Source organism: Aulostomus chinensis, chromosome 9, assembly GCF_037954235.1.
Source record: "Aulostomus chinensis isolate RoL2024-O1b breed Wild chromosome 9, RoL_Achi_v1.0, whole genome shotgun sequence".
Taxonomy (NCBI): Eukaryota; Metazoa; Chordata; class Actinopteri; order Syngnathiformes; family Aulostomidae; genus Aulostomus; species Aulostomus chinensis.
Window position 1 is genome coordinate 7,716,474 of NC_141328.1, and position 263,418 is coordinate 7,979,891.

The window sequence follows — 263,418 nt, forward strand, 5'->3', positions numbered from 1 at the left end:
TGAAAATCATACTGGGAGACTCACAGACACAATATTGGTCAGAGCCTACTTCTTAGCTAATTACCACCAGAGGGCATCCATGAGCTTTTTTGCCTGAGGGACAGGAGCAGTCTGCAGGGGCAAAGCTGCATGCAAACCTGCATTAATAAATCATTAGAGTGAGAAAGAGTGAAACATTGTCTTGTCAAACAGTATATGCAGTACAACTCATAAAATGGCCCTCGGCCTGCAGTCAGGCCACACAATCAGTCAACTGATTGGTTGCAATATGTATCTATCCAAATGTATTCCGTAGAGGTGGTCATTGCTGTGAGACTTAACACTGTAAACTTGACATCTGTATTCATGGATGGTGAGGAATAAACGCTAGAGAACAGACACCTGCAGCTCACTGCTAAGGTGTTGTTTTGTTTCAGAGTAATAGGTTTTCTCTGGGCAATCAGACAGCATGATGGATCAGTGGGAACCAGAGAGGCTGGCGGGAGCTCTGCAGGGTCAGCACAAGGACAGGAGTTCACACACATGCTCTCCATCACACAGACACACACACACACACACACACACACACACACACACACACACACACACACACACTAGTGGCTGTAGCTCCAACCCAAATTTACAGGAGCTGAATCTTGTGAGCTTTAAAAGCCGACCTACCAGGTCCAACGGCATAGACCTGCTTGTGCGAAAGTCTGGGGGGGGGTCACAATCCCACTCTAATTTTTTTTCCTCTTTAATTCCTCCCTTCATCCAATGAGGATAATCTCTCACTGAATCGTCATTATTATGTGCAATTTCCATATAAATTAGCTTCATTAAAAGAGGAGTACTTTCTTATTTAACGAAGCTCATTTTAAATTCTGTATTTAATAAGACATGTAATCCCAGACTTGCAGACTAATAGCCAACAATTAGGAGGACTGGTGCTTGTGCCTTTGTGGTTTTGTGTGCGTGTGTGTCTCTGTAATCTCTTAGAAGTATTGTGGTCCTTCAGTATTATTTTCATTGATTGTTTCAAATGAGCAAATTGGGCAGCAGCTGCTCTCCAAGCCAGGTTTACATGCAGTGATCCATGAAGCACAGAGGAGATCTAAGACGTTCATGACCTCAAGGCTATTTGTGAGCCCAGCAGACAAGAAGGGTGTGTGTGTGTGTGTGTGTGAGAGAGAGAGAGAGAGAGAGAGAGAGAGAGAGAGAGAGAGAGAGAGAGAGAGAGAGATGGGCAACTGAGCAGGTGTAGACCTATGAAGGATAGAGTGAAGAAGGGTTAAAAACATCTGGAGGGATCAGAGGCACGAAAAGCACAGACGGCATAAAGGAAGTGAGAGGAAGAGAGACAGACAGGGAGCAACGACGAGCAGATTCATATGATTTACAGTGAGCAGGATAATGGAAAGAGGGAAGAGTGGATGGAGGGGGGGTTTGTGTGTGTGATGTGAAGAGGAGAACATTGGCCTATAAGTGTCCATCAGAGCCCGCACATGTAAATGAGCGCTGCCTCCTACATGGTAGAAATAGTGGGAGGAAACTTGAAATAAAGAGGCGATAGACAACTCAGAAATGAATGAGAGAGACAACGGGAGATATATTTGGAAAGAGTGGAAAAAATTACGGTAAACAGCCTCCCCTCGTTAAATGTTTCACTTCTACTTGATTAGGTATACTCTTTTTTTATTGTGATGTTAGCGAGAAGGCCAGATTTAGGGTAAAAAGGCAAATTTGCTCTCACCCTCAAAATAAAGGTGCCGGCACCCCCCAGATGTTTGAGTCTACACAAAGCCGAAACCGGAATGGATTTAAGATTCAACTGCTATTTTTTCCATGGTAAATTGTAGTGCTTTCTTGTCATTAGAAATAATGAAAACCCTTTGATAAATTTGAAATCTTTTTTTGATTCATGAAAATTATAATGTGGCCCCTCATCTGTGTCTCATAATCCCCAGAAGGTTCGGGTAATGATGGGTACCAACAACGATAGTAATGCATTCCAGAGAGAGCAACACGACTGATTTGAGCTGAAAAGAGGAAAGTTGTCACCACAATGGAAGAAGTATCCCAGATTGCAGGAACATCTGGGACTAATCAAGGATACTTTTGGCACTTTCAGTTTAGTTAAGGCACTTCTGTGGGCCAGACACGGTAAAAATAATGAGCCAGCCTGGAATTGGATTGCGGCACGTGCTGTGTCGACCCAATATAATGAGTCTGGCTTGACTTGGGTCAGATGTGTACCGCATATGGTGAACCTTGGGCTCACCTTAGTCAGCCACACTCAGACTGAGTCAACACTTCCATTCAAAACCAAATTATGAACCATAAAACAACTGGACTGAGAACAGATGTGGGCCACATGGGAGCCAAACATTCATTGCTATCTGGGATTTGATGGCAAACCATCCCGCCGTGTAGCGAGAGCAGAGGGTAGTCAAGGACCAAGGTCACCCCTGTCCTTGCAAGATTGTAAACTATGCTTGCTTACACAACTTTTTACACTCCTTAGTAACTCAGCATTAAATTAAATGGTGTACAATGGTACAGTTAAGAGCCCCTACTTTGAAAAAGAAAGAAGCTCAATATTATGGGTGACAAGCACAGACTTATTGCTTACATGTTTACTTAGCTGCACAAGTATTGACTTTAAGTTCTTAAAAGTACAGACTCCTCCAGTAATAGTAGTAAAGAATATGAGAGCGCTGACTACACATGAAATCAGTATTTGACACGACCAAATCTGTCTCTTTGAGCTCTATTACAGCTTCACTTTTTGTAGGCTTGTTCAACAATTTTTATCATCAATAAACTGCTCTGCTCAAGCATTGTGGTCAGTTTATAAGCCCTAATCAAAGTCATGACAGTGTGTGTGGCTGGTTGCAGTGTGAGCTTAAAGGTGCTCAGTAATGGAATCAGCACGTGTCACATTTGCCTGAAGCATTCACATCGAGCCAAGCAGAGATCAACAAATATGTAGGGTGCTATGAATATGATTTATGTATGACGTCTTCTTGCCTGTACACTGTACACCATCATGTGCATCTGTAATGTAAATCTTACACCTATATGCATGTGAAGGCACACACACACACACACACACACACACACACACATACATACACATACACACACACACACACACACCCACACACACATACTGCCCATCCAACAACTGGGACAGCTGACAGCACTATCAGGGTCACGTGTGTTTACACAGTCTCATCTGTTCCTTCACTGCCTGAACTCTCTCGCCAACTGTGCACGCTAACCACAGTGACAGTAAACACAAAATCCCAGGCTTCATCCTCCCCTCTATCTTATTCCTGCACCTCTGTGGGTTTTGCATTTCCAAACAGCAACTTTATCATTCCCTTAGGCTTTCCAGCTAGTGATTCTACAACTGCCCCCGTTTTTTTGCTTTATCTGCTCAATCATGTTGTATTGATTTTGTATTGGATGATGCTGAGGTGGCTTTCACAAGTAGAGATGGAGGTAGGGGGTGAGAGCTACATGGAACTGGACCATATGGTGGATTCATGACAAACTGAGCTCCACCTTTATCTCTCCTCATGCAGCTTTGACCCATTTATCTATTTATACTTATATAGTTCCTCCCCTTTGGAATATAATTTCCCACATTATGATATGAGTATTAATAATCCACTGCAATCTCCACATAACAGAAATCACCTCTTGACCTTTCTGTGTCTTCATGTTTACCATCTATCCTGCTAGATGCGGAGCATAGAGATGGCTGCTACCTATGCAGCGATATGTCTTCAGGGCATTAGTTTGTATCAAACCTATATCTCACCTCAGCTTCAGTGTCCACAGTCAGCAAGGTGCTAGTGATAGCAGAGAAAAAAATACCTACACTGAAAAAGGTTTTTAGAAGGTGGTAAATACAATCCCTGCAAATGGGTTACAAATCTACTTACGTATATTAATCAGCAAGTGAAATATATCATAATGGGACAATTCTAAAGGTTTTGTTTTTTTGTTTTTTTTAACTGTGTACCATTAAATACACAGTCAAATAAATTCACCTGGGTTCTTCCTTCTTTCTCTCTCAACCATGTGCAGAACACACACAATGGTGTATTTTCTTCATACCGTCACCGTCTTAAAATAATCGCCGAGTTCATTTTTTTCAAGGTTTTTCAGAAAACACAAAACACTAGAGACAAAACATCAAAAATTGTCAAAAAATGACTCAGGCAATTATTTTAGGAAGGTGACGATATGTTTTTGTGTGTTTGCCTATGAGTGTGTGTGTGTGTGTGTGTGTGTGTGTATGTGTGTATACATGTATAAGATAAGATAAGATAAGATAAGATAAGATAAGATAAACCTTTATTCGTCCCTCAGTGGGGAAATTGGCACTGTTACAGCAGCAAAAACAGAGAAGTAGCAGCAGAAAAAGTACAGGGGCAAAATGCATAAACTATAATAAACTACAATAAAACTATAAAACACTATAAAAAAACTACAATCAACTAAAATAAGTACTAGCAAATAAGAGCTGGCTATTGCAGAGCAAGTGTTAAATATTACACACAAAAGATTGTCCAGGGTCTGATAGGGGTGGTTACTGGGAGCAGTGCTTGTTGTACTGTCTGATGGCTGCAGGTAGGAAGGACCTGCGGAACCTCTCCTTCACACACTTAGGGTGGAGGAGCCTGTCACTGAAGGAGCTCTCCAGTGCTGTCAGGGTGTTGTGCATGGGGTGGGAGTCAGTGCTCAACAGAGATGCCAGCTTGACCATCATTCTCATCTCTCCCACCATGTCCACTGGGTCCAGGGGGCATCCCAGGACAGAGCTGGCCTTCTTAATCAGTTTGTCCAGTCTCTTCTTGTCTGCAGCTGCGATGCTGCTCCTCCAGCACGCCACCCCATAAAAGATGGCTGATGCCACCATCGTATCATAGAAAGTCTTCAAGAGTGCCCCCCGCGCTCCAAAGGACCTCAGCCTCCTGAACAGGTGGAGTCTGCTCTGACCCTTCCTGTAGATGCTGCGGTGTTGTCTGACCAGTCCAGTTTGTTGTTCAGGTGAACACCCAGGTACCTATAAGATGTCACCATCTCAATGTCCATTCCCTGGATGTTCACCGGCATTGGGTGGGACTGCTTCTGCCTGCGGAAATCCACCACCAGCCACCATGAATGCATGCCAGCATATTTGTGCGTGCGTGCGTGCGTGCGTGCGTGCGTGCGTGCGTGCGTGCGTGCGTGCGTGCGTGCGTGCGTGCGTGCATGTGTCTGTAGCTGTTCCACTACCCTCCAGAAACCTCATCTCTACCTGTTTAGAATTTTAAGCAGCCTCCCTGTTTCCCTCACCTTCCCACAACTCTCTCTGCAGTCTCATAATTCTCACTGAGAGACTCTCAACAATAAACTGTATCAATAAAAATGATATTGAAAAAAAAGCACAATCTTCTTCTGTTCATGTATAATGGACTGATATTGAGTGGTAAGTGTGTTTAATTGTGATCAAGTAAAGATGCAGCTTCTATGAAGATGTGATTCTGTTTTGTGTGTGTGTGTGTGTGTGTGTGTTCATGTATTTCTTCAAATAGAATTTCATTTCCTGCCATTTTCATCTTCTTTAACCTCCAGCAACAATATGGAATTTTCAAAATGATAGACAATAAGTACCGTAATGATATGGTTTTGTAAATACTATAGTCTGCTGCCAGCTGGCCCGTTTTCACTATCAGGAACATTAAATCCAAAATGCAACGGAGGCATATTCTCTTTCACCACACATTCTCCAAAGCAGTTATTATTTCAATTATTTGTAGGCAAATAACTCTAAATTCCAGTTGTAATCCAATCATAACCTTGCTTTTATGTAGTAATCAGTCTGGAAAAGTCCACTATTTAATTTCTAACATATTTAACTGTTCTATCATCCAGTCAAAAATGACAAATGTTTGTTACAGTAAAAAATATAATCTAAGTGCTTTCGTCTGCTTTAGAGCCTATATCACAAGAACATTTTATGGAATCATTTTTCCAACTTTCAGGGCATGCAATCTAATATTGCTGGAGTTCTTAAAGTTACTATTCAAATGTTGTTGTTTTTTTCCTAAAACACTTCTAACCTTAACATAATATCCAGCAAAATACACAGTAGAGCTCATCTTAAAGATCCCCTATACTGACAAAGAGTAAACATCACTTGTTTTTCACCACAATCGTAACACCTTTTGCGACATTAATTAAGTGTAATCGGTTTTTTAGGTAGAGCCTGTCACCCTGGAGACTGTTTGCTGGAGCTCAACCTCAACAAAAACACCTCTCCTTTCAGTGCTCATTCAGAACTCTACCTGCAAAAAACAAGGATGTGCATTTCCATAGCAACGACAATAACAAATGAGCTTGCTGCCCAAAAGAGCAATATGGAATGTACAGTCATAACATTTTTGTTTGTAAAATTGCTCGAGCGTGTTTTAAGTTTAAAGTGTTAAAGACACAGATTTGACCTCAGAAGCGCGAAAGTTATATCTCAGCTGTGATATTTAAGGAGCATGACTGTATGACTGTATTGTGAAATTTGTAGTATAAATGTAGCGTTTAGCAGTAGTAGTGTTGATGTAGTTCATGTTAGCTCGAGGTGCACAACACCCTGCAAACTCTATACCATAAGGGAAGGGAAATTTGTAAAAAAAAACAAAAAAAATAAAAAAATACCATAGTATTGTTTTGTTTGTTTGCTTGCTTGCTTGTTTTTTTTATTTTGGTGTATTTCTACAGAAGAGCACATAAAGAACTTACGAGAAGAAATTAGTGGCAATGGTCCCTGAATTCAAAATATTAAGAACAATGAAAAAGTCACAAAATGCTGTACCCAAGGTTCAATCCATCATACGAATTAATAATTAGCAGAATGCTGTATCTTTATAAGCTGTAGAATGTCTATTTAGAATATAGATCTATATGCTGAACCTGAAGAGGCTCAAAACATTGCACTTTAATAGATTTCCAGCGAAGACAATCTGCGGTTGTTCCTCCTGTTATTGAATAGAAGTTTACTCTCCTTCTTCACCTGTTACATAGGTTTTTGATGACCTTCAAAAATAATTCTTCAAATTTAAATAAGGATCATTCTCATGTAAAATTTGCTCTTCACGAACACTCACATTTTTGAATCCATCACTGAATTATTAGCGTTATATTCTAATCACATTTTCTTCTCCTTGGTGGTTCTTTTCATTTTGCCTGATGAATAATGACTGACCCACAAGGCTAATTGCTTTAAACCTTCTCCCACAACTCCATTTCAACATTTCTCTTTCCCCTCTATACTTTTCTCTTTCTTCTACACCCTCCCTACCTGACTTTGCCCATCACTCTGGTGCAGTTCTACCTTATTTTCACTCCCTCTGTGTTCCTCCGAGCTACACTTTCTCTCCTCCTCCATCACGCTGACAACTCCACACTCTCTTCTTCTCTCAGCCTTTTTCTACTTTGTGTTTCTTTAACACCTATAGGTTTTCCCAGCTACCCCTCTCTTCAGGCAATAGGCACCATTTATCATTATCTGTGATCTTGTCTCTGCGTCTCCTCTTAAACTGCCTTAAACTAAACTCCACTATCTCATCATCTTGTCTCACTTCCCTCTCACCTTCCTCTTCTCATCTTCTTTTCTCATTCACACTGTCATTGACACAACAGGATCCTGCTCACTAAGTGTGTGTGCATGAGTGTGTGTGTGTGTGAGTATGTTTGTATGTGTATCCAGCCATCTATTTGTGCTCTTGTCTGCCTGCTATCACCATGGTGACGGATTTTGGTGCGATCTGCCCCTGCCTTGTATATCTTGGCAGCAGTCAGGGCGCTATGTCGACGTGTCCCAGTTCATAGGCCACCCGGCGCAGACGTCACCGCTCCATTCTAACCCTGCCAGCTCACATATGGAGCCCACATATGGGCTTCATCTTTAAGAGATAGTTGGCCTGAAGGAGCCACACTCCCTCCAGTCAAACAAACCCATGTCACAGAAGGCCGGCTCCAGCAAAAGGCCTGCAGGATGTGGGATGACATTTCAGTGGCTGTTTCATGAGGAGGGACAAGTTTTGATAAAAAGAACATGTCTGTCCATAACAGACATGGAAAGAGTCCCAGACAACTTGATTTTACTACGCAAAAGTACTGCTTTTATATTGTGTTACATTCATTTCCCTTCTTGTTAAATTTTCCACTCAACTTCTTCATCATTGTGACATGATAATAATATTTTTTATTGACAATATTGTTCTTGAGTTCAATTTTTAACATAAAATATTATACCTTACTGTTAACATATTACACAACTTGAACATGTCACAAATATCATTATCATTATTTTCAATTCTATTTTGTTTTACTTACACAAGTATTAAAGAAGAAAACAATAATTCATTGAAATTGAAAAATAAATCACGTTCTTTTAACTGAGAAGTTCAATTTCTGCTTTTCTCTCTTGCCAGTTAAAGTGATCCGTCTCTTTTCCAACAATTTGTGAAGCAAGTAACTGACAAATTAAAAGAAACGGAACGGATAACACTTATTACAGTTTCAAAACCCCTTTGGGAACATTTAATGTTGTGTTTTTCTTAAAGTGAAGTGGAATATGAACACGTACGCCTGTAGACTCATTTCTCCTGATATCATATCGATGCTGCCAGTTTCTTAGTTTACAGTCACTGGAAAGAGAAACGACTGTGAGATTTTATATCTTCTGTAATCGTCTCTGACATCCTACCTACAGTTGGTTTCACATGTCTATCTGTGAATGAAAAGCAACTTCAGAAAACATTTAATACATTTTATATTATCTGTACCCAACCTGGGGGTCGGGACCTCCCTTAGGGTCACAAGAAAGGTCTGAGGGATCATGATATGTAAGAGGAAAAAGATATGACATTAATTTAGGTCAGCACGGCGGTGCAGTGGTTAGCACATTAGCTTCACAGCAAGAAGGTTCCAGGTTCGAGCCTCAGTTCGAGCACGGGTTCTCTCTGTGTGGAATTTGCATGTTCTCCCTGTGTCTGCGTGGGTTCTCTCCAGGTACTCCACCTTCCTCCCACAGTCCAAAGCCTCCAAAGACATCAAGAGGGGACAAGGCTGATTGATACTCTAAATTGACCGTAGGTGTGGCTGTGAGTGTGAATGGTTGTCTGTCTCTATGTGTTGGCCCTGCGATAGACTGGGGACCTGTTCAGGGTGAACCCCGCCTCTCGCCTGAAGGCTGCTGGGATAGGCTCCAGCCCTATGGATGGATGGACATGAATTTAGTTTCTCAAGCATTTCTTGAGGATCTTTCAGATTTGACTTTTCTTTCTATTTAAGTGTGAAAATTATTGAATTTACCTTCTACTACATCCCTAAAACCATTAACTAAATCTGTGTTTTAAATTCATCCATCCATCCATTTTCTTCCACTTATCCTGTTAAGGGTTGCTGGGGGGGCTGGAGCCTGTCCTAGCAGACGAGGGGCGGGGTTCACCCTGTACGGGTCGCGTGTTTAAAATCATTACAAATTTTTTCTTACCACTTTTACTAGATATTCTTAATTCTTGGTGTATGGTTTTAGATTTTTAAAGCATTTTTCTTACATTCTGGGCAACTATTGATTTCCTTTGATTTCTATATGGTGTCAAACCAATAAGCATAAACTTGCTCCAGATGACAAATCCATCCCATCATCATTAAGTCTACATTAAGTTTCAAAAATGTGATGCTATTTTGCATAGTAATGCAGTAAAAGAACAGAGAGATGTGATGAAAACTTTCATTGATATAGGAGAGTATGGTTCTTATTGACTGTAATGATAAATGTTGGTTGTGCAGATGGATTCCAACAGTCAAGACTAATGTCACTGTCTGTAATGGTGATCCAAACTGATAAATCAAATAATTCTGAAGAGGTTCAAAAACAATCATTGTGTCCTAACAATCTAATGAAAACGCCTGCAACACCTTCATACGTATCCCTGTCAGGTGGGTCACAGCTTCAAAATAAGAGCACAAGAGTACCAAAGAAATTTAAAAAAAAAAAAAATTTTGTGTGACCTATCATAAAACTTGACCGGGGTTTTGTCTGCTGATCTAGAAGCCCCGTTTTACTAACAGGTCTCTTAAGTTTTCTGGTCTTGGTGCACAGGTCCACAGCATTGTCCACAAGTATTTTTGAGGTAAGGTGTGTCCAACTAACCAATCAGACAGAACCCCAGAGAGGCTGAGGTATTGTCTACAAGAATACTGAATAATTTGTGCAATATTTCAGACAAGCCGGAACAATACGTGTTGCCGGGCACCATGCCCAACCTTTGTGATAGATGTAAGACTTCAGGTAATGCCAATCTACTCTGATGTCCATCTTTGTGTATTCTCATAATCGTGTTGCTCAAAATATACCTGATTCAAGCTTTCTTCCCACCTCAAATGTAGAACTGTTCTTTTTACATCAGTTCCTCTACGCAATTCTGTAACTTCCACGGCAAATTCTCCTAGTGGATGAAACCGCACAATGGCCTTTTCTGAACTGAGCACCATGGCTCAGGTGGTAGGGTGGTGACCATGTGGAAGTGTCCCTGAGTTCCATCCTGTTGCCTTGGCACCTTACATAGCCCCCTCTGCCAGCAGTAGACTTTATACTATAAAATCACTAAATGTTGTCCATTTACTGTTTGCATGTCTTCAGTTCCTGCTACGGACTGGCGACCCATCCAGTGTGTGCCCCGCCTCTCGGCCAACGTCAGCCGGGATAGGCTCCAGTCTTCAGACTTTGGTATTCTAGTTGCTTATTCCATAATATTCCCTGAAAGGATGCGTAACAATCGAACATAACCCTGATGGTTCTCTTTTTTAGGGTAACAGGCTCCATGATGTGGTATGTACCTTTCCTTTCAGTTGTCCAATGTTCCTACTGATGCACAAGTTAAGCATGTCTCAGTTTTCCAATGACTGAAAGCAACACTTAAAGATCCGATGATTGTTTGGCATCTCAAGATGGTTCTGTTTGAAAGGGAAATGCACTCGGTAGGAGCCATCTACAAGTTCAGAAAAGTTACTCATGATACAGTGGTCAATGGAAAGGTGCGGTACATACCTCAACCTGATGTCTCTCTCAAGAGCCTTTTTGCATCTTGGTGGCCTTGACGCAAATTAATGGGCAGGCATTACACTCAAGGTCATGGTATTAGCCAACATTAAATTGCTCCAAGCGGAACAATCTGTTTGTTGTTGTTGCTTTTATCTTTGATGTTGTGTTCTCATGCACATGTGAATGTGGGTCTGCTGCTCATCTTTCATCAACTCCCATTAGAGGTTTCCACGGTGGATCATTTTATCTGCATATTTCATCTTGCCTGCCTTTTTTTAAAAAAAATTCTGATACACTCATATATATCCAGGTTATGGACCTCCACTCCAGCTGGACTGGCTTGTGCATCATCTATGACTCGGGGTTGAAGCAGTTATGGGTTCAATGTCTTGCTCAAGGACACTGACACCAACAACCCTCCTAGCTGCCCCAAAGTGAGTCTGCACTGAACAAATACACTCATATATATAGCGTACATTCTTGACAAAGCCTATCTGTTTCATCCTCTCCCTTGCCATGCCAGCATCTTTGTGTCGAACACTAACCACTCCTTTCTGAAAAACGAATCAATTTCCTTGAGCTTATGCTTGGAACCAAGTTTCTACTTTTTCCTTCATCATTACCAAGCGGATGACGCAGATGAGCAGCTGCTGGAGGAGCTGGTTGTACCGCTTCGATATGATCAAGGCAATGCCATCCCTACAGAAATATTTCAGAATAGGAGGTGTGTCTTTTTGGAATGCTTCAACTTCATATTGAAATTCTTGAAGAAAGGCAGCCATCGGTTTGAAGAATTTCTCTACATAATTTTCATTTTCCAAATCAGGTGATGAAGTTCACCGAATTCCATACTCAAATTCTGTTTTTAGACCTGCTCTCTTTCATTGTCAACACTTACCTTTCATTATTAATCAATTACACAAATAATTCCTTTTATTGGTTGAGTGTGGCAGCTTTGCCCACACAAAACCATTTAATTGCATGGTAATCCTTTAATTTCAGCCTTAACAATAGGTTTAGGGATTCTTTTAGAGGACTGTACTCCTTTCCGTCCATGGGAGGCTATTCTCTTCTTACTCATGAGTCATTGTGCTTCGGTGTATTTCAAAGCTGAACCCAAACATATCAGTCCATATCAACAAGATGCCCTTTTTACAGCAGCCATTTTACAGTGTCATTGCATCTTAAATATTGGTGCAATAAATCATATTAAAATAAGACTTTTTCATCCATGCATCATTTCCTATCTGCCAAGAATTTTCACATGGATGCCAGGCAGAGATTGCAACACACTTTACACACCGAGGAGTGGTATGAGTGAACATGAATGTTATTTTCTATGTCGTTCAATGTTTCTTTTATGAAAACAAAACACCTGCTACATTATCCTAGTTATTAAAGTCAGGTGAACCAGGGCTTCAAACTAAGAATATCCAAATACAAAAACATATTTTCCCCATAACCATGAATATAACTAAGCAGAATGCTGCAGCTAACTCAAACAAACTTTAAAGGTGCAGCTAATATCCTATGTCATACTTAGTTTGGAAAACACAACTATGAAAATTAACCTGAACTGGAATGGTAATAAAAATACACAAAAATCTGTATAAAATTTATAAAAAAATAATATATTATATAATATAGATATAAAAATAATGTTTTCTAAAATTCGGACAAGGTGATTTTTGATTAGGGAACGTAGTCTGGTCCTTGTCTCCTTTAAAGTGGACGTCATTATAACATAAATAAAACTTTATTCATCCAATTGGCCATGGTATCAGATAAGACTTTGCCACCTGTACAAGTTAAGGCCGGCCAATTACTCTCTCTAGAAAGAAGCTCTCGAAATTCTGGACATATTTTCTGCCTCAAAAATATCCAAGACAGCTTTCGGAGGTTGACTGAAAATTCCCACCGTGGAATCCCTCTCCTCTCCGGTACGGTCGCTGACATCCGTCTGCAGGCTGCTAGACAGACAGCGGCTGCCCCCTTACCTCCACCTCACCACCCCCCCTTGTGCGGTGGTGGCGTCTGCTTGTAGTTCGTATCCGGGTTGGGTGAGAACACCAGTAGAGTGGCTCTCTGTTCAAACGAACTACTTTACCCAGAATCCTTCGCCTTGCCTCAACTTACAGAACTGCCTTCTTGAGGCTTCGAGAGTGTTTCCCATTTAAACAAACAGTGCCGAAGATGGCGGAGAGTTAATGGTGTAAAGAAGAAATTATCGATCCATTACAGAGATACGTCCACAAGGTAGGACCGTCCGGCGTTTTTGCTAACATTCACTTACGAATTTAGGCAGACTTTGCATTTGGTTTGCGTTTCGATAGAGGACGGAAATGTAGCTTACGGACTTGGGTTCCCAGCGGCAGTGCACACACAATATTGGCATCGGTGCTGTGCGGAGAGCACAGTGCATGGTCATTTTACATGACAGCAAAGATTTACTTACCTGTCGGCGGAGAAGTGCACGCCAGGTATCTTATTTAGCATCCAGCCTGCCGTTTCAGAATGATTGAATGTTTGGCACCTTTATTTAAAAACTTCGTACGAGCTGAGCAGTTTACGCACAGGCTTGCGGATCACAGAAGTGTTTCCTGTAGATGTGTCGAGAAGTTTAGGAAGAGCAGACTTTATTCTAGCATGTGCACACGCTGGTAGTTAGTGGGTTTTTTTTTTTTTCTTAGCTGGTTGCTGCTGCCGATAGCCGGCTAAAAACTGCCCAGCTTGACGCTGTCGCAGCATTAGGGATTTTCGACCGAAATGGTTGTTGATCTGAAGCGCGCAAGCATGTTCAGCATTCTGTGGATGTGCATCCTGTTTTAAAGAGTCGACTGCTGTATTTTACTGATTCTACAAGCATGCAACGCGGGAAGAGGCAGACGATGCTGACTGAACGTCTGTCAGCCAACCAACCAGGCAGCCAGCCGGTGTGCTGAGCGATAAAAGTGACTGTACGGCAGCTTTACTTCCCACTGCGAGTCAGTGCATTGAAGCGGGCATGCATTGACTGTAAATGTGTGAGGTGAAAGAGTGAATGGCGGATGTGCTTGTGTATTTTTGTCGCTTTTATCACCCCCGTTCGTCCTGTCATCTGCTTCAGCTTCCATAACGAGGTGTATCTGCAGGGGGCAGCACCGTGGCCCTGCGCCGAGACGGTGTTCCGTAACCCTGAAGGTCCACGGTCTGATCATGAAGCAGCCAGTCACTGTGTGTGTGTGAGTGAGTGAGTGTGTGTCTGTGTTCACGTGAAATCACTGTGTCCTTGAGCATATGACAGTAAAGCCCTAACAGCCGTGTGTGTAACTACTGTAATGGAGGTGGTGCAGATAGTTTGTGACATTTTGTCCAGTTTTACTCAGGACTCAGTTACATATCGATAGAATATTGATATGAGACTATATATTTCAGCTTAGATTTAAGAGATTGTTATACTGCGCTATAGCAAATTTCAAAGGTTACTGTACAGTACAGTAATGTAACTTTATGAACTTTCCAAACAGTTCTAATCATGGCCTTTCCACACAAAGCCATCAATATCAGTGATTATTATTTATCAAAAATATCATTGTTCAGTAATCATCCCTGCATAATTGCTACATGTTGACATTGAGGTATTTGGTAAAAATGATTGTGGCATTTGATTTTGTTGGTACGGCCCAGCCCTCGGTCTTCCTAATTCTAGGAAGTCACAAAATTTCTTCTCTCTGTTACACCTGCTATGAATTAATTTTGTCTTTAAATTATTGGATCACAGTAATACAGAATTTTTTAAGTACATCAAATTTGGAACATGATGGAAAAAGAATGTCCATCTCAGATTTGCCAAGTCTAAATTGATGTCTCAAGTTCAGGGCTACTCATGATAATAATTCTAACAGCAACAATAATGACAATAAAACAGGCCCAATAATGATAAACAATTGAAAATCATTTTGCAAAAATATACTTTCAAGCACGGTTTATGTCTTTTTTCTGTTCAAATATATAAGATCCCTCATTATGTAAAGATAGGTATATATTCCTCTCACACGCATATTTTGATTAGGAAGCAGAGATACCTTTTGCACGATGTCACTGCAGTACCAGTAATGAACATATACACATTTCTCATAATACACTATTTGTGTCTTCCTGTTTCAGACCATTACCTTCACTTGACAATTTTGAAATGTACTGAAAGGACTTTGCAAAATACATTTGTAATGCATTTATGTAAAATTGATTTAAAAGTCCAGAGAAATATCTAAGGACCTGGGATCTTTTGTGTTTGCTTGTCACCCCTAGCCCACTAATAATTTTTAGTTTTGGTTCTCCCAGTTAAAAGATTGGTGAAGGGCTTCTCCAGTTTGACAGTCGTATGTATTAATTTTGTAATTATGTATGGCATATGATATCAAGTAGAAAAAAAGGCATACCCTCACATTGGAAAAGATGGTGAATTGAATTTTTTCCTCCACAAAGGTCCAGGAATTCTTTATTCATTTAACACTGTCTACAGAAGGAACAATTCCGAGGATTTCTGTACACGGTTCATTAATGCACTAATTGTGTCAGCTCTGTGTGTGTGTGTGTGTGTGTGTGTGTGTGTGTGTGTGAGAGAGAGCGAGAGACATGGCTGTGTGTTGCTGAAATAGAGGTGTGGCAGTGAGGAGCCTCCATGGCACCCCTCTCCTGACAGATTTACAGTTGCCCCGGTCTCGGCACGCGTGTAGACACGCGCACCTACAACCCACAAACCAAGGAATCGAACAGAAGGGGTGTGGGCAAGATGCTTGGACCCACAGGCACCCTTGTAGGGTCTTCGCTAAGTGGGATGGTGGAATGAATGAAGATGGAGGGAGGTGACAATGATGCATGATGTTTGCTGAATGGGAAAAAGAGGACAGAGGTTAGCAGGGGATGATAGTGACTGGGTCAGGCACTGGGGGCAGGGCTCCGGAGGCTGAGTATGGGGGGGCAGGGACGGCGGACCCAACACACCAGCCTGGGAAGATTTGTTTGCGAAGCAGAGAAAGGGTTCAGGTGGAGCCTCGTGCTGGAATTCTACCTGGGACTTTTTACCCCTTATCTTTTGTTGATGTTGTTTCTGCTCATCAATTCTGCAGGGCCACCCCCCCCCCCCCAACACACACACACACACACACACACACACACACACCCCTCCCCTGTGGAATCAGGAAGTTTTCTGACTCCAACAGTCCACATTCTTTGCTCAGCTCTCTCTTCTCTCTGTGGTATGTCGCTGGCTGTCCCCTGCCTCCCCCAGCTGCAGTGCGCTGAGCTGAACTGTTGTCCTGTTGTTATTGAGGCCCCTTTCCCATGTGTCAGGATGTGTTAAACAGGAATTAATCTTCACCAGCTCTCATTGATTTCACTCTACGGAGGAGGGGTCCGTTTTAATCTCACTCATTTTTGCCCTCCTGTTCCTTGTCCAGGCTTCTCCTGTCCAACCGTGGATCCCTACCCTCACGCCTTTCATACGAGTTTCTCCCAAAGGCCCTGTTCTGGCTGACTTTTCACAGTACAGACAATACAGACTTGAATTTCCAAAGTGCAAAGACCTTGTTTTGAGAAACAGAAATGTATTATTCATAAATCCCTTTTCAAGCAGTCATAGTAGCCATAAAACACATTTTAGAATTCTCAGAATGAAGATTTAAACCCAGACTTGTGTGATTAAAGCTTAAGTAAACACAACGGGGCTGAAATCACTCGCTCCTCCTCACTCAGTATCTGGGGACTTCTGGACTACATATTGAGCATGTGGGCAAAATAAAAAAAAAAACATATTCAGACACCACACAGGTCGTTTTATCTGCATCATTAAATAGTGTACATCCACACATTTGAAACACCCCTGATTGATGCTGGCTGATGGAAGCACCAGTGGCTTAAAGTACTGACACTGTTGATGATTTAAAAAAAGCAACGTGTCGTTAAGTTATGTGTTGTGGATGATTTTGTTGTGATGCGCTGTTTTGATTCTGTGTTTGTAATATGGCCTTAACCGAGTGGGGGCTCCGGTGAGCGGGGGCTAAAACAAGTGGCAAGCAAAAGATGGGAACTTTGGAATATGTTTTGGTTTCATTTTATTTTTGCTCTTTAAACTGTTCACACTGAGGTGTGTGTGTCACAGCAGTCTCAATTATTGGGCAGTTTTATTTCTGAGTACACCAAAAAGGTCCACAACTCTTGAGTTCAGAACTGCACTTGAAATAAAACCCGTGTGGGTGCCACCGCACTACTTGATCAGTAAATTAACTTAGTCACTGATTTGATTTACAGAACTACAATATAGGGCTGGGCGATGAATCGAATTTTGATCGTCATCGTGATATCAAAATGTGCGATTACCACATCGCAAAAGTCATGTGTCCACGATGAGAAGTTCATTTTCACATGCTGCGAAAATAAACCAATTACATGCGACGTTGTTAAATTAGCCGCGCTAACCCATGACATTAACTGGTGGTGTGGTGTCATCTGCATAGGTGTGTGGTGATAGCGGACACTAGCAAGCTGGTGGAGCCGAGGGAAGGCGCGTTACGTGGATGACGACGCAGAGAAAACTAGCGAGCGTTCGGAAAATTAGGTGGACCTGGTGGCGGGAAAAAAAAGCTCCTCACTCATTTGGAGGTATTTTGGGTTCAAACGAGACGACATCGTACAAGCCCAGGTACGGTGTAAAACACGTGGGGCGGTCGTGGCAACTGCGAGGGGAATCACGACCAGTCTTCATCAATACCTGAAACACCACCACAAAGAACTGCACAAACAATTCAGAGACAGCCGACAACACCGAGTCCGCATGACGTCAAAGGATTGCAGCAACCGTCCATTTCTGTGAGTTTAGCAAACGCGACTCCGCAGCCACTCGTTCGTCCTCCGAGAGGCTCTTGGGCGCGTGAGGGAATGTGGTTACATGTCAGCGCTCCTGCTTGAAACCTAGCAAAGTGAACATGTTGGTGTTCCTGTGCAAGAACTTGAAATAAGAGACGTGTTGAAGGAGTTTTGGGATGAATAAATCTCCCTATCTCTTGATCTAGTGGTTCTACATTACTCAAGTTTTCTCCATCGTAGTCCTGTAATTGCCACCTGTTTAGCAAGAGGATGGCATCGGCAGGTCTCGATCTTTATTATGGGAGAAATGTTTAATTTATTTTAGTGATGTTTTCTCCCAGATATCTTTTAGTTGGGAGTCTTGGAAATTGTTTGAATTTTGTTGTTTGAGCCTTGTGCAATATGCAATATGTTCAAATTAAAGCATATGTTGGATACAAACAACTGTTCAATTTCTTCATTCAGTGGGCATAGGCTATTAAATGTTTGTAGTCTATGTTAGCTGTAAATATTAAAACAAAGATATGCTTTAATGTATTGTAGCTAATATGTACCCTTTGATATTTCATTAAAAAATACATATATTATACATTTATCACAGGTCATATCATCATCACCATATTGAACAGTGTAATTGCACATCGCATGTTTTCCTGGTATCGCCCAGCCCCACTACAATGCCACCTCTATTTTACTAAGAAGTAAAACCATTACTTCCCAATCAGTGAAAAAAAACAAGTTATATCTATATTCTATATAATAGTATCATTGGTTTGATTGTGTGGTTATTAAGGAAAAAGACACAAATTGCTGATATTTTTTTTATTAAATGTGTATTTCTCAAGTCAAACATACGAACAAACTAGCATTAAAAAAAAAAAAATACCAAGACAACCATGTGGGCAGTATTGGTTTCAAACTGCTTTCATGAATTCAAGAGATAGCTGGAACAGAAATAAAGACTTTTAAGACAAATTTCAGCAACATCTTTGCCATACTGTTCTAAAGAACTCGCTCACTTTAAGCCTGACGCTGCACCTGCCGTTGCTGCATGTAGTTGTTACCGTACGTTTAATGTTACCTTTTGTACTTTCAGTATTTTCAGTAAAAATGCTAAGACTTTGTTTTGAAGTAGGCTTGTCACGATACCAGAAATTTAGTAGTTGATACCAATACCACTTAAATTCCACGATACTCGATACCACGGTAAACATAAACAATAAATCCCCTGTAGTTCAACATACATTCCTTTATTTGAACCAAGAGAACAACAAACAATATTGTTTGAATTCAGATGCACTCACCTTGAATTCTTTGTACAAATGTGGATGTTTGTCTTTTAAATGCTTTGCCAGGTTTGATGTTGCTCCCCTTCGCTGTGGTACGGTGACGGCATTTTTTGCATATAGGTTTTTGTGGACCAATAAGTAATCCCTCCTCATCAGCCTCGAATCCAAAGTGTTTCCATACGCGACTTTTGGCGTTTTTCTTCTCAATTAATTGAGGGGCAGCTGTCGCTGTCATTGACGACCCAGATGGGTGTGCCTCTGCCTTGTTGCATGTTGTCCTTCTTAGCAGGGTAGTCAGTCACGTGATCAGCACCGTGGGAGGGTTGCCAGATAATCACTCATTTACAGCCAAAAAACAACGCTAAAGAAGCGGCCAGATGTGGCTCATCAGTACCAAAGGTACTTCGGGTATTCTAGAAAAGTCAGTACCGTCACATTTGCAGAATCTTAGTTCCGACTTGGTACCGAAGTATCGGTTCTCATGACAAGCCTATTTTGAAGTATCTTCTTTTTTTCTTTTTTGGGGGTTTTCAACTGAAAATCATTTCTGGAGGTTTAAGGTTGCTGTCTTCAGGCTCTGATCCAGTCAGCTGTGTGCAAACAGAGGCAGGGTGGTTAATCACGGCACGAAAGCAGACTCAAGTCTGTAAAAGTTTATGGTAAAGTTTTATATTTGATCTTCAAAAACAACTGTTGTTGGGATCAAACGTTGTAGCGTTAATAAGCCTGATAAGTCCAATAAAAGTGTTTGCTCCACATGAATACACAACAATACACACTTCATGCGTATCTGGATAAAGCTGCAGAATAATTCATCAGCTCTGCTGTAGTACAATGTTCAGTGTTATTGAATCTGTTTGAGAGAGTTGCTGATTCATTTCGGTGGCTATAATGTGTGGAGCTGTTGAACTATGCTCGGGTACACAGAGAGGTGCTGCTAATATAAACGTCAAGCCTAAAGTTGCATTATAAATCAAATCAATTACCAACACTGTAGCTCTTATTTCAGCTAACCAATTAGACGACGGCTCTGTGTCTTTAACTGGCCGTACTGTAACGCCACAGGACAAACGACTCAGTCATCACTGGTATTTCTAGGTCAGGAAATTGAGCTGATTTCACTGCAGAAGTCTATTCTGGCTTTGTTCAAATGGGTTAGGTAAAGTTAAGTTGTGTGTGTGATAATGGAAAGAGTAAAATGAGTTGGAAGGATGAACTGATAAGAAACAGAAGGAGAGAGGAGGATGAGCTGATTGGTTAGATAGATGTCTTGCTTTCTGTTTTTTTTTTCTTTCACTAGAATGCTTCAGTGCAGTTCATGTCCTTCGCTGCTTTATTTTTCTGTGAGCCATTTCTTCTGTGAGAGGAATGTCAAGTGCCCATCTTGATGCCGTTCTCTTGTTGATGCGTTGCTACCTGCTGTCCGCTCTTGAGTTCCACCTTTTTCTGCTTCTGTCAGGTTCTTTATCTCCTTCCTTGTCTTCTTTTGTGTCTTTCTTTCTCGTTGGTTGCTGTTAGCTTGTGCCAAAGACTTAATATTTTTGAATTGTTGTACTTTGGCGTTATAACTTTGTGTTACTCAAACGCCTTTGCTATGCAACCAGCTTTGCTTTGTGTTTGTACAGTTCTATGTGTGTGAGATGATGGAGAGGAGACAGAGTGTGAGGAGGAGAGGAGGCGGGGGGAGATAGGGAGACTCATTTTATTAACGTGGCGACTCCCGCAAAAATTCAGGGAGTGCTGTTGCATCCAGCTGTTACTGGTTGCACGAGGCTTCGTTGCCACAGCAACGCAGCCCTGCGCGCCTGCTCAAGGTCGTTCATCCAGTTCTGAACTGAGCATCGTGCTGCACATAGGATGCACTCAGTGGAGGGGGAGGAGGAGGGGGGCACAGAAGAATTACTTCAAAGTAACCAATCAAAAGCGCTTCTATGACGTTGTTTTTGGTGAACAAACACAGCCCTCCCTCCAGCGCCTCTTGTGATACACACTCGCTCCTACTTTCTTCAATAAAGAAACAAACAATAAAGAACCCCTGGCCTTGGGGTTTGTAGGTTCTTTTGCCAGCTGATAAAATATTTAGCTGGTCAGTGGGAGAGAGAGAGAGAGAGAGAGAGAGGGAGAGAAACAGTGGCTGGAGAAGAAATGAGCAGCACAGCTTGGATTTGTGTTTTTCCCTTTCTAATGGTGCATTGCTGTCAGGCTACCTGGGTCTCCTCTCCTTTCCTCTCTTTTTCTGAGGGCTGCAGAATCCCAGGGCGGGGGAGTGGGGGAGGTGGGCACCGCTGCATGTACTGTATGCCTGCACGAACTGGACTCAGCACATTGTCTTGTAAAGACCCTTACACACCGTGTGACAACAGCAGACTGGGAGGACCGTTTTGTGCATGCATGTCATAATGTGAGAAATTTAGTCTAATAAAATCTTAATTGCAATCAACTTTATCACTGTAGTTGAAATTAAAGATGAGAAATATCCGATGGAGAGATAAACGTCTGGTGATTCATTGCTGTATGTACTGTCGCGCCCCAGCAATCGATTATTTTAGTAACTGAGCATTCTCGTTCTTGTTTAAACTCCAAATCAGATAAGAAATAAGTTTTAGCTCATTAGGGAGCAGTGGTTAATAAACAAAAGAGAACATGAGCCAGGTCTCCCTCAAATTGAACAATTGGTTGTTAAATATTCCAAATTTCTAAATTCCATCAAGTATTATGTCATCTGTAAACCCGCTGACTCTGCTCCCTGCAATGTAATAATCAGAATAGCCAACTGACATGTACACCCCCTGATAATTTCCTCTGTGAGGTGTTTTATGCATCACTGATAGGTGATCGTAGTTCTTATGTTTTAGCGAATATCATCTGGACACCATAATGTCCCCCATTGTCTTTTTTTTTTTTAAGTAAAAAAAATTTCCCCCTTAGTCTTAATGAATGTGTAGCAGTAGTGGTAGTGATCAACGATCTAGTTATCAAGAGTTACTCGGAATCGTGATCGACGCCAAACATCTCTGTCGATTCAAGAAATCAGAAACATTTTGCCGTTTTTAGTTTTTTTTTTTTTTTAATCAATTCAAATGAAAATAATCAAGTTGCATCTGTGTCTAATCCTCGAGCAACATTCAAATGGGTTTTGGTCACCTAAAGGCAAATGGCTGCCGACATCAGCGTTGATGAGAGATGAGTTTGCACGTCATACTTGCGTTGAGCTACTTTTTTTTAATTCAACCATAAAAAAAAATCCAAAACACTACAGTATGTCGGTTGTTACGTCGGTGGGTGATTTTCTTCTTCTGTTTTGCTTTTCTGTCCAAAGGGCGCACGCAGAGTTCAGCCGGGTATTTAGAGACTGTCTCATAGAGCCCCCATTTTGTTGCGAAATCACATTGCATTTTATGGACAGTAAGGTGATGTGTAGGGTGGATAAATATGTATGTGTGTGTGTGTGTGTGTGTGATTGTTTAAAGTAACACTCAAACACAATCCCTCTTATTTCCGTAAGCCCCCAGGCAGAAGAGGACTGATTTTGGAAGGAAGAGGAGGAGGAGTGGGGTTAGTTTCATGTTTCTCCTTGCTATAAGGTAATAGATGCTTGTTAGGGGGGTCCTCGGAGGGAGGCGTCTCTAAGAAAGGGAGCTCTGTTTTTTTTTTTTATATTTATTTTCCATTGTAAAATCCAGGCCTATTTTATGTGTTTGAGAGCTTAGTGCCCATGCGCACACACACCAAACATTTATGGGGTTTGAGGTAAATGTTGCCAGCTGCAGCTCAGTGAGCAAGTGGCTTCAACTCTGCCTGAACCCGGCTGTTATGTGACCACCTCCTCAACTCAATTCACTCCCGTCCTGCCTTCCCCTCAGCTGCCACACCTCCTATATCACTCTCCCCCCCCCCCCCACCACACACACATAGAGGCATACATACACACACCTTCTTCTCCATCCACCAGCTCCTCGCTCTAGTGTCAGCAGCAGCAGCAGCAGCAGCAGCAGCAGCAGCAGCATCACTCATCTCAGGACAGCGGGAGAGCACTCCAAGGTCTGCTACACCCACCTTGTCACCTTGCTGTGGAGCAGCAGGCTGGCCAAGTAGATTTCATCTGATTGGCTAGCTCTCCGACTCCCCTCAGAGGTCACACGGCTGCGCTGCCACACAGGCTTGTTTATCCCTACTCAGCACCGACATTAGCTTCCACATGTTGGATGCCCATTTGTTTCATTTGCTGAAAAATAAATGCGTTCATCCAGCTAAGGGCATGTAATCATAGAACCTTTTATCGATCATCGGCTCAGTAGGTGATAGAACGGTCTTTAACCCTGTGACAATGTTGGGTAACGGCTGTTCAAATTGCTCAATTTCACATGTGACTAAGGCAATTTTGAAAGGGTGCACGTAGAGAAGATGCAGGCTTGGCTTTCAAAGCAAACTGCTGAATTTCACATTCTGCTGTGAGCACAATTACTACCTTTACCCATCTGTTTCTGCTCAGCTGGGAAGTGTAAAGAAGCCCTCTGTGCATCAACCTCCGCTCAGGCTGAGGAAGCATCTTTGGTTGAATCAGCTTTTTTCCACTCTAGTCCCACACAACCTCCTCAACCCTTTCATTTTCTTTTACTTCCTCTTTTTCTCATAACAAATTTGTTAGTCCTGTGAGATCCAAGTCGTAGTAAACAAGCAGTGACATTCACATGCTCTCTTTTGGAGGGAAAGAGGCCAGAATTTAAATATTGATTTGATGCAGGATGAGACAAAGATTCCAGTTTCTAGTTTGTTCCTTTTCTTGGGGCTTTTTTTTTTTTATAGCTGATGTTTGTATGTGTGTGCTTTTTCTAAAGGGATTAATCAGACTCGAACATAAAGACTGCTTTGTTTGTCTTCTCCCTCTGTGTGCGCATGTTGTTGTGTCTCATGTCAGCTGTAGAGATGAGGATGGAATATCATCTAGTGTTCTATTCTGCTGCCCATTCAGGTAACCATCATGTGAGCAGCCTCGGCTCACCTACAGATTTCTAGGGCTGCTGGTAATCAAGCTGGACTAATGGCAGACTGACCGGTTAGAATCAGGTGTAGCATGCACATTGAAACCTTAATACGGACATATTCAGTTGTAGATGCAGCAAATGGAGCTGATAATGGCGAAGTATCAAGAGGGCTCTTGTTTTTTGTTTTTTGAACCCTTGCAGACAACTATATTACATTATTTCATGCTGGTTTCAAATTGCATGTAAGCTTACTTCTTTGAGAGCATTAAATGTTGTAAATTCCATCAGAAAAAAAAGGCATCACGGATTCCTTCAATCAAATAAAATTCCCTCGCTTTCCATAAATGTAATACCGCCCTTCCACATTTTCTGATTCTTTCCTGTTCCATCCTGATAACTTTACCAAATCTTCTTGAGCAAGGAAGCTTCCTCTCTGCTGACCTACTGACTTTTCTTCTTTTTCTGTCGCATCCAGTCATAGTGTAACTACAGGCTGACAGATTGAGGATCTAGCATAGGGAACTCCAAGTCATTCCTGAAGTTTTACACATTTTCAGTTTTAAAAGCATAAAATACACTTTAACAGGCCTTGATACAATTTAAATAAGGTTGGACTATTTTTTATTATAATTATCTAAAATCCTAGTACTTAAAAAAAGTTTCTTAACCTGCCACTGGCAAATAGGAAGTTATATTTGAACAATTTTGCTGTTGTAGCCATTTCACACTTACCACTCAGCGTTCTCACTTAATACTGGTGTGATTCCAATAATTCACCTTGGCAGTTTACTCTCGGCACACATGTGACTACTTAGTTGATGCACGTTGCATCCTTTTGATAGTCAAACAGCAATGTATTAATTAAGAACCTCAAGATGAATAATGGGCGGCATGGTGATGTTGTGGATAACACTGTCGCCTCACAGCAAGAAGGTTCTTGGTTCGAGCCCTGGCTCCAACACGGGATCTTTCTTTGTGGAGTCTGCATGTTCTCCCTGTTCCTGCTTGGGTTCTCTCCGGGTACTCCGGCTTCCTCCCACAGTCCAAAGACATGCAGGAGGGGATGTTAATCGGATACTCTAAATTGACCGTAGGTGTGGCTGTGAGCGTGAATGGTTGTCTGTCTATATGTGTTGGCCCTGTGATGGACTGGCCTCACACCCGAAGGCTGCTGGATAGGCTCCAGCCCCCCACGACCCTTGACAGGATAAGCGGTAGAAAATGGATGGATGGATGGAAGATGAAGAACCTCCTCCACTGTGTCTTTGTTCAGCATTGGCCCATTGAACTATTTCAGTGTGTAGGGTCTTTGGTTTGTGGAGGTGCTTAATTGCAAGAGTTTGTGCAATACTTGTCATTCTTATTATTCATTTTGGCTAGAAAACAAAGGAAAATTACAGATTGGTATTAAAGATACCAGAATATGGCAGCATTTAGTATTTCTCCAGAGGAGAATTTGAGGTGTGGGGACGAGTGAACTCAACCTATATTGTTCTAATAATAATGGCTCTAAAAAATTGAATGACAGTTTATTCCTTGTCCTTGCTTCACAAATCCAGGTATTTCTCTGACCAGCATCTGAGCCTGTTATGATGTCAAGCATCTGTGTACGTGTTGACACATGCATGCTTCATGTGTTAACTGAAAAGCATTTTCCTTTCACATGTCCATGACAGGTCTCCAGTAAGGCCCAGCATGATCTCCCTCCCTATCTCACCAGGGCTAAAATAACACCATCTCTAAACTAGACTTAAACAGAGAGGGGGAAAAAAGAGAGAGAAAACAGAGGGGGTAGAGGCAGGAAGATAGAAAAAGATGGGGATGATGGGATGAGAGGCAGGCAGATTGACAAAACAACAGTCAGAGAAAAATAGAGAGAGAGAGGGAGGGAGAGCAGAAGGGCAGGGAGGAAAAGAAAACAAGTCATTAATAATTTACCTGGAGGACACTTCTGGGTCGACCTTTAGTTCTGGTCAGCCATGTTCAGCAAAGAACAAAGTGTTGTAGTGTTGGGAAACTCTTTCACATGAACCGAGCGGTGTGTTCAGATGGAAAGTTTGATGTTCAGACCCAAAATAGCACGGCAATAAAAAAAACGGGTGCCAGTGAGAAGATTAAATACCATTTAAAAAGGGTGATTAAAAGGGGAAATTCATCAATTTGAAGCTGCCAGAACACTCTGCAGTGGCAGACAGGATTTAAAAATTCTGCAAGGTTATGATAATTTCTGGCTTTATCAACTCATGAAAAAAAAATTGTAAATGGAGCAGTTACTCATGTACAAAGTAAACTACCAGGAACCTGAAGCTAGGGTCAGGCAATTAGATGTCTATTGATTGAAATCAAGATTAACAAAGATTATCGTAATTGAGATAAGATTGGACAGCTAATCAAACTTTTATGGAAACCACATTATGGCTTTTTCTAAAGATAGGATATGTGTCAAAATTAAGTATTATGGTGGTAGAAATTCCTGCAAAAAAAAAAAAAATCACACCATCATTTCAATATGGTTTTAAATCGTGAAATAGAATCGATCATACTGCTGTTCATCATAATATCACATTTAGATATTTCTTTTCCAAATCTGTTAGCCCTAAAACAAATCCCAACTCTCTCAGCAACAACTGGACATTCAAGCGAAAATGTTAAAATCAAAAACCTTCATTTACAACCTGTCACAGACTTCTCCTCATAAGGGTTAATTTGATACTTTGTCTTTAATGAGAGCTTGTCAGAGCTCAAAAAGACATGGTAAAAAATGTATGATATCATGGGTCATTAATCATAATTGAGGTAAAAGTTTGAAATAATGGCGATGTTGACTTGAAGTCATATCGCGCATCATGAATTCATCAAAGTTTCCTCAACGAGAGCTCAACCGCATTTTCACAGCTTGGCAAAGACATGCATTTAGCAGGTGGTTACCAAATAGCTTTTATGCGCATTACCGCCACCCTCTGGCGACAGCAATACCAGGATCCAGAACAAACAGGAGAAAACAACAGTCGCACAAAATATGTATTTTTTTTTTTAATATTTTAAAATCTTGGCCCGTAGTTGGCATGGCACCAGCTACATTTGACTCTATTTGCTTTAGCTGACAGTATTTTCGTTTTCACTTTGTACCAGCCTCAGTGTAGCTGGTTGTCATAGCGATTCCCCATGAAACTGGTAAATCGTTATTACGCACAACCTTTGCAAAATATAAAAAAAATATAAAAAGACAAGTCACCTCCTTCAATGCAAAGAACTGAATGATGTCTCGTCTGAAATGTATATGGCCGACAAATAAGTTTGTGTCTATTTCACTCGTTGCAGTAGCGTCTTCTGCACGCTGTCTAAAAAAAAAGCTTTAGTTGTCCGTCTGACACCAAATTACTGTGAAATACAGACATATATTCAGCTGTGACTGGTGAGGACTAATTTGTGGCTGCTCTCCATTTAACCTTTGTCCCGACATACTTCAGCTGCACAAGGAACAGAAATATAGCCGGAGGAGTTGGGTGGGAGGGGGTTGGGTTGGGGGTGGGGGACAACAACTTGTTGCTATGTAATTATGGTGCTATGACAAACACTGTGCTGTGTGTGTGTGTGTGTGTGTGTGTGTGTGTGTGTTTTAGTGCTTTTATAGTTTGTATTTACCAACAAAACCAACTGGATGAGGTCCTGGATAAAGCTTAAGTTGATGCTGATTTATTTTCCAAAAGATTTCCTCCAAGTTACTTTAGTTCTCCTGCTCAGAATTACAAAGGAGGATGTGAAGCAGAGGAATAGACTATGCAGTTGAGATTGTTCAATTTCAAGTTTTTGTTTCATTTACAGTGTAACCATACACTCTTGGGTAACACTAAGACCTCTCTCTCTCTTCGTCCAGGCCATTTCACTATTTTACTACTGCAGCATTGTCACGTTACTCTGCTTGTGTTAATTCATTTGACAACCATATTTGTGTGTGTGTGTGTGTGTGTGTGTGTGTGTGTTTAAGTTGAAGTTTTCCTTTAAATGCATAAAATGGAAATACAGTAGAAAAAGACATCTACTTCATCCAACCTTTTACTCTTGTGGCTTCAGATCAAATGTTAAGCTGATGCTCATCCAGAAGATTGGACTGCTAATAACCACTTAGCAAACCATCAGTTGCTTTCCACATACGCTCAGACCCCTCAGCTCCCTCGACCTTCCCTAAATTCCTCCACAGAACAAGCCACTGCTCCTCCATCTGACCTGAGAAGTGTTTTTAAAAAAAACAAAAAACGCTGAAGCATTCAGCGAAAGATTGAGGACTCCCACTTGGGCAGAAAGACGTAGATGTAATGTGATCTCTTGTCTTGAGACACTGAAGCTGTTTCATAGGCTGGATGTTTTGAAAGTATAAATCTGGATAGTCATGTCTTTACTTAATAGTGGGCTTTATGTAGATGAATATCTATCCAAATACTCCTGTTGGCATCACTGTTTGACGGATTTGAGTTCCGTTGGACGCCATGCAGAAATGATCAGTGGAATGTCTTGAGAACCTTCAGCAATAGCATTGGATACTGTGGTTCGTTCACTCAGTTCATCAGAGAAACTGAAAAGCATTTAACTAATTTATAAAGAAAAGGAAAAGAAATTGCAACTGTGTTTGACGCGTGATTTGGTTTGGACAAAATAGCGACGTTTGCATTAAATGTTCGTGTCTTTACTGTAAGAGATTCACCGATCCACATTTTTTGAGTTCCAATCTGTTTCCAATACACATCTGCTGATACTGATTCTGATACCAGATGATTTGGCTTTGTGGTTTATTGCATGAAGCTGTAGCGCGGTTTATTAAAAGAGCAAAAATATACACAAATATACTCAAGGCAATTTTGTCTTGTTATATAACGGTGAATTCATGATCCAGCTCAAGCTCTGGAGTGGAATCTGGATCAGTACAGGGAGGCACCGTCATCTTGATATTCCTGATGCGCTGTCCTATTTCTACTGTGTTTCTTGATAAATTACTTGAGTGGCTGATTGATTAACACTAGGAATCAGACTACACGAGGCAGCAGCATCATGCCCGTATCCACCATCTTTAGCAGCATCATGGAGAGGAGGAAGCGGTCTTAAATCTGGCTCCGTTTAACGAAACGCGATGAAAATGCTGCCGTATGCAATCAGTGCAATGATATCATGCAAAGGTAGGAATACCAGCAACATGCAGAATCATTTGTCTACCAGGCACGGTGTTAAATTACAAGAATGCCCTGTGTTTGACCGCCTGCGTATGGGTGCTATTGTTGCCGGCCAAACAAGCTCCTCCGCTGACGATGGTAACGTTCACATTAATTATCCTGCATTAGCACGCTGTCGCCTTGCAAGAGAAAAAAATAAAGTGTTGCTTTTAGTGCAGAAGACTGTGTAGAACTCCTTTTTTCCACTCAATGAACTTCTCGGGAATCGATGAGAGAATTCTTTCTTTTAATTTATTTTATCCTTTCTTCCCTCTGTAAATGCTGCTGAAACTACTCAAATTTCCACTGTGTGGGATTGATAAAGTATTCTTATTCTTATAATTGATAAGGAATTGGATTGATAGGCCGAATCGACAGTGACATTGATAAAAGCTTATCAATTCTCCCCCCTAATTAACACAACAGTTAAATAGTATAGATTCAGCAACTGTTTATTTCAGCAATAGTTGCTGCCCAACCACAAGCCATCCATCTTCAATCCACCTTCAATCGAGCATCCAAAGCCGGAACCACTACCTTCCAGCAGGGGACCCTGGACTTCACTTTTCCGGGCCACATATGGCAGTCCAGGCTGGGAGACCCTGAGGTGCTCAAAGGCCAGCATGGAGTTATAATCCCCAAAAACCCGGTTTCTATTAACTTCTTATGATATGATTCTAACATTCTTCATTTTGTAAAAACATCTTAACGCTTGCTTGAGGTGGTGTTCAGAAGGATTCATGTGCATTAGAGGAGATGAAAAGCTGCAAAAGAAAGGTCATATATAGATGGCATTTAACCTCATGTGGTAAGGACATTGATTTTAGTCTGAGCTGAAGGTGACTTGAGTTGATGTGTAATATTTGAATGTGAGGGTAAGAACTGCCTTTAAAGAAGTTCCGGAATGTGTATAAAAGTGACAACTTAAATACGCTTATCCTTGAGAAACTAATATCTGACCAAACTATTGATTTTGCCTGTAAACCTCAGCCGGTGTATACGCTTCGATATGATGTTTGCGGAAATAATACTACGTTTCGGGCTCTGAGACAGAGGAGACCAAAAATTTGAATTTCCTTTGTCTGTTCAGTCCAAATTAGAGTTTTAATACATTTTCAACCAAACTAGACTAGTATTATTCAATTGCGGGTCAAGCTAGAGACTTGCACTACATGTACTGCACTACACTACAGTACAGTTTGATAAGATTGTATGAAATAGAAGCAAGAATTAGCCACTGAAGAATTATAATATCAGCTGATGTGCTACTTTTCCTTGTGGCAACATCTATTTAGAGGACGAGGCTGGCAATGTTCTATGTTTTGTTATTGTCAACAAGTAAACATGCAAAGACCCAAATCAACAGTTGGTCTCTGCTTTCCGGCAGGGACTTCCCAAGCTGGTTGGCTTTTAGTGAGGATATTTATGGAAGCAGGATGGTGAATGTGGTATTCATTCAAGAACAAATTACAGTGCCAAGGTTCATCTATATACCATCATGTGACAAAGACCAATAGTGTTTTCATAGTTTTTGTTGCCCTATAACACAGAAGGAGAGCTGGAATGATACAAAAGTATAATTTGACCAAAATTATTCATACTTATCCTGTTGTTTTTGTTTAAATGGGATGAAAAAAGCACCTATAGACTAAACCATTTTACCACTCTTATCATGAAAACCACAAATATAATTGATAATACTGTACACGTTTTGTTTGCCACAAAGATAAATCATAAGAATAATAATTTAGCCCCCTTTTAAAAGTTTCTGCATCATCTGCAGTCGAGGTGACTCAAGTTTTCCTCAGCAGGCTTACAGATAGGATTCCAGTGGAATGAGAGATGCGGCGATTGGGAAAATCTGGGACGATACTGATGAGATTTGGAAGAGAGCCGATTGCTGATACCAGTGGTGTTTTTTGCGTATAATTTGTTTTTAATGTGTGTGTGTGTGTTTTCCTCTCCTTTGTGCTGAAAAACAAGTAACTTCTTTAGATCACATTTCAGCCCTTTATCACACTGTTTGAATGAGAAACAAATCAATTAGAAAGTTTTGAAACAACTTTTAACCATCTGTCACGTAACCAGATAAACATCAGGCTCGGCTGTCGTTAAATGCCATTTTATATGCTGAAAAGCCAAAGCAACCCCAAAAGGCAAATATTGTCATATTCTGATATAAGGTTGATAAATCACCACTGTAGACCAGCAACACTTTAGATGAATATTAAAGCGATAGTTTACCCCAAAAAACAGAAAATTCAGTCATTGACTCATCATGTTTGAGAGTTACAGGCTACAGAGAAGACTGAGGCTAAAAACGTGGTAAAGATTAATATTAAGCACACAAAATGCAACCTAATGTGTCACTTAAAACATTTGTTCAAAGATGACGTGAGTTAAACATCTTCAAAGTCCCCACTGAACCATCAGCAACAGCTTCCTGGGATTCTCAGATGTATAATATTGCTGCAATGCTAACGTTTAGCTAGCACCCTTTTGAGCTAGCGCCACACAACTTCCTGTACAGGCAGAGAACTGTTTTAAGCCCCTTTCACAATGCACCAAAAACGCGGGTCAACGCGGGTTTTTCGGCACTCTGATAGGGTCGACTTGGCATTTCGACCCGCGTAGACCGACTTGCCAAGCGACCCGGGTGTTTAGCGGCTCAGCTCGGCTCGCCTGCAGTGTGAAAAAAGCAGCCCGCGTCGTCTCAGGTTTCACGCGACCTTCCTGTCGCATCCTGATTTTGTCACTGTGCTGCCTGTCAGGCTTCGCCTGTAGCTTCTTCAGCTCCCTTCCAGACTCGCCAAAAACTCCATCCTCCTTCGCTGCATTAGCGCTCGGACATTTTCCAATCTGCGCCGAGTTTGTATGATTTGCAAAAGAGACAACATTGCAATGCACGCAACAACAACGCTAACGTTCGACTCGGCGGCGTCCACGTTGTCGTTTGTTTACCTCCGTGTTCCGGCGCACGTTTACGTGAAATGATGACGTAGTCAGCGCGATGACGTACAAGAGAGGAAAAACACAGACACGCAGCCTCAAAGCAGGAATTCAGACCCGGGTCTTCTGGAAGCTTGAATAAGCCTTAATGCCGAGCAAACGTGGGTCCAAAAACCAGTGTGAAAATGGTATTACAGTGACAAACTAGTATTTATTTCCTGTCTGTAATATTTGAGCTAACTAAGCTATCTGGGATATAGCAGGCGTTATGAATGACGTGGTATCAGACTGATGCGTAGACTTCCATACTTGCCAATAACAATCTTGACTTGTTTTCTTCTTTTTTTTTATCTCCACATCATATACTTTTGCAATATTTCATCAGAATCTGAACAATGATGCTCCTGCTTTTTCACATCTTAAGTGTTGCTAACAAGTATTTACTCTAAGCAACGTAATGGAGCACTATTTGATGATAATTAATTCTTTTTTTTTAAGTGATACTGTTTGGAATTTTAACTTGGTTTATCATAAAAACATTTACAGTTTCATCCCTTTATGAAGACCATACTGGATAACACTGTCTATAGATTATTAGTTTTGGTTTTGATTGACAAAAGACAAGAAATACAGATTTTTACACAGTGTCATACCGAGCTGTAAAAAATGAACTGTTGAATAATATATAATGATATTTTTCAAATTTCAATTTCATTTGACCCTAAAATCACGATATGAACTGAACTGTGGATATTGTGAACCCTTCCACCTCTGTTTTTTTACCTTAATATTCATGAGAACCAGCTGATTTTGACAAAGTTGCTTGTTTTTCTGTCACATTTGGGTGGACAGCTGGATGGAAATGCAGCATCTGAACAGGGAGAGACAGCTACAGGTAGGAGGTGACCATACACTTTGTCTACAGCTCATCTGCGCGCACACAAACACAGACACAGACACATACAATTCGTAGCCTGCTGCTCTCTGGAGGATGTGCGTGTTTGTGCGCGTGTGCGTTGGTCTTATTATCTCAGTCAGGGTGGGGGCAGTTGTGGTGTTGATGGGGGAGAAAATGGAATAAGGCAAAGCTTCTGTGGCTGTTAATTAATCAAACACGCATACAGAGTGATGAAGAGGGAGGCTATAAAAAACACACACATCTATATACCCAGTCTAGTCTCCTTACAAGAGGCTTGAAGCCATTCCACTTACCGTAGCCAGCCATGCCGACTCTCTGCCCGCTCTATTTACAGAGCCGCACCTCCCCTCTCTGATGCTATGATCAAACTGCAGCCTCCTCCCCCTTCATAGAGAGAGAGACACACACACACACACACACACACTGTCTTCGCATGCCTGTGCACACATACAAGTGCTTATACACTTACTATTCAGCACACTGGCAGCAAGCGGGGCGTGTCTCTGCAGTTTGTCTCGGAGCGTATATGTGTATATTGTTTTGATTAAATGCCGTTAACACAGAATGTGGACTCACGTGTGGTGTGCATTGTTCAACCTTGATGGATAAAGGCTGTTGATATTTTGGTTTTTAAGATCCAAAAGGTGGCATCTGTTTTGGAAAGCAGAGGAAAAGTACTGAAATGAAGGGAAAAAACAAAAATAAAGACTTCCGTCAGCCCTCCCCCTTCCCTCTATCTTAAACCAGCAATAACTGGGTGTTTTGCCCTTTGTCATCAAGGACTTTCAATAAACATGCAGGAAGGGGTGGTGTTTGGAAAAAGGTGGGAATTAAAAAAAACAAAGTGGGAAAAACAAGTGTTGGTGGCAAAGAGGAGGTGAGCTTCAAATCTTCACAGCCAAATTTTCTTAGTGGGTCAAAGTTCCTTCAGCATCCACAGACGCGTTCTGATTGGCTGTGGGAAAGGTGAAATTAAAACCACGATAAACTTTTGACCCCACAGGAACCGACGAGGAACGCCCATCGTTGTAGCGGGAGCAAGCTTTGCCCTCCTCCTCCTCCTCATCGCAGTTCTCCCACCCACCCACCCCCTTTTTCTCTCACTCTCTCACCCTGCCCACCCCTTCCTCCCTTCAGATTTGCTTTCTTTCAGTTCGAACCATCTCTATGTTTCTAACCCCCTCCATCTCCAGCTCCTCTTTGCTGTTTCTCTTTCCCCAATGAATTTGTGCCGTGCTGCATATAGCCTGATGAGAGGGAGGGAGGGAGGCATGGAGCAGGAAAGAGCTGGGGGAAGGGTATAGAAAGGGAGGAGACAGGCTGCGAGGGGGGATGGGAATAGAGACAGAGGGAGAGAAGTAGTAGAAGAAGAAGTCATGGGGAGAGAAGGGCAGGAGGAATGCAGGCTTCTTGAATGTGTGCCATACTAGCACAAACTGCTCCCTGTTTAAGAAAATCCAAAGAGGAGTGCATGTATAAATAGACATGTAACTGTGGCTCTGACTAAGATCTGCTGAGCGGCGGGGCGGGGAGAGCCCATTTTTACTGCTAATGGTTTCTCTCATTACACATCAAACGGCTGGGGGGAGTCTGTTTGTGTGTATGTGTGTGCGTTTTCACTAGGCCGATTTTTAAATGATTTCATGAGCTAACTAAAAGAGCAGCCCTCTCGCCTCAGTGCTGCGATGCGGTGTGCATGCTTTGCAGAAGCTGCAACAGAACGATGCGACTGCAATCGCTGCCAGGTAGATGAAACAGTAAGGATGTAAAAGTTGTTTCCACATGTGCACGCTCACTCAACATCCATTGTCTCAATTCCTGTTGTCAGTGGAATGGCACTTACAGAGGACTGTCAGTTTTCAGATTTTAATACGATTGAATTAATCCTTTTTGGGTGGGATTAAGCTCCACGATGAGTCGAGGGGTTGCAACAGTCGAGGGGAGGGAGGGGTAAAGGTGTTGAGGAGATGGGAGGAAGCAGGAGGAGAAAGGCAGAGTTTTTTTTTTCTTTGCTTCCCCTGCCAGTAAAAACGGTGAGTTAAGAGAGGAGGCAGTGGATGTTATTGAGTTAAGCAGACAGAGCTAGAGAGGGAGAGATGGAGAGGGAGAGAGAGAGAGAGGGAGGGAGAGCAGTGGGAGATGAGAGACTGGTTCGATAGATGAGTGGATGAGGGCTGAGCCGTGTTGCTCAGCCTGCTTCTGCCGCACAGCGGGCACCATATGGTCATAATGTATGGAGCACACGTCAAGTTTGTGCTGCCTCCAAAAACACAGCTTCTTGCCCCCCCCCCCCCCCCCTCCTAGGAGCGTGCACACAAACACATACCTTGCCAGCCAATTACTTCACCCGAGGAATAGGCACATGCGCGCGTGCACACACACACTATGCATCCCATTAGGTAAGGAGCACCCCACTGTCATGCACCCACACCATCCTCAAGATAAAAAGTCCCAGCGACAAACACGTGGGTCTTAAAGGAACAGTGTGTAGGATTAAAGGACTCTTTTCAGTAGAAATCAAATCTAATATTGCTTAGTTATTTCAGGGGTCAACTTCACCTGGGCAATATTGCTGAAAAATTACCATCTAAAAGGTTTCATTTCACTCAATAATTACTGATAATTGTTAATGATGTATTTTAATTAAAAATGAGGAAAAAGGTTCAATTTAACCTCTATTTCAGTCAGTAACATTTTCTCACTTCACAATCTTTCTGTTGTGTCACAAGTCGGTGGTGCAACCAAACTACATGAATGCTCTATTTGCTTGTCCTTGACTCATGATTGAGGAGTATAATCAGCTGCCTCAGAGCCCTGGAGGGAGCATGCTTTGCACTCACGCAACAAAACTCATCCTAACACGTGTTTTCAGTTTGCATTCAATTTATTGAAATTAAACTGGGGATATTCTATTGAACAGTTTTCTTAGTGTTTAAGTGTGTTTTATTGCCCTGATATAAGGTTACCAGCCTGTCATTTTTTTGTGAGGAAAGTGAATATTTAACACAATGTTTGTGTGTATGTGAAATGTGGAACGTATCAGAAATGTGTAGGATTGAGTTTATCACCAAATGTGGAGTGACGTGGGGCTAAAGACTTTAAACTCGTTAATAGTTACCAGTACGTGGGAGTAAATATCAAGATAAACAGCATAAACGAACCCGTCTTTTTCCGCATTGGCCGCATTATTACATTTAACAGCAGTGGAGACGAGGTGAGGCACGCACAGCTTGCCGGCCATCTTCTGCAACTCCATATAAGATGACAGCTTATTGAGTTAATTTCATTACAATGATACACAAATTAAACTAATGCAGAATCAAATATATCATCAGGCCATTTTGTGAATCATGACTGATGTCTCCTCATGGATGGCAGCAATGGACACAGAGGATGCAGACAGGAGAAGAGCGCTGGGTCATGACCGTTAAGACTGATGGCGGAGGAGATTTAAATTGCATCGCCGTAGCGGATGCCACTCAGAAAACAAGCATTTTAAATGTTGTTTGTTTGTCATCTTGAGCAAAGATGAGACACGGCATAACAATCTGTAATATGATGTAGTTTTGGATATTTCCATCCATTTATTACAATTAAATCACAGCAAAATCAACGTTGGAAGCAGCCATCATCCAACCGCTGTTCACAGAGAGTCAGGGCCGTGTTCTGGTGCTCTAAAAAGTAAAACAGCTGCAATATGTTTTGAAAAAATAGAAACGACGATGTCAAATCCCGCTACTTTTTTGCTGTTTTGGAGAAGGGTGTGTATTCACAGGTTAATTAGTTGGCAGGAATATTGTATGACCTGAGGATGTCTGCAGCAAGACTGACTCCACACCTTCCTCATGCTCTCTGGGGACTTCAGTCATGTTAGACTGGACAATGATGTCCACTTTCCTAAATGTTTTTCGAACAACAGTCCAAGTAATTTCAATAGATTTCAAAAGGATTGGGACTGAGTGCCCTCCCCCCATTGTTGAGAATGTCCACTAGTGGTTTTATACCCTGTGGCCTCACAACTTTGCCAAAAAGATCAGTAAATTTTTTCTGATTCTGAAGAGGTGGTTGCTGACACTGGCCAACATTTTTTTTCTTGTGAGAATTTAATAAATGACAATTTGATAAGTTGTGTATCACACACATGAGCTTCCATGGATTTCCCTAAGTGAACGCTGCTGTGATGGACTGCAGTCGGCAACTTCAAGCCGTCACTAGATCCGACTAGCGTTTGGTAATATGTTGAAATTCCAGTTTGTCTTCTTCAGCCCATCAACCGACGATTGCCAATATATTTGTGCAGGTGTGCAAATGTGCGATGGGCGGAGTACTAAACCCACACTCATTATTTCCAGAAGATGGAACTATGGAAGCACTCGTATCAAAGAAGAGAAGTCACCTATGTGATTATTATTTAGAAGTTTAACGGGATGTAACTGGAAAGCCTGAGCAAGGGACACCACTGGGGCACACAGGTCATCTCTGGAATAGTATCTTATTAGAAACGTCACCAGTGCAGCCTCATTAGTACTAAGTTACAGGTGCTCCAGTGTTCTCTTTCGTTCCATTGATAACATGCATTTTGACTGTCAGTTTTTATTCATGCGTGCACAATTGGTTTTTACCTACAAGTTTATTTACTGCATTGAAAATCTGGATGGTAGACACTTAAATTACCAAAATATCTGCTCCAAAAAAGACAACCAGTGATTAACTCAGCCAGTCGCTGACTGCTGATCACCCAACCCTAGATCCTGCACACTGGTCCTTTAACTCACAGTAAGTTAAGGGACCTTAATGGGAAAACTGATTAATATGGACAGAAAAGATTATTTCTCAAGATGTCTCACTGCCCCCTGCTTTGCTCCTTGCTGTTTTGAATATTAAAGCAACTGCCATGTGTTTTTTTTTTTCCTTTGTATTGTTTTATCATGAAATTGTTGATTTTTTCTGATGCTAAAGCAAGTTCGCCGAACACACAGAGCTGCAGAGGCAGAGCACGGATGTGAAACGGTGGATCAGAGAATGTATGGTTGATGTAGGCTGACAGTGATACGTATGCAAGTGAATGCAAGTTGATTTCTGACTGGGGAATATTGTGTGTAAGGAGGGATTGCTCTCGACTGTGCGCTGTCATCTGGTTTCAAGGTGTGACGGCTGCTCTGTGTGTGTGTTTGTGTGTGTGTGTGTGTGTGTGTGTGTGTATATGTTTGTGGGTGGTTATGCATGTTGCCATGCAGTTTCCCTGCCTCTCCGGCATGTGCTTTTGTCTGTGGGAGTGATGGATGGCAGGCAGGCAGCTAATGTGATTTAGATGCTCCAGTGTGTGTGTGTGTGTGTGTGTGTGTGTGTGTGTGTGTCGTATCCACGTGTGTGCAGCTGAATTTGCTGTGTATTTATGTGCATCTTCTTCCCTCCCTCCCTCCCTCCTCTCCTCATTTCTCTCTTCTTCCTCATCTCATCTTCCTCATCTCCTCCACCCCTCCCTCCCCCATCATATTTTCCCTGTGCTGTGCAGTTTTTGGACTCTGAGTAATTAATAGAGGGAGGATGGGGGGGGGGGTTATGTGGCGAATCAGCTCCTTCACTGTCACCACGGAGAACAAGAGCATTAGGAAGGAGGTGAGGAGGGAAGTAGAGGTGGAGGGGAAGATGTTTTCTTGCTAAGACCACACTGATGGGATATTGTGAGCCAATTATGTCCCATTCCCACAAGGAAAGTCTCACAGCTTATTCGCTCGCACGCGCTCACTCACACTCTTGCACATGCATCAGCAAAAGAAGTGCTCTTTCTCCTCACAGCTCACTAGAGAAGAGCTTCACATTCATCTGCATGCAATTATCTCACGAGAAGAGCTTCTTTATGGTCACACACTGTTCCCTCACAAAAATTATGCTCTCCTTTTTATACTTTTACAACTCCATCAAGTGCCATTTATCCACCTTTATGTCAACTTTTCAGTCTTACACCAGATTCTTGTCTGCTATACTAATGTAATGTTAAACCGACTAATGTTATTTATTTAATTTTCTCAATACAATGAAAATTAAATGTGATTTTATTTGTTATTGGAATTCTTTCTTCGTTTGGGCACATTGCAAAAAGTTGCGATCATTGACAACATCCATGCCATTCACACCTTTGAGATTGAGTTCAGACTTTATGGTTGGCAAGGTTATAACTTGACCCTTACATCTACTGCGTTTTTTTAATAGTACTATAAATGGTCTGTAACTGTACAGTAATTAGATGGTTTATCATGGGACAGGATATTCCAATGCACCACCAGGTAGTGATCAGCTCTGCTTCTCTCCTCACCTTTGTGTCCTTGACAGAATGATGCAGATCTACCAAGTCCATCATCTTTGGACTCATGTGTTCTGGTACCAAGAACATTTGAGCATAATTGTCATGGCATTTCCTTCCCGAGCTCGGTATTTGAATACTACAATATCACTCAGTCGCCCTCCTGCAGGTTTCTTCATCGTCGTGCATGTGAGTGTTTCAGTATCTCAGCCAAGCTCGGGGGTCGTCAGGCAGTGCCCTCTTCAGGACACCACCTTAGGACTCTGAGTGGCTTATTGACTGACCTGTTACGCTAATTAAGCTTGAACTGTTCGGAAACTATCTACCTCCTCAGCTTGTATGGCCTCACTTTGCCAGGGTTCAATGACATAGTTCATTACACAGTCTGAAGCAGGTGACAGTTGTTTTCCAACAATCTCACTATATATTTTTTCTCTACCCCATGAGGCCTATAGCTACTTCATTACCCACTGTATGCTACTCAAGCTCAAGTCACTCACGGCTTTTATATTTGACAGCCTTACCTCTTGTTTTATTGTTAATTAACTCACAGAAAATGTCTTCCATGCTACGATAATGCATCGCTCCTGCATAATTGATGTCTTCCAATGAGTCGTTTTATTTAACCTAGTTCTTTGTTTGACTGTACAGGCATGTCAGATTGTTGGGTTCATACATGTTGCATCAGAACACATCTTGTGACTTTGTTAGGCATGTTTTTCTGGGCCTGATCCCAGTCCTTTTGATTAACTCCTGATAATAGATCGACGAATATAGAGGTAGATTTACACAAGTAACAATTCCACAGGCTACTTAAACCAAATTCAGGTTCAAAATTATGACACTGATCAGATTAACTTATTGATCTGATATTTGTGAATGTTAAACAAATCCTGAAAGGTCAGTTACAGTACCATGTTGTCAGAGTTCAGCAAATATGTGTTTTTGCAAACCATGCAGTCAAAGTTCAGTGTCACATGCATCAGTGAGTCCATATAATTTTCACACTTTTCTTTGAAACAAGAATGTAATACTGAATCTTATGCTGTTGAGAGCAGCTCTGCAACACAAGCTAACTTCAGAGGATAAAACATGAGCTTATACAATGAATAAAGTATTTGATCTTGATCAACTTTATTTGATCATTTAAAATGTGACTGGATTGAACCTAATACCGATTTTTGGATCAGCTTGGGACATTCCTGGTTCTGACCCTGACATTTCCTCAGACAAACTCTAACAAAAAGAGTCCTTGGATAGCTAATTTACTTCGAGGTTCAGCTAAAGGTGGCAGAAGACAACGTGGGATTAATACTGTCGTCCTATGCACGCATGTTCAGAAAATGGCATGAGCTCTTGTTGATAACATGAACTTTGATGCTTGTCAAGGTTTGACTGATATGCAAGATAATAGTTCAGCAAGGCTTTTTAATAATCTCTGTCATCGCCCATTCACTGCTCAAATGTGTAACTCACTCAGAAGCTGAAGTAATGCAGAGAATATATGACAATCCAAATGTGGCACTGATTTAGTGATGTCAACATTACCTTCAGGTACAGGGGTGCCATTATACCACCAGAGGAAGACCCCTCATTATGCCAGGTTTGCCTGTTTACACTGAATTCTACAAAGCCAACATAATGCTGCCCCAGTGTGTGTGTTTTTAGATGGTATTCCAAGGCCACTTCCATTCATTTGTCAAGGAGTATTGTAACCTTTTTGCTGTCTTCATGTTGGCAATGCACTTGATGCCCTCCTGAGTTAAAAAATAACCCAGTCTGGCTTTGATTGGCTTCTTAGGCATAAATTATATGTCATCACCAAAATATAATGAACTTCTGTTTGAGGAGTTTCATACTAAATGCAATTTAGGCATGTTTCCCTCAAGTCGTCTGGAGCAAGTAAACAAGTCTTTGCAATGTGTAGTTTAATCAGGAAGTGTCAGCGTAGTCAACGTAACATGAAGCTGTAACATAGTAGAAGAGGTCATCCCAGCCACCTTCCAGCGAAAACTTGACAGGGCAAGTTGTAATTGTTCTTTCATGCTCATATTTGCTGTGTTGCATGTTGTCTGGAGATGAAGAGAAAGTGGAAGATGCTGGCAGGACAACTGAGTGTGGTAAATTATCAAACATCATCGCATCATCCATGCATTCATCTATCCATCCATTACCTACCACCTATCCTGTTAAGGGTTGCGGGGGGCCAGCAGATTTCAGGGGAGAGGCGGGGTTCACCCTGGACAGGTCACCAGTCCATCACAGGACCAACACATAGAGACAGACAACCATCCACACTCACAGCCACACCTATGGTCAATTTAGAGTATCAATCAGCCTCTCGTCCCCTCTTGATGTCTTTGGACTGTGGAAGGAAGCTGAAGTACCAGAGAGAACCTACACAGGAACAGGGAGACCATGCAGACTCCACACAGAGAGATCCCGTGCTCGAACCAGGGCTCGAACCCAGAACCTTCTTGCTGTAAGGCTACAGTGCTGACCACTGCACCACCGTGCCACTCACCGCATCATTTCTGCGCAATTGTGCTCGGATCATATGACGCAGTCAGTACTGTTCATTAGCAAAAGTTAATTCACGAAGAACAACAAATTGAAAACAGAAAACACAAAATAAACTTTTGTCAAACTCTGGGACTTTTCTGACCTCTGCTGTAAATCATAATTATAAAAAAAGATCACTAATAGGCTTTGCTGCCCCAATGAGAATCACCAGTACTGTAACTCGGCTCTTTGTCTGTATTGTCTATATACTTAGAGCAAGTCACAGTGATGAAGCAACTTTATAGGCTCCCAAACTCTGATGTCCTCAGTCAAGCAGCTTAGCTGACACTTTTCATTTGGAGACAACTTGGTTCATTTGAAAGAATAAGGATAAACAGAGTTAATTTAAAGTGTAGGGCTAGATGAGTGTGTGTGTGTGTGTGTGTGTGTGTGTGTGTGTGTGCGGGCTGGCATGTGCACACTGATACCCTTGATGTTTGATCCTCAAATGTGTTCTAACAGTATTTATACTCTTTTGAATTCTAAAAGATGAAAGTTGGCTATTTCATTAAATTGAGTGTCAGACTGTAGTCAAAACAGCTGTTGCACTGTAAAGTCATCTAAAAGTGGCTTTAAGCTCCTACGGCTGTTTTTTTTTGTTTTTTTTTAATAGTTTGTCCATCCTGTTCGCTTTGCTATGGCTGTAAGTGCAGATAAATTGTTGTGAAGTAAACTGTGCTGCACTCTGCTGTGGGTTTGGTTTCCTCTACCTTCTTGGAATGGATGAGTCATGCGCCCCTTTCCCTTTTTGAATATGCAAATGTGACTGTAAATGATGGCAACCTGCAGCCGACACACCCTGACTGGCTGGAGGAGTTTTAGTGTTAGACCTGCCTGGCCTATTTCTGCTCTCCGCCACACGCTTTTCCTCTGCTTCTCCTCATCCTCCTCCACCCACAGTTATCCCTCTCTGAAGTGTGAAGCAGCCGGCTGTGTGCTACCATCTCCGTAATTGGTCTAAAGATGTAAAGTTCACTCTCACTTTGTCACTCAACTATGAAGCGATTTGTTTTCACTTTTTTGTGAGGCTAGTGGATAACAATATAACATCAAAGTGCTATTTAACCGCTAAGAAAGGCGGTTTGGATCATGAAGGCAGAGGCGAGACTGGCACTTTGTGTCAGAGCTGAAAAGCAGCACTCTGTCTCCTGCAAGTTCATTTCAGACGGAGCGGGTAGCTGAGAATGGCTCCCCTCTTTGGTACCCCCTCGTCTGTGGAGGCGAGCTTTGGACTCTGAGTTTTTTATTAGCCTCTGTGGTCTGATTTGTTTAAGGCAAGGCGAGGTGCCAAGATGTGGCTTGGCTTCTATTTTGCTCCAGTGTGAGTGCTGGATTTGTTGGATCGGACTGAGCGAAAACAAAACTTAAGCAGAGTCACCCAGAGTACACAGACTTAAACACAACGTACTTTTATGCGCTCTTCACTGTGGTGTTATGTTTGCTGGCGAGCGCAGACAATTTCCCTTTTTTAACAGTCATTATAGAAGATGGACACATGGAGAGAAAAATGTCACAGAAATGAGTGAGGGGAGAAGAGATGGGGAAAAAAATTGCGCAGAGAACCTGTTGATCCTTCCAAGTTTAATTTGCTAACCTTCCTTTTGCCTGAAGATGTTTCTCAAAGGCACAGATCCCTTTCGCTAGTGTTGTGTCAAAGGGTGTGTTCAGAACTCACCTGTAGCGACAGCTGTAGCTGCTACTGAACTCAAATCCAACCAAATCTGGCAGCTTAAGTTTCTTCTGCAATTGGCCTGTTTTATCACAGATCTGGTTTCTGTTTGGCAAAAAAAACAAAAAAAAAAACCCTCACATTTCCTGAGCTCTAACGGTAGAACTTTATGTCTGTACACTGTCTTTCACATAAGAGAAATTGGCAGTTTGTTAAAGCGTCTCATTTTTTACTGTCAAACATCATCAGTGAGTCATATGAGCAGTGTGTTATGGCAGTGTGAACATAAATGGACAGTTTTCAAAGGAAAAAAAAACCCTTTGTACCATTTTGTCAGTACAAGTGCGTCTTATTGGAACTGATTTGACTAGATTCACTTTGACAGATTCGGTTTGGGTTCATTTTGTTTTTGTGTAATCATTAATTTTCGATAAATTAATATTTTAAAGTTTTCTCCAGTATCCAGCATCAGCAGGTAGTTGACATAGAGCAGCAGTATTCAGAGCTAGCTTGTTTATTTATCCATTGACCCATTTTCTATACCGCGTATCCCAGGTGACGTTGGGTGAGAGGCGGGGTTCACCCTGGACGGGTCGCCAGTCCATCACAGGGCCATCAGGATCAATTAGGGGTTCAGTATCTTGTTCAAGGATACTTCAACATGGTCATAGGGGGAAGTGAGGATCGAACCAGCAACCCTACAGTTGCTTGATGGCCACTCTACCTCTAAGCCATCCTGCCCCAGCTTGTATATCCTTTGCTAACTTTACATTCATTATTTTTTTGGGCTCATAGTACTTTTGAAAGAGTTTCAACACTGTAGCTCTTGATGATTTAACGTGTTTGGGTTCCAGGTACCATTAACTCTTTCGATCCTTCACCGTCTATCACACTGAATGGCTGTTATGTGATCTTTGACGTAAATTATCCACAGATGCTGCAGGGGCTCCTTCCATTTAGTTAAGTGAATTTTAAGTGGACTGCTGTAATGTCATAAAAATGTGTATTAAGTGCATTTCCATCAAGTGTTTTGGGATTAATTAATTTGGCTGCGTAATGCTGTCAGAGAACGTGGGTATAGACTACGAGACAAGGATAAAGTTTGCAAAATGGCTTTCCGTTTCCTACTTGTGCATTTACTTTTTCAAACAAGGGGATGAAACATGAACAGTGAAAGTGACCATTTCGTTAAACGCTTCTTATGTGGTGCATCACAATATGTTGATGGAAATCTGACTGACGTGGTACTGCATCGTGATCCTACTAAATGCAGGACTGGCATCACTCCTTACACTTCATTCTCTTTATCGTCCCACATTTAGCTTTGTGAAGGTAGTGTTTTACCAGTGCGTTTGCTAGTGGAGCTAATAGCTAAATAACCTACGGAAAAACATGCATAACCGGATTAAAATATGCTCAGTAGTTAAATGGTCAAAAGTTATTTGATAAACTTAAAATAAGTGGTGATCAGTTAGATCTTTAGCAAGTCAATCATATTCAAGTAAAAAGAAAAACTGTGACATATACACACGGTTCCCTCAGTCATGAATACCTTAGAGAAGTCATGGAGTTTGAAAACTGCAATTTTCAGGCCTGAAACATTTTTTTTTAAATAAAATAAAAGTCATGGAAATTTGCCTCACAAGTGATATGTGGTCCAGCACAAAACAACTGAGAAATTTGGTTAATAGTAGTTTACTCTAACACACGTTCATTTCTGATTAAACTACGTAGCTTGTCATACACACGTGTGAACAGATGCTTCAGAAAGAATATGGTCAGGAAGTCTTTCCTCACAGGCCCGAAAAAGCCATGGAAATTTGTTGGTAAAAAATAAGCATGAACTTGAATGAAGAGCACAATGACTATATACTGCATAATGCAAATTATGCGCACAGTTGTATGCAAAACGTATAGGAGGAAAAGATATTGCAAAAGTGCATTAAGGGGCTGAAATAAATACTGTATGGCAATGAAGTGACTCTGTTCAGGGAGATGGGCTAATGTTGTGCATAACCTACTTCATATTCATATCAAATCAATAATTAAAGCTGATCGGGACCTCCAGGATTAAGATCAAGTATCTCATGAAAAATAAGGTGTGCAAAGTAAAAAGCCTACATGTGTTATTTCTGTGAGTCAAATCCATTTAATGAACATTTCATATCTTCTGTTACCTATCTCATTCTCAGATTTTATCTACAGGCTATAAACATTAATTAAGCTGCCACTATGAGAAAAAAAATATAAAACCACCATTTCTTCTGTCTCAGTCAACAAAAGGTGATTACGGATCTAAAGTGACTCTGAGTTTTTGTTAGTTAAAACTTCTGTTAGTTGTGAATATGTCAAACTAAATCTAATCAGGTTTGATAAGGGATTCAAAAGGATTTGGATTTAATAAGAGGATTTGATAGTGGATTAAGATTCAATAAAATGCTACCGAACCCCGTTTCTTGCCGGGTGGGCAGTTCGCGCCGGCAAACGAAGCACGGCGACAGTGGAGATGGATGAAATTTTCCACAATGACAACTCTTCCAACAACAATGTCATATGAAAAGTTCAATTTGGATAATATTTTGTCCCAAGAAATAACCCATTTAGAAACTGGACAAGATTTGAATCCAAATTATTTTTCTCCTTTGCCAACATTGAGTTCTTGCATTTTTCAACAGGACTTTCAGAGGCTAGAGTGGGTGACATCACACACCGAGTGGGAGAAGGTGTTAAACTGTCTTCATAATGACTGTTGTTTTAACATCTTAACACTTCTTTGACTTTTATCCTTTTTTTTTACACAATGTAAATTTGAAGCAAAAGATTTCAGCTCCAATGTAAAGTAAGATAAGAATTTTCTAACCGGTTGCTTTAGATGGTTTGTCTCCCACAACCATCTGAGAAATCGCCTACTGAGCAGGTTCAGTGTGCAGACAATTTCGAAATTAGTTGGCAGGTTACTGGATGAACCATCTTTCTATCCTGTGCAAACCTCAACCATCAGATAAAAGAAGAAAAGCCTTTGATGTCAATTTTTTTTCTATCAAAGAAACTGTACTCTTCAGTTCTGATGAAACTAATGCTATAGCAGCATCTAGGCTAGAAGCATCTACTCAAATAGCATCCATGCTAGCTGCGCGTATGCTAAGTGTATCTATGCTAACAGCATCAAAGCTAGCCTGGTTAGGAACAGCTATTGTTGTTTTAAACAAGCAGCCAGCCACTGTCAAAGCTTAATCCCTGCTGTGTTTCCTCAAATGACCCTGATTGGTCAAAATCCCTAGTTGGTTGGACACAAACGCATTGAAGCCTGACAGGATGATTTCTCTTGTGACGTCATTTCCGGGTTCGAGCCCCGCCTCCGGCAAGGGATCTTTCTGTGTGCAGTCTCCATGTTCTCCCTGTGTCTGCGTGGGTTCTCTCTGGTACTCCAGCTTCCTCCCACAGTCCAAAGACATCAAGAGGGGACGAGGCTGATTGATACTCTAAATTGAACGTAGGTGTGAATGTGAGTGTGAATGGTTGTCTGTCTCTATGTGTTGGCCCTGTGATGGACTGGTGACCTGTCCAGGGTGAACCTGCCTCTCGCCTGAAGGCTGCTGGGATAGGCTCCAGCCCCCCCACCCCCGCAACCCTTAAAAGAATAGGAGAAGCGGAAGAAAATGGATGGATGGATGGATCTTGTGATGTCATAATCTCGTGAAATTAAACTTCTTTTTTTTTTGGAGAGAAACTAAATGGAAAAGTTATTTCACTTTGTTTCCCATACTTTTTATACAACTGAAAAATTATTTGATGTGGAAATCCTTGACTAAGTCTTTATAAACTTAGCAGTTGGCATCAGCATGAACTGCAGTTGAACCCTCCCAGTTGGTTTTGGATCAGCTGATTAAACTGCTTCTCCAACATCTGGAGTGGGCTGCATTATTTAAAACAAAACAAAACAACTAGTTGATACCATGATATGATATATAATGTTAGATGAGGAATGTTAATTTTTAGAAACATTATTCTAATTTCTATCGTTTTTTCTATCGAAAAACCCATTACGTGATAAAGGTGTAATTCTTGTGCAGATCTGTATCATACAAAAATGTGTTTTTTTTTTATGTCTGTAGAATGTGAGCAGGATATCTCTGCGTAAGGGAAAGTACAACTCAACAGATTAGTCAATATAACAGCTGGTATGTACTTTCATCTCTCTATGTTTTCATTTCTTTTCAAGAAATACTTCAATAATTTATGGAAGTAAATAATTCCTGGGTTGTTTTTCTTTTTTCTGATCCAGTCATGAGTAGCAAACTGGAAGTCCGTTTGAGTCAGTTTCTCTTAATTTTTAGTGACAGAGGCTGGTCGCGTTGGCTCTTCAGCCCCCGTCTCTGAATGCTTATCAGCTCTGATCCCTGTTGTGTCTTCTGTCTTTTAATGATTAATGCATCATGGTGTCAGGTAGCCTGTGGGTCTATTTTGTATTGCAAATTCCTTGATTTATAGTGGACATATTAATTTAAACTTGTACTTCCACGAAGTTTCCTGCAAACAAATATCTTGTCAAATGCAAGCCTAGATGTAAACGTTATTAAGTCCCTGGTTCACTTGAAGGTTCAGAGGAGGCCTGTGAGTGGGCTATTTATCTTATCAGTGCTGTTTGTTGGTTATGTGCAACTTTAAAAGACACCAAGAAGTGTCCATAACATATGTTTCTGCTGTGCACGTGGCTGAGATCTGATAAAGAGACAAACACTTTCGTATCATAACAAAAGTGCAATGATTGCAAAGCAGTAACAGAATGTCTCACCCTTTAGCTAGTTCAGCTAGAGAAGGACGGGTCGCTGTAGATCACCGGTGGCTGGGTGGGTGAGGTTAGAAAGAAACTGGAGTGCACAGCTTTGACTTCACTTTGACATATTACATGGGCTCAATAAAGTTGATATTGCGTTAAAATGCTACTCAGAGGTAGTTTTCAACATGCTACAACATATGATTTTGCATTTGCGGTGTCTGATTAAGCGAAGAGACAAATAACAGCACGTGTCTTAGTGTCAGGCCGTTTGAAGGAGATAAAGATATCTTTGCGATGAAAACCATTGTTTTAATCTATAATATGTGTAATGTTAAAAGAAGACATTCACATCAAACGGTTAAATCGGCTTTTGTCAACAGTGTAAAGGTTTGGAATGCAGCGTTGTTGTTGAGATATGACCTCTGCTGTTTATATCGACTCCCCTCCGCTGTTTATGAGACACTGCGCAGTTGAAGTTCATGAAGTTAATGGCGTCTGTTGGAGCATCCTCGGTAAACTGTGAACCCTGGCTGCGCCTTTTATTACATCTTTAAATTGTGCTGCTTTTTACAAGAAGAAGTTGCTGTCACAGAAGATATTTATCATGTTGCTCAAGTGCATTGATGAAATACAAGCACATTCATACAGTAAGCACTTGTTTAGCTGTGTGGTGTAATTGTAGAGCGTGAGGAGATAAACAGACAAGTGATGAGAGGAGGGAGGGTTGACTGTAAAAAGGCCTCACCGCCTGCAAGCTTAACATTTCTCTACTGACTCAACTGCTATGTCTGAAGCTCATTCACACTGCTTTCATATTCAAGGCTTCACGCCTGTATGAGCCATTAACTAACATTTTTATTCACTCTGGTTTTCATGGCTGCGAGCACGAAGCACGGTAATGATCACATTGAAGGCTCTCTTGTCACTGCTTGTGCGTGCCGCGCAACTCTTTTTTTTTTTTTTTTTTACATTTCTCCTGAACTTTTGCACTAAAAGAATAAAAATGGAGTCAGTTACTCTTTATCACAATTGAGCTGTAAATTTTAACATTTAAGCGGTCCTTCTCTATTTTTCTGCCCTTTCGATTAATAGGAAACACATCGGTAGAAGGAGGGTCTTTGTTGGCGTTTGATAGTCCATACATCACCTAAACTAGAGCACCCACCCCCTCCTCTTTTCTTCCTAACACACACACCGACGGCCCCCATCTGCTCCCAATCATGAGTGCAGCCAGCGGTCAGGTCGCTGTCGGTGAACGCAGGCACACTTAAACACACTCATGTAAACATACACTACCGTACATAGATCTATTTGGTGTGAGGTCAGCCAGTGAAGCACATGTAAGTGAAGTACTTGGTTTTAATCGTGCGCTCTGACGTGGCGCACATCCTCTTAATAAAAATGAAAGTCTATTTGAGACTCTCTGGTACACACACGCGCACACACACACACACACACACACACACACACACAAGGAGGCACAGTGACAGATGAACATGAGACATCCTGGTGGTGTGCTTTACTGATGACAGGGTGTCATGGAAACGCCCAGTGTTCTCCATGGTTACGCACTCTTTACCCCCACGGGATACTCTCTTCTGATTGTTCAGACAGAACACTTGAGCTCCTACAACAACCCAGCGTGGCCACACACACACACACACACACTCACACATTGTTCCTTATCAGGATCTAAATGGACACAAATTAGCCTCTTATGTGCTTTTGGGATTAGAGTGGTGATTTAGCCTAATAATCTGTTTTCGTACTCTTGCTCTTCGTCCATAAAGCACGGCGGTTATTTGGCAATAAAGCTTCGATGTTTCAGTCCAGCTGTACCTTCTACACCTCACATGAATTGTGGCTCACATGTAGCCACGTCCCTCTCAGGTTTCCACCATTTGGCTTCCTGTAAAACTCTTCTCAACATCCCTTTTGTGTGTGTGTGTGTGTGTGTGTGTGTGTGTGTGTGTGTGTGTGTAGGTTTGTTTTGTACGGGGTTAGTCTGGCTGTCTGTGTGTTAATGCAAATGTGTGCAACAGTAATGAAGACAAAAGCACATAGTGAGGCAGTCCTCCCACGACTCATCAAGTCATTAATGTAGCTTCCTGTGCATCTGTCTTCAGGCAGCTCTTTAATAACGCTGCTTGTTAGCCATTAATATCACTGTACTTAAGTATGTTCAACTTTTTTGTGTTTCTTTTCTTCCAGACTCAATTGACCAGCCCACATACGACCACACCCCCGGAGTGAGGGGGGGGGGGGGCGAGATCTGATCGTCCATCATCTCAGCACCGTCACAAGGTGGGCTAACATCCCATATGGTTGGCATGGCAACGGCCCACTAGGTTTAGGTTGAGCAGTTTCTTGTTGTTGCCACATTCTTGCAACATCCTCCTGACCTGAACGCAGGGAACAGTGTGTGTTTTCTGAAGGAGCAAATGTTTTATGGAGGTGTTTTGTGTTTGAGGTTCAGATTTTCTCAGGGTTTCTAACAAGACAGAAGGTGGAATGGCTTTTGAGAGAGTGGCGGTGGTGGTGGCGGTAACAAGAGGAAAACAAAGAGGATGATTTTCAGGCAGATGAGAAAATGAAGAGTGGGAAGACAGCAGGGAGAGAGGAGGAGAAATCAAATTATTCTTTGTGCTCTACCTGCCACAAAGGCTGAAAGAGAGCATTAATCTTTTACCCCTGTCTGCAGGTGACAACAACACGCAAGCATGCATGCACTTGAAAACACACGCACACACACACGGGAGCACACACGCACACCTAACCAAACCACGCATTCTTTCGCTCACAAGCTTCTGCAGATGCTGTTGCACAGATTGCAAGAGTGAGGTCAGTAAGAGAGAGGAGTCCAGTTCCTGGTCTTGATGAAGAAGAAATAAAGAAGTTGTAAATGAGGAGAGATGGGTGGCACCACGGTTTTTCCACGGTTTGTTCGGAGAGTGTCCCATGAATTTGGTAATGTAGTTTAAGACTTTCCAAGTCTTTGATGAATGTGACAATCTCCTGGCTGAATCATCAGTGTAACAGTTGAGCAGCTGCATTAGAAAACATCTGGAAATAAAAAGTAACAGGGTGTGCTGCATTCAGGTTCATGCATAACTGAAATGCATCATTTATAACAATCACAACAAACCTGCAGCAGTTCATCCCATCTAGTTACCAATTTGTAGCTCAAGAAAAGGGCAGCAGGATTTAAAAAAAAAAAGTAATGCGATTATTTTGATTATTGCAATATTATAGTTTTTTTCCCCCTATCATTCTCATAAAAAATCAATTTGAAATTAAAACGGTGTGAATTTTGCAGGGATCTGTATTAAAGATGTCTTGCATCTAAAGAATAGTATTTGCAGGCTTGGATGTCTCTGAAACACAACACTACTTCATTAAGAATGAGATGTCGACACATATTTTGCTTGATTTCTTTCACCTCCCACAATTTTCTGTTGAACTGGGCGAAATTATGATTTCAGTAAAATGTTGATACATTTTTGAGGTCTCTGTTGGAGGTGTTTTTTGTTCAACTTTGCCTTTGGAGATGAAGACAATTAAGCATAATTGAAAACAACAGAAAAGAGAATGTACATTGTTGTGGACTCTGGTCTTTAGCTGTCATACAGCAGTGAAGGCTGTGAGTGACTGTGTGAGGAGTTGCATTGAAGCAGCTGCAGCTCTTGTCATGTCACTGGTGTGAGTTAACATGGCCAGTCCAGGGCTGTGTGCCTCTGTTTTGTCAACACAGATTATGATAGAGCGGCAGGCAGGCAGGCAGGCAGGCAGGCAGGCAGGCAGGCAGGCAGGCAGGCAGGCAGGCAGGCAGGCGACAGCGAGGCTATTTGCATCATCCATCCTGAGCACACCCAACCCGCTAACTCGCTCACCTTCCCCCCTCCCTCCCTCTCTACCCCCCTCTGTTTTTCACCAACACCCTGCCCAAAATTGTCTGTCTTGGGTCTGTATCCTGCCTGCAAAAAGACAGACGATTGTCTAACAGACAGGAAATTCTGTCAGGAAGATCTCTGCGTTTGAGAGATAACTTACACTATTTAAAGTATTTCTTTTTTTTTTTTTTTTTGTTCAAATTTGCTTTCTGTTTCAACCTTGATGGTTTCTCACACACACACACTGAAGAGTCTGAAGAGGTTTTGCTTGACCCCAAATCCGGTCGGGGAAACCCCAGACTGTTCCTGCGACAGAGATAAACCTGCTTGTATGCAGATTGAGTAGGACACAAATTAGAGATATAGCCAACATTGCATTTGTTGTAGCTCATTTGTTCCTGTACTCTCTGCGTCTGCCCCCAGAAACTCCTGACACAGTCTTGTTTGTTGCGTTATTTTTTTTGTTTTTTTTCCCCTCCTCGGCTGTGAGTCATTCTGTCGTGGGAGGTCTTTCGTCTCTCCACTTTTCTGTCTTCCAAAACATTTTTTTTTTTTTTTGCTTTCAGTTTTCAGCAGCTGTTAATCCATTTTAATTCTGCTTCCCTGGAGTATGTTGTTTAACTCAGCAGTATTACTGAAGCACTGCTCATCTCTTTTAGTGTACTACAAAACGCACACACACACTCGCTTGATGCCACTCTATGGGAGGTCTGAGCTGTAAAAGATGTCAAGAAGTTTGACTTGAAATGAAGTTGTTAGATGTAAACCACTCACAGCTCACTTCCTCTTTCCAATGTGTAAAAACATAACTAATTTAGAGACCAGATACTAGAAAACTAGTTATCTGACAAATTTAGTCTGTGAAATTGATAGATAATATTGAATGTGTCCTCTGAAACTAATTTTGACATAAAATATCTTTTAAAAATTATCTTCCAGTAAAAGAAAGCATTTTGAAATATTAAAAAAAAAACAACTGAAATCTAAAAATCGTGCAAGCAGCTCACCAGTCCTTTTTGTAGTTTCCCAAAAAAAAAAATTTAGTTGTAAAAACCAAGCCCAATCCTCTACATTTCCAAGTGTTCTGCTAAACTTAGCTGCAGCTGTTCGGCATTCAGCAAGAGTCGGATGTTGCAGAGTTGTCAATGTTGTGTTTTTAAAGATGCTACCGAACTGCAGCCTACCTTCAGCTCCTCATTGTCCTGACTGTGTTGTGCTTGAACACAGGTGGTCACATGAACAGGGGTGATGTCACATGATCTCATGATCTTTAATGTACACTCTCTCACTCAAATGTGTCCTCAGATATTGGAGCTTGACACTGGTTAAGTTGAAGCTGTACTCTGCAGTTCCTGGATAATTAATCAGTACCTTTTTAAATATGTGACCATTACGATTGGCAAGATTTTTTTGTTATTCGGCAAAATAACAGAACAAACTGAAACTGACACCGATTCTTTGCCCCAAAAGTGTATTTTGCCTTTGAAGTACTCACAGTTATGTGACCTGAGATCTTTCTTCATCACTGCATCATTTCTTTTTGCCTCAGTAATGCAGAAAGAGCCAGTCACGTATATTTAGTTTAAAGCTAACTATGCCTCATGGCTACCAACAACTAAAAAAAAATTGTTCGAAAATGTCTGTTTGTAAAGCTTTAAGTGCATCTGCTAATATAACCTAAGTCCAGCTGTATGCTCAGTAATACCAAGACACTTTGATTCCCGCTTAAAGAAACAAACTATAAACTTCTGATCGTCACTTATTGACGGTTTGGTCAGCGTTGCAATCAGTTGAACCAACTTGCTCATGCTCGTACACGGTAGTGACAAACCGGCAGTGAAATTTTTGGCAACAACTGCTTTTTGGATGAAGGACCATTTTAACATGGTGAGAGAAATGGGAATATTGCTTATAAACACTCCTGTAAACTCTAAACAAGTCAGAAGATGCCCAGTGAAATGACAACTCAATCAGCAAAGCAGTACAGAGAGTCAGCAGTGTAATTTTGGCAATAAATGTTTTTTATTGTAATAAATGTGAACTGATGAATCCAAAACTGGCGCAAGCCTAGTACCTAACCATAGTCTCTGGAAATTAAAAGAATAAATCAAGGAAATAACCAAAAGTCATCACTTTTATGAATGACACAAGGAGATGCTACATTATCTGAGTATGTTAAAGGCTTTAAAAATATATATTTGTACTATCTGAGGGAGATCTTGGTCTGGAGGCCTAGGGTTCAACTGGAAACATTTGCATTAAGCCTTTGGGCTCATGAATGTCTAAAAAAAAAATACAAATTAAAGTTAAATTTGCCTTTAGTGTTTTACCTCATCATGGAACAGTTATTCGGTGACAATTTCATCTCATGTCTGTGGGATTGTTGAGTGAACCTGAACTGGTTTGTATGCTGTATGCGTGTTCTGGTTTTGTCATGAAGTTTTACACTCCAGGATCAGTGTCAGGCTGCTCTCCTGTAGCTGACCTAAAGGAGCTAGTTCCACCCCAGGTGTTGACCCCACTAACCTTCCTTTCACACCCGTCTAATGACCCAGTAAATATGTGGGTCTACTGCCAGCGTGAAAGCAGTGACCCCTTCAAACCACTCAGGTGAAGATCAGAGTTGAGCACCAGGTTGAACCTTATTCTGCTCAGGGTGAAAGTTCAGAACTGCTGTGTACCTGCGTGGATGCACTCACCTGGATGTGTCATAGAGGACTCGTCCACGACGGCTCGGCAGCTAAACTCTCCGCAGCTTCTGCCTGGTAACCGCTCTGATGAACTGGCTCTGATTAATGCCTCCCAATCATCTTCAACCATGAGATTTACTCCCCTGACTTAATTTCTAAGGAATAATTTCAGGTATAAGTTACATCATAGCGGAAAAGACTAAATTTTGATTACATTAGTTGTTGTTTCCAAAACATCTGATAACTAGATAGGTTGTAAATATTTAACAACATTACTCAGAACATTCATACTTCATTGGATGGACCAGATGTTTGAAAAATTTAAAGGTCAATAAAAGTCATTTGTAAAATGTCTATAACCACAGTTGAAAGGGTTGTCACAGCTTGTTAACTGGGTAATAAATACAATGTGATGCATGTGTTAAAATTATTTAGATAGCAAAAGCTTAGTTGGTTAATGAGCCAGTTATTTATCGAACTGTCCTGATTGTGGTGATAAACACTTAAATGCTCATTAGGATGCATTTCATTGTTTATCAGTAAAATAACTATTCAATAAAGTTTAATGAACTATCAGTTAGACAACAATTAATTTTGCATGTATTAACGATGGCTGTATTAAGTGATGCTGATTAATTTGCTTCCTGTATTCACGTATCTGTTTTCTTCTCATGACATTCCTGTTTTAATTATCATTGGTGCATCTTTTCAGCATTGATTCATTCATTCCAAGGCCCGTATCGTTCCTTATTGTTTCTATTCAAGTTTTCTTCATGCTCTAATCAGACTGCATTAACTCAGCCAGTATTTTCTGCCACCCTCACTGTCTAACACCCACTGCAACTCTCTCTCCTTTATATCACCACCTCCTCTCACCCTCTTGCTGCTGTCCGTGCTGCCATCACCATCTACCATTTCCCTCTTTACGCGTCTCATTCCCACTGCCCCCTGCTGCTGTATTGTATCCACCACAGCCCCGCTGCCTCACTGCCACCAGGCCCCACTGCCTGTGGCGTGTAATTGACTTTCTCCCTGCACTGGAAAAGCGGGCGGCCTGCGCCAGGCTGGAGGTGACCCATTTCCCTGGGGCATTCAGCAGCCTCCTAATCAACCATTCTCTGGGGCTGCCTCATTCACTCCGCAATTAGAGCAACTCCCCCTTTGAGAACTCCATCAATAGGCTGTCAGGCAGGCAGGCGAACGGGCTCCATCGGAGTGGTGGCAAAGACGGGGTTTCACTCACACACTGTGCTCGGGCTTATCAAGTTCTGAAGGGTTCGAGCTTATAGCATTCGCCTTCTGCCTGGTGGTAGGTTTCATCAGACAAGAGCAAGTGAGGGTTTTGTCTAACGACGAGCAGCAGACAGGCACACAGGGAAGCAGACAGGAGGATGGGCAGGAAGGAGACGCAGGTAGGCAAGCAGACAAAGGCAGACAGACAGACAGATGGGAGGTACTCGAGGGAGAGATTAAAAGAGAAATTTGAAAGAAACTTAAATCGGGGGGGATTGAGCAAGGGGATCGGCAAGTCTTCAGATCATCCCTGGCTTTTAGAAGAAGACTCATGAGTATTCCCTGTTGTTGTCTTGCTAGGGAATACAACTGAGTTTCACCTGGTCTTGAAGACATGCATAAAAGCAGCTTTCATATTGATTCTGTCTCAATAAGACAGTGTGTTCATCGCTTGTTGCAGCTGAATATGATCTTGTTGCAAGCCAAGACTGCACGACTGAAGACTTGAATATTCTTTATCCAAGAAACAAGACCCGAAAAAAAAGGAGCAGACATTTTCGGGGGATTGCTCTGATCCCTCAAGAAGGCGTCTGAGATGATGGTGCACGATGATTAAATAACAGGCTGGCATCTCTCCCCTGCCATTGGCCTGATTTGCTATGCAGGAGAGGCAGTGCTCTGGTCAGAGGATAACCATGTAATCAATGGAATGAAAAAAGCTGCTCTGGCTGTGAAGGTTAAGAGGGGTACTGGAGGCTTTCAGCCCACTGTGTGCGCCACACATGCATTCAAAACACACAGCAGACAGTCTGAATGTTACATCTCCTCCTCTTCCTCCCCTCTCACCTGTTCCTCTTCCCTCTTGTCTTTCTTTGACATGCCTTTATCTCTCTTTCTCACTGCTCGCTCCCTCCTCCCTCCCTCCCTCTGTCTGCCTCCGCCTCTTTTCGCTCTGATTCCCCCCTCTGTATTTCCTCTTCCTCTGCATTTTCTCTGTCTCCCACTATATTTGTGCTCTCTCTCTCTCTCCTTCATTTACTTCCCCCCCCCCCATCCCTCCCTTCCTCCCTCCTACCTTTCCCCAGTGTCAGCCGTTGTCACTGTGGCAAAGAAAGTGACCAATCAGAGCTCACTTCACAGCACCGGCTTCTCCCTCCCTCTCTTATTTTTTCCGTTCCTTCCCTGTATTCCCTTCTCCTCCTCCTCCTCCTCCTCCTCCTCGCCTCCCAGCAGCCTTTATCAGCTCACTTCCTGGAGACGAAATGTGATGCATTATGGGAGACAGACGGCTGTCTAACGGGGTTAGTTGTGCAGCGTGGCTTATCATCAGAGACACTGCTAATCCTGTGTGTGTGTGAGTGTGAGTGTGAGTGTGTGCGCTTTTGTGCTTGTGTGGTTGTGTGCGCCACATGAGCTGATGAACTCCCGCATGCACAGGCCCACACGCACACACAAACAAACACAACCTCTCATGCTTACTCTCATTTTCTCAGAGGAAGAGGCTGACGAGACATGTTTATGTTCGTCAGTTGCTGCCAGGAGAATATGATTTGCATGATATAAGCATATTTTGCTCTGGTGTGTACTGCAAAACAGTTGTTGTGTATCCAGTGTTAACCTGCCTTTGCATTGGGTATTTTCACTGAGTTGAAGAGATTACCATGTCATTGCGAATTGCCCATACAACAGCTAAAAGGCTGGTAAGACGGTTGTCTTAAAAGTCTTATTTCCACACGTGTGTGTTCCTCTCCCAGGTGCTGATATGTGTACACGATGAGTGGATTGGGGGAGAACTCCATGGAACCTCTGAGCTCAGAAAGCCGTAAGCGCAAACTCTCCACTTGCGACACGCCTGGTCTTGGGTGAGTGTGACTGATCAGCAAAAGAGAAGAGAAATTGGGCTACTGGGTCAGTGGTTTCTCTAGAGCAGGTCACGTGGTTCCTTCATTGGAGTAGTCAGTCAGTTTTGGTTGAAAGCTTTTGAGGCTGAATGACTTTTCTTTCTTCCTCAGTATGAGTTTTCTTAAGTTTAAAACCATTTTTCAAGAGAGATTTTTAACAATACTCGATAAATACAACACACATATTATGAATAAACTGCCCCCTATTGTGCAAAATAGTGCCAACAGGATTTAAACACTTAATTTCTGCCAACATCCCCCTCTATTGATTTAAAATACCCCCCCCCCCAAAAAAAAAGGAAAACTGGAAGAAAACTGGAGGTGTCACTCTTGCTCAGCTTTCATTTTTGCACATCGCCCCCTGCAGGTGTGAGAGGAAGCGGCGGGAGCAGGAAAGTAAATACATCGAGGAGCTGGCTGAGCTGATCTCCGCTAACCTCAGCGACATCGACAGCTTCAATGTCAAACCAGACAAATGTGCCATTCTCAAAGAGACAGTGCGCCAGATCCGCCAAATCAAAGAGCAGGGTGAGTGGACACAGGTGATGTAGAAGACTTCTGAAGGCCAGGCAGGTGCTCTGCCAGTCGGATGGATTGTTGAGAATTTGTTCGTCGGAAATATGTCAAAATGTGTTTTGGTGAGAGGAAGTGGGAAGAGACATCTGGGTTTTTTGCAGCATCCAGAGTTCTCCAGCCCTGAACACACACGCCTCCTCTGAGCCCAGGTGCAAGGACGAAGCAGTCATTCATCTCCCACAAATTTCACAGCCTCAAATGTTTATGTTTGGGAGTAAACATGGGCACTGCTAAGTGAGCCTGTCGTGTGTGTGCGTGTGTGTTAAGCACAGCTGTGTGCTGGCCTTTCCAGGGGCTGTTTAATTGGACGATTGCAGGTAATCACATGCCCATCCATTTCGCTCAACTGCCAAATTAACAGTTCTGCTACAGCTGCCGTTTTCATGCGTCTGTCCTCAGTATGCAGCGGTCATTTCTACAGCAAAAGTAGAAAGCCCTGGGCTGAGACACTTGCTCTGCAGATGCACCGTTAGTACAGAGTGGACATTTGGATTCAAACCGGTGTGAGTTGAAATTTGACTTTTCAAGGTGAATTTCTCACTATCAGAGGGGGAGAACCGGAGGTGGATTTTGTTCTTGTGCTTCTGCTCAGCTCAGTTAGCGTCTGCCACCTCGACAGGAAGGGGAAGAGGCTACAGCTGGCCCTGACTGGCTGCTGACAGGTTGCCATAGTTACAGGAAGTGAAGACAGACATGACCCAGGCTTTTAGACTTGTCTCTCGTTCTGTACCTGTTCCTCTTCTCCTCTTCTCGCTTCCAGTTGCTCTTTCTGCCAGTCCTCACTTTGCCTTTTTTTTAAATCACTCATCACTGTTTTTCATAGCAGTTGGATTTAATGTACTTTGCCCCCCCCCCCCCCCCCCCGGCAATGTCTCATCTGTATTGCTGCACAATGAGGTGCAGCATCTTAAGGTTTGCTCCCAGCATCTTAACATATTGGGTGAACTGATGGAGTGCACCCTCTCTCTCTCTCTCTCTCTTTATCTCCCTCATGCTGTATGTCTCATTTTCTTCTTCTCTACCTAACTTCACACTGCCTGCTTGTAGGCAGCAATGGCTTCTTTTTTCTTTGTGTGGGTATCTGTGCCCCTTGGGAGCTAATCAAATAGAATGATTCCTGTAGCCGAGGAGCCCCCCCCAGACCAAGCCTTGCATTAATACAACAAACCAAATGCCAGACGCTTTTTTTTTTTCTTCCCCTGGCATCATCTCCATCCACAGCAGTCCGTCTCTCCCCGTCTCTATCCATCTCTCTCACTGCCTTGCACTCTCTCAGCCTCAGCCCCTCCATTAATTTGGGTACCTCGGCTCATGCCCCTGCACTATTACAACTTCCCGAGCCTCTCTAGCTCTCTCCGGCGCGCTCTCTCTCTCAGCCCCAGCCTACCAGACAGTCCCTCAGAGTCTGACACTGAATATAAAGCATGAGGACGGCTGCTACCTGCTCCACATGCACCCAGCCCTCTACTCCTCCTCACGGGCTCCTCAGAGAAACCTGCCTCTGTCCATCTCCCTCCTTACCTGTAGTTTAATATTTTTTTAAAAAGGTGAAGCTTGAGAAACGCTGCTCCCTGCTGGAGAAGCTAGAGTAGTGAACACCGAGCAGCCTCCTCTAGTTTCAGGTTTGCGCTCACCTTGTGTTTCTCCTTTAATTCTTTGCAGATAGCTGGGCTCAAAGTGGCTTTTGTTTCACATTTTCCTCATATATTTCCTCTCTTTGACTTCCCTCTCATACAGGAAAAGCTTCATCCAGTGACGATGATGTTCAGAAATCAGACGTCTCCTCAACAGGTCAAGGGGTAATTGACAAGGACCATTTGGGGCCTCTCCTGCTGCAGGTGAGTCCCATCTTTATCAAATGTGTGCCATTTATTCAAGGTTTGATTGGATATACTAACCACTGGTGACTTCCTGTTGCTCTGCTGCCAGGCGTTAGACGGCTTCCTGTTTGTGGTGAACCGCGAAGGCAGTATCGTGTTTGTGTCGGACAACGTGACACAGTACCTGCAGTACAAACAGGAGGAGCTCATTAACACCAGTGCGTACAACATTCTCCATGAGGAAGACAGGGAGGAGTTCCACAAGAACCTGCCCAAGACCAACAGTGAGACACACACACACACACACACACAGAGTTGCAGACATGTTTTCCACCACTAGCAGTTTTAGGGCCTGTTTGGTGCTGGTGTCTAATCTTGAACCAGTTCTGTGGATTTCAGCTCACAGCAGCACGAAGAGCTCCTTATGTCTGGGGCTGGGTTTGGGATTAACAAGAGAAACAAGACCAACTACAACTTAATCACTAACCATAGCAATCCTCACAAGCTGCGCATATGGGGCTGGGAAAACAGCTGACTGAAATTTACAGCAACTCTGACATCACGGTGTCTCTGTTGCCTGCTGGAAAGTAAATCAGTTCTTAGAATATTCGTGAGTTGACCTGTAGACTTGGTCATTCTCTGATCGCTCCAAGTTTTCTCCTTAAAGGGCCAAAGCTCAAACTCATTTGTGGTCTGCAGGTTAAAAGCCAACACATATTTGTGTTGTTAAAAAAAAATTGTGTGTGTGTATCACTGCCTTTAATGCCTCTGAATGTTTTTCTCATTCTACTCTTACAAAATTGACTTGCACAAAGTGTCACTCTACTGCCTGATCAAATTGCGAGAGAACAATTATGAGGGATCCTACATATTTCAAGAGCGTTTTTTTTTTGTTTACCTCACAACAAAAGCAAAATGAAATAGTAAGTGATTTATTACACTTTGTCCAATATTTAACATATAACTCTGATTTGGAGAGTTTAGAAAAATGCCCTTAATTTTTTAAACGATCACTCAGAAATCGTGTGCCTGTTTATTTTATCCCGCTAGCGGCAACATCATTGTAGAATAGTCCAGCTGCTATCGCCAAAGAAAACTCTTGGTTCAAAACAAAGTCTTTATTAGGACATATTCATTCATCAGGCCAGACTGCTGCCGTGCTATGCGATTTTTTCTTTTTGTTGGTTTCACAATAGAGAACAAATTAGCCAAGCACTACGAACAATACAGCATTTCTTTTCCAAATGTAGATTGCGCATTTGTCAGCAGCAATTCTTGCCACCTCTTAAACAGCTACCTGGCGTTCAGAAATCCCTAAACTTCAGTAGGCAGAGATTTCCATTGTCAACTATCACGAGACTTAAAGTTGAAGCAAGTCTGAAGTGACGGTAGGTTTGTGTTGGGGGAAAGAAAGTGTATGATCTCCTTACAACTTTAGGAAAACCAGGCATACATGCTCACAGGGAAGCCTCACATCTGCTGAGAAGTAAACCCTGCTTGACAACTTCCACAGGGCCAAGCTATAAAACAAACTTTGAGATCATACAAAAACTCTACATGCATGTCAGCGTAAACTCCCTCCCTCATTCACGCTCCTCCGTTCTTAACTCCTCTCACTGTAATGAGGAGCTCCTGGGAAGATCGTTCATGTGCACGAGAGCTTTACAGCGACACACATGCACACACACACCTGACACAGCACATACACACACGTGCACGGAAGCACCCACCCACTCGGCGCTAAGCAGACAGAGCGTAGCGCAGCTGTCAGTCACACTCAGTGGTCCAGACAGTGTAAAACAGGCCTGAGCTCTATTCAGATCCCATGGCAGCCATCTGGAAACTACTTACTGCTGAATAATGCACCTCCACACTTTCCTCTGCTTAATTCATTGTCTTTGCATGTGCATGTTTGTATTTACACGCCAGTAATGTCAGTTACAGGAATGTATTTTTTGAAGGTGCAGCATAAGCCCATGAGTGTGCACCGAGCCCTATTTATAAAGCTGATTAATTATGAATATGTGTGCTCAACTGAACCTGCCACTCGATTAACACTGCAGTAATGTTCCTGAGCAGCAGCGGCTCTAACATGTCATTGACACGTCCTCTCACTTATTCCTCCTTTCCCTGCATACTCCGTTATTCATTCACTCTCTTCATCTTTTAAGACTCATCTCTATCTTTTCCTGTGAGCGTCCCTCGTATCTCTCTCGACTCACTCTTTCTCAGCCTCATTCATACTTAATATGGCTGCCTACTAAGATGAATATTGTGGTTGTCTGTTTCTCAACCCGCTTCTTTCTGTGCTCCCACCCCTCATTGTGTCTCGCTCTGCCGCTCTGCCCCCTTCATTATCTTTTTGGATCCATGAATGAAATACGCTCTCGCTGCACATTCCTGCGAGATGACCGCTGACCACGCCAGCTAGAGTTAAATACACAAAACACACACATACAGTAACAAAACTCTGGTGCAGAGTAGGCTTTTGTTGTTGGCTGTCTGAGGGGAAACTGGCTGCCCTAGTGACCGTGCTGCCTTTTCTCCATTGAGGAGAAAAACCCAAGGCCTTGTTAAATCACCTCTGCTATCAGTTAGGCCCTCTCCACCTCCACCCATCTACACCCCCCACCCCCGAGTCCTCTTGTGTATCCTCTCTGCACCTGCCAGACAGGAACCTCCAGCCAAATCAAGGCCCCAGATAAGGCTTCACACAGACCTTGGAGGACAGTTGGATGTCTCTCTGAAGTTTCCCCCTCTGTGAAGGTGACCCCTGTACAAGTGTGTGTGTGTGCGCGCTGTAATGAGGAGTCAGGGCCTAAATGAGGATAGATGGCTGAGTGTCCCTGGCCTCTGCCCGCTGCAGAGCAAGCTGAGAGGGAGAGATATTGGAAATCGACACCTTAGCTACATTAATCCCATGGTCCATTTAGCCTGGATACGAACAGCAGGAGAGGCGTCTGCTTCTCCGTTTAAGAGGGAAAATACATGATTCAGTTTGGTTTGTTTTCATTGTTGGTGCGTGTGTGTGTGTGTGTGTGTGTGTGTGTGTGCGCGCGTGCGTGCGGCAGGATAGGGTGTGAGCTGTATGTGAAATTTGATTACTGGCTGTTCAGAGCTGCTTGCGGTTTCCAGTCCCAGGAGTTACACATTCAAAAATCCCTGTCTAAATATCTGTCTGTTTGTTTCCCTCTTCAGTAAATGGAGTGTCGTGGGGAAATGAAGCAGCCCGACAGAAGAGTCACACCTTTACTTGCCGGATGCTGGTTAAATTTGGCCATGCCCACGGCCCCATGGAGGAGGGGCCAGGAGGGCCACGCTATGAGACCATGCAATGTTTTGCTCTTACTCAGCCCAAGGCCATGATCGAGGAAGGCGAAGGTACGCTGGCAGAGTCCCATATGCGCTCATTTTTAGTGCATTTGCTTCCATTTTACAACTTCACTGTCTTGAAAAATACATTTGTCTGTAATTTTTGGCAACAGTTAGAGTCCCCGTCCCATCAAACAATGTTTTGTTATTTCGCTTGGCTGTTCAGCTCCACTGTGCAGAATAATGTATGTGCAATGACATTGGGAGGCTGTTGAAGGAGGAAAGTTTCTTGATTCAAGTTAAATCAAAGTTAAGCAGGGATATTGTGACATCACAGCGTAACTTAAAACTATTATTTTCCCCGCAACCACTTTGTATAATAACATTTTTGGGACGTTTTATTTAAAGGTGTTTGGATACTGATTATTCTGATTCTGATTATTTGAAAAAAAAAATCAATTTTGAATACACACACACACACACACACACACACATACATATGCGCACATAGTACATTGTTAAATACCTTGATTCAAGACCACAAAACAAAAAAAATGCTCATTTAAAACTGTATCAAGCTTTCGATTTGCAAAATATTGCGAACAAAACAGACAACATGTGTTTTTCACTAATATATTCCAAGGTTTGTTCTTAAGAAGTATCCTAAGAAAAGTCATTATCTCCTGACGTGTTCTTCAACCAAAGAGCTGAAAAGAAATGTTGAGAGGGAGAGAGGTCAAGAACGTCCAAACTAAAATCCTGACGGAGCAGCACAGATTCCAAATAAAGCAGTGTTAAATTCTGAAGAAGAGCTGAAGGAAGTGTCAGTTGTGGATAACATAACAACAAAAATACACTTCAGATGGTCCAAATATAGCGATCGCTGTGTCTGAAGAAGAGCCTAAAACTGATTAAGTTACGAAATGGTTTGATCTCTCTATTCATTATGGCAGTCAAACTACGCAGCCATGTATTGCAATTGGTGTTAATCAACCTGTAACCTGTGGTGATTGAACTGTGTGGACGCTGGAGGGAAAGGCTCGCCCAGAGTGAGCTGGACCAGTACGTCAGGGTCAATATTGGAAAGAACCCACTGTGTGCAACCAGCTGAGTGTTTGTACACAGACCAAGTGTGTCTCATGCCAAGTGTGATTGATGTGAATATTACTGTAGTATATCTATTGTTTATTGTTTAACACCATAAAGTTCTGTAAAACAAGGAAAATATAATAGGTTATTAAAAATACAGTATTTCTAAGGAGATATATATATATATATATATTTTATTTTATTTATTTTTTTTAGGAAACCCTCAAAAGCAGTTTTATTACACAAACATGTTCTGCCCAAGGATTCTTCCAATTTAAAGGGAGGTTTTCCTGTCACCAAGTGCTTGCTCAGTGTTTAAATGTTTGATTCTCTGTGAATGTATCAAAAGTCAAGTCAAGTCAGTCTGACTTGTATAGCACCATATCACAACAAAAGTTATGTCATAACATTAACAAGTAGAGCTGGTCCAGCACCACACTCCGTCAATTAATATACACCCAACAATTCTCCATGAGCGAGCACATCTTACAACAGTAGCGATGAAAACCTTCCTCCAGATCACGGCTCAATGGGAACGGCCATCTGCTTTGACTGGTTGGGGGCAAAGAGAGGGGGAAAGTGGGAAAAGTGTGTTTGAGACACGCTGTATATGAAAAGTACATAGTTTCTGTTATAATTGGCACCATATGAATAAAATCAAATTGAAGTGAAAACTGTGTACGTGGGTTTGACTTTTCTTTCACATGCAGATCTTCAGTCATGTATGATCTGTGTGGCCCGTCGGGTGACAGCCATGGAGAGAACAGAGAGTTTCAATACCCGACATGAGCTCTCAGGTGAGGACCTGCATAAACAACCACAGATGCTCAAATAGGCCAAATCTTCAACCGTGACTCATCTCCTCCCTCAACTCCTTGTCCTCCTTCTGTCCTCAGGTAAACTGATCCAGGTCGACCAAAACTCTCTCCGAGCGTCGATGCGTCCAGGCTGGGAAGATTTGTTGAGACGTTGCATTCAGATGTTCCTTCAGCACAGTGATGGGCAGCCCTGGTCGCACAAACGGCACTACCATGAAGGTGGGTCACACGGGCAAGCAAACCAAGAATGAGCTACAGATGTGCTTCATCTAAGAGCTGTACAATGTAACAGCTGGAGGCAGCGTCTTACACCCTTTGATCTGGAGTGTAGGACTTTTTATTTTGATCCAAACAATATTGCAGGTGTGAAACCTCCCCCAGACCATAGCCAGATTTGGGCAACAAAAAAACATGGTCTCAGACTGGATTAAACTGAACCATATTTTGATTACTCTCATATATAAAAATTTTTTTTGAGTGGTTTGGGTTTATTCACCATTTACTAGAAGTCACACCAGGAACTAGCAGTGCACAGATTACAGTCATAACTCCAGCTCCATGGCTCAGGAAGATCGGGACGTAGAAATTAAATTCTGAAGAATGGCAGGTGGATCGCAAGTCGTGAAATTTATAAAATCAGCATCTCCGCTGAAGCCCAATATCTATGAATCTTTTTTTTTCCTGGAATTTTGGGCATCAATAACATAATGTTTCTTTTAATTCATAATAAATTGCAGTGTAGAATTATAACCAGCGATAGAGTCACTTTGTGTTAGTTGTCTTGGGTCAGCGAGAGAACGAGAGGGATTTCACCTGATGTTCTTGAAAAGTTCTTTTTTATTTTCTTTACATTTAACGTATGTAGGCATTGAAACTGTAGTGAAACCTATTACTTCTTACATTTCAGTAGATCATTTTCATGTGTTGACTCAGCTCAGTGGAATTCAAAAAGCAATAGGTGGATTAAAATATCCATGCAGGACTTTAATAATTCCTATGGGTGAATGAATTTTTCCGTACAACCTAATGCAGATTTGGATGGTGTCGGAATTGATTTCACTACAGGGAACCAACCGAGAGAAGAGGATAAGAAGAAGGGAAACGTATAGTTGCCAGGCAACTTCAAGCTGATGGTAGCAGCACAATGACATCAGACGCATGAACAAAAAAATCAGTGACAACTATAGGGTGAGAAAAGCCCTCATAGATTATGACAGTGGGAGATTAGAACATCATATAAAGTTCCTTGTTGTGCTTTGATAAGTACAATTGCAAATCAACACCAGCTGGCTAGAATATATAGAATGTAACAACAAGATATGGTGGGTCTTGGTGCAGACTTTCAGGTGTGAAAAAAGAGCTCCTTCAAAACTGCTATATAGATAAACCATATTATTGATCTGTTTTCTTCTGTTTGTGCAGCCTTTCTGCAGGGTCACGCCGAGACACCCCTGTACCGTTTCTCCCTGTCCGATGGCACCCCAGTCACAGCCCAAACCAAGAGTAAACTGTACCGCCATCCAATGAGCAACGAACCGCAGGGCTTTATCTCTACTCACCTACTTCAGAGGTCAGAAACTGAAAATACGCACTCTTCTCAAACACAGCGAAGGATTTGTATTGATTTTTTTTTTTAAAGCACTTCCAGCATATCTATGGAAGGCAGCTCAGGCATTCATGGTACAAGAAAAGCTGAAGTAGCAACTGAAGTAGCTTTTATGCACCTAAGTCCTGTGAACAGTGAGAATCCACACAGCAGCTGGTACTGTAATTGTGTTTATGTCAAGCCTCTACAGTTTGAGAGAGGTTATTGTGAGGAATTCTGCATTTTTCAGACTTTTTTTTTCTCCTCTCCTCTTAACCAGGGAACCAAATGGTTACCGCTCAGCTCAGGGTGGGAGTATGATGCCCAACCCAATGAGACAACAGGGCATAGGAGGCCCCAACCCAAATGCCCAAATGAACATGAATGCCAGTGGGGGGATGGGCATGGGTGGCATGAACAGGGGCTTTGGGATGAACGAGCAAGGCCACATGGGTCATATGGGTCAGATGGGAGGCGCCTCTACCTATGGAGGGAGCAGTGGAGGAGGAAATGGAAGTGGAGGCATGGGCAACCGTATGATGCAGATGAATCAAATGGGACAGATGAATCAGGTGGGGCATATGAATCAGATGGGTCCCATGAATCACCCAGGCCAAGGCATGCCACAGCACCCACAACAGCCTCCATTTCAGAGCACTGGTGGTTTTGGACTAAGCGGCTTGAATAGCCCTTCAGGAAGCCCCCGAATGGGTGGTCCCCAGCCGGGACTCTTGATGTCACCCCGCAACCGAGGGAGTCCGAAGATGGGCGCCAATCAGTTCTCGCCTGGAGGTAATTCAATTAGCGTTGAGTGATCTTGCATCAGCATCATTTATGAATAGATTGACACTTTAATTGGATTTTAAGAGATTTGTTTGTGTTCCAGGCATACACTCTCCCATGGGTGGCATTGGCAGTGGAGGAAGTGGGGGAAGCACTACCACATACTCCAGCAGCTCTCTAAATGCCCTACAAGCCATCAGTGAAGGGGTCGGGAACTCCCTCCCCTCCACCTTGACATCACCCTCGCAAGCCCACAAACCTGACAGCTCTCCCAGTGTCCACTCTTCCTCTTCCTCGTCTCAGCCAAGCCAGCCACCAAAACCAGGCCAGGATGGCTCCAAAAGCCCAGTGGGAGTTTTAGGGCCTGGGTCTGGCGACCATCATCACCCTGTGCACCATCACCACCATCATCAGCATCCTCAGGCTGAGAGTTCTGGGGAGCGACCAGACAGCCAGGCAGCTACAGTGACTAAAGAGACTGGAGAGGGAAGCAACGAGGCAGGTGTGGCCAGCTCCGAGGCCCCTCGGAGGGTGCCAGATAGTAAAGGGCATAAGAAGTTACTGCAGCTGCTGACTTCACCAGCTGAGGAGCTGGGAATAGGTGGCAGTGGGCCAACGGGGCCCCCTATACCTCCCCCACCGACCAGCAGCACCGCTCCTGCAGGCTCAGAAATTAAGGATCCAAATGGTGGGATGACAAGTCCCTCATCTACTGGGGTCTCCTCCTCTTCTTCGGCCAGTGCCAATCCAGGCCAGGCAAGTGGGCCAGGTGGTGTGTCTACATCAATATCATCAGCCCACTACACAGGGTCACTGCAAGAAAAGCATAAGATCCTCCATAAGCTCCTTCAAAATGGCAATACCCCAGATGAGGTAGCAAAGATCACAGCTGAAGCTACAGGGAAGGTGTCACTGGGGAGCCAGGAGAGTGGTGAGGTGGGAATGGGAGGATCAGGCGGTAGCAATGGGTCCGGTTTGATAACAGAGCCAAAGCAAGAACAGCATAGCCCCAAGAAGGAGAAGACGCATGCCCTCCTCCACTACCTCCTGAACAAGGATGATTCCAAAGAGCCAGTGGATGTCAAGCCCAAGCTTGAAGAGCTAGAAGGGAAAGGACCCCCAGGGGCTGCTGGCGGTCCTCCCCGGGGTGGCTTGGCATCCGGGCCCAGTCATGCACCCGAGCCGGAAAGCAAGATCAAGTCAGAGCCACCTGATGATGTAAGATTGCCACTTGTTTTTCACATGATACTATAAACATTATTACCTGAAATTACACAGTAAGACGTCAAGCTGAAGTAAACCTGGACATGACTTGATGCCTTTGATTTAACTACCTGTTGTCCAAATGGTTAAGGATCCTCAAAGACATTTAATAATTTGTGTTATTTTATTGTTCAGTTGCACAACCTGGAGTCTATCTTGGGAGATCTGAGGGGTTCAAGCTCTGACTTTTACCCCGATCAAGCTGGTGGAGGCAGCACAAATGACACAGCCAACAAACCCCAGGGTTGCCTTGACGACAGCCTTCAGGGTAAGTGGATCAAGGACCTTTAAGAAGACATAATTACATGCAAATTGAGTGGTATGATGTCATACGTGATGAAACATCATTTGAAACAATTATTTTACAGTTTTCACTTTCCAGGTGAATTTCCGGTCTTCAGTTTTACTCTTAAAGACAGGGTCTCACTAATATCTGGTCTTCACTTAATTGTCAGTTTTTGTTGGAACTGCAGTTAAGTCAGTTCCCATCCACAGTAAAACCTGTTTGACTGTGTGATTCAACATTAGAGCAATAATAGACACCAAACAAACATGACTGTATAAGGAGGAGGAGGAGGAAGAAGAAGAGGTTTTTGGCCAATTTGTTTATACTTTCTGTACAGGGAGTCCAGGTATGGGTCCGGGACCTCGAGGGCCCTTCCAAAGGACCATGTCTATGGAAGGGAAGCCTCCTGGTGGGCTTGGAGGAACAGGAAGACGCCCAATGCTTATTAAGCAGGAGAGCATGATGGGAAGCCCAGATGGTTACCCAGGAAACATGGGTGTGTTGTACATTTATCAGGACTTTGTCTCTGCCCCCAATCCTTTTTAATGCATTCCCCAAATTAGGTCCTTTTCTAAATTTGTTGAATCATATTTGATAATCTAATAAGTCGAGACACATATGCAACAGGCTGATGGCCACATATTTTCAATTCTCATATATGCCCTTCTTTGTTACCAGGACCAATGAATAGAGGGATGGTTCCTCAGAGGTCTCCCATGGGGGGGTCAGGGGACTGGGGCATGCCCCGCTCTAGTGCCAGCCCAGTGGGTTCAGCTGGACATCCCTCCATGATGCGCCCAGGCATGGACTACAACAATGGCAAGGCCATGATGCCAGGTCCGATGGTCAGCCGCTCCAACAGCGTACCAGGTTCCAGGTCCATGCTGCAGCAGCAGCTCATGGATATGGGTATGTTTGAGCAGCCCAAAACTGGTGGGTTATGTGAGGATTTTTACCAAGAAGCTGCATCGGGGTCAAAATAGTTTGCTACATTTCCAAAAGCTTATCTTTCCATATTTTGTGAATCTACCCTGATAATCAGTGCTAGGTCTAGGCATCTGAGAGGATGTAATATACGTGCTGGTCCAGTGGCTTCTGACTGCCTCAGTATGAACTAAACACTGATTGTCTTTGTTGCCAAGGTGGCGCTGGTGACATGGGTATTGGTATGAGTCCATTCAGCCAGCAGGGCCAACCCAACCAGTCCCCCTCGTGGCCAGACACAATAATGGGTGTGGAAGGTAACAGGTGAGTGTGACCCACCTTTTTATTTTTGCCATTCCTAATTAGCAGTTTATCATTATAAACCTATGGCTGATGATCTGTGTGTTGTAGACGCCAGTTTGGCAATACCTTGGATGATCTTCTGATGCCTCCCACCACCAGTGAGGGTCAGAGCGATGAGCGGGCGCTCCTAGACCAGCTGGACTCCCTTTTAAATAACACAGATGGTATCGCGCTGGAGGAGATAGACCGGGCTCTTGGTATCCCAGACCTCGTCAGCCAGGTAGATCGTGAGAGAAGATTGGAGAAGATATCATAAGCAGGAAACAGTCTGCATGTCATGACTCATAAGTGAGATTTAAATTGATGTGTGCATTAGATATTTCAGTCATGACTCAGAGTGTTCAGGCTGTTCCTTCAGTGAAGAAAGATAGATGAGCCCAGAGGGATCTGTCCGTGCTGCTTTAGAAAAAGACAATTACAGAGTCAATGAACCAAAGATGAATCAATAAGACAGAGAAGTTTCACAAATTTCTCCTTTTGTCCTGCCTGCGGCAGACCCAAGGAGCAGAGCAGCCCCTGGAGCCTTTTCCAGGACAGGACCCATCCATGGTGCTGGAACAGAAGCCTCTCTACGGACAGGGGTATCCTGGATCTCCAGCCATGTCCATGCAGTCTGGATATGGTGGCAACCCCATGCAGGGACAGCCCCAACAAGGAGGGTTTGGGCCCATGCTGTCTCAGATGGGCCAAGGCAGCAGCTTTCCTGGTATGGGTGGAATGGGGGGGATGGGACACCCCCGTGCCAACATGATGAGACCCAGAATGATGAGTGCCAACAAGCCCATGAGGCTGCAGCTGCAGCAGAGGCTACAGGGACAGCAGGTATGAAATTTAACCTGAATATGTGATCTATTTCCCCTGTTAAATTGTATTATTACATGTTATGACTGATTAAGATGTTTCAGTGTGGGGAATTTTCAGGTATGAGCTAGTAACCAAGAGACTTACAGGAAAGGGAAAAACTAGTTTATTCACAAATTGTTTCTGTTTTGAATTTGAAATTGCCATTTTAGCATCCTGGATTTACAGCTACCCCAGAAGAATTGTCTGTCACCACAGTTCATGCAGTTGATTTCTCATTTTTCTGAAAGCCCAAATAATGCATCAGAGGTGTTCGTCCATGTATAATTGAATTTTTAAATCTATAGAATTCAAGTGGTTCTGAATCTTGTATTGACTTTTTTGTCCTTCCTCAGTTCATGAATCAGACGCGGCAGGCCATGGGCATGAAAATGGAGAACCCAGGAGGCAACCCTGGCATGAGGCCCACCATGCAGCCTGGCATGGCAGGACAGGTAGATGATGAAATGGAACACCTGAAGGAGGAGACTAAATGTCACAGATTTTGTTTTAATTTGTACAATCAGAATTAGGTTTGTCAGTTATAAATATAGAGTTTGACTCTCCTGTAGGTCATTGAAACAACTGACATGTACTGTAGCTTTGATAGGAATGTTCTAGAATTTAGAACAAAAAAAAGAAAGAAATCAACAAAGAATTGATTGTATACATATGTAATTGTTAAGATTTAAATGTTAAGGCCAGTGGATATAAGTTGTCATTAGAACCTTAATGTTACAGCTTTCTCCTGTAGATCTTTAGACATCGCCACCCTCCTCAAATATTCTGTGTTTGTTTGGTGCAGCCGGGTTTCCTCAATGCTCAGATGATGGCTCAGCGCAGCAGGGAGATGGTCACCATGCAGATGAGGAGGCAGCGCATGATGATGCTGATGCAGCAGCAGCAACAGCAGCAGGCGGCAGCAGCTGCTGCTGCAGGTGGATTCAGTCCCCCTCCGAACGTCACAGCTCCCGGTGGCATGGACAACCCTGTGGGAGGGCCAAACATGGGCCAACCGGGCCCCCAGCAGTTTGGCTATGGAGGGAATTATGGTGAGATACAGAGACAGGGTCTACACAGATGAATGCTGCTGCCTGGTGGTGAGGCCGTGAACTGCAGGATTGATTTTATAGAAAAATGCATTCATGTCCAAAAATAAACAAAATCCCCGCTGTCCTCACCTATTTCATCATCAGACCAGGTATAACTTACTTTGGGAATGTACGTATTCAAGCATTCTTCCAGTCAACAGTGTCATCTTGTGTCTTTACACTGCGTTCGTTCCACATCGGAAATCTGAGGTAGAAACTGGAATTGTTGTCACATCCTAGTTCACCACATTGCAATAGAGGAAGTGGGAAGTGACAAGAGTACATACTGTTGACATCACAGCTGGTTGTAATACCGTTTCATACTAGAGACTCAATAACTTTCTCTACAGGAATGGGCCAGCAGGGAGACCCCTCATTCGGCCCATCAGGCAGCAGTCCTCCAAATGCCATGATGCCAGGCCGCCTGGGGCCTCAAAACCCCATGATGCAACAGCACCCGCAGGGCGGCCCCATGTACCAGGGTGCAGATATGAAAGGCTGGTCACAGGGAGGCATGGGACGCAACAGGTCTGTTCTCCAGACAAAGCAAATCCCTTGTTCTACAACTATTACAAGATTGTGCTGTCTGACTTCTTCAGTTGTTGAACATGTTTTCCTTCCTGTCCGCCACCCTCACCAGTTCCTACCCTCAGCAGCAGTTTGGGCAGCAGGCACCTCCAGGGCAGCAACAGTTCGGGCAGCAAGGGAATCCAGGCCAGTATGGGGGCATGATGATGAACGGGGGCATGCCAGCCAGTGGAGGAGGAGGTCACATGGGCCAGATGGGAGGGCAGATGGGCATGAATCCAATGGTGATGGGGCGCATGCCTATGGGGCCTGATCAGGTAGGTACAGAAGCAAAGAAATTCAGATTTCTATCATGTACAAATATAGAGTTCATGTTTATGTGATTGTCTACTCTGCTCTACTCAATCTAGAAGTATTGCTGAACATCCTGAGAGAAGACTGTCTCACTGTGATCTCTGTCTGTCAGAGATAGAACACGGCTGCAGCACTGGAGTGTGTGGAGGACCTGTGTGTTTGTGTAGTGCTGCACTCCCACCAGGTGGGGGTGTAACCTTCCCTTTGGACTCAAAGCCGTGGAGGTTTCACAAGCTGAGGAAAAGACACACAAGGAAACGGTGGTCACCAACGCTGTGCCACACAAAATCCTCAAATGGTCAGACAGACGGCTCTGTGATTCCTCTTGTAGACTGAAGTTTAATATTCTTCTCTTTACGAGTGGTGTATGTGTGCCTCAGAAAACACACATCTTTGCTGGACCAAACATGGACGGTGGGCTCGAGTAGATCACTCGAACATGGACAAACGTCTGTGTGTGTGTGTGTGTGGGTTTGAAGACATCCTCTCCTTTGTCGAATGTACCTTGAAGCTGTGTTCAGATCTCAAATGTGCGACTCCTCTTATTCCCGATTCCTCTTGTGTGGGATTTTTTTATTCGCCGTCTCTCTCTTTCCCTTCCTCTCTCCCTCTCTCTCCTGCTCCTGGAAGATCTCTGCCTAAAAAATGGTTCTAGATGACGAGCCATCGGATTGTGACACTCAGATGAATGTCATTAAGCAGCAGCACATTGTTTTTGTCCTCCAGGACATCGCGGGCTAAAGTACGACTGAATTACTCGTTGGCTGATTGCACTTTAAGGAGAGGCCAACATCAAAAGGATTGTGGCAATATAGAGGCCTTTACCCAAGAATTAATGCATAGCAGCAGACATTTACTGATTATTTTTGTGTGTTTGTGCTCTCAATGTTTTCCTCTCTGAAATGGGGGCGGTAGGTTTATTGGGAATGGGTAACCTTAATGACCTTTGTCCTAAAGTGGGAACCAGTAGAAAGGCAGAAAGCACAAATTTTATCCACCATTCTTGTCTACAGTGTACCGATTTAGTATAAGAAGAGAAAATTGACTGTTTTTAAAATCATTTTAAAAACTTCTATTAATCAAAATTCCACTTATATTTCTACAGATTCAAGAGGTTTTATCAACAACAGAGGTGATTTTTACATCAAAAACATTGCAGGTATTTTGGTTATCTTACACCAATTTTCAGTGTTAAAAGTGCAGAAGTAAAAATTAAAGTACAAAATTGATGTCTATGTAAGCTCACACTGTTAGAAGAAGAAGAAGAAGAAGTGTGATTTCAGTGTGCAGATTTCTAGCAATAACCCTTCCTCCTGGTTCTCCTCTGATGACAAAGCTGAAGCACCATTGACTCGAAGCGAAGGTACTGCAGTATTAGACATGATGTCTCGTTTGGAGCTTTTTTTTGTTTTGTTTTGTTTCTCCTGTGAATATGAATTGTAAATATGCTTCAAATGTACTATATATAAATATATATATGCTTTTGTAGGTCACATACTGTTTTTGCACAGATTGTAAGGCTTGATATTTAAAAGTATAATTTTCTTATTCCGTCATAGGTCAGCTTTTATTTTCAATACTTTAACCATTGGTTGGAAAGAAAGGGCCTTTTTTTTTAAGCAGTACGTGTAGATTTTCTTTCATACTGCCTCTTTGGTTCTGTCAGAAAGCACTTTTTTTTAATTTATCTTCAAATCATTAATTTCTCTTTATTCTCTGAGGACATAGTCTTAGCTAAAGAGGTGCTAGTGAGTAAACATGTATATTATTTTTGACAAAAAAAGAAAGAAAAATAAACAAAAAGCGTTGACACATGATTGTGTTAGGCTTGTAGGGGCCCGGATGTCTTACCAGCATGTGGGTTGATATTTTCTGAATGGAACCCATGTTTCCTGAGATTTATGTGCTTCAGATTTGATCTTTCAGCTAAGAACTCTGATACAAAACTCTGGAAATCGGTCTTTTTTGATTTGATCCCACTGGAAGTTTAACACGTAGTTTTAATCCTATCAGTCTCTTAATCGGTGACTCTTTTTTTTTTTTGTGTCGTCGTTTTTTAAGTTTCTCTTTATTTTGTTCCATTTTTTGTGAAGCTTATATTTGAGAATCTACCTTTGAAGACACGCTCAATCCAAAGATTTTTGTTTGCCATTCTGCAGTGCGTAGAAACAGTTCCTGATGTAGATCGTAATTGTGTGCTTTTACTGTTGCACATAACCTATAATATACATTGAACTAAATATGTTTAATTGCATATATTCTATTCCCTACATAGAGTAGAAGACGAGTCTGGTTCTGCTGAGGTGGTTTGAGTTTTGTTTGTGATTGTTCCTCTCTTTCCGTAGAACTTAATGGCCAGTTGATTTGTGGTGCTGCAAAAGGTTATTTCACAAGAGATTTAAAGGTTTTCTCAACTGGAAAGGTTTTCATGATTGATGTCATAATGTCTCTGAATAAAAGCTTGGAGTTTTTTTTTTTTCTTTACACCCCCCCCCCCTTCCCCCCAGTCTAAATGAAGAATATACAAAAAAAAAATTGTGTTTTGCTTTAAAGAACCGTGCATTGTTAGAGTAAGAAAAGAGAAAATACATCTGGGAAACATGCAGTCATTATTGTAGGATGTAAGATACTATTGCTTTTTCTTACATTGTTTCTTGATGTTAATATCAATGTAAATACAAATTTATATTTAAACATTACAATGTCTCGGATTTCTTTTTACACCTGCAAGGTTGCGTTCTGTACAAATGTGAAGACTCGTGTCAAGTCCAGCCACTCGGCAGCGTTTCGCTTATCAAAAAAATTATTTCAGAGCAAAACTTCTGACTCAAGTCAAACATTTAACACAAGGAAAATGCATTTTTTGGTAAAATTGATTCATCCGAAAGTTTAATTTGCAAATCCAAAATTTGCACTTGTTATTGAACAAGTCTTGAGTGATGTGGAACTCAATTCAATTGAATATCTTTATCAGCGTTGTAAAACAAGGTATAACTCCAACCCAGTGCAGTAAATTAATAAATATGGAATAAATATCAAATTTGGCTCTGTTGGACTTGCATTAATAATACAGTTTTGGTCACAAAAGTATTTTATAGTTGTTGAAACATTGTTTAATTTCAGAATTGACCCATTTGATCTGAAATTGTTTTTTGATGATAAACTTATTCTACTCGATTGTGCAGTTAAGAAGGAAAAATGTCTCTACAGGGAAATAAAAGTATTAAAAGCATTTAAATTGATTTCTTTTCGATAACAGAACATCCAGATAAAAGAGGAGAGATGAGCTGGAACAAAACACATTAAATCAGTAACTTGAATAACAGAATAGAATGAAACATTAAGGAAATCCTGTTGTAATTTTGACCTTTAAGCTCCACTCCACACTCAAGCGGACGCATCAGTGTCAGGACAAGAAGGGTCTTCTTCTGAGAGTATTAATGAAACATGCTGATGACTGGAGCCTGGCTGTCTGTGTGAAGTGGGAGATGAGAGTGTGTGTGGAGAGAACTCAAGAGTGTGAAGGACATCTGTCTGGCAAATCATCAGAAGTGAGCTGAACCAGGCGAGAGCTTCCTCTCAGACTGGCTGTTGTCAGTGTACTCGGCCGTCTACAGCTTGGCTTTCATCTGCTGTGTGTTTCCTGCATCTGGTCAACCCCCTAGCCCCCCTCCAGTGTGGGCTATTGTCATTAATCATTCTTCTTTATTTCCTACTCTTAATGATTTTGCACCCCCATGAGAAGATCTCACGTTTTGCTCAACCTCCCCCGAGCTGTCCCTACCTGCTGCTCCGGCTGCTGCTGCCGCTGCTGAGTTCTGTCAGCCCACTGAAAGCCTCACATAACATTTCTTTTACAGGCCTGCCTGTCATTTTTAATAAAACTACCGTGTCCATCGGCTTGACAGAACTGCTGTCAAATTACAGTGAGCTGACTTGCTCAGTCCTTGAAATTATCCAGTGTCAAGTACAGCATTCTTTTGGGGTTCCATGTAATGATCACCTGCAATTTATTTCAACTTAACTTTTCGATTTTATACGTTGTAGAAACTATCTTCTGTCAGGCTTAATGTCAGATCAGCACTTTGACTGAGCCTGAAATATATCAACATCTGTTTGTTATGAACTTTAGTGAAGACATTCATGATCCCCAGAGGATGGAGTCTGCTGACGTTGGTGATCATCTGATGTGTCATCCAGTAACAGGTCAAGTTTTTCCCAGTCAAATCTCTCAACATCTGGAGGTCATGGTGCATCAACCCTTCTCAACATACATTTGGTGGTCCAGAGGTATTCTGATGACCCTGATGATCCCCCTGCCTGATCTACCAGCTCCTCCATAAGCTTGATGTTTGGTTTTATGTGAACTACTTCGAAAACTATTGGACAGATTAGTGTGAAATTGTGGACACAGTGTTCTCATGGTACTTTTATTTACAGCCTCACAGAGCCACATGAGTCTTATTCAGACAATAATATCAAATCTAGTTGTTGTAATTATAGGACTACTTGATAAGGATATAAGGCCAAATAATGGCTCACCACTGGATAAAAGAATTGCATGTTAGAAAAAAATTTGATTTCTTTTTCTCTTCATTTAGCCTGGAGACACTATAGATCTTTTTCATTGTCCACAGATCACAGATCAGTTTCTCTCGTCTTCCAGAACTTGAGATGGATAGATTAGATAGATAGATAGACAGACAGATAGATAGATTAGATAAACAGACAGACAGACAGATAGATAGATAGATAGATAGATAGATAGATAGATAGATAGATAGATAGATAGATAGATGCACAAGTTTGTGAGTCCGCACAAGATGTTAGGGTACGTTTACCGGGAAATTACTGTAAGCCGGTGTAAATTCCCCAAATGTGACTTAAGCAAGCTCGTGCGTGTGTGCGTGCGTGAGTGCGTGTGTGTGTGTGTGGGGGGGGGGGGGGGGTAGGGTGGAGCAGGAGGCGGGATGCACCGCTGGAAAAGACGCACAGCTCGTCTATTGGACCGGACGCGCGGTGTGCACACGCAAGTCACGCCTATCGAAGCTTAAAGACTTTGCCTTTTTTTCCGGGACACTAGATAAGAGGGTTCAAGACACCTGTCAGGAGGACTATTCATCCAGAAGCTGAGTGTGAGGCAACTGGAGGCTACGTTTGGAACCATGGCACCGCTATAGCGTCTCGGCGTCCAGGAGCGTAAAGTTGCTCTGCTGCTTTCTTCATTTGTCTTTGTGTCTATTTTCTATCAAGCCGCATGAGTTCGCCGCTGTTTTTAGGTCAGCTGGTCGGGGTCCCTTTAGAAATAATGCCCCCCACCATGGAGAAAGACACAACTTACACCAAGATTTTTGTCGGTGGGTTGCCTTATCACACCAACGACGCTTCACTTCGGAAATATTTCGAGACTTTCGGGGACATCGACGAGGCGGTGGTGATCACCGACAAACAAACGGGCAAGTCAAGAGGATATGGATTTGTAAGTTAATGTCACTCCTGGTTTAATTAATAACCGCGTTTTAGCTCTGATGTCCAGTGTTTTTTCTCGTATTATACGAATGTGGGCTTAAACTAGAAAATATTCTCTGCTGGAACCGGTCATATGTTTTAAACCACTTTCTCGTCTATTTTACCTTCACCTCCTTCGGGATGTTTTACTGGGCCTCGGAAGCCGCGCGCGCGCGCGCACACACACACACACACACACACACACACACACACACACACGCACACATCGCCACTTTGTTCAGGCAGCAGCAGAAGCCATGTGCAGTGTGTCTGGTGGTGGCAGTCACATGCTTGAAGAATGAGGAGCAGGTTATTTCTAATAAGTGTGTCATCAATTATCTCTGCCATCCCAGAATACACAAGAGACTGTAGTGTGTGCGTGTGTGCGTGCGTGCGTGCGTGCGTGCGTGCGTGTGTGTGTGTGTGTGTGTGTGTGTGTGTGTGTGTGTGTGTGTGTGTTTGTCATACAGAGCATAGAAACAGGGACACACTTGATTTGGTAATAAGCTTCTGCAGCTGTGGACAGATGTCTCTTTCTGCTGTTTGTGTGTGTGTGTGTGTGTGTGTGTGTGTGTGTGTTTCTATTCTTGCATGAACCGACCCTTGACTAAACACCAACATTGTGTGGACATGTTGGCTGGTCTTCACAAGTTTAAAGGACTGTTTGAAGGTCAAGACTTGGTTTTAGGGCCAGGGTTAGAATGAGGTTTTGGGTAAGGGACTAGAGAAGACATTATGCCAATGAGTGTCCTCACACAGATAGAAATACAACTCTGTGTGTGTGTGTGTGAGTGAGAGAGGTGGTGAAATGGGAGTCCTTGGTCATAGAGGTGTGACATGTCAGTTGGGTCTGTGAGATAAGACAGCAGTAGTTTCATTTTGACCCCCCACCCCCCACCCCTTCCTGTTGCCAGGATGGTTTTGTTGTGTATGTGATCGAGTGTTAAAGAGAGAGAGAAATCAGAGGAGAGAGATTTTCATTGGAATGACATGAAGCAGCTCAAATGATCCCCCCCCCCCCCCCCCCCCTTGTTGGAACCAATGAGTCAGTGCTGTGTATGTTGAGCTGTTTTTCTCCACGGAGAGATGGCGTGCTCATTTCATCGCTCACTTCCTCTAAGCGTTCGACTTACCCGTAGCAGCTTCTCGAACCTCTCCAATCTCAAATCAACCATTGCATCTAGAAGAGTCTGATGCTGTGAAACAAAAACAAGCTTGGCAGTTTCATTTTCAGTATTTTCTTTACTGCAGCTTAACTGTCCTCACCTCCACCACCCCTTCCCACTGCTTTCTGCCCACTCCTCAACTCGCTCCCTCAAGGTAAATTCCAGTATCTCATCCTTGGCAGGCCAGTCTGAAAAGATCTACCTCCCACGTACCAGCCCACACCAGACCTTAGACACAGCTGGAGTTCCACACAGATTGTGCCCTTCCTGCAGCAGAGTCTCCTCATGCATTTAGTAAAAACGTTGAATCATTAGAGGAGAGACAAGGACAGCAGCTCCCGCCAGCTCTGTCTCCTCATCTCATGTGGGAGTCACTTCATACACCCAGGAGGAGGCACACATGATGCCGTCATGTAGCTGAGTGAGTTCACCTGTGTGCTGTTGTGTCAACAGGTGACAATGGTGGACAGAGCTGCAGCAGAGCAGGCGTGCAAAGACGCGAACCCCATCATTGATGGCAGGAAGGCCAACGTGAACCTGGCGTACTTGGGGGCGAAGCCTCGCAGCTCGCAGACAAGTAAGTGTGTTAGATCACCGATGAGTCGAGTCATCATTCACGTCACACTCAGTACTCCAGCAGCACATTTCTGTGTGGCCAAATACCTAAAGGTCACTTAAGGATAAGGTGACATTCTTAAGAACACACACCAGCTTCCCTGGTCTGTTTGTGGCTCTAGCAAAGATTTAATTTCTTAAAAACCTGTCATAAATATAATCTTCACTTTTTGAAAAGGCTCATTTCTGAGTATTTAAAGACATTGAGGGTTTTATCAAACATTATTTAATTAGAGGTAAGAAATGCATTTGCATGCCCACAAGTTAATTGCTTGTGAGCAGGATCAGCTCTGTTTGAATGTTTTTTTTTAACTCATTGAGATGAATAGAAACCGGAATACTTTATATTAGATGTACTGCCAACAAGTGCACACAACAAATATCACCAGAGTTTCCTTTAGCTAAACATTTCAGAAAGTAAAATGTCCAAAACTGTGTTTCTTTAGGTTTGGGTAAAATAATATCCCATAATTTTGTCAACTTGAGTCAGGACCTGCTTCTTCCCTCGTATTACGGCCATAAAATCACTTCTTCTTCACCTTTCTAAAACAGTAGCTTACACAGGAAGTTGAACTGTGACATTTCTAGCAACTGTTGTTTTAGCGTAGTGAAGAAGAGAAGAACTAGGGCACCCAGCCAGCAGTTTGGTTGGACATCCTCACAGACACAATTGGCCGTGTCTGTGGGAGTGAAGCCGGACATGCGTATGTGTCCTGGTTCCTTTGTAATGGAACTGAACTGAACTGAACTGAAAAGATGCAGCTGATGACTCCACCTGACCCGGCATGTGACAGTAGAAGAGGGGAGAGAAAGATTAGAATAACAAACTCCCACCAGTAAAATAGTGAGGTGTACAGTTTTAAGGCTAAAGGGTCAACCGTCATAGTAAATGGTGAAACAATGCTCTATGACTTCATTCTCTGGATGAAGTCGTTCATGTTTGATGACATGTATCATGTCATCCGTGTAGGTTTGGTAGTGTGTACAGTTGTTATTGAAAAATTAAATGTCCATCCATCCATCCATTTTCTGCCGCTTTTCCTGTTGATGGTCGTGGGGGGTCTGGAGCCTATCCCAGCAGCCTTCGGGCGAGAGGCGGGGTTCACCCTGGACAGGTCGCCGGTCCATGGCAGGGACAACACATATAGACAGACAACCATTCACTCACAGTCACACCTACGGTCAATTTAGAGTATCAATTGAATCCGGAACCTTCTTGATGTGAGGCGACAGTGCTAACCACTGCACCATCATGTCGGCCTAAATGTATTTATTATTATTATATTCATTTTTAAGACACCGGTATCAGAATGTCTTAATCAATACTTAGAAACGCTGAGAATTGACCGTGTGGTTTTTTTTTGGAAATAAAATCTAGAAAACAGGCAGATGAAATTTCAAAAAATATGCGATAGATTTGTCAGATGTCAGGTCATCACTCAGCTGCGGGGACTCATGAACAAGCGTCTGAATGGTCAGGGTGATCACTCTTAACCAACTTTGGAGTGTCTTCATGATACTTTTCTGCCTTGAAAATCGGAAGCTCATCTAAAAACCATTAAATACATTTATAAACTTGAGGTTAGTGGGGATAAAAATCTTAAAAACCACCAGTATGCATACATTAATTCTGCTCATTCCCACCATGCAGTCCCTCTTTGTTAACGGTATGTTGTCCACTTGAACAGCTTTCACGCCGCCGGGCGTTCTCAGTGTGAACCACCAGCACACATGCTTTCCCTCCGACATCTCGCTGCACACCAGACCTTGACAGCAGCTCTCCCTCGCTGCCCCATTTAAAGCTCGCTGGCTGAAATACCGTTGAGTGTAGGTGTGATTGACAAACAGTGGCGCCAACAACAACTGACTGTGTGTCCTCATTCCATTCCTGGGCCCAGCGCTGCGACGTGATTCCCTAAGCATGCGGCTGATGGGAGATGGCAGCGCTTGGCATTTTGTTATTGTGTGAGCGAGCAGCCAGTGAATAGGAGAGGGAGAGAATAACAAGAGCAAGAGGGGATGGGACTTAAGAAATAACAGCACGTTTGTTTCCTCTTTGTCCTAGTTGTGTGCTTGAAGGAAAGGAAATGTGCATTTAGATATAAGTTTGGACAATGGGAGGGGTGCAGCAAAGGGATAAATAGCTGCAGGAATGTAGAAATGAAATCAGAGGAGGGGCAGGGAGGAAGAGAGGGATACATTTCTCCTTTCTTACTCAGCCTCAGCTGATTCTCGGTGAACTCTGGAGGCAGCGAGGTCACAGATGTTTGTGCGCAGTAGAGTTCATCATTATTTGTGTGGATGCTGGAGAAGTCAGTCGCTGATATCCCTGTGTACATGCTAACGTGAAATAAACAAGTAGAGACAGACAGAGAGTCTGAAATATCCCTCCTCATCACTGTCTTGCTCTTCTTCTGCAGGTCTCTCTGTTGGAGTTCAGCAAGTCCATCCTACGTGGGCTCAGAGGCAGTATGGGTAAGACAGGAGAATCAATACCTCTCTTTTTTCTTTCTCTTTCTCTTTTTCATATGTACATTTCACTCCTCCAGTCTTGACACTCAGGAGCTTTCCTCTTGGTTTGAGGTAGTTAGTGCCCCTCTGTAACATCAGATCAACAAGTCAGCCACCGTACATCTGCATCTAAACACTTCATTTGTCTCCCGTTCATTAAACACATGAAGCTGACTTTCACTCACAGTTGACTGAGCCATGTCGACTTCCTTACATACAGTAAACACACACACACTCACACACATGCACGCACACTGCCTCTATTATCTCTCTCTCTCTTCACGTTAACACAATTAGAGATCACATCTACCATGTCTTGGAATGTTTCAGAGACTCTGTCATTTATTCCATCTCTTTGTTGCCTACAACATCTCGCCAGCTGTATAGAAACACAGAGATGGAATAGTTAGCAACAAATTAAAATGGACGTCTGCGTTCCTGGAATGGGCTTTCTACGATCTCACACTGGTCAATTGGTTCCGTTTAAACTACCAGAGACACAATAATGGGCTTCTTTTACTGTTGGATTTTAGAATTTCTGTATAAAAGAGAAAAGTGGGAGCTCCTTCTAAACAACATCTAAACCAGACTGTGTGATGGCATCCATTCAGGTGCTATGTTGGCCGATCAAATAATGTACAGATTCCTGCAGGCTGGTGGCACCTAGAAGACTAATACCTGGTTTGGACTTTCTAAACGCAACATGCCATTTGCAACATATTGGCTTAAGCTAGACTTCTTCCTAAGGCTGACCTTAATCTAACACCTGGTAAGGAGCAGATGTGAATGTGAGGTTTGCGTCACCATTGCGAACCATCCATTTTTGCAGAGGTGTTGCTTTGTTTTGGCGGTTGTTCAGTAATATTTTCCACATCGGCCAAACCCGTAAAAACAGGGAAACCTCTCAAAAGACAATGACAACACAGAAACATCTTTATCTGCCTTGCTTAGGCGCTCTTGCCGCTTGAGTTTTCCATCCCTCTCAGATGGAAGGCTGCCTGAGTCTAAACAATCACGTACTGCCTCTGTTTTTCCCCTCTGTTTTTAGTCAACTTTTTCTTTGTATTATCTTGAACTTCGTTCGTCAGTATTTTCCTGCGCTGTACGAACTCCTTTTACTTTACTTTTTTCTGATCTTCCATTTTATGGTTGCACAAGATTAATGATTTGCTACAAATTAGCAGGAGAAGATATAAAGTCAATTCCACATTTTAAAGAGACAGCTCACCCAAACATGAAAATTCAGTTATCCACTCACCCTCACGCTGATGGAAGGTTTTTTTTTGTGTCCCACAAAACACTGCCTTGATGTGGCTGTTGATCAATTTTAAAAACTTTAAAAAAAAAAAAAAATCCTTAGGAAAACCATTAAATGCCTCTGCACTGTTTGTCCAAAGTTTTCCGGACCCATTTACCTTTTACATTTCCTTCAGACAAGCAGTACAGAGGCCTTTTATGGTTTTATTCCTGTTTTTTTTTTTTTTATGTGTGATGATAGGTCAACGTTCATCTTAATTATGAGGGAGATTCCTGCAACACCTTTTCCTGTTTCCCTCTTCCACGACTATTTTATTTCACCCCACATTCAATCAGCAGGAGAGTGAGGAGATCATGACTGATTTATATTATTGAGGGAACTCTCCCTTGAAGAAATACACGACTTAATAGATTAAGTTTGGACCATTTTGGTGTCACTCATCCCATGTGCATTATCTTGTGAATACTATAATTTCATAGTATTTCAGAGTTCAGGGAATACTGCAGCAGACTCCAGTAGCACCATATCAGAAAGAAACATGAAAAGGAATTGGTTTCCTGGGTATTACATGCTTGAATAGTGTCTCAACAAAATGATATAATAGTTATTTTAATAGATAATTACTTATTACCTAATGTGATGGACAGCTTCACGCTCAGGATGAACTCGAGCTGCTCAGAAACTCACTGCGATCCACATGTGAGTGATGTTCGGCCTCCTCACCCTGACAGAAAGTAGAAAACAGGAATGATTCAGTGAAACATGGAGGATGATTCATTCTCAGGGCCGTTACAGACAGTAGAGACGCTGCAATTCCAACTCAGCAGCATCTCGTTGTGTAAGCGGCTGCCTCCTCTGATAACACTTGTGTAAGTTTGACTCAGATATTCAGTTCATATTAGACGCATATTTTATCAACAAGTCTCAAGCCTGTTTGTTTTGAGTTTGTTAACACTTAAATGTGTTTAAATTTAAAGGTAAGTTAACATATATACATTGTGTTGTAATTCAGAAAAGAAATCTTTGCTGTGACTTTCCCCTGGTTCAAAGAGTTCTGACCCCGAGGCTATAGAAATGTCCATTAAAAACCGCAACTCTTCTGAGTGCTATTAATATTGCAGTCCTCAATTTCTGAATGAGTGATGAGGGAATTGAGGCTGACCCAGATGAGTCCATGAATGAGTGATGATGGCTTGATTGAACGTCTCCTGCAGTGAGGGTGGAGAGTTTAATCTTTACTTCCAGGGAGAGTCGAGAGCTTTGACATCCCACAGACTGAAACAAAGAGGCAAGAGCATCACCTGGATGTCTAAACACTCACACACACACACACTGTGGCTTTTTGTCTGTTTAGAAACACTGGACAGTTTTGAAGTAGATGTATTTTAACCATTGGCTAATTAATCATTTGATCATTAATTTCAGTTCCTCGAAAAATGACAAAAAATATTTACCATTTCCAGCTTCTCAGACAGGAGCTTCTTTTTGTAGTGTAATTTTAAACCAAGTAATGACTGGAAAAACAAGACATTTTTACTTGCGATGAAATTAAATATCCTTGGAAAATAATCATTAGTTGTAGTTACATTCTAAACAGCAACTTATTTTTTTTGGTTTGATTTGGCCTTGTTTCTAGTTACAAGGCCAAATCAAACCAAAGTTGAGTGACGGACCTTGTGAACTAAAACCCCTTTCCAGTGGTGGAAGAAGTACACAGTTCCTTTAATCAAATAAAAGTAGACATTGCCAGATAAATTCTTGCTCTGGTAAAAGTTAAAGCTCCCATAGAATATTATACCTGTAAAAGTAGAGGAGAATTAGATATTGATTTTGCTTGAGTATCAAAACTAAGACCACACATTCCACACAATAATTTTGTTCTGCAGTTGTTCTTGGTAGACTGAGGGGTTTGACCTTTGCCCCTCATTTTGGACTGATTTGCAGCCGGTATCTTCCACGCACCTGGGTTTCTCTTCCTTATTAGATGGTGAGTTAGTTTAAAGTAGGGGATGAGTGTGGAGCACTCGTCTGTGCTGTGCTTGTGTTTGTTCTAAGCCTACTGTTTAGGTCTTTGCTTCTCTGGTTCTCACACGGATAGGATTGTGTTGAGTCTTTTTGTGGCCCCTCCACCATTGTTTCCCACGGGCTAGGATCTCTAGTGAAATGGTGATGTGTTCTGTGTCTAGTTTTGGGGAATGGGATTTTAATATTGCATTTCTTTTGTCACAGATGATTGCCCCTTCTTTTTTTTGCCTTTGTTATTTTTATAGTTAATTCGTTTAGCTAGTGCTGTGTCCAGGCAGCACGGTGGTGCAGTGGTTAGCGCTGTCACCTCACAGCAAGAAGGTTCCGGGTTCGAGGCACGGCTTGGTCACAGGTGTGACTGTGAGTGTGAATGGTTGTCTGTCTATATGTGTTGGCCCTGCAATGGACTGGTGAATCCAGCCTCCTGCCTGAAGGCTGCTGGGATAGGCTCCAGCACCCCCCCCGCAACCCTTAATAGGATAAGCGGTAGAAAATGGATGGATATATAGTTTTGTGTCCTCCTGTCTCCATTGTTGCCGGCCCAGCACACCATTTGCGTGAGTGGTGGCAGTGTTGAGCCATCTCCAGTTGGTTGGAATTGTTCTTGAGTGTCATTAGTGTTTTGTGTATAGTTTCTTCATCTAAAGGACAAATCAACGTACCAAATCCCTTCATAGGCAGTTCTAAGGTTCTAAGTGTGGCAGTGACCAGCAGTGGAAAGGGAGCCCTTTCTGGAATCACTTGCATGTTTGGAGTTAAATTGCACTTAACACCTTTGCTTTGTTTGTTGTGTGTGTGTGTGTGTGTGTGTGTGTGTGTGTGCGTGCGTGCGTGCGTGCGTGCGTGCGTGCGTGGACATGAGCCAGTGTGGTGTGACATTGTGGGCCTAGGGCCACTTCCAAGCCATCCAATTAATTTGCTCTCTCACTTACATTATTTAGTTACAGTATTTGGAATTCTGTGTTTTGTGTTTTAACCAATTGACCTAAACGTAATAATACATTAATAATTTTTAGTTAAAAAAAATGTTTCTACAGCTGCTCCCTGGGTTTTCTACTATCAAATAAAATGTATTCTTCTGCTGAGCTTGAAACCACCTTTTCTTATAATCTTACCTGTGGCCCTGCAAGTATTAGGTAAAACTCTTGCTTCCTGGGGTGCAAGTCCTCAGTGGCGTTGTCTCTAAATCTTAAAGTGGTGTGTTGTGTGTGTGTGTGTGTGTGTGTGTGTGTGTGTGTGTTCCAGTTGAAAGTGCATAATCTTCATCAGTTTATTGTGTTTTCTACACAAAGTCTTTCTCTTAGAAGTAAGACAGAGAAGAAGAGTACAGAAATCCTCAAGTTAAATACAGATCCCTCGACATTGTACTGAAGTAAAATACTGGGGTAAAAGCACTTGTCCCCCATCTAGAAGACCAACCTCAGTAGTGATACAACACCAAAGGTCAATATCTACCATCAGGGTTGTTCAGACCAGGAGAGGCATCAGTGATCGGTCTCGTGTCCCATGTTCTGCTGAATTCGAAAAGCAGGTCGAATCTCCCTATCACATGATTGGCGGCTGCACCAGGACATCAGGTTGCACTTCTCCAAAAAAACTGGTTCAGCTAAGGTTCTGAAGATCTGACCTTTTTCGAAAGTGACACTATTAAATATTATACTGTCTCATACTGATGCACTGTCCATTTTCCATCCATCAAATAGATACTCCAGTTTTAAAGTACACTAGGAGGAGAATAATGAAGTTTATTTGTAAAGCATTTATTAAAAATTGATATTAATATGTGACGGCAGCACTCTGGGGGTGGATGAGATCCATCCTGGGTATCTAAGGCTCTGGATTTTATAGGGCTGTTGTGGTTGATTCATCTCTGCAACATTGCGTGGACATCAGGGGCTTTGGAGTGGCCGGGGTGGTGGTCCCCATCTTTAAGAAAGGGGACCAGAGGGCGCGTTCCAACTATCGGGGATGACATTCCTCAGCCTCCATGGAAAGGTCTACGCCAGGGTACTGGAAGGGAGGGTCAGGTTGATAGTTGAACCTTAGATTGAGGAGGAGCAGTGTGGTTTTCATCCCAACCGTGGAACCGTGGATCAGCTCTTTACCCTCGCAAGGGTGCTGGAGAGGGCATGGGAGTTTGCCCAACCAGTCCACATGTGTTTTGTGGATCTGGAGAAGGCTTATGACCATGTTCCCAGGGTTATCCTGTGGGGGTACTCCAGGAGTATAGGGTGGATGGCCCCTTACAAAGGGGCATTCAATCTCTCTACCGAAGGAGTGAGAGTCTGGTTTGCATTGCTGGCAATAAATTAGACTTATTCCCAGTGAGGGTTGGACTCCGCCAAGGCTGCTCTTTGTCACAGTATTGCGGGAACTTGTTCATGAGTGAGGGTAGGATGGAACGGGAGATTGACAGGCAAATTGGGGTGGCGTCTGCAGTGATGCGGGTGCTAAACAGGTCAGTTGTGATGAAGAGGGAGCTTAGCCAAAGGGCGAAACTCTCAATTTACCGGTCAATCTATGTTCCAACCCTCTCCTATGGTAATGAGCTTTAGGTAATGACCGAAAGAACGAGATCATGAATACAAGCAGCCGAAATTTGTTTCCCCCGCAGGGTGGCTGGGCTCTCCCTTAGAGATAGGGTGAGAAGCTCAGATATTTGGGAGGGACTGAGTAGAGTCGCTGCTCCTCCATGTCAAGAGGAGTCAGTTGAAGTGGTACGCGCATCTGGTGAGGATGCCTCCTAAACACCTCCTTCAGGAAGCCTCGGAGCTGACCCAGGACGCGTTGGAGGGATTATGTCTCTTGGCTGGCCTGGGAACGCCTTGGGATTCCCCCAGTAGAGCTGGTGGAAGTGGTTGGGAGAGGGCAGTCTGGGTTTCCTTGCTGAGGCTGCTGCCTCTGCGACCCGGCCCCGGACAAGTGGAGGAGGAGGACAACAACAACCACATAAATACTATGTTCAATAATATAATGATAATAGACATAATAAATAAGGGGAAAAAAAACGTAAAATGGCTATTCATAAAATGTTTAAAGAAATAAATAAAATAATGAAACGCCGATGATATTATAATTGGCTTGAAATGCCAAACACATTTTCCTCTAAAATCTGTGGACGTCACCTTTGGGTTTGCACAACCCAACAATAAATCTACAATAACAGAAACCGAGGCTGTTTTGGTAGACAGAGTTTTGGCATGACATAAATTAGATTTTAATTTTGCAAGTTTTTGGTTTGTCAGTTTCTTTGTTTAGGGGATTTCTGTCGTAGAAGAAGTGATACCAATATGTGCAACAGCCTAAACCTCAGGAGACCTGAATTCGTCACAGCTGCATGAGGCGCATCGACTGAATACATTTGTCCTCAACAGGAAACTCTTTGTTGAATTACTATCTCTGTCACTGTTGTTATTTCTCGCTCCAGTTCGTGGTTTGACGAAAGGCATTTTACCAGGAAAACACCTACGGTACTCTTCTAACACAGTAAAATGAGCTGAGCGGAGAAAAAACTGACTGTAAAGAAACGATGCAGGCTGTCAATTCCTTTTTTTTTTTTTTTTATAAGTAGTTCTTTCAATGGGTAGAAGTGTGCTGCTCAGATCTTTCTGCTCCAGGGCTCCATGTGTCTCTGACATGATCAGTATGACTGCAGTCACTTTCAACCATTTCCTGGCAGACTGAAGGCCTTTTTATTAAAGGAATGACTAAAACACACAACTCAGGTTTGTATCGATGAAAAGCAGCACATTCACTGGAGTCATTCAGAAATGCCCACCAAAATTTAGATAAAGGCAGCAGAACTAATCAAATAGCCACATTGTGCAATTATGCAAAATAATAATAATAATTTTGAAGTGTCTGCACAAATGTTGCAGAAATTGCTTTAGTTTTGTAAAACTGATTGCCATTATCACTATATGATTTATTTTGAAAGCAGCACTACATAAATGATCAATATTATTGAATACAGTAATTACAATATGAGTTTTTCAATCAAAACGCAGAATACGAACTGAAACTAAATATTTAAACAGTCAGCAATTAGGCAAATGTGTTTTTAAAGGTTCAATATTCCCTTGAGGGCTCATCATATAAAAAGTGTATTTTGAATATTCATTAGTATATAAAGCTTCTAAAAATCAGTCTAAAAATGTTAACCAGTCTTTTGTTGCTCCTGTTTATTTGGGGGGTTTCAGGCTCCCACATGGTGCCGCCTCACATGACACACACAACAAATAACAAAGATCAACTCAAACAAAGCAGAGCTCTTTGCAGCTTTGGTGTATTTGCTTGAAGTTTTAAGAGGACAGAGGACAGGCTGATGCCAAATGTGGCTTTGAGGTACAGCTGAGTCTGGGGGGGAGGATGTGCTCATAGGAGGGAGGGAAGGAGGGAGGGCAGGGGGGATGCATCTGTCGCCCATGGCCCCCTTCCTTTAACACCAACGTTGGTGCAGTTGCTTGGCAGAAGTGAGATTCTTTTTTTTTTAATCTGATGTTTATGTTGTTGAGAAAGAGAAAGTGTGGTGAGGCTGTTATAAGGGGGGGGGGGTACATCCTGTTGAAGGAGAGGAGCATGGGAGGGGAGGTGATGCACACCTGTGGCTCTGACGCTGGCTGCAGCTTCTTTTTATGTGTGAACCGAATTTCTTGTGAAAACCAGACTGGATCCTCAGTGAATCACGAAACAGCCTGTGTGTACAGTCACATTTTCTCTCTTCGTCCGATTCTTTTCACTCTGTTGTTCTCCTGCTTTACATGATCTTTTTCTGCTCTTCTTTCTTTAGCGTGTCTGTCGAGGGGTTTAGGTAGATGGCAAACCCTCGGGTGTATATTCTTCTTCGTATCCAGGGACACAATTAGGAGAGACACTTCTGTCAGATGAAAAGCTAATCATGTTGAAAGCTTTTCATAGCAAAAAGAGCTCCCATTTCATCCTGTTATCTGTTACAAGTCGCTGCCTCCATTTTGTGATGTGCACTTCGACACAAAGCTCAACTTCTCCATGTGCTTTTTGGAGCCTTAAACTGACGCTGGCCAAAAAAAATGCATTAAAAATATGCAAATCTCAAAAGAATTCAATTTTTCATGAAGAGCTACTTAGCATTTCAGGCTAACTCAACACTTCTAGATACATTATGCCCCTGCAGGGGCCTCAGCAAAAAGCTTTCAGCTGCTGGGAATTAACTCTAAATGAATTGTACCTAGTTACGACTACAGAATGTCACCTTAAAAGACATGTGTTTGTGTTAATTAAACAAGTGGAACTTCTCAAGTTAAGTCTATAACTGGTGCATTAAAAATCTATTATGATTATTATGATTATGCAAAGGAGCAAAAGCCGCACAGTTGTAAAGCATTTGATTATGTGACACTGGATTTTCCATTCTTAAGCACTAATGATAATGTATCAATCAGAAAAGGACTTCCGAATATTTGATCATTTGGGGAATTTTCCCCATGTTACCCAGCCTGTTACATCTGCGTGTATAATAAGCCAGCTATTATTGTTATAACTTCTTATTGACCCAACACTAACTAGAAGATAAATATCACTTCCTGCCTCCACTAGGGGTGCTAAAGATAACATGCTTACTGCATGTTATGTTGCATTTCAATGTAATTTTGATGCAAATCTTTTTCTTTCCTTTTTTTTTTTTTTTTTTTTACATAAAGTCTACTTACTTCAATTTCAGGTCACGCTGTGATTTTAATAGACCTTGTAAATGTTTATAGGCCAGGACTCTTCTCAAACGTGTGAAAGCTGGGAAAGATCTGACCACGTAGAATCCAGCTACCACTAGAGTTTTCTCCTCTGTGGTGAAATATCAACCAGACCACAGTAACATCAGTTAATGAAATGTCCCAGTCTTCAGAGTTCAGCTTCACCAAGTTGTTAAGGCGTTTCTGACCAAATCTGAGAGGAGGAGGAAAGTGTGACTAATCTGCTCCAAATTTACCCAAATTTACCTTGGCCCATACTACCATTTATTTTTGTGTCTGCATAGTATTTTTGTAACCCTGTTGACAGACAAGCGTTGGCGTTAGTTCTGTCAGGCCGTGGTAGTCAAGCACTATTGGCTTCCCGTCTATCAATCAAACTGATCAATCAGCTGATGACCCTTGCTTCTGATTGGCCCCTCTCAACTTAAATGTCACCCGGCCTCAACTCCCACTCTGCTAGCTTCTGGCTATGCTGCTCTTTCCGCTGTCATCGCTGCTATCTGCTGCTATCTGCTGCTATCTGCTGCTATCTGCTGTTATCTGCTGTTATCTGCTGCTATCTGCTGCTATCTGCTGCTATCTGCTGTTATCTGCTGTTATCTGCTGCTATCTGCTATCTGCTGCTGCTGATATTTGCTGTACAGTTGCTCCTGCTCGCAACTTGCTACCCTCCACCTCCCTAACTCCACCTCGTCGTGTATGCATGGCATAGTTCGTTCCATGTCATGCTGCTGCTCTGTTCACGGGGTATGTTTGCTCTTCCAGTCTTAAACTGGGAGAACCTTCCCTCACGCTGTTGGTCCCCTGTTTCATGGTGCTCATGAAAAATTATCAGGGGACTCCTCTGAACAGAGCCATACCGCCAATTTGTACAATAATAAACAGATCAAGCTCATTATCATCTCTTGTGTTTCTTGACGTGAATGGACCTGACAGAAACAATAAAAAAGGGGTCTAAACCAAGATTTGCTACATTGTGCAACAATAGTTTTCATACTCATCCATCTTAGTCAGAAGAAGTAGTTTTTTGGACTTTCATGTGGATTAGATTCTGTTTGTCAGAATCAAGGTCACTGTGACACAGAACCTGTAGACTTCACATAGAAATAATGACGGAATGAAACGATGTGATGACATAGCCGAGAGATCCAAGGTCACCTTTTATGACCTTGCACCCTGACCTAATAATGATGAAATAAATAAATGAAATAATGATGAGTCCCGTTTGCCAAAGACTTCTTTTATTTGAGCCTACACAACATCTAGTATGAGTGTGGGCAAATGTGTGTGACTGTAACTGATGGGCAGAGGCAGTAATTCTAGTTTTATTTCTTCTTGGGGCATCAAGATGTTCTAGATTCTGGTTGGAAGTTTTCAACAAGTTAAAAAAATGCCACAGAAATAATTTTTGATTGAATTACACTCGCAACACAATCCTTTTCTTCATGGCTGTAGGAATCTCAGACTGGGATTGGAATCACGGTGACATGCACTGCCCTGGTGATATTTATTTTCACGTCACTCTCTCCATATCATTTAAAGACATCTCTTGCTTGCTGACAGGAGAGCTGAGTGTCCAGCTCTGATGTTAGCCTTCCTATCTGTCACCCTCCCTCAAGCTTTGTGCGTGTGAGTGAGTGTGTGTTTATGTGTGGTTTTGTGTGTGTGTGTGTGTGTGTGTGTGTGTGTGTGGTTGTGTGTGTTTGTAAAAAGAGGACGGAGGGTCATCTTTGTGTGTGTGTGTGTGTGTGTGTGTGTGTGTGTGTGTGTGTGTGTGTGTGTGTGTGTGTGTTTGTTTGTCTCTGACTGACTCACCCTCCTCACATCCCTCATCTGAACTATTAAAAGCGTGGCTGTCTTAAGGCATGAGGGATATGATGGCTAATCCTTCACCTCTCAGCATCTCGCCCCTCTCCTCTCGCTGACGCTCATACCTCGCCCACAGAGTCACAATGTTGTTTTTTTAACTCAGTACATCCTCTGTCTTTTATCCTGTTGCCTGGTTTTGAGAGAGGATGGTGAGGGGGAGTGTAGAGGAAACTGTCTGCGAGGGAGTAAATCCAGAGAGAGAGGAGGAAGAGTGGAGTCTGTGGAGGTTATTTTGCTCTCATGGGTCTGTTTGTGAAAGTACACCCATGCAGCTGCTCCAATTAGCCCTGCCATGGCTGAACTGACACACACACACACACACACACACACACACACACACACGCAATCATGCTTCCATCACGTTAGAGGACACTACATTACTTTCCTGGAGACTTACCCTAACTGCTGCCAACCTAATCCAGACTCTTTCAAGAAGGGGATGTTGCTTTTTGTCCTCAAATGAGTCGAGTCCCCCACTCTAACAGATTGATGTCCTCATATTTATCTATAAACACACGCACACTCTTACCTACACACTGTTCATGGCTGCTAAACTGACAACCTATTAAGTGTGTCATTTCTTTGATTATCTCAGACTTGCAGGTCGACTTTTGACACGTGACCGTGTGATTCCTCATGTACATTTTTAAATCCTGTTTGTGTGTGTGTTTGTGTGTGTGTGTGTGTGTGTGTGCGTGTGTGTGTGTGTGTGTGAACGTGTGTGTGTGCGTGTGTGTGTGCATACATTTATATGAACGTGTGTTTGACAGCCAATGATGATGCCAGGCATGGCGAGGAGAGAAGCGAGGCGCAGTGCCCTCTCTCTCCCTCTCTCTCGTACGATGCGGCTGTCACATTGGATCCGTCAGGCCGCTGCACAGGCACACAGCCGTGAGAATGACACTGCACTTCTGCTCTGGGAGAGACTGTCGGAGCACAAGGGATGTTAGAGAGATGGGATACGGAGCAGTGGTGGGTGGTTGGGTCATTAACTGTAACTTGATTTCATATTTGTTGTTATTATCATATTGTTGTTATTGGTCTGCGGCATTTATTTATGTTCATCACGACAGTCAGGCTTCCCCTGAAACTGCAAGAATATCAAACAACAGAAATCATCTTCTTTGTCTAAACATAGTGACTACATTACCCATAATGCACACTTATTTATTTATTGGCTTGTTTATTTTGCAAGGATAATGACTGTCCTCCAGTCAGCTAAATAGTTTAATTTCAATTAGTTTTTAAATGCAAAAGTTACAAACAAATAACAGAAATATGCAGTGTATTCCCACAGAAACAGGTGTAGGAGTGTCAATTGCTATAGCAACTCCTTTTTAATGTTTTCAAAACATTAGGAGGAGTGAGATGGTTAGAGTTGTCCGTGGGGGAGGGAAACACTACTGTAGGAGGTGTTATTACCCTTTGTTGTAAATATACTGGTGCAGACCTGAGACTTCCCTGGTTGAATCTCCTGCAGTAGTGAAGAAAGCGTCGCGGTGGGCAGCCTGTTGACATTGAAGCTTTCTGTGCACTAATTGCAGCAATCACAACCCACGTAATAGGCAGCACGGTGGTGCGGTGTTAGCACTGTCGCCTCACAGCAAGAAGGTTTCGGTTTCGAGGCCTGGCTAGAGCATGGGATCTTTCTGTGTGGAGTCTCCATGTTCTCCCTGTTCCTGTGTGTGTGGGTTCTCTCTGGTACTCCAGCTTCCTCCCACAGTCCAAAGACATCAAGAGGGGACGAGGCTGATTGATACTCTAAATTGACCGTAGGTGTGACTGTGAGTGTGAATGGTTGTTTGTCTCTATGTGTTGGCCCTGAAATGGACTGCCGACCCGTCCAGGGTGAACCCCGCCTCTCGCCCAAAGGCAGCTGGGATAGGCTCCAGCCCCCCCCCCCCCGACCCCTAACGATAAACAGTAGAAAATGGATGGATGCGCAACCCCCATAACAGATTTTACAAACCACCTCATTATCACATCATCACAATTTGACAGTCAGGTTCTGCTCAAGGTGTATTTATCCTGTTTAAATGGAGGTTTTCCTCGCCGCTGTCACTGGGTGCATGCTAATGGCTCAATGGTTGGCTCTCTGTACATCTATATAGAGGGAAGTATTGACTATCTCCATATGAAATGTGTCCTGAGATAACTGCTGTAATGTGTTGCAGTTCAGTGAGAGAAATTAAATTGTTGTAAACAGCCAGGTTGTTGTTCTCTATATAAGAAAGCTGCTCTGTTAGCCCAGCTAGCTGGACTATGGCTTCCGTTTTCATTTTTGAGCCTCTGAGTCTCTGCCCAAAACACACAAAAGGAGACGATATGGTCAAGGGGGGGCACTTTCATCTCTTTCCATCTCTCAAACATGCTAAAGCAAATTGTGAGCATCATAGGAGAAAATCAGGTGGTGGTTTTTTTCCTCAAGTTTCACTGTTTTAAAAACAATAGCAGAGACGAGTTCTCTTTTTGGTTGAAGCAACGAATCACAGCAGGTAAGCATAAAATTGCAAATTATTTTTGACTGATAATGCTATTGTGACTTGCCTCGCAATACGAGAGGGAATCATCATTCTTATCTTATCATTTTATTTTATTTTATTTTTTGTGATGATTTTTGCCAAACAAAATATTATTTCGTAATTTTAATGCACTGTGTATTCGCAGGCTGCAATATCTCTGCAGCACCCCAACGCTTGGTGCTAGGTCATATTTGATCAAATGTTAGCTGATTGATAACAAATTCATTAAATACATCACCGTGTCTACTTGCTGGCTGTTCTGTAAAATTTGCTCTGGATTTACCAAGTATTTAAACAAAATTAAGGCATGAATGCTTTCTTTATGTGTTTTGCCTGGAAAATCTTTTGAATGGGATTTTCATATGCAGATGTAAGTTAGTAGAAGTAAATCAGCGCCAGGGCAGGGCCAGTGGGAAGTGGGACATAAATACTGTCCCTTCGTCCATAGCTGAAGTTTTTAAAGCTTCAAATCAGAAGTTAAACTTTGTCATTAATCTTGTTTGAAACAGAAATTTGACAGTGTGTTTAAACTGTTCTACCAACAAGAGGGGACCACATTTTCTGCCCCCTAGATTGGATTTATCCAACAGTATTCAGTGATTTCAAGAAATGTTCTGCAGATCATGTTGTTGACGTAAAATTAAAAAGAAAAAAATTCACGTAAATGGGCTTACGTTTTTCTTTGCTCTGTAGAACTTTCAAACTCATGCATTTCTGTTGGTAGTATTTTTACTGTTAGAGACAGGAAATCTCTGCTTTAGCTTTCTTACAAAGAGAGTTGAGCCATGTGTTTTCATTGAAAGCTGAAAATAATGGGAATGTTGAAAGATTCATTAGTGTTCAGCCCAGAAGGTTCTTTTTGTAGAAGCATTGACGGGCAGATGTGTAGTGAAATATGTATACCATGGTGCACTATTTAGAGGCAGTTATCCCTTTGATGATACGATAGTGCACCTCAAAACCTAGTGTGTCATTTTATGCTTTAATTGAATCATTACTCATTTTATTTACATTTCATCAAGGTTATCTCAGGGCACTTAAAATATAGAGCAGATTTCAACCCTGCTCTTTGATAGATGTATGTAAGATCAATGTTTTATTGAAAGATAAGGAGGATTGAGGAATTAATTAATCACCCACATGCAAACGGAAGGTTGATGAATTTTCTTTTAGTGCTCAAAACAATGCTGGAATTTCTAAAAACGTAGCATCGATTTTGTTTTTCTAAACAACTGTCCAGGCTTCAGGATGGCTGGATTACGTCGGATGAGTCACTATTCACTTGCGTTGTTAGAGAGATTACTGCTACCCCACCTTTTCCTGTGACACTCCAGCAGTGTTTTGTGGACTCAAACCTCATCCAGACCTCCCATTGGTATAAGGAAGAGTAGATAATGGCTGAATTTTCAGTTTCGGTCGAACTGTCCCTTGTAGGATTTCCTTTGATGGCACAGCGGAGGGGAAAGAAAAAAACTAAATAAGGGAGATTACAGCACATTAAAATTTGACAGGAATTCCTATCGGTGTGTGTGTCTGCGGATGTTGTGTATACAGCCATGTGTGTGCGCTCAGGTCCGGTCCTGCTGTTTGTTGTATATGCACACCTGATCCCTGCTTGGGCTCTGTTTAGGGGTAAGCAGCAGACCGCCTCTCGCTGCTCTGATCACCTCCTCAGTGACAAGGTTACATTCAGGTTAATGGTTTTGACTGCAGGCGCTGATCACAGGGGCGCGAGCATTAAATACTGTCATGTTCTGTTGTTTTTAACTTAAGCAGGGTGGCGTAACTGAGTTCCTCTGATATGATCAGTGTTGCTGTTGCCAGATGTAACTGAGGCGGTTCAGGTTAAGTGGCCAGCCTGAGGCAAGGGCATGACTGAATTCAAGAGGACAGCAGAGCACTTTTTCCTCTCATTATTGCTGTGGCTCCCAGTCACCAACAACGTGATACATTGCTTTTATTGTGGCAGGATGTGTGTGCGCATGTGTGTTTACACAGAACAAAACACCATCAATTATTCATTAAAAAAATGGAATTATGGATGGGAAGAGAAATGATCATTAAACTTTTTTATACAAATTTTACATTTCTCAGGCAGTGGGCTAATTAGTGTTAAGCCCAAGGGATGTGGTCCATTTTAAAGTGACAGTGTGATTGTGGTTATTAAAGGAGGATACCTAATATAGGCTGGGAAGATGGGGAGTAGCTTCTAAATGCGGTTTCTGTTTGTTTTAGGCTTAGGTGGCATTAAGAATTTAGAAATCCCAAATTTTCTTGTCAAAAATACAAATTTTCCTCTTTTTCATTAAATAGTAAAATGAAAGCTTGAACAGCAGAAAAATCTGCCTGTCTGCCAAATAATAATTGAAATTTGGAATGTATGTATGTATGTAAGTATATATCATATATTATATGTATATATATATATATATATATATATATATATATATATATATTTGTGTGTGTGTGTGTGTGTGTGTGTTTGTGTATATGTAAAAATATATATGTGTGTGTATATATGAATATGTATATATGTGTTTATGTGTATATAAATACTTATATGCATATGTGTGTATATATACATATAGTTTCAGTCTGGCACATGTAGAAGTGTATCAACTTAATTGAAATGGTATAATAGTTTTGCTACACCTCAACCTTCTTTTCTTGTGTCCATGCAGGCTTGGCCAGCCCTACATCTACCCTCCAACGTTCCTCCAGCCCAGCCTGGTGCTGCAGTCCCATCTCAGCCCAACAGCGGCGGCTCTCGCCTCACCTTACCTGGACTACACCTCTGCCTACAGCCACTACACCCCCACAGGACTGGAGCAGTACCCCTACACCCCCTCACCATCGCCCTCTGCTGGCTACCTCAGTTACAGCTTCTCCCCCAGCACGCCAGCGCCCGCTCTCACTGCATCCCCGACCCCTCCAGCTGCCATCCACCCTCCTCTGGCTGCACTCACCACCATGTCTGCTGCCCCGCAGGCCTTCCTTCACTACCCTCTACACCAGCCCGATCGCATGCAGTGATCAGCTGGGAGCAGGGCTGCTGAACTGATGAGACTCTATGACCTGTGACATCATCAGGAAGAGACTGGATGAACAGGAGGAGAGTGTGATGTAATCAAAAGGGCTTTTAGAAAGCACTCTCACTCCTCTTTTTTATATTATCATTGTAATAGTAAAAAATAAAGTTCTACCGCTATCGTCATCAGCATACGATCTGAATGTGTTTCATCGGTGGAAATAATGTCAGGGACTTGGATGAGACGACTCTTGACCCTCAGCGCAGAGGTTGAGGATTCCTGCACAGCGGATGAGAGAAGACAGGGAGAAATATGTCTGTTTGACACCATGCTGCAGCTGCAGTTTCTCCTAAGTTACTGAACTGAATGCTGGATATTTGCCAAGCTGAGAGCCACTTCCTCTTACAAAATCGCAGGTCCAATTACCTCGTCCTCAAGGTCACCTTTCTGTCCATCGCCTGGGAGAATCTCCCTCACCTGGTTCAGTTGGTGTTTGCCATTTACGTCTCATCTCAAATGAGCAAATGTTTATTGTGCTGCCTTTTATCCACCGCTGGCAAGTTATTACACAATGATAATCACAGTTTATTATGATGGAAGAAGACCATGAATAAGGTAGACAACACTGGTGTTTTGCTACTGCAACATCATCAAACTGAAAAAGACCTCGTTAACTCAATATTCATCAGATGAGGTTCCTGCAGCAGCTTTGACTTTTCTTCACATGTAACTTCTGGAGCAAAAGAGTTCACATCAGTCTTGAAGGACTGTTTGGTCTCATGATGATGATGAAAATTGTTAATACATATCATGAAAAAGTGTTTGGACGTAGATGTCAAGCTGTCTGTTCCTGTGTGTGTGAGTGAGAGAGAAACAGAACAGCTCAGTACACGCCAGTGTCAGGGCCCAGCTCCTTTTTGCAGTCCATTGTACTGGTCAGAGTTGTTTCTTTGTTTTTGTTTCCCAGCTGCAGAATACAGACGGATGCTTTAGCGAAGATGTTAGAGTCCCTTGGTGATGTGGCACCACCTTAGTAGTCTTAAACCAAGCCATACATCACATCTCCAACAAATATGCAAAATAAAACTAATATTTCTAAATAAGATGGGCTGTTACTGTCTGCGTTTGGTAGAGTTAGAGATTGTGGTTCGTATGGCTGCTGCATGACACAAAATTTTAAAAAAATTGCTCTTGTGTAAAGGCTCAATTATAACATGAAACAGTTGAGCTGGATGTTATAATTTTAGGAAGCATTACTCAAATAGGAGTAACCTTTGGGGGACTATTTTCTGCCATGGATTGATTTACCCTTTCCTTGTTCTACTGAGTATTTCCAGCAGCAGGATGTTGGATTTAGGATCTACAGAAAATAAACTGCAATAAATAATTTTAAGGACAGAGGATTTAACCCGGTACAAACTATTGGCTCACTGGTGTGTATTTAATTCAGGATTTAGAGTGACGATAGTAGATTAATTAATTGTTTTGATTATAGGAACATAGGGAGTATAACTTCAATGATATTGAATCACTCAGATCTGGAACAAATGATAAGAAGCACTCAGGAAAAATTCAAATATCATGCCAATTATGAATAATAGTACATAATTCGTTTTGATAAAAAAGGATTTTAATGTCATTTCGACAGGATGCTGTTGGTTTCATTAAGTCATCAAAGTAATATTTTGAGACACATCAGAAAATGCCATGCGAGCAACTAGACCATATTTTAAGGTCTTCCTTGAAAATGTCACTAAACTGTATAAAACTTTGGAAAGACAAATCATGTTAAAACTCATTCAAATCAGCCAAATGCATTTCGGACATTTATGACGACTGTTGAGCCAATAAGATGTAAATTATTTGCATATGACATCTAAATATCATATCCAAAATTCCTCATAAACTGGAGATCAGTGAAATCGGATGATTGGCACAAGATTTAGGATGATGGGTCCTGCAGTTTCTTGACCTCAAGATTCCAAGTGGATGAAATGGAAACGTTATTCTTCGATGCCACCTTGAGGTCAATGAGAGTATTTTTGGTACCTAAGAAGTGTGTAAATTTACAACTCAATCTTTCCATCCATTTTCTACCACTCGTCCTGTTAAGGGTCATGGGGGGGCTGGAGGAAGCTGGAGGACCCACACAGGGACAGGGAGAACATGCAAACTCCAAACAGAAAGACACCGTGCCTGAGCCGGGACTCAAACCTGGAACCTTCTTGCTGTGTGGCCACAATGCTAACCACTGCACCACCTTGCCACCCAATTTAAACCTCATTTGACTATTTTTATAATTCATTGGTTCATATTTTTCATTGCATAAATTCTTTTACTGGAGAAAAACAAGAAGATGAATGAGAACAAAACCTACCAGTTATTCTGCAACTGCCCTTTTTTGGCAGTGTTCCTGAGGTGGAGTCACTCTGAAATTTATCAGTTGCAATGCAAACAGAACAGACGCCAGTAGCAGATAAATTACTGTTTCACTTTTAACCAGGTTTCTTATCAAACACAATCTTCAGTCAGCCTGTAGGGTGGACTCCATCCTTTCTGAGAAACCTCTCCCAGAACTACAACTCCCTAAACACCCTGAAATAATGACGTTATTACAGCACCTTTTTTTTTTCATATTCAGTATGTTCAAATATGAGTTGTGTGAAATAATTGTGCCTGTTTCACCCTCTTCTGGTAGAAATTATTCATTGCAGAAGACTTTTTCCAGATCCCAAAAGAGCCAAAGATATAAAGCAACAAAAATAACCCAAACATTGTATCAGGTTTTTATGTTTATTATTATTGAACTTTTATTGAAACGCTTTGTGCTCCCAGTAAGGATCAAATAATAAAAGGAGACTCAATGTAAAGCTTGCACGGCCGATCTGCAGTGAACAGACCTACTATCAAAGTCTGGAGTACAACATTTCCTTTGGATTGCGCAGATTCAGAACAAAAAAAAAAAGCAGATGGTTTATGTAAAAATGAATATCATAGCAAATACCACAGTGAAGGGAGGAGAAATGTTCATGTCTTAAAAATTGGTGACAAAATGAATACAGTGATTGGTACAAAACAGGAGAGCGGTAATGAAAAAAAACAAAATAAAAAGTACTGTATCTGCAATCTTGATCACGTATACACGTATACACACTCACTTGCAAACACACTCATACTTACGGGCAGGCACACGCTCACTCTCACGCACACACTTGCACACACACATACTGCAGAAGTGTCCACACACACACAGACACAAACCCACAGATAAAATGTAGTGATTTGAAAAAGGTGAAACCCTGGTAAAATCTAATGGTATCATACATCCACGTCTTGTGTCTGAAGTGCAGAAAACAAAATGAACCTAAAAAAAAAAAATACTAAACTGGAGATAAAGTCAGATGAATAATGAAAAGCATGCCCATCTTCACTGGTCTAACCCAACTTGAAATGACCACAAACCCAGAGTGTTGCCCTCTCTGCCCTACCCAAACCCCAATCCCCACCCCTCTACTTCACCTGCCCCATGCCCTCTTACCCTTCTCATATCATACCCACACTCCCGCCTCATCCTGCCCCTTCCAACACCTGCCTCCCTGAACCCCTCTACTTGGTTTCCATGCTCCCCTGCATTGCAGATGAAGGCCTGGCTGGGTGGAGAAAGCAGGCAGGCAGGGATGAGACAAGGCGGCTGCTGGCTCAGGCTCTGGTCACTATTTATCAAAAACACAATGTCCAGTTCCAGTTCTGAATACAGAGTGAGGACTGGGGGGGATAGAGGAGTCTTGTTGCGTATTGAGGTTGAAGGTTGTGAACCTGTATGTCTGGATATGTGTGTGTGTGTGTGTGTGTGTGTGTGTGTGTGTGTGTGTCAGTTTTTACAGTGGTTCTGGTGGATAGTTGTTAGTCTAGATGTAAGTATTTGGGGTTAGTCTTGTGCTATGGTGAGTGAAGGCATGGGGGGGGCAGTGGAGGTAGGGTTGGCGTAGCTCAGGGCCTTGTCCCTCATCTCTCGGCCCCAGTCGGACAAAGGGGGCGGGTTTATAGGGCTTGCGTCTTGAGCTCAATGGGTTCCCCACGGGTGTCCTGCTGAGTCTCGCTCTCCGGGGGTCGACTGCCCTTCAGTGTGGCCAGGCGCTCAGACAGACCCCTCATACGTGGGAACAGCATGAAATCATACAGGAGGGCACCCATAGCACCTCCTATCATAGGTCCAACCCAGTACACCTGTTAACATCACACATTAGTTTTAAGACAAATCAGTCAACATGATGATGATGAGGAAGTGACGTCAGCGTGGCTGCGGGTCTTACCCAATGATTGATGAAGTTCCTGAAGAGCACAGCAGGAGCAAAGGACCTAGCAGGGTTCATGCCAGCACCTGTGTAGTACATCTGAAACACAAGGCAGTGAAACGTTTGTACATATCAGAGCACTTGTTCCTTTTTTTTTACCTCATGTCCACGTTTCCACTGGTCTCACCCCCATAAGATGTCCAATGGTGACAGAGAAGCCGATAGAGAGGGCGGCCGATCCTAGACGTCCGTTTCTCCTCTCATCGGTCACAGCGAAGATGCACACCACAAGCTGCATGGTGAGGAAAACCTCCACAGTGGTGGCCATTCCCAGACTGATGCCAGGCTGCAGCTGTGGATACACAAGCAGAGACTTGTTTACGCACATTAAATTTAGTCTCAAAACTACAATGAAAAATATGCTACTGAATCTGGCCCACAATAACCAGAACATAAAAAGAGCATTCCTTTTTCTTTTCTGGATTTTTCAGACATGTTTTTAAAGGAAGATCTGGCTTTAAAACATTCAGAAGATGCTTTTTAACTCTTCCAAGATACGTTAAATCAATCAAAACCTTGTACCTCACCTCTCCCCCCACTCCAAAACTTGTTTTCCAAAATGTCCACGTTGGGTACTAACCGTGTTCATTGCCATGTTGCCTCTCATGTTGCCGGGTGTCACCCCGTACAGCACAGCAGCCCCAGCTACAGCACCCAGGCACTGGGCGGCTATGTAGAAAATGGCGCGGAAAAGAGACATCTGTGAGCCAACAAGGTAGGCAAAGGTAACAGCAGGGTTAATGTGGCCGCCGCTGATGTGGCCAATGGACTGGATGAGGGTGGCAGCTGCCAGCCCAAAGCACAAGGCCACATGAAGAACATGATGAGGCCCAGTGGTCCAGCGTAGGGCAGCACCCATGCCAAAAAATACGAAGAACATGGTCCCGAAGAACTCTGCAAAGACTGCCCGCCAAAAATTCATGGACCGGAACTCCCACATGGTGACAATTCACTTGAGGCTCTCCACCAGGTGAAGGATATTCTTTAAAAAACAAATCAGTCAGGGTGAGTCTAGAAAAGGTAATGTGTACCTTTTCAGTCCTCTTCAAATGCCAAAACAACACAAGAAAATCTTCCTTTTGTTGTCAGCGAAGTCAGCTGACCAAAAACACTCAGAGAGTCAGTTCAAAGACAAAACAGGATTTGAGAAAAGACGAATCCAATCAACGGATCTTTACCAAGCCGTGTACTGGGTTGGTAAAGTCGACTCAGCTACATTCGCTTGCCACCTCTGTCCACTTGTTGCAAAGACATAGGTGTGAGAATTACGGGAGTGTGAGTTGAGATCTCAGGTGGGGTGAGTTGTCAAGAGGAGGTGGGCATCAATGCTAAAGGGGAGTTTCTAAAGTAGAGTTGGGGATAGACAGAATGTCCGGTAGACCTTTTAGCCTCTCTGACGGAGGGGAGAGAGCCAGACAGGGGCTTTATAATACCCCCCCAGGGGCCCCAGGTGACGCCATAATCCCCCTGTAGGGCCAAGGGCGGGGGGCAGCAGCGCTGGACATCCTAAATCAAACAAACTTAACCCCTCTGTCGCCCCCCTGTAACAGGCCAAGGCCATAGATGCAGCGTATCCAAGAAGAGAAAGAGATCAAGCTAGAATGAGTGGAAACGTGAAATATATTTAAAGGGAGGAAGTGAGACCTTGTGCAGAAACAGGATGTTTTGTGCGTTTACTCATGGGGAGACTGCAACTTGAAGGAACAGTCATGGTGAACAGCAGCTGGAGCTGAGAGGAGGATGTTTTCTTTCGGGCATATGTCATCTGTTGATATTTCATAACTGTCATAATCACGAGATGCAAATGCTGACGGACAAGGACAGAAAACACACATGCATGCACGAAGACAGGCACACATGCATAAACACACATGCAGATAATACAGATGGGGCCCCGGACGGAAGTGCCCAAAGCTAACAGCACTGAACTGACCCATACACCGAAATGCCTGACCCTGTGAAACCATTGTCTGTACCAAGCATGTGGGCGACGTATGGACTGAGACAAGACACAAATACATAACAAATTAAAGAAGCCAACAGAAGCTCATCTTTTAACCACTTCAGCGAAAGTTTATATTCATGTTCATCGCTTCCCATTGTTAGGCCTGCGCTGACAACACAGTGTAGTGAGGAAGATACCAGAACTTTAAATCTTGCATGTGCAAAGAATAAAAACAGCAATATGATGGAAAAATACAACCACCCTGACATGATTTACATCACACAGCGGATTGTGTCTTCACTTGTGATGGGGGGGGGGGGCTTCTAGGAGGTGCTTGGCAGAGGTTTGCATTATTGGATGTTCGACTAACGCCATGAAGGTTCTGTGTGCCTGTGGGAAAGGCAGAGGTACAGTGGGGCTGCAGGGATGTGGGGGCACGGTGGGGTTATTGAGCAGCACCAGGCCAGTTGAGAGCCCTCACTCTTTCGAAGGGGGTGGTGGTGGGATGGAGGGTTGGGGGGGTTGGGATAGGGTGGGGTGGGGTGGGGTGGGGGGGTTCATGAATGCAGAATGCTGAGCTTGTTGTTTTAACTCCCTTTTATACATGTTAGAAAGAACACACACAATGCAAAATGCTGGCGGGACTGCAGCAGTTATAGCTATTGTGCACGTTGTGTGGGTGTGTAAATAGTTTATTGTAGATTACTATGTGTGTGTGGGGGGGCTGTGTGTTTGTGTGTGTGTATGTGCTCGTGTGTTCAAATTACGATACTGTTCAGGTTGCCAACATGGTTTTATTTTCTGTCAAATCCAGATAACACAATGAACATATTTGAGCTGTGGATATTAATACATGTTCATTTTATTGAATATTTATATTAACAAGTCAGCTCATTCACATCAATTTTCAACCACAGTGCAAAACATTCACTGGTTCCAGCCTCTGAAAAGGGAGAGTTGGCTGTTTGTGTCGATTTGATTTTTTTTTTTTTTACCTTCAATTTTTTTTTTTTTTTTTTTTACAGTAAAGTCGAAAAAAGAGTTTTGGAAAACATTAGAAATCAGATGTCAGCAAATCTATCTGAACTGACCGTTAATAAGACAAATTGCTGAGACGAAATCATGAATCTCTCTCTCACGTAGAAGCATTCAAAAGCAAACATTTGAAGAGTTGTTTGCACACACAAAAAAAGAAGAAGCTTTGCTCTCACACACACTCAAACATGCACATCTGTGCTCATTGTATCCGTTTCAAATTACAAAGCCTATTTTTTTATTGAAGGTGTTTTTTTTTCTAGTGGAGCCATTACAGCGGCATGAAGGTCCATTCAGCTGTGAATAGGAGGCCTCAGAGAAGAGACAAACGCTAACAGGCAGGACAAGAGAAAGATGTCGTGCTGATGGAGAGCAGCACTGGAGCAGCTCTTTAGCATTTCAAAGCCTTCACAGACACAGAACCAGACTGAACATGGTGAACACAAGGTTGTTTTTCAGCAGGATTTCAATGAGGTGCTATTATGTATTCTAATGATGTGCAAATGAGAAAGTAACAATACTAAATCTCAGAATATTAGGTGCATCTTTACAAACACTAATGACAGGCAACTGGCCCTCATAGGTCACATTCAGCCCCTTGAAAGTACAGCTTCCATAATCTGTTTCTCTCCACAGGTGAGGGAACCACAGCAGAGAGAGAAGCACAACTTTTAGATTTAGGTGGTAATGTTTTGATGGATGGATACAGGTGAATACTGGGATTGCTGGAGAGTAAATGTCATTTTATTGTCAGCTGAAACAACGAGAGGATTTTTTAAAATTATTTTCCACGGTCCTTTTTAGAGAAAACTGTTTAACACTGCAGACACAGAGATAGTTGGGGAAATAAAGCACGTGGAGTATTTGGAAGCCCGCTGTGCGTTAAATCACACCAAATAATCTGTTACATTAACATTTATTTATTTTTACAGGTCCCTGACAGTGGGGAATAAATCGCTTTTTTATTTTGAGGTCTCAAAGTACCTGCAAGCACTGCTAGACATGAGGATTTATAAAAAGAAATAAGTCTGATTTTGTGTTTCTACAATATCTTAATTTATAAGCAGATAAAGGGTGGAACCCTTGCTTTACAATCTACTTTTGTCTTGAGTACATTCATGTACTTTTTTGCGATATAGTCTTACATGAGAAATGTGGTTAATAGTCTTCAATCCACAATTAATGATGTAAGAAGACTACAGGCAGATTAACAGTAATTTTCTTTTTTACTGCCAATATAAAATCATCTGTTATTCCCCAAAGCACTACTTCCACCTTCAGTAATATGTGTGTGTCTTTGATATCATTATATAAATGGAAGATTTGTAGGGTGTGGAATGCTGGTATTATCTATGATATTCTAATATTTTACACACAGAAGTATCCAAAAAGATCAGCAAGTTAATTGATGATTTGTTAGTTATTTGTTAGTTTGAATTAGCTTGTGTCTTCTTACGTTTGAGTTTTATGTCAGAAAAACATGTCGAATCATGAAAATTACCCTGCTATATCACTTGAGCCAAACCTGAGTTTGATGCTGCTTTTTGACTGAAATGATGGGCTGAAATGCTTGAAGGTGTGTAACTATTTTAATATATATTTAAGGTACAACATTCCCCTCTGAATCTTTTCATACACAATGTTTTCCTGTGTCTGCAACCGGAAAATTAATCACAGCCAAAACATCTGGTTGGGGCTCACATGGACTTTATCTTGTAGGGCTGTCAACTTCACGTGGATTCAAAGTGGGAATTTTGGTGTCAGGTCCCACACGATCAACCCAGGAAAATATAACCAGGTTAGAAGTGTACTATTTACACAGCCAATGTGGATACTGGATGGGTTCTGAGTGGGCTTCATTCTCCCACCATTAGGACCCTGTGTGGAGCCCACCAAGGGCCCTCATCAACCTGTCTGGGTCCTCCAAACATAACACCGCTGTCTGACACACCTTATCTACACGAGTGTGAAACTGTACATCCTCATAAACATCGCTGCGATATTGCGAGAGTGTGTGCATCAAGCGTGCATTTCCATTCTCATTTTCTCAGTTGTTTTCTTGTTTGTTGGCCTGCTTGGCTCTCATGGCGTTCTGCGTGACAGTGGACAGAGAAGATCCTGTCATACTGGTTGTCTCCACGATCTCTATATCCTTACAGGTTAAACACGCCACCAGCTTCTGGCGAGAGGCACTTCGAGCAAAGAAAAACTCATGAGAGACACCAGCCAACACAGAACCGAGGACTGGTCCGATCCAGTAGACCTGCAGGTAAAAGATGGAGGTTAAGTCAGGTTTATCTGTCTATCAATGACTTACATTTTCTGATTGGTCTCGCTAAGTCTGGTAATACTTCTTATTTTCTCATTGTGGAAAATATTTAAATAACAAGTGTAATCTGTGTATCCAAAACTGAAAAAGTGGCTTTTACAGAGGAAAACAAAACAAAACAATGGATTAACATCTGTTTTATTTCACTGTATTTAAATGGGCCCAAAAGTTCAAGTTCATCACACAATCATAATCATTCCTTCCTATCAGGCTTCACCAATAAGTCCCATAAAGACTCTCCAGCTGGTCCAAAACACTGCTGCCAGTATATTGACAATAATCAGTAGAGGAGCCCATATCTCACATTATTGTCCTCTGAATAGAATTCAAAATTCTCCTTCCTAAGTACAAAGCCCTCAACAATCAGGCAATTTTATATTCAGGAGAGCTCATAGTTCCCTACTATCTAGCTAAAACCCTTCGCTCCAGGGTGCAGGGTGAATTGTGGTTTATAGAGTCTCTAAAAGTAGAATGGGAGACAGAGCCTTCAGTTATCGGGCTCCCCTCCTGTGGAACCGTCACCCAGTTTCAGTCTGGGATGCAGACACCTTCTCTACATTTAAAAGTAGACCTTCCTTGTTGATGAAGCTTAGAGTTAGGGATGGTTTAGGCTAGCCCTTAGATTTGCTTCTATAGGCTTAGACAGCCAGGGGATGTCCCATGATGCACTGGGCTTCTCTCGCCTCCTCCCCTCTGTCCTCCTGTACTGATACATGTTAATAACTTGACTTCTTCTCCAGAACTTCTACGCTTCCCCACTTCCCAGATCCCTGGCTGCTGCTGCTGGAGGAGGCTACAGAGCTGAAGAGGCTCAAGCTGCCACCCTTTGCGTCAGTATTAGTACTAGTAGTATTCATATTAGTATTGTACCATCGTTCACGTCAGCATTGTGTTGAAATTGATTGCTCGAGTAGCCTGTAGATGATGTCATTCGTTGTTTGCTGTGCCCTCCGTCCCTTTGTCTTTCTCTCCGCTCGTCTTTCTCCTTTCAGCCTGTTCACATCTCCGTCTGTCATTCCCTCTCCCTCTTTTCTCTCTCACTTTATCACTGTCCCTCTCCTTCCTTCTCTCTTGCTCTAATTGGGATTGTTTATATGTTTTCACTTATCTCCATCACAAATACATTTGACGTTTAAGCAGATTATTATAATAATCATATGAAGATGACAAAAAACAAACTGGAAAACTATTTGTTCTAAAGTACAGGATGCAGTTTTTCTCACCCAGTGGTTTTCCCAAAAGCCTGTGATGATCGCTGGACCCAGAGAACGTGCAGGGTTCATGCTCGCACCGGAGAACCGAGCCTGATAGATTAACAAAACACAATTTATCACATCAAATTATGCTGATTAGCTTCATACTGGCACAGTACACTTGACCAGCTTGTATGTGGGTTGTAATATAGAGTCCAAGCAAACTCAATTTAAATGATAATTCTACCCATAAGATGTCGTCTGAGAAATATTAAATCTGGTGAAGCTGGGTTTAATCCTTATGGTGAACTTGCAATAAACAGTAGAATTGGTAGCTGTTGCATATCAATAACCTCCATAACCTATCCATTTGGGCCAAGTACAGGATATTTGTACTATAGCTTGAAGAGGATGGATCCCTGCACACTGGATTATAACTCCCAATATGATATTGATACAGCACGAGACCAGCCTTGAGAGGCATTTTCCTGCGGAGATCCTACTGGATGGAAATGCTGCTTTATGGTCAGCAGTGGTGGGAAAAGTACATACTGGTTAAATAAAATGAGATAGAATAAAATAAAGTGACATTATCATTGCTTTATTTGTTATTCTATTGTGAGAAATAACTTTTTTGGCAGCAAACCACTCAAATCAGAAGCACACTCATATAGAAATGCATAAAATGTTTCTTTAATCGTCAATACAAATAACAAATGGTCATTTATTAACAGTGAACACTGACTTCACCAAATTATGTGAATCAGTAACAGAACATGACATATAAATTAGGACACTTTTCAATATAATTAAAAGTCTGTTTTGAAAATGTGAGAAGAAGGGGGTTAAAGATATTTTTGTTAAGATATGGGCAGATGATTGTGAGAAATTGTCAGAAAAAAAGATATGAAAGATATACAATGCCTAAGAGCTCTTATCAAGAAAATGCTTCCCACCTCCAATAGTAAATAAAGAATTAAGAGTTATAATCTGGTGTGAATGATGGGAATTCTCCATCCAATACTTTCACAACTTGAAACTTGTTTTTAATCAGTTAACTCTGAGTTGATTCATTCTGACAGTGTTCTGGATAAAAGCAACTCCTACCCCTATTAGCACTCCAGCAGTGTGGGCCAATCCAATAGCCAGGTTTCCTGGCTCAGGGCTTTCTCTTCGTCGCTGGTCCTCGACTGAGAACACAGTGAAGACCATCTGGAAGGTGCACAAAATCTCTATACCGAGAGCCTGACCTGCATTCAGCTCCAGAGGCACCTGACAGACATGAGATAGGAGTAAGAAGACACAAATTTCCAAACAAGTCATTTTCAAAGTAACACCCTGATATTTCTGAGAACTGACCCGGTTGACAAAGTAGTTTGCAGTGGCTTTGAGTGGCAGAGCCAAGTAGAGGGCTCCGGCCCCTAACGAAGCCCCCAAACACTGTGCAGCGATATAAACAAAGGCCCTGAGAACATCTAGCCTCCGAGTGGCCAGCAGGGAGAGAGTCACTGCCGGGTTCACCTGACCAGGAACACAAAAAAATGTTGAAATATTGAAAAAACTGTGACATCACTGATTGTTAGGAAGAGGAACGAGTCAATCAGAGACAGAAAAAAAACTCATATTGAATATGTGACGACGCAATGTTCACCTGTGCCCCACTAATTTCTCCAAAACAGTGGCCCAGTGCAACAATCACCACACCAACTGCTACTGCTGGGTAAAGGGGGCCCCCAGGGGCCTCTCCAGGTCCTGGAACAGAAGCGCCCAGCACAGCGCTCACTAACACCAGGGTGCCGAGCAGCTCCGCCAGCATGGCACGCCAGAACTGCCGACGACGTAGCTCCTCAGAGGAAGGAGACAGAAACAAAGTTGGGCTATATTTAGTTCTAAATACATTTATGGCACATTAGGAAAGAAAAAGTTTGCAGTTGCTGTCGATGCTGTTAAATGTGTGGCCTTATTCTTGAGAGAACTCTTGGAATACATATTAAAAATTCCCTTTATTACTTTATGTAATACAAACAAATTCATATTTAACACCTTCCTTCATTCTCTTCTATATGTTCTCGATCAGGTTTATCTCAAATGTGCCGACATAACTTCATGATAATTATGAATAAATAATTATAACATTCTTAACTATCTGGCCTCATAAGAGTGCTACTTTCTAAACCAATTAAGCACTAAAATAAAATTCTATAAATACAAAAATGCTGATGCTTACCTCACACCACATAATTTAAAACTCTATGTGTTATTCTCACTCAGTCTGTCCGTCCTGCTGTCTGTCCGTGTGTCTCGGAGTAGCTGCCGGGGTCTGAGGTTATCAAGGTTTCTGCTACATCCCTCATTAACTTGCAGAATCTAAGAGGTCCTTTGATGAGAGCAGCCTCCTCCCTCCCCCTCTCTCTCTCTCTCTCTTTCACTCTCTCTCTCTCTCTCTCTCTCTCTCTCTCTCTCCTTACCCTCCATCTCTAGTCTGTGCACAGACATTAGTCATCACATCTCTCCAAGGTTGTATGCGTTACACCCAACCTTGCTCATTTACCTCTGACAGATTCCGCCCTGCGGTCCCTCTGACCTTGAGCAATTTAATTCATCTTCAGAAAACTACGAGGAGTCGTGATCACTCAAGTGATTGTGGCCACTTCAGCAAGGTTGCACAATGTTTGGGTGAATCAAACACACAGCTGGTGGGCAGCCAATGTGATATAGAAACATGTATGGAAAAAGACTGAAACAACTTTATCAAGTTATTTTGTTACCGCTTAGAAATCAATGTTTTTGACACAAAAGTCAAAGCTGTGTAGGTGACTCATAAAAAAAGTAAGTCTACGAACTACACATTTATCAAATCTGCAACAATTTTCCGCCTGTAATTCCTGCCGTAAACACCCAAATACACACTACTTAGAGATGTCTCAACATATTCTCATTTTTTTCTTGCGATTAACAAATCCTATAAAACGACCAGAACCAACAAGTTGATGTTTGTACTGTTGGGGTGTGTAAAACCTAAATAAGCCACAATTGGCAGCACGGTGGTGCAGTGGTCAGCATTGTGGCCTCACAGCAAGAAGGTTCTGGGTTCAAGCCCTGGCTCCAGCACAGCATCTTTCTGTGTGGAGTCTGCATGTTCTCCCTGTTCCTGTGTGGGTTCTCTCTGGTACTCCAGCTTCCTCCCACAGTCCAAAGACATCAAGAGGGGACGAGGCTGATTGATACTCTAAACTGACCGTAGGTGTGGCTGTGAGTGTGAATGGTTGTCTGTCTCTATGTGTTGGCCCTGTGATGGACTGGTGACCAGTCCAGGGTGAACCCTGCCTCTCGCCTGAAGTCTGCTGGGATAGGCTCTAGCAGATGACACACAGTTTCCTGTCATGCTAAAAGCTTGCTGGCCACTAACACAGTTCATTAATAAGTTTGATAATCAATAAATGACTCAAATTTGTGTTTCTATAGCATATTGTAAAACCAAAGCTACAGATGCATAAAAATATGAAAGGAGACAGAATTTACTGCCCGCAGGAGAGTAGTCAGTAAAAACTGTTTAAACCATAACAATGATCACCCTGTGGACCCGGGACGGGTCGCCAGTCCATAGCAGGGTCATCAGGAGCAATTAGGGGTTCAGTATATTTCTCAAGGATACTTCAACATGGTCACTGGGGGAAGCATCAACATGCCCTAAATTCGCTTTTTACTTGTGTATGAGTGAGGCTGCGAACAACTAGAGGGCTTTTTCATATTTACCGCTTCATTAGTTTGAGTGCCACAAATCACAGTTGCTTCACAGGCTCGGGAGGTGAAGTGGAGCCTGGTAAGTTGAGGGTTGTTGGTTTGATCCCCAAATTTCCCTGCTGGTTTCATGAGGCGCCCTTTAGCACCCCCACCGTCAGAGTGTCAATGAGGCGACATGATGAAGGGTTTTGACCACAGAAATGGTAAAAATAACTGGTAAAAATCAAAGCAGAGTTTCAAAGTGCAAGTGTTTGAGAATTTTTGAGAGGGAAATCAGTGATGACGCATTTTACCAGGGGGACTTTTCCGGAGTTTGATTTTGAACAGGATCACAAGTGTGTGCTTGAACAGAGCAAGATGGACTTCTAAGTTGTCAAACGTTGACAAAATTATAGAGCATTCAGCCCATGACCGTATTTTGCAGGTTTAATCCAGTCAGGCTGAGCTGCGTTGGCGTGTCCAGACCACCTGGCACCCATTACTGCTCCTCAGTCTGATTTTCATTTCAATCATAAGTGAGAGAGCCCATTAGCGAGAGAAAGCCTTGACATTATTCCTGTGGTTATATATCTAATTTCATCATCAGATAAATGACACACCAGCCAAATCGTAACACGATGACTCTCTTCTCCTCTCACGGTTGAAGTTGTTTGTTTGTTTGTTTTTTAAAATTCCTGACGAAATGATTTTGCATTTTAAAATGCAGAACTAAATGTCACGCAGCCTGCTGTGTTGTCACCTCAGCCAAAGATCTCAAATATGATGTCCTCCCAGCATCCATTTCCCTGCCTCTAACTACTTGTGCAGCGCCGCTCTCATCACCATGGAGACAAACTCTTTCATGATGCTTGTTGCCATAGTACCTATTGTGTTCCTGCATCAGTGGACGCTTTTCATTTTCTCTCTTTGATGTCAAACACCTTGTCGAGATGTTTTATAAAAGATGCAGAATTGTTTGACCCAGAACTGTAAATGTTCTTTTTGGCGAGTTTGGCGAGCAAGCGTCACCAGTAAAGTTTTGCAAGCATTTCTTTATTGACAACAAAACCTACTTTCTAGCTGCTGAAAAAGATGTTGAGAAGATGTGGAGGCCTGTGCATGGAGATGTTTGGAGTCTGAACTGACCTTCCAGGAATCAGGGGTCCTCAAAATCTGGCAGACTGAGTCCAGAATGAACTGGTTAGGTGGGGGGGGGGGGGGGGGTGGTGTGCCCCATTATGCCGTGGATTACCCCCTCCTCTCCACGGCAACTGTTACACTGTTATCCCCCCTTTTGTGGGGTTAAGCCCAAATGTGTGGAGCAAGACGGGCGGGGGGCGCACTGGAACCCGCTGGCGTGGGGAGTTTTCAGCCCCCTCCGCTCAGAGTGCTGACACTGACACAATTTTACACACACATACAAACACACACACACACGCACACACACATATATGCACAAAGTGCCAGCTAAGGGATTTGAGGGAGTGAGAGAGGGCAAAGAGGGAGATACACAAAGAGACATTCGGGGGTTTTTTTGTTTTGTTTTGTTTTTTTGTTTTAATTCTGTTCAAATCCTTTTTCTGTTTTCATATTCATGAACATTTAAGGACAGGATATAAGGGGGTGTGTGTGTGTTTATGTGTGTTTGTGTGAATGTGTGTGTTACTTGAGTGCAGAGCAGCTGGGAGTGAAGGCAGGATGTTCCCAGCAGCATGTGCCTCCGACAGGACTCTCCAGGGAGCTGCAAACACTTCACCGGGCTTCCATCCTGGTTAAAGGTTCTTTTTCACTCTTAAAATGTGTTTTTCCTGAGAAATACAGAGAGGTTTAGTGAAGGAATGAGAGAGACAGGCCACATGTTCAACTATATAAAATGTCCTGAAAATAAATGCAATGAATTTTTGTCATTTTCTTATCAGGCGCAGGCTACTCAACACACTATACAATAAGTATGCAATGCAACATACAAACATTAATATACCTCATCCTTTCAAACTGGATGTAAGACAACAAAGTCTAAAGGTTGATTTTTATCAGCTGCGATACTGCAGGCATTGTTTGGATTTTTTGAGCAGAAATTATGATTTGAGGCCTTCAACTATTCATCATTTGTGATAATGTATCTATTTGCATCAATTAATGTGAAAATCTTTTACACAAACATATTTAATACACAAGCGCAATTTAAAAAGACACAGACAAAATGACGTGTTCTCAGAAATCAGTTGGTTGGCTCAACAAATAACCTAAATTGTAAGCATTTTCAAAAAACTATCACCTAACAGCTATTTCCACTAATATAAAGATCTTCATTTGTCATTCATCTTCTTGCTAAATGTTCGAGAAAATTTATATTCTCAACAGTATGAAATACAGCTTGGATTCATGTCATGAGAGGTGGTGTCAATAAACATAAACTCATCTGACCAGGCTGACAAAAAGAAAATTTGAGTAGGTATCAGACCTGATAGGGTTTTTTGGACTGTCTGATATCAAGGAATTCAAAATACAAAGTTACATATTCACAATGTATGTATTGTGCAACATCTGTATACGAGTGATGAATTAAAGGACATTGAGCAGCTTCATGATCTGAATGGGGTTACCGTCTGGATTGGTTTGTATGAAGCTGCTCAGTGTGGCAAGATATCGATAAAGAATGTGATATTGTTCTAATAATGCACATAAAAGCTCCTTATTGGTGGGAATTTATTGCTGATGTTTTTGAGGCCTGAGATCCTAGGCAGGAGTGACCAGCAGATGGCTGCATTACGACTCAGGTTGAGAATTACAGGCAGCGGTATGAAAAAAGACAAACTGAAGGACAAATCATGATTAAATAAAAAAGGAGTCTTAGAGAGCATTGGGTCACCAAGAGCCTCAAGGTCAGCTCCAGTGCACCTTCTTGGTATCTTGATGTAACCTGTTTCTTCAATGGCTTCCCCAACACACCCTCAGAATGTAGTAATAACAATCTAATAATCGTAGCAGTATTTGAGGCGATAAATGTCCTTAAAACATCGTATGCACACTAGTTGAAGCTTTCGCTTGAGGACCTCATTAAAGCTAGTAAGAAACGTTAGCTCAGGTTGTAGCGTTAAATGTCACAGCTCCGGTTGCAGTGTAGCCAGAAATATTCAATCGAAGAGTTGGAGCGCAATATTAGCAAAAATGATTTGAACACATTGCTACAAAAATTTACACAAGAGCATTTGGTTTTTAATAAATTGACTATATACTTGGGCGAGATGTCACAGCTGTCAATATTCAGCATCTCCCTCCATTTTCACTGTTTCCAGTCAGGATGTGTTTAACCCTGTCCCAGCATGCACTGGGCAGGAGGCTGTGGGAGGAAACGGACTCACCTGTGAGTTTAGAGAAGGACTGTAACAATAACACAAAAATACTCTCTACTAGATGTGGTTTTTATTCAACTCACAGTACATTCTACAGATGCACACGTGTTACATCACCTTAATACAACAGAGTCTTGTAATACCTCCTCTTAAAAATGATGAATTGGTCCTAAAAATATAAAGGAACAAAATTTAAAGTCACCAAAACTGTACATTATTAAAAATTCACTGAACACCACATTTGGTTTTCATGTCTTTTTTTTTTCTTTTTGAAAAAATGTCTTGTCCCTTTGAGTGAAGGAACATCAAAGTTTATTTTCTACCAACTGATTTGAGTTCAGTGTAAGAAACAAGTTTAAATAAAACCCGGACTGTGGGGTCATCCTGTCGCCTTCATAGCACACCAACCAAGCTGCGCACCATTGGATATTGGCCCTTGTACAGCACAAACAAAAGAAAAAATCAATAGGAAGGAATGTAAGACAGAAAACCAGGCAGGAATGTGCCTGGTACTCCATTGTCAGAGCTTCTTTGCAATCCTAGTCTGTAAAATGAGGATTTTAGCAACATGGGATAGTTTCACCCCGTCAAGACAAGCCACCCAAACAGAAGTCTTTTTCAACATGGATCATCTGCTCAGTTGGTTTGAAGCTGCACACTCAGACGTTTTCCACAGACATGTCAATTACAATACAAGCGCAAAACTTCAGTGTGAGCAGTGAGTTCTCCTACGCAGACCGCTGAACGAGTCAATAGTTGCTACATCTGCAGTAGCCGTTATGTACAGTCTGTGACACAGATCAGGTGGAACTAGCTGATTATTTACTCTCAACGGGAGGGACAGTGAAATAGAACAGACTGACCTACATTTTTTTTAAAAATCCTCCAGTTTCAGAAACCAGTGTCTTTCACACAGCAGCAGACGGTGGGTATGTGTGCGAAAAAGTGTGTGTTAACATGAGTGTGGGTGAAGAGTGTGTATGTGTGCGTGCAAGACTTTAAGTGGAGGTTATACAACGTCTACGGTCCAAGAACAGATTCCTTTGAGTTTAACTGGCCATTTCATGAATCGTCTAAACATCTCTATTAGGTAATCTGTACACATTCACTACAAGCTATTGCTATTAAATAATCCCAGCTATTGTAATCTTTATATATATTTATATATAGAATATATAATAAAAATATATTGAGCAAAAAAACTTCTAGGCATAAGACCACATTACATTACATTTCCATTGAACAGGTAAGAAATGGCCCAAGCTCTGCTAACGAGTTTTGATCCATTGTGTCGTGGGGGGGGTGGGGGGGGGTGGGGGGGTGGGGGGTGGGTGCTAAGCAGGTCCAGTCTGCAGACCTCAGGCTGCAACAGTGTGATGAACATCCCAGAGCCAAAATGCTCAGGACCTGAGACCATGTCATCACCCCACAGTAGGGCTTGATCAAAAGCCGCACGGGTGAATGAAAACAGAAGATGAAGTGAGGATGAGGAGACACGAAAGGTGCTGGGGAACAGAGAAGAGCTTGTTCTCGGTGCTGGGGAATGGGAACAAGTTCCAGCCAGTTCAACTCTGGGCCTTGAAAAGATCAGGCCAGTGGAGAAACAACAACAGACAAATATCCAAATCTATACATATATACCTATACATCAGAGAATACACACAGCTGGAAGAACCTCCAGACAGTCTTAGCAATGATGGAGAGTGTGAGCGGGTCAACGAGACCACCAACGGTCCCACCAGCACAGGGGACTGTCGTAGGCTTCTATTTGTCCTTATTTGAGTAGAACTCCGCCCAGCGGCTCTCAAAGAAGCGCCTCATGGAGTGTCCCGCCATTCCCACCTCCGATGTGTCCTCATTGAACAGCTCACAGTTGTTGAAGACCAGTTGAGCATCAGCCGCAAAATCCTCACAGCTGCAGTACCTGAAACCAGGAAATGAAACAGAGAGATGTTTGAAAGAGAGACACACGACTCCACCTTCAGGTGAAGAATAACCACAGAAAACCGGCCTCACCCTCCCTGTAGCAGTCGCTCTCTCATGGTGAGGAAATCCATGGGGTTTTTGATAATGCGGCGGTAGCCCGGTACCAGTCGGGGGTTGACAGGTTCAAGGAAAGGCCAAGCATCTGCGTGAGCCTCCATCTCCATTAGAATGATCCTAGCAAGAAACACAAAATTATTATTTACAGTAGAACCACTTAAAAAAAGGGTATAAAAATTATCTTTAATGTTAATATAATCATCAGCTGGACTCACTCGCAGAAGGTGAGGTCAGGCTGGTTGCGGGTTGTCATGCGGCGTCGTTTAGAGCCTCCTCCTTCTCCAGAGTACCGGGACGATGAGGATGGTGCTGCCTCCTTGTGCCGTGTTGTCATGCCAGTGCTACGTCGTGGTGTTGTCTCATCTTCAGAGCTGTTGTCTTCATATCTCCTCTTTTTCATCCTAGTCCGCTTTTTACACGAGCGTGGTGAATCTGATTCTTCCTGCGAGACAAAGCACACCAGGGAGGGACAATCGAGCTGATGAGCCACAAGTGTAGAAGGAACTGATAAATAATTCTAAACATCGCTAGTTTTCCTTGTGAGCTCAAGTCCTTTCTCAGTCGTTAATGACAGGGAAGGTTCTGACCTTGGCAATGCAAGTGGGACAGAACCAGTCTCCCTCAGGCACCTGGGTGATCTTGGGCCTCAGGCAGTACATGTGGCAGCCACGATCACAACCGTCACACAGCAGTAGGCACTCATCATTGTCTCCCTTCCTGCAAACCTGACAAGTCTATAGAAGAAGATTTTTTTTTAAGTTATTGGGTTTGCTAGGTAGGGGACCACTCTCAAAACTGACTTTGATCTAGGAGCCTTGGCATTGCTTTTGAACTGCCTCTCACTATTAACACCAAGCTTGAGATCTCATTTTCGTTAGTATTTTTGACATTGCGCTTAGATTTGGCACTGATCTCTCTCAGGTGTTAAATAGTCTTTTGTTTGTATGTTCTGTTTCCACCTCTTATGCCAACTAGTTTTACTATCACATACTAGGCATTTCACTGCTCTGTTATTTGTTTTGTTAGAAAACACTTCGTTACACTGGTTTGATATGTGCAAAATAATTAACAAGCTATTAGTATTATTGTAAAAATAATGCATTTTAATTTGGAGTTTAGTGCTACTTTGTGCAGGTTGTCATCTAATACACCAGGCTGAGAGAAACCTCTTGACTGGACAATTGTGAGTGTCCTTACCACTTTAGTCACAGATCTCTCCCAGGCAATAGCTTTCTCCAGCTGAAGTAAACACAGACAGAGTTGCGGAGCACTGCGGCAACGATCTAGAGCCTGCCGCCAAGTTCGTAGTCGAGAGGTGATCTCACTTTCCAGACTGGAACAGAAGAAAAAAAAGAAGAAGAGAGATTTCAATATTACATATCAAAAAGTCCTCCTCTACACTCCACAACCAGGTCATTCTTTGTACCTGATGACATCCATGGGATGTTCTTCTCCTGGCGTAGGCGTGAGAGGGGCCAGTCGCATCACTTCAGCTGGGTTCCACAGCGGCTCCTTTAGGTAGCGTCTCTCAATGTTCCGCTCAAGATTGGCCAGTCGGAGCACAGCCAAGTCCAGGGGGTGGGTGGCGATGCGAGGCAGGCCAGACCACTCCTTCTTCGTTCGCACTATCCAGTCATCACGCGGGTCGGTGTCATGTTCGTAGTACTGGAGGTCATCACGTGTGGAGTCTGGGTCTGGGATCGTGTAGGGCTTAAAGAGGCAAGACACAGAGTTTAGCAGTACGTATAAAGGTGTTAAGCACAGAATAATGTCTCAGAGATGTTTTATGTCTTGTGTGTACGTGGTTACCTGAAACTCTGCCATTGTTGTCTCCATATTAGATTCGGCCTCATTCACTGCACTCTGGGGGGGTGCCTTATACACAAAGAACAGAAGTGTTACACGAAAAGCTGTTTTGAGCACTTTTCATTTTTATGCACCTCGTCACAGTTTTAGCACTGTTGCAACATTTTACGATATTTTGACCCATCTCTTTAAAAACACTCACTACATCTGATCATTTATTAGCACTTCAATGTAATAACTGCATCAACTACGTGACAAACGGCAATGACCACAATCTCTCACCTTTAGATGGAGATCAGCAGCGATGACGCGCTGTTCTAGATCTTCCACCCACTGCAGGGCACTGATGTCAGCCTCCATCACTTTCTCCTGCACTTGCCAAGGCTGTTGCAGAGCCTCCATCAGTGCATCCTTCTGCTCCAACTTCAACTCGAATATCGGGTCTAGTTGGACAGAACACATGACAGTTTGAGGACAACTATAAGATAACGGGGACACAGAGTAGGAAAAAACAAGCAGACATAACTGATATGGTCCATTTACACTCACCAATGATAGGTCTGGTGCACATCTCAGTCAAACTCTCCATGTGTTTGGCCAAATGTTTATGGAGCACCTTCTCTCTGACCCCTCTGGGATGAAGAGCCTGTAGGGTGTGTTGCAGTTCCTCTGGATCTTGGATCCACCACCAGCCACGCACCATTGCTGAAAAATAAAGGTGTAGGGGTGAGTGGACCAAACTCTGCATTAATGCGCAACTATTAGAATTAAAAAAAAAAAATCATAACAGTAATTTTAATCATATCCTACTTACATGCTGGAATGGGCTTGACCACCAGCTGTGTGAAGTACTGCTGCTCCAGCTCCTGAAACACAGAGTTAGGGGGGCGGCCTCTACGCTTGGCTGCGGCACCTCGTGCCCCTCTACGAGCGGGGCTGCTACCTCTGCTACCTCTCCTTCGCCTGCGACCTGGCCTGGAGGGTGTAGGCGGAGTGCGCTTTGCAGGGGTAGTGGGAGCTGGAACAAGAAGGGGAGGAGGTGCATAAACAGGAACACCTGAAGCCAAAGTTGTAGGGGGGACATCCTGTGGCATTGCTGGTGTAACAGAGTCAGCAGGAGCCAGGCCAACGGGAGGCAGGAGTTGATCCGCCTAAGGAGTTGAGAGATTTTTTTGTAAATGTTTGCATTTTCATAGCTTAATCAAATGGATTCCTAATTCCTAAGGTGGGCAAACCTGCAAGAGTGGAACAGCGAGCACAGGCAGAGCACTTGGGACCTGTGGGAGTAGTTTAGGGGGTGAGGTGGGCATCTGGGGCTCCGTCAGAGAGTTGTCATCACACGCTTGTTTAGGAAGCAGGTTGAACCACTGTCCCTGTTTCTCTGCCACCTCCTTCACACTCTCTTCTGGTTGACTCGCCTCTGGGGTCTCTCCTGAGCATGTGCCATTGGACAAGGCTTCGTGTGATTGGCTGAGCCAGTTGAGGAAAGCAGCCTGTGTGAGATCTAGTGAACCACCAGTCGGTAATGCAGGCCCATCTTCTCCTACAGACTTGATGCTACTTCGACGCCGGCGACGAATCTTTGCTGTCCGGAGATGGAGCTCCACTTCTGGTTTGATTTTTCGAGGGCGCCCCCTTCCTCTTGGTGTGCTCATGAGGGATGCTGTGCCAGGAAGCGGATCCTCCTCCAATGACAACGTCTGGGCTTGAGCAGGGGTAGCCGAAGAGGGTGAGGAAGGTAGAGTCTGGGGAGGGGTGGTGGGCACAGGAGTCTCCTCTGTTTTGAGCTCCTTTTTGAGGAAAGTGACTGGCACCTCCGCTACAAGGACATCTCCTGAGGCTGCAAAATAAAAATGTTCAGAGGATGAAGGAGCCAAGGGTTTAAAGTCAAGTGAGAGGTAGGGTTGGGCGATCCACTCTAATTTCAGATTGTCCAATCGTGTTTAATGGAGATTGCCAATTTACGATCCAATTGCACCAAGTGTGGAAGGACTTACGTCACTGAAGGGCAACAAGCGCAGCAGACAGAGAAGGTGAGTTAGTGGCAAAGAAAATGCCACAATGCAAATAAAACAAAGATACGATGTGAGTTAAAAAAAACACAATAAAAGTGGTCCAAGTCACAGGGGACCATTACTGCCGACAATCAGGAAAAACCTTGCTTTACTAAAACTTTCAAAGACATGATGTGACTGTACTTTTCAGTAAATTATATTTAGTCTGCCATTCAGAGTCAGGTTTGATATGAAGCCAATTATGCTTACAGTCACATAGCAACACTAACAGGCGCAGCAGTAGACGAATGCTGCGGACTCACCACCCTTCCGAGGCTGTAAAACCATGTCAAGCTAGCACTGCTCATGAACCTTGCCAGTCTTTGTTAATGGCAACTTTTGCAAAAGGTGTAAAATACAATCATGGCAGCACAGAGAGATTGAGTGCACAATGGCTGTTGCAAGATATTTAGCCAGTTCCTTTTTACACAGAGGAGAATGCGACTCCTGTTAAATTTCTATTTGATACCAACAGGCCATCCAATCATCTTGTGAAAAAAGATTGTGATCCCTCCGCTCAATTGCTGATAAACGATCTGATCACCAACTGGAAGAAGCCTAGTGAGAGCAATGGCAATAATTACAAATGTAACTTCATACTCACTCAAAAGCTCTTCTGGACCCTCGACCAGAACTCCTCCGAGGTGAGGTAGAGCCAAGTATCTGCGGCGGTATCGGTCCTGACCAAGCAATATGGCCCGCATGGAATGAGATGACTGTAGCAGCTTTTTACGGAAAAATGCTTGACGCTGCAAGAACAAAATTCAGAAGAGTAATCAATATAAATCCACATTAATGAATAAAGTACTGAGTCTGCACAGCAGTCTTACCTTGGTTAGCTTATCTATCTGCCTTTCAAGCTCTGGAATGCTAGCATTGGTAGGGCTCTCAGTCTGTAACAGGCCAGATAAATATTAGATGCAGAAACAGTCAGTTTCTCACACAAGATAAACACAAACGCTCATACATACATCACTGATTTTGGGCTCCTCTTTGCGTCCACGGCGAGTGCCTCTCTCCAGGACTACGCTCTCCTCCAGACTGAGGTTCTCTTCCTCAGCCACTCTGGCACTGCGCCGCCTCTCCTCGAAGCACAACTCTTCCTCAGAGCGCCCCGTGCGTCGAGCTAGAGCCGCCTTTAGTCTGCACAATGCAATCAATGTCAGCATGACATTAAGGCTGATAAATGATCTGAGTAATATTACTTAATTTCCCAGATTTTAAGAATTCTTACTTGCGAAGTTTCCCTTCAATGATCCACTTGTTCTTTCTGTATGTTGTCATGTTTTCCAAGGTGTTGTCAATGTCGCTGGAGTACAAAAAAAGCAACATTGAAGTGAGAAATTTATAGGTCCAAGAGTAACATACAGCAAAACCTAAGTTGTTTTTCTAACCTGGTTACGATGTTGCTGCCGTTGAGCTCATCTACTAGGAAACCTAGGATGGCTGCCTTGGTGTCGGGAGGCAGGGCGTAAAACGTTTTGGTCCTAAGTGTGTTGCAGACCTCTGTCTCATAACCGTGAGACTCCAAAAAGATGCGAAGTACCTCAGAAACTGTGCTACGGTTCAGCTGTAGCTCAGCCAACTTCTCCCCAAGGATCTTCACTGACTAAAAGGTCAAAATAAGAACACGAGAGAGCTATATGAAACTTAGAGGGTAAATTATTTACATTTAACTAATGGAGAAAATGTTCTTAATGCATTACATACCTGATAATATGAAGGCAGGCCTGGGTCGTGCAGTGCAGCCTCCATCAGCTTAATGACTAAGTCTTGAAGCTCCCCTTGGCTGTCGCCCATGCCTAGGAGGCCTTCCTGAAGTGTGGCAAGGCTGGGGATGTCCTTGGGTACATTGAGACCAAGCAACTTTCCATATCCATGAAGGAACTCCACCACAGCAACACAATGTGCAAAGGCTGTGCCTGAGAGGACCACACCAGGTATACGGGATAGTTCTGGCAGGGGCTGGAAGAAGAACAATTCATGGTCATCTTGAGGTCTGCAATCAGTTGGAAAAGATTAAATGAAAACAGACTGGTTTTAACTGACAACACTCACTTTATGGTCAGTCAGACACATGTCTTCTGTAGGCTTCCTCAGCTCTTCTGCAATCAACTGCTGCCTCTTCCGTTCCTCCAGACGTCTCTGGGCCTGCGCTCTCCTCTCCGCTGACCTCTTTGCTGCCAGGGCAGCTTGAGCCGCTGCCTCAGCCTCAGCCTGTGCTTTAGCCAGAGCCTTGGCTTTACTCCGAGCACCCAGCACCCTCTTACCCTGGGCTATCCTTTCCTCATCGGTCATCGGTTGTACAGGTGGAGTGGCCTCAACCTTAACTGACCTCCTGCGGCCAGGCTTCTTTGGCTCGGCAGCAGTCTCTGATGCTGGCTGTGTGACCTGAGGGGCTGCTGGATCTGGTGGTTCACCCTTCACCCCTTGATTGTTGGATTCTTGTTCAAGCTGAAGCCAAAAACAAAACAAAGAACAAGTGTTGGTGAGGTAGAGGTGGTGCAGAGGACACAGACGATAAATCATGCTGTCTTGTATTTAGTCCGTACCTTTGCTTTCTTTTTTGCATCTTTCATCTTCTTAACCTTGGCATCCTCCCTTCTCTTCATTCTTGCCTAAAAAAAAAAAATTACAAGCAACAACCTCAGTGTTTGGAGACACAAACATATTAAAAAGTCATTAGAACAAACTTAAAAAAAAAATCCTTTAAAAAAATCTATCAAGATATCAACACAAACCTTCCTCTTCATCTTCTTCTTGATTTTTGCTAGTTTCTCCTTTTCTTCCTCCGTGAGAGCTTCTATAAGAAGGGAAAAGAAACAATTATCCATGGTGCTAATTGCTGGATGCTGTGCACTATCAAAGGAACTGTAACCATTTCTTAGCTAGTCCTAAGAAAAGACATCATCCACTCAGACCTCCTCCAATCTGCAGTCACTCACCCTTGGCCTCAAGTCGCTTCAACAGCTTGGCATCAACTTTACTTAGGAAGTCAATCATCTTGAGTTTGGGAGGTCTACCTGGACGGCGGCCCTGCCCCCCCTTCTGACCACGAACCCTGCGTGGTTTCTCTTTATCGGGGTTTGGAGGTCGACCTCGTCGACCTGTGATGGCCATGATCATAGAGGGAACCTCCTCGTTAGCCAAGAGAACCCATTTCATACCCTGTTAACACAGTGCAGACAACAAAGTCAGTATAATGTCTTTCAACATTCATGTGTTAATTGAGCTGTTAGTTAAACTATTCAGGAGATTAGAGATAATTTCATTGAAATGTGAAGGAATATCATGTATGAAACTGAACCTCAGGGCCCTCTCTCTCTTCATAGAAGTCTCCAACAGGCATACGTGGGCTGAAGCTGAAGTGTTCTCTGCTGACAATGCTGTCCTGATGTCTCTTCAAGTACTGAGAGAATCAACAGGGGAAGATGGCAGGACAAAAAAGGACACAATAAATCTTTTGACTTCATCCACACAACATCTACAGTATCTGCTGTGTATGCCAGATTACATGTGTTATGTTTGTATAGCCTGTAAAATTCACCTTAATTATTTCTGGGAACTGCTTCATCCTCCTTCCACAAGGTGTGTAATACCAGGTTTCACCCTTCATGCGATTCTCCATTTTCTTCACTCGGATCTCTCTCCTCCAGCTATGACCAAGACAGATCATTATTACCGTGCTGTAACAGGATTTTAGAAAGAACCTCCTTCTTCCTCAGAAAACAGATTTCAATCCCTGAGGATTTCCAGGATAAATTAATAAAATGTTAAATGAGTAAAAATTGAATGTGATAGCTAACATTACTAGGAGAGCATTTTATAGAAGGAATGTGGCACGAACATGGATGGTATATTGACACCAAAAAACAGAAAACCCTATAAAGCAGAGTAAATCATCTAGTTGTGATAAAGGAATTACTGAGGACAGTTATTTACATTTTTTCTTTTGTTTTTGAGCAAGTTTTGGTGGATGCTGTTGAATTTTAGATGTACAGCTTTTCATTTTGAGGCCTGAGGGGGAAAAAAAAAACCTTGTTGGCTTATGATATGTCCTCCACCATCTCCTTTTACACAATATTTCAGTTCAACGCAAGGGCACCTAGATGTGTCATTCAAAAGGCTTTTTTTTTTTTTAAAGGTGTAACATTTAAAAAAATACCCTCAAGTATCCCAGTTACCTTCCTATCACTTGAATGAACTGAATTAAAGAAAATACGACGTACAATTGTAGCTTTTCCGTTAATTATAGAATAAACACATAATAATCGCACAAAAAATACGTCATATCAAAACACTCCTTTATGTCATCTGTTACTCTGGACTTTGTCTATGTGTTTGACGGTATGGCCTTGCACCAACTTGCGATGAAATTTAAATGTACTCTAAGAGCCTTTGCTTGCATTTAATTTTAATGTAAAGCCTAAGTAAGCATTGGCAAGAATCATTACCCATGTCTCAGAGGGAACTGAACCTGCTCCTCCGTTGCAACCCGCCGTCTGCTAGATTCTCCTATTAAGGAAATGCACACAAGCTGAACATTAAACTGTTAAAACAGTGAAATTCTGTCTCAACAAAAGCTAATGTTTTCCCTCTTTTGTACCTGCGGTGGAGCTGTCATCGTCGTTGTCATCCACATTATCAGCAGATGTTTCTGCATCTTGTTTAGGTGTTTTCATGACTTTTCCCTCCTGGTTTTGTTTCCTGACTCTTTTCTGTTTCTTGGGTGTCAAAATTGGTGTGGTGATGTTTGAAGTGTTGGCAAGAACAGCATCAATTGTGGCTGTGATTGGATCAATCTCCTCTGGAGGCCCCGCCTCCCCATATTCCTCTGATGTTTCTTTGACATCCACCTTGAGAGACGATTTCCTCTTCCTTCCCTTGGCTGGCTCCACTTTATTGTCTCCTCTTTCATCAGGCTTCACCTGCTCCACTTTAGGGGTTCTAACACGAGGCTTTCGCTGGGGCACCTCAGGAACTTTGAAAAATAGAAAAGGAAAATATACATACATAAATACACACACACACACACACATATATATATTTGGGAGGGGAGTAACGTGTCAACAGTGTTGAATACCTGAGGTTTTGATCCATATTGCCTTTGGAGATTGAGGTTTACGTGGTTTCCCTGGGGTTCTCACATGTCCTCCAGTAGCTGACACAACCTGATCAGAGACTGGTTGAAGCGGGTGCACAGCAGGGCTCTCTGCTGGGGTACTGAAAGCGATGAAGTTTTCATCTCTCATCTTGAAACTCGGGGGAGTCATTGTCTCAATAACAGTGGTCTTCAGACTAACACGTCCACCTGAGTCTGAGGTGTCATGTCCTCTTGTATCCCAATCTACTTCAGCTCCTAAAAACAAAGATGTAAAGTAGTTTTACTCAATTAGCACTTTAATCCAAATAATTTTAAAGTGGGGAACAAGACTCATGACTACGTACTGGAACAACAAGAAAACTGTGATGCATCACCGCACAGCATCTCACACTTAACAACATCACCATAAATGTCAAGAAAGTACCTTGCTGACCTGGCTGGGACGGCCCATAAGAGCGTGACATGGATGTATCACTTGATTCGACTGGGGGCTCTTCCATCTGAGAAGTGTTGTTTAGCGAAGACTGCAGAATAGATTCCCCTGCCTCAGACATTTCCCCTTCCCTGGTGGATTCCAGTGTTTCATCTCTAAAGTATTCCACAGAGGATCTGCTCTCTCTAGTTGTGTCAAACACAGTAGATGGTTCCTCTTCTGCATGCAAAGAGCAATCCAACTGAGAGGTGTCTTTTCCGAGGTGAAAGCTGAGGCTAGAGTCATCTAGACATGAGCTGTCCCCATCTGTACGAGGGGTCTTATCCAGGAAAGAGCTGCCATCAAATGAAGAGGCAGCATGTGAAGAGTGGTCAAATCTTTCTGCATCAGATGGATATTCTACCCTAGTGCCATGATGATGTGCAGACTCTGTGCGTGGTGTTTGCTGCACCATGGATGACTCCACCTTATGGATGTCACAAACCCTGCTTTGCTGCTCTTCTGACTCAAAATCTTTATTTTTGGACAGAGGATTATCTGCGGTCTGCAAAGATTTCCCTGGAAGATTAGCTGATTTCGGTACACAAACTTCAGATTTCTGAGATTCAGTCTCAGTAGCTTTGACGTTCTGTGGTGTCCTTATTGTGCCTGAATTAAGCTGAGGGAGGCATTCTTCGGTTTTTCTTCCTTCATCATTACCCAAAGCTTTCCTGTTCTCACTAGAACCATGGTGCTCTGAGTGGAGAAACGACTTTTTTAGTATATGAAGAGAAGTAGGATGCTGCTGCTCAGAATCACAACTTTGCACCGCTTCATACGATGTGCATGTTGAAGGAGGCGCGGAGACCGAGGCAGGAGAGGCAGACACAGGTGCAGTCCTGGAGGCTTGAGTGGTTAGAAGAGGTAGGGTAGACAGAGGTCGGACTGTAGGACTTTCTTGGGCTGACATGGAGGGTAAATTAACACCCTCTAGTGGTGGCGATGCCATAGAGGCAGTGGAAAGACCAGACTCGACAGCTGGTGGAGTGTATAAGGAGTGATGCTGGGGTATGGGTGCAGGGTCACATGGTTTATTGCTAACACAGGGAGTTTTGGACACAGATGTAGGAGATCCAGGTGTTAATATAAACCTGCCAGGAGATGTCGAACGTCCTGATTTAGGCTGTTGAGATGTCATCAGAGGCAGCTGGGACCCATGAGTCATCTGTTGAAGGGATGAGTTGGGTGTAGACACAGAGTAAGAAGAGGTGGACACCATGACATGCGGGGAGACAGTTGTAGGAGCTGAGGGAGACAGTGCTGGCTTGGGAGGATGAACTGCACTCTCCACTGAAGAACCAGGGACTGAGGAAACAGCTGCAGGTCTAACCCCAGCATCAGTCAAAGCTGGAGGTGATGTAGGCCGGGAGGTGGACCCTGTTGACAGATCTGACGGATGCCTGGATGCAGCAGGGGTTACCTCAGTTGCAGCAGGAGGGGGAGACCTGAGGCCATGCACCATTAAGGGGGGTGGGGAACATCTGGGTGGAGCAGCTGGAGATGAGGCGGAGGGCACATTGGGAGAAGTTGAGATCTGTGATGGAGCCTGTACATCAGGGGATGAAACTGTAGGGGGCTGAGTGACAGATTTGGAAGATTCGGAGACAGCAGGAGCTGAAGAGACCTGAGGAGGTGATGAGGCCTTGGTTCGAGATGTTGAAACTGCTGCAGGAGAGGAAGATCCAGAGAGCTGCGATGACTTGACTTGGTGAGGTGTATTCACTGTTGGCTCTACAACACTGGAAGCCATATCTGGATGGTGAGCTGTTGGCATTTCAGGATGGGGATGGTAATTGCTTGTATGTCCAGAAAGAGCAGAAGAAGGTTTGGATTGACAACTGTCATTTTTAGGTGGCCTCTGGGCAACAGGTACTCTTTCCATGCCATTAAAACTTGTGTCTACCTCCTTGGCAGCTTCCCTTGTCTGCCCTGAGAATGAAACAAAAAATATACAAAACAATAAATGAAATGTTGATTTAAAGAAAAATGTGTTTAATCATGATACAGAAGGACTCAAGGCATTGCATTTTGACACATATTCACCCTTTTGATAGTTAATTCTGTTGATGTTGTTTTGGTCAAATTGCATAGAAATAGTCACATTTTCCAATTAAAATCTAGCAGACATACAATAATACTATACTTTTTGGTCAAGTTTTTCCACATAAACTCTGCCACTATGGCAAACAGTCAAAGAGTGCCACCTGCTGGCTAAATTATGGTACCATCCCACCACGCAGCACATGTCAGGTCATTGCCAATAAAGTGTGCATGGCTTGGTAATTTCATCAATATTATCTAAAACATTTATGTAAAAGAGTTTCAAGGCAACAGCAGAGTAATTAGTATGATCACTATGCCAAAGATGAAGAAAACAGTGTTGCTATTTGACTAACACTTTTTTCCCTACACTAAAAGGAAGAAACAAAAAAGAAAGTTTAGTTCACAAGGAAACAGAGAGCAGTAGACAGACACAGGAGGTACAGTTGTGTCAAAATACAGAATTAACCAATGACTTAAAAGGCTTTATCAAGATCAAGAATGTAAATGTTTAAAAAAAAAAATCAGAAATCAGAAAAGAGCAAAGTGGTTACCTGGCATGATGGTAGAAGCTGCAACGTTGCTAGCGTGGGGGCTCCTTTCCCTGTTTTGACCCTTGGGTGATCCACTATCCTGCCCAGTAGGTGGTGACATCACTGCTGCTGAGGATATCCCCACAGGGAGAGGGCTGCCAGTGCTCCCTCTGCTTAAACCGTGGTGCTGTGGGCTGCCGCGGGGAGGTGTAAAATTCTGAGTAGCAGGGGGCATCATTTGAGACTGACCTTGAGGCTGAGACTGCTGTGGTGGTGGCTGCTGCTGCTGCTGCTGCTGGGATGATGGCAGGGACGGGTGCTGGGGCTGATGCTGGTAGTACGGCATCCCATTAGGCATCATGCCATAATGCTGTGGCTGCTGGTGCTGCTGGTGGTGATGGTGTGGGTGACTTTGGGGATGGAGGTGCTGCTGGGATGGCGGATGTGTGGGTGGTTGTAAGGACTGCTGCTGGTGATGCTGTGATGGTGTAATCCCAGGATGAGCCTGACTCTGGTAGGTCCCATACATGGAGTTATAATTTATCTGCTGTTGGCCTGGGTTTCCCCTGTTCCAGTACTGACTCCCAGCAAGAGGCATGTTTGGTGGGCCTGCCACAGGGGGCTGGTGCGAGCTTTCAATACCCCCATTTAGTTGGTACTGTCCACGACCCTGGAAATGGTGTTGTGACTGAGGCTGTACCATCCCAGGAGCAGGCTGCTTCTGGTGCATCCCATGCCCGGGAGGGGTGCCCATGGTGGGACCATACTGAGGGTGTCCTCCCCACAGATAGTCATAACCCACGCTGCTCTGGTGGTTGCTCATATGTGGGTAAGGAGCAGTTGGTGGGTGGGAACCAGGCACACCAGACCCAAGTACAGTAGTGACGCCATTCACATTCATTTCGCCGTTCATATCTGTTAAACATAGATAAATAAGTCAAGTTTGCAATTTGCATTTGTAAATATTGCATTTCTTTGTGGGAACTGTTAAGAAATTTGGTGGCAGGAGAGAGGTCTGAGTTTAAAATTTTAATTTTGGTGAAGCGCAAAAACAAATACTCACTCTTCCCTTGCTGAGGAAAACTCATGGAGGACCCGTTAGTATAAAGAGAATCCCCTGAGGAGAGTTTCAGTCCTGAGTTTGTTGAGGAGGAGTGGGTGCCATAGTTGAAATGATTATTTGCCTCCATCTAAAAGGAATCCAACAGGAAATTACTCAGAAATTACCACATTCAATTTTTTATCTCCACCTAAGATACGATAGAGTTATGCAACTACTGAACAAGACGAAGATGCGTGTGCATGATATGCGTCATTGACTTTTTTTTATTTAATTCATTTTATTACATGCAGTTTAGACGACGCTACGTGATACGTGCCGTTTCCTCCGTGAAATGTCTTCCCTATATGAACTTAGCAAGTGCCGCTTTTAACAGCACCATTTCGCTCCACCAACAACCGTCAAAATGTCGCAGGCAGCTAAAGCAAAAGCAGATGCCAGGCCCCAGCGTTCCGGAATATTACGATAGACGCTCATCATTAGCGCTGATGAGGCGATGCTAACATGAACGCAGCCTCTTCAGTCTACTACGTTAAATGCACGGCAGGCTGGGCACGCCGTAGCCGAGACTCGGCCTCGGCCAACTCACAATGGAGGGATTAACCGGAAAATGTTCCAGTCACTCCGAGGCCCGGAGGTCGGTTTCTATACCTCTTGCCCTCGTAATACGAAAGTAACTCTAGGATACATGATTTCCCAATTCAACAAGGCCGTTGCAAAAGCTGACGCCGCGTTAGCTCAGCCACGCTAGCGTAGTTCCCAAGCAAAGAATTCACATTAATGCGATGCTAGTCCGTTGAGGAGACACCTGGTACTGTAAACGATAGATATGGCTTCAGACAAACAACACGGTAAACAAAACGTTTAAGTTCCTTAAACAGTATACACGGGGGGAGGGGAGGGGGGAATTACCGTTTCTTCTCCAAGGTTATTTTGTCAAATCATCACAATAGAACATAGCTAGCACATGCTAATCATATTGCTATCTGATAGCTTCCTTAACCCAAAGCAAGTTATGCTGCGATGTTAGCCAACGGCAAGACAGCAGGTATCGTTACCGTAATCACGCTGGTTCGTATCCATGATATCCATCAGCATAAGAAAGCCCCACAGATGAAAATATATAAGAACGTATCTATAGATAATGACTAACATTAAACCACTTAGTCTTGCTTGTTAACAGCTGGAGGCGTGCTCCCTTTTGTTCACGGGCTAACGTTAGCTAGCGGCCAGATGAAGTTACATTGTTTACGCTGCACGCACACAGACGATTTTTGCAGAGCATCATCCTCCCACACTGCCACCGTCAAAAGTTTTACAGATATTTCAATCAAAGCTCTCCAACCTTTCAGTCCTTGGACCTCAGAGGCACAAATGCCTCTATAGCCTTCGCCTGGGCAAAAAAGCGGGTGAGGATGGCAAAGATGTAGATAATAAACAACTGTTCCCTAACGTTTGGGTTTTAAATTAGCAAACATGGCTGGTGTGGTCCAGTGGAGCCATGATCACAGAGCAGAGCGAACAGTAGCGGCGTCAAAACCCACACAATACCCGTACACACATCCGGTAAAATAAACAATACAACTTCAAAATAAAAGTGTACAAGTTAAAACTGTGCTTTCTACAGCAACAGTAGCAAGAGTCATGCTATTGTTGTTGTTAAACTCTTTTCTATGACTTGTAAAAGCTTGGTTAGTAAAATATCCTTATCAAATAACTATCAAACAATTATTGGAGAAATAACATTGTCAGACATTAATGGATAGATATTACTGATGCATTAATATCTAAGAAAGTGTTGCAGGGTTTGTCTCTTTTGATACTTTTGGTTGATTAAATTCTTCTTATAAATCAAGTATTTATTATTTTTACCCCCTGAAATGCACAAGTTGTCACTGCAATGAATTTCTTCGGTTGTTGTCTCTATACTGATGCCATCAGTCTTTGTGTTTGACTAAGCAAATACTGGAAAGTGAGACATTACCAGGAATAGATCTATTAATTAAAGAAAAGAGATGGTAGACATTATCTGCAGCATACAGTATGTATACATAGTAGATATTTCATAAGGAGTTCAATATAGAAAACTTTGGACACATAAGACTTATTGTAAAACTCTTCTCTGACATTATGCATACACACTGAGATCAAGCCTTTTTATACTAAAATATATATTTTGAAATCATAACATGCAGAATAAGAAACAAATGTCAAACAAAATGTTAAATCTGAAATGCAACAGAGACGAAGATGAAAATAATTTAAAATGCAAATTCAGGAATTAAAATAAACGCAGATACATAATTCCTCTATTACAAGGTAACAAAACATGTCTAAGCAAACTGTGATTAACAGCAACAGTGGGGCATTTATTTTCAAGTTTCTCAGAGTGAAACCAGGAAACTTGTGCTGCTCTTTACAGTAACCTTCTCGGAAATGACGGGAGTAGGAAATTAGGCCCAAAGAGGAAGTATGCTAATACTGATGACTGAGGAGCCCTGAAGTTTCTGGGTCCTAGTGCTGCAATAGAATAGTTACAGTAAAATACTGTATTCCGATGAGAAATTTATGTCTCAAATAAAACAAAGTAAAAGCAGAAAAAAAATAGAGTTTGTGCATTAGAGGATCGGTATAATCTCCTAAAACCACTGCAATATATATAATCCTAATACTGAAATGTGAAAAAGCAATTACGATATTACTGTATACTGACGTTAAAATACTTTTATTGTAAATGTATGTTGTGTGAAATCAAAAGGGACACTTCAGGATGTTCAAAATAATGACAAGATAACAGGGTCTTGACTGAATAAATCAGATTATATAAACCATGGTTAGAAGACCGAGTGACAACTCCCCAGTTCACCGCAGACACAGTATTTGGGGGGAAAAAATTAAGGAAATCCAAATGTTAATCAAGAAAAATGAATTGAAATAGGTTAGAATAGAATTATTTTGGGGCTACTTGGTAGGTATTTAGGTATTCAGTTCATCAGTACTATCAAGATCTTCTGTGCACCTCCTTTGGTTACAGTATATGTTTTCGTGGCCAAGGTTAAGATCAAGGTCAAGGTCACTATCAGCACTCAGGAACAATTTAAGAGGATTCTTTTTCATCCAAACAGCATGAAATGATGACATTTTATATCCTACAGCTCAAAGGTCAACCTCAATGTTACATCATGAGGTTCCACAAAAAAGAAAAAAGAAAAAAAAAGCTGTTGTCTGGTCACAACCATATCCTGTGTCACCTCTGCGTGTGTATATCTATGTATCTACATGTTGGAGACCAATGGAGGAGAGTTTTTGGCTGCCTCGAAGACTACAGAACCTTACCATCTCCCCGCATACCACTGAATAAAGCCAAATTGCATTTGGTCCCTGTAATTAAATTTCTATTCACATACTACAATGAAGGATGTGTACACAGATTTAAATAGCAAAACCACTCGTTGAATTTCATATTTTCCTCTTTTCACTGAAAAAAAAAAGATTTTCTCCTCCCCACACTGTTAGTATTGGGGATCGTCACAAGTCTTCAGTGAATTACATGCTGAATATGATCCGCCAGGATCATCTTTCTTCTATCTGCAGCTGCAACCGGCCATGCAGGCAGATGGTGTCCCACGGGGGATCAGCTCTCTCTCTACACACACACACACACACACACACACACACTCCTCGGAAAATGTTAGCCTCAGTAGAACCATGAGAGATGGATTCTAATCCTTACATACCTCTTAATCTCATAAACCATTACCAGTTGCGGATACATAGAGTAGTGATGTATTAGCTGAAAATAATTGATATCAGGGAGAAAATACTGTGGTACATCAAAAAATTCCCATCAATAATTCTTACGTCACTTATTTGATGATTTCCCTGCAGAAGGCATCATTCTAAGATCACCACACCTCCTTCGTCTACCTGTGACCATGCGGAGGTGGTGCTGAGGGGCATTCATGCCCAGGGAAGGTCCTAATGTGGTCAGATCGGAGACACCAAAAGTGGGGCCTGGGGTGTAATTTGGTATACTAGATTTCATAAATTAATAACAGACTTCATGATTAAAGAAACACTTAACTGTAAATTAGTTAACTTTCTCTTTGGCAAGTTAAAAGGCTCTTAAAATATTTAGCATCCCTAATAATTTTTAAATTGTTTGATCAGGTGGCAGACATACAGACATCCATTGGCCCAGGTAAGAAAGAAAAAAATGTGGTAGTTAAATGATTGAAAAAAAAACAAAAAAAACAATGGAAGGACAAAGACAAAATGAATCATTATTTTCCTCTTTTGTACTTTTTCTAATGATTTAGTTTAAAAAAAAGAAGGCATTTTAAACGATTCTTAAACTGTTTATTAGAAAGATGTAGACAATAAAAAAAGAATGTCCACTGTAATTCAACATCACTTGTCTCCCCATACATTTTATTGACAGTGCAAATATAATTTGGTCATTACACATCGCTGTATCTTTCCAACCTCGCCAACAAGGGAGGACCTTTTCTCGATGAAAAAGATGGAAAGAACCTGGAGGATAGCAACAAATCACGTGATGTTGAAGCCCAACCAAGCTTCAAGCCTCTTGATCAGCTGCAAAACATTTCACTTCGCTTCTGCAGGCTGACTGTGTGTTGGGTGGGTATGGTGAGAGAACTGTTAAGATACTGAATGTATGGAATTCGTTTTTAATTACCAGAGTATATGATCATTGGGAAGATGCAAACATTTCTGCAGCGATTTCAGAATATTCCAATTTCACAGACATTAAACAAGTAGAGGGAAATATGTACGCTGGAAGGCTAAGCTACAGAAACAAAGACGGGCTTCCTGGGTATCTAATTCACTGCACATGGAAGGCTTTAGTGGAACCTAAATCAGGAAATGCATTTTTCTAATTCTCTGATGTAACTCTCAAGTACCTTAAATCATATTAAACTACAGTGGTTGACTAACTTAAAAACCACAACATTGGGGAACGGTGGGCCTAATCATTTTAAACCACAATTCATTTGAGAACAAGATGCAAATCTCTTAACACATATTGCTCAGTTGAGGACAACTATACAGCTTTTCCATCAAATAATGTGTGCTTAATTGTAATATTTAACAGTAAAACAAGATACCCCAAGAGGTGCAGTACAGCAAATGGAAGTGGAGATAGCTGCTCTGTACAATACCATGCATATCAACCTTCAGTGGACAGATTGGTCAAGAGTTTGGAGCTGAGGCTATGGATTTAAATATGGCTACTGACTTATATGTACAGTTATTTGTCACTGCCTTCAATTTCAAGCTATACACTTTGTTTTGAATCCTCTTGCCCTCTGTTCTTCTCTTTTCTTTCCAGAGTGTTCATCCTTCTATTCCAAATCTGGCAATTCTGAAAGGCAAGTGAAAACAATTAAGTATACAGGTTACAACAACCAAGCGCTTACCGATAATTACAACAAATTGTTGTAAGACCTAATTAAAAGAGGTTTTTTCCACCCCACGCCTATTTGGTTTTCCATTTGGAGAAGTTGCAGGAATAGATTTACAGACACATTTTGATAACTTGAGCCGAACAGGTAGAGTGAAAATAAACACTTGATCAGAGAGAATAGCCGCCAATATCATTGCTGTGCAATACGTAGCCTGCACTGGCTTTCTTCACTGGACTGGCAAATTAAATGGCTATCCACACAGCCACATACTGGCATCAACCACCCTGACAAACAAAACCCTAAACCTTGCTTCACTGCAAACTTCGACCTGTGAAGGACGTGACAACAGGAGCAGTGCTTCCACAGGACAGGAGGGGAAATTCTCCTCTCATTGACATTGGCTTCTCTTGCCAGCAAACAGAGAGATGCTGCAGCAGGTCAGCAGGGTCTGTCTGTAGCTGCAGGACAGGTTCTGCACCTCCTGGGGGACAGCATCAACCGACACAGAGGACTGAGCTGTACTGCTGGCCCCAGTGATGAACAGGAACCCCAGAGCCAGGTCTAAGTGGGTGGAACTACATGAAATATTTGTGTTCAAAATCCTCAGAAAAGTGATCTTTCATAAAATAGATTGTTGTCAAAAATGACACCAGCCATTTTACTGCACTGCTGTGAAGACCAGCCATGACTAAAGGATGCTTAAAGTATAATGGAAAAAGAAGTCCTGGTACCAAGAGCAATCCAAGCAAAGCTGAAACTTTGTAATGGAGAAATGTATGAATACTTACTTTCATCATCGCTATCTCCAGACTCGTCCTAGAAAGCAGAAGATGGTGAGACATTATACAAGGTTTAACAAAGTTCCCAAGAATAAGACAACATGCTTAACCTCCGACACTTTTCAATGCTGCAAGCGTTGAATACTTAGAATTTTTTTTTTAAAAAGACAGAAATTCTTACGTCTTCTGCATCTAGATCATCACATCCCATGTTGTTCATCATCTGTAATATCAAAACCAGAGTGTCAAGGTACATCTCTCACTATTGAATGTACATCCATGCACCCTGAGAAGGACATTGGTTGAACATTTGCCATATGCATCAGTTTAGGCTTGGTTAATACAGGATATATTACTAATATATCTTTAAAAAAAAAAAATTGTCATGATGAAAAGTAAAACGCTTTGGAATAATTGTAGAATAACCGGGCATTTTAGTGCATTTTTACACTTTGATTTTGGGAGACCAAAAGATATTGATGCATCACTACAATCAACAGTTATACCCTCACTTATATATGTGGAGAGACCATAGGAACTACAGGTAGAAAAAAAAGGGGGGGGGGGCGGGGTGAGGAATGACATGTAACTGAAATTCCCAGTTTACCTCACTAGTACAAGGGTTACAGTCTATTTGACCTCAAATGAGACATATTCAGGTCAGTTATGTTGTCAATTACAGAAAGAAGAAAAAAAATGTGGAACTGGATTCCTGTGTTTCTGTGCTGAGCTGGGGAAAATAAGTAATCAACACAAAGAAATTAATGAGGCCACTGGGAAATGAAGGAGTGCTTACATCTGAGAATTGATCGTAGTGGCCCATCTCCTCATCCGAGTCATTGTCCCAGTCTTTCCAGTTGTTGAAGTCGACACTGAGCCAACTCAGCTGTAGTGACAAGCAACAGAAAATAATCATTACAGCCATTAGTTACATTTATTGTTCCACTGTCTGCATCAGTGTTTGGTAACAGTATTATTTAATTGTGTGTGTAACTTACTTTGGCCTTCTCTTTTGTTAGTCTGGGCCACGGCTTCCCTGGCTGTGCTTTTCTTAAATAGCACAACACTGATCGACCTGTGCGTTTGTGTGTGGATTCCTGGGTTTGGTTGGACAGGAGACATCAAAATTAAGTCAGTTTCAGAGACATTTTTTTTTCTCCAACACAACATCAAATGTTATTCAATATAAAAATATTACATTAACCAATAATTCACACCATTTTATAACTTACATTTTCATCGATGGCTTCAAAAAGGTCTATTTCATTCTCATGTTTGATATTGTCACTTCCTCCAAGACAACTGCAGGGAAAAAAAAGAGAAATTACACATCTATTTAAGTGCAGGCTACAGAGGAGTACCAATTATGTGCCTAACTGGGCATTTTTATCTCCTTTTGTCTGGGACAGGTGTAGTGTAGCAAATCCGCACGAATCTTCACCAAGAAACCAACAACAATACAATGTGGTATATACAGCTTAACCATCCATTGTAAGAGCAAATACTCACCTGAAAACACACTTTGTTTTTTCAAAATTGACTTTCACATCTTTGCTGTCTGCTACCCAGAACTCTATAAAAACGCAGTCCCTCGTGTCATACCACTTGGCAGTTGCTGGATGCCTGTGAAGAAACAGAAGATGTCAAAACATCAAATGACCTCATGATATTTACATTTAAAGTACATCTCTTGCAACCATTGTACAGAACATGAAATATTATGTCAAGATCCAATCAAAAGAGCCAAAAAACACTTGGAAAGCACATACTTCACCCATAAATAAGAATATTTCTAATAGCCATTGGCCTACAACAGACCTTAGGGTCCATGACCTAAAACTGTAATTATTTCTAATGATTTTAAATCAAACACTTTATTTTTGAGATCCCCTGCTAACAACAAAAAAGAAGTAAAAGATAACATCTTTGATCTGATCCAAAAATGAATGGTTTCTTCATGAATGGGTTCTTCCTCGACTAATGCCTAAAATAGCACAAAACTTAACCCCAATGTTTAAAAAAAAACTGCCCTTTTTCCTGCATTCAAATATTCTTCATTTAAAAAATACATTCAACCAATCCTCCAGGAGAGGCAATAGGTGGGGGAGTGTTCAGGTAATGCCAGCATATTGTGTTTCCACACAGGATCTAGTTACATGGCATACTCCAGTATCAGTAAACCTCAAACATGAAACATTAGCGCACTATAAAATGTGTCGAATCAATTTTTATTTATTGGGTTTGCATCAGGTTTTCTAATAAATTTTATTTTTAATCCATCTTGTTAAGTTTCACATCCACTAACAAGAAATTAGGGAATATATAGAAGTACATGTTTTTCAAACCCAACTGGAAACAGTCTTGATAATTAATAATAAATCAATAAAAAGTCACGGGAGAACTTAAGTTAAAAATAATTGCGTTTTAACAAGTCCATCGCAGATACTGTGCCTCATTCATATATTAACTTTATAACTAAGTATAATGTAAATTAATGGTTTATTGCCACTTTCTCCTCTGTGCATTAAACTGATGGCCCTATTAGCTAAATCCTCTTACCAATGATCTACCAAGGCAGCGTATCGGAGAAGCAGGCGTTGGTCCTTCAGATTGAGCATTTCGCTATGCTTTAATTTTCATCAAAGTTCCTGCATTTTTCGCTTAATACCGAGGTCACAACTCCAATCTACATCTGATACGAATCTAATGATTGCCGGCCACTCGGTCGTTCAGTGAATAGCATGCTAACCATGCTAACATTAACACCCCGTGCGTTACTGTTAAGCCATGCGGTGCACCTGACACATGCAGTCCCGTTACACCAGGCAAAAAAACCGCTTTCCCGGCTAATATAAAGAAACCGGACACAACAAAATAACCCTAAGTGTCTCTGTGTTTTGTTAGTAGCCTATAAAACCACAGCTAGTTAGCGAGTTACCGCTAGCTCCCAGTTCACCGAGGCAAGGCCACCCTCCCGCCTTGACCGAAGCATGTTGTCGGGCTGTTCCCGATAATAAGCTATTGAGGCTGCATGATTGTATTTATTCCTCCGTTCCGCCCTCCGGTTACTTCCCACAACTTACATTTCTTGGCGTAAAGTCGGCGTCTTTTTCAGCAGATAACACAGTCTTGTAAAATGATTGGCAATGCCAGAAAAGAGGGACTACTGCCCACACGTAGCAAACGCCTCTAGCCTAAAGACTGTGCGCCGGATCTTCGTGCGTAACGCAGCATGAGAATAGCAGTGATGACGCACTTAGAGCGTACTAGACGTTTCTAGAGCTTTTGAGCATGGCTGCGGTTGATGAGGGGGAGGCAGCATGGTCATGTACCGAGGGATCACACCAAATCTCATGGGATTTGCTCTGTCCTCCTCTTCGTTTAGTCGCCCAGTGAATAGACGAATAGTTTCCAGATGAAACAGGAATGACATCAGGAAGAGAATCACAAGAAAATGCACTCAATTTTACTGCAGACCTTAACTTTATTTAAAGTTTGATAACATTTATGTCAACAGTGTCATAAACTGGTAGACATGTTCAAAATATACTTAATGTACATACTGTTATCCACTGTCCTGAGTGAAAGATTATATATGGACAACTACTCATGACATTAAACCATACTAGGCTACATACTTTGAATTCAAAAAGCATAATACTGAATTTCTTAAAAACTTGATTTTGTATGGGAAATGTCATATTGATATATACACATGGTGGCAATGATTACTCCCAATTTAATAGATTTTTATGAAATTTAGACAATATTTTTGAAGTCCCTTTAGCTCAAAGCAATGTACCACTGCAAGTTCTGGTTAATTTTTAAAGAGAAAGTATGTATTTTTTCCTTTCATCACAAATTTATACAAATGAAATAACTGTCCACATTTTTGTTTTTTCATGTGGTTTACTCGCTGTTACATCAAATTCAGGGCAACACAATTGTGCGCGAAAAGCAGTCCGACCAGATTTTACTCATAACATTTGTATCATATAACCATGAAGAATCTGACTTAGCAGGTGAAAACAATGGTGCACGTTGTTTGTGGGTTCGAAAGGAGAACTGAACACCACAAAATGTAAAGTAAAGTAGTCCCATTGTTATGGAGGACATTTCATTTCAAGGACATCTCTACAGTCATCGTTTGATTATTTTCCCTGAAACTTCAGTGTACCTACCCATGAATTTATCAGTCTAGACAAGATGAACTGTGTCTATGAAATACAACTGTAAATATGAACAGATTTATATATATATATATATATATATATATATATGTATATATATATATATATTTATATTTATATTTATATTTATATATATATAGTGTTGTCTTTTTCACATGGTGGTGCAGTGGTCAGCACTGTGGCCTCACAGCAAGAAGTTTACGGGTTTGAGCCCTGGCTCCAGCACGGGATCTTTCTGTGTGGAGTCTGCATGTTCTCCCTGTTCCTGTGTGGGTTCTCTCTGGTACTCCAGCTTCCTCCACAGTCCAAAGACATCAAGAGGGGACGAGGCTGATTGATACTCTAAATTGACCATAGGTGTGGCTGCGAGTGTGAATGGTTGTCTGTCTCTATGTGTTGGCCCTGTGATGGACTGGTGACCTGTTCAAGATGAACCCCGCACAGGATAAGTGGAAGAAAATAGATGGATGGATTTTCTTTTTCATTCAAACTTCAGTTTTGAGCATAAACTATGAGTTATAATTTCTAAGGTTTTAGGTTTCTTCAATGAGCTTTCTTTTTTTTTTTTTTTACAAAGATATAATTCAAAGAAAAAAAAAAAAAAAACAAGAGACAGGTTAGGAGAGGTGGCCTGACTGCAATTCATGGATTTCAGTGAATTTGGACCCAGAAAAAGAAATTCATCAATTCGCCTGAAAATAGTAATATTTTGAAGCTTGAGCATTAATTTGAAAGAATTATAACAAAAATGCATGACTGAATGGTGCAATGTTCATGTTTCAGACATCAGTTTCTTTCAGTTCAAAGTGTTTGTACTTAAACCTCCGAAAAAAAAACCTATACATACTTCATGTGCTGATTCTCTAAAGGAGCCCATTTCTCACTGGTTTCAAGAAAGAAACAGCTCCTATTCAACCAGTAGTCTTTATGGGGAAATGGCACCATCAGGTGAACAAGTTCACATTTTTTCAACTCACTGAGAAGGGCTTAGTGAATGAGGAAATTACATTTTAATGTCTGCTTTTAAGGGGGTCAGATTTGTGATATGATGGAAGTAAATGGCACATGAGAGTCTTAAACATTTTTAAAACATCCACATTAGACCTCATGTTAAAAAGACAAAAATCCTAAATTCTTGATTTTTTAAAAAAAAGATATTGTAGAAGAGCAGTCATTTCATGTCGTATGAGAGCAGCTGTGACAATACCTCAATATTAACCAAAAAAAGTGTGTCCTGGGTACTTAGAGGGTTAATACGTACAAACATTCAAAATGACAAATGTTTCCTTATCTTGGGTTTAAGTACTATTTCCAACAGAAAATCTGCAAGTCGATAGTTGATCAGGAAGACAAGGGATTATTGAAATGTATTGATTTACATTGTGGGAGGTGTAGGGTCAACTGTTGGCAGCACAAATTCATCTCATTTAGTACATTTTGTAATAATCACAAATTAAATAAGGAGTGAACAACAGTCTAATCACAATACTTTAATAAAGGCTCTACACTACTGGTCAGAGGGGCCAAACATTTATTAGAAGTCAAGCAACACAATGCCAGTTCAGGATTTCAAGTCAGAAATTTTGATGCAGTGTAGACAACCGGGAGTGTAGAGCAGAGAAACAATCAGTTTCCCGTCATGATGTATCAATCTATTGGTTTATGAGCATATTAATGTCAGAAATCTGCCACACAATGATTCTTCAGTGCCACAGCAGAAACAAAGTAGAACATTTCTGGAAGGCTTGATGGCAGCTCCACTGTCTCCATTTAGTCAGAATGACAATGCAATATTACTGTCCTGGGAAAGGGATGTCAGTCTGAATCCTGAAATCCTGGGGACTGGGGGACCAACAGCATTACACCAGCTCCCTTCGACCCTCGGTGGGTATATGTCAGTTATTGTTGATGTTACATTAAAATAACCTGTTCAGGCATACTTGCTCTACCCCTGCCTTGACAAAGAAAAGTCCTGCAAAAACCTTGCAATGAAAATACCTCTGTATAAATTTCCCAAAAAAGTACAAACAACAGATTCATTTTATCAAGCCACAACTTTATTTCCATCTTGGGTATAAATTGTATAAACGAGATCAGCAACCTCACTTAAACTCCACGTTGCCAGGGTCCCTTCACATTGTCAACTCCTGCAAAAGAAACAAAAAGCAGGTTGTTTGCATTTGTGCAAATCATTTTGTTTTTATAGGTGGAGGACATTCTCTTCTCAGGACAGAAATTTTGGCTTCAGTGAACTCAGAAGAACGAAAGTCACTGTTATCAATCATCACTGAAGAGGTCTCTATACACTAATTCCAAGATCTTTTAGCAAAGCTTTTGGAATGACATACTGAACAAACACTTAGAAAAAGGTCCTGATATCTTACCATAATAGCATTGACAATGTCGTTGTTGTTGTTTTTCAGGGCGCGTACAGCCTTCGCCCGCGACACGTTGGCTTGTGACATGACGAGTTCAATGTCCTTGACCTCAACTCCAGTCTCGTCAACCTATAAAGAGGGCAGGAATTAGCAACAGATCAGAAAAAGGAAGGTTCATTTTAGTCTTTGCTCATCACCTAAATTAAAGAGCTTACCTCTTCCTCTTCGCTCTCCTCCTGTACTGTTGGCGTCTGTGTGTTTTCCTGGATGTTTGATACAGCCTCTCCCTGTACTTTGAATTTTTCTGCAGCAGCCAGTTGGGCTTGCTGGGAGAGATCTTCAATCTAGGGTGCAAAGGGGGAGTTGAAAAATCTATCAATCATTTGATAACCATTGGTTATCATAGGATATTATGACCATCATTAATGTAACATTGTAACAGACAAACAGATGGCTGGTGTCATTGCTGGCTAAATACCTTAGCTTCACCGAAAACGATGTATGTGTCTGACGCGGGGCTCTTGTAGACATCTGGTTTGGTGATGACAAACAAGATGTTCTTTGACTTGCGAATGGTGACCCTGGTGACCCCCGTTACCTGCCTGAGACCAAGCTTGGACATTGCCTGTAAGAGATAAACATTCAAATTTTTTTTTGTGATAAAAGGGCAAAAGCAGTCAAAACAAATTTCAAAGAAACAAAGCAGAGCAAATAGACCGAGATAATTACCTTTCGTGCTTTCTTTTCACTGCGGCTCTGTTTGGCTTTACTGACAGGTTCCTCATCTATTTCAGCGGCTGCTGCAAGCTAAAAGGGAAAAAAAAATCAAACATGCTCATTGCCAACAAGTAATCACAGACCCAGGATTTTTTAAATTTAATTTAAACTAACTAGAATGCTAGTTATTTTTGTAAACCAAATGCTCTTCTCAGGACAGAAAGGGTGGCTTCAGTTAGCTCAGAAGAACGAAAGTCACTGTATACATCATCATTGAAGAGTCAAATATTTGTTACATTGAGCAAACAAATTCTTTTGCCATTGCCTTTAAAATAATATTACAGAGCAGACTTGACTCACCTGGGCTTGCTGTGTCTGTGTCTGTGCAGAGTCCTGTTCTTCCAGCTCAGGAACTGAGTCATCACTGTCAGACTCTGTGCCGGATCCTATAAAAATATTACCCAAAAAGAGTTCAATCCCAACATGCTACCACTACATACAAGTGAATCAGCAGGAAATGTTACACCATCCCTGGGAAATTAAAAGAAGGGGGGTCAAAAGTGATATAAAATACATCTGTGTTCGTTGAAGTACCCTTACCAGCTTGAGATTTTCAACCACCAACAGGTACAAAACATCAACTGACCATGTAGGTTTATAGACTGTACTATTGATTGGAAACTCAAATCCAAACCACTGTACTGTATTGAGAACATGCCACCGCTGTATCCAATACAACATTTACCCGTCCCTTTTTCAACCAAAACCTGACCATTTAGATTTATCAAATGGCTGACAGCATGCAGCAGTACTGCAGTAAACAGCATCAATATCTTAGTATCTTTGAAATAAGACTAAAAATTAAAGCAAAGGTAACTCATACAATACAATCAGTTTCTTTTAAATCAAAGCTTGCCAGAAGGATTGGGCAAACAGCATGAAACAAAAGAAGAAAGAAGAAAATACCCTCGTTGTTCTTGATCACAGTCTCCAACTTGGCTGGGGTTTTAGCAGATGTGGGGGCAGGTTTAGGTGGTGAAACGGGTTCAGAGGGAGTAGTACCTATTACCTCAACTTCAGGCCTTACAGGGGCTGGTTTTGCAACTGCCTCAGCAAATGTGAGTTTACGAGGAGTTGGGGAAGGAGCAGTAGGCTCAAAAGGAGCAGGTTTCAGGGGAGTAGATAAAGGTTCAGCAGCAGGTTTAGCAGCCTCAGCAGTTGGTTCCTTAACCTCAACCACTTTGGCCACTGTAACTGGCTTGGCACCTTTAACATGGGCTGGGATGGTCATGTCAGCAGCAGCTGATTTAGATTCTGTAACAGGCCTGACAACCTCAACAGGTGCCAACTTAACCTCTGAATCTGGCTTTACAATCTTAGAAGCAGTTTTAGTTGTCTCAGCTTGTTTAGGGGCCTCCACAAGAGCAGGTTTGTCCTTGGCAGCTGGCTTCGGGACCTCCACAGGAGCAGGTTTGTCCTTGGCAGCTGGCTTCGGGACCTCCACAGGAGCAGGTTTGTCCTTGGCAGCTGGCTTCGGGACCTCCACAGGAGCAGGTTTGTCCTTGGCAGCTGGCTTCGGGACTTCCACAGGAGCAGGTCTGTCCTTGGCAGCTGGCTTGGGGACCTCCACAGGAGCAGGTTTGTCCTTCGCAGCTGGCTTAGGGACCTCCACAGGAGCAGGTTTGTCCTTAGCAGCTGGCTTAGGAGCCTCCACAGGAGCAGGTTTGTCCTTAGCAGCTGGCTTAGGAGCCTCCAGAGGAGAAAGTTTGTCCTGGGTGGCTGGCTTGGCAGCCATCACAGGAGCAGGTTTGTCTTTGGCAGCCTCTAGAGGAGCAAGTTTGTCCTGGGCGGCTGGCTTGGCAGCCATCACAGGAGCAGGTTTGTCCTTGGCAGCTGGCTTAGGAGCCTCTACAGGAGCAGGTTTGTCCTGGGTGGAAGTCTTAGCAGCCTCCACAGGAACAAGTTTGTCCTGGGCAGCTGGCTTGGCAGCCATCACAGGAGCAGGTTTGTCCTTCTGAGCTGGCTTGGGAGCCTCTACAGGAGTAGGTTTGTCCTGAGCAGAAGTCTTAGCAGCCTGCAGAGGAGCAAGTGTTTCCAGGGTGGGTTGCTTGGCAACCAGGACAGGAGCAGGTTTCTCCTGGGCAGATGTTTTAGCAGCCTTCACTTGAGCGAGTTCATACTGGGCAGCTGTTTTAGCAGCCTCTGCAACGACAGGCTTGTTCTGGGCAGCTGGCTTAACAACCTCCACAGAAACAGGTTTGTCCTGGGTGGGTGGCTTGGGAGCCTCGACAACAACAGGTTTAGCTGCTGCTACTGCCTTACCAGGCTCAACTTTAGCTAGAAGTGCTGACTCAGCCGCTTCAAAAGGGACTGGTATGGCCTTGGAAACAATCTTAGGAGCCTCAAAAGCTGCACATGTAGCTATAGCATTTTCAGCTAATGCTGATTTTATTTGGGCTGGTGGTATGGACACCTCAACAGGCTCAGACTTGAGCTTCAAATCAGTCTTAGCCTCTACAGGGGCCAGCTTAGGTTTGGGTGTTTCTTTGGTAACCTCTACAGGTGCAATCGTAGTACTTTGATTTGAAAGCTTAACTGTCTTCTGAGGTGGGATAAGAGGAGGGAGATCATCATCAGCTAAAAGAACAGAAGTATCTTTTGAGGGAGCTGCTTTTACCTCAACAGATTTGGGTGGGCTAGTAGCAAGAGTACCTGAAAAGGAAACTGGGGCGGCTACAGCAGGCATTGAGGTAACTTTAAAGGCAGCTGGGGGTGCAACAGGCTTTACAGCAAGGGGTGAGGGATTTTTTGGCTCAACTGGAGCACGTTTAGCTTCAACAACAGTTTTCTTGGTGTGAGCTTCTACTGATTCCTCACTTTCTTCAGTAAACTTGCACTCAACCTGAGTGGAAACAGCCACAAATGCTTCTCCTTTCTTAGTTTGTCCTTGTTTGCCAGCCTTTACAATTTTTGGGGTGAAACGATTAGCTTGATTGGCTAAAGGTGAGGAAGCTAAAGGAGATGGCATAGGCGAGCGGGGGGTGGAGGACGGAGTTGATTTTGGTGAGGTTGGAGAGGAAGAAGAGGCAGACATTGAAGAGCGTTTCCTTCTGCCAGGGACAGCCTTTGGGGCAGATGAACCCTGAGCACCTTTGGCATCTTTGCCTTTGGGCTTAGCAGGGCCAGAAGCTGCCTGAGGTTGCTGGGAGGAAGCTGGGGCAGGAGGTGTAGCTAAACAGAAAAATATTCTTTTAATCATTTTCTTTTTAAAAGGGGAAAGTGGAAGTCTTGCTCATGCATGTTAAGGGGTCAAACCAGGGCGCAATCAAGTTTCATTGGTTAGGAAAAAATACACACCTGCCTAATATTGAGGTTCAATGCAAATTGGTCACCAAAATGCAATGGACATACAAATTTCACACAGAAAACAGCATTCTATAGTTAGGATGCAGCAGGGACAACCTACATGATGAACTTTTGTAAACAGAGATACATAGCAAGTAGTACACAAATGTACCAGTTACTCAACTTAGTTGAACCCCATCGTCTGGCCACACAGATCAAAACAACAAGATTGGTTACAGTTGTGTCTCAATATTCATGGTGAAATGAAAACTTGCCATTTAAATATATTTGAAAGATTTATCCTATCAAATTTTTGCAATATTTCTCATTAACTTTAGTTAGGCTCTGTGTGCATACCTGATGTTGGTAGCATTTGAGTGGGTATTCTCTGCTGTGGGTCACACTGTCAGAGAGCACTAGTTACACCAGTTTAAAGCATATCATGTAGGCATGTTGCCATTTTTGAAGCAGTAGACATTTCCCACGCTGTCTGGCATAGAATATAAGGCAACCATTAAAGGGTTGCTAGTTTGAGCCATGCTGGATACCATATTGAAATGTCTGAGCAAGACAAAGAGACATTGAACCATTAAACCAGGAGTGTCCAAACTGGTCCAGTAAGGGCCATGTGGCTGCAGGTTTTCATTCCAACTGAGTAAAAGCAACACCTGATCCAACAAATGAGCAGTGTAGACACAGCTTAGTTGATTTAAGTAGAATCAGGTGTTGCTTTTGCTCAGTTGGAATGAAAACCTGTAGCCAAACAGCCCTAATTGGATCAGTTTGGACACCCCTGCCTTAGACTGTTCATTTATCCATGTTTTTCCTTTTGTCCCTTGATTGTGAATGTCGTACACTGATTAGAGGTCAGTCATTAGTTAACTACAATACAAAAAAGTCAAAAATTAAAAAAAAAATATATATATTTGAGGCCACTTTTCCAATAAAAAAAAACCAACCTGACAGGTGGTGGATGGGAAGAGATGGACCTTCACATTCATGTTCCTTGGATTGAATGGCCTTAGAGAGAAGTACCACAGGCTCTTTCTTGTCAAGATTTTCGTTTTGCAGAGCAACATCGACATTCAAAACAGACTTAGGGGCATCGCTGGTTTTCCCATCTTCACTGTTTGCACAGACGTCTTCAGAGCCAGAACGTTTTGGGTCATGAGGATTATTTGTTGCCCCTTGTTTGGACACCTCGGCTTTGATGGGAATTTGCTTAAGCTCTCTGATGTATGACTCTTCAGCAACAACCGATGCCTTGTTTGGTACCTCATCAGTGGATGCTGCTTCTTCACAACTGGAAGGCCCAGCAGAAAGCAAACACTCCTCATGAACCGGAGAATTAGTTGCAGCCCCTACTGGGACAGCAGCCACCCCTTGCACTGAGACAGGTATTGCCACTGACCCAATATTTTCCATTTCCTTGCTCATGTCTTGAGTTAAAGCCATGCCATTTGGTTGACCAGGAATGGTCTGAACTCCAGCTTCTTCTGTAGAGCCTACCTCTTGACCAGACTTAGGGGTTTCTGTGGGATTCTCCAGTGCGATTTCCTTATTTACAGTAGGAACAGCCCTCTCAGAGGGAGCAGAGGAATTCTTTGCTCCTGCAGCTTATGAAGGAAGATCAAGGAGTAACAGTGGGAAGGACCACCACAGTAATGAATGAGCAGTTCTGCTTGCTCAAAGCAAAGAACTTTGGTGAAAAAAGGAATCATGCTCAACATGTGAATGGAAAAAAGGAATTTGTGAAAAAGGTTGAGATGTGCAATTGGGTCCATCTGCCAGTGTAAAATTAAAAATAAAAGTGGGGTCGGGTGTACTCTGGAAAGGTGCCATGTCCAAAACTCCATGCAGTGTCCACTCATGAAATGCACTCCAAGAACTTCCTTAGAACAAAACTGTAGACCACTCAGTATGTGTATATTTCAGTATGGCTTCATGGAAAATTGTCCATCCAAAACCAACTTTGCAATGCTTCTTAAAATTACTCAAGAAATTATAAAACAATTGATTCAAAAGTACGTAGGACTATCATATCCAGATAGGATATAACTAAAGAGTTTCTTAGCCTCTCAACCCCCCACCCCCCAAACACACACACACACACACACACCTACACAAGATAAACACAATATAACAATGCAGAGCCTCTATTATGGTGTGGTTTATAGTGGCCCTGCGGTCACTAAGCAGCGAGCAGAGTCAGCAGAGAACTTGACTGAAACCAGTCGGTGAAAAATAAAGTTTTACTCATTTCAACTTCCAGCGAGTCTAACAAATGCTATGCCAATGTCAATTTGAAGGAATCAAAGCACCTGTTCCAACTGCTCTATCAGTTATGAATAACCTTAATCAAGCTGTTTGCATGTAGCCCAACAGCTCAGCTGTGACTGACACAAATCTTAAAAACTCCTGCCTGTAAAAGTAACTGCTGGCTAAGACAACAGCCACATCCTCATCACTCAACCAGCAGCTGAGCAATGAACGACATCACCAGAAAAATTCTGTGAAATAATGGCTACATTTGTGCACAACTTGAGTATATCTATTAACTTTATTACCACAATATAAACTGCAGGAGTAAGTTGCAGTTTTTTGTTCTTACCCATGTCAAAACATTTTTAGTGAAATGAAACATGCTTGAGGCATTTATGGTTCCTGATGACTGTTACACAATGTGATTAACTGTCTTTTGATGCCATGGAGTCTGTGTTTGCTCAAATAATCTGATGTAAAGCCCAAATGAGTGAACTAGCAGCATGACTTACCAGCATCCTACACACATCTAAGGCTCTTTCCATTTTACCTTGTGATTAATAGCTGAGATGCAGTCAAGACTTATTTCAAGAAGAAACTTACTTTATAATAACGACTTCTTTGACACGCAGGTAGAAAATGTCTTTGATTAAGGAACTGCTGTTTTAAATTGGACATAACCAAAATACTAGTTAGGGGCACGCAAACATATTGGCCTGAGGATAAACAAAACAAAAAACCTGAGCTCCACCAGTGACAACTTTATATGACACTAAATATTTGAAGGCACACTTCTCACAATTTACACTTAATAACATGACCAACCACACCTTTGACTGTTATCTGCTTCTCTGTACTCTGAGAACTGCCAAGTTTAACTGACAGTGTGGTTTGTTACCTCTATAAAGACAATAAATTTCCGCCTGGAGCACACAAATATTTTGAGCTGAATCAGTTCAAGCTCGTCCAGTAAATTTTCAATAATCAAAATAAAATAGTAAAATGAATAAATTGTATTTTTGGTGAAATTGTTTTTGTTCTGTTGGTTTCAAGTTTTTTTTGTGATTACACTATAACAATCACAGAACATTTCATTGAAAATAAAATAAGTAGTGCTTACTGATTCACTCGCCTGTGACCAGTTTATCAGATGTAACGGTCATAATGTGACACTTGACACCAATCCATTATTTAAAATTTAATGATATATGCAGTCACAGGTTTATGCTCAATTCAACTGCAAACAAACAACAACAAACCAACAACCTAGAACCAATATAACTTAAGAGATTTAAACTCCAGGGACAACTGTCACAGCTTAAATCTATTCTTTCTCAGCCACAATCAAGACACTGCCATGTACTAAATACACATACATGATTTAGTTTGTACCTTCTTAATAATACCTCCTTGACACTTCTAATGTGAACATTTACATTCTCACAACATATGATGCATTACAAATAACATCTATATTTGATCAGAATTTTACTCTAATAGATAAGACTTCTCATCCAGACAAAGTTACTTTGAAAAGCAATCAATATGCACAGAAATACCAAACTCACTACCATGCATTGTGTACCAAATTCAGTTGTCAGTGCAAGTCACCACACACACCATTGTGAGTCTGTGTAAATCAAAAGAAGGGTCGTGGAATACTCTTTAAATCTAACCATCTTTGAACATCCTGAGAAAACAACAACATATTTCTTAACACCTGGCAAGTGACAGTCAAATTACTGTCACATCAAACTCCTGGACCAATATTTCTTTACTTGTTGCCTTGAACATGCGATTGCGTTTTAGATAATCCACAAGCTACTTGAGTTCCAAGACCCTATTAGTATAGTTCTTTAATATGCAATACTTCATGCAAGTTTACATTAAGTTAAAACATACGAACCAGTCTCTACTTGAGGCTGCTGCATCTCCTGCTCGGTAACTGGGACCGTTTCTGTAGCTTCGCCAGGCATGGTTGCTAGAAATATAAAAAAGAACGAGAATTATTACATTGAAATGACCTATGTAGGGGTATAGCTCTGAAAGTGTTCTTTACTAGACGCTAATCATTAGCATGGAGTAATCAGCCCCTTCTAACGCTACCATGCAGTTGTCTTTAACAGGTCTGAACAGGTGAAGCAACCCATGCTTTAGCTTGAGAGCGACATTAACCTAGCTTCGAGTGGTTAATGACCGGTTACTGTTGGCCACGAAGGGCGAAAGCTGACGACCATCAATGTGTCTTATCTTGACTTTCGCCCTCATTTAAATCATCTAGTTGTCATTTAATCCAGGCTTTTATTCCCTGTGACAGACCTCTGCGGCCCGGATTTGTTGCTAGTAAACTGGTAGTCATCATGTTCCCCCATTTTGAGCCGGTAATCGGTGGCAGAACGGCAAATTTATCATCGACACGGGGGGCGGAAATCAGTAAATAGCTTACCGGCCGGCTGTCGATACTCTACGAAAACACAACAAAGCTACAGTTGAGACTGTATTCGATGAAAAACGGTTGGATGATGTTGGATTTTCAGCGGAGGTACTCACCGACTCGGGACGCTATATCCAAGATGGTTGTGAGAGAGAATTTCCGACCTCAGTTTCATGAGTAATATCCGGTTTCGATCAGTGTTTTCTTCTTCCGGGTTACTTAAAGGGCCAGTGACTTCAGCTGTTTCTCAATATTATTACCAGTTTTCCAATTTATTGGAAACATATCCATCCTGGCTATAGTGTAATACATTACATTTTCTACAGTTAACAAGTTACTTAAAAAACGTAATGCAAGTAAAAATAATAAATGCAGAAAAATATCATCGGAGACTTTTTTAGACTATCGTGATTTTTATCATGAGATAATTGTAATATTGTCCATCCATCCATTTTCAGCCATGGGTCCCCAGGCCAGTGCCAACATATATGGACAGATAACCATCTCACAGCCACATCTGAGTAACCTGAGTAACTCTCTTGCATGTCTTTGGACATACAGGTGGGAGGAAGCTGGAATACCCAGAAAGAAGCCCACTAGCACAGGGAGAACATGCAAACAACACACAGAAAGACCTCATCCTTGAGCCAGGAAACTTCTTGCTGTGAGGCAACAGTGCTAACCACTGCACCACCGTGCTGCCCTACTGTAATACTGTACATCCGGAAAATACTGGTCTCACTGAAAAGGATTTTCCCACAAAAAAATGAACATTCAGTTATTTCCTACTCATCCTCATGCCAACGGAGGGTCAGATATTTCATAAGCAAGTATTTCAGTCCATAAAATACTGCTGGAATTTTACAGGAAAATGTGTTGCAATATACAAATAAAGTGAATGGAGGTCAGTTTTAAAATGTAAGAAAAATACACAACTGAACCATAAATTATCCTCATGCAGCTCATCTGAAATAATCTGAGTCTTGAAACCTGTACATTGAGTTTTTGGTAAACTATTCCTTTAACAAAGGAATCTATAATACAGTATAGCTAAAGTTTAATTTTGTCACTTGGTGTAACGGAGCAAAATATAAACATTTTTGCTTAGTGTGTGATTAAATAATATACTATTGACTATACTGTTATTGCAAAACATTAGCCTTCTGAGACCATCCACTCAACTGTTGAGCTCACAAGATGCTCCAAAACTTAAAGGGGTTCTACTTTCTCTCTTGAAAATTCTGTTAAGTATTTTTTGTGCAACCCCGCTAACAGCCAAATGGACAAATATCCCTTAAAGCATAACCTCCTATAACAATTTAGCAATGCTAACTGTGAACAGTGCTGGTTAGGATAGGACAACTCACTATGAAGACTCAGAACTCTTAGAACGGCTCCAGCCTATCTGGAATCCCTGATCCAGGTCTACTCTCCTTCTCGCCCACTACGCTCTGCATGCGAAAGACGCCTGGTGCTTCCAGCCCAGCGCTGCTCCAAATCCCTAGCCAGACTCTTCTCTTCTGTCGTTCCCAAATGGTGGAACGAACTACCGAACTCTGTGCGTTCTGCTGAGTCCCTTTCTACTTTTAAGAGACAATTGAAGACTCAATTGTTCAGAGAGCACCGAGGCACTGAACCTGACTCTTCTCCTCATTGTCCTGTGGGGTAGAATAAGTCAGAGGGTCCAAGACCCAGCACTTAGTGATTATGTAGCACTATTTTATGTAGCACTAACTGTGTTGTGTGATGTTGTATGTTTGTCAAAAAAAAAAAAAAAAAAAGGGAGGGGGGGGCGACACTTCTTCTGCCACTAGATGGCAGTACCTGTGACCAAATCAAAACTGAAGCACTTTTGCGCTTCCTATGGGCTTTTCCTTAATTAAGTCTAAATTCTTGCTTGTGTTGTACGTCGCTTTGGACAAAAGCGTCTGCTAAATGAAACTGTAGAATTGTAGAACTCTGATAATCTTAGGGGAGGTGTTCCAATTGGTCTGGCCTCCTGATGGCTGCTTCCCCCAGCTGTGTGCCTGAAGCCTATTGGACCATCATTGAACGAAAGAAACAATCTTTATTACATGAGCCCACATAGTTTTAATTTGAGAAAAATCTCTATCTAAGGGTTCTCACAAAACAGTAACTGGGATACAAATTCATAAAAGAGCTGAAATATCACATTTATTTTCACAAAGACTGTACATTAAGAAAATAATTCAAACTGTAACTGGGATGACAAATTATTTATTATTTATAATCTATAAATAGACTACTTTGAATTACGAGGATAATAAAAACAGATTTAGAATGAACTGTTGTTAATCAGAAAGAAAACTGCAACGTTCCACCACAAAAAAGGATGGTCAGCTAACCAGGGCTGCATTCAGCGGTATATCACTCTTGGTCGGACTCAGAATTCCTTCTGAAGATCTAAAAGGAGGAGGAAAAAAAATGTCATCAGTGACACAAAAAAAATAAAATGGTCAAATACAAAATTTTCTTCATCAAATCAACTAAAAACGCACCACTTTTTCTGAGAAGTTCTCCTTTCCATGAACATGCAACTCCATCCAGAAACTGGTCGAAGTATTTCACATATTTTGCCAAGCTTGTTCTTTTGTAATCTGTGGAGAGACGTAGCCGAGTGAGTTGGATTCTCATTTCATTTATGAGGAAAAAACTTCCAGAACATAACAATCCCAATCCTGTGCACTTTCCACTTGTGCTCCCTTTTAACTGGATTATTATATAAATATGTCTATAATATACATTTATGTTGTATCAAGCCATGCAGCTCGCTTGTAAATGGCTCCAGATTGTTTTAAAATAAGTCACATAATTTTCAGACAGCCAGCAAAAAACAGCTGGCTGCTGAAGTCCATATCTAGGGCTGTGTGAGCCTGTCACAAATGCTGTGTGAGCCTGCTTCAAGTTTATGTTCGTTTTGAGATTTAAACGTAAAATAGCACCTGTTCAGCAAGTCTTAGTTGATAACGCTTTAACCTTAGGAAACCAAATAAGTCGATTTGTGTTTACTCACCTCTGATTTTTCGTTTCTCGGCTGCTTCCTTCTCATTTTCCTTCTCTTCTGCTTTTTCTTCCTCTTCACCAGTTCTGGGCCGATCCAACTCCTCACAGATCAATCTAGAAAAACGTTGCAACATCCTGTTAGATGAGTATCGAAGAGTACACACCCCAGGACATGAGAGATACCAACCTGATTGTGGGCACAGCAAAAGGATCAAACTTGTCCAGTTCCTTGAGGTCAATGGGGACGGAGATACGCCCTGAGGAGTTATGAGAGAATCTTGACAGTTAGACTCAGCTCTTTCTGGTACATTCACCATGACGTCTTGATGAAATCCCATGAGATCTACCTGTCTTGGGATGGACACTGAAGGGGCTCTTCAGCAAATGGTTCACCCCTTTACTGACGTTCACATCCAGCCGTGGGTAACAATACTGCAACATGATTTCTTTTTCAAAGTACTGGCCCTTTTTGGCGGTTGCCTGGAGGAAGAATAAATCAGTACATCGCTTATTTTGGGATCATTCTTACAAAAAAAAAAAAAAGCCGACTACAAAGTCAATCTGGTGCTGGGCAATATAGCCAATATCAAAATTCAAAACATACAAAATAAGTCAATTAACTTGTTTACACCAGTGCAACGCTCATTGTTCAAGGGGCGGTCCCATGAGTTGTGTGGTGCCTTAAAACAGAGTGCCATCTCAGAAGCTGTCCAAACCCTAGAGGTATTTCACTCTGCCATTCTGTCAACCATCTCAGATCCAAGATCCTCCGACTCGACTGCACTTCCTTCCAGTGTGCACACCACATTTGACGTCAATCAGATCAACAGTCGTTGAACGACTGACCTGCTTCCTATTGGCTTGGTCCTTGATCAGTTTCCACCGGATCTCAGGCTTTTTCTCATTTTTGAAGTCCTGCTGTAATTCTTTTCTGACATGTAAGAGCTGAGTTAAGAATCAAATCCAGTAAGTTTCGCCAACAAAGTGATGATATTCTTTTGGTTTATATCACATATGAGAGAAAGTCTTAATGAGATGTAAAAAGGATATCTTCAGGCGTGAGAGCCAGCACTTTGTCGACAGATTCCTTGCAGCCCAGTATGTCCTGTTCCTGGAGTGCATAGCGGGGAAAGTATCGCTCCACCACTAACAGAGACTCTCTGTTCACATCACAGGTATAAATTCAGAACCAAACAGAGAAATCAACCTCAATAAGAATAAAAAAAAAAACACATCGAAATACCATACTGATACCTGATGAAGGGATGAATTGGATCTGTCAGCACTACTTTCTTCACCATCTCTTCACCACCCTGTACAAACAGCAGTGAATCAGAAGAATTCACTCCAGAATTTTCTCCATGCATTTCACCGATTAACTGACTAACTCAGTTAAAGGTTTCGTAATCCGCCCAGTAATTAACTAAAGTGATAACAGATGAAATCGAGTTTACTGATTTGATGGTTAGGCTTGAATATAGAGTAATCAAGAAAAACGCACTGAGTAAATGTACAACTGTGAACACCTTTTTTGGCTGAGCTGCCACTCCGGCTGCTTAGCAAGCAGTTTGTAGCTCTACAATATCCAAGCATTGTTATTTGGGAAAACAGGGTACCGGTACTTTATTTCATGAGGTAAGCAGACTGGTGTCAGAATGAGCCATAAAACCCAGAAATAAGTTAATATCTTTGAATGTCTGGAACCTTCATCTCCAGTTTAATCGGTTTCTGGTTACATGCCTGAGCAAGGTCTGTGGTTCACATGAACTTCAGATACTTTAAAAAAAAAAAAAAAAAACTACAGCGTTGGATACCTCACAAAATACAACGCTTAAATTTTGATTAGATTGTATATCTTCATAAGAGATACTGATTTCTAGTTTTGCCTTTAAAAATAAATCCCTGCAGTACTATATTTATGCTTTTCAGGAAATCTGCGTGATACAAACATGGGAAAAAATGATCAACTACGAAATGGAGAAGTCTTAACAACTCGTGGGCTAGAGGAGAAACACAGCCATGCTAACAGAGAATAAAGTGGCACTCACACACAGTGTAGTAGACAGAGTTATAAAAGCTTTGATGTGATGTGAAGAAAGACAGATGATTCCTTTTAACCATTACTCACTAGTTTGTGTTGTATACTTGTTTCCTTGGTAACTTCCTATGTTTTCTGGTTTAAGTACGATTGTCAGAAATCTCTCGAACCACTGCAGTAATGGTTTGCAGTCCCTTTTGTGCATTTTTTACTTACCTGCCACACAACAAAATCTACCACTTTTGGAGGATGTTCATTTCCAGCTCTAGTGAAAACACCCATGCAACCCATTTAATAAAAACAGACTGTTACCTTGACCAGGCTCAGGTATTCTGCTACTGCAGAGCGCGCAGCTACAGAGAGCTTCCTTGCCGATTCATCACACACCCAACAATGCACTCCTCTCCTGCCAGAATAGACCCATAGGAGGTGCTGGAACCCAAAATCATCTGGAATATCACATAAAATGAATCAAACTCACATTTCTGTAAATTCCATTTCATTAAAATACAAAAGGCGCACAGCTATTGACAAACCTCGAAGAGCTCTATCCAAGATTCGTATCGCAATGGTCATCAAGGTCCAGCACTTGGAGCAAATGTCTGCAGCGCTACAAATAGCATGGTTGTTATCTCAGTGAATACCAGAACATGTTGAAGTAGTAGTATAAGAGAATTGCAATTATTTCATTTAACAATGTCAATTAAAATGCAAACTGCATTTACCTGCAACAGCTTCTGACGTCATCATAATCTGTCATATCAATATCAAACACCAGCTCCTTCTCCAGGGCTTGGAAGCTTCCTGACTTCACAGTATTGTGTTGGTTTGGCTGTTGGTAACACAAAAGGACATATACAGATAAATATCAACTCATACAGCAAAATTAACGCTGTGAACACCTGTAGAAATGTTGTGGTCGAATACAGTCCTACCCTGTGACTGTACACTGCTCCAATGTCAATCTTATAGGGATTCATCTTCTGCATCTCCTTCTCCAACTCGTTCTGGGTGCTGAAAGACTGGTAGCGGACGTAGATGTCATCTTTGAGTGTGAAGGAGAATTCTCGATTCTGGAAGTAGTTCTTCTGAACTGATGAGGTAGAGGAAATAATAACAAAGCAGTCTCTTATGGTGTCGTTAGCTCTTTGTTGGCTTGCTAATAGTAACTTTGGCTAACTCTCCTTTCTTGGCTAAAAAGGACACTTACCTCCTCCGTAATTTAGCCAGCGATAATACTGAGAAAACGGAAACAGCCGTCGGTAGTACAGCGGTAATAAGTCTGGTAAACAAGCCGGATCATATTCTGATGATGAGGGCATTACGATTTGAACTATAATCACCAAAAAAGAGGTTTTCTAGCTAGCTCCAGGCTGACAGTTAGCAGTGTTTTACGCTGAACACAGCGCGGGAAAACGCTTCGGCGAAGCGTAGAGCCAATGGGAAAAGTGTTAGGCGATGACGTCATTAAACATAGCCAATATTTAGCAGCGCTCTTCCGGTTTCCGGTGAAGACGGATGGCGAGAAGGAGAAACGGCGAATTTGTGACTGGATGTAGTCGCTCTTCCCAATTTCAAATGGCAACTTTAAGTCACAAATTTCACAACCTTTCTGAGTGGTTAGGTTATTGTTGTCGAAGCAAAAGGCTGAGTTCATTTACGCTTAATTTCGATTAATGCCTCCTGCAGACAAGGGACTCTACAAATCTTAGAAAAGCCCCCTACTCGTGAGCCATCACTTTTCCGATTGAAATAGATGTCATCCAAAGATATCGCCTTAAATGGCATTTAATGGACCTCTGATGACCCAACATCTGGCGTTGGGACAGTGGAGAATGAATTGAAGGCCCTGCATCTCACCTGGACTCTGAAACTGAGTATATTTAAAGAAATGAAAGAAAGACTGATTAATGACCAACTGTCATTTAATTTTATTTATTTATTTAATCATTTATTTATTGAACTTTTATTTACCCAGGCAAGCAATTAAGAACAAATTCTTATTTACAAGTGCAGCCTGAACCTAAGAGCAAAGGCTCTTTGGGGGGGGGGGGGGGGGGTAAAAACAAGGTTATATAAATTACAAAATAACAAACAGTTAACAAATAAATGTATTACAATAAAACAGTATTCATGTAGTGTCATGTAAACATCAGGCTGCAAATATTGTGAAATTAGTTTTTGGAAAAGGTCTATAAATTCCCAAAACATCTTTAACCGGATGCGCGTTCATACACAGAGTGGAGGCCGCCTGTGTGGGTCTGTGCAGAAAGTTACATTAAAAAAATGTATTGTTCCTATATTGTTCATGTAACTTTTTATTAACCTCATGGTAAAGGAAGCATTGTGCTTGGGTTTGTATCGCTTTACATTTTGTTATGGTACTTTTAACATCAACTGAATATCAGATTACTAGTTGTCAGCCTCTTTTTACCTACTAATAATTGTTATTTTTGTCTGCTTTGAAAAATAAAACTAGTTTATCCCAAAAACTTCGATTGATAACTCCTTTAGAAATGCTATAATTTTAGGGGAAGTTTTAAATCCTCTTTCTGTTGTTGTAAATGGAAATCTAAAAGTTCCTGGCTCTAGAGCCTATTGTTATTGACCTGCCAAATACTATCAGTACCAAGAGCTTTTTTTTAGAAACATGTTCTGCAATAGAAAGACATTATGCCCGTCAATCCACCAAAATTTGGATTTACTGGACTCAGCTTGGACTGTAAGGCATTTTCAACACCTCTAGAGGGCAGTACAGTTTCATAACATAACTTTTAAGGGTTGAGCACAATCTCAGAACATGTGATGGTCATTTTCAATGTCGCAGTTAATAAAACTTCAATACATTTTTTCTTAAGATATAAGAAAACAGTACAAATAGAAATGAAAGAGGATAATCAGGATTGTGCAGATATAGTTAGAAAGGGCTGAAATACAAAAATGGCACTTCCACTGGTATGTAAGGTCCAGGTGGGCACATTGGGGAAATGTGACTAATTTTTTTTTAAATTTTAGCTAAATGTGATCCAAACAGAGTTGCAGGAACAGGATAAAGTGTGAGAACAACATCTTGGTATGACATTTAAAAAGGGCACTTTTACATTCAAGCCAAAAAAAAGGGAGCAAGGGCCATGCACCTTTTTGTCCTCATTAGACAGGATAATGGGTCGTGCTTACTGGCAACACTGATAGCTTAGCCCATGAGTCTCACACTCCCTCTGACTCAAGTGGTGCGCTCACGCTGAAGGTTGAGGGCTATGATAAGAGCTCTTGTCAGTTATTGTGCTTGTGATACAATACCACTCACACTTTGCACTTTTACTGTGCACCAAATATGACTAGCTCTGTAATTTTATTCATTCACTTCCCAGACAGTCTTTTGCTGTCAGAATTCTCTATAATTTCCCTCAATGCATCTGTCAGCCTGTCTTTATTTCACACAAAATAGAATATGACAATATGTAGATGTGAATTTATTTTGATATCTAAGTGTTAAACTATACTCATTTGATGACAATACCTCTGATTTCAGACTTGCTGCAAGTGACATTAGTCTCTTCCTGACCCCATCACTTTTGGGCCTTGACCGCTTTTATAAGATATCGTTGCATAAAAGCTGTTTTCAGAAGTAAGTATATAGATAAAACCAAACGAATAATATAATTGTAAATACAAGCAATTAAAATCAATATTGACAAAAATGGATTTAGATTCTTTTAAACATTCAAATCTGTCGCCGAAAGAAAGAAATATTGCTAAGTATCAATATGTAGTGCTTTTCCAGTCAACCATGAATAGAAAGACCCAATTTTTGCACATAAAAAAGGAATTCAAAAGATCAAGTCAAATTTTATCTACGTAGCCCAAAATCCGAAAGCACAGTTTGCCTCAGGGGCCCTTACAATCTGCAAAATGTGCAACAACCTCTGTCCTTAGACATTTGATTCAAGTGGGGACAAAATTACCCTGAAAAACCCTTATACACGCAAGGGTAAACACAGAAGAGGAATTCCTCGGAAATAGATGCTGCAAGTACTAAGCAAATCAACAAAGTCCCCATGTACTTGACAGTCAATGACAAAGATCTCAGATAAATGTAGATTGTAAACTGAATCTAATGAATCCAGAGAGTTCAGCAGCCTCTCACAGACACAGCTTGAGCAGTTAATACCAAGATTTCTAGGCTGAGATCATAATAATATTTTGAGTTCGATTCCATTCTTTCGCAATCAGATTTATCTCTGAAGACTTTCCTCCAGGAGGTGCTCATTGCTCTCAGTTAATCAACTTGCCATATTATGTGAAATACCTGACAACTACAATCGTGCTAATGAAGTATGGTTTCTCAATGTACTATGACATACTCAAGACCAATTAATCTACAAATGTTGGGAATATATTTCCACTTCATGATTACACTAGAGTTTATGGTAATATCCTTTAATCACACTCTGATTTGCATAATTCAAGTGCTCTCAACCATGTCTTCCTTAAATTATGGAAATTCTTCAGCTGCAAGGCACACGGGTGTGATTGAATTTTTTTGGGGGGGGGGTTCTTTGTGAGAAAATTTGAAATGGGAAACCCTTTGTCCATCTCTTTTCTCCTCACTGTACCTAACAATATGATACTCAGTTGCTCTGCTCTGCTGGCCAGCTCAGGACCGTTGAATGCATGTAAATGTGTTTGCAGACATCAAATACCAGAATAACAAAGACTTCCATAAAAATCCGATCATGCAGGTGTACATGCTAAATAATGGGGTGTGTTAGGTAAGATGAAGGGATGGAAATGCATCCTTCAGTTGTTATTCGATATGTCTGTCTCAGACAGGCCAGTAGGTACAAATATAAGCAGAACATTAGGAGTGATAGTTTGGGCATTTTATAAAAGTTGTCACATCTTCAGATGACCAAAGTCTACCTCCATCTTCGAGTGCTGTTGCCCTTGTGCAGTAAATCACTGGTCTTTTAAAACAAGAGTCTGCAGCGTGGATATTGATTAAAAGTAGGTAACAATATGCAGGACATGTAGCTGCACTTTCAGCAATGGTACAGACCCCTCCTCTTTTTTCTTAGCTTCCACAACTGTATCAGATACATTTAATATATCTTTGATTTATTACTTTAAGTTTCCCTAGCAGTGATTTCATTCAAGCATCAACTGCGCTGCTCATTTTGCTGTTGCTGTTCTTTTGAAATCGGCGTGTTTCCACTCCTTTCATTCTATGCAAGCATCATGTAATGCCTGAGTGTGAATTTAACCACCTTGCATCAGGGCTCGGCAGAAACTCACCACACTACTGCATTCACAGAGGAGAAAAAGAAATGGAAGGAGGGAAAACAGAGACAGCAGTATAACATATTCAAGACAAATAAGCTTAAATCCTTGTAGTTTGCATGTTACTGGTCAACACGGTCACTGTGTTTGGGGAAATGACACAGCAGGCTAATAGAAATATAATTTAAATTGGTGAAGGGATACTTTTTACCCTCTCTCACTGCTTTTGGTAGTGGGTACACATGAAATCCCTAGTTAGAGCTTCTAGTCCATTTCTGAATACACCACTGCTCCCAGACCAGCTGGTGCATTATCCTAAATACATACGTCCATAGAAAGAAGAGACAGGTTCACTCTGGAATATTTCTTTCAATTAATTTACTTGAGCGTCTGTCTGGCAGTACGCAGAATGATTTTGTCATCTAGATCTCAATTGAAGGCCAACAATCTTCTTTTTTTTGTTGTCAGGTAAGTAAAGGTAAAACATTTTGTGTGCTGCCAGACAGATGATCATGTAAGCAAAAAAATTAATAAATAAAAGAGGATTCCAGGGTGCGATCATCTCTTGCCAAGCAGAGAGTCACTATATACATTAATGCCATCAAAGAGCATCTGTGACAGTCCAGCAGTTGTTTCTATTTCTGCTCTTAACGCGCTTCACTTCCTCTCAAAATGGCCGACACTTTTCTGTTATATTTCAGATTGAGGGAACCATCTGTCATATATTTGTTGTTGGCAGGCAGCGCTGCTTCTGAGCAGCAGTCAACATAGGCTACAGCAGAGGTTCAGAAGTCTTTCACCAGAAATACTTTTTTCTCACATTTTTCATTTTCAGGTCATTCCTTATTCATTTTCTCAAGGCCATTTTTTCATTTTTGAAAGAAAGTGTTAGCAAACAACCAGAAAATTGAATATGTGGCAAAATCAAAACATTTGCCAGACAATTAGCAAAAAAAAACAAAAAAAATCAATTAAAATATGAAATTTGCAAAATACGTTTATTTTGAATCACTGATTGCTATGACGCTTCGAAATATTGCCAAAAGGAGAAAAAAATTGACAATAAAATAAGGATATAGAACAAATTCTGATTAACTGAGTTGTGGTATCTTCCCTTGAAACTTGTCAATGATGGTGTCATTTTCAGTCTGATCTCTGACCTCAGACAAAAAATGGCATTGGGTTCACAAAACTCCCCAAGCATTTTTCACCTTGGACACAACTAACAGTACTATTGACAAAAGTCAGAGAGCAGATGTGGTTTTTCAGTTAATCTAACAAAGCATGAGAGGGAAAAAAAATGTATTTACATCAATAATATTAATCAGATTTTCCCAGGTATCTTTTTCAGTAAATGCACATCACGTTTTCCAACATTTGAGATAACTCTGTGTGTGGGGGGGTGGGGGTTTCCATGGTGTCAGGGAGTTTACATCCTATTGTTAAGAACCCATACATGGTATTTTGCAAGATGTTTCCATTGTCTTTATACATGTTACAATACATGACATTAAATACATGTACACTTAGACCTAGAAAATAGTGCATACTAAAAGAATGTCTTACCAATGCATTAAATAACTTCCTCATTATGGCAAAGCTAATGTGCTTTGACAAAAAAAATTGAACAAGAGGTGTTGAAAGATTGAAGAGTGATGGTAAGCTATACTGTATTTTTTAAAGTTATGGGAGAGCAGGACTTGTTTTTGTGGTATGTGTTCATTAGTGTTATTCCATAAGTTATTTCTGATTATTTTCTCCAAGTATATTTTACTCTTGGACTCTCAAGTTGTAGAGAACAAATCTGAGGTGGGGTTGCAGCAGTATCTGTTTTAAAGGTCCTACCACTAGGGTGACTGTCTACATTTACTTATCTGTGGTATTGCAAAAGCTGCATTGGATGCACATGTACGTCTGCAATCCATCCATTCATCCAACCGCTTATCCTGTTAAGGGGCTGGAGCCTATCCCAGCAGCCTTCGGGTGAGAGGCGAGGTACACCCTGGACGGGTCACCAGTCCATCCCAGCATCTCCTTTCCTCTGATTAAAATAGTTACTTCCACATATTCCCGAGACAGTAGAAAATCTGTGGAAATCTCATACTGCCGCCTCACGGATGTCACTTTGGTTTGCTGATAAACACAACTGTTTTCATTAGGAGCAATTAATCTATAATTGAGGATGCTGTACTTTGAAATGTATCAGGGCAAATGGAGCAAGTACAGGTTTTCTATTTTAGTTGTAATGTTGTAATGTGTGGGTCTCTAGGGGTTCCTGCTTGGTCCCGCAGGCTAACTGCCGTCTCCGTGTAACAGTATGATTGCCACCCCAGATGATCCGGGTGGTCTTGATGTCTCTGCCTGTCAGGGGGCAGTTTTATTTTTGTCATCGCTGTCTAACAAGTGTTTGGTCTTAAGGAGATGTTGGGCCTCTCTAAGCTCAAGAGTGTTATTCTTCACCTTCTTTAAAGTGTCAAGTCATATCTTTCTTTGTGATTTGGCACTATTGCAATTAAACTGACTCCACTTTTCACACATCAGCATTCAGGTTTTCACGCACTTGTTGCCAATGTGTAAATGGCTTAATCATTAATTTACACTGCACTGCCACAGGCCCACATCAAGTGGATGATGATTATGTTTATGGAATAGAAAATAAATAGGAAAATACTTCTTCTGTGTGTCTTTAGCTGATAAAAGTTAGGATTAAGGATTGAGGAATGGCTGGTCTCAGGTGTCATGTTGATTGACAGAAACATGGAGGTTGTTTGATTGATGAAGGGCTTCCTCAACCTCAGTCTTGCTAACTTGCTAGGTAGCTACAGGTCTGCAGCAGCAGCAGCAGCAATCCTCCATCGGCAACAAGCTGTCGTGCACTGCGCTCTCGTCAAGGAGCGCCGGCTCGCGCACGCCGCAGCGCTCATTGGTTGGCGCGACAATATAAAGTCCCGCAGTGTTGCTTCTCTGCTGCTGCTGTTGCTGCTGTTGCTGCTGTTCTCTGCCTACCGAGCTGGAGTGTGAACTCATCACACCATCGAGAGGATTTAACAACTTCACTGTCTCCGTCTTCACTTGTGTCTTTGGTCATCCACCGTTTTATTTCTCTCCAACCATGAAGGAAAGAAGACTCACGCAACCGTTTGTAGCGCGGTGCAAACTCGTGCTGGTTGGGGACGTCCAATGCGGTAAAACAGCGATGTTACAAGTCTTGGCCAAGGACTGCTATCCAGAGGTATCCGGAGATGAATGCTCAACCTTTTTACGTCTGCCGATACCCTCATGTTGAATGGTCATGTGAGCCGAAAATATTTAGTTTCCATCATATTCTTCCTGAGGGATAATAAATCTTCTTATATTACACTTTATGTAATCTTGACCGAAGACTTGACTACAGTATGAAAGTCATTCACAGTGATTCAGTTTCGTCTTTTTATATTCATTTTAACATTAAGAATATGTCAGATGGCCATATTTAAGTAAATGTATTAAATCTTCATATAAACAGCCTTCAACAGGTTTATTCTTAATATGTGAAAGAACTGTGTGTTCATTTAACTGATCAGATGGTTTCTGGCATCAATTAATTAGGACCAACTGATAGTTATGAGTTACTTGCTCAGTCTCAGCATTTTTGAAATGTTAATATGTTCTGGTTACTTGTGATTAAGTATCCCTCAAAAAAATGTTGATCTCAGTTGCCTTTGATACATATTTCGGAAAGTTGCTTTTTATATGGATACAAATCCATTGGAAAAAAAGAGAAAATGAATCACATCACAAATCTTTGATTTTCAGTACAACAGGAAATCAATTCATCAAATTATATTGATTTTTAATTCTTTAGTTTTAAGTTTCCCAGATTGGTATTTTTCAACTGAAAGTAGTTTTACAACATATACAAGTATGCAAATCTGAGATTTACTTCTCTGGTATTTTATTGTAGTATTGAATGAAAAAGCATCCTTTCAGGCTCGATTGTGTTGAAGGGCTATGTTATTAATATCAAAGCTCAAACCCAGCCTGAACTGCGATGGATGTTTGCTCTGCTTCTCTATTTTTTTCACTGAATGATGAGTATGTTCATGCATTTCCTAAATGTGAACCCTGTTGTTTTCCGTTTCTAGACGTACGTTCCTACTGTGTTTGAGAACTACACAGCCTGTATGGAGCTTGATGACCAGCGTGTTGAGCTCAGTCTTTGGGACACATCAGGTGAGGATTATACTCTTCTTTTCTATTGAATACATGAACTATTCAAGCCTGCAGTCTCCTAAATTTCAGCACCGGTGAGCCTGAGAAATGATGTCATCAGTTTCAGTGGAAAGAATAGGTGTTTTGTAGAACTGGTTTTACCCTCCCCAGTCTGTCTGGCGTGAGGTCACATCTGCAAATGTAGCACCTTCTACTTCATTGTTATATTAAACACTGTTGTTGCTGTTGACACTGACGCCACTATCTGTCAGTCCTGTTCTGATGCTATTCAACAGCTATTTTATTGGTGTGAAATCAGTTCAGAGATCTTTTGGTAGAGTCGACAGACGACAACAGCAAACCTGGGCTACTCACACAGCAAGCAACTCCCAAAATCAACAGCTTTATGTTGCAATGTGTTTAATGTAGATTAAAAAGCAAGAAATGGTCATTCATTTTAAAGGGGTGCAGAACGCAACTATGCAAGAAATCTGTGGGGCTACATCAAGGGTCTAGTCTAAGTATTAGAGTATTAGTACTCTGTGTGAGATGTACACTCTTGCAGAACAGCATTACTTTTGCAAAACAAAATCACAACTGTTTAGATATTTGGTTCTAAAGGCCCTGTAAAATTGAGTGCTATTTGTTTCCACATTTTTAGTTGTTCCCGATAAAATTTTGGAGCCAGGGAGGAACTTAACATGGGTTTTGATTGACGTTTGCCTTAGCCAGTAGGTTTAATGCTCATGTATCACATGATGGAGCACCAGAGACAGACTGGATGAACTTGCTGCCTCTGATCAGCAGTCTGCCAAGGAATGTCTATAAATTATTTAATCGTGCATCTCTGCAGACTTTCCAAATGTTATCAGACAAAAGAAGGTATATTGTGATAGTGAAAAGAACCCTTTCACAGGGATGTGGGGATGCTTATATTACAATTTATCCAACTTGTAATAGCCACAACAGTATGCCGTTGCAGGGTCTTAGCAGAGCCAGCTACTTCCTAGCTTTCTGCTAACTGCTAATTTGATCGAGCACCCTTTTCCTCTTTTGCTTTTTTATTGTTCCTGCCTCAGTTACACTGATGTCCTAATTTGTCACTGATGAATCATCAAACAATACAATGATTATTCCAGAATTACTGCATAGTGTTATAATTGTCCTCAGGGGCAAAGTTGAATCAGTTTGGGATTTGCACACCTATTGTCTGATTCATCAGTCTGGTCCTCGAATAAAACTATTATTGCAGAATTATTACATTTTTGAGCAATTTTTCAGTACTGTTGAAGGACTACTTGGACATTTTGGGAACACCGTCAGTCATATCTGCATGTTAATTGGAAGAAAACAGGAAATATTGGATTGAACTTTATGAAGACTCTCAGGCATGTTTATTGGAACAATATCTATGAATGTGTGAGATTTACTGCGTGTCCTGATAATTCAATCCCAGTGGAACAAATTTTTTTTTTTGGTTGAACAGTACATATACTATGTCCTTTTGATAATTAGCTGAGCATTGCTGAGATAATGAGATATCAGTTAAGTGCAAACATACTTTAACATACTTCCAATAGTTCTGGACATATATCCAGACATATATGATGTCTTCCCTTGTGGATTTGCATTTAAAAGAGGAATATGGTACTTGTTAGTAGAGGTATTCTAGTCTAATAATGTTTGATTATTTAAATTTTGTGTAGATTATTCAGACAACCAACCTACCGAGCTTGTATCAGTTTGAATCAGCCTTAATTCAGCCAACAAGGTGCAGAAATGATGTTTACCTCAGTCCTTCTTCTGTACTTCTGTGCGGTGATTGTGTCTTTTAGTTAAGAAAACAAAAAGTCTTGTTGCCTTGGAGTATTCAAGGCTTTAAAAGTTTGATTCAAACATTTTGTAATAAGCAGTAACTTCCTTTTTATTTGATCCAAAATGTGGCTTTACAGAAATAATATCTGTTGAAAAAAGAAAAGGTTAAATGTCTACTGATGCAATTAACATACATTATTATGGAAATAAATCGATGTTAAAAGCCCTCCACTAGACCATAGATTTCTTTCATAACAGCATCAACTGAAGCGTTGAGCCCAGAGGAAGTAGATGAGTGCCAGTTGGCCTGCAGAGGGGTTGTCGTTGTACTGGGGAGAGGGGGTTGCCTTGACCATGCAGGGGGTGGAAGTGTGTGAGTGTGTGTATGTCCTGTCCTATTGTGTGTGTTTATGGCGTACAGTTGCTGTGAACAGAAGGCACAAGTAAGGGATACTGCGAGAAAAGAAATGTATGACCTCCTCACTGCCTTATGGTCTGTGCTACCTAAAAAAAGTCTTACATAACTGATACCACAGCTGAACTTATGTAGGTTTGTCTGTTAGTCTCCCACAGAGTAAAAACTTTCTGGACAGTCACACTTTCCAGAGGAAATATTGCATAAGACCTATTTACATTTGAAACACACACAAACACGAAGTTCCCCTCACTCTTTATTTGTCTTTTCTGATTACATCAATAACTCTCAAGGCTGTAGCAAAAGGTTTATTTTATTGATCAACTTGCTCGTTATGTTCTCAATGAATTAAGTAATTTTTAATAAAATGATAACCTTAATACTTCAAATGTGTCGTTTTATTTGACCAGTCGTCCAAAAACCAACAAGCTGTTCGGTTCAAAACCTAAAACGATGACACGATGATGAAAATAGTTGCCTTTTTTCTGTTAATGAAGGAAAACTGAACAATTCACTTGATTTCATCTGTTTTGCTCTTCCAGGTATTTTGTGCATGTTTTCCTATCTTGAAATATGTTTCTTCTGAGTAACAAGGGGTTCCTATAAAGGAAGAGTAAAAGTGAAGTAAAAGTACACAGTCTCCTAAAATATAAGTATTCAAGTATAGTGGAGATAGTTAACTCTGTACTTAAGTACAACATTTGAGAAAAAATACGAAGTTCTCCTGTGAAATAATAAAATGCTATGACGAACAAAATCAATCAAGACATGTAAGAACTATTAAAGATTTTGTAACAATCAATAATCCAATATGGCTACCAAAGGAAGTGAGAATTTTGGATTCTACATTTCTCAAAAGTGGCACCCTACCTTGTTAAATGCTTGACTACAAAGTGGAATATATCCATCCCGGTGACAGATATCCATAGTCCAATATGGCTGCCACAGGAAGTTAGCAATGTGGTAATAACATACTGACACCTTTTAGCTGAAACAAAAACGTTTTTGAACTTTTACAAGGGCCTGGATCCACTATCTTTCTTTGCTCTTATCACAAGCATGTGATTCCCTTTAAATATTGAGAGTTCTCTATCCTTTCTTTTTGTTGTTATTTCGATTTACTTCTCAACAACTCTGTGTCACCTCTGCTCCGGAGCTCGACTCTGCTTGATACGCTTGTACTTCTCTGCAATGATGTTGCAGAGAAACCTGACATCTTCCATTATTGTAGTTTTATTCTTATTTTTCATCTTTAGCTTGTTGTTTTTCTCGAGTGGTATGACTCAGGTGCTAGATTTGCCATTGAGTAACTGGAGCGTTCGATACCTGTGTCCTTGACTGTGTCAAAGTGTCCTTAAGCAAAACGTTGCAACGCTAATGCTCCTGATGCCTTAACCTCAGTGTGTGAATGTGTTGACATCTTGGGTCCTTGCTTTGCAGTGCAGCGAATAAATGTGTGTGTGAAGAAGTCCATGTGAATGTGTCCAGTAGACTTGAGAAGTTATATGTAAATACTGTCTATTTGTCATCCATTTCTATCTTGGGTGTTCAACTTTGTGTTTTTTCTGGCTTTAGAGAGGCTACACAATGAATCAACTCCTGTTTGCTCAACTAAACTAAACTGTGTGTTTGGTTTGTGTGCTTGCGTGTCCAGGCAGGGGGGCTGCTAATGTGTGGGAAGTGGTAGGTGCCAGAACTTGTGTCCTCTTAGATCTCTCTGCCTCCTCTTTCTCCGGCCTTACATCACCCTGGGCAGTTATGTGATGGGCGCTTTGATTCCCACTAAAAATAATATTGATAGATTGTAGTTGTATAAGTTGTCCTACTTTGTTAAAGTTGAAATTCAGAAAGACTGAGTAAACTAGAGAAGCTTTTTGAATTCTTTTGCGGTTTAATAATGATACTGTTGTAAGACCCTTTTATTAAAAGCTTGTACAGATCAAGACGCTATGGTTATTTGCAAGTTCCGGTCGAAGGTTAATAGAAGTATTTATATCTTCTTCTATTTGGAAGGAAATCTTCTGGAGCACATTTAGCCCCTTAGGAAAAGAGTAGGAAATTAAATGTGGGGAGTGATTAGGTGGCAGAGGGAAGACAATAGAGAGCGGACATCCTGTCAGTCTGGTTTTAGAACAGGAGCCTTCCTGAGGTTAAAAAAAGTTCTCCTTGAAGTTGTTCCGTTTATAGAAACGTAGTCAAAGTAGGTTTCCTTCACACCATAATGCTCATTCTCGCAGCTAAGGTGTCATATTTAACAGGGCTGTTCCTCTGTGAGTCACCATCACTTCTTGAGTAGATAATGCTAATAAGATTATTACTTTTCATTTATTTAGTAATCTTTTGTACAAATATGTAGAATTAATTCCGATAGAGAGAAAGAATTTCGCAAAAAAAAAAGACTAAATTCGTCACATTTGATCCCAGATGGTATCAGACATCGTGTCGCACATTTGTTGATTTAAGAATTGTCCATCCGGAGATTTTTGCTTTTTATTTTTACTCACACAAAAGTCTGCTTAAGTTCAGTTAACTTTTGAGTAATACAGGAAAGCTATGACTGATGAAGAGTTCCACAGCCTGTGAGTGAATTTGCTGGAAAAATTCCTTCCTGTGGGAAGATGTTTGGCTCAGGAAATGATTTTATGGTACTTTTGGTCATGTGGCTATTTATACAGGGCAAATGTGAGGACGTCAATCGTGATAGAATATTAGAATATAATAATTTTTAATCAGAGTGTCAACATAAGTGTAACATGTATGACAGTATTTTCAGTATCCAGTATGATATAGGGACTTGTTTTGGTCGACATATTTTAAATTGAGAAATCTGTAATTATCTTTGCTCCATTTACAGACTATTTTCCTTGTAGCAAATTTAAAAAAAAGAATAATTAGTGTCAATTGAATTCAGAGAGCGCTGTTCTCTTTCCAGTTCTACTTGCTGATGAGAGAAAAAAAACCATCTCTCACCACTTTCATTTCTGCTCAGTCGTGTTTCTGTCCATCTGCTACCAAACACCATCTCATGGTTGCTTCCTAACTTTGTCCCTCCAGGTTCTCCGTACTATGACAATGTGAGGCCTCTCTGCTACAGCGACTCAGATGCGGTGCTCTTATGCTTTGACATCAGCCGACCAGACACAGTAGACAGTGCACTGAAGAAGGTAACAACAGCTGCACCACAGTCGCACATATCAGACTGTCTGGTTGGTTTGCATTTGGAAACACATCCCTGATCAAATCTTTACATTTTGCATTTCCAACTATTTACTCACTTAAATAACAGACTGTTTTCCTTGCAGTGGAAAGCAGAGATCCAGGATTTCTGTCCCAGCACACAGATCCTGTTAATAGGCTGCAAGACAGACCTGCGCACCGATGTTTGCACACGCATGGAGCTGTCCAATCAGAAACAGACCCCTATCTCCCATGAACAGGTGACTTTGTATGTCTATTTAGGTTTATCTGTGTCTCCTGTCAGTCTGTTTTACAAGGTTTTGTTTTCCTTCTAGGGCTCCACTTTGGCCAAGCAGCTTGGAGCGGAGGCTTACCTTGAGTGTTCAGCCTTCACGTCAGAGAAGAGCATCCACAGTGTTTTCCGTGCTGCGGCTCTGGCTTGCATGAACAAACTCAACCCTGCTGATAAACCCAGCCCGGTCCGCCGCCTCTCCAAGAGACTCCTCCACCTGCCCAGCAAGACAGAGCTGCTCTCGTCTGCTTTTAACAAGGACAAATCTAAGAGCTGCACCATCATGTGAATACCGCTGAGGTACCGGGTGGATGGCAAAGCAAGGACAATTGACCTCCAGATGGATGAGCAAGGGAGAGAGAGAGAGCTATGATGTGAATTCCTACACAGCCTCTCTCTCCTTTGCAGTGTCCTTCTTGAACTCTATATTCAACTCTGACTCTGAACTCTTGATTATGACGTCTCACCATTGCTGAGACGGGATAAAATGTATCAATATATCCCTTATTAACTAACTGGTGTTTTATATGTAACAAACCCACACATGTGCAAATGTAGACCAGCTGTGAGAGAGTCAGCTTTAATAAGGTGAGTGCCTCCTATCTCTCAATAGGGATGTGAACACTCCATTTTACTGCATTACCCTGATGAGACGCATTTGAATTCCTATCGTGGTGCCCTTTCCCATCCATCTCTTATCTGAATGTCTCTCAAGGTTGCAATATAGGGCGGGACAGCGACAGAAAACAGGAGTTACAGAAATACAGAGTGTCTGTTCTCTCTGCTCTGAATCAGATCAGTTACTTTCCCACTTGATTTGGCCTCTTTAGAATCAAATAACACTTAAGATCATTTACATTTTCCTGTCAGTCTAAGTGGGTGTTGTCACATCTCCCGTCAATCCTCCACCCTGTTTTTGAGTGTGATGAACTTTACATCGTTGTTTGGGTTGCCGGATGCTCAGCTAGAAATGCCTGAAACAATTACCCCTCAGTTACTTGTCTGAAAAATGTACTTTTGTTTTTGGAAGAAATCTGTCTCGTGAAAAATGGGTCCAATATTTACTGAATGGGTGAAAGTACTGATCACAGTCTGTTCTCAGAATCACTTCCCTCATCAGAGTGAATAAAGTGGCGGGGCAGTGGAGGAGCACAGATACAGGAAATGACTCTTCTTTTTCTAAATTGCACCTACAAACCATGTGAACATTCTCTCTGCTTATTGGTCAGATGTGGGGCAGTTTTCAGGAAGAAGATCCTGTGGGGTTTGACCGAGTGCATATTTCTTCTCCTTTGATCTCACATGCTATCATTAAGCCTTTCTATTCTTTTGCTTGTTTGTTTTTTGTCTTGTGATTCAAGCTGCGACAATTTGCATCCTTTACCACATCCCGGAATGCAAAGCAGATCTGGCCACAGGAGCCGTTCAGCTAAACTTGCAGATCGCATCTGGTTGTTTGGTCCGATCATGTCCCCATCACTGCTCCTTATTTCCAAAGGCTCTGGGGTCTGCATGGTTGTTTCGGTCCACACCTGAGTGCGATTACTGTGATCACACCTGCCAAAACAAATTGCATCAAGAGGGGAACACGAACCAAAGTTCAGCAGTCCTTGAAGAGATTGAATCATTACCCCGCTGACCCCTCGCTGGTTTTCATTTGGAAATTAACGAGCTGACAGTGGAGAAAGTAGTAGAGAGAGGGGGGTGATTTGGCAAGAGGAGTGTTCATTTGCAAAGGCAGTGGGAGGATGAAGTGAGAGCTGATCTGAAGGAGCACAATGTGACTCAGCGCTCACATGAGCCCAGCAGTGTAGGGTGGACACGCTGTGACAAAAACAAACACAAAAACAGGGACCATGTTCAGACTGTCATGTGTCATCACCACAATTGTATTAATGTTATTAGCCTTGGAGCTTTGATTATGTTACCCCCCCCCCCCCCCCCACACACACACACACACACTGCTTAAGATTAAAATTAAATGGCAGTTTTAAAAACATTCTAACAAACCTCCGATTTTATACAAACCTTCCAACAAATTCTGACAAAACAGGAGGCTGTTGAAATTTCTGCCCTTTATACTTTAATAAAAGATATTGCATAACTTTCCCCTGTTGATATCTTCAGGCTTGAAGCATTAACTCCAAATAACTAGCGTTGGACTACAGGGGAAGTTTGAGTCGAATCAAACAACCAGAAACAGGCTGGTCCTGTCTGGGGAAAGAGAATTTTTTTTCTTCTTTTAATGCTTTTAAAAACATTTTTGAAGTTCCCTGACAAGTATTATTGACATTCTCCATTTCTAGTGTAAAATAGCTTCTCTGGCTGTTTCTACTTGCTTGTGGCTGTCTGGTGTTTTTGTAGCTCTTGTTGATCTTTTATTCATTCGAGTCTTCTGGCATTAGTTGCTGTTGACAGCTCAGCTAATGGAGGACTTGATGATTTGTAGGTCTGCGCTGAGAAGCCCAGAGTTGTCTAGTTATACAGAACCCTGGAATTTAACATGTTGCCTAGCAACAGTGTGAGCTGGGTCAAGCGTGAGAGAGGTTCCTGTCTCACTGGGAGAGGGATCTATTGGCTCTTCAAGAGGGCACCTCACCTTTCATTTGTAGCATTGGACAGACGCCACAGCGAAGGTGATGGCTGAGCATTTCAAGGGGCAGCGGACTGTTCATGATCTCTGTGTTGTTTTGAAGACCCAAAGTGGGTCGCAGCCAGGAGCGTGATTGAAACGACATCTAAAATGTGTGTGCAGCTCAGCTGAAATCCTCATTTCACTCTTCAGTATCTCAAGTTTACAGTTTACACTCTGGCTATATTGCGGACTTTTTGTACATATCCCTCCTCTGAAACTATTTGATAGAAAGCCTCAGAAGAATGTTACTGAAGCAAAACAAAATGTTTGTGTGATGTTGCCAAATTTGGCTTAAATTATTGAGTTCTGTATTTGTTATGGTCGAACATTATTTTCTCCTTTAAACCTTTATTTAAATAAAGATGTCTGAAATTGATTTCCTGGTCACAGTGTATTTCTGTATGAAATCTGTAGAATTGATGCATGCCGTATTCATGAGCACCTAGGAATTGAGGAAAGGTCCTGTAATATCCTGCTAGGAAAGTTTTTTTGAGAAGTAGGTTTGGCGTGACTCAACATGCCGTCATTTATGTTTAAGATGGGTTCCTTGAATCCTGAAAACCTCTCTTTATGTTTTTTTGGGGTTGTATCCATTTAGATTGCACTCATTTTTCAGATAGTCATGTAAAATGATTCTGAGAAGTTTAGGCGTTAATCTTTCTGCATCGTGTAGTTCATTTTTGTTCGGCTAATATAATATAAGTCTTGTGCGTAGCTATGTTATTTGTCGATAAAGTTGAAATATTGACCTCCTGACCTCATCGGCCATCGTTGTTTGCCATCAACTGTATTCTGAGTAGAGGAGAAATAGAGCGGATTTTCTGGGTGCGACTGCTGCCTGTTATCATGATGTTAACGCTCTTTCCTGTGACAATGCATAAATGCTCTTTACATATCAAACATCAGAGGCGGAGCACAGCTTTCTCTGGTTGCTCCATGTTCTCTTTTTTTCTTTTTTTTTCCTTTTTCTTTTTTTGCTTCAGCTCCTCTCATAAAGCATTCCAGAGGCTTTTATCAAATCCAGGCAAACAATTCTTTGGTAATGAAATTCAAGGCTCCTGGGAGAGATAACAGTGATAGCTTGGCAGCACATTGTCTGTTTTGTCTTTGGAAAAAAAAAAGATAATATTCCCATATTTCCTGGGTCAAGGGCACAGTATTTCCTAGTCTCACTGTACAGAAACACACATAAATGATTGCTCTGTATGTATGACTGAAAAGCCAACTGGTTTAACCTCACCCCTATTAACCTTTAGCACTCTAAAACCAGGTTTAATTAAGCGCAGTTACGTTTGCGTTGATATAGATTTCTGGACATCACAACCCTGTCCCGTCCCCTTGGGACTGTGTGGCCTACAATCAGATGATGGCGGCAGCTATGGTGTCAGAACAGGCCTGTGGAAGTTACGTCACTGAAGCGTGAGCATAGCCTCAGGGACCAATGTTTACCCCAATATACACACACACACACACACACATACACACACACACACACATACGCACGCACACACACACGTGCGCACACACACGCACACACAAACACGTCAAACGACACATGCACACTTCATGTTACGTGTATAATTACTTTTGAACACCTGCCACTTTCAATCATTTTGCTTCGTAAAACAAAATAAAAAATCACAAGTTTGATTTGGATTTTTCTTTGCCTGAACAGCTCAGGATGGCTACCAGCTATCTGTAAATCAACTGTGTTAAAAGTAAATTATGGACACGGAAAATAAATAATATTAATAATAATAAATAAATAACTGTTACAAGAGAAATGAGGTCTGGTTATTTTTAGGTTCAACATACTACAAAATTATGTTGTGTTTTTGCCTTAAGCACTTTTACAAAACTGTAGATGTGAGGTCACATCTGTGATGTCACAGCAGTGACCTGTCTTAAGTTTACTGGTTCTGTTCTTCCTGTAATTCCATATTTTGCTCTAAACTTCTTGTTTGGACTGGATGATACAGATAAAATAAGATATTGAGGTATTTTTGACCAAATACCTCAATATCAAAATTACGGTACCGGTGTAGGGATGATAACTGGTTGTTTCACAAAATATTAAAACAATGACATTTTTGATAAATAATCATCAGAAATTTGATATAATAGATATAATGGTACAGGCAATTATTAGAACGGTCTGGTAAGTTAAGAAAATTGCATTACTGTACTATAATTAAGCCTTTAAAACCAGAAAAAAGACCACACTTATGTTATATCACAATATCCAAAATCTAAGACAGTATCTTGTCGAATATCACAATATCTACATCATATCAATTATATTGCCCAGCACTGCTTCGGGTCGGTTTTGGGCAGGGTCTTGTTTCAGGGGCAAGGCCATGGTTTATACAATGATGCGATAAAACATCAAAGCTGACAGTCAGAATTCGGACTTTATTCCTTTTTGAAGCAACACCATTGAGAATGCGAAGCTTGATATCCGTTGGATGAATGTTTGTTGACCTGATTGAGGGAAAGAGCAACATTGTGAGATTTCCTGTTTCAACAATTGTGAAGAACTCACTCATCGTGGAGGCCCCAACAGATTCAGTTCAAGAACAAAATATTCCAGCCAAAATTTTAAGCATTTCCTTTTCGATCTCTCCTATGACCGCTAGCTTCCCCTCTCTCTGTTTCTTTTTCTTATGTAACCAACAATCCTTCCTACCCTCAATCATATTTGCTATATTTGCTTCGTCTTTCGCTTGAATAACATTTGCTCTTATCAGAGTCTCGCTGGCTACAATCTGCTGTTACTCTCTTGATACAACAAGTGCGTAGTGGCTGAGGTTGTCATTCCTGAACAATCACACAGAGAAGACAGCGCTGACTCATGGCCTCCTTATCCATTACCTTCAAACAACAGGAAGAGATCCAATTGTTAAAATAAACCCTGCGTTCCCAGAGTCCGATAAATCCCCCCCCTTGTCTTAAATATTGATTGTCTTCAACTGGAAGTCATGGTTCAATCATCTCATGGATAAATCTGTCAGTGACCCTGCTCTTTCTTATCCGTTTCTTCAATTTCTCTACCCTCTTGTCTCTCTCACACAGATACATGCTTAAACGCAACATCAAAAATCGGCCATTGAAAATTAAATGTCTCTGCAAATACGAAAGAAACAAGGGCGTACTGAGCCTGTCATCAATGACAAGTTGCTCTGAGGCATGATTATTCAACATCATCATAGCAGATGTTAAACTGGAGCATTCAACAAAGGGTTTCCATTGGTGGCTAGTTTTCTTTGTGTGCTGGCTTCACTGCAGACTAGGGTTAAAGCGCAGAATACTGTCTTGCAGGCATTTAAAGGAACGTGTCAGCTTTTCAGGAAATATTCTGATTCTGCATTATTACTAGTGCCAGATAAACACCCTTCTCTCAGTGTGCAATATGGAGATCCAGTATGGGAGAACACTGTAACGTCTCATTATTTTCATCATTTTTTCAAAGCAAATGTTAAGCACAACACTGGTTCTCTTCATACAGGCAAAGACAATGTTGGAGAAAAGTGTATTTTGACTACTTTTGAGATGACTTGCTCTACTGCCCCACTGCTAGCGTTCATTGCAGCTGAGCTACGTGTCACCTGTCCAGTAAGAGTCTGGAATACACACAGACAGGAAAGAAGGACCTCTGTCTGCTTGTTTGGGATAAAATAAAAAAGGATGAATAATGAACATATATCCCCCCCAAAAATGCACGTTCCTCTGAAAACTTGAAGTTACTTTTGAACAATTTTTGATTTTATGAAGAAGAATTTATGCTTGAATATCACCCAGTGTTATAGATTCAGGGACAAATATGACACGAAACATATTTACAATATATTGTTCTGACCTCACCAATAATATGTGTTTGCTTGCCTGATTGAGTGAGACATTTTATGGCTGACAGATGTTATAGATATTTTCTTCTTTTCATTCATTTTACTTGAGTATGCAAAAATAGGAAACAAAAATGAAACAGGGAACAGGAAAAAAAAAAACTCAAGTGAAAATCAATCCGTGCTTGAAAATGGATTTGTACAGACCAACAATGACAGATGTATGTCAGTGACATATTTGATGTTAACTAATGACCGGGCCAGCAGTAAATGATCTGCGCAGTCTTGACATTTGTCCCTCCCATCCTCCCTGGATGGAAAAATGCCTGCAGCACAGACAGTGAGCCAGGTGAGGATTAGGAATCAGGAGAAAGATGGTTTAGACCCCTGAAATACTGAGCTGGCAGTCGATGTCAGTCAGGGCCTGTGTCCTGCACGTTAATACTAGTCAGCTCTTGTTGGCTGCCTCTATGGCCAACTGAGCATGTTGAATTGATGGCAGAGGCTTTGAGTGGGAGAAATGTCTCTGATTGGCTGCTCAGGATCAGCCATAGCCCCATGATAACAAAAACAAACAACATTTGACACAAGGAATTGCACAAAACCCTTTCAATTTTCAACTTGGAAGGATCGGTGTATAACATGACCTCTAATTGATTATTCCCGAAAACACAAATTTAGGCTTTTTTTAATCAGATATATTCTTAAAGAAACAAAGCTGTTCATTTTAACAAAGGATATGGCCTACAGAGTACTAAACATGCTCACTGACCCCACGCCAAAGAATCAGGCTAGTTCGCATAAGTGCCAGAATGCATATCTATGCATGGCATGGCATGACTATTGCCCCCTGTTGCTATGAAGGGTTATTTCTTCTCATGAAAACACAAGACCTAAAGCATGAGCAAGCTGACTGTTAGCTTAAGTCTTCTCTACTTTTTGGCCTGGAAGTGGGCGAAGTGAGGCAATGCAACAGTTAGTTCTCATTGGTGCCGTTTCTTACGACACTTTGCTGTGTCTTTGCCTTTACAGAAGGAGTGCTCCCATCGGAAACCCTCAGAGACTTAGACAAATGGGTGCTGTGCTGCGTGGCTCATTACCACACAAGCCCATCATCTATCAGACGTGGCAGTGCGGACACACATAAAAACACAGGCATGAAGCAGTCTCACTATCAGACCTCTCCAGCACCACAGCGGCAGAGAGGAAAGCAAAGGGCTGATGAGAGGTTGGGGGTTTGCAACGCTATGCTGCCTGGTTACTGATTAGCTCTCTGCAGACTGACATAGATCATATTCCCTCATATTCCCTGTGAACACATACACACCCATACATAAGAGTGAGCCTTGCCACAGCTGCTCTGACGGCGTCATAACTCCTGCGTCTGGATGGAAAATGGGGCTGTATGTCAAAGGCTCAGCTGGGTGGAGAGAGACAACCTCCAGGGTCCCATGGGCATCTGTGCTTCAATCTAGCAGACATGACCACTGTCATGTCTTTCCAGATATCGTTTTTACCTACTGCATAACCATTGCTCTTTAAAAGGCATAATTTGAACATTTCACACTATGTTCATTCTAAAAACAAAATACAAAAAAAACAACAAAAAATATACATGTATCTGAAACAATCCTCAAGACTAGCAGGGAGAACTGGAGACAAGTCAAAGCTGCATGCCACTGATTGCACAAGCCTTATTGAAGGGACATTTGTTTCCATCAATCCATCCCTCTCAGCCTGGTTTCCTTTCTGATGTGACAGATTCATGCAGCACTGTGGTTCTCAGCCTGTGCACGTCTGTCTGTGTGTTTTGGCATCACCAAACAGCCTCTCAGTAGCCCTGAACCCTGAGGACGGGCTTGTATTAATATTAACCATATCACATAGTATGAGTATTCAGTAACAGTGCATAATGTATTGAAAATACATTCAAATTATCAATAAATACAAGGCTTCATCTGTAATGTCTTTTTTAAAATTAAACCATAGATTTATCTCTACTGTAAAAGCCTTATTTGTCTCCTTATTATCTGTTTGTGTCTGTTAGGACTACATTTGCAGCTAAAAGCATCCAAGCATGACGACGTACATGTGAAGTGGTGTATGAATGTGTGTCAGAGTGTGCTGTGTATACTAAGCAGTTTGTCTTGTCTGCTCTGCATATTTTCTGGTTCCCCGGTGCACCTCGGCGCACCGAGTTGAGCTGGGTTCACGTTCACCAGCTCAGGTCTACTGGAATGATAAGACCCCTTGTGTCCCTGCCAGAGGTCAATACGCCCTCTGGTACACCTGTGTCTGCACCCCAGAAACACCCATTTCCCCATATACCTTCACCAGATCTACCCCCTACACAAAAACACATCCCATCATGACCATGTGCCCTGTTTGGCACACCCCGAGGGCATGTCAAGAGTGAACGCTCTTCCAGTGGCTTAATTAGACAGCCACACTTGGCATCGGGGCACATGGGGGGAAGGGAGGCGAATCTGAGGCCCAGGAGGTGCCTTGGATGGGGGTTGACTGCGGTTAGGAGTTCTAGGAGAGGGTTACTGTTAGTGTGTATTTGCTACACAACCCATCATGACATAAAAGTCATATCTGTGTCATCCAATCATATTCTTCCAGCAAAAGGCTGTTTCTAGGGCTTGGTAAATATTTGCTAAGAAGCGGAGTCCATGTTGTATCTTTAAATTGAAAGTGTTTTTGATCACAGGAATTGGCCCAAAGCAGCGTGATTTGTCAAAATGTCTTAAATCAATGTCTTGTTTGCAGAAAGTCTAACTTTAACTGTTATCGATAGCCAGCTGTTCAGAATGAGATAATAAGAATCATTACACAATGCTGGTTCAAAGGAACTCAGCACACAAACATGAAGAATCATTAACTGGTTGTGACACAAATGACATGAATGAGAACTTTGAGTGGTTAAAAAAAATACAAGGTGTGGGTTTTTTAATTTATTGATATAAATATATGAATGTTAAATTTTTTCATTAATTTCAATGTTATATCACTGAATATCTCCAACTCGATACCAGATAATGTTACCAGATTTAACGAGCAGGACACATATCTTTTTATTTAATACTAATACCTCATATTTTTTTGTGATATTTCTACACAAAATTCAACTTTTTTCTCAAAAGAAATGTAACCAGTGACCCCAAATCAGTACCATATATTTCTAAGAGTCCTAATGACAGAGACAGACTTATGAATTGTTTCACTTGTTTACAGATATATACCATTTATGCCCTTTTTGACATTTCTCAGCTTTTTATAACCTTCTCCACAAGTGCAATAAAACAACCAATTAGCTACAGGAAGATAACAAAGTAGTTGAATAGATATTTTGGCTTCCGTCTTCCCTGGATGTGTTTATGTCCTGTGTTGAAGTCCTCTTCCTGTCATTGTAGCTCTGCTTCCTCATCACTGTTCCAAATATCAGATATAAGCATATAAAATAAATTTCAACAGTTATGATAATGGGCATTTTTAGTAATTCAACTGTCCTCACTCAGTGCATAACTCACTCTGGGCAACTGTAGACATTTTTTTTTAAAGACAAGCTCCTTGTGGCAAATGTAGTCATGGTAACAGTAAAGTACAAAAAGTATCAATACAGTGTGTGAATGAGGCATTTCAGCAAATGGCCAAGTCCAACATGCTACATTGACTGACCCATCGTAGAAAAAAAAACCTTCAAATTGTTTTTCTGTCTTACTGATCTCATCCAAATGAATGCGCAGAAATCCCTGAGACTGCAACCTTCGACCCAGATGACCTTCTGGCCCCTGGCACTCTTGTGCTTGGGCCATAATTAAAGATCCAAGTGAGCCCTTTTTCACCTGAGCATGTAAGAGTTTAGAAAATGTACAGGTATAACAGTATTGTGCTCTAAGGCCACATATCAAATTGTCTGCCTCGCCATGGTAACACCATTTCATGAAAATGTATTGTCTTCACATTTAGTGACCAAGTTCAAAAGGTGTTTCGGACAAAATTCGAGATGGATCTGGGAAACCCATCAGGCGGAGTACAAAATGTTAAAAACAAAAATTCCCTTTTCCTTTTGCCAATAGGTAGAGCTACGATGCATCTCACCTTAAATTTCTCCTTTGCCCATTCTATGTCTCTCATCAAGCATGGAGAACGTCATAATTTTTGTTGTAATCCTGTTGACAGACCAAAAACAACAAAAAACAACAAAAAAACAAATGCCACCAAAAACACGTTATTCTTGATGAAAGTCATCAAAGTCAACAATTTCGTAAAGTTGCTGCGCATCCACACAGTTTGAACTCGTCTGATCAGCTCAGACTGGGCAACTCACCTGGATAGTCACCAAGTTCAGTCAAATATGGTTCCTGTTTGAGGACCAACTTTACTAGTTTGACAAAAAAGTTCTTTGACAGGAATGTAATACTTTCACTGAAAACACTCATTTTTTTAATGGTATCACCTGTATTTTTTAATCTACTTTGATAAGTCAAAACATCTGCTGGGAAAACGTTAAAAGTTTCTTTATTAAAAGACATAATTTCCCTCAGTACATGACTGGTATAAAACAAAGAATTGCTGGCTACTTTTTGGCACATAAAACACAACTCCCTTCTTTTGTCATCCAAGAATCTTCCACCTTAATGTTTTTTTTTTATACCATCAACTCTGATCTGCTCCTACTGAAACAGTTTCACCTTCACAAGGGCTCCATAAATCTCTCTTGATCTCCCCGAGGATGAGAAGGCAGGCCCAGAATATGAATCAGCATCAAGCCAATCTGGCCTGGAGTCAAACAGCATCCCAAATGTCTTTTATCTGTCTGCAGGAGCATGTACACTCACATACACACCAGTGGGTGGTTAGATTACAGCGCAAACATATTCAAGGCTCAGCAACAATAGCAATTCTTGAATGTTAATCCTCCTCAGAATTTTGTGAGTTTAACTTGAATGTTACTGAGCTGAAAGACCTATTTCATCACAGCTTGTCTCGTTGGTGATGAACAATGGACTGACAGTCTTGTGTCAAGTGAATAGAGATTAATGAGAGGCTGTCCAACTTGTTTAAGTAGTTTAAAGTTGTGGTTTTTGGTCAAATTGAAATGTGATGTCTAAGAAAGTTCAAGGAGCTGCTTCTAATGTGAGGTCATCTTTCGAAACCAAGACTATGGATACAATTTTCACTTCTTAAGGCATTTTTTTATTAATTTAATTTCTCCCTTGTTTCTTACTCATTTTCCCAATTAAAAATTTCCTCATCTTCCACATTACTGCTCTTAAGTTAGTTATATGGCAGCAACATTTCACATTTCCTCATCAAATTATAAGAAAAGTTAAAACTGTGAACTGTGAACTGCAGGACATTGTTTAAATGTTGGAAATATTGGCAATATATTGCATGTATTTCATTTTCAAGTAGAAATAGAGGATTTTGCTGTTTTATTCATAAAATTTAAACACTCAACACAGTATGAATGTATAAATAACATGGACTTAGTTTGTTACAAGGGCGCCACCATGTGCATGCCTGAGACACAGCTTGAACAGGAATTTATTTTTGAACAGGCACTCGGGCATTTGTGAGCCAAACAATCCGGGTCCTGAGGAAACATTCATGTATTTTCGGGAAATGTAGTTCTAAAACATTTTCATGCTTTCGCTTTTGCGAGCGCTCAGTACTACAACTCCCATAAGTCGTTGTTGTTTCAGTCAGCACCGAACGACATGGCGTCTTCTTGAAGCGTACATACATCGCAAGTGTTCTATTGACAAGTTTTCAAGGTAACGTCAAGCTACAAATCTTAAAGGGCACAATTGTCCTCACTGCATTTCATGATTTCTTGTCGAAATTTGGTTTCAGCGTACAACAGTTGTGCATTTTCTCCATGTGTACAAGCGTGTTTGCTAAGTTGTTAGCTAACGTCAGGGGCTAACGCTACTTGTTTCCACAGTGTTCATTTAGCAAAAACCTAATTCACGGCGCTCTGTTTTGGCTCGACTTGTTTTCCTGTTGTTGATGAAAAAGGTTTGGATGGAAATCAAACACGCAAACGCTTCGGAACGAATAGGACGGAGTGCACGTTATGTCAAAGTAATTTTATGGGAAAGAGCGGAGAAGCTACGAATCTGCGGTGTACAAAGCTCTGAAGTTGCCAAGTTTTCGCAGGGTATTTTTTTCGGCTGCTACGATTTTGGGGTATAGATTTCCTAAAATATTTTTTTTTATATATATATTTCCTTAGTAAATAATACCCCTGCACCCTGCACTGTCTTTTGTCTACCGAATGAAGTTGAGAGTGAGGAAGTAATGAATTAAATAACGTAAAAAAGATGAGGAAAAAATTGGTAAAAGATAAACTAATTTAAACTTTACAAAAGGGATTTATTTCTCTCCCCCACTTGGCTTTCCCTTCTTTTGGACAGCTGAATTAAACAGAAATTTGACTGCCAAAGTGTTCACTATTTTTAGAGGAAAGTTATAAATTAAGGGGATTTGAGTGTCCACGTGGTTTTCTTCTTCTGCTTTAAGCTGGTAGCCACTTAATTATGCAATATGATAAAATATACAAATAATGTAGTAGAAATATGCAGAAGATTATTCCAACTCACAATTTTCTATTTTTAAATATTGACCCCTAATTTAAATTGGAGGTATAAGTTATGCCGATAAGAATCTTATAATAATCAATAATCTTGCAAATGCAACGCTCTTGGAGATAAAATGAACTGTACTGAAAAGGCTAACTTCAGCCACTCGCACACACGTCCTTGTTTTCAGATGGCAGCTGACTCCTCAGATAAGAAGGATGCTGAGTCTTCAGGGACCAAAGACCGTGAAAGGAAACGCAGCCGCTCACGAGACAGAGATCGTAAAGTCTCACCGTCACGCAAGCGCCATCGATCTCGTGACCGCAATCGCTCTAAATCTGCAGAAAGGTAAAAAAATATATATTTGTGTGTGTACACATATATATATATATATGTATATGTATGTGTGTGTGTGTGTATATATATGTATATAAATGTATATGTTTGTGTATATATGTGTGTATGTATATACATATATGTATGTATGTGTATGAATAGACAAAAAAACAATTAACACTATAGTTGAGCTTCATCATGTGAAATTAAAGGTTTTTGACATTTTGATCCACTTTGGTTTTGTAATTGAAGAGACCGGCGCATGAAGGACAAGGACAGAGATAAAGAGCGTGAGAGAGAAAAGGACAGAGAGAGGAGCCGTAAGGACAGAGATGGCCACAGACGTGACAAGGATCGTGGCAAGAGGTCCAGGTAGGACAGCGCTTAAAAACACACGATGACATGACGGAAACATGTGCTACGACTTAGTTTACAACTTTAGATAATGATAATTTACACCAAGTACTATGAGGACTTTTGAACCACATTTTTATTATTGTTTACTTATTTTATACTAAATGTACACTTGTGAGCAGTTGAAATAATGACTTTCTGAGTACTCCAGGGAGGAGTACAGGAGTTGGATATATATATATATATATATATATATATATATATATATATATATATATATATATATATATATCTCCATCTCCGACTTGGTACCTACCTCAGTCTTACCCCTACTAATCTACCTACCAAATTCATCACAGTGAATAAATACAAATATAAACATGGATCATGTTAAAGGAGTTTAAATATAAATTGAAGAATTTTATTAAAGGAATTGTTGTGTTTCCCTGTGACGGACTGGCGACCCGTCCAGGGTGAACCCTGCCTCTCGCCCAACATCAGCTGGGATAGGCCCCAGCCACCCCCCACCCCCCTGCGTGACCCTTAACAGATAAGCAGTATAGAAAATCGATGGATGGATGGAATGTTGTGTTTTAGAATAATTTAATATGCATGTCCCTCTATCATTTTGAAGAAGTCTCTCACCCAAGTCGAAAGATTCCAAGATAAAGAGAGAAAAGGACATAAAAGCAGAAGAGGAAGAAGATGAAAAGAAGAAGAAAGAAAAGGTATGAATGTGTTTTTGAGCGTTTCCTGGTGTTACAGTGTTTCTAGGGTCATCTTTTTGATTTTTGAGCATTTGATCTGCTTCCTCTAAGGTCCAGCCGCTATCTTTGGAGGAGCTTCTCGCCAAGAAGAAGGCCGAAGAAGAAGCCGAGGCAAAGGTGAGACGTTCCCTCAGGTGGACTTCGCTTTAACTGTTTTTAGGCTCACAGTTATTTTTTCCTCAATCCTCTCTGATTTGTGCTTTCACAGCCCAAGTTCCTGTCAAAGACGGAGCGAGAAGCAGAGGCACTGAAGCGAAGAGAGCAACAGACGGAAGAGAGGAGGAGGATGATAGATGAGGAGAGGAAGAAGAGAAGGGTTTTCCAGGATATGGGACGAAAAATGTTGGGTGTGTGTCAGCCACTGCTTGGTTCATATGCTGACAGTCTGTGTGTTTTGTTACTCTGTGGACGTGTGTTGGGCCTAACTAAGGATCTGTTTTTCAGAGGACCCTCAGGAACGTGAGAGACGAGAGCGGAGAGAACGGATGGAGCGTATGGAACGAGAGAACAACGGCAATGAAGAAGATGATGGACGACAGAAAATGAGAGAGGAGAAAGATAAAGGCAAAGAGCTGCAGGCCATCAAGGTTGGAGAGATGGAATTTCATCTAGAGGAGATGAATCAGTGTTTGAGTGTGTTTTCTCTCTAGTCAACCCCTAAAATTATGAAACTGCTCCCGCTTTTTATTCATCGTTGTAATGTGTTACTTACCTGATAATGTTTGTTTTTTAGGTTTGAAAACTAATAATTGACCACGTGTGGCTCCTAAATCATGGCCAAGGGTTTAAAAGTAAAAAAAAAAAGAAAAGCATAAAACCGAGTATAATCAAAATAAAAGTCTTAAAAGTATCACTTCTTTGAAAAAGCCTTGAAATTTAATTCGCAAAGACCTTATAGACCTGGTAGGAAATTAGACGTAGCATGTTCATGATCAGACTCATCCTTTTGGCCCATAGTACGACAAAACTCCCTCTGTATTGAGAAATGTCATTAACTGAAATAAATGCATCATCTTTCCAGGAACGTTACCTTGGTGGACTCAAGAAACGCCGCAGAACGCGTCACCTGAATGACAGGAAGTTTGTTTTTGAGTGGGATGCCTCTGAAGACACCTCGGTTGACTACAACCCCATGTGAGTCCAACTTGAACGTGTGACCCCTTTGAGGCAGGTTTGGTTCTGTTAGCACTTTTGCTCTTATACGTCACTGAAACGTTTGCCATCTGTCTCCCAGTTACAAAGAAAAACATCAGGTCCAGCTATACGGACGAGGTTTCATTGCCGGCATCGACTTGAAGCAGCAGAAAAGGGAGCAGTCACGTTTCTACGGAGATCTGATGGAAAAAAGACGAACGTTGGAGGAGAAGGAGCAGGAGGAGTGAGTAGATGAGCAGAGTCTTTGGTCTTTATCCAGTCTTTCCATACTGATACACCTGGGTGGATGTAAATTTATTCACCTTGAAGTGATTCAACAATACAATGGTGAAAGTGACGCCACCCTCCATCTCACCGGTATCTCATCTCTCTCTCATTCATCATCTCAGGACAAGACTGAAGAAGATGCGTAAGAAGGAAGCAAAGCAGCGCTGGGACGACAGGCACTGGTCCCAGAAGAAGCTGGACGAGATGACGGACAGAGACTGGAGAATATTCAGAGAGGACTACAGCATCACCACAAAGGGAGGAAAGATACCAAACCCCATCCGGAACTGGAAGGAGTACCAGCTGCCAGCACACATCCTGGAGGTCATCGACAAATGCGGCTACAAGGTAATTTCATGCAGCCACTGGAGAACCGAGTGACACCCATCTGACAGAATTTAGTACATTTAATCAGTACTACTTTTCCTCTTGACTTCTAGGATCCAACTCCCATTCAGAGGCAGGCCATTCCTATTGGCTTACAGAACCGTGACATCATTGGTGTGGCAGAGACGGGTAGTGGCAAGACAGCAGCTTTCCTGATTCCACTGCTCGTCTGGATTACTACTCTGCCAAAGATTGACAGGTAACACAGTCACGTAATTACATGTCAATGATGTGTGGGTTTTTGATATCTGCTGGAATGCATTTTACCGACTCATGACCACCTGTTGCATCTTGTTTGTTTGTGAAGGATCGAGGACTCTGATCAGGGTCCATATGCTGTGATCCTGGCCCCGACGCGTGAGCTGGCACAGCAGATCGAAGAGGAAACTATAAAGTTTGGAAAACCGCTGGGCATTCGAACAGTGGCTGTGATCGGAGGAATCTCCAGAGAGGACCAGGGCTTCCGTCTCAGGATGGGCTGTGAGGTGACACATGCAGCATTTCTCTTACATAAGTGGACCAGAAACACCTCTGAAACAGAAGATGGACATTTTGTCGGGCTTCCTTAACGAAGGCTTCATCCGTCCAATATTGATGTTAGATACCAGCCTCAAATAGCTTGACCAGATATCTTTGAAAATGTGGGCGAGACCGCACTTAATTCCCTGGTATGTGATGATGTCATTCATCAGCTGTATGCTGATAGACTTGTAGGCTACATTTGGCAAGAAAAGAGAACTAATATTTTGAAGAGCGCTAAGGAGAGAGGCTCAGCAGTGTTTCAGTATTTCTGAATTGGTGCTTGCTCTTGATTGTGAGATTGATGACCTCTTTGTTCGACTGTGGTTGGAACAGTCAGTTACAACCATTTAGCTTGGTGAAAGGGAATTACTTGCCAACTGCATTGTATTTACTTTCTTAACAGATTGTGATCGCCACCCCTGGACGTCTGATCGATGTGTTGGAGAACCGCTACCTGGTCCTGGGCCGCTGCACCTACGTGGTCCTGGATGAAGCCGATCGTATGATTGACATGGGCTTTGAGCCTGACGTCCAAAAGATTCTGGAGTACATCCCAGTGACCAATCAGAAACCAGACACAGATGAAGCAGAAGACCCTGAGAAAATGACCATGAACTTTGAGTCTGGAAAACATAAATACAGACAAGTATGTTTATGTTTCGGGTTCAGCTGTGCAGGTTGTTGTGATGACCACTAATGGGCTTTTTATTGCATCTCCCAGACCGTCATGTTCACGGCTACTATGCCTCCAGCTGTGGAGAGGCTGGCGAGGAGCTACTTGAGGCGTCCTGCTGTGGTGTACATCGGCTCTGCTGGCAAACCTCACGAGAGAGTGGAGCAGAAGGTCCTGCTGATGTCAGAGGGAGAGAAGAGGTGAGACGCAACGTCTAATATCACACTCACTTGTGTTGGAGTGTCACCAGGTACTAACAGGTGTGGTTTGGTTTTTGTGTGATGCAGGAAGAAGCTTCTGGAGGTGTTGGCACAGGGTTTCGAGCCCCCCATCATCATCTTTGTCAACCAAAAGAAGGGCTGCGACGTGCTGGCCAAGTCTCTGGAGAAGATGGGGGTAAGACCGCCAAACTCAGCTGGATGCAACATAAAAGACAGGAAGGAGCAACTATTAGAGGCTCTAATAATGAGAAGGAATCAAAGGCAGCATTTGTAGAATATGTTGCTCATTTCTAATCCGGATTGGGAAACTAGCTTCCGTAATCTACTCCGTTGTATGATGTCAGTAGTGCTTTGATTTCCTTGAGCTCTTAGCGATCTTGACAAAGCAGTTCACAAACCCTTCGCTGCGAGAGTTTGAATGATGATCGCGATGATTGCTGGTTGTTTTCTGTTAGTTCGCGTAAGAGGCTGCTCCTCTTAAATGATGTCATTTGCTCGTAGAAATACCAAAAATATCTAGTAATACATGTAAATTATTTTTTGAAGTGTCCGTCTTTAGTTATTTAAAGAAAAAAGAAGCGTAAAATCAGTCAGGGAGATTTACCTTTACTTGGAGTAAAATGCAAACATCCCTTCTTTTGTCAGGTTATAAAAAACCATGGCTCCTCTGTATATGCTCATGGAACAACGGGGTTTATACCGACAGAGATTGACGTACAAAGTAGTGGCGATCTAAAATTTCTTGATTAAAAACAAAATTGGAACTTAGATTTATCCACCTGGGTTGGCTGCTTAAAGAGAGGGAGCGTGCTGCTCTCTGACCCCCCAGCCATCTTGAAGGACACTTTGAGAACCTCTGGGCCAGATGGCTGAACACAGTGAGGCTACAGGAGCTAGATAGGACTCAGTTTTCCAAAGATAATAACTTGTGAAACAGGATGTGAGCTTCATTTGTCATCTTTATGTAAACAGAGCGAATCGCCTTTGTGATGTGAAATGTGACCTGTCACTCTCTTCCCTCTCTCAGTACAACGCTTGCACACTGCACGGTGGCAAAGGCCAGGAGCAGAGAGAGTTTGCTCTTTCCAATCTGAAAGCCGGAGCCAAAGACATCCTGGTGGCCACAGACGTTGCTGGTCGAGGTATTGACATCCAGGACGTCTCCATGGTCATCAACTACGACATGGCCAAGAACATCGAGGGTAAGACACTCGCTCCATTACCATGGTTGTTTTCACTTCTTGTTATTTCACTCTGCTAACTAATATCTTGTTCTCGTTTAGACTACATCCATCGTATCGGCCGTACGGGTCGTGCTGGTAAGAGCGGTGTGGCCATGACCTTCCTCACCAAGGAGGACTCAGCTGTGTTTTACGACTTGAAGCAGGCAATCCTTGAGAGCCCAGTTTCCACGTGTCCTCCGGAGCTGGCAAACCACCCGGATGCTCAGCACAAACCTGGAACCATCCTGACCAAGAAGAGACGCGAGGAGACCATCTTCGCCTAACTTGCCCTGTCTTTTCCTGCCTGAACTGGACTTTCTACACTGATCTCACTTGCTGTCACTCATTCTGTCACGTTCCTGTTCTTCCTTGTTTCACTTTTCTTAAATGTAGTATCTGGTCTAAGCACTTCCCAGTGTTTCTGTGTCTCTCTCCTAGTTGTCACAACTCTAGTTGTGGAATTGTTTAAGTAAAATTACAGATCAAATATGTGGACTCCAGAGTGAGAGTGCAGGTTCAGGACCTTTTTATAATGTAACTGCTCGACGCTGTGAAGAATGTGATGAGCAGGATGTGTGCAGATGAGTAGTTTTGTGTTTTTGTTTTTGCTTTATTTCAGTTGTTAAATTTCCTAATTTCAGAGACCAACTCGAAAAGTGACGGCTGTTCTCTTTACTTTTAATGACTCTAGAAATGCAGTGCATCATTTTTAAACAAACATTTGTATGAAGTGAATACAAACGATTTGAGCGGCATCTGCGACTCTTGTCTGAATGCTGTAAATGTGAACGGCAGCGTACAGGAGAGAATAATGAGGGGTTTTAATAAATCCTTGATTAACAGTAGAAAGCAGTAACTGATTTCAAAATTGGTCATCATGGTGGTTCACAGGATCCATGTTTTACCTCCATTTAAGGATAACTGCAAATCAACTACATAAATGGGGGAGATGTTGTAATAATCAGCTCTGCATTCCATCAGTTGTCAGTATTTAGGATGAGTTTCCGCCCCTTAAAAATGTTCTGCCATTTTTCAGTTGTTGACTTGTTTAATGAGCAAATTTTTTTTTTTTTTTTAATATGTAAAGGGTTTAAAGAAATCTAGTCTCCACATTATTCCTGCAGAGAATCTGGCATTTGCTTCCTTTGTGTTCTCCCTCTGGGAAGAAGCAGTCAAGTGGGATATGGTCTTTTTCTTTAAATAAGGAGTAACTCCTGTGTCGCCTTTAAGAGATACAATTTAATTTAATGCATCAAGGTCATATGGCATTTGACAGCATCGGCCATGGAGAGGAACTAAGTACCTTTGATCAACTTATGTACGTTTTCATGGTACTTATAATTTCTACTCTATGCTACTTTATACTTTTACATTTTACTGGTTAATATGTTTCTCCCCCTCTGCAGCTGTTATAATGCTCAACACTGATGAGGAACTCATTTTTTTTCAGCAGGTATTTAGTCATAACAGCATCAGGTGAAAAAGAGTCTCCGTTCATTTCCATTTTTCAAAATAAACTACAACTACAGTTACTACTGAACAAGAAGGTTAATACTTTAGGTACCATTGATATTGAATCACAATGCATTTAAAGTTGATGACACACTGCAGCTAAGATTAAAAAAAGTATCTTAAAAGCAGATCAAGTGTATTAGGATGAAACACAAAAAGGAGCCAGACAATTAAAAGTACATAAAATGTCATGTTTATTTTGTCGTTGTCATATTTCACTCAGCATTGTAAATCTATTTTCAAATAGAAAGCATTCTATACAGCATCAGGCAGGAAATGTCTCACTTTGTACACATCTGCTGTTTCTTTTGATAAATTGAGGGAAGAGGCGTGTTGGGTCACGCTAGCACGCTGTGGTCGTCTGGTGGATACATGGTTATATTTAGTGCAGTTATTACATTACAAAGCAACCATCCCAAAGAAAAGTAGTGCAATTTTTTTTTTCTACTCACACAAAAGAGGAAGTCCAGATGGTCTAAGGCGTTTGAAGTTTTTCAATGTTAGGCTTAGTATTGCATACAGAATAAGACAGAGGAAATTAAATTATAATCCTTGTAAAAATTGTGCTTCATAAATCGAAAAACTTCAACTGTTTGATCAGTTGCTAAATTGGTCCGCTTTGAAAAACATATTCTGCCAAAATAGAATGAAAATAGCTAATCGGTGAGCTAAGACATGCAGGGCTTTGATAATTCACTCCTGAATTCATCACATATTAAAAAGCCTGATCAGGGACAATTTTAGGGAGTGACTTTTAGAGGTGCGCAATGTAATACTTGGGGGGGCAAACTCCCCAAAATAAAGTGTGAATCCATCATCATTCAAATTTTTAGTACTAATGTGTTTAGTGATGGGGTGAACTACTGTATTTCACAGAGCGGTTAGCCCCAAAGACGAGAGTATCACTACAAGACGACGAGGAGAATCAGAATCGATGCATTACTAAAATACTCGACTGTAAAAAGAAACAGATTTCATGCAACACTTGCATAGATTTTTTTCTTTTTTTCATCATGCGTTTTTTTTTCTCTTCAAAATATACAGAACAATAGATAAGAGATACGTGTGTGTGTGTGTGTGTGTGTGTGTGTGTGTGACATGGAAGCAGTAAACCAGTAACTCCTTATAGGTGTTGACCCTGTATGAACAGAAGCAGGTTGCTGTTCATTACCAACTCATCGTCAGACTGTTGGTGAAGGAAAAGAATGGGGTTGTGACACGAGGTGCTACAGAGTCCTTCAGGTACACGACATGTTTGTAACATGGAGTGATGGGTAGGGTTGGGTTGCAATGTCTTTTCCTGGGAAACCCCAGCAGAGTTTTACAGACTAAAAAAAATGTCACTGGACCTTCCATCAGCATCAGGGTGACTGACAATGAGTGAAGTTTAATTTTTTTGGTGAACTATCCCTTTAAGAACAGGATCTCCTGGCTGGGCTGCCCCTGCGGCACCACAACCATTTATTCAGAAGAGTAATTTGCATTACACCATGTTGCAATTTTGAAAACTTTTTTTTTTTTTTAGGTCTGTACTTTGTAGTAAAAAAATGTCACTTCAGTTATAAAAATGATGCCCACATTTTTTCGATCTCAAGGTGTTTGCATTGCAATTTTGCATTTATTCTTTAACATATTACAGACAGTGTTGTCTGCACTAACGTGAATAATCTTAAGTGGTGCCCAAAGAAACGAGTTCAGTACCCAACCCTAGTGATGAGTGTGTAGGACTCGCCCTCATAGTGTCACCTGAGGACCTGCCAGGGTAAAAACAAATCTGCAGTACACAACCTGAATGCAATGTTTTGCAAAGATACACAAGGGCTGGGATTCATGTAGAAACAGTGGATGCTACAATCAATAATGTGCTACAATCGAATTACAGGGCAGGTCGGAGACACCAGGCGGTGCTGGAGGTGCAAAGGCATGCAAGCTTACATTCTCGGAAGCCTGGAATTGAAGAAGAGCTGCAGAGGAGCAGCAGTGTGCTTGATAGATGTGATGAGAGGATGTAAACAAGCAGTTTGGCAAATAATTCATCCGTCAATAGTCAACATTCCCTTTCTTAGTTGTGTTTACATTCTCTGAGTTTTTTTTTTCCTTAGCTTTTTAGAGGTGTTAAAGAGTGATTGTGCAACAGCAAAGAGAGACGTACCAAAGGTGACAGTGACGCTGTACTGCAGCTTCACGCTTACATTGTGACCGTTCAGTCGGACAAACTGTACGTCTCTCGCATTCCACGATATTCATAAAAATTGACTGAACACATGGGTGGCAACACTGCTCTGAAACAACAAACAAGTCAGAATCAACAAAAAAAAATCTAACAAATAAATAAAGTAGCAATGAAACAAAACCAGGTGCCCATTCAGTATATACACTGTAATCAAATGCATTATTATTTTCCATAAGTGGATTGAACAGTAGACATTCCTACATTAGTTTATCCATAAAGGTCATTCAGTTCCTGTTCTAGAGTTCATGTGCAAATAGTCTTAAAATAATTTATATTTATACATGCAACAGTAAAGATACACAAAAGTCTTAGGAATTTTAAGGCCAGTATATGAGACATCCTACAATAGAGAAACTGAAGGCAAAGCAGCTAACGTTTGCCTGAAACCTTTCCATTGCAGAGTTGAGTAGCCCTGTTGACAATCTGGATGACCTGACCCTGGAGGTGGTGTTACATCCCCTCAGTGTAGGTGCAGTAAACCTGGGAGGGTTGTTAATACTTGACCCTTTAAAAACACACCTGGAACTGTGGATTTAAACTGGGTGCCTGTGTCTGGTTGGAGTAGATTATGGGGAAAAAACCTGTTTAATCTTGTAACTGTGGGAGAGGGAGCACATGACAGACGGAGGGCTTGGGGTGATGAGATGCTGATCTGGAGACAGGGGGCCGGTTCCTCAGTAGGTGTCTCGGGGCCAGGGGCGGCTGCGCTGACGGTTGTTCCTCTGGTTGTGGCCTTGCTGAGCTTCTCGCTGGAGCAACCTGTCCTGTGACTCATGCCCATTGGCACTGTGGGTGCTGCCTGTGTGTCCACGGTGAGCGGGGTACATGTCCCTGTATGTGCGAGCATGGCATGGAGAGTTATACTCATCTTCCTCCTCTTCTTCCTCCTCTTCATCTTCTTCTCCACCCCTATGGCATGGGCTGCCCCTCCGACCGCGAGACAGGGAGTCGCTAGCCTCGTCAGATGGCATGAGACTGTCCTGCTCCAAGGGGGAGTGGGCCTCTTCACCTGCCTCCTCCTCCTCCTCTCCCTCCAACCCCACCACCTCATGAGGCTGTGGCTGGTTCTTATTCTGAAGCATTTGAGGGGTGGTAAACAGAGAAATAAAAGGGGGAGACAGGGAGAGGGAGGAGTGCGAGAGGGAGAGAAACAAAGGAGAGAGGGAGGAGGAGGAGGAGAGCATGGGAGAAGGTGGGGAGAGAGGGAGAGGGTGAGAAGATGTGTGAATCAAAAAAACCTCAGAAACTACAACCACATCACAAAGTGGGTTGATACTTCCTGGATGCTCTGTTTACGAGAGGGTCACCGGGTTGCAACGGTATGAGATTTTCATGGTTCCCCCATACTGTAGCAAAGCTAAGGTAAACAGTATGATGACCATCAATGTGCATACCGTGGTATACCTTCATACTGGTATAGACCTGCAACCCTAAAGGGAGACAAATAATGCAAACACTCCAGTAAGAAGGACTTCCAATGCCTATTGTATAAAAAGGGTCAAACATCCTCTGGTTTGAGCTTTTAACACTTCAAAATATCACCTTGGACATGGGGAAATAATACATTGTGTTATTCTTCACTTTATAATTATTTGAAAATTGTATAGTAAGTGAAGTACAACTTCGCTGAAAGGATTATTTACAAACTGAAGGTTTTGCCCGATTATTGGACAATTCAATTCCAATAATACCTGATGGATAATAGGAAGGTTTTTAAATACTAACTGATATCTATGACTTCTGTCTTTTTCAGGGGTTAAAAGCTACGAGCAACAAGAAAAAAAGAGGCTAAACTGGCTGTTGCATGACAAACTGAAATTTTCGAATTTGTCAGGGAGCCAGTGAGTGAAATCTTGAGTAGATCCCCAAGCTGATAATCTGCCATAAATTTCAGTGATGAAGCAGTTAACAAAAGGCCTGCAGCAAAGCAAAGTCTTTTTCAAGTCCTCTTTAGTCGAGCGTTTACGTCATTTTGTCTGTGATTGGACAGATTAATGCTACAGAACAAAATAAACTCCAGTGAAACAATTAAATGGGGGTGGGTGGGTGGAGTTACTCTTGGCATACCATAATGTAACATGTTGTGTACTTGGTTCCAAGAAATAAAGTATTTCAGCAGCATTTGCCATTAAAAAGTATCGACATTCAATATCCCGTCATGTGCCACTGTCACTATGTTCACAGAGCATGCTTGGAAAAAGATCAACACTGACGGAGGTGAAGAGATTCTCTCATTTCAGCATTATATGTCAAGCATGATGTATGCTAAATTAAATCAATCAACTTTAAGCTGAGGCTAATGGCGTGAGGAGAAGCGGTGAGTAACCTGATCAACTAAAGAAAAGGAAGCAGGATGCAATTAAATAAAAATCAGTTTGTTGTGAGATCGGAATGAATCCAATGTTGGTCATTCACTGTCTCAACCTTGCGTTTTATCAGGAGGTGTGTAAAAGGGGATTATTAGGGTGAAGAGTGCAAATATACAGTTTTGTGTATATGCATATATAAATATATATGTATATATATATATATAGACCCTACTACTCACCCCATTTTGTAAGCGATCATTCAATTAATTCCTGTGTTTCAGAAAACTGCAAAAATGTTCAGCATGGATGAGCGAGGGGACAGACAAGACAACTGGAGACAATTAACACAAGAGTGAGAATCTGAGATGGGAAGAGCTTGTAAAGACAGCGACAACATACATCATGTTCTTACAACAGTATCGACTGCTTTCTAGACAAATAAAGTAGGAACTCACCTGGAGGCTTGAAATGGCAGAGGGCGGGGTCATCAGACTCTGCTCCAATAGGGGGTTAAGAGGTGTGGTCCCAGGGAGATGAGTGGCACGCCAGTAAACCTCCAGGTATTCAGCCAAGTGCTCACAAGCGTCCTCCAGCTGGTTTTCATCCAAAATGACATCAAACATATCCTGCAAGTAATTCAAGCATGATCAAAATATATTCAATTGATTTGGCCACTCCTCCTCAGCTCAGGACCAGTTAAACTTATGATTGTTGAGTTTTTGTTTAATCATTCATTCAAAAAGATTGCACAGGCTGATTGTGATTGTGAAGGGCTAAATGTTATAAGGAGAAAGAAATGGACCTGCTCCCTAAACTCACAGGGGGGCACTGAGAGAGTTTGTCTGCAGCCATCATTTGCACATTCAGGTGCTTGCTCTGAGACTTCCCCCTGGATTTGATCAGCCTCTGGAGCACCTGAGAAGAGAAAGATGATGTTAAAGGTCATGAAAGAAGAAGCACTCTTGACCCAGTGGCAGGCCAACTAGTCAATCACAATAATTTTTTTGTTGTTCTGTTGAACATTGTTTTGTTTTGGAACAGAAGAGTCCTTATGGGCTGGGATTCATTGCAACTATGACACTAAAATAGAACAGATCAAATCTAATCATTAAGGTAACCTACAGTACCTTTGGTGAGGAGACTTTAACATAGACAACTATGGGTGCAAGGGAGGTTTTGGCTAGCTGAGCAGGATGGTTGATGGTATCCGCATCCAGAACCACCAGTTGCAGAGTTTTGGCAAGCTCGAATATCCTCTCGATCTCACTCTGAACCTCTGCTGCAGAAATGAGACAGATGACATTTCATAAGCTCGATCTACTTCCGACTTCAGACCAAACACCTGTGGATTTAACATTAGCCAGGTTACCGAGACTGGAGCGAGTGTTGGATCTCTCCATTATAGGTCTTTTGTTGAGGACTGATCTCTTGGCTAAGGATAGGTCGGCAGTTACGCGGGTGATTGAGATTCTGCAAAATAAAATACAAATTACAGTGACAAACAACTAGGCTAGACATTCCAACTGTGCAACGTTCATTCTATAATCGCTCCATTTGACTGACCTCCCCTCAAATCTGTGTTTCAGGAAATCAAAAAGAGCTTTCTGCATCATATCCGTCACCTGAGTGGGAGAATAGAAAAAACTGATTTATTTAAACGTCAGATACATCAACTCAAACATAACAAAAAGAGTATATAAGTTACTCTCAGTCACCAACACAACATGCAGCAGCTGTTTTTAGGCGCAAACAGTGCAGAATTAAGTAGTTTTTTTGTCTGCAGGAAGTGCAATGGGGAGAGACTGACCTCATAGCCCTTTAGCGATGGTCCCACGAGGACCACCGGCCTCATAGAGGGCACCACGTCATAGGGAGGGACGTGTTCCTGCCAGAAATAGGGGAGGACAAGGGGACAGAGATGAAGAACACAGAGAACAGGGGTGAGAGGTGATGGGGGATGGTATATTTGTTGGAAAAACACAATGTTCCTAAAGTATGTTCCTAAAGTAATGTATCATGAGAAAATGTATCATTTCATGCAAACGTACCTGTTTTTGCTTCTGTTTAGCTTGTGAAAATAACAAAAATAATGAAGGACTCAATTAAAGAAAAATGATAGAATCCAACAGAAGGCAGAGTTTCTTTTTAACTACAGGCTTGTTGTACTTACATTCACCTGCAGATGGTGGTGTGGTCCTCCAGCTCCCAGTTACCATATCTCCGAGACTAGAGGAGTTACCCCCAGTTTTCCTGCAACAACAATAAACTGAATTATCAAACTAAAACTAAAACCTCACCAAGGCTTTACTAGCAAGTGGTTAAAGGTAATGTACCATGGTTCAGATGAATAAACTCACCTCTGTTTCTGCTCTTGTTTGAGTCTCATTGCCTCCAGTCGTAGAGGACTGGGGATGAAAGCAATGTCTGCTCCCTCTTTTACGAGCCGGCCAATCCACCAGTCATTATTGTACTTCTGTAAACAACAGTTCTGTGTCACATAAATCTGTCTTGTTTAAAGATAAGTACCAGATTATAAAGAGATCACTCGCTTCTTTGATGTGCAGGAAGTCTTTGGCATCAAAGTTGACTGCAGCTCCTTGGACAGGACAGTCCTCATCCAGAGCACCACAGTAACTCACATTCGTCTTCACTGCAAATGCTACAGGTTTGGACTTCAGTAGCAACAAGTAAGAACAAGAAGAACACATATCACGAAAAGCAACTACAACACAGAAGTCGTGCACTCAGAAACAGCAGTCTGATTGGTGGGAACATGGCAGATTTTTTTGGTTTTCTCTGACAAAATTTTGAGTTGCAATGGATACCTCTCCATGAGCAACAGGGATAAACACTGAATTACACAAAAAGGAATTTTTTATCATCAGCAAATCATGTTTAAACACCAAAAAGTATGTATCCTCTGTAAAACTATAATCCCATGTGGTTTACACATCTGTGCTTAATAACTCCAATATTGTCCCAAAAGATTAAAAACGCCTTCATGAGCTGAACGGAGCCCACACTGCCACACTGACCTTTATTACAATGAAGCTGGCTGGTGTAGTGAAGTCAATAATATAACTTCCTAAAATGTAAAATATTCACAAATGTGTCAATTCCCATCCAGACACCCAATTGCCCTATTTAGTCCTATCCAAGTCAAGCCTTCTAGAAGCTACGCTGTCCAGCTGTTGTGGGAAATCAGTGAGCTACTTAATAAAAAATGATGTCTACAATGTGTGATCCATTTTTAAGGAATCATGTCCTTTGTTGTTAATAATGGGTTTTTGGCAGGCACAGACCATCTCAGGAAGTCAAAAATGAATGACAAAGACAATACACTGTTGGTTTTTGGGGAACACTAAAACATAGAAAACAGTCAGCTTCATCCTACCTTAGCCCTGTCGAGCTGCAGTTGTGCCTGGCGTTCGGCTTCACGCCGATACGCCTCGCGGTCCTCCTCTGCTGACAGGTCTGAATCCGACGGTCTACTGGTGTACGAATCAGCCGACCCCTATCAGGAGAGAGGTGGAATTTTATGATACAAGAATATTATGCAAAACTGTAGGTTCATAACCAGAATTAAATCCATCAATCAGAATATAGGCCTTTGCATAATACTGTCATTGAGGTTTTTTGATGATGCTGCTAGCGGATTTGATTACAAGATGGGTTATATTGCCCTTTCAAATTTTGTAGAGTTGACCATCAAATTATTCCAACCTCCTTATATTTATTGGATTTGATTAATTCATAGAATTGGTTTGCAAGCTTTAGTAATTGATGGCTATAGGTATGCCACAGGATTCTGTATTAGTGCTACTTTTATATATTATTTTTAAAAGTGAAATTGGGCAAAATCTTTGTTGATGGGTGAAGGGAATGACCGCTAACCCGTACCAAGAGAACCTGGTGATATTTAGATACTGTCTCTCCTCCTTAAACAATGAAACATAGCATGTCAGGAAAAAGGAAACAACACTACATCCCATTTTTACAAAGCATTAATTGTAAATACATCATCTCGTCTTAATTACAGATCAGTTTCATACTACACTACATCCCAGAATTATTTGGTTGTTGAAAAACATCAGGTTCATGTGGAAGTTGGGAAAAGTGGAGCAATTTGCAAAAATAAATGAGCAGCACATCGCTTTTAAACACTTGAAGGGTCTTTTAACTGACTTAAACTGACTTTGTGGGTGTATACAAGATTTATTTTGAGGGACCCCCCCCCCAAAATAGAGCTTATATATAATATCATTTTAAGATTAATATGGCATATTAATATGAGACACATATCTGCTGTTTCCAGTTACATGTGTGCCTTAATCTGTTTTCTCTTCTTAAAGCTGTTTGTGTGCAGGTTTACATGCACATATACGCCTGATTTCATGAACACATGCATGTGTGAGTGCCTCTACAATACAATGTGTTGCACTCCCACACCAGCCATCCTCTGGTAAACCAAATATAGCACAAAGGAGGCAACTGCTTCCTCTTCTCTCCTGCTTGGCCCCAATCCATTCCCTCATCCCCCACATTGCAGCACATATACATCCTTTATTCCCCTGTTTATTCTCCAAGGACATCTCCTCATTAGCAAAATATATGCTGCCTATCATTTATCATTGTAAGCGGTCTAAGGACATATCCTGGGGATGGCTAGCACATTATGCTGAAAAAGACAGATAAAGCAAACTGACACTTAACACCATGTAAAATGCAGACAACTACCCCACAAGTGCTGCTTGTGGGTTTTATTCAGAATATGTGATTATTTTCTTAAATATCTGTATCATACACAAACATCAAAAGTAATAATGCTGAAGGGGCATTCAGACAGCAACCATGATGCAGATTTCCAGAGAGCAAAAGATAAAAAGAAGTGCTATTCTAAATGCAGAGTGTGCATCTGTCTATATTCCTATATTTGGTATCTACTTGGCTTCTCTGAAGATACCTAGTCCTGAATCTGTCAGAGGAAAAAAAAAATGATGCAGCAAAGTCAACTAAGAACAGTGAAGCAGCAGACAAAACAAGAAATGAGAGACAACAGATGAGACAAGAACATTCTTAGAGAAACCTCACAGGTAACTGTAGTATTCATAATTACTTTTAAGTGCACTGAAACAATCAGGCAGTTTCTTGTCGAAAAAAAAGCAAGATGTTAAGAAATAGCATATAATACAGTTTTCACTTCAAAGAACCTCCAGAGTGCAGTGACTTAGTCCTGGTCATCCATCTTGTCAACATATACAAATGATCCTCCTGAGGACCAATTAGCCACAGCACAACAAAAGGAAATTCAAGCTCAAAATACAAAAATAATACTCTCACATGATGAATAACTACCACCTATGCTTGCTCTGCACTTCAGAGAGCATACATATAATTTAAAATAATTTTATATACCACTTCAAACCCCAGAGAAAAAGTGAGCGAACATCTCTCCTCTTTGTTTGTGTGTCACGATAGATCTGATTTCTAGCTCACACAAGCTATGCAAGGAAAACACTGCACCAGTGCCAGAGCAGTACCGAAAGAAAAAAGGAGGATGAGGAAGAATTGGATAGACAGATAGAGAGAGGGGGGTAAATATCTTTGACAAGATATATTGAGGCGAGAGGAATGTTTACGAGGACGGAGAGTGAGCATGACTGACGGATGGTTGGAAAGACGAGAGGGGCATAAACGATTTATACGGTGAGATAAAGCCAGGCTATCTCAAGGGGAAGATGAGATTAGAACATAATAAAACGCTATGAAGGAGTGGAGTGAGACCTCGATATCTATCGTCATCGCAGATAGAAGAAATGAGGGGAAACACAGTGGGGTGGAGAGGTGGGGGACCACAAGAGACACAGATAGAGATGGTCAGAGAGAGTTGCATACCTGGCTGATTAGGAGCACGGCGCTAGAACCTGATAAAGACATGAATTTGAATTTTCTAACTGTAACAGCTTCCCTGGCTTCACTGGGAATGCACTCAAACACACACAGTGGAATAAATATGGTGGTGGGTGCAGGGGAACAGCGTTATGTCAGAGTGCTGTTCAATGATGTTAGAAAACACAAAGCTGCCATGGCTGCTGTGATTGTCATTCATTATTAATGTTTGTAGACCAGGCTATGGACCTCATTTAATCCTGCAAAAAACAGTTACTTCCCAGTAAACAGTATAGCTAAGCTGCAGATAAAACTGAGCTGCAATGCAGAGAGTAACGACATAACTACATCTTTGTTGTCTGGTCTGACAAGATCTTGTTTTTCACTGCTTATGTCCCTGTCTGGAGGCTAAATTTAAATCTGTTCCTTTATATTCTGCTCCTGTGATTATTCTTCACACACTGCAACACTGATGGCCTCAAATCGACAGGGGGGGCTGATGGGGAAATGTGTCATCCAGTTAGTTGAGCCCCCATGAGGACCAAGGCATCCTACAGTCGAGGGACAGTACAACAGGGGACGTGCATTTGAAGTTCATTACAATTTCACTGATACATTTGTTCACTGCTTTTCTATTTAAATTTTTTAGTCTTCTCTTAAAAACATGTTTTATGGTATTGCAGATCATACATGGTTAGTTCATGGTGCAGGAGTAATGTTGCTCATCCAAACGTACATTTGAAAATCAAAGCAGAATTAAAAATACTCTTGAACTAATGAGGTGGAGCAGTAGAGTCATGTTTATGTCCACAAACATCACTATCTGTATTCTTTTTGATCTCCCTCCCTCTCTTCATTGTCTGTCTGCTGATGATGATCATATTTGGAGCTTTTTTCTGAAAACAGCTGTCCAGTGCTACAGGAAACTATACTTAATAGTGAAGCTGTCGACATGAAAAAATGAACCCCAAAAATTAGCTAAAATAGACTGAAATGTTTCTTTTTTTTAAGTTGAAGGAAACTATAAAGCTGAGTGTTCACAATTCTTATAGCTGAGCAAGCATGGTCGACAGATGTGTCGAACTGACATCAAATCTGCATTGTCATTATTAATTTGCACCTTAACAGACAAAAATTGTTAAATTGAGGCATTTAAGTATAGCACGGATGAATATGCACATATTTTGTCTAATGGTCCAATATGTCTTTTTACTCAATTTACTGTATATATATACAACATACAATATACTGTATCTATGTATCTCTCTCTCTCTCTCTCTCTCTCTCTCTATATATATATATATATATATATATATATATGTAATAATGTGATTAAAAAATTAAATCCTACTTTTATCAAAAATCCTTGCGGCCAAGTATTATAATTCAAAGAGGCCACAATTCCATGAACACCTGCGGGATATTACCTCTAAGTTTTGATGTAATTTCTGTAATGTGCTATAATTCTGAAATGCTACCGGTGTTGTACCAAACTTCTTTCAAACTTTCTTTCCTTTTCTATATACCTTGATGGGAGGTGAAATAAATCAATACTCAATTATTTAAAAAAAAAAGTCCTCATCTGAAAAAAATCATGTGAATTAATGTGCCAAGAGTGCACACTAAAGCTACATCCAGACTTCTTTAGTTGTGTTGAACAGAACACACACACACACACACACACACACACACACACACACACACACACACACACACACACACACATATGGTATATACCATGGCGGCTATGCTAAGTAAGCACATGGGTAAATACATGAACGGGGTTTGGAGGAAAGGAATTGGCACTAACACCCCAGGAGCCAAACACCAGCTACAAGACAGCAAAAGCAGACAGAACAACCTGTGCACTGCCTGGATTGATTACAAGAAAGCCGACAGCTCAATGCCACACACATGGATACTAGAATGTCTGGAACTGTACAACATCAACAGTTAACCGAAAGCCTTCGTCAGAAACTCAATGGGGATGTGGAAGATGACCCTAGAGTCTAACTCAAAGCCAATAGCCCAAGTTAACATCAAGTGCAACATATACCAAGGAGTTGTACTGTCACCACTACTGTTCTGCATAGACCTGAACCGCCTCAGTCAGATCATCATAAAGAGTGGTTAAGAATACTGATTTTAAAGCGGGGCAACAATCAGCCACCTGCTCTATATGGATGACATCAAGCTGTACGCCAGGAATGAGTGAGAAATTGTTTCACTGATCCACACAACCAGGATCTACAGCAACGACATAGGGATGTCATTCGGATTGGATAAATTTGGCCAGATGGTATCAAGGAGGGCAAGATGATCAGAACTGAAGGAGTTGACCTACTCAAGTAAGGCAGTCAACTACTGTCAAATATCTCAAAAGAGTAAGACAAGTACTGAGAAGTCACCTGAACAATAAGAACAAGGTCTGAGCCATCAACATGTACGCACTGCTGGTCATCAGATACCCCGCTGCGATCATAAGCTGGCCAAAGGAGGAGATGGAAGCCACAGACATCAAGACCAGCCTGGTGAGGACAGAGCTCCTCACCATGCACGGAGGGTTTCACCCAAAGTCCAGCATCCTGAGGCTGTACACTAAGCGGAAAGAGGGAGGATGAGGACTGGTGAGCATCAGAACCCCTGTCCAGGATGAAATATCGAAAATCCAAGAGTACATCAAGAAGGTGGCCCCTCAGGACGAGTTGCTCAGTGAATGCCTCAGACAGCTGAAGCCCAATGAGACTGACGAGGGAGAGGTGCAGACATGGACGGACAAGCCCCTACACGGTATGTTCAACTGCCAGATTGAGGAAGTGGCTTATATAAAGAAGACCTACCAATGGCTGGGACATGCTGGACTGAAAGACAGCACAGAGGCACTCATCATGACAGCACAAGAGCAGGCCCTAAGCACAAGAGATCATACCCAAGATCAGACCCAAGGTGCAGGCTGTGTAAGGATGCTCCTGAGACAGTCCAACATATAGTAGCAGGGTATAAGATGCCAGCCGCAAAAGTGTACATGGAGAGGTGCAACCAAGTGACACGCTGGTAAGAAGACATCCAATGTGGTCCTGGATGACTCATCATTTTCTTAAATGTTTCAGATGTTCTTACTTTTTATTTTGCCATGTAATGTACATATTGTGATTTACGCTCACAGATTTGAGCACCTGCCGTGATTTGTTAGTCCATAAAGCTGCAGTATGTTAAGAGACTTGTTAATGATGCTAAACTAGCTTAAATTTTGACCCTCATTTCATGTGTTCAGATATGTCCCGAAACTGATGCTACTTTCCAACACCATGGCGGTGCTATTATGCTGTGCTTCAGGTATGTTCTTGAAATTGTCTTTAATTCTTTGAGGTGTTTGTCAGCCGTTTGTAAGGAAGCTTCGACAGTTTACAGTTGCCATAGTAACATCTTGGCTGGCGGAGTAATGATTAAGCTTGAGCCGAACTACGTGTGCGTATTTATGGTTTTAGTTAACACCCTGACAGCCAATCAGAAAAGAGTATTCAGCCTGACCATGGTATAAATATATATAAACACCTTCCTCTCACAGCCAGAAAGAAAGCAAACGCAAACTCCAGATATTATGAAATCTAAAATTCCAATAATAACAGTTGATTAACAGCACAGTCATAATTCAACATCTGCAAATTACTCATGCACAGGTCTGTGGTACACAAGGCAATAAATCACTGGGTGGTTTCATCAATATCAAAGTCAAGATCAGGCATATTGATCAAGTCTTGGCAAGGAATCGAGTCAAAAGGACGATGAGAAAATAGTTCACATGAGATGACAACAAGAAAGTAACACAGGTGAAGGACTGAGAAAGGAATGTTGTTGAGGAGCTGTGTGTGAAGAAGAGAAGCAAGGATGGAAGACAAAGGAAAAAAGATAACAATGAAGACACTACAAAGAGGAGGTGAGGAGGGGGGAGGCAGCAGTTTCACATATAAGAAGAAGAAGAAGAAGCTGACTTGGTTTGTACTTACTCAGTTAATGTGATGCTGCTGCTGCCGCTCCCTCCCTCTCTCTATACTACATACTGTATGCAGACAGAATGTATTGTGTCCCATGTCCTGTGCAGGGACGACCTGCACTGGAGCAAACAACGGCAACACCTTCCTATTTTACCCCCCCCCCCCCACACACACACGCACGCGCGCGCTCACACACAAACACACGCTCACACACAAACAACCAACTGTTCTTGCGTCACTTGATCGAACCATCTTCCGTCAGATTCTTTGTTTTTTCACGTCACATTTGGATTCAGATCGAGAGGGGACAGTCTCTCCCTCTCACACACACTGTCCCATTTCAAAGCCTCATGTCCTACATATAACACATACATCCACACTTATGGCAGCTTATTGTATCCTGCTGCAGAAATGAGTCATACTCCACTGCTCCTCCATTTACACCCCACCCCATCATAGACGAGAAACTATCTGCTCTCTATGTGAAATGTACTCCCTTCACCATGAAACACTTTATCTTATCACCTCTGGGTGGGAATGCCGTGTTTGTGTGCAGAGAGAAGGTAATGACTGAACAGAAACTAAAAGGTGCGGGTACGAGCAATGAACCCACGCAGCACATCGCCCCAGGCCTTTAAAATGAGCACCATGAATATTTTAAGCCGTCCAATATTCACGGAGAATCCGGAGATTGTCATTAAGCCCCCTGATCATGAAGAAAGTGTCTGCTCAGCCCTTTTTCTCCCCTCATCTCTCAGCCACCCTGCTGTTTTTTTAACACCACTGATGGTATGCATGTAACAGGTATTTCTCATAGTGTTAGACTTTCATATTCTGGTAAGAGAGAAAATGATGTGTGGAACTTTATTTTAATTAACTTTAAATAGATTGTTTGCTTTTGTTGAGATGGGATATCAGACCCGAGAATGGGGTGCCGATACTGACATTATTCACCTACTGGTTGATTTTCTGACCAAATCAGATATAAGAATGATGGTACTGATACAGATTCCATTTTATGGCACTGTGACGTTTTTTTTTCCTCATCACCACACAGGCTTGTCTGATGTTTCTTTTCTTTGCACACATTTTCATTGTTTTGGAAACAATGAAAATGTAATATAAACTGACTGTAACTATGTCGTTAAAACAGAACAATGAGGTTTTTATTATTGACCAATCAGTCAATTATTTCCTCAAAGAACAGAAAGAACCCATCCTCAAAACAAAAAGAAAAATTAATATGACAGTTGAGCTAAGTAGACAATGTTTTTTAATCAACTATCTATTTATCTGTCTGATAGCTCCTATTTGTTTAAATTCCATTCAAATTTTATAACGGCATTCATTCAACGCTGTACATAGGTCAAAAAGGGAAATAAGTTTTGTGTAATGAAAAAACACATTTGGGTCTCACTGAATATTTTGTAGCTCCTGCTGATTAGTCAAACAGTTGATCACTAGACTGGTTTCAGTTCATCAGTGGTCAGGACTTTTAAGGATCAATAAGAGAATATATGTCTTGGATAACAATACAAGCATCTTGAAGATGCCACCTTAAGGCTTCTGGAGATGGTGCAAAGTTGAGATATGCTAGCATTTCAAATAATTGAGAAAATAATTAGCAGTTTAGTCAATGATGAAAAAAATGTGTTACAGTAGCTAAAGCCTTAGTGTGTGGTTCTGTTTTATATATGATTGAAAATGAGGCATAACTTTTGATTCGCAGTCACTATGACCAAAAGTGATAACAGAAATAGCACTGTAAAAATGACCCCACTCTGATGATTCTTTGCGGTTTTTAACTCCAGTGTAGGGCCCGAGGGACAACTATCTGCTTCCTTGTTTTGTATCTGAGAACTTTTATATAAATGGTGAGGTGTAGTAGTGGTGAGAATATTCTCATCTTGACAGCACTGGGTCAAAAGAGCTAATAAATGTTTGCTAACACTAGCCATTACAAACAACTGCGAGGAGTGGGTGTGTTGTGTATTAGCCCTTCATCACACAAGACAATGGTATTAAAGAGCATGGTGTAGGTTACACACCCCATTCTGTCAATGTGTAGGAAAATAATGGGATTTTCATAGTATGGTAATGTATACACTACAGTGACTTCTGAGATTGTTTTATTTATTTATTTTTTGATCTTTAAATGTGGAATCTTGGATCCAAAGCTGCAACACAACCTCATAATCTTGCTAGGGTGTCCCACCAGATCTGCTCAGTGCTAGGATTTTTGCTTTTTTATTTTTGCGTCGCTCACGCTAGTTTGAACACTCAATCTATGGTTTATTTGCGCCTCAACACCATTTGTGATATTACTGCTGCTGTGCCACCACCGTTCGTGTAAATTCCAAGCATCTTTTATTCATGGATGTAGGTTTTTACACATTTAATATGTGGTCATTTTACCAAGCTGTCATTTATATTTGCCGACCAAATGCTAAGCTGCTTTTTCATGTGCTGGCTGAGCATGCTAGCTGGCTAGCTTTGCCATCCCTGCTCAGAGGGGCTTACATCTCCCATAATATAACAGTGCCACTGTCAGAAATAGCCAAATGTCAGCAAATCATTCCGAAATAGACAGCCAGCTCACATCTCTCATGATAAACACAAAACATTTGAGCCAGCACAAACCATTTTTTTCTACTCAACAGTAATCACTGCTTGCATGCCATACTGGCAATGTAACAGCTACAGACTATTAAATAAATAATGGCAAACCTACCAACCGACATAGAAAAGGAAAGCCTCATAACTGACGAATTTCCAACCTACTCTGCTGAAGGTACAGACTAAAGGAGTAGCGGTTTATTCCTCCCAAGACATGTCATGCGTTAGTTACCTAACAAAATAAAAGTATCTCCAAAAAGAAAAAGATGTCCTCTGCATTTTTTTTTGCCCAGGTGTTTTGAAAAATATTAAATCCTGCCTTGAATTTTCAAACAGTCATATGGTCAAGTTCAAGTATAAATCCCTTACAAAAAATCAACCTTTTACAATGCTCTTTAAAGCAGTAATTAAAAATGCAGTCTTACTCTGCTTTTCTTACCAACTATATCTTCTAATTTTCAGTTGAGGTGTTACTTTAGTTAGAGCAAACAAAAACAGACCTTAACACTTGGTAAAGTCAATATTTTCAAAAATACTGAATGACGAGTAAGTACTATTTGTTATGTAGTCTGTGTTTTAAAGGACTGTTAACATGCAAGGTCATTCACAGAGCTGTCTATAGTTTTATGGAATTTACAGATGTATCTCTGAAAATAAGTTCACCTCCAGATAAGTTTTAATAATGAGCATACTTAATAGCAAGTGTAGAAGCTGCAAAACAATGCAACTTTCTCTCATCGGCACTTAACTTTTTGTGTCTGGTATCTTGAGGCTGTTAAACCTCGAGGGTCATGCGTTTGAGCTGAGCTCTACAGGCACAGTTCCTCTGAAGCACAATAAAAACCTCCTCACAACCCTCATTTCCACATCGAGGAACATCTCTCTGCTGGACCCTCTATAAAACTGCAGCTAGATGTCCTTAAAACTGGCATACAACCACAATATAACACCACATAACAGACGAAGGGAACAACAAATGAAGGTAACAGAAAAATGGTCTTGATTTTCTGCCTTCGAATCAGCAGGTTTGAGACAATTCACGACGGCCATGCGGTAACAGCATGAGGAGAATCTGAAAATCTACTGCTTTTATTTCTGTCAGAGTTTGTCTTCAGTAACGCCAAACCTCCATGTGAATCTTTCATATGTGCTTGACCTGAAAACATTAGTTATAAAAGCAGGCTGTGCTGGGATTTGGATGTTTGACCATTTTGAAGCATTTTGTTGCCCTCTACTGGATAAAGCAAACACTGCAACTAAAGATACGAATGTGTAAGAAGATGCAGTATTGAAACATTAATGTAAAATAATTAATCCACCAACACAAATTTCATTTTGTTACTGTTGTGAATGTCGAGGGAACCTAGATTCTCTATCGATACAATAAATGCAGGGCAAGGTTGATTCCAATGGAATAGCAGCTTCAGATATCTATACTTAAGTCCTCAGTGCTTGAAGCACAGTGCATGCATAAATCAGAAAGAAAAGAAAAATCCAGGAGCTTTTACCTGCCGTTTGATGAAGCTGGATGTTGTGTCAGACGACGTGCTGCCATCTGAGCGTTTGAAGCGGCTCTTACGTTTAGGCAACTTCCTGGGCAACTGTGATGAGAGAGAGAGAGAGACATATGAGCATAAACAGAGAGCAACACCTTTCAGATATCAGTTTTCTATGCCAAATGCCAGCCAAAACATTAAAACCAGTGAAATTCCCCCTTAATAAGGACAATAATGTTCACTTTCTATTGCATTTGTTTCATAAACGTGTAAATTGCTTTAACTGACATTTTGGAGGCTGTAATATGAGATGCTGTTGGCTTAAAATTGTAGCTGTTCCTAATATTTTGCTATTTTAATTCATACAAGTGGGATTGCCAAATATTAGGTATGCCTGTCAGTAAAACCCAGTGACAAAAAGCACAACAAACTACAGTCTTAACTCTATTCAATAAAACCTGAACATTATAATCCTTATGAAGGAGAGATTTATTGCACGGCTGCTGTACTCAATACAGCTTTAATGCTTTGGTTGATCAGTGTATAATAGCTCAACGTAATTGGATTGAGAGAGTGAAAAGACCTTTAGATTTGATAAAAAAGTAAATAGGTCTAGCTGCACACAGTGGTGTGTAATGCAGGTACAGTTCTCCTCGGGCCTCTATATATAGGAAAGCTTGGATATTGCAGTGCAGGCCTGTAGATTCAGGCTACAGGTGAGTCAGAGTCGTCACACCATGACACCGGTCTATGCTTATTCCTCTAAACAACACTAAATATATAAACTGAAATACATGACAAAGGGTCTTCTAGCTGTAACAAAATATCAACATCTGAGGAGGTTCATCATAACTGAAGCCACTGGGTATTCGCCGAAGAGGAATCTGCACTTTCACAACAGGAAGGGGTGATAAAATAAATTAAATAAAGTAACATTCGCTTGCTGCTAAAAATGCAACGCCTCAATTTTTCAACAACAAGTAGCATTATGTGATCTTTCCGCGACGCACTTTACTAGCTAATCTTACAAAGGTATTAACCCCCCCCCCCCCCCCCCCCCAAATACCTGAAAATAATGCGACTGAGAGCTGGTTTCCACAGCAGACAGAGGGTCTACAGGCGATTTGGACATTTTCACTTGCACCATCTATCGAGAGCGCAGGGAGGCGGAATGCACACACAGACATGGGTTACTGGAGGAAAGCAGGCAGCATCCAAATGCAGTCAAGACGGCGAGGAAGTGGCGTGTAAGAGCAAAAACACAAGGGCAAGGCGACTAATATCCAAGCTCGGCTCATAGGAAAGCCATACTCCAGGTGGGGGGGAGAAAAAAAAAGAAGCACAAACAAACCGTGTTACATTCAGAAAATGTAAAGGGAGCCGGAAAAATATCGGAGCCTCAATTTAACCGTTGAGAATGGCTCGAAGCGTCATCGCTCGAGCTGCCGAACGGGCCCGTACTAACTGAGTGTCAAAACGGGGGTGTCAAAACTGATTTATTATGCTTCGAAATAAACTAGGATAGCGCGATTTAATTTGGCTTTTTACGTTTTATGTACTTTTATGTGGTGTTTCACACAAACATGCTTTTCAATGTGGTTTGTAACGTTTTTATTACGTAGGGTTCAATTATTTGAAATTAGCTAAACCATAAATATATGTGGGATCCTCAAAGAGTTGGCCTGTGGATTTGTATAGGGGAGACTGGGGTCTGATGAACCATTCATCTATCTATCTATTGAATATTTTTTTATCTCAAAACACTTTTTTCATGCCATGACCTAGGGTGTCCAAATCAATACCAGGTAGTGGTACAAGGCTGGAAATAGAGGACATCATTTTTGATTTTGGTTTTCTGTGTCTTATGTATCATCATATTTAATTTCAGTGCAAAATGTATTTTTTTTATATACAGAAAATTCAGGGTTTTATTTTTGCAATACCTCCCATATCATGTGATCCAGGGACTCCAAATCAATACCAGCTGAGTACTAGTACTCAGGGCTCTGACTAATACAGGACACATCTTTTTATTGTATTTTGTGGCCTAGTACAATTTCTATCAATAATTCAATACGAGACATAATTGTTTTTATTATACTGCATCTCCAAGACTCTGTATTTTCCTTTTTTCCAACCACTCCTGTCCCATGTGACATAGGGACTCCAAATCATAACTAGCAAATAGTATTGGACTGGAAATATAGGAATCAACTCTTTTGCTCTATATGATTATGATAAAGAAAAACTAAATTGCTTGTTTTATGCATTTTTCAATTACTTTCATCCCATTTGACATAAGAACCCCAAATCAGAGCATTTATTGTCTTTGCAATTTGGAATATTTTCTGTGACAATTTCAGCGCAAAGTTTTTGTTGTTGTTGTTTTTTAATGAATTACCAAATTTGGCATTGTCTTTTTGGAATAGCTTCCATGACTCCAAAATCAGGAAAATTCCAAAATTGTGTGTGTGTGTGTGTGTGTGTGTGTATGGGTGGTTGTGGAGTTGTGTGTGTGTGAGTGATTGAATGTTCATACATATGTGTGTGTCAGAATGCTGTGGAATGATGATGATTGAGGAGAAATTAGTTCAAACATTTATTTAAACATTAGGGGTAAATACAGACACATGGGTTGAAAAGAAACCTGGAAGATCTAAGGTAACACATTTCATTTTAAATTTAATGTTAATTCACACAAATACAAAAATCAAAGTCATTGAACTCCACCCATCCATTTTCTTCCACTTATCCTGTTTAAGGGTCATGGGGGGGCTGGAGCCTATCCCAGCAGCCTTCAGGTGAGAGGCGGGGTTCAACCTGGACAGGTCGCCAGTCCATCACAGGGCCAACACATACAGACAGACAACCATTCACACTCACAGCCACACCTACGGTATCCAATTAGCCCAGTTCCATTTGTATGTCTTTGGACAGTAGGAGGAAGCTGGAGTACCCGCAGGCACAGGGACAGCATGCAAACTGCGTCAGAAGTGCCAAGTAGGTCGGATCGTAGGTTGCAGAGTAGGTCGTAGGCTGTCCGAAACCACAACTGGCGCAAGTTGCGACCTACTTCGCAACCTAAATTCCAGCCTAAACAGGCCCACATTGTAGGTCGGTTCAGGTGCATCCTACGGAGCAACCTATGTCCCACAATGCACCGCTGACTTCTTCTTCTTGTTCTAAAAATTTGTGGACCTGCAAGCCAAGTTTGCGCCACCAACAGTCTCCCATTCTTATGCAACACGAACATTTATTGTCATTGGTGATGTGTTCACACCAAACGCGACGCATTGTGAACACACCTTTACAGGTGCGTTAAAGTGCTTAATAATAGAGAATGAATGAAGACTGCGCTCAGAGTGGAGTGCAGTACGACAGTCAGGCCAGCAGGTGGGTCTTTCGTTGGTGCCGTCTACCTATTTGCGGTATCTGTGCTCTGCTAGCAGAGGTCGTGCTTCACCACCAATCTTCTAGGGCAGGGGTGTCAAACTGGTCCAGTGAAGGGCCGGTGTGGCTGCAGGTTTTCCATCCATCCATCCATCGTCATCTTCCGCTTATTCCTTACTAGTAAGGGTCGCGGGGGGGGGGGGGGGCTGGAGCCTATCCCAGCATCAACGGGCGAGAGGCGGGGTTCACCCTGGACAGGTTGCCAGTCCATCACAGGGCCAACATACAGAGACGAACAACCATTCACACTCACATTCATACCTACGGTCAATTTAGAGAATCCAATCAGCCTAGTCCCCAAATTGCATGTCTTTGGAAGGTGGGAGGAAGCCGGAGTACCCAGAGAGAACCCACGCAGGCACGGGGAGAACATGCAAACTCCACACAGAAAGATCCCGCGCCCGAGCCGGGACTCGAGCCCGGAACGTTCTTGCTGTGAGGCCACAGTGCTAACCACTGCACCACTGTGCAGCCGCTGCAGGTTTTCATTCCAACTAAACAACAGCAACACCTGAATCTACTTAAATCAACCAAGCTGTGTCCACACAGCTCATTGGTTGGATCAGGTGTTGCTGTTGCTTGGTTGAAATGAAAACCTGCAGCCACACCGGCCCTTTACTGGACCAGTTTGACACCCCTGTTCTAGGGTGTCCGAATGGTGCCGCCGTGTTTAGGTTGTAGAAGTAGGCTGTAATGGTAGGTCGTAGCAGTAGGACGTAGGTTGCCACTTGGCAATTCGGACGCAGCCAGAAAGATCCTGTGCCCGAGCCGGAGCTTGAACCTGGAACCTTGCCGCCGTCACTGAACTCAGTGTAGAAAATCATGAAAACAAGAAAATAACAAACATTACAACCAAGAGTAAAACGAATTTGACTTACCAGAATTTAGTAAGTAGGACTGGTGCTCTGTGAGGACAGTTTACAGCCCTATCAAAAAGTGAGAGGAAGGAAACTGCAGGTACTTAAGTGTGATCATGGGAACAGGTGAGCAGAATCAGGTAAACAAGTGTGACGTGGGGCCAAAGTGTATTCTTATCACCTAATGAGGAAGGGCAGAGAGGGAAGAAGGGAAGAAGTGCATGAGGAAGGAATAATAAGATTACTGGTTTCTCCAGTACATCATTGTGCGTGAGTCTAGATCCAGTCAGGATAAATTGATTGCTTGTGTCATGTCTTTAGTCACCTGCATAACTGTTGGTCATTTACTCTTGAGTTCAATTGTACATATAATGGGCAAATTCCATTGTCAATAGTTGTGCATTTATAAAAACTTTCAAACTAAGACTATCCCATAGGAACAGTGGGGGTCTGAAGGCTGAGGAAGTTTGACACCACTTGACATGGACAGTGTTCTTCGTGAAAGACAGGAAATGTACTTACACATGAAGATGCTCTCGTAGATGCATGGAAAACAAGGTTAAAAATTATGTTTTTACACATAATACATATTAAATTGAGAAAAAGTATCTGTTCGGAGTTTGACATTAAAACAGTTGTATGCTTTTTACTCCGACAATGTTTTATCAGAAAAGTGATTATCTGATTGAATGGCAGTAAATCTGTAAATGTTTGCTTGAAGAAATGAGTGCTTTGTCAGTGCAGAAGGATTTATAAATAATTACAAATTTTAACCAAATTTGTGAAATATAATGCCAAAAATCAACATTTATCAGGAATCTTGATAGCATCACTTGGTTCTTCATAGTTTTGGAGCATATATTTGAATAAATGATGTAGCGTTTTACAGTAAACTAAGTTGTTGTTTTTTTTTACCCAAATATGTGAAGGTTCTACACTATAGTTTGATTTACTCTCAAAAATCAATCAAATCTGTTTAGCTTTTAATTATTATTACTGGGGGTCTACATCTGAAAGCCTCACAACTAAGTGGGGCCCATACTTTCACCCGATTTTTGAAAGATGGACAATTGACACATCATGTTGTCTATATATTGATACTGATATATTTACCTAAAGATATGCAGGCAATCCAATCAGGCCCCGAATAAAAGTGGAAGCTACTCATCATATTCTATTATTGTCTCAGTATTATCAGTGATGGACAACAGTGAAGAGTACAGTGTATGAGTCTGGTCAAACATGGATGTGTATTGCAACCGGGGCGACACATTCAACCACAAGGCTGTCATTCCAGTTTCTCTATTGGGAAGGTCCAAACGTGCTGGGAATCATGGTTGGTGGTGGTGCTGCAGACGCGGCTTCACCTCTAGAGGGAGTGCCGAGTTCCTAAAAGTGGGAATGAGAGTGGTGAGCAACGGCGCGCCTGACTGAGGACAGCTGCGTCAAATCAGCCACAGTCGGGCAGCAAATAGCGGATCTCATAGAAGTTAGACTTCAAAATAAAGGCTTAAAAATTAAACTGGCGCGCAGAACGTTGTCATGGCAAACACATAAAAAAATAAATATTTCTGATATAGAAAGAACATGTCTGATTTTTACTTGTATGACTGGGGAAAACAATCCTGCATACTTATAATTTATTTTTCCATCTGCAAATTAGAGATGGAAACAAAAATCATTATGTAAACTACTGTTGTTGTTTTTTTTTACTTAAAGTGATACTTAAACCAGAAAAGGGTGTTTTGCTTTGTAAATATTCACAAAAGGTTTCTTGTTTTCTTTCTTTTTTGCTGTTGCTTCTTTGTTACTCAAGAATACAGAAAGGGCTAGCCATATATGTTTAGCTTGAAGCTATTGGCAACTGACTACAAAGAACAACAATACAGCCCACAAATTTCCATCCATCCATCCATTGTCTTCTGTTTATTTCTGTTAAGGGTCGCGGGGGGGGGGGGGGGGGGCTGGAGCCTATCCCAGTGGCTAAGGGCGAGAGGCGGGGTTAACCCGCAAACCTGGAACATCACTGTAGTACCAGAAGTGTTACTGTTTGTCTGTTTGTTTGTTTGAGCTCAAATTTAAGTGTTTATAGATTACTTAACATATGGTTGGATAATGAATATGTGGATTATACTAAAATAAATGCTTCTTAAACTGATGATTTTGGCCAGTTTTTCTGTTGTTAGTGGCCAGTTGCCTTTAGTTTCAACCTATCTACATGTATCTGCCTCTTCCTGCATTCAAAAATTGATACAGGAGGGAAGTGAAAGGCTTCGTGAGCTCCAGACACCAATTTGTGGGAACCTGAAAGACAAAATTTCATTTCAAGTCATACTTTTAAAGATCTGTATAGTTGTTGTTTGAACTTTTTTGTATGCTATAAACGTTTTCCCTTTCAAAATGGAGGGACTGTACTTTATGCCAAACTGCATTTGACTCAAAGGGGAACATGTCAAATCATCCTGTTAATTTTTTGTGAGCTTCAAAATGTGGATACTTTGGTCACAATTGTCTTGTTTTTCAGCAATTCAATATCTCTGATGACTAAGTTACAATTTTTTGTTGTAAAATATATTTGAGGGAACCAAATCTATGACTTTGACCAGATAAATGGCAGCTGATAATCTCTGATTTCTGTCAGTCCATCCTCAACCTTTGATGAGTTCAGTCGCCTCACGTACCTGTTTCATTTTGAAAATCGGAAGCGGAAGTGGGGTGTTTTGACTTCCCTTTCTTGACAGTGGTGCTTGGAGCCGAGAGGGTCAGGGGGAGGAGAGGCAAGGGAGTGGAGTGAGAAAACGACAGGAGGAGATCCACAGGGGTGACCAATTCAGCCGGATCATCCTCGGACAGTTAGCCTACCAATGGTCCTCCACCCTGGCCGCTCCGACCGACCACCACACCGAAAGGGATTGTCCGCTGCTGTCCTGCCGGGGAACAGATACAGAAGATGATCACGGTGAGTCCGTCTTTCAGACCAGAACTGCTGCTGCTGCACACCACAGGCCGAAATAGATAATATATGTTGTCCTGTCACACAACCGTCTCCAAAGCTGTTGCACAGAGCCGCCTCCGCCGCTCCTGTCAATACACGGTTGGAGCGGTGAATGACATCGCTGGCCACAGTTGCTGGAAGGCCTTCATACTGCTGCTGCTGCTACTGGTGCCAAAGGAGACAGTACATGTTTGCCTCTTGAGGCTAATAACAACATATCTGTGAGAGTGTGAGTGTGCATGCGTGTGCAGGGGATGCATCACTATTATTCTAGCTGGGTGTCAATACATTCACAGCAGCTGCAGATATGTAAGAATCCCAAAACTTTAAACAGCCGCGGGTTATACATGATGCATCTCCGCTGCATCCTGATGCTGAGGAATGTGCAGCAGCAGTTGCATGTTTATATCTTTTTATTTATCACTCGTGTTTATCAATACGCAAATCCTGCTTGTTGCTGCTGGCTTGCAACATGATCGAGGAAAGTAAATGGCTGCCAGCGGCGTGTATGTGTGTGTTAACTTGGTCTACCGGACGCAGCGGAATGGTTTTATGGCCCCCGCTATGGTTGTCACATAGGCCACGGTGTTATGTAACAAGAAGCCTACGCTGTTTGAATGCGGGCCCTCACACACGGCCCGTGCATGGCATTCTCTCTTGTATTTTATTTTTACATCGGATCACAAGCAGAGCATCCACACATGATGCTGCACAAATGTCACCCATTGCTGTCTTTAATTTCCCCTCCCCTAATTGCTTTTCGCATCTTCTGCATGACAACACAGAGAGATGCATGACACAAAGTGGAGCAGTTTGTTTTTTGTGGTTGTAACGTAATTATAGCGGGTGTCCGGTTAAAAATGGCCCGAGCAAAGCAGTCAGTCACACGCCTTCCACTTCCCCGCCTCCTCTTCTTCTTGTCGCGCAAGTAGGGGAGCCAGGCGACCACCAAGCGACTGGCAAAGCCGCCGCGACGTTTGGGTACAAGCTGGTCGACCTTGTGCAGGGGAGTGAGGGACGAGGTGGAAGGGAGAAGGAGGAGGAGGAGGAGGTAGGAGGTGTGAGAAGAGGAGGAGGGGGTGGCTCTCCCTGAATCATGTCGATCCGCTGCCAGGGAGGAGGGACACGGCTTGGACGTGCCAGAGAGGGCGCATGCAGGCAAGATATAGCGAGGAAATGCTATTTTTGCTTCAATAACACAGCACGCCTCCCCGGTGAAAAGACCGGGCGAGGAGGCGGCGGTTGCAGCAGCAGCAGCAGCAGCAGCAGCGTCGGCGGATGCGTTTCTGTAAGGGAGCTCTTGGAGACTTGAGGCCTGGTAGGACCAGCTGGTAGCAGTTGGTGGGGCATATGTTTCTTAAGTCAGTCTGCATGAAAGCATGATGGATTATTTTACAGTTATTTTATAGATTGAAAAGAAGCTGATATGGCTGTTGTGCTGATATGAGGAGATGAACATAAAGTACAGCACAAATGAATACATTTTAAAAAGTTTCGTTTTGTCCAAATAAGTCATTATTTACATATTAAGACACTTTCTCTATCCTTGATACTAATTCCCAATCCAAAATCGTTCCTTCTCCATTAAAAAAAGTTCATTTTATTTATCAAGGCTTCATTGGAATCCTTCTCCTGAAGACAGGTGATGCTCAAGCACTAAACTATGAGTCAGTTGCGCAAAGAAATTAACTAATAAATGAAAAACAAAAGCATTTTAGGATTTATTGATTTATTTTTACATTGACAAAGTAATGTGGATCTTTCACATCAGGGTGAAACTCAGTGAGGACTATGTCAAACCTGAGTGTTGGATCTGTATTCATGAATGAATCAACAGAGACTGAACAATGGTAGAGCTGTGTGAACGCAGACAGCTTTCATTTGTGGTTGAGATGAAAAAAAAAAAAGCAGAGTGTCAGTGGGTTTTTTGGTCAGTGGGAATGGCGCATGACATACTTAAATAATGCAGTTCGGCTTCAAATTACTCCCGCATGTATATATTTCACTGGGCTGACAGTCGGCACATGTTCCATAAGTCCTGCTGTGGTGGTTAATCCTTTTAGTACAACAGAAACAGTCACAGGGATGTTAACATGGCAGGAGAAACGTTCAAACAAAACCCAACAAAAGTAAATTCCTGGATAAAACTGAAGCTGCCCCAGATTCTTTACAAATCTTCGAATCGAAGTCCGCCGATAAAGGGATGCTGCTTTCTAACATATTTTGTATTTAAGGCAAAGGCCAGCTATCTGATTGCACATTTGCCGTAACACCGCATACTGTAGCAGGGGAGGACACCTCCCATCCAGAAGTCCGTTTAAACAGCCTATACAAGCTCTGCAGCTCAACTGCAACTGCACATGTAAACTGAGTGACAGTTGCCTCACTCACCCATTCACACACACTCTCACACTCTGATGGTGGAGGCTGCAGTGCGAGGAGCCAAGCAGCCAACCAGGAGCAATTTTGGCTTCAGTTTTGCACAAGGGTACGATTTCTTGAGGGAGCAGGGATCGTACCAGCAACCCTCTGATTGCTAAACTGCCACTCTAATGACAAAAATGACAAAATTTGTGGTGCCACTGTGTAGATGTCCTCGGCCTAAACAATGTCCATGTCCCTGAACAATGTTATTATCTGAAAGAAAAAGAAAAGTGAGTATCCAACCTATACTAAAAAGTAAAATTCCTTTGCTACATCGGCAAAAATGATGTTAAAAAATGATGCCTTCTGATATTTTCAGTCTCTTCCTTTGTTTTTTTTGTCTCTTCCTTCAATATTTCTAAACACCTTACTAAAGAGCAACTTTTTCTTACTGTTGACTATAAGTTTTGTCATTGGCATTAATACTGTTTTTTTTTCTTTTAATAGAACAATATTGTTCTGATGAGAAAATGTCAGAGGAGTTTTCTTCGAGTCTTTTCTTCTTTTCTCATCACAGGCAACAGATGATGATGGAACAATGCAGTAAATATACAGTATGATTTATGGGCTTTTCCAAATGATTGGAAATAAAGAAATTTACTTTTTCAATTCAGAACTTTTACATGTCTTTTTCAATACGTACAATGTGTGAAGACACTGTCGGTGTCAACAGATGTTGGTATTTTTTTTTTTTTACATGGACAATATTTATATGAGGAAATGACAATAAATCTATGATTTATGGGCTTTCCCCAATTTAAAGCAATGAATAAAAACATTCCTTTTCACGTTCATAATTGTTTACATGTCTTTCTATGAAGCACAAAATGTGAACATCATATAAACTAGGTTTTAAAAAGATAAGTCTGTAAATACTGGCATACTGTGTGTGGTCAGAAAAACGAATATCCAAATTACCACTAGTTTCAGTCGAATTCCTGTTCCACTGACTTTAATTGTTCATTATCTTCGATGTCAAACTGGATGGTCTCAACATTTTCGGAATAATCTGATTAGGAATGAGGACAAAGAGACAGAGGACCCCTAACCCCCCAGGTGTTAATGTCTTACCTTTATCGGGTTCATATGGCTTTTTATGTTCATGCATTTGTGATTAATGTGGATGTTATGTAATTTAAAAAGGGAAGAAATGGCAGCTACTGATTTTAAATGCCTTTTGGTTTGTAGCCGTAGATCCAGCGTTGTCATGGTGTTTATACTCTAACTGCCTTGGTATTCGTCTTGACAGAGTCAGGTTGGCATTTATTTGTGTTTCTTTCTTGTCTTTTATTGTTTTATCATGGATTAGGATAATGAACAGAGCTAGAAAAAGTCTGGGGCCAAGTGAGTCCAAAAAAAATGTTGTGTGTTTATACCAGAGGGTGTGTTTTTGCACGGGGGGGTCACAAAGTGTTGGTTCACCTCGAAAAGATGTACAATCTATTTTGAGCGACCCCTGACTCCCCCCTGCCTCCTTCAGAAGTAGCTTGTTCTCCATGAATCTCTTCCAGCCAGCCACGACATAAGACAAAATCACAAGTGTGTTTTGTTATCCAGGACATTAGATTTATGTGCATTTATCTGACAATGCTGCATTGTATTTCCTGTCAGATGTGGGATAATGGAACTCTTTGCTATTGAGAGGTCTGTTTCACGTTGTCTCGTTTGATCTACTCACTGCTTAAATTTGAGCTATTTATTTTCCAGACACTGATATTCAGTGTATCTTCTGTTTCCTGTTTGTTACTTTACTGTTTGATTCCCCCCCCCAGACCCAGCAGAAGCCGTGGAGATAGGCCTGGCAGCAGACACTGGTCCTCTCATTAACCTTGCTCTTTGATCAGCGGCTCTGGCACAAGCATCTGGATCTCTGTGAAGCGACTGGTGCACCTCTTGACCTGATCCAGTCACTCCCACCCTGCGGTCCTGCAGCGTGGTCTCTAGAAACCCAGCGCTTCTTCAACATTTCATCCACAGGGATAAATGAGTGAACCGGCTGCAAGGGAAAGGGTGGGGACATGTACCAGAACCCCAACAGGTAAATAAGTAGCTACTACAGGGGGACATGTTCCTCCCACATGGTGCAGCGCTTATGTGTCTTTGACTTCAATGCTGTCTTTGCTCACACAGAATGTCCTGGTTCAGTGGCTTCCTAGTCGCCAGAGTGGATGACCGCAAGACTGCGTGGGGGGAGCGCAATGGCAAGAAGTCCAAACGGAAGGGAGGCTCATCTCTCTGCAACCCGCGTTACATGAGCTGTCTGCGGGACCCAGATGCTATGGAGCCCCCCTCTGGAGCCCCCCTCCACCAGCACCACCGCGGAGGGGTGGCAGGGGCTGTGGGAGGTGGTGGCAACTTCGGCGTCCGTTGCGGATGGCAGGAGGACCACTACGGCAAAAGGGGTGGAGCTCCAGGTGAAGGGGTGGGGCTGAAATCAGTCGACTTGGACTTTGAGGATGGGGAGTTGAAAGGCAGGAAAGGCGGGTGTAATGGCGGAAGCGGGGACATGGGCGATGAGGGTCCCAACGGCACAGCAGGGGTGGTGACGGCTGCAGACTGCTGGCTCAGGGTGGTGCGGGTATTCCAGTCCAAAAAATTCCAGTCCCGCAAACTGGAGCGCCTATACCAGCGTTACTTCTTCAGGCTCAATCAGAGCTCCTTGACCATGCTCATGGGGGTACTCGTGATTGTGTGCGGTATCATGCTAACCTTCCACTGTGTCCACGCCCCCCCTCACGTGGCCTACTCGTCAGCCCTGTCGGTGGCAATGGCGCTCTTCATGGCTCTCATGGTGGTGTGCAACCGCAACGGCTTCCATCAGGACTACATGTGGATGGTCAGTTATCTGGTTATCGGAGTCTTGGTGTCAGTACAGGTGTTTGGGGTCCTCATGGTGGCCCCCCGGAGTGCCTCAGAAGGCATCTGGTGGTCCGTGTTCTTTATCTACATCATCTACACACTGCTGCCTGTGAGGATGAGGGCGGCGGTGCTGAGTGGAGCTGTGCTGTCCATCATCCACGTGGTCACCACTTGGCAGATCAACCAGGAAGACAAGTTCCTTTGGAAACAGGTAAGAAAAGCCCGATTCTTGACTTGATTTGAAGACTGTGATGGTATCTTGAATTTATTATACTGCTGTAGTGGTGATTATGGAAAGTTGTGTCATGAGCGGTGACACTCACTCATAAGTTGATAGAAACACTGCGTATTGGTGTTGTCGTATCTTTTGCTGACCCCCGCTGGCTCGGATTATTTTGAGGATTTGTGCACATCATAATAAGCAGATTCTTTCCATTAATAATGCTTATAGTTTTTTTTTGTTTTTTTTTAAATCTCAGCTTCTTTGATTACTGGTCAAACAAAGCAAATTGACCTTGGCCTTTCCTGAAATTGATATAAACAGGATAGGGAAAACGTCTTGACGGCATTTGGAAAGCATTTTTTTTTAAATTTCTGAAATATTATGCAGTATTTTTTGGTTCATTAAATTCAAGATTGTCTTCAAAAGTTCAGTTTATTCATCTCTTCAACCTTTTGCTAAGTCTGTAAGTTTGTGTTATATATTTGTGTAATTCATGGGTCAAATCCAATATTTAAATTTACAGATCCTATATTTAAATTTACAGAATTTCCCTTGGGGATGAATAAAGTATTCTGATTCTGATGATTCTGATAGATTTAATTGTAAAGCCTCTGGAGGGATGACATCTGGATCTCTGAGATGGATAGAGCAGCAAACCTTTCAACACAAGGCTGGTTTTCATCTAAGAAAGAGGACAGAGTGGTAGCTGCCCGGCTGAAATGGGAACAAAATTCAGCCCCAGCATTTTTTCATCTAAACCCAGATTACCAGCTCCAGAAGTGGAGAGGTGGAAATCATGTGTCTAGCTAGCTTCCTCGGCATTGCTCCCATGTTGTTGAAGTCATTTTAGAGCAAATATAAATGTTCATTCAAGTAAATATCACAGAAGCTCAGATAGATGAATCATCTCGGTTGGGGATGTAAATCACAAGTTTAATCATCTTTCTTTATTATATTGATTCCTTGAATAACAATACAATATTTTAAAATTTCATAAAATCTGCAAATGTCATAAGGGCTTGTGATCGATAGGAGATACATATGAGATAAATCCCAATTTCCAAAATCAATTAAATTATAAAATTTCTAAAAGCAACTGAAATTTATCCCTGTGCTCCAAAAAACACAACATGAAGTTAACTATGTATCATTGGCCAACAATCGATGTATAGATACAAACTGATGTATCATTACATCTGCATCTAGAAGTGGCGTTCCTCAATGCATTCTGGACTTTATCCAAAACTTGCATTCTTTATTGTTTTGGCCACTTGGAGGCAGACCACAAAGCTGTAAACGCAGTGCAGACATATTATCAGCTCCTCAAATAGATAATGCTGAATATAACACAGCAAAGATTCACCTGTTTAGAGCGGCATTAATATTCATTTGTAGTTGAATTTGTTGCCAGCTGGCATAACTAAGACCAGTATTCTCTCAAGTTTTAGCTCTGCTTTGATCTCCACCAACTTGCTGGGAAATTTCTTTGTTTTTAGCTGCTTAATGCACTGCTGTGTTCACCAGATCATCGCTAAATTTGTCCGTCTGCCCTTTGATGTCAGGCAGGTCGAGCACAGCGGGTTTCTCTGATTGTTGAGAGCAGTGATGGTGAAGTTGTTTACCGTGATTCTGACACATTTCATGGAGACTTCTTTAATATTGCTTAAAAACTAACATCTAACAATGATGGCTTCCTAGGATGCCTTACTGTATATATCCGGTTGAATTATGAATTGATGTGTAACAAATTAGATGGGGATACATTATTCATTCAATATTATGATAAAAAAGAAAGTAAATGATATGTTTAAATAATTGATTAGTTATCGGACTTTTGACGATTTTATTAAGGTGTTTATTGAGCAAAAATAACTAAAAAAAGTCCTTGATTTAGGACTTTTCTGGATGTTGATCTATGATGTATATGAATGTCAGTTAAATGCTGGGAAAAAACATTTGTGATTGAAGTATGTGACAAGTAACCAAATGTAGGAAACTGAAAACTGTGGGACAATAACAAACATTGTTAGGTTCCCACATGTCTGGATGCATTTGAAATGTCTCATTTGGCATGAAGATGAGGGTATATCGTGTGATAATAAGTATACTGCAGTACAATTCTTTGGCGTTTTGTCACAATGTCGCATCTGCCTATTTACATGTTCTTTGGGGCTTATGGCTCTTGCTGTACAGTGTGTTGTTTGTGCATCATGCCAAGGACCTAGGGGCTCACTGAAGGTCAGTGGGCTGAGTGAACTGCCTGGGCTGGATGGCTGTGTGTGTGTGTGACAGTGGGAGAATACCATGATATAAAGCAGTATCACTCAGGTCTCTGTGCTCGCACACAAGGGACGCTTTGTACTTTTCTCCAAGGGTGGGGCGGCGAGTGTGAGGCCGAGGGGGGTTCAGTATGGTGGCTATTGCATTCTGATCTGTTGATCTGCCATAGCTGTTTTACAACTGTCTGCCTCCTTGGGGAAAAGTTTCGGAGACTATAATGGGAAGGCAATTACATGAAAACAATGGAGGGATACAGGACTTTAAGTTGGGTCAGTGATTGATACTTAGCCACTACAAGAAGGTATTCTTGAAGTTAGCCTGCGTATTTTATTTGGCAGTTTATAGCAGAATCTCTTTTCCCTTCAGAGCAAATCAGTTGTTGTCATCATTTATTAATTACTGAATTCTTCCTTCATAAATGTGGATCCGTGGGAACCCTGTGTGCCCTTTCACGTCATGTATGATATACTGTAGTGTAATCCATCACTGGGCTCGAACATTGTGTGCCATCGTTAAGTGAATGAATGTCATGAGATAGCCGCAGCCTGGAATTGCCGTTTATTCCTAAGATCGTCCGTGTGCTATGTGACACAGTATTACAGTGTCATTAATCACCTCCTCATGCTTGTGTACAAGTATTTCCTCTTTCTCCACTAACTCATTAACCTGGCTGGGTTCCTTCTTGTGTTTGACAGTGATAAAGTTGTTTATGGGGTGTGAAATAGATGTCTTTTTATTCCCATCTTTTGTTTGCTGGTGCTACAGATTGAAAACCGAGGAGGAATCAAGTTGGGTTGGGACGTTTGCTGATTGAGACATCAAGTTGATTCCGGATCCATTATGAATGCCGTTTCTGAAAATATGCACGCTCTTATCTGTCCATACTGTAAATGATGTGGCACTTGCCGGATTAGACTGTGGTTTCATAACCTGCTATGTGGGTGTCATGGAGTTAAACTTGTGAAGATAAGTTTTAAGCCTTTTCCTTCTATAATCAGATGATTTATTTCATAATCATAATGAAAAGAACTATCAAATACCTAAAAATGAGGATCACATCATAAGAATTGTTGCATTTAACTGGAAAACCACAGGAAAGCAAACAATAATTTTACAAACATTAAACTCACTAATAATACTAATATTATTTTATTTTTCGTCTCAAGTAGCAGCTGTCCTGCCCACACGTAACACTGATCTTAATTCGATACAGATCCCAGATAATTTTAATGCATTTCTCAAAGAAAAAGTGAGTAATGATGCAAGAATTAACATGGCCTCTAATATTCCAAATCATATGGCAGTGTCAATAAGAATAATCACAATTAGATATTTATTCGCAGTCATGCAGCCCTAGAGCGAGCTACATGAAGTTTTGTATTTGATCTCATCTTATTTGGTTGCAGGACAGCAGTTTGCACCAATTCTTTGAAATCATCTTCTCAAACATGTCAAAACACACCGATCGTGTCCTAAACTGTTTTACTACATTAAATTGACTGATATATTAGTGTCTAACATCTATGTTCGTTAATTGAGGGTGTTTCGCTTGGTCACGTTATCACCCACGCTCTCATCTTAAACTATGGCAAAGAATATAAATGCCTTTCAAAGCATCAGGTTTATCACGCTGCAGTGAGTTGTAATAGAGATGTCTACTGCTTTTGCGTAACCGTGAGATTCTCTGACTTCGCAGCTGAAATCACTTATCCAGCGCTGCACAGTACATACAGACGTGCTTGTGTCCCACCCAAACACGCACACGTGCGCGCACACACACACACACACACACACATACACACACACACACACACACACACACACCATATCCCGTGTTTAATTGTGGATGACGCCTTCCCTGATCTGATGAGTGTTTGTCATAATGTTTGGGTTATTTATTTTTCTGCTATTGACGTCTGTCTTTTTTTTTAAAGAACCAAATCATTATTTCCATTGTCCTGAACATAACTATGCGTATCCTCTGCAGTTGATATGTCTTTTATGGAGAAGTTGGCAGCCGCAGTGCAGTCGCGTGCTGGTCAGGGACACCAGCAGGAGTATTGAAGGAATGGTTCACCCAAAAATGAATACCTCGTGCTGATGGACGGTTAGGTTAAGATTTTTAGTCCACTAAAGGAAAGCTTCACAAGAAAAGGCATTGCAGTGAAACAACTGAAGTAAATGGTGACCAACTTTCAAACATATGTAATGAAACAATAAAATAGCTTCAGATTGCTTGTCCAAAGTAGTCTAAGTGTTGGGAAGACTCAATATGTCAAGCTGTTTTAGGGAAAAAAAAACAACAAAACAACCCACCACTGAGACCATGTTTTAATGAAGCTACAGGCAAAGCATCAGATTCAGGTTTTATTATGCATTTGTCATATGTCTGAAAATTGGTCCCCAATCAATTCAAAATGCAATTTAAACTCCAGCAGTGTTTTGTGGATTAAAAAAACTTCCCTGTGACTGCATTTTTGGGTGAACAATCCCTTTAACTCCTGATATACATGTGTGTTTGATGCAAATGATATGTATGTCAGATAATGATGTGCTGTAAGTATAAAATGCTTCAAAACACTTTTGAAAAAGTTAAAGGCAATTTTTTTTTCAAGGTGAACAGCTCATGTAGCACAACAAAACTTGTGAAAAGTACAGACAGAAGAGTTACACCATGTTAAATGTCAGTGAGCTGCTGAAATCATAACTCCATTCAGAAAACCAGCATTTTAAAAGTTATTTGCTTGTTGTCTTGTGGAATGAAGTGAAGAAAGATGAATTCATACTTTTTGCAAATCAGCATTTTGATGTAGTTACTGAAGCATTATTTTGATCCATCTAAATGACAGCATAATCTAAGTCGGTCATTCAGAAACAGTTGTTGATGGCTGTATGAGAAAGGCAACTTCTCTTCTAATCATAGTAAATCACTTTTCACATCATCGTTTAAACTGCTTCTGGATAATGTTATGAGCGTAGACAGTGTATCTTCTTTTTGCAGGTACTGGTACAGATTAACCATACGGTTATTTTGGCTATGAATGATGGTAAGGAACAGTGACAATTAATATTCTTACATTACATAGAAGTGTATTAAACCCACACTATGTGAAAAAGAATATATATTTTTAATGCTTTATTAGATAGTAGAGTGAAGAAATGACCGGGGGGGGGGGGGGGGGGCATGCAGGATGGGACCCTGGTCGGAATCGATTGTAGTTCGCTGCAAGGCCTTGTCCTGCATGGTATGCACTTTTCCAGTGCGCCACCGGGGTGCCCCCTAAAAACGAGTATTTAAATGTAATTTTATATCAAACCAGATGCCAACATATTTGTATTCAGTGAATCTCTAAATGTGAGGTCAATTTGTAGAGGATATGCAAACCTCTCCAATTAATATTTTAGTCTTGTGTGTAATTTGTTTTATTTACATGAAGTCTCAGAACAAAACAAACATCTTGGTTCTGGATCGTTCGACTTAATCAGCAATACACATTTTTGTCATCATCATAACCATGGACAATTACTCAATAAAAAAAAACAAAAAACCCAATAACATTGATTGAAATGGGGAAGAGTTCAGGACCCAAAACTGACCCTTGAGGCACGCCTTGAAGATAACTCCTGGTTTCACTCTCTGAAGCCTGCCAGATGAATAAATCTTAAAACAGATAGGATATTATGTGTAACTAATGTACTTGTTGAAATGCTGTGACACTGAATTTGACTAATGTGGAATTAATGCTTAATAACTTGAAAGAAATGGCTGCAGTTGGTTTAGCAGAGGTTCCAAGATTTTAGCCAGCAGGGGAATTTTTGCTAGCATGGTAATTATTTAAGCAATTAAATTTATGTAATAAAATCATGTGAGGGATTCAGTCCATCTGTCCATCCATCATCTTTACTGTTGATCTCGTCCCAGCTGTCATCAGCTGAGGGGCGAGGTACACCATGGACAGACAACCGTTCACACCCACATTCATAACTACTAGAACAAACTTCAGTTTAAAATAACTTGCATGCTTTTGTATGTTAGAGGAAGCCAGAGAACATAGAAAGAAACCACTTGACACTGGGAGAACACGCAAACTCCACGCAGAAAGACCCCATGCTTGAGCCAGGTCTCGAACCCAGACCCTTCTTGCTGCGAGGTGACAGTGCTCACCACTGCACTACCGTGCCGCCCGTGTGGACAGCCTATAAGTATCCAATCTCTCCTCTCAACTACAACATGCTGCTTCATACACAGCACTGTCATTGGGCCATACTTCATTTTGCAAGTGCTGTTCCTTACTGTTACATTTCTCCATGAAAGAAGTGGATTTTGTCACTGAATCTTTTCATGATTTTTCATTCTTTTCATTAAATTATTTGCTTCATTGCCCCTGACAATGGCCACCATTGTCATGTGGGTGTTGTTGACACAAGTGCTGTGAGAGGTCAAAGACTGGTTCCTAAAAATATCAGGCCCTTGGCGTTTCTGCTAACTATTGCGTCACATGGAACAGTCTTATCTGAGCCTGCGTCAGAGCAACAGGCAGGTCACTTTATCCCCCTTTTCTCTGCATACACGAGCCTGCCTTTCACATACCCCGTTGTGGCTGGATATTGACACACTAACGTGTATTATTAATAATGAAGTGTAATATTTTTTGACCATAGCAGAGATGATGGGTTTAGCACCCAAGAGCTCATTAAAAAGCACATGGATTGGCTCTGGGTAAGGGGACAGTCAACATGCTTGCCTGGTATCTGAGTCCAGCTCCAACTAGTTGTTTGAAGAGTTTATATATATGAGATAAGATAAGCGTTTGAAAAGAAATTTGTCCAGTTTAGACGTTAGTCCAAAATGGTTTTACGTCAACCTTTCCAAAAAGTTGTTTACTCATTTTTTAAAATTTCCAGGATGCTTTTAATCAGAGGAAATCTCACACAGTATCGACCCTATCAGCTGTTCACACTTTCACAGCAGTTCCTGTTGCTGCTGGAATAACCTTGTGTGCATCATGCATCCAGATGGGAGCGTCGGATCCCAGTGGAGGAAGTGTCAGCTCGTGGTCACTTGTGCAAAGCTGCAGCTATAGAATAAGACACCGTGTATAAGAGGAGGAGAGGGAGGAGGAGGAGGAGGAGGAGGAGGCAGTGGGGCGGTGTGATCGGAGGAGAATCCGATATTCTCCCCACGCAGTCCTTCCTCAGCCTCCTTGATAAATAATTTGTGTCTTTAACGTAGCAGCAGCATTTTAACGAGGATACCTGTCACATGTATGCTTTGCTCGTAACCAGGATGGATGCTGACTGATGAATCTTACACACACACTCACACACACACACACTCACACACACACACACACACACTCACACACACACACACACACACACACACACACACACACACACACACACACACACACACACACACACACACACACACCACAACCACCATTCATCCAATCTGCCGACCAATAAGGGCACTGGAAAGGAATTATCATTTTAGCATCACTTCTGAGAATGATGGGGAATAAACAGCATTGGTAAGTGACTCCCTCAGTGCTCAGTTGGTCCAGCGGTTGCCATGGAAACAGCTACAACTCAAGCAGCCGAGACCCAGTTCAGTCTGCTGGTTTACAGTTTGGTAACCGTTGCTTTAAGTAAAGAAGAAGATGGGGGGGGGGGACGCTTTTCAAAATTGATTTCTGCCTCATGTCTCCCTCTCTGGAAATCAGAACATTCAAAGGTTGGTGTTGGTGCGGCTCCGGGCTTTCCAGACACACCACTATTTGGCTGCTCAAATAGATCCATGCTTTGTTTTCCTCCTCCCTGCTTCCAAAACGCGACAGTCCATAATTAAACGTGGGTCATATGAGTGGAGGTGGTGGGGAGTCGAGAGGCAGAGATGCACAGGATGTTGTTTGCCAGTTGTCTGGTTCAGGGAGGCTTATCTCTGGTCAGCTCGCTATGACTGGGCATGTTTTCAGCCTCGGTGCGGCGGAAACAGTGCAAGATGTTGTTTTCAGGCCTTGAAGATACATGAAATCTCTATGGCTTGAAGAAGTGCCTTGTATGAACTTCGCGTCTGGCACTGATGATTTGTTTTACTGTTAATTACAACTCCTTGACCTTCTTATGTGAAGTCCTGATGCCACAAAAACTTCATGTGATAAAGTTTTTGTTTCTGTCAAGCTCTTTTATGCAGATTTTGTTGTTCTTTAGATAAAAAAACACATTTGCAACCTCAGTGACAGACACTTCAATAGTCACACTCTCTCCACAGAAGTCACACCCGCCTGGTTGCCAACAGAAATGTGTGGTGTGTAGTGTGGCAGTGTTGGGACCCCCAGCATGTCCCAGCCCATATTTACAGCAACATAACCGAGGAGTTTGGACATTGTTGGCTCAGTTATTTTGTTCAAATTGAAAAGAATATTACCATGCTAGAATAAAAACAAGGCATTTTAATGTATTAAATAGAGAGCATCTTGGCGTCTGCATGTAGCCCATCCAAAGAAGACCTCAAACAAACTCAATCTGAGTCCAGGAAGTGTTCCAACACAAACATTTTTTTTTCTCTACAGAATTATTAATAGAAAGCAGTGTGTCATCCTTCATACTTTTATGTTGATAGATGAGATTAAAAAAGTTCTTCTCCTATCCAAAAACAAATGCCAGTGGTGACAGGGGAAATGAGTTGTAGTGTCAGTGTGTCTGCTGTGTTTAAACTTAAAAAACACATCTGACATAATAAAACACATCACAACAGGCTTTCATGGTAATAACTGTTAGTATCATTAATATCATGCCACTATTTGCTCTTAGGCATATGCAATTAGTATTACTGAAACAGTAAATATATTTGGCATCTTGTAACACGGGAAATGTCACATTGCTAATGTTTGCACCATCAGAGGCAGTATAGGGGAGATGAAGGTGAAGTGCAATGTTAAATAGGGACTCTTTAATCTCTCCTCAACCAAGTACAAATATATACTTGTGTAAAGATTTATAACTCAAGGATTATGACAAAAACTGTGAAGTTATTTCTTTTATTTTAGAATGTAAAAAATGTTAAATGAGTGCTCACCCAAGTTAACAATGTGCTTTGCTTTTCCTAGACAGGATATGACATCAGACCGAGTATATGCACAACACTGTGATTCCACTTTTAAGCAGCGCCATATAATGATGAAAATATTGTCAATGTGACAACTTTACCACATGACAAGAAGCCCCGCTCACCCCTATGTATCATATCTCCATGACTTTTTGCATTTTTACCAAAGAGAAGTACTTTACACTTACATTTCTTTATTCTTGGGTTTGATTCTTAAACCTGCCAGTGTTGTATTTTCACTGGAACTTGAATTCGTCAATCAAACTCAAGAACTTTTTTAATATGGTTTTGCATTTGATCAAATGGTATTGTTTTTCGTTTTCAGTACAAGACTGTACGTTGATATGACCTGTGGCAAAAGGGTTTTTCATTGTGCTACTGTCATGTATCGGCACATATCTTTGTGATACAGTTGTAAATCTTTGTTAGTCATCTCCAAGGAGGAACATCTCCTGTTTTAAAAAGATGTGGTTGTAATATCAGCTAAACATCTTCTCTGTTGGTATTCATCAACCTATTTTAGGCTTAAAATCATTTTTGTGTGGACGTTTTTTTTAATATTGCTGGAGCAGTTGTCAGGGTCGATTATCTGAGACCGAATGAGTTAATACAAACAAAATCTAGATGTTTCATCATCCTACTTTGGAATAAATCTCTCTCCGTACGTCATTTCTAAGTGTACAATACGTGAATTGTACATTTCGTACATTCACGTATTGTACATTTAGAAATGTACAATACGTGGAATTTTTTTTCGGAGTTCTTTATTAGGAACAACTGTGTATGGCCTGGACTTTGTCACTGTCTTTCCATATTAGAGGATGTTTGTTCATATAATACTGCAACAGTTTTTACTCACAGTTTAAAATGAAGGTTATCCTGTTTCATATCAGTGCTAAAGAGTAATGGTTTTGAAACAGCTTTAAAAAACTGTCAAAAACAATTAATAGTGATAAATAGTGTAAATTTAAACAAAGTTATGCATATCCACCCATTTTCTATACCGCTTATCCATTAAGGGTTGCTGACAAGCTGCTTCATGTCACTGATGACAGATTTTGGAAACTAAGAATATCTTTAAAGAATTTGATTGATGTTTTCCTGGAAATGCCCTCGATTTTTATTGTAATTTTTCAAATTAAAGCTTAGCTCTGCTATTCATTCACTAACTACTGAATCATATTTGCAGAAATGACAAGAACATACATGTGATTGGTGGTTTGAGGTAATTTTTTTCCCACCACAAGTGACAAAATTCTGCACCTCCTCACAGTGTGAAGACCGCTGGGTGAGGGAGCAGAGTGAGCAGGCGGGGCTTGACTCTTTATCTGTGGCTGTGGTTCTGGTCATTTCTGATAAGGCCAGTGAGAGCCCAGCGTAGACACGAGGCTCAGGCTGAGTACACAAGCTCAGCTGATGCTTTGCTCTGCACATATACACTCTTTCACAAAGTGACAGTGAACCCAAGTCTGCACAGGATGAAAAAAGAACAAATGAAATGAAAGGATACAGAATTAAATAACCTCTCACTCTCAAGAAAAGATAAGGGATGGCCACTCTGTCATTGTGTCCAGGGTGCTACATTGTGTCTTACACAGCCTGATCTAACACAGATGTTATAAGGAGTTCCAGATGCTTCTCAAAGATGAGCTCTGACTTGCACTCCCGTTGGCCTCATTTCAACAACAATATCCCGTCAGTTAAAAAGGCTTATAAATTCTGTTCTCCACACGCTTCTCTGGACAGGACTGTCCAGCCAAGTTATTTTTTTTTTCCATATCAGTATGAAATATGTCTCCCAGTGTATTTAAATAACCTCAGCATTTCCTTATGGGTCCGAACTATCTGAAGTTAAGCAGTGCTGAAAGGATTACTAAAGAAGTAATTGAGTATTTGTTAAACCCCGCCCCGAATCGTGACTAAGTTTAAGCAGCTCCATCTCTTTATTGTATTTAAAGGTTCACACTCCTGTAAACCCAGCCTGCTTTAACTCGTGTTACCAGCCTCACTCAAGTCAAGACTACTCATTGTTTCTTTTGTTTTCGTTTTTGTTTTTGCAGGATTTTCAGCTAACAAAGTCATTAAAGGTGAAACTGATAGGTCCGAGTCAGGTGTCACTAGACTCAATGTGTAACTTTTTTTGTGACGCATTGCCAGGTCATTTATCAGGTTTGATTTTTTGATTATTTTTTGTATTGTTTATTGAGTAATCTGAGAAAAAAAACCTAAATGTTTCCTCATAAAAAAATGAACATATACAGTATATGCAGACAGAAATAAAGACATATACTTCAGATTTATTTTTACTTATACAGTTCATCTCTCTCTCTCTCTCTCTCTCTCTCTCTCTCTCTCTCTCTCTCTCTATATATATATATATATATATAATATATATATTTGTATATATCCACAAATGTGAAGCATTTGCACACAAACCCACAAAAACCACTGATGTCAGTGGCAATTATTTAAAACTCCCTCATCTCTGCAGTCTTTGATGTCATTGTTTTCTTCTACTGAAACTTATTGCGTTAGACAGCTACAAATCAAAAACACCATCTCTTTGATATTGTCCATTGTTCCTTTTTGACATCTTCACAATTTAATCTCGGTAGTTTTCTTGCACAACATGACGATGACCATCTGTGGGTTCTTTGAGCAGCAGAAAATTTAATTCTGGTAGTTGGGTCTGTACCACATGTCAGAAAAGCAGCTTATTAATAATGCAGACTTCATGCTTGATATTATCATGATAGAAGAAGTAGCATTTTTTTATATAACCTAAGCATTTTGATTGTATCAATTCATCAGTTGGAGGCAATAAAAGGCAGCTGGAGTTTTCAGCCAACTTAGTGATTCTAATATACAGCGGCAAAAATCTGGTAGTTAGAACCAAGAATCCTGCTTTTATATACCTCTGAGCTTTTAGAGCCAAATCTGCAACTATTAACTGCTTCTCATCCTCAGCGATGCCTCAAAGTTGAGTATGATGGTCTACTTGGGTGGGTGCGCCATTGAGGAGGCCCATTCGAGAACCACAAACCTTCATGCAGTGTGGGGCACTGGAAGTGGAGTGTGAGGGAGCTTGTTTGGTGGAGACGCTCTTCTTTTGCAGCTGCTACTTGGCAACTCGTCAGGGATCGTCCTCATGGAGTGTGGCCCCTTCTAATAAACTGATTTTCCATGCGGTTCTGTTTTGAGGAGGGTTTTCCCAGTTAGAACCGTTTATGTGGAACTTTTTCAGGTTAATCCTGATGTCTTTGAGGTATGTATGGATTCAATGTAGAATATTGAAATCTGGTGCCAATACTGAGGTTATTCACATAGCTGCTGATTTCAAGCGCACAGACTGAATATCCCACCAGTCTAGATTCCATTTCATACCATGCTCTGGACCATGAATTGTAGTATGAGACACCAGACTCACCCATACATTCAGTTCTTGAGTGTGTAATTCCATTTCGCCCTGGGCTCGATCCCTTGGTGACAAATCAACTGAGTCTGAGTTCACATAAATTGCCCTCAAATTCAGGTTATTTGTGTATACTGTATTTTTCCTGTCTTTAATGTTGTGCTGATTACTACAGCTTTGTGTTACAACCGATAAACTTAAGTCCAACAAAGACAATAATTACAATTTTCTGGTATCACAATCAGTATCGGTGTCAGTAGATGTATTCATAAATTAGATTGGATTTTAAGAAAATTTGGATTAGTGCATCTCTACCTCTGGGTGCTTGAACGTGTTACGGAGGAGCTTCTATATCGTGTGAGAGTGGAAAGCTTGATGAAGAGCAGCAGCAGCGTAGAGGGGTGGCCTTGATGTCTTTCTTCAGTCTCGTGCTTGTGATCGCTGTTGAAGCGATTCCACTTTTTGAATCTGCAAAAATAATAAAGATATAAGGTTCTCAGTTGCAAACATATAAAAATCTCTGAAAGAAATGTTCTATCAGACCACTGATGGAAGACGAAGATTTGTAAATTAAGCAACATTAGGAATATTATTTCAAGAAAAAATATCAAAAAGACATCCAGAATGAGGAAAAACACCTCCATCCAGCAGCCTCCCACTTTGTAACACTATTGATTGTTTGGGATTTGGTCTCTCTAGTTCCTTGTATAACATTTGTTAAGTACAGCTGTAAAAGTGAGTGGTAAATCAGTCAGAGGAGACATAGCACTACACTGTATGTTCCCACTCTGGTATGCTGGTGGAACGAGCTAGTAAAAGTCATCAGCCTACTCTTACATCACCCCCCCCCCACCCGCATCTCCTCCTCCTCCTCCTCCTCCTCCTCCTCGTATGGTCCCCATGCTGTACCCTCCCTGAACCAGGGTGGGGGACTACAGGTCTTTGGAGAAAGGCTGTGGAATGTGGGTGATAGTTGCTAAGTGAAAGCTGCGCTGCCATCTCTGATAATTCACAGTCTCCGTGGGTGTGAGTCTCGGGCCAACACTAAGCAGAACCTTTCACAAGACGAAGCAAGACACACATGTAGAGAGAGAGAGAGAGAGACTCATATTTTAAATCATCATTATCACATCACCATCTCCCATGTATAAGAGGCCTATAATGACTCCTGGCTTCAAAATGAGCCGTCTGGCAGCAGGAATATCACCTTCAACACATCAACATATATGCTTTTATACACATTATAGTAAAGCTGCATTTTGCATACAAACTGACTTGCTTATAAGAGACTGTGGAGAATATGGGTGATTGGTTTTAAGGCATTTTAAGAGTAAATCATCTACATGCAAATAAAATGTTCTGCAGCTTCATCTCAGTTATTTCACATTAAAGTCTTCTGAACTTCTGCCAGTCAGAAATCAGTGTTTGCTGTTGGCAGTTCAAAAATGGAATGAGCCAGGTTATTAAAGATACTACAACTGGGAATGAATTGCAGTATTATCTGACATGCTGGGATTTCTTAAAAAGAAACAGATACCACAGATCAGTATAACAAAATATTTATTAAAATTTATATCAATAAAGCTTTATAACCCTTCACCTAAATAGTAAGTGCAGTATTTGTATTTTATAGGTTTTCAGTTGCAAGCTTTTGCCACTTTGCTTGCTCCTTCAAATTGAGTATGTTCAGCAGGGTGATGGTCACCAGATGTCTGATTGAAGTGTTGTTCCATACACTATCATAGCCTTCATCTCTGGCTTATTTGTGAACTTCAGTCATAGTGAGAAACTTTTAACTTTGTGTTGATTTTGGGAGGGAAGGGACTGTGTTACTTGTTTTAAGGCTGTGGCCTGGAACCAATAAATGCTTTCGATGCTGGACCAGGGATACTCAAAACTGGGGTCGTGAGTGTTATTGGAGGGTCATCCACTCATGCACTCCAACATCCTGCAGGTCACTCTCCGTGTACAGTATTAATGTGCAGTATGAGTAGGGTAGCAGAGGTGAAGAGGATGGACGACTGGTTCAGGGAGAGCAGGGCACGACTAACGTGGCCGCACAATTGTGCTACGCAGGGGTTCCCACTGCTTTCAGCACTGACCCCCAGACACGTGATCCCTCCATCATTGGAGGTGGTTGTAGCAGACAAACATGTGCTAATGAACCTATCCAAACATGTAAACATGTCCTTTTCAATGACCCACTTGTTGATCTTCTATAACAAAAAAAGTCAGCTGTTTTTAATCATTTTAAAATTATTTTCAATTTTTGGAAATCACCCCCTGAACCTCACAATTTATATTTAAAATTTCAAACTCATAGGCCCTAAGTGATTCCACTTCCTAACCTAATGGAAGTGCCGGACCCAGTTCACACGTCTACTCTTAAACGGGATCTAATATCTCTAAATTATGAGAAATGGTTTGATTATAATCTGAAACATTTGAGTTCAGAATTGATCATGAAGTGAAAAGTATCAACTCTATTATGTCGTAAATAACATTTGACCCTCTCAGTTGCATTGAGATTTTTCATGGAATCGATTTTGTGTCGCCTTGGTCCCCAAACTGAGGCTGGAATGAAATATTCAGATGTTTTCATATATGATTTTTTAATAGATATTAAAGGTTCCAAACTAGGATTTAAAAATCCTGTCCAATTGGATGTCTGCACTTTAACAGAGTTGTATATGTCAGTATCAGTCCGACGGCTGTGCCAGTTTTGCTATGAATAAATAAAAACTAAATGCATATCATCTATACAGATCATCAAATAGAGAAAAGCACTGCTTTTTCAAAAATTCATAATGTCAACATATGTTTTTAGTAATGTAAAAAATTTGACTATCATATAAACTTGTTTTTGATATTAATGTCTGGAAATATCAGCTGTCTGTTATCCATTCCAATCCAATATCCAATATAAACAACTGTAATTCTCACATTAAAAAGACCATCTACACTCTCCTTCATTAAAATGTGATGATTACATGGATCCATCCATCCATCCATCCATCCCTATCCCAGCGGCTACGGGCGAGAGGCGCGGTTCACCCTGGACAGGTCACCAGTCCATCACAGGGCCAACACATATAGACAAACAACCATCCACACTCACAGTCACACCTACAGTCAATTTAGAGTATCAATCAGCCTCGTCCCCAATTGCATGTCTTTGGACTGTGGGAGGAAGCTGGAGTACCAGAGAGAACCCACGCAGGCACAGGGAGAACATGGAGACTCCACACAGAAAGATCCTGTGCCCGAGCCAGGACTGGAACCTGGAACCTTCTTGCTGTGGATTACATGAATCTACTGTACATATATGTTTTGTTTCACATGTTAAATTGTTGGACACAAGATGTCCCATACTTCTCCATAAAGTCCATTCTCTCCTTTTGTGACTTGGAGGTTTCAAATTCCACATTACACTTATGAAACCTCTGAAATATTTGTGTTACAAATTGTTCGGAGGACTCTTCAAATTAGATTTTCACTTAGGACAGAGAAAACGTACACTTTCCTCAGTGAATGTGAAAACAAGTATCAACTGTCAAACTCTACACGTTCATCTTTCTGCGCAGTGACCCTCAAACATTCAAGGAACAAGAAGGAAAAACACATTCTTGAAGGAGGGAGGGTTTGTACTCATTAAGTACACTAAGATACATATTATTTGTATGTTGTTCAAATGGATTTGTTAGTTCATGTTTGCAACAGGTCGCTTGTCACACATCTTCATCTATGTGTCCATAGAGCAACGTCAATTATTTATTGATTAAGCCTTCACATCCTCCCTAAGCCGTTTTTGTGGTAAAAATACATTTTAATCTATATTGTGCTGAATAGCCTGTATTACTGCTGCCATGCCCTTCCTGCCTAGATCCCAGCAGCTCTTACATAATGCCATTTTGATGTCCTGGGATTAGGCCGTGGTCGTCTCTTCTGACTGGTCGGCTGGCCGGCCGCTTCCATCAGTTCCCCCCAGAGGAAGTGATGGCTGCTTTTTTGGCAGAAACTATTCAATGTTCCACTGACGTGATGTTTAGTTCCTTATTTCAGCCCTTTAGAAACAGAACATTTTGGAGGACTGTCATCATATTCGTAACTACCTGAGAGTTTACAATGAATATTTGTTGCGGCACAGTTAAAATGGTGCATTAATCAGTGAAGGAGCGGTTGCCAGGATGAGGCAACAGGTGTTGTGTTTGGCGTGTATTGTTGGGCACATGAGCAGGTGCAGAGGCCTTGCACAGGGAATACAGGTAGCATGTAAATGCTGCCAAGCTCCTAAAGAGGTGGAGTGCTGTTGCGTAAACACAGGACCTCACTGTGTACTCTGTAAACCCACTAGCCCTTGCCCTCTTGAGAAAAGCAAGCAATTAGTTTGAGGCTGTGAGCTCAGACACATGGAGGGTGATAAGTGTGAATCTCATCAGATAAATATTTATATATGCATGTATGCATATAGAGAGAAAACCCATTAACCACACATGAAAGTCTGCACTGCACACCTGTAGACGAATACACCTGCAAACACATGCCGTGCCGCCACCTACACTTTTGTCTCATAGCTGTTTTTGCTTGGACAGTGAGAGTAATGTAAACAGAGCTGAGCGCTCGCAGCCATCTGCCTAATGTCACTGTGGCCCGTATCTGGCCTGCTCTGTCTCTCTTTGCTTTACAGAGCTCACTCAGTCATACTCTCCTCATACTCCTCCACATGCTCTTTTTCCTTCCTCACCCTGCGTTTTACCGCTCGTTTCCTTCCTGCATTAAATATCTGTCACTCTTCCACATTATCTGCGTCGTCCATTATGGTGCTATTCTATTTTTTTTTTTTTTTACCACACCCCTTGTTTGCTTTCTTTTTAAACTTGTCTGTCCATTCACCATCTGGGTCGACCCTCGTGTCTCTGGTCTCGTCAGGTAACTTTAATCTACCATAGCTGTTCTCATCACTCATTCCCAGCAGTAGATTTTGTCTCTGCTGACTTATGTGACTGTTGGATTGCTGAGTTCCAGTTCCTTAATATTTAACATTTAAAAGATGTTGAAAGAATTTGAAGATGGCAGAAAAAAAACAAGCTTTTTGAATATTTCCACAGTCTTTATCACTGTATCTCTGCCCTTTTATTATAGCGTGATTGATAAAGTGTGATAAAGCAACAGCCGAGATAAAATGGCAGGAAAGCCTTAATAAACAATGATCAAAGTAGTGCAGAAACATATAAAGGGAACTTGTTTTCTTGGTCAGTACTGCTCATCTTAGCTGTTTAATTTGAAATGACCCTTCCCCTTTAAATTTCAAATGTAAAAAAAAAAAAGAGCTGAAAGAAAAATAGTGAAAGTGAAAAGGCTTCTAATATACTAAAGATAACATTCCCAAATCCTGTAAAAAAAAAAGAGAAAAAAAAGAAAAAGAAGAAGCCTGTAGTGCTTTTGCACGAATCCCAAGATGTGAGAGTGCTGGTTCTAGTAAAATAGAAACTAGAAATGAAAAGAATCAAGTCATTTCATATAGAAATCAATCCAATAGAGGCTATTTGGGCTTCCCTTATTGTCATGTTATGTTAGCTGAAATATGTACTTTTTGTTTTGTAGTTTTGCTGCTATCAAATACTTCTGACAATGATTTCTGTATTAAAAAATATTTATATATTTTTAAGTTGGCACATATCTGACAACATATACACCGATACCAATGAGTATATGATGATGTATCGGTTGGGCTCTCACTGGCTGAAACGCAAAACCCTGTGTGTGAAAGAATCTGTGAAAGATTTCAAGTGCACAGCAACACAGTTTCAGACGACACTGGAAAACACTTCAGCTGGAACCTTTTGATATTTCAAGTCATAGTGTTTTATTGTCATGCACAGTAAGTTTCTCTGCTCCCTCCGCTCTTATTGTTAAACTCAAATATGAGGTCGTGTCAGTATAAACAACTGATGTAAAGCAGAAACGCTGGGCAGAGCTGTCTTGTGCTTTTTGCACTGTAATTGAATTCTTAACTTTAATTGGATACACAGAATTAAATAATGCATCCAAGTATTTTCTGCTTGGATTTGTTTTGTGGTATATAGAATGTGAACTGAATGCTCCTCTTTTCTGTGTTTCCATTTGTACCCAGGAGAGGTCAGTATATAATTTTTACTGGTTACAAACCTACGTTTTTATGTATGTTTTTAATTATTGAGAAAGAAAAGCAGGGGATTTACTTTGGAATGCAGTCTCATCTCTAATGCAGGGTAAAATAGGAAACCCCTGCTTCTGTGTTTCTTTGCTCTGTTGCTGTTTGATCCAGGATGCCTCATCTCCAGGCTTCCTTCTGGTACATCATCAACCTTTGTTTGCGTCCAAATGTAGCCCCCTGGAGTGAAGAGTGTCACGTTCACGCTGTAAACAAGAGCACACATATAAGGGAAGTGGCGGGTCAAAAGCAATTCCCACGAAGCACTTGGGAACTTTTAAGAGGGGAGGGTTGGGGGGGGGGGTGACTTAAGGTTAAATCATCAAAGAATGCATTAAACCATCATAACTGATATCAGAGTTGCATACTGGAAAAAGTAGGTGATCAGTGGGGCAAAGGGGACAACGGATCCCACAAACGGGACTACTTCCTGCAGGAGGAAGTGTGTTCATGTGTGTTTGTGTGTGCAGCATTTCAGAGATTATTAAAAAGTGCAAATAAGTATTGAGCAATGTATATTGCACTGATACATTTAGAAGAATGCGAATAATATTTCAAATTTATACAAACATGCATACATACTTGGATTTCAATGTGCATATTTATATATATTTTATATTTTTCATTTAACATAACTTAATGCTATATTATTCATTAACCAAGAGTTCTTCTGCAAATACAGTCGAATGGAAATGTTTGATAAAAGGAGAAAACAGTGGATTGAAATTCATGCCACCGTTTTGATTTAATCCTTACAAAGAGCATAATAAAAGTCTGTTGCCAGTAAATGTTTTGATGCAACAATTTTCCAGTAAATTTGAGTACTTGAGACTTACTGTTGATCCTCTTCTGTCTATCTCTGTCTGTCTGCACCGCTGCTGTTCTCACTGTCTCTGAGTTTTACCATGATTTGAGGATAAATCCTCTGTAGGTGACTTCCTGGCTCGTTCCAAAGATGAAAAGATGTATTTACGCTATGTTAATTACTACATTTCATCCTTTCAGCTATTCCCTCTGTCTGTGTAAATATTTGTTCTTAAAAGCACAAACAATTACAGAAGCACTGAGAAAAGGTTGATGAGAAAACACCATCTGACCTTAGTTTGCTTCGATTTATTCTTAAATGACAATGATGCACGAACATCACACCAGGAAAGTCTGTCATCTCGCAATCTAACAATCGTTCATCTTTAACCGTGTGTTACTTCCTTCTCTTTCCCCTCCAGGTGAGCGCCAATGTCCTGATCTTCCTCTGTACTAATATCATTGGAATCTGTACCCACTACCCCGCCGAGGTTTCCCAGAGACAAGCCTTCCAGGAGACCAGAGGATACATCCAGGCCAGACTACACTTGCAGAGGGAGAATCAGCAACAGGTACGCTGACGCAAAGACACATTTACATCACCACTACTTTCGCCTCGGTGAGCTTTCCTTTTCCTGAGCATTTTTAGACTGTTTTATTTTTTGGACGTGACATTGATGCCCATAGTTTCCTCAAAGACATCTGTGCTTCTTGGTTGCTTGACATGCAAGTCTAGTGTGGTCATAGTACGCTTTTTCCACTTCTCATATCACATTAGATATATCTTTCCCGAAAGCAGAACATGTCACATAAGCGGTTGAACAAAAATGCCCGTGGGTTTAGACATTCCAACTAAACACTGTTGGGCTACTTAAACCCGAACACATTGCGCTTCTGGACTAGTATGTAGCTACTAGCTATCCATAATGTAACCACGAGTGTAACATTTCCTGAGAAATGTGATCTCAAAAATCAAGAGTGACTAAACGAGTGACTATGTGTTTAATATTTGTGTGAAATCAAAATGACATGACCCACTGCATGAGTGGCATATTTATGTTTGCGTATGCTACGTTATGAATGAGTGCAACAGCGATAGCTAGTGATAGCGATAGCTAGACTGGTCCCATCATTGATATGAACACAACAGGCAGGACTCCAGCTCATTTCTCTACGTAATACATGACGGAGCAATAATAAGTATTGAAATAGAAGTCAGCTTTTCAGTGGGGTAATGGAGAAACACCAATATCAGAGACCCGGTCTAATCAGCTGATGTGAAACATTTAGAGTTTGCAATGGTTAATTCGGAATGAGGCAGCATTCAAACTCTGGCTTATCACTCATAGAACGTAACTTTTGTCATCTCAGCGTTTATAACAGGAGGGACAGGTGCCTCTGCACAATGCACTGATATAAGTAATTGGTATGTGGTCTTCTTGATAAAAATCCTGGGCTTGGAGTCTTTCAGGGCATTTGGTAGTTACTTCAGTCATTTTGGGGGTCATGGAGCAACATTTATGAGTCTTTCTTCTGAGGTAGTTACATTGTGTGAAAGAAGACTGACAAAAAAATGGGTTGAATAATAAAAAATTGTGATTATGGTGAGTGATTCCAGGAACACTCGCGCTAAAAAAGACTGCAAAGACTAGTTTGTGCCCCCCCCCCCCCATTCTAATCTTTTCAAAAACATATGGGTTCTTCCTTGGCCCATGCTCCACCCCTCAAAGATGGTTTTGTGAACATCGGTTGGGAGTGTTTAGGTGAACGTGCTAACAGACGAGACTTGACCTCCTGGGTAGAAGTAACAATATCTTTTGGATGTGCTATTTCAATTGGTACAATCTACATTGTTAGTCAAATCACGTAGAAAAGATTGTTTGCATGTGAATACAATGCAGCAATAATTAGCTCTGACCTCATCACTTCCTGCAGGACACACTTGAAGAGGCAATGAAGTCTGACCCTGCAGCCTAAATGAAGCATGCATGCATGGTGGAACACAGAGGGGAAAATGGGGAAGTTCCCCACACCTAAATAGACTAGTCATACTGAGAGGGTGCATTCGATTCGCGGTGCAGAGAAGGCATGTCACGTGTGAATGTAACAGCACTGGCTTATCTCCATGCTTGGCAGCCATACCAGTCAGACACCAGGGTGCACCTGCACCACATTCACTACTTTTTTGGATGGGGACCTTTTCTCCATTAGTTTAGACCTGACAACATTAATGTACAACACCTCTGTCATTAGATTTTAATACTTTAATACAACTATTGTTAAATTCCAATAAAAGTAGGTCACCAGTTTCCGCTTTTGGAAATGCACAATTGAAAACTAAATGCCGAATCTATTTTAATGCTTGATTGCTAAATTTAGGAATATTATGAAATTAGGTTTTCGAGCTCGCTTAAAAGAAGGGCTTTAACAAGTATCATTAAGGACCACAAGGGAGTATATAATCAGTCTCTGTTTTTAACAAATGTTATGATGTTTTTAGTCTTTTACTTCTACCTCATCCTCAAAATGCAGGACGAGGAGAAGGAACACACTTGTATACATGCACGCTGGACACAAAGTTGACAGACACTATTATTGTGAGTGACATCCTCTGAATTTTGTTTCAATTTTTGTGTGTTTTTCAGGAACGTCTGTTGCTTTCAGTGTTGCCAAGGCATGTTGCCATGGAGATGAAGGCTGACATCAATGCCAAAAAGGAAGACATGATGTTCCATAAGATTTATATCCAGAAACATGACAATGTCAGGTCAGCCTGGACACTTGGCTTCTGTTTTCTTTATGTTTTGCCCATAAAATCCGAATTGAGTTAGTAAAAACATCTTTTGTCTATGTCATTTGGGGAGTTTTTTTCATTTAAAAGTCACTATAAAGAATGATGCAGAACATGGCGCCAAATAACAACCTAGTCCATCACCTCATGTCATCCTAAAAAAAAATTTGAAATACAACCACATTTGCACAAACACACACATGTGGACACACACACACACACACACACACACACACACACACACACACAGTCAGGAGAGAGTAGAGCAGTTTGGCACAGTGGAGGCTAATTAACACTAGTGAGGGAATACTTAATCACCAGCAGCCAAGATAAGATAATCCCCAAAGATGAAGAACCTCCGCACACATTCAATTACAGCACTGAGCAAACACACTGCTCACAATCCGTCAAACTTCACGGCTTCTCAAAGTCAGCAGCCCTGAAAGTAACAAAATGCAATATAATACTGCTGCTGTGCAGTGATAAAAATGTCATCAATATGATAGAATTGCCGGTAAAGAATGCTTTACGACAACTTCAACAGTAAAACTAACTGAAATGTTCAGCATCAGTCACAGCAGAGGATTAATGGATGCCTCTTTTCTCTCTGTCCTTCTTCATGGCATCCTCAGCATTCTGTTTGCAGACATCGAGGGTTTTACCAGCCTGGCCTCTCAGTGCACAGCTCAGGAACTGGTCATGACGCTCAACGAACTCTTTGCCCGTTTTGACAAGCTGGCATCGGTAAGTTGCTGAAGTCTCCTTATTTTTAAATGTGTATTTGTGTCGTTGAATGTTTTGGGGAATAGCTTTAGAGGGGACTGAGCTTGGCTAGCTGATTGCCAAGCTAATCCAATACTCTCTTCACATCATTAGAGGGGATTTTCAAGTCTTTCAGTTAATTTTCAAATCTCAAATGTTCTCTTGCTTGCTATTCGCTGTAATGTAATTAGAAACATGTCCGGTTGTCAAGAGATGGTATATATAAACTATAACCAAATTACTTCAAGCCCCAGATAGAAATTTTGATTTCGCAGAATGTTTTAAGAACATCCCTGCTGGTATAAATGCAGGACTTTGTCCTGTAATGCTCCTGGAACAATTCCAGATGGTCACAATGTCAAGTTCTTTAAAGGTTAGGAGAGGTTACTCGGTGGACTTCTGAAAGACCCTTCTGGGTGTTATAGGAACATTTAAGGAATATTTTAGGAGATTTCCTATCTAGATATCCTGCAGAAAGTATATGTAAGTATATGTAAATATTCTAGGATGGCAATAATTAGACCTAAATAGAACAAAATCACTTGTCCCCAAAAGGTTCCTTTAATGTTGCTGTAGGTTCTGCCAATGGAATGGAAAATACAGGGAACCATGTATACCATATATGTTCCCCTAAACTCCCCCTGAGAGGTTCCCTGAATGTCCATTAAATAACACGGTCTGGCATGTAGGGTCTGCAAGGATATTACAAGGCAATGCTCTTCCCACCAGCAGTTCCAAGAACCAACATTCTGAGTGTATAACTTCTAGAGAGGGAATAATAACTGATATTCATTCAACTCCATTCATTGAGCCTGAAACAACTGTAGAGGCCTGCCTCACTCTTTAATAACCTCTATGATAGAATACTAAATAATTACAAGCCATAGCATTCATGCTTTTTCCTTTTTTTCCTTTCATACATATAATATTAAACAGTGTGGGATGTTATAAGGTAAAAAGTCAAACCCAAAAAAACCTGTAAACATAACTGACTGTCCTGAGAATAGTTTTGCTCCATGAAAGAAAAGAAAGCAAACAAATATTATTTCCCAAAACACTGAATTATTCTTCTCTAACTCTTTGTGGAACCTTGCCAACATCATGTTTTCTCTCTTCTTTGATCCTCCTTTTCCTCCTCCACATTCTCAGGAGAACCACTGTCTACGCATTAAAATTTTGGGTGATTGTTATTACTGTGTGTCTGGATTGCCGGAACCCCGTGCTGACCACGCCCACTGCTGCGTGGAGATGGGCGTTGACATGATAGAGGCCATCTCGTGAGTACACAAGTTTTTACACAAATGTACTGCTAAAGAGGAGACGCTGATATTCTTTGCTGTACATCTGCAGGCTGGTGCGCGAGGTGACGGGGGTCAACGTTAACATGCGCGTTGGCATTCACAGTGGGCGTGTGCACTGTGGCGTGCTGGGACTCAGGAAGTGGCAGTTTGACGTGTGGTCTAATGATGTCACACTGGCAAATCAAATGGAAGCAGGAGGCAAAGCAGGGTAAGGGACATAAACACACGGGTACACATCCAAACAAGGACGTATATATTCAAGTTTTTATGAGGGGTGCTTTTTTGTTCCTTTTAGACGGATCCATATCACCAAGGCAACTCTGCAGTATCTTAACGGAGACTACGAGGTGGAGCCGGGCTTTGGCGGTGAGAGAAACGCATACCTGAAGGAGAACAGCATCGAGACCTTCCTGGTCCTTGGCTGCAGCCAAAAACGGGTCAGTGAAAGAAAGCATACACTTCCCAATAACGAGTTTACAAATTACAACAGAAAGGTGTTTGAATTGAAACATGAATGGGCACACAGCTGGGCAGCTTTGCTTTTTTTTTTGCTTTTTTTTTTTTACACTTTTTGGGTGGATTGAACAGATTTATATAATTCACTTTTTTAGTGAGCATTCAAGGTGCTTGGTAGTCTGACAGTGTTTCCTTTGGTGTAGGCTTTCTCTTTATCCCAAGCTAATCATTAGCAGACAGTCAGGACTGACATCATGGTCCTTACCATGTTAATGTTTTTTCCTTACACACTCTGGGATGTTTTGTAACCCTTAATGTAATCTTACAACCAGGAAGTAAAGCCTGAAGTCTGTTTACACAGTAAGGCCTTGCCCCTGACGTCTACCTTGTACATCTTTTAACTGGCAGTCATTAAGGCATGCAAAAACTTAAATGTCACAAGAGGTACATTGCAGAACAAGGAGTTACAAACAGCCATCAGGCTTCGTTTCCTTTCTATTAGACTAACTTGAGGGCTTTAAAAAAAAAACACAAAAAAACCCAACAGCATTTAAAAACAAATTTATGCACAGTAACATTTCACATTTTTTGAACTACATGTTCCAAAAGGTCAAAATAGAAAGTGTAGCTGATTAGAAGATAGAAACATAAAGAGAAACATTGAGATGTGAGAGTATGAGGGAACTAAAAGTAGGAGTGATCGTTTGTGTAGGAAGCAGAGCCGTGGAGGCATCATCTTAACTGATGTCAGTGGCTTTGTTTGTGAACGAGGTGACGCTGAACTGACTGTGTACCTCCCTTGTGGGTGTAATAAAAACTAGAATGACAAAGATCTCTTCTAGTGTATTTAGTCATGTATATTGTTATTCACTGAGGGCTGCATGAGAACAGTTGGTTGAGCCTTCATGTTTCCCTCTCGGAGCAGAAGGAGGAAAAGGCGATGATGGCGAAGATGCAGCGGACGAGAGCCAACTCGAATGAGGGGCTGATGCCACGCTGGGTGCCTGACAGAACTTTCTCCAGGACTAAAGACTCAAAAGTCTTCAGACAAATGGTAAGACTTATCAGCAATTAGCCCCCCTTCCCCACCACATGGTTGCAAAGTCTGGCTGCAGCCTTTTTTTTTTCGAGAGCCACATCCCTTTCCCTCTCATTGTTCTCTGTCTTCTTCAGGGAATTGATGAGACCTCCAGTAAAGACAAGTGAGTAGTAACTCTAAAAGCATGTGTGAAAATCACTGTGCTACCCCACAGGACTTCATGAAACCTTCTTTTTTTAAATTTGTTTATGTCCTCTTCTGTTTTTTTCAGCCGCGGTGTTCAGGAGACCATGAACCCAGAGGATGAAGTGGATGAGTTTCTGGGACGAGCCATCGACGCTCGCAGCATTGACCAGCTGAGGAAAGACCATGTTAAAAAGTTCCTGCTCACCTTCCAGACCCCTAGCTTGGAGAAGAAGGTTTAAAATAATCATTTTCATTTGATGAGTTTTAAACCCTCAACCTGTTATCTAACTATCTCTTTTTATGCATTTTTGCAGTATTCCAAGAAGGTCGATGATCGTTTTGGAGGCTATGTCGCCTGTACTCTACTAGTATTCTGCTTCATATCCTTCATACAGATTGTTATTTTTCCACAGTGAGTAATTCACACGTGTCGATCCACTGTCTCAGCTTAAATGAATTCTGGAGCAGCTTGTTTGTGGTGAGAATCAGAGTTTGATTTGACCTGACAAAGTTTAAGCTACACAGCTCCGAATGGAATGCAACTGAGATTACAAATTTACAGGTTCAAGAATTCATGCACATATTCTGAAAATCCAGTGATTGGTTGTCTTTCTCACCACACACAAACTGCACAAGTCTAATTGACAAATGTCATACGCCTAAATAAACCAAACCATCCAGACAAACGTGCCAATGTATGTCGTGTGCAGGAGTTTGTTAAACACGCTATTCTTTTTCTTCCCTGCAGCACCCCAGTCATGCTGGGAATCTACATCAGTATCTTCATCATACTTGCCAACATCCTTTTCATCTGTGCCATATACTCTTGTATCAAGGTAAAAACAAATATTTCGCTAATGCCGCTAATATTCACAGGATGTTTCATGTGTTAAAGTGTATTTTTTTTCTCTTGTGTATCTCGCAGCTCTTTCCAGCTGCAATGCAGACTGTTTCAAAGAAGATTGTCCAGTCTCGCACCAATAGTACCCTGGTTGGAGTATTTACCATCATCCTTGTCTTCATCTCTGCCTTTGTCAACATGGTAATGTGCCACTAACGCATACAGTGAACCGTCTGTGTGTTTCAGCATCTCACTGAATACATACTTCTGCATGTTTTCCAGTTTGCCTGTGACACCAAGAGCTTAGCAGACTGTGTTGCAGAGAAGCTCAACATCTCTGCAGCCAATGTGACGCCCTGTGTGATCCGCAGTTTGAATGTGTCTGTTGAAGGGGGTCTGGAGAGCTGTCCTAGTCAAGGCCCCTCCTGCCCCTTTCCTGAGGTGAGCCACAAATCCCACTTATTTGTATGCTGTACATTAAAAAAAAAAAAAGTCACATTAGCATTAGAGTTTTTGAGATCTATCATTGATTTTACCTCTCTATGATGGCGCTCTCTCTGTTTGTGGCAGTACTTCAGCTACAGTGTGCTGCTGACGCTGCTGGCCTGCTCGGTGTTCCTGCAGATCAGCAGCATAGGGAAGCTGGCCCTCATGCTGCTCATCCAACTCACCTTCCTGCTGCTGGTGGAGTGGCCACAAGTAGCACTATTCGACAATGCAGACCTCTTTGTCACTTCCAATGCCATGTAAGTGCCACTCTGCTGATATTTGGATATTGTGGTGCAAATGCAGCTTTTTTGTCATTTTTGTCTCTCTTCACATTTTTGAAATGGGATTGGTATGTTTTATCAAAACTCTTTGTGTATGAACTGTAATAATTATGTAGCATCTATCTATTTCATATTTATTATCCACAGTCAAAATAGCATATGACATATTCAACACAGAGCAACTATGGTATTGAAACAAATATTGATTAGTGGTGTGATTCCATTAAAAAAATGTAGTTAATCATAATTAAGTGCTTAATCTAAATACTAGTATTTAATAATTATTCAGGGGACATAAAAACAAATACAAGTTTGTTGTTCATATATAGGAATGCATGAAAACTGCTTTTCAACTTTGCTTATAATATCTCAGCCATGATGATTTCCAAACTAGAACCTCTTGTTGAGGAAGTATGTCTCAGGAAGTATTCGGCATTACCCTTTATTGTGCTTGATTTGATCCGTGTTATCGTTTGGTGATTTTAATCCAGGGTGTGTGGCGACATCCTGGACGAGCAACTCCTCTGCTGTCCCATGAGAAACTCGCTGAACTTTCAGTTGTGTTGTTTGAAACGTCCGACTAGTTTACGGCGCTTTGCTAAAGCGCCATCAAAAATGTAATGGGGGCATGGGAAGACACTGCACTCCTCCTGCCTTTTGGTCTGTGCTTGAAGGAGGAAGTAGCACTCAAACTGTTTCATTTAGTGAAAGTAAAATTTACATATTTAGGTTACCAGATAAATCATGGCATCTATCTATATCTATCTATCTATCTATCTATCTATCTATCTATCTATCTATCTATCTATCTATCTATCTATCTATCTATCTATCTATCTATCTATCTATCTATATTGGCACCAATATATTTGACTACTCAGCCCTATAGTATGACCTGGAAAACACTACGTTGTGTATTTAACCATGTGCCCTAATTTATATTTTTGTTTACTTTTTTAGTGATTTAAATGAAACAAGTAGTCAATGGTAAGAATTTGAAATCATTAAATTAACGTGAAAAGCCTTTTTTAAATCATTACATGATCCTAATTTGTGCAAGCAGATATTGACTTTTTTTTTTGTTGTTGCTAATTTAGGTCCAGTTTCAATGAAACTACAAACCAGTGGTAAGAACAATACCCCCCAAAAAATGTTTTCCAAGTTCACAAATTTGTCTCCTCGTAATCTGACTGTGTGTGTGATTCTTGTCAGCCCATATGTTGTGACCAAAGTGTCCCTGAGGGTCATGACTCCAGTGATCCTCACAGTCTTCGTCCTGGCACTGTACCTACACGCCCAGCAGGTTGAATCTACTGCACGCCTCGACTTCCTGTGGAAATTACAGGTATGCAGTGAGTCCACTAGAGGGTGTCATTTAACCACTCACACTGTGGTGAAAGCATCTGACTTCACCTTAAACTGTCTCTGTGTGATATTGTCTGCACTTCTACACCACCACACGCACACACACACACACACACACACACACAGAATAATGGACCTTTTCTCTATCAGGCCACAGAAGAGAAGGAGGAGATGGAGGAACTACAAGCCTACAATCGTCGTCTCCTCCATAATATTCTGCCTAAGGACGTAGCTGCCCATTTCCTAGCACGTGAGCGGCGTAACGACGAGCTCTACTACCAGTCCTGTGAGTGTGTTGCCGTCATGTTTGCCTCCATCAGTAACTTCTCCGAGTTTTACGTGGAGCTGGAGGCCAACAATGAGGGAGTGGAGTGTCTGCGGCTGCTCAACGAGATCATCGCTGACTTTGATGAGGTATGGCTCAGCAGTATTTGTCTGTATTTATGTGTTTATTAAAGTGCAGGTTTGACTTTTGCTGTTCTTTACTCTCAGATCATCAGTGAGGAGAAGTACAGGCAACTTGAGAAGATCAAAACCATTGGTTCCACCTACATGGCCGCCTCAGGTCTAAATGACTCCACCTATGACAAGGAAGGCCGTAGCCATATTACTGCACTGGCCGACTACGCCATGAGACTGAGGGAGCAGATGAAGTACATCAACGAGCATTCATTCAACAACTTCCAGATGAAGATAGGTAAGGACATGCAGCTGCTGTCCAACGGAGATCGGCTGTAGAATATAATTCACAAACGTTTTTAATAAGGAGTTTTATTTTAGATAGATAATTCTGTGGGTTTTTTTTTTCTGAACTATCAAGGTCTAAACATTGGACCAGTGGTAGCAGGGGTCATTGGGGCACGGAAGCCTCAGTATGATATTTGGGGAAACACAGTCAATGTGGCCAGTCGCATGGACAGCACAGGTGTACCTGACCGCATACAGGTAAGAAGTACTGCTCCAAAGCACTGTCAGAAGCATGCAGTTTAACTGATACCTGGGTCAATTACTCTACAAAATAATGTGATTATCAGTGTAGACATTGGTCATTTTTCATATTATCGGTATTAACCTATTTTTATAGGCCAGAAGTTTTTCTTAAACGCATTAATGTACCAGAAGAAAGAAAACAGTTTTTGACATTTCATTTAGCAATTTTTGATTCTGTTTACTAATACCCTGCTGGGAACTCAGCATAATGTGATATTCATCCAAAAAAATGTATGTTTTACGGACTATTTTATTCATATGTTTATCTCTGTTACTTAGAATGTTCAAGGTTTGCACTTACTGCACTTTTTTAAAAATGTTCTGTTCATATCGCTGTAAAATTTACCATTGAAATTTTAACTGCAACTGAATATCAGGTGTGAATATCGGCTTCCTTGAATTAACAACAATTAGTACTGGTCCTGAAAAGACAATATTAGTCGATCCCCAATGTATCTGTCCTGGTGAGGTATGTCACTGGGGAACTATCAACTATATTTTGGAGATAAATATGTCATGGATGGCAAGGGAAATCAATAATCAAAGAAAGGTTGCGATGCGAAGGATAATAGAGGATGAGTCAAATGTGATTTTGGAGCAGTGGACTCTTTTCTTAACCTTGCAGTAAGTCATGTTCGCCCACTTGGGGGCAGTGTAACACACCTTGACATCTTATGAGTTGATTTGGTAAACTTTTCATGATGTAGTTGTTTGTAAGTAGCAGGCAGGTTTTGTTTTTGGTTTTTTTCAGAGTTATGTTTCTATCCACGATGAATCAAAGTCCAGTACTCAAATGTAGTCACATTTTATCGGCTCTGTTTTTGTGGAATGAGTCTTGAAAGCATCTCAGACTTTCACTACTATATGCTTCGTTAAAAACACTGTCCTCATGTTAAAACAATCAAGCATCTAGTATTTTTATTCTTGTGTTTAGCAGATACTTGAAAAAGAGCAGGACATACAGCCCTCTGACAAATCACTATTTTACCAAATTAACTATATTTTTTAGGTTAAGACAGTGTTTGCTGACAGAAAGTCGTCTTTACTGCCCGTCTTCTTTGTTTTAATGGAGCCATATTAAGAATAACGTTGGTCTCATTTTCACTGATTTGTTTATATCGTCAGACAAGCGAGTGAGTAGAGTTTGTCGCACTGTCCATTCACCTACTATTGGACAGCAACACTGATTGCAAAATTCTGATAGAACTGTTATTTTACAATCAAAAACAGACAAAATCAGTTTGATTCCATTTTCTACTGTTTATCCTGTTAAGGGTGACGGGGGGGGGGGGCTGGAGCCTATCCCAGCAGAAGCAGTTCACCCTGGACGGGTTGCCAGTCCATCACAGGGCCAACACATATAGACAGACGACCATTCACACTCACAGTCACACCTACGGTCAATTTAGAGTATTAATCCACCTCGTCCCCTCTTGATGTCTTTGGACTGTGGGAGGAAGCTGGAGTACCTGGAGAGAACTCACACAGGTACAGGGAGAACATCCTGTGATCCTGTGCCCGGGCCGGGGCTTGAATCCAGAACCTTCTAGCTGTGAGGCGACAATGCTAACCGCCGTGTCACCCCTTCCTAGCTTTTATTTTTTATTTTTACAGGAAACACATCAATATTCAGAAAACTAGGACAGTGCTTGCTTTCTCATGAACACTGAGAATAGTGAGCATTTTTGTGGTTGTTATTTTTATCAGACTCATAAGAGCATAAATGTATCACTGCCAGATTTAGAATTAAGATAATCAATTGAACAATTCAATCGTAACATTTTAGCCAGTTCAAACAGGACTGAGCATTCTCCATTTCCCGGGAGTGCATTGTCCACCTCAGCCAGCTGAATATTAAACTAATGTCATCGTTTATCCTCTCACTCTTAGGTGACTACAGACCTCCACCAGGTGCTTGCAAGTAAAGGGTACGTGCTGGAGTGTCGTGGGGTTGTTAAGGTAAAAGGCAAAGGGGAAATGACAACCTACTTCCTGAACGATGGTCCACCCAACAGTTAGCAGCCATGGCAACAGCAGATGCTGGGATGATCCCCACTGCAAGGACACAGCACCACTGAGCAAGGACTCACAGTGTGAGCAAAATGGCTAAAAACCAGAAACGCCATCACTTGAATCCCAAGCAAGGAGGAAAAAAAAAACTTTTAGGACTTCAATAAGGAAAAGTGTTCTTGATGAGAGGAAAATGTTCTCGTTTAACAGCCATTTTGGCTCCCATACATGTTGAAGGACAAGTGTTTTTCTCATGTCTAGCCTCTCTCTCAGGCTTCTTGAAAGATGCAAAGTCTGTTTATTTAAAACAACGCCTTTTAGCCTGTGTCAAAAGATTATTGCTGTACATAAGGCTACTTCTTATTTTACTTTCCCTTTGTTTTATTTTTCTCGGTAATTTTTTTTCCACATGAATTATCAAGAGGTACTCATACTTTGTTTCTGGATTATTTATTTCAATCTCAATGTTTTTGTGCAAAAGGTCCTTTATGAAAACGTGTGAATACATACAGTACGTGCACAAATATCCAGTTTATTACACGTTTATAAGTGTGTATGTACATGCATATTTGTGTGTGTATGAATTTATGTATAAAATGAGGAGAAATATATTGACCAAAGACCAAAGTATTCACTAAAAGCAAGGCAAGACATGTCTGATATGTTCTCACTAAAGGCAGCAATGATCACCGCCTCTTTTCTTTTCGGCAGGAGGCCTGAACCCTCTGTCTTTTAACCAACTGCTGGCAGCAAAGACTGCATCATTGTTTTTCATAAATACTATTAATTTAATTTCGTCTGTCACTCAGGCAGCAAATAGCTGCTCACATTAACTCTAAATTATGCTATTGCCCTCAAACTCTGAGACAAAATAACTAAAGACGACTAAGGATGTTCTTGGAAGGATATTTAAAATCTATATTTTTATCTCTCTTCTCTCCAAGGAGTAGAAGTAGCTCCAGTTAGGATCTTGTCCATTGTTTCATATCAGATCGGTTCCTTAGAGCTTGAGCAGCCAGTAAACAGCTGGTTTCAGCCGTAACAGTATATCGTTATTGACTGCTCCTCCCCTAGGTGAAAAGTATTTTTGATGCAAATGGAAATGAAGGAACTTAGATGAGCGAGTTATTCCAGAACCATCAGGGGGAGAACCTCGGATTTCAGCGCAGTGGTATCGCAAAAGCCGAATTCTTCTATGAAGAAGAAATAGATGAAGGAAGGAAATATATATTGATCTTGACTGAATACTGTGCTTTGTAAACCTGAAGGGGCATAACTATTTTCACTGTGAGGTTTTTATGAAACAACAAATCTGCTTTCTTGCCAAACATAACCGCTTTGACGCATGTCTGATTGTGGTATCTTGTTTTCATTTTTGTTTGTTGAGTATTTTGTATCACTTCTGTATCCATCATTTGTATATTCTTAATGTTGTTATTATTATGATGAATCTGATTAATTATTAAGCTTATTATGATGATTCCATTCCAGTGAAAAAGGATCAAAGACCAGCATGCATTTCTTGTAAAATGCCAGTTGTCAAGCTCAAGCTCACTGGTACCAACTGATCAACTGCAGCCAATGAACTCTGCTAATGTACAATACAGTATTTCAACTGGCGTTAGGCGTGATCATGTAAGTAATAACCATTAGCTGCCTTTGCAGCAGAACCCAAGTGGGTATGCTCACATAAGCATAGCAGTAAACACATATACAGATGATTCACTGTCCTTTGTTTGTAATTTTTGACAATAATGCAGTATTGTAAATCTCAGTCAGGCTTTAAAGGATCATGTCACCCTTACAGGAAATGCACTTATTTGTGATCCCCCGAAGAGCCAGACCCAAAAAGATAGAAGCCCCTCTCTCCTGCAGACTGGCCGAGGCTTGGTGATTTAGCTGGGAAGAGTTAGCAAAGTTTTCAATACACCTTTTCTCCAAAAGCAGCCATTGCTTACATTAATAGAACCAGAGTTGTGGGTAACTTGAGTTATTTAAAAAAAAAAAAAAAAAATCCTGAGATTTTGTAATTTCAGGCACATAGATTTCAGCCAGCACGTAAAAAAACAAAACAAAAACCCAGTCAAAACATCAGGCAATAAAGCAAACCGTCTATACGACTACTGCTGATTCTGGTGAGATCAAGAACCTGACCCTTACTGAATTAGCATTACCAGGAGGAACTACAGATTTCGGATGCTGTGCATAGAAGACAGTCTAACCCACCCTACCAACCACTACTGAGCTAACTCAGCTGGTCTCTGTGAGTCGCAGCTGCCACGAAGGAGAGAAGGGACTCTTATCTTCTTGTCTGACACTGGGGAGGATGGCATACAAATGAATTTCCAAAAACGTTAACATTTTCCTTTAAGGTGGCCTCTCCCTTCCACATGTTCTGTAGTTAAACATAACAGATCATACACCTATTTTTGGTTTTAGTACAAGGCAGAAGAAGGCCCATTTCATTTCAGTCAGTCATTTCTAGTATTATTTCCCACCAATCAGTCTTTCAGTGAAACATGATGCTAATTGCTGAGTTTGATTGCCTTAAGTTAATCTAAAACAAATCATAGACTAACACTATACAAGAACTGTGCCTGCTTGCCCTCTCTGGTTTGCTGATATTTGGATGGAGAGAAGGGGATAAGGGCTTGTCAAGAATATTTTCAGTTAACATCCCACTGTCGCCATGATCTTGACATCTCCGACTCCACCTATCTTGGTAAATGAAAGCCCTGACTTAGCTCTTCCGTCACACTCACCAATGGCAACCAACAGTTGATCATGTTTGTACCAAAGCCAGCTCACACAGCCTTGTGCTATTGGTCCCTCCTGTGCAATGATATTTAAGGCCTCAGGCGTGGTAGAGGCACCAGAGGACAGTAATGTAACGGAGATCACCGACTAACAAGTGAACTGTGACCAATGAAGAGTGATTCATATCAGCAAAGAGTTTATAGAATGGACATGAGTTTATAAAAATGTGCATTGTATGTATTCTATTTCTATTGGCTGTCCATAGACTTGTGTTAATTGTTAACTCTTGGGATGTTTTGGGGGAACAGGAGAGGAATGTTGTCCCCATACTACTGAAACAGTGTTTTTGCTCAGGCCTGATGAATCCTTCCGTATTTGTTTTGTTTTATTTGTATTTTCCCTGAGTTGGAGGAGCTGAAAGGGGAGGGTTTTTGCAAAGCTGAGGGATGAGAAGAGTTGAGGACTATGACAAAGAGAAAAATAACATTTCCCCTTGATGAAAAAGCATTAAAAAAAATCAATGGCTCTTTGGTGTCTTCATATATTTACTAATGTTGGTTTATGTGCTCCATTCATGAAGAGACAGACTTCCTTCGGTTCTAAAAAACTGTTTGTGTTTCATAATTACTTCAATGTCTAACAGCTTCCGCTAAGGTTTAGTGTGTGCTGACTGTATCTAGAAGCCACAGTTTTGCTTTGTTACCCAGGCAAGTCAACATAAGTACAAACAGATCTACTTTTGTCATGGATAATGTCATCTCTACAGCAAAATGCTTCACAAAGCAGAAAAGTATATCATTTAAAAAGTAAAGGATGAATAAAAGTGATTAACTGACATAAAAATAGCTTAACATTGAGGCAATTAAAAAGTGTGTATGATTCTTTCATGATTTTAATTAGTTGATTAGGGGAATAATGGCAGCTTGGTATCATACTCTGCAGGGCTTTAAAAGTCAAAAATATGATTTTGAAAATTGACGCGAAAACACACAGGGACCAGGGGATGCTAAAATAGGTGTGGCATGGGCATGCCTTTGAGTTTTGGGTGAGGGTTGGAGCTGTGCTCTTGCACATCTGTCGAAGCATGAAAAAACTCCATTAGCAGCCCACGAAGGAGGTGATATGGTTGGATATGCATGCATCAGTCTTTGGAGATCATTAAAATGAAATAAGAGATCAGTTTTTGTAAATATTTCTCAGGAGATAAAAACACAACTGATGTGCTATTACTCTTAGCCCATGGTCCCGAACCAAAGGGACCACATGCTTAGGGCCAATAATAACGATCTCAAACTATTTTGTCATGCTTCCTTTTTTATTTTGAAATCCCTTCCCTCCTACGTGTTGGTTTGTGTTATACTTCCTGTCTTATTTTTTTTTAATGTTATAACCTGTCTTGTCTGTTAATACGCCCTCCTCATCCACAGCCCCTTCCCCATTTTCTCCTGTAATCAGCTTCTCCCCTGCCCTTGTGTTCTCCCACCTGTTTCTTACAACAGACAGAAGTCATGGCACCACCAATTGATTACCCAAAATAAAAC

General features: G+C 41.6%; 12 protein-coding genes and 2 non-coding genes across 24 annotated transcripts; 5 read left to right on the forward strand and 9 right to left on the reverse strand.

Moving 5' to 3' along the window:
• Positions 1–13,245: 13,245 nt before the first annotated feature.
• LOC147255647 (nuclear receptor coactivator 3-like) lies at positions 13,246–76,633 on the forward strand. 2 transcript variants are annotated; one of them, XM_086213474.1, is made up of 23 exons: positions 13,246–13,339; positions 50,802–50,894; positions 58,158–58,265; positions 58,672–58,832; positions 60,618–60,718; positions 60,810–60,984; positions 63,899–64,081; positions 65,812–65,898; positions 65,998–66,138; positions 67,342–67,489; positions 67,785–68,296; positions 68,391–69,505; positions 69,686–69,818; positions 70,174–70,332; positions 70,515–70,745; positions 70,979–71,084; positions 71,172–71,343; positions 71,619–71,945; positions 72,320–72,418; positions 72,769–73,015; positions 73,405–73,582; positions 73,695–73,899; positions 73,996–76,633. In XM_086213474.1, the coding sequence occupies exons 3-23, from the start codon at positions 58,177–58,179 to the stop codon at positions 74,002–74,004; spliced, it is 4,578 nt and encodes a 1,525-aa protein (XP_086069600.1). In that variant the 5' UTR covers positions 13,246–13,339; positions 50,802–50,894; positions 58,158–58,176; the 3' UTR covers positions 74,005–76,633. The 2 variants fall into 2 exon arrangements, with proteins under 2 accessions (XP_086069600.1, XP_086069599.1); XM_086213473.1 differs by having other exon boundaries at positions 73,993–76,632.
• Positions 76,634–79,016: 2,383 nt separating this feature from the next.
• On the forward strand, positions 79,017–102,932 carry rbm38 (RNA binding motif protein 38). Its single transcript, XM_086213476.1, has 4 exons — positions 79,017–79,415; positions 81,064–81,187; positions 83,646–83,700; positions 99,818–102,932. The coding sequence occupies exons 1-4, from the start codon at positions 79,194–79,196 to the stop codon at positions 100,167–100,169; spliced, it is 753 nt and encodes a 250-aa protein (XP_086069602.1). The 5' UTR covers positions 79,017–79,193; the 3' UTR covers positions 100,170–102,932.
• On the reverse strand, positions 102,866–105,895 carry mipb (major intrinsic protein of lens fiber b). The gene is made up of 4 exons (XM_086213475.1): positions 105,101–105,895; positions 104,648–104,812; positions 104,479–104,559; positions 102,866–104,392 (listed from the first exon to the last, which is right to left on the reverse strand). The coding sequence occupies exons 1-4, from the start codon at positions 105,458–105,460 to the stop codon at positions 104,207–104,209; spliced, it is 792 nt and encodes a 263-aa protein (XP_086069601.1). The 5' UTR covers positions 105,461–105,895; the 3' UTR covers positions 102,866–104,206.
• Positions 105,896–109,064: 3,169 nt separating this feature from the next.
• Positions 109,065–119,523, reverse strand: LOC147255650 (aquaporin AQPAe.a). 2 transcript variants are annotated; one of them, XM_086213484.1, is made up of 6 exons: positions 119,509–119,523; positions 112,674–112,865; positions 112,382–112,543; positions 112,130–112,294; positions 111,053–111,133; positions 109,065–109,763 (listed from the first exon to the last, which is right to left on the reverse strand). In XM_086213484.1, exons 1-6 carry the CDS (start codon positions 119,521–119,523, stop codon positions 109,548–109,550), a joined length of 831 nt encoding a protein of 276 aa, XP_086069610.1. In that variant the 3' UTR covers positions 109,065–109,547. The 2 variants fall into 2 exon arrangements, with proteins under 2 accessions (XP_086069610.1, XP_086069609.1); XM_086213483.1 differs by having other exon boundaries at positions 112,674–112,868.
• Positions 118,136–134,751, reverse strand: baz2a (bromodomain adjacent to zinc finger domain, 2A). 5 transcript variants are annotated; one of them, XM_086213480.1, is made up of 30 exons: positions 134,559–134,750; positions 133,217–133,343; positions 132,175–133,068; positions 129,542–131,509; positions 129,088–129,363; positions 128,611–128,985; positions 128,459–128,519; positions 127,552–127,660; positions 127,312–127,413; positions 126,950–127,172; positions 126,746–126,807; positions 126,557–126,622; positions 126,063–126,458; positions 125,715–125,969; positions 125,399–125,613; positions 125,239–125,313; positions 124,976–125,147; positions 124,835–124,897; positions 124,609–124,753; positions 123,186–123,790; positions 122,765–123,101; positions 122,500–122,655; positions 122,233–122,393; positions 121,954–122,019; positions 121,571–121,854; positions 121,342–121,477; positions 120,732–120,878; positions 120,360–120,586; positions 120,118–120,261; positions 118,136–120,025 (listed from the first exon to the last, which is right to left on the reverse strand). In XM_086213480.1, exons 2-30 carry the CDS (start codon positions 133,341–133,343, stop codon positions 119,866–119,868), a joined length of 8,007 nt encoding a protein of 2,668 aa, XP_086069606.1. In that variant the 5' UTR covers positions 134,559–134,750; the 3' UTR covers positions 118,136–119,865. The 5 variants fall into 5 exon arrangements, with proteins under 5 accessions (XP_086069606.1, XP_086069603.1, XP_086069604.1 ...); XM_086213477.1 differs by having other exon boundaries at positions 129,533–131,509; XM_086213478.1 differs by lacking the exon at positions 134,559–134,750 and adding an exon at positions 134,272–134,461 and having other exon boundaries at positions 129,533–131,509.
• A 2,799-nt stretch (positions 134,752–137,550) lies between these two features.
• ptges3b (prostaglandin E synthase 3b (cytosolic)) lies at positions 137,551–142,685 on the reverse strand. Its single transcript, XM_086213485.1, has 8 exons — positions 142,505–142,685; positions 140,931–141,044; positions 140,654–140,723; positions 140,420–140,518; positions 140,218–140,307; positions 139,603–139,644; positions 139,431–139,458; positions 137,551–138,599 (listed from the first exon to the last, which is right to left on the reverse strand). Coding segments are annotated over exons 1-8 (465 nt in total). The 5' UTR covers positions 142,507–142,685; the 3' UTR covers positions 137,551–138,579.
• A 2,965-nt stretch (positions 142,686–145,650) lies between these two features.
• Positions 145,651–154,877, reverse strand: naca (nascent polypeptide associated complex subunit alpha). The gene is made up of 10 exons (XM_086212840.1): positions 154,760–154,877; positions 154,220–154,294; positions 147,590–149,937; positions 147,452–147,473; positions 147,067–147,152; positions 146,719–146,796; positions 146,468–146,614; positions 146,205–146,333; positions 145,996–146,118; positions 145,651–145,758 (listed from the first exon to the last, which is right to left on the reverse strand). The coding sequence occupies exons 2-10, from the start codon at positions 154,287–154,289 to the stop codon at positions 145,744–145,746; spliced, it is 3,018 nt and encodes a 1,005-aa protein (XP_086068966.1). The 5' UTR covers positions 154,290–154,294; positions 154,760–154,877; the 3' UTR covers positions 145,651–145,743.
• On the reverse strand, positions 145,831–145,905 carry LOC147255654 (small nucleolar RNA SNORD59). The gene has a single exon (XR_015117958.1). It is a non-coding gene; the product is annotated as a small nucleolar RNA SNORD59 (small nucleolar RNA).
• LOC147255655 (small nucleolar RNA SNORD59) lies at positions 146,913–146,986 on the reverse strand. The gene has a single exon (XR_015117959.1). It is a non-coding gene; the product is annotated as a small nucleolar RNA SNORD59 (small nucleolar RNA).
• A 1,968-nt stretch (positions 154,878–156,845) lies between the features above and the next one.
• prim1 (DNA primase subunit 1) lies at positions 156,846–161,240 on the reverse strand. The gene is made up of 13 exons (XM_086212605.1): positions 161,020–161,240; positions 160,745–160,902; positions 160,535–160,641; positions 160,346–160,419; positions 160,122–160,258; positions 159,026–159,084; positions 158,820–158,931; positions 158,618–158,707; positions 158,119–158,251; positions 157,959–158,028; positions 157,782–157,885; positions 157,267–157,365; positions 156,846–157,171 (listed from the first exon to the last, which is right to left on the reverse strand). Exons 1-13 carry the CDS (start codon positions 161,129–161,131, stop codon positions 157,152–157,154), a joined length of 1,275 nt encoding a protein of 424 aa, XP_086068731.1. The 5' UTR covers positions 161,132–161,240; the 3' UTR covers positions 156,846–157,151.
• A 6,834-nt stretch (positions 161,241–168,074) lies between these two features.
• Positions 168,075–178,133, forward strand: LOC147255657 (rho-related GTP-binding protein Rho6-like). The gene is made up of 5 exons (XM_086213486.1): positions 168,075–168,321; positions 169,214–169,301; positions 174,565–174,674; positions 174,813–174,947; positions 175,023–178,133. Exons 1-5 carry the CDS (start codon positions 168,202–168,204, stop codon positions 175,266–175,268), a joined length of 699 nt encoding a protein of 232 aa, XP_086069612.1. The 5' UTR covers positions 168,075–168,201; the 3' UTR covers positions 175,269–178,133.
• Positions 178,134–187,132: 8,999 nt separating this feature from the next.
• Positions 187,133–194,706, forward strand: ddx23 (DEAD (Asp-Glu-Ala-Asp) box polypeptide 23). Of its 2 annotated transcripts, none has more exons than XM_086213487.1 (17): positions 187,133–187,239; positions 188,237–188,394; positions 188,635–188,754; positions 189,371–189,464; positions 189,555–189,620; positions 189,712–189,850; positions 189,948–190,090; positions 190,525–190,637; positions 190,738–190,881; positions 191,048–191,273; positions 191,366–191,511; positions 191,620–191,797; positions 192,238–192,480; positions 192,556–192,707; positions 192,795–192,903; positions 193,756–193,930; positions 194,012–194,706. In XM_086213487.1, exons 2-17 carry the CDS (start codon positions 188,237–188,239, stop codon positions 194,233–194,235), a joined length of 2,430 nt encoding a protein of 809 aa, XP_086069613.1. In that variant the 5' UTR covers positions 187,133–187,239; the 3' UTR covers positions 194,236–194,706. The 2 variants fall into 2 exon arrangements, with proteins under 2 accessions (XP_086069613.1, XP_086069614.1); XM_086213488.1 differs by having other exon boundaries at positions 189,374–189,464.
• Positions 194,707–195,641: 935 nt separating this feature from the next.
• cacnb3a (calcium channel, voltage-dependent, beta 3a) lies at positions 195,642–215,440 on the reverse strand. Of its 4 annotated transcripts, XM_086213491.1 has the most exons (15): positions 215,068–215,440; positions 214,014–214,106; positions 203,400–203,519; positions 202,555–202,677; positions 202,363–202,478; positions 202,176–202,255; positions 202,054–202,073; positions 201,813–201,890; positions 201,569–201,627; positions 201,375–201,475; positions 201,133–201,284; positions 200,825–200,920; positions 200,461–200,631; positions 200,245–200,290; positions 198,638–198,769 (listed from the first exon to the last, which is right to left on the reverse strand). In XM_086213491.1, the coding sequence occupies exons 1-14, from the start codon at positions 215,146–215,148 to the stop codon at positions 200,261–200,263; spliced, it is 1,320 nt and encodes a 439-aa protein (XP_086069617.1). In that variant the 5' UTR covers positions 215,149–215,440; the 3' UTR covers positions 198,638–198,769; positions 200,245–200,260. The 4 variants fall into 4 exon arrangements, with proteins under 4 accessions (XP_086069616.1, XP_086069615.1, XP_086069617.1 ...); XM_086213490.1 differs by lacking the exon at positions 200,245–200,290 and having other exon boundaries at positions 195,642–198,769; positions 201,133–201,281; XM_086213489.1 differs by lacking the exon at positions 200,245–200,290 and having other exon boundaries at positions 195,642–198,769.
• Positions 215,441–221,059: 5,619 nt separating this feature from the next.
• On the forward strand, positions 221,060–262,403 carry LOC147255660 (adenylate cyclase type 6-like). Its single transcript, XM_086213493.1, has 24 exons — positions 221,060–221,267; positions 225,500–225,765; positions 225,858–226,797; positions 247,032–247,181; positions 249,255–249,376; positions 250,033–250,144; positions 251,312–251,439; positions 251,513–251,671; positions 251,759–251,900; positions 252,845–252,973; positions 253,093–253,121; positions 253,230–253,377; positions 253,459–253,556; positions 253,893–253,980; positions 254,070–254,186; positions 254,268–254,426; positions 254,556–254,731; positions 255,716–255,742; positions 255,853–255,882; positions 255,968–256,100; positions 256,271–256,534; positions 256,613–256,817; positions 256,941–257,065; positions 259,001–262,403. The coding sequence occupies exons 2-24, from the start codon at positions 225,746–225,748 to the stop codon at positions 259,127–259,129; spliced, it is 3,630 nt and encodes a 1,209-aa protein (XP_086069619.1). The 5' UTR covers positions 221,060–221,267; positions 225,500–225,745; the 3' UTR covers positions 259,130–262,403.
• The last annotated feature ends 1,015 nt before the right edge of the window (positions 262,404–263,418 follow it).

What these genes read in the sequence shown, in the direction of transcription:
- LOC147255657 (XM_086213486.1), top strand. Translation starts at nt 168,202, where the DNA reads ATGAAGGAAAGAAGACTCACGCAACCGTTTGTAGCGCGGTGCAAACTC. An exon ending in CAGTCTTTGGGACACATCAG is followed by an intron (nt 169,302 to 174,564) that starts GTGAGGATTATA and finishes TTGTCCCTCCAG; the next exon opens with GTTCTCCGTACTATGACAAT. An exon ending in TAGACAGTGCACTGAAGAAG is followed by an intron (nt 174,675 to 174,812) that starts GTAACAACAGCT and finishes TTTTCCTTGCAG; the next exon opens with TGGAAAGCAGAGATCCAGGA.
- LOC147255650 (XM_086213483.1), bottom strand. An exon ending in CAAACTACTTTGTCAACCGG is followed by an intron (nt 112,295 to 112,381) that starts GTCAGTTCTCAG and finishes CATGTCTGTCAG; the next exon opens with GTGCCTCTGGAGCTGAATGC. An exon ending in CTGCTGGAGTGCTAATAGGG is followed by an intron (nt 111,134 to 112,129) that starts GTAGGAGTTGCT and finishes TTAATCTATCAG; the next exon opens with GCTCGGTTCTCCGGTGCGAG.
- baz2a (XM_086213477.1), bottom strand. Translation starts at nt 133,343, where the DNA reads ATGGAGGCAAATAATCATTTCAACTATGGCACCCACTCCTCCTCAACA. An exon ending in AGGAGCCCAAAATCAGTGAT is followed by an intron (nt 124,898 to 124,975) that starts GTATGTATGAGC and finishes GGCCTGTTACAG; the next exon opens with ACTGAGAGCCCTACCAATGC. An exon ending in CTGCTGATCTCCATCTAAAG is followed by an intron (nt 122,020 to 122,232) that starts GTGAGAGATTGT and finishes TTTGTGTATAAG; the next exon opens with GCACCCCCCCAGAGTGCAGT.
- ddx23 (XM_086213487.1), top strand. Translation starts at nt 188,237, where the DNA reads ATGGCAGCTGACTCCTCAGATAAGAAGGATGCTGAGTCTTCAGGGACC. An exon ending in GAGGAGAAGGAGCAGGAGGA is followed by an intron (nt 190,882 to 191,047) that starts GTGAGTAGATGA and finishes TCATCATCTCAG; the next exon opens with GACAAGACTGAAGAAGATGC. An exon ending in CATGGCCAAGAACATCGAGG is followed by an intron (nt 193,931 to 194,011) that starts GTAAGACACTCG and finishes GTTCTCGTTTAG; the next exon opens with ACTACATCCATCGTATCGGC.
- prim1 (XM_086212605.1), bottom strand. Translation starts at nt 161,131, where the DNA reads ATGCCCTCATCATCAGAATATGATCCGGCTTGTTTACCAGACTTATTA. An exon ending in GAGCAGTGTACAGTCACAGG is followed by an intron (nt 160,642 to 160,744) that starts GTAGGACTGTAT and finishes TGTTACCAACAG; the next exon opens with CCAAACCAACACAATACTGT. An exon ending in AATACCTGAGCCTGGTCAAG is followed by an intron (nt 159,085 to 160,121) that starts GTAACAGTCTGT and finishes CTGTTTGTACAG; the next exon opens with GGTGGTGAAGAGATGGTGAA.
- rbm38 (XM_086213476.1), top strand. Translation starts at nt 79,194, where the DNA reads ATGAGTTCGCCGCTGTTTTTAGGTCAGCTGGTCGGGGTCCCTTTAGAA. An exon ending in AGTCAAGAGGATATGGATTT is followed by an intron (nt 79,416 to 81,063) that starts GTAAGTTAATGT and finishes TTGTGTCAACAG; the next exon opens with GTGACAATGGTGGACAGAGC. An exon ending in GCCTCGCAGCTCGCAGACAA is followed by an intron (nt 81,188 to 83,645) that starts GTAAGTGTGTTA and finishes CTTCTTCTGCAG; the next exon opens with GTCTCTCTGTTGGAGTTCAG.
- naca (XM_086212840.1), bottom strand. Translation starts at nt 154,289, where the DNA reads ATGCCTGGCGAAGCTACAGAAACGGTCCCAGTTACCGAGCAGGAGATG. An exon ending in GCAGCCTCAAGTAGAGACTG is followed by an intron (nt 149,938 to 154,219) that starts GTTCGTATGTTT and finishes TTTTCTGTTTAG; the next exon opens with CTACACCTCCTGCCCCAGCT. An exon ending in CACAGACACAGCAAGCCCAG is followed by an intron (nt 146,797 to 147,066) that starts GTGAGTCAAGTC and finishes TTTCCCTTTTAG; the next exon opens with CTTGCAGCAGCCGCTGAAAT.
- LOC147255660 (XM_086213493.1), top strand. Translation starts at nt 225,746, where the DNA reads ATGTACCAGAACCCCAACAG. An exon ending in TTGGCTGCAGCCAAAAACGG is followed by an intron (nt 251,901 to 252,844) that starts GTCAGTGAAAGA and finishes CTCTCGGAGCAG; the next exon opens with AAGGAGGAAAAGGCGATGAT. An exon ending in TTTGTCACTTCCAATGCCAT is followed by an intron (nt 254,732 to 255,715) that starts GTAAGTGCCACT and finishes TTACTTTTTTAG; the next exon opens with TGATTTAAATGAAACAAGTA.
- ptges3b (XM_086213485.1), bottom strand. An exon ending in TTGAAGCCATCGATGAAAAT is followed by an intron (nt 140,519 to 140,653) that starts GTAAGTTATAAA and finishes AACCAAACCCAG; the next exon opens with GAATCCACACACAAACGCAC. An exon ending in TGGAGATAGCGATGATGAAA is followed by an intron (nt 138,600 to 139,430) that starts GTAAGTATTCAT and finishes CTTGCCTTTCAG; the next exon opens with AATTGCCAGATTTGGAATAG.
- cacnb3a (XM_086213489.1), bottom strand. Translation starts at nt 215,148, where the DNA reads ATGGTGCAAGTGAAAATGTCCAAATCGCCTGTAGACCCTCTGTCTGCT. An exon ending in CCAGCTTCATCAAACGGCAG is followed by an intron (nt 203,520 to 214,013) that starts GTAAAAGCTCCT and finishes CTCTCCTGATAG; the next exon opens with GGGTCGGCTGATTCGTACAC. An exon ending in AAACACAGATTTGAGGGGAG is followed by an intron (nt 201,476 to 201,568) that starts GTCAGTCAAATG and finishes TTTATTTTGCAG; the next exon opens with AATCTCAATCACCCGCGTAA.
- LOC147255647 (XM_086213473.1), top strand. Translation starts at nt 58,177, where the DNA reads ATGAGTGGATTGGGGGAGAACTCCATGGAACCTCTGAGCTCAGAAAGC. An exon ending in CAAACGGCACTACCATGAAG is followed by an intron (nt 66,139 to 67,341) that starts GTGGGTCACACG and finishes CTGTTTGTGCAG; the next exon opens with CCTTTCTGCAGGGTCACGCC. An exon ending in ATGGGTGTGGAAGGTAACAG is followed by an intron (nt 71,085 to 71,171) that starts GTGAGTGTGACC and finishes TGTGTGTTGTAG; the next exon opens with ACGCCAGTTTGGCAATACCT.
- mipb (XM_086213475.1), bottom strand. Translation starts at nt 105,460, where the DNA reads ATGTGGGAGTTCCGGTCCATGAATTTTTGGCGGGCAGTCTTTGCAGAG. An exon ending in GCAACATGGCAATGAACACG is followed by an intron (nt 104,813 to 105,100) that starts GTTAGTACCCAA and finishes GTGTATCCACAG; the next exon opens with CTGCAGCCTGGCATCAGTCT. An exon ending in CCATTGGACATCTTATGGGG is followed by an intron (nt 104,560 to 104,647) that starts GTGAGACCAGTG and finishes CTTGTGTTTCAG; the next exon opens with ATGTACTACACAGGTGCTGG.